We start from the raw sequence: 288,358 nt of genomic DNA, 5'->3' as shown, positions 1-288,358 counted from the left end.
AGTAAACTAAAAAGTGCAATCATTGTAGACATTCATTCAACATTATAACCAAGTTCTTTTTTTCTTGTAGTATTTTATAATGAGCATTGTCTTTATTTTGCAAACACATGTGAATCATGGTGTAGGAGTACTAGCATATATTTAGCCATGCTAGAAACTGTAAAAATCAACTCTTCTTCCTAAGAATACAATTTCTAAGTATATTTTTACATACATGGAGGTTTCTAAAGGCCTTTCAATACTTTACCCAATTTAGATCAACTGTTCAGGAAGATGCCACCATCATCCCATTTCACAGATGAGGATCTGAGTCTTGGAAGCTTTGTGTGCTCAGCTGAAGAGGGTGGGCTTTGGGCCAGAGCTGTGGGTATTCACTTCTCCAATGCTCCTGCATTAGAGGCAAGCAGAGAGAAGCAGACAGCAAACAAACTAAAGGCCACTAACTGAGCTGAGGTCCATGCCTGGTCTCTCTCTTACTCTCATGTTTCTTGTTTTTCTTGGAAGTGCCTGCTAGGATCCAAACTTGGATGTCATCTATAACATGGACCACCCCCTTATCTAACCTTAAATATAAAACTTCCAGGAGAAGTAGATCTTTCTTGGCCACCACTGTGGCCTGAAGTTAAAGTTGACTGTGGTCTGGACTCTGTCTCCTGTCCCCATCTACCCACACTATACCTTATGTAAATTTCTTTCAAGTTGTGGACAGAGGTCCCTTCACAGCAGAATCTCTTGTTAAAAATGGATTCTGGAGCCTCATTCAGATCCACTAAAACACAAATTTCTGGAGGTAAACTTAGGAATCTTCAATAAAATCAAATAGTTGGTGATTCTTACCTGTGAGCACTCAACTGTGTTCCAGCTGAACCGCCCTCTGTCACAGGGTACTACCTATGTCTCCCCCCCTTCTATGCCTTCCTCAGATGCATCCTTCAACACAGAAAACTCCCTTCATTTTCTACCTATTCAAATCATACTCACTTTTCAAGGCTCCACTGAAATGCCACCTCTGGAGTGGCACTCCCCTAGTGGCACATCCCTGACTGACCTCACCTTTCTCTGATCTCGGGAACTTCCTGTCTAGCAAAGTTATTATCATGGCTCACTTTCCTGAAATAAATAGAAGAGACTCCAGTAGGGTACAGGAAGGGGAGGGAGAAGAAGATGGACAGGGGAAGTGGAAATGGAGTAAATTATGCTATGTGCAGGTATGAATATGTCACAATGAACCTCACTATTATGTGTAATGATAGTGCAGTAATAAAAACTTAATAAAAGAAGATACTGTACTTTTCCAGTGATATTGTCATGTATCCTTTAAATACGAAACTCTGGCAACTCTTTTCATCTGGAGGAAATATGGGGAGCCACTATTTGTGTTTAAGAGCCTTAATTTGCATACATTTCGTCAATTGCTTTGGGGACATAGACATTAAAGTTATTGTCAATTCCACCAGATCCTGTGGTCATGTTTCTTCATGAAAAAAGTGATGTTTTCTGTACCCCTTCTCAAAGATATTCACATATACTTTAATAAACATCCATGGATATAAAACCCCAAAATAACCCATAAATTGTGCCTGTCTCTGTAGCCAAACCACAAGGTACTCTTTGCAGTGGTGTCACCTGGGCCGTACTTTAATTTCCAGGAGAGTTATCATGGGCAATATGGGAAGTGATTCATAAAAGGAGACTGGATGTCTGGGAGCAGGGATCACAAATTTGAATTCATAAAGAGGCTAGGCAGAGAATGAGAACAAATGGGTCAGTTTAGGAACTAAATAGTTTCACACACTGAGTCTCAGTTTCAAACTTTATTGAGGCCCAGGGGAGAGTCTGGTGGTCTAGAGAATGCATGCCTCCATCCAGAGAGTCAGATGGACTCCAGCTAATTGTCAACAAGCAGGAATGTAGGCCTGGTGTTTTAAAGCATACAACCTCTTCAAGAGAAACCATACAGATATCTTAATGAGCTATCCTCCAATTTTTAACTCGAATTTAAAACACTAGGTAGGAAGTGCAGGCCCAACATCCTTTGATGATAATTTCTTTTATGCAACACAATGCCATAAACTAGAATTCCATGGCTTTTTTTTTTTTTTTTGAATCACAAATCACTATTTGAGAGTCAGCACCCTCTAAAAAGTGAGTCTGAAGGGAAGGTAGAAATTATTTCAATGGAGTTCTCTTCCAGTCAGAAAAGAAAAAAAAAAAGGTTTTTGGAAGGCCCTAGGATTGGATATTCCCAAAATTCTGAGGTTGGTCAGACTCAAGTCATTTGTATATGAGACCTTACTTCTCGCTCAGATTCCATGGTAGTGAGAGAGGTGGTACAAAGTGGTTGTGAGGTATCTTAGTCTGTTTGTGTTGCTGTCACAAAGCACCACATACTAAGTAATTCATAAAGAAAAGAAAGGTACATTTTCCAATTCTGGAAGCTGGGAAGTTGGAAAAGGAAGAGCCATGCTTGGTGAGGGCCACTTATAAGGTCATAACATGGTAGAAGGCATCACATGGAGACAGAACAAGAGCAGGATAACTAGGCTCAACTCACTTTTAGAATAAAACCACTCAGGATAAATAACCCACTCCACGCTGTCATCAATCCATTCCTAAGGGAAAGCCCTCAGGGTCTAATGATCTCTCATCAGAACTCTCTCCCAACACTGTTGCACTGGGGACTAAATTTGCAACATGAGCAGTTTGGAGAACAAAGAATAGAGCAGGGGGTATGTGACTGTCATATCTCACCTCTCACTAGTGTAAGTAATTGAGGAGCTGCATGCTCCTGCTAATACCAGGAGTGCAGGCTCCTGGGAACCAGTTTACAGTTTCCCAGGGGTGTTCTGTGGGGGCTCTGACACCTCTGGCTTCAAGCTGAGGCTTTAGGTCCGACATTGTATTTTGCAGCATTGATGATAAAATGACAGCAAGATGTTAGAGCATCCTGAATTCTTAACAATTTGGCTGACACATGAATAAACATTGTTTATCAATATAAGTGATGTGCATTTACTAGTGTATTGGTTACAGTTGTGGAGGAAGTGCTTCTGGGCCTTGTAAACCCCAGGAATCCCATGAAACCACAGAGAAAGAGTTGGTTCAGTTTGCTTGACGTGTGTGGATTAGAGGTCGTGAGAGGAGTTCCTGTTCTCCTAAAAGCTACCAACCTCTGTTTCTGTGACCACATATGTCAATCAGACCTGGCCCCTAAGCAACAGTGACAATAAACAATATGTGCAGTGAGCACAGTTAAGTTCCTGTGTGGTGAGTCCTCAGAAGAGCCCTTCCCTCTGCCACACCTAACCTCTGTGGGACACAGTTCTCTTGTATTCATGGGTCCCTTTGATGTCATTAGGGGCTGTCCCACATCTCACCTTTCACATTAGAAGGAGCCCAAGACAGCACAGATCTGTCCTGGCAGACTGACATAGAAGATGCCCAGTAGATTCAGTACCCAATCTAAGCAAGCTTTGGCTTCCTTGTTCCATTTTTAAACTGTGCAAGCCCCACAGGACATGCTGTGGAAACATAGTGCTTAGCTAAATTAAGTGAGTAGCCAAACAAATCCCACAGGCTTTCCTATGGTGAGGAGAAAGGCACTTAATAATCCCACCTCATTAGCCTGGGAGCAGCTGCCTAGCCAAGAGGCAGGTACAGGGTAAAAGACAATTGCCTGATAGTTGCCATGACCTGACTTGCATTCTGAGCACTTGAATTATCCTGGCATCATCTGAACAATTGTTAAGTGTCTATTTTCTTCCCAGGTGCCTAGATGGTAGCAGATATTATTTTAAATGAAATAAAATAAATTAAAATGTTTCAGTAAAATAAATATTTTAGATTGTGTATCAAATACAATAAACTAATTAAAAGTCAAAATATTTTTTAATAAAATAAAATATACAAGAAATCTTACTGTTGATCAAATAAAAAAATTTTTACATCTCATTTGTGTTCTTTCTGGAGCATCAATTGAAACAACACATGGAAAGTTTCATGATGAGGCCCAGGACAAGGACCTTCTGCCTGGGTAGAGTAACCTTGCTCTGTACTTCTCACCTGCAGGAGGATGTCACAATTTTTACTTTTTCCTGTTTCCAGCCCAGGCAACAAACCAATTTAATTGCTTCCCTAGTCTTATCCATGGACCTGCCACATTTTCACAGAGAGTATAAAAACCATATTCCTCTGGACACTAAGGAGTACCAGGCTCAGAGGCCATGTGTCACTAGGTGTGAGAGGCATTGTTCAAAGCCTCTGTTCTCTGGCCTTTTCCCAGGAAAGAAAGTGAGAAACAGAAAGTGTGAAAAATTGCTCTAAGCTCAGCCGGGTGCACATCACAAATCTAACTCCCCTATCTTTGAGTGCCAAGCTTGCTGTCCTGAGATGCTGTCTAATCGTCTGCTGAAGTGAACTGTGGTTAAATAGGTTCTAGAAGTTAAGTGGAAACAAACAGCATCTAGCACTGCTGCTGCTCTGTGGCCCATTCCCACCCTGGCACATATGAGGGGTGTGAATGGACAACGTTGGAACCCCCACAGGAGGGTATTTGTCTACTTGGGATGACCACTCAGGCCATCTATGTTTTGATTTTGTCCCCCCTTTCCCTAGTATCTTTGTGAGTCAAGAGCTTCTCCTGTCCAACATTCCCTCATTCTTCCATCAAATATACTCAAGCTCCTGGGATCCCAGGAATGCTGATGTACTATTGTTTGAGTCTGGCTACTGCAATGAAGGCAAACACAACAAACAGGACAGGAAGCTGGGTTCAAGGTTCTGGATTGCCTTGGAGGACTGGGTAAGGGAGGTGCCGTTCTGAGACCATCACACTCACTATGATAAGAATGATTCCTCTTTGCTTTTTCATCTTGTTGTCATTAGTGTTGTTTTAATATGTATTAAATTGAGGTACAGGATTTTATTTGAAGAAAAAGAAATGTCTAGACAATATTTGAGTATAAAAGAAAAAATTATAACTGAACCTAGTTTACTAGCTTCCAAGCCCCAGATAGCAATTATAATTGTAATTATTTATGGTTATTTGGCATTATGGGTGATTTTTGAGGTGTAGCTTTATGCTGAAAACTGTACAGCTCTATCTTCAGAACTAACACAATTTTCCTGATAAGTTTGAGCGCCTACTATATACTAGGCACTCTGATAGATGCTGGAAGCAGAAGTAAATCACCCATTTAATACAAGAGCAGTCTACAGGAGATTTCCACCCCACTGCCTTAGTTTAGACCAAATTTAACATCTTTTTTACCTTCCTTTTTACTATCCCAACTATGCCCACCACTGAACCAGACTGGCTGATTTGTCAAGGTCTCTATTTTCACAAACACTTTTGATACTTTGTATTCTTTCCTTCCATAAGTCTCTTTTCCCAGATTAACTGTCTTGGCCCTAACCTAGTAGTTCAACAGTCCTCCATAGATTGTTCTTTGGAGAACAGAGCAGTAGAAAAGGGTAACAGCACTAAGATTGAGGGGGATGAGAGAGATGCCCCAAAAAGTGGCATCTACCAACCCGGAATCAGGAGGAGTCCAGGGTCACCTGGTGGTAGGAGAGGGTAGTCAAGATCCCTGTGTGTTAGCTAAGACCAGGCGACACTCCCACCCCCACCCCCTGCCCCCGCCAGCCCTCTGATTCCCACCACAACCAGGAGAAAGTAGATGGAAATTGATGTCAGTATTATTCTGGGAGGAAGCAACCCAGAGACAATCCAGAGAGACAACGGTTCGGTTCTGACACTTTGACCTGGATCCTCAATTGTCCCCCTCTAGTTTCACTTTTCATTGCACTCATCCTTAAAAAGCACTGCTCAAGCTGTAGTGGGAAACGAGTTAGGACAATGAGATCTGGATTATTAGTGGTGCTTCGACCCAGAGGGATAATTCCCAAAGTCTGAGCCCCAAGTGCAACAAGGCTTTTACTTTCACACATAGGCAACTTTGGGGTACATCAAGGCAAGGGAGTTGGTGCAATTCTATTGAGGAGTGCATTCTACCTACATTCCTTATATGGGTACAAGCTTGTCAGCAGCCTAGGAACTCTTAGATCATTCAGTTTAGGGACTTTTACTTCACTTAGCCTAAAGAGGGATTGTTTTGTCCCCACTACATTGTTTCCTGCTTCTTCTAATGCAGTCTGTTAGCAGCTGCAGGCTCCTATGGTTAAATATCAGTATGCAGAGCTGCTGTGTGTCAGTGTGCAAAACCACACACTGCCTGTCAGCTCTTAAACAGCTAAAGTTCCCATTCAGTTCTACCACCAAGCTGCATTTCCTCTCTGAAAATATCTCCTCTAGTATTCCCGTTTCTAACATCTTTCCTACTCCTTCTCTGTGTTTGCCAAAAACCCTCCCTATTGACATGGCTTCAGCTTTTCCTTTGCTTGACATTTTATCAGCGTTCACTGCAGACTTTTTACTAATTGCTTAACTGGCTCTTAAGAATATAAGGGAACTGTCTCTTTCCTTCTCCCCCCCCACCCCCGTGTTAGATACATAGCAGACATCCAAAAAATGTTACTACATTAATTTGCACTCAATATAATAATCTATAAGGTGTAGTATATGGAGAATCTGGCCCTTGCTACTTATTTATAAACATTTATACACATTCAAAACTACTGAAAAATTCTTTCATAAATATGGAACTAGCGAGTATCCAAAACAACCACTTAGAAATCCTTTGTGATTATGCTTCATTGATTATGGTTTTCTTAGACTTATTTACTAATCCTGTGTGTATGCACATGCACGTATGTGCGCATGTGTGTGTGCATGTGTATGTCACTGCTTCTTATATTACTTCCAAAGAGTTTCTTGAGAGAATAAGTCTCAGAATTATTTATTTTCTGTAGGGGATATCTATACATCCTTCCTTTTTCATTCACTTAAGTTTTAATCTTGTGTGCAGCAAATTGAATATGAAAACCTTGTCACTTGTGGACATAATAGAGACAGTTTTCTATGGCTTCAGCTTCCCTTCCTTCCACAGGATAGCTGGTTCATCATGACAGAGGAACACTGTCATGACCTTGAACGTTTCTCTTTAATGGGGTGGAGGGTGGGAGGAATTTCAGAGATTGATATGCCCAGTAACTCCCGCTGAGAGCTCTGAACTTCTGAATTTTGTAGTCTTTCAAGTTAGGTGACTCTATTTTGTTGACTACAAAATCATCTTATATTTATTTATTGCAAAAAGAAAGTCCTCTATAAGAAATGTGACTGGGGACTTAATCTGCAGTCTAATGCCTAGTGAAGAAAACTTTAATGAGGGTTTCGTGGTCCAATTGTCTCTTCCAGGACTTCAAAATGTCTTCAGTCACACGGGGTTAAGATAATGGCCATCAGGCTATTCCATTCTTCACATTTCTGGTCAGAGATAAATGAGAATATGCTTCCCCGCTGTGCAAACATCCTTTTTATTAATACTGGGTGAGCAAGAATGTAAGCACATTTGGCTGCAGAGAAAACTAACAGAATTGGAAATGCAGAGCAGAAAAGCTTAGAGTCTAAGATCAGGCTTTCAAAGTATAAGTAAAAAGAAAAAAAAATCACAGAAGAAGCAACACAGCTGACATGAAAATGGGACTGCATATTAAAAATGCAGACAGACACCAACAGGCCCCCAAGTGTGCCTGGTGGCCACTACTTGTTTTGCTCTTGGAGAAACAGATCTTTTCAGAAGTGTAGACTGCTCATTCACTCTGTCTCCAAGGTACACTATTGAATTTGAGTATACCCCATTCATCTGAACTTACAACATTCACTGCTTCCGCAAAAATTTGGCCATAAACCTCCAATGTCCTGTAACATGAATATTCTCACATATTGCAACTCAGCTTTTAAGTTATTATTTTATCTCTATTTATGTATGTCTTCCCGTTGCAATTCTAAGCAACTGAAGGTCAAGGACAGTGCCATACTTATTTTTACAGAACCTATCCCAATTCCTCCCACAGAGTAGGCACCAACACCACTGCACTGGAAGCTCCAATGCTGTGTTGAAGGTGCCTCTGGAGTAGTACAAAGTGGCCCTAGTAGGACACATTGAACACATGATAATTTGATGTCATCCAGGGAAGTCTAGTACAATGTAAAAAGTCTAGTGTTGCTTCAATGGTCTGGGGAGAAAGAAAAGTCCTCAAACTTAAGTCAAATGTAGTATTGCTGCCTTTCATTAAATGCTCTCTGGATTCTCAAATATTAAAGAAAAAAAAAGTCACACATATTTCTACTTCTGGATACAAAGTTGTCTCTGCATTTGTATTCACACTAACTAAATACATGAATATATAGTTGTCAACCACTAAAGCAAAGAAACAGAATTCTAAAAGGATAATTCAAAAATCTGGGAAAAAAAAGTCCTCCTAATCTAGGAAAGCATATGTTTCCAGTTTCTACATTACTTGGCTAGCTTCTCCACCCTAAAGATCCTGTTTGGGCCCAGTGTGAATTAGAAGCAATATGGATTCAGTGGAACAGACACTACATCTGGGCAGACATGGAGGCATATAGGCTTCCAACTAAGAGAATTCAGCTCATTTTTTATCCAGACGTTCTTAGGAGTTTCAGAAGTTTCATTTCATCAGGGGAAACTGAGATGAATCCCTCTATGGATGTATAGCTTCTGTTAAATAATATTAAGCATGTTCCCTTTGAAGAGACAGCTCATGTTAAAACTGCAAATGCCCACCTGTGGCCATGGATTTCAGCAATGGAAACGTTAATGGCCATTGGCTTTTTAGGAATAAAGTGGTGTGTTCAAAGCAAACCTTCTAATTAGAAGAAGGTGCTGTAATCAAGGGTCCTCATTCAGATAGCTTGAGAGATAAAAGGACCATTGGGTGGAGAATGGGTCTTGACTCTTTTGATTTGGCAAAGCGCTAATAACATTGGCTCAGCTTGACTTCTCAAGGCTGAGACATGACCAATACATTAGCAAGGCTATTGGCTTTGAGGAATGGGTATCTGAATAGAAATAAATGTATAGAAGTAAATTAAAACCTTAAGCTAAACTTGGTCTTCACAGGTCAGCTTAGCTGGGTTGGACAACATAATCTACCTGACCATTTTCTTTGTCCATTTGTCTTGTGTGCTTTATTCATTTCTCCTTCCCCGCTTCCTCTCTCATCTCTTTATTTTATCCTTCCTTTTTGTAATATGCTTCTCTTAGAATAAGATTTTCATCTTCAAATGTCACATTTTCAAGAAAATGTTGAATTTTTAAAAACTACAATAAGCTGATTTGCAATCAGTGAATGCACGCAGGCAGGCACAGGGACACACTTTGAATTGTGCTCGCCTTCCACTGATGTGAATGGCAGCATGCAGGAGCCCCCGCCTTTGTAGACTTCTGGCACTAGGAGGATAAGTAACAAAATAAAGAAAGACTCTCCATGAGTAGTGTGATCTGTGAAGGTGAGACGCAGGCCCTGGGATCTGAGTGACTGTGAAATACCCCTAATGAACTCTCTCGCTCCACTTCCTCTGAGCTCCCTTCCAGAGCAGGGAAGACTACAAAGCAAGCCATCACGCTTGGAAGTGCAGCTAGTAGGAGGAAGAAAGACAAAGTCTGAGGCTGAAGGGAGATTCTGAATTAGTGATAAGCTGCTGCATCCCACATGCGGAGGCTTCTTTCGGTTGCTGTGGAAAGCGTTTTATTAAACACACGGGTACTCCTTTGTGGTATCCTTCATTAACTTTCTTTCTTGCTAATGTGTGGTTCCTGGAAATAAGCAGAATGAGAGTTTTCTATTTATCTACATGCTATGTAAACAGCTGCTGCAGGCCAGTGAGGCAAACAGCAGGGTTATATTTGAAGAGTCTTGTTAGAGTTACAGCAAAACTAGCAAAACACTCATTGGTCACATTCAGGGGCTCACAAAAGACGCATTGGAGGGACGCTGGGGGCTGGAACACCTCCGGTGTGAATACAGATGAATCTATTTGTTTTCCCATTACTCCCCCTTGTTTTTTTTTTTTCTCTCTCTCTCCTGTGCTCCAGATTATTTTGTTTCCTCTTCAGACATCCTTCTGCAAGAATAACAATTAAGTAATTGGATCAAATCAGGATGAAAATGCTTATATCGACTCTTTAATCCCAGACCAAAAAACAAAACAAAACAAAACAAAACAAAATAAATCCAGCATGATCACCTCCAGGAAAACCAAACCAGGCATTTCACTGGGCTCTTCCTCATTGCTAGTTGTGCCCATGGGGGTCTGGGAAAGGCCTTTTCAAATGTAAATTTTCAGCAACCATAATGATTGATGTGGACCAACCTTTCTGGAGCAACATATGCAGAGAGTCAGGCTCTAGCTCACAATGAGCTCCCTCTTGCAGAAAACAGGACTGGGAACCAGGGGTGAATTACTTGCAGGAGATAATACACAATAGCTCCTGTTCCTGCCCTTAGAAATCAGGTGTCTGATGGAGGAGAACTAATGAAAATCGCAAGCACAATACACTTTTATGTTTATAGCAAACACATACAAAGAAGTGTGGACATTTAGAAAATGGATTGTTCTTGATAACTGAATATCCTACATAGCAAAAAAATTGCTGATTATCAATGAATGAAATACTACAGAGCTTCAGCATCCAATCCCACACTTCTAAAAATCACTTAATCTCTCTGATGATTTCACAATCTGTAAAAACTTTGTAGCATTTTTGGGATGTTGAACAAGTTATTAATCCCTCTAACATGTTTGCTCACCTGTAAAATGGGAATAATGATATTTACCTCAGATTGTACCCATGGGGTAGGATTATAGATTTAGCACAGTGACTGGCACAATGTAAACAGTGGATACCTACTAGCTATTGCTAGTAAGATGTTGTAAAATCTTTTATTAATAAATAACATGATTGTTAAAAGTAAAATAACACCAATGATAAGTTTCAAATTAAAAAAAATAAGTTTTGACTTTGGAATAGTTTCAAGTTTACAAAGAGTCACAAAGATAGCACAGTTTTTCTGTATATATTTGAACCATTTCCCCTGTTAACATCTTATGTAATTGTAGTACATTTGTCAAACTTAAGATACTACACACTGATTTATTGCCATTGACTAAGTTCTAGGCCTACCTTGATAGTTTAAATAATATTGGTCTTGTAAAAGATCACCTATTTTGTAGAACACTCCTGAATTTGGTTTTATCTGAAATTTTTTTCTCATGATTAGGCCAGGACCACAGGTTTGGGAAGAATACATCAAGTACACAGTGTGTACTTCATTTCAGAAGGTACATTATATCAAGGTGACTTGTTAATGGCCACTGTAGAGTTACTTTTTTTTTCTTTAAATATTGACTTTTAGGAAGCATGTTGCCACGTTTAGTTCAAACTTAAAGGATGGTGACTTAAGCTCTACATCCTGGATGATTTTTTTAAAAAAAATGTTTTTGGAATTCTTTTATAAAAAGGAATTTTGTCACTTTCTTCCCTTTTATGTTTTTTATATATTTTATCATATCAATATAGATTCATGTATATGTGCTGTGTATGTGTTGCACACAAACATGATTATATGTGTATATGTGTGTGTCTGTGTGCATATTTAGATAGTACTTTGGGTTACAATCTATCACTCCATTGTTTTGTTGCTCAGACTGCTTCAGCTTTGGCTATTAGGAAAAGAACATTAATGCACAAAATTGAAACAAACAATAAGAGTGTCTTTTGTAGCATGGCTTCAATAATTGCAGTCCTTGGAGCTGAGTGGAGAGAAATTTTGAGCAGATTTCTATAAGAGAAACTCCTAGCCATGTTGTAACAGGAAGCTACAAAATAGGGATAGATCAGAGATGGAGTGGCAGTTCACAGTGATGGTTAGATGCTCATGAAGGGAAGAAGTGTGGTATTTCAGGGGCTGGGGTACAGCTCAGTTGGTAGAGTGCTTGCTTTGTATGTACAAGGTCCTGAGTTCAATCCCCAGCACAAAAAAAAAAAAAAAAAAAAAAAAAAGAGAAAGAAACCAGAAAGAGTGGTGTTTTACTCAGTGGAGAGTTTATTTTGTACTTGATCACTTTGAAAAAAAGCTTTGTTATCAATTGTTGACAGGCTTATGTTTTAGACTATACTATTTCAAAGATGATATCTGTATAAATGAGGGAAAATGATATATTATAAAATTTTGATCTTATTATTTGTTGTTCATTGTAATATCATGAGAATCATTTTTTTTTTGTCATTAGGATAATTAAGACACTAAATTATAACTTAGAGTCCTACATGGAAACCACTAACTATAGTGAACTAATGAAGTGTGAAAAATAGGTCCTGTAAAACAATATACATGCTCTGGATTTTTTTTCACAGAGAAATAAGAAAAAATTATGGATAGTAGGGTGGATATTGGCAGAAAAATTTACACTGAACAAGTATTGCCTGAGGAAATGAAACTTAGTTACCAATATTGACCTTATTTCCATAGAAGCTATAATGTAGTATTAAGTTTCCTTGTACTGCATGTAAAAAATTTCTAGATTTAATACAGGGAAATATTCCCCTTTATTTCATATGTCCTTTGTTATTTTCAAAGGTCTTTATGCAATTATATTTTTGTGTGTGTGACAAATTTGCAGTGATCATCTGCTTCCATTGGCCATTTATGCAAATATAAGATAAAATGTTAGCAGTTGAATTGCTAAATCAAATCATTCATGTGTTCATCTGGGAAAACTTCCATATTTTTTCCAATTCGTCATGTGATAATTATATTTGTTCAGTTTTACTTCCCCATGGAAATTCTTAAAGCTTTTTTGAAAATATAGTATGCCATAACAAAAGTTAGTACTCTGGATATCATGAAATGGAGTTTGAAATGGGCCACTTGTGATTTTGACAAGTTTTCTAGGGCATGTTTTCATTTATAAAAAGAAATGTTATTGCACCATTGACATTATTTCTTCCCTCCCTTCATGGCACTTCATAATGAGTTTTTATGTTCATTACATGAATATAATAATGAATTTATTTTGAGTGATATTAATGATCCTCACATGTAGTTTCACCATTTGGTCCTCTATAAAAAAAAAAGTTTGACCTTTCAAAGACCCTTTTAAAATGTGGTACTAGAAATAAACAAAATTCATGATCCACTCTGATAAATATAATAAAGTAAGGCTCATTTGTTCTAGATATCACAGTTGGTCCAATATAGCCATTCATATGTATTTTTTCAGTAGTAGAGATTAAACCCAGGGGTGCTCTATTACCAAGTACATGCCCAGCCCTTTTTATTTTTGACTTTGAGACAGGGTTTTGCAATGGTTCCCAGGCTGGCCTTGAACTTGCAACCCTGCCTTGCTCTCCTAAATTGCTAGGATTACAGGTGTACACCATTGTAACCACTGAGTGCAATCCTATTTTGAATGCCATTATGAAGGTTCTTGAAATGTTAACACTCAAAAATGACTCAAAATAAGAGACATTACTAAATATAAGTGCACTACCCAGTGACTTGGGTGGCTACAGCAGGAAAACTGCAAGTTCTAGGTCAGCCTTAACAATTTAGCAGACCCTGTCTTAAAATAAAAAAAGAAAATGTATTAGAGATGTAATTCAGTGGAAGAGCACCCCTGGGTTCAATCTCTAGTACTAAAAGAAAAAAAAGAAAAGGAAGAAAAAAAGGGAAAATATGTGCACTATTCACTATTCTTTTAGGGCATTAAGAACTGTCTTATTTCAAATATTTTTACCCACTCTGTACTTCAACCTAGAAGGTTCCATCTCTCTCTCTCTCTCTCTCTCTCTCTCTCTCTCTCTCTCTCTCTCTATCTCTCTCTCTCTCTACACACACACACACACACACACACAAACACACACACACACACTCTGTCCTGTTTATCATTCAGAAATCAACTCAATCTTCATTTTCTCAGAAAGTGTTTCCTGGATTCACTTTTTGTAGGTCTTTTTTTCTCATAAAACACTGTTAAGAAGAAAACTTTCTCTCTACCTTCTCAAGTTTATTCCTGGGGCCTGCCAATTAAATTAACAAAAGACAGATTGATGGAAGAAAAGATGCATAAATTTTATTACTATTTACACACAGAGAGGTTTTGCAATAACACAATTTTCAACAAAGGAAAGAAGGATTAGGCTTCAAGAAAAGTAACTGTATGTGTGTAAGGGAGCTAAGCAACAGAAGGGCTAGTATCTATCGTAGGGGATGTGCAGCCAGACTCTACTGCTATCAACCGTCCTTGGTGATAAGTCACTCTTCTTTCCTTGGCACTGCAGAGGGAGGGGCACAAAGTTCACCTTTCTCCAAGGGAAATTCACATCCTGCTTTTGGGCAGATAAGTTGAAGACAGAGGACTCTTCTTGTATCAGCTAATGCTTAATTGCCTTCAACTCAAAATTGTCTCCATACCAACTGACACTTAACATATTTGGGGGCAGCAAATTTTATTCTCCTTCAACATTTTGTTTTTGACCTGGGTAGCATTTCCCACACTGTTGCAAATGGGTATAAATTCTGGACCCCTTAGATTATAACCTCTTTGATGTCAAGAACTTCTCTTATTCACCTCTATTTCCACAACACCTAACGTAGTTCTTGATCTCTTGTATTTATTTATTTATTTATTTTTTATTGTTGGTTGTTCAAAACATTACATAGTTCTTGACATACCATATTTCACATTTTGATTCAAGTGGGTTATGAACTCCCATTTTCACCCCGTATACAGATTGCAGAATCACATCAGTTACACTTCCATTGATTTACATATTGCCATACTAGTGTCTGTTGTATTCTGCTGCCTTTCCTATCCTCTACTATCCCCCCTCCCTTCCCCTCCCCTCTTCTCTCTCTACCCCCTCGACTGTAATTCATTTCTCCCCCTTGTATTATTTTTCCCTTTCCCCTCACTTCCTCTTGTATGTAATTTTGTATAACCATGAGGGTCTCCTTCCATTTCCATGCAATTTCCCTTCCCTCTCGCTTTCCCTCCCAAGTCTCATCCCTGTTTAATGTTAATCTTCTTCTCATGCTCTTCGTCCCTACTCTGTTCTTAGTTACTATCCTTATATCAAAGAAGACATTTGGCATTTGTTTTTTAGGGATTGGCTGGCTTCACTAAGCATAATCTGCTCTAATGCCATCCATTTCCCTCCAAATTCTATGATTTTGTCATTTTTTAATGCAGAGTAATACTCCATTGTGTATAGATGCCACATTTTTTTATCCATTCATCTGTTGAAGGGCATCTAGGTTGGTTCCACAGTCTTGCTATTGTGAATTGTGCTGCTATGAACATCGATGTAGCAGTGTCCCTGTAGCATGCTCTTTTTAGGTCTTTAGGGAATAGACAGAGAAGGGGAATAGCTGGGTCAAATGGTGGTTCCATTCCCAGCTTTCCAAGAAATCTCCATACTGCTTTCCAAATTGGCTGCACCAATTTGCAGTCCCACCAACAATGAGCAAGTGTACCCTTTTCCCCACATCCTCGCCAGCACTTGTTGTTGTTTGACTTCCTAATGGCTGCCAATCTTACTGGAGTGAGATGGTATCTTAGGGTGGTTTTGATTTGCATTTCTCTGACTGCTAGCGATGCTGAGCATTTTTTCATGTGCTTGTTGATTGATAGTATGTCCTTCTCTGAGAATTGTCTGTTCAGGTCCTTGGCCCATCTGTTGATTGGGTTATGTGTTATCTTATTGTCTAATTTTTTGAGTTCTGTGTATACTCTGGATATTAGGGCTCTATCTGAAGTGTGAGGAGTAAGATTTGTTCCCAGGACGTAGGCTCCCTATTTACCTCTCTTATTGTTTCTTTTGCTGAGAAAAAAACTTTTTAGTTTGAGTAAGTCCCATTTGTTGATTCTTGTTATTAACTCTTGTGTTATGGGTGTCCTATTGAGGAATTTGGGGCCTGACCCCACAGTATGTAGATCGTAGCCAACTTTTTCTTCTATCAGACGCTGTGTCTCTGATTTGATATCAAGCTCCTTGATCCATTTTGAGTTAACTTTTGTGCATGGCGAGAGAAAGGGATTCAGTTTCATTTTGATGCATATGGATTTCCAGTTTTCCCAGCACCATTTGTTGAAGATGCTCTCCTTCCTCCATTGCATGCTTTTAGCCCCTTTATCAAATATAAGATAGTTGTAGTTTTGTGGATTGGTTTCTGTGTCCTCTATTCTGTACCACTGGTCCACCCGCCTGTTTTGGTACCAGTACCATGCTGTTTTTGTTACTATTGCTCTGTAGTATAGTTTGAAGTCTGGTATTGCTATACCGCCTGATTCAGGCTTCCTGCTTAGCATTGTTTTTGCTATTCTGGGTCTTTTGTTTTTCCATATGAATTTCATAATTGCTTTATCTATTTCTACAAGAAATGCCGTTGGGATTTTGATTGGCATTGCATTAAACCTATAGAGAACTTTTGGTAATATCGCCATTTTGATGATGTTAGTTCTGCCTATCCATGAACAGGGTATATTTTTCCATCTTCTACGATCTTCTTCTACTTCTCTCTTTAGGGTTCTGTAGTTTTCATTGTATAAGTCTCTCACCTCTTTTGTTAGGTTGATTCCCAAGTATTTTTTTTTTTTTGAGGATATTGTGAATGGAGTGTTTTTCCTCATTTCCATTTCAGAGGATTTGTCGCCGATATACAGGAATGCCTTTGATTTATGCGTGTTGATTTTATATCCTGCCACTTTGCTAAATTCATTTATTAGCTGTAATAGTTTCTTTGTAGACCCTTTTGGGTCTGCTAGGTATAGAATTATGTCATCTGCAAATAGTGATAATTTAAGTTCTTCTTTTCCTATTTTTATGCCTTTAATTTCTTTCGTCTGTCTAATTGCTCTGGCCAGTGTTTCGAGAACTATATTGAACAGAAGTGGTGATAGAGGGCATCCCTGTCTTGTTCCAGATTTTAGAGGGAATGCCTTCAATTTTTCTCCATTCAGAATGATGCTAGCCTGAGGCTTAGCATAGATTGCTTTTACAATGTTGAGGTATGTTCCTGTTATCCCTAGTTTTTCTAGAGTTTTGAACATAAAGGGATGCTGTACTTTGTCGAATGCTTTTTCTGCATCTATCGAGATGATCATATGGTTCTTAATTTTAAGTCTATTGATGTGGTGAATAACATTTATTGATTTCCGTATATTGAACCAGCCTTGCATCCCAGGGATGAATCCTACTTGATCATGATGCACAATTTTTTTGATATGTTTTTGAATCCGATTCGCCAGAATTTTATTGAGGATTTTTGCATCTAGGTTCATTAGAGATATTGGTCTGTAGTTTTCTTTCTTTGAAGTGTCTTTGTCTGGTTTAGGAATCAGGGTGATGTTGGCCTCGTAGGATGAATTTGGAAGTTCTCCCTCTTTTTCTATTTCCTGAAATAGCTTGAAAAGTATTGGTATTAGTTCCTCTTTAAAGGTTTTGTAAAACTCTGCTGTATACCCATCCGGTCCTGGGCTTTTCTTCGTTGGTATTCTTTTGATGGTTTCTTCTATTTCTTCAATTGATATTGGTCTGTTTAGGTTGTCTATATCCTCCTGACTCAATCTGGGCAGATCATATGACTTATGAAATTTATCGATGCCTTCACTATCTTCTATTTTATTGGAGTATAAGGATTCAAAATAATTTCTGATTATCTTCTGTATTTCTGAAGTGTCTGTTGTGATGTTGCCTTTTTCATCCCGTATGCTAGTAATTTGAGTTCTCTTTCTTCTTCTCTTCGTTAGCATGGCTAAGGGTCTGTCGATTTTATTTATTTTTTCAAAGAACCAACTTTTAGTTTTGTCAATTTTTTCAATTGTTTCTTTTGTTTCGATTTCATTAATTTCAGCTCTGATTTTAATTATTTCTTGCCTTCTACTTCTTTTGCTGTTGTTTTGCTCTTCTTTTTCTAGGATTTTAAGATGAAGTATGAGATCATTTATTTGTTGGTTTTTTCTTTTTTTAAGGAATGAACTCCAAGCAATGAATTTTCGTCTTAGAACTGCTTTCAATGTGTCCCATAGATTCCGATATGTTGTGTCTGTGTTTTCATTTATCTCTGAGAATTTTTTAATTTCCTCCTTGATGTCTTCTATAACCCATTGTTCATTCAGTAACCTATTGTTCATTCTCCAAGTGATGCATGATTTTTCCTTCCTTCTTTTATCGTTCATTTTCAGTTTCATTCCATTATGATCAGATAAGATGCATGGTATTATCTCTACTCCTTTATATTGTCTAAGAGTTGCCCTGTGACATAATATATGATCTATTTTTGAGAAGGATCCATGTGCTGCTGAGAAAAAAGTGTAACTGCTTGATGTTGGGTGGTATATTCTATATATGTCAATTAAGTCTAGGTTATTAATTGTGTTATTGATTTCTATAGTTTCCTTATTCAACTTTTGTTTGGAAGATCTGTCCAGTGGTGAGAGTGGTGTGTTGAAGTCTCCCATGATTATTGTATGGTGGTCTATTAGACTCTTGAACTTGAGAAGAGTTTGCTTGATGAACATAGCTGCACCGTTGTTTGGGGCATATATATTTATGATTGTTATGTCTTGTTGGTGTATGGTTCCCTTGAGCAGTATGTAGTGTCCCTCTTTATTAACTTTTGATTAACTTTGGCTTGAAATCTATTTTATTTGATATGAGTATGGACACTCCTGCTTGTTTCCGAAGTCCATATGAGTGATATGATTTTTCCCAACCTTTAACCTTCAGTCTATGTATGTCTTTTCCTATCAAATGCATCTCCTGTAGGCAGCATATTGTTGGGTCTTGTTTTGTGATCCATTCTACTAGCCTGTGTCTCTTAATTGGTGAGTTTAAGCCATTAACATTTAGGGTTATTATTGAGATATGGTTTGTTCTTCCAGCCATATTTGTTTATTTATGTTAGTAAACATGGTTTGTTTTCCTCTTTGATTATTTTCCCCCCTTTACTGTCCTACCTCCCACTGTTGGTTTTCATTGTTGTTTTCCATTTCCTCTTCCTGAAATGTTTTGCCAAGGATGTTTTGAAGAGATGGTTTTCTAGCTGCAAATTCTTTTAACTTTTGTTTATCGTGGAAGGTTTTAATTTCATCTTCCATCCTGAAGCTTAATTTTGCTGGATACACGATTCTTGGTTGGAACCCATTTTCTTTCAGAGTTTGAAATATGTTATTCCAGGATCTTCTAACTTTCAGAGTCTGTGTTGAAAGATCAGCTGCTATCCTGATTGGTTTACCCCTAAATGTAATCTGCTTCCTTTCTCTTGTAACTTTTAAAATTCTCTCCTTATTCTGTATGCTGGGCATCTTCATTATAATGTGTCTAGGTGTGGATGTCTTATGATTTTGCACATTCGGCATCCTGTAGGCCTCTAGGATTTGGGATTCTGTCTCATTCTTCAAGTCTGGGAAGTTTTCTCATATTATTTCATTGAATAGATTGCTCATTCCTTTGGTTTGGACCTCTATACCTTCCTGTATCCCAATGACTCTTAAGTTTGGTCTCTTTATGTTGTCCCATATTTCTTGAATGTTCTGCTCATGGTTCCTTAACAGTCTTGCTGAGCTGTCTATATTCTTTTCATGTTGAAATACTTTGTCTTCATTGTCTGATGTTCTATCTTCTAAGTGTTCTATTCTCCTGGTAGTATTCTCAATTGAGTTTTTAAGTTGGTTTATTGCTTCCTGCATTTCTAGGATTTCTGTTTGTTTGTTTTTTATTACCTCTATCTCCCTGTATAGGTGATCTTTTGCTTCTTGGATTTGTTTATGTAATTCATTGTCAAAGTGATCTTTCATTGTCTGATTTTGCTGTCTAATGTCTTCCTTGAGACTCCAGATCATCTGAAGCGTGTATATCCTGAACTCTTTATCTGACATTCCATCTGCTGCAGCTATTACCTCTTCTAATGTTGAGTTGACCTGCATTGCTTGTGGTCCTTTCTTTCCTTGTCGTTTCATACTGCTCGCATTTCTTTCTGCTTGGTGAAACTGTTGTGTTTTTGAAATTTTCCCCCTATATATTTATATTACTCTTGTATAGTTGAAAAGTCTCCCTTGCAGGGCGGGCAGCGGCTGTGCTCCTCCTCCAGTTGGTGTGAAGTGTCTACCACGCCCGCGGACCCCTGGGGCTGTTCTGCCGGTCAGTCGCAGGTCTGCCTACCTTGCAGGCGCGGGCGGCGGCTCTGCTCTGCCCTTACACCAATTGGGGTGACGTGTCTACCACGCCGGGGGGTCGCTGGGCCTGTTCTAGGCGTGGGCGGCGGCTCTGCTCTACCCCTCCTCCAATTGGTGTGACGTAACTACCACACCGGCGGACCTCTGGGCCTGTCCTGGGCGTGGGCGGCGGCTCTCCTCTGCCCCTCCTCCATTGGTGTGACGTGTCTTCCATGTCTGCTGACCGCTGGGCCTGTTGTGCCGGTCGGTCGCAGGTCTGCCTACCTTGCGGGCGTGGGTGGCGGCTCTGCTCTGCCCCTTCTTCAATTGGGGTGACGTGACTACCACGCCTGCGGGTCATTGGGTCTGTTCTGGATGCGGGCGGCGGCTCTGCTCTGCCCCTACTCCATTTGGTGTGACGTGTCTACCACGCCGGCAGGCCGCTGGGCCTGTCCCGCTGGTCGGTCGCAGGTCTGCCTACCTTGTGGGCTCATGCGGCAGCTCTGCTCGGCCCCTACTGCAGTTGGGGTGAAGTGATACCACGCCAGCGGGTCACTAGGCCCACTCCAGGCGTGGGCGGCGGCCGTGCTCTGCCCCTACTCCCATTGGTCTGACGTGTCTACCACGTTGGCAGGCTGCTGGGCCCGTTCCGCCAATCAGCCGGTGGTCTGCCTACCTTGTGGGCTCGGGCAGCAGCTCTGCTCAGCCCCCACTGCAGTTGGGGTGAAGTGATACCACGCCAGCGGGTCGCTGGGGCTGTTCTGGACGCGGGCTGCAGCTCTGCTCTGCCCCTCTGGCCCCCACAGCACTCAGCAGGATCCGGACCAAGAAGCAGTATCCGTGGGTTCCTCAGCCCTGGGTCAGAGCAGCTCCGGGAGCCAGAACTCGGCCGCTCTGAGCTCCGTGTATGTTCTGATAGGAGCAGGCTCCAAGAAGCAGCCTCCACGGGCTCCTTAGCCCTGGGCCAGAGCAGTTCCGGGAGCCAGAATTCGGCCGCCCCAAGCTCCGTGTATGTTCTGATAGGAGCAGGCCCCAAGAAGCAGTTTCCCTGGGTTCTTCAGTCCTGGGCCAGAGCAGTTCTGGGAGCCAGAGCCCGGCCGCTCTGGGCTCCGTGCATGCTTTGGTAGGAGCAGGCTCCAAGAAGCAGCCTTCGCGGGCTCCTTAGCCCTGGGCCAGAGCAGTTCTGGGAGCCAGAATTCGGCCGCCCCGGGCTCCGTGTATGTTTTGATAGGAGCAGGCCCCAAGAAGCAGTTTCCACAGGTTCTTCAGCCCTGGGCCAGAGCAGTTCCGGGAGCTAGAACCCGGCCGCTCTGGGCTCCGTGCATGCTGATAGGAGCAGGCTCCAAGAAGCAGCCTCCGCGGGCTCCTTAGCCCTGGGCCAGAGCAGTTCCGGGAGCCAGAATTCAGGCGCCCCGGGCTCCGTGTATGTACTGATAGGAGCAGGCCCCAAGAAGCAGTTTCCGCAGGTTCTTTAGCACTGCGCCTGAGTAATTTGTCTGCGAGACGCAGGCGAATGGCAGCCTGAAATTACCTGTTCTATGGTTGAATGAGCTGCGATCAGTCGAAAACAGGGATAATGATGTCAACTCTCCAAGATGGTGGCCGCTGGCTTCCTCTGTGGTCTGACCAGTGGAGAACCGAACTGGACCCCTTCCTTCCCCCGTCTCAAACCCAGAATTCAGCACAGCTGGCAGGAGCCCACAGAATCCGCAGCGCTGTATCTTTGCGTTGCTATCTCTTGCTTCCCAGTGCGTGCCACAGATTCTAGCCACGGGGCGATTTGCTGAATAAGCGGCGTGACCCTCCATGCGGACAAATCGCTCGCGTTTGAGCCCCTATAGCTGATCCTCGTGTGATGAAAATCCTTCCACTAGGTTTTGGAGCACCCCAGTTTTGCTAGAAATTCCTAACAAGATAGTTTTTAGCTGTTCTAACTCATCATTCTTCCGAACAGTGACGCGGTACACGGGAGTGATGCACTCCCTTCGCTGCCATCTTCCCCCTCCTCTTGTATTTATTGATAAAGATAATGATGTGAGAATGAGATAACCAAGAAGGTTATTCAATGCATTAAAAAATCTTAGAGATTTTAGGACATAACTGAGATACTTTGCTTTGAGAAACACTGATAATCACATAATTGTCTATACTAATAAAGTTACTGATGGTACACCACTTTAATAAAATGTTTTATACCTTAAAAGTACTTTTCTATGTACAAGTTTAATCTGCCTAAAACTTTATCTAGAGTTCTCAAAAGTGGGAACCGAGTAAGATTTCAAGAAGTTAAGTGAATTAGTGGAACAGCATAGTACTTAGAGGACACCTGGGATGTGAGCAGTGCCTTCTTTCTAAAAAGTGAGGCAAACTCCAAGGGTCTATCGCGTCTTACCTGGGAACAGGGAAGAGGCAGCAGAAGCAGGTATGCGTAGTTTATGCTTTCTGGTCTCCATTTTTAGTTTTACCTTTAACATCATGGACACACTCCACAAATTCATGCTAATCACCACTAGAAGCAAAAATTTCCCTAGGTCAAATTTAATCATGCTTACCTTTAGGGACTGATTATTCTAGTCATGTTTACATACACAGGTTGAACAGAACTTACCTGAAGTGCTTGTGACAACAAATGTTTTGGATTTTGTATGTCACATGAGCTTTGCATTGTTGTGACCTATATACCAGACAACAACAACTTAGAGGAGGATAAGTTTATTTTGGCTCACAGTTTCAGTGGTTCAGTCCAGGGTCAGCTGACTCCATAGCTCTGAGCTTGAGATGAGGCAGAACATCATGGCAGAAGGGCATGGCATCCTGCTCCGTTCATTACAGCCAGGAAACAGCGAGCTCTGCTCCACAGGGACAAAAAGTAAACCCCAAAGGCACTCAACCTCTCTCCTCTTCCTCCAACCCCCATGATCTAATTCCTTCAGTCAGACCCTGTTTAACTACAGTTATCACTCAATTAATCCATTCCACTGGATTAATCCACTGAATAGGTTATAGTTCTTGTAATTTAATAATTTCACCTCTGAACATTGTCACATTGTCTCACACATGAGCTTTTGAAAGGATACTTCATAATCAAACCATAAGAGATGTTTTGTGTTTGGGGAATAGTTGCATATACATAATGAAATATTTCAGGAATAAGACCAAAGTCTAAATACAAAACTCAATTATGTTTCTTAAACACCTTATACACATTGCCTGAAAGTGACTTTATACAATATTTTTAATAGTTTATTACATAAAACAATGTTTCATAATATAGAATTTTCTATTCATGGCATCATATTAGTGCCCCCAGTTTCAGATTTGGGTACATTTCACATTTCAGATTTTGGAACCTTAGTGCGAGCAGCACACAATGGTTTTCCCTGGGACTCATGACCTCCCTGGGGTGCTGCTGAAGCAAGGGTGAGCTCACCGCTTCTCCTGAACTCCTCCCAATGCACACACTTACCCCAGCTGTAGAAGATTCCCTTCCTCTTTTCTCCTTGCCTCAGAGACACCCCCTCTCTCACTTCCCTCTAGGAAACTTACAGTACCCCTGCAATGAATGTAGGCATTTACGAAAGGCAAGAAGAAACAGTGACATCTGCTCCTTATGTTTCTCTCTCTGAAAATTCTCCAAAGCAATGAGGTCATAGGAATTAGTAAGCTATATGAAAGAGAGGAAAGAAAAATCATAATGGGAATAAATGTGCTATTTTTAACATAACATCCTCTTTTCCCCATGAGATAAGTAGCATCTTTTTTTTAATTTTTTTTTTGTTTTAGAGGAGAGAGAGAGAGAGAGAGAGAGAGAGAGAGAGAGAGAGAGAGAGAGAGAGAGAAAGAGAGAGACAATTTTTAATATTTATTTTTCAGTTCTCGGCAGACACAACATCTTTGTTGGTATGTGGTGCTGAGGATCGAACCCGGGCCGCCCGCATGCCAGGCGAGCGCGCTACCGCTTGAGCCACATCCCCAGCCTGATAAGTAGCATCTTGATGGTAGTAAATATGTTTTTTCAATTTTGTTATCACAGAACCTAGTATAGTCTTCAGCATAGTAGGTCTTTACCAGTTGTGGAAAGAAAGGAGAAAGAGATGGAAAGTGGAATGAAGAGAAAGAGGGTGGAAAGAAGAAAGAAAAAAGATGGGAAAGAAGAAACAAGAAATATAATTACACATTTCAATGCAACAAGCATACATTGAACACAGACTGTGTGTCAAGCATGTGACTAAATACAATTTGTAACATAAAAATACTTCAGATCTTCAGGAGCTCAAAAATTAGAAGATGCTTACATTTAAATGCATACAAATGAATCTATATAACAGCAAATGTTGAAACATAGTCTATAAGATACAAGTACTTGCTCCATGCATAGCTCCTCTTAGAGAAACCATCCTGAGGCAAATTTTGTAACGCCCAATATTCAGCCTCAGATGACCACATTAGAAGGTACACCTGATCTGGAGGTGTTTTACCTGTAAACTAAGATACAGCCTTTTGTGAAAAGATGAGCGGAGCCAATCAGAGCTTCTGTTAGAAGTGAAGTAGCTAACAGGAGGGGTTGAGGCAAATAGGTTATTACAGTCTTTATGGGTCAGGAAGAAACTAAAGTTAAGAGCAGAAATTAGAGGGAGCTGAGGCTCTGACAGAGACCCCAAAATAAGCATATGAAGAATGAGAAAGCAGTGAAATAGAGAATGGAGAAGAATAAACAGTCATGTCACTAGATGCAGGAATATTTGGGGAGAGATTTGGAGAGAGAGAGAGAGACAGAGAGAGAGAGAGAGAGAGAGAGAAAGGGAGGGGAGGGAGAGAGGGAGAGAGGGGAGAGCTCACACATACACAGTTCAGGATAAAGAATGAACTTGAACATAGCCTCTAGAAGTTTCTGGTTCTAGCAAATGCATCCTTATTATCAACTCTTTTCTTATGATGGTAACTTGTGTGGGGTCTTCCACTCATTCAGCTGAGATTCATACTACGCAAGAGCAGGGAAGAGCAAAGGGCATTGCATCCTTTTCAGAAACAATGACAGTTCCAATCCTTTGCCAGGGATCCTCAATTCTGGCAGGCACTCAGGGTTACTTTGTCATTTCAAAGCACACCGAAGACTGGAAATTCTGATAGGATTAAAATCAGCAGATGTTAGGTGGGACCCAAACCTTCACTTTTTTTTTTTTTTTTTTTTTTTTTTACAAAACCAAAGAAATTGTCAGGCTCAGTCAGAGGTTAGAAGGATGCTGCAGCAACATCTTTAACTGTGAAGCAGCCATGAACATCATTAGCCTTCACAAAAGCTCGGTTTTCGGCTCTGTTGTGTGAGTTTGGAAAATAACAGGCCCTGGCTCTTTCTTCCAAGTTAAAAATACATCATGACTTGTATTGTCTGGGTGCTAATCCTATGACTGTGTATCTATGCAGCCCAATTGACAAACTACTGCTACTTTTAATCATCTGCCTCACTCAGTGTCCCATTAGTTTTTCTTGCTTTTTAAAAAATTAATCTAGTGTCTACTATGTTTGGGGACTGAGCTTACAGCACAGCTATAGGGGACATCAAACCTATGTACAAATAATTACAGGGCAAAGTAGGAGGCTACACATCATGTAGCATGGTGTAATTTAGAGTTAATTATACAGAAGTTGCAAAGCAATGTCTGGCGAAATGGCCAAGTTCAAGATTGCTTGATTTGTTCATGTTCATGTGATTCTTGATTCTTAAATGTTTCCTTTGAACAAGCACCTCTATCCCAAACCACTGCTTGGTGATCTAAACACTGATCTAAGGAGGTATGGAGAATTTTCCCCATTTTCAAACATTTTCCCAATGATTATGTCATCAAAATATTTACCTCTCTTCACTATAATTTTCAAAACGATGGACAGTATCCTGCATTATCATCTGTATGTACCCAGTTCAAAACGGAGGCATAGGTGAAATTTTCACTTAGATGGTAGGGCATCCCTAGAAACAGGTTATATTCACATGGAGTTCCCATTCAATTTGGTAAATATTATGTGACGACCGGGAAATCATGAGACATATTGTAGCAACAGAGCAGCATGTCTCCTACAATAACCTTTTTATTTATTTAATCCAGCTCATTAATAAAGATATTCTTTTCATTCTCCTTATGTACAAATGCTCCAAAACCACAGGCTCACATTTTGACAGCTAATTTTGCAGGATATAATTTTCCCGCTTAACCCAAGAGAAAAAAGCGACGGATGATTGAGATTAATCATTTGTAAAATTATAATTCTGTCACAGATAATAATTTGCAAGATCTTTCCCTTTTCTGAAATCCCCAGAATGCACCATAAATTGTCACACTTTGTAACAGAACATGTAACACATTAGGAGACTCCTAATAAAGCAAGTCTGCTAGAAAAACAAACCAATTGCCTTATAATTGGCATGTTTCCCACGTGACTGTTCTCCTGTGAAGGAGCATTGTGCCTTGGGTGAAGAAGGGTTTAAAAATTATTATTCAAGAGGTGCTTATCACCATCTTATTACCGTTTGAGCTGTAATATACAGTATTTCTTTACTTCATGAAATCTTGTTAGAACATACAATTGTGTGCCCAGGAGGCAAATTGATCCCTTGTGGGAAGGTGAGCAAATTAAAAAAATTTTAATTAATTTTCAATTAAAAAGAGTTTCAAAGTGGACATATAAAAATTTAGTTTTTGGAAAATAGCTACATTAGTTTAAGAAATCTGGGGTTTGCTGTTTGATTAGCAGAACTTTCTGTAACTTTGCTGTATTTTTAAGTCTGTTTCCTTGGCATTAAATACTGTTTCAACAACAAAGGTAAAGAAGCATCAAGGATTTTAAGTGAGTTTGTCAGACAGTGCTCAGGTTACAAGGGACTTGTTGGAAGTGGGGGTGTGGGTCTCTGCAGTGTCTTGACCTAGACTTAGCTCAATTGATGAGGGCAGAGCGAATGAGATCAGGGTTCTGAGTTCAATGCCCATGTGGGGCAGGAATTGCTAGTTTTGTTTCATCCACAACTGCAGATCACATAGTACTCAAACCCACCATTCTCAGAAATATATGCTTCAGGGATCTAGGCAAGAGAGGGTTTAAATGGGTCCCAATGTCCCATCCCTAACTCTTATTTAAAAATACTACTATACTCCTGAATGATATGTTCTGTATTTTAAAATAACTGCATTAGTAAATTTCCAATGTCATCATAAAAAAACAACAGGAAAGAAGGTGATGAATATGTTAATTAGCTTGATTTAATCATGCCACATTGTATACATAATTAAAACATCACATTGTACCTCATAAATATATGCAATTATTATTTACCAATCAAAAATAAAATAAATATGTATTGTATATTTTAGAAAGCTAGAAAACAGGATTTTGAATGTTTTCACCACAAAGAAATGATAAATGTTGGATAAAACAGAGGGACAGCTTGATTTACACATTATACCATGCATGCGCTCATCAAAATATCACATGGTACCCCAACACATGTACTATTTTTAATGTGTTTGTGTATCAGTTAAAAATAAATGTAATTTAAATTAAAATAATTAAAATCAGTAAATAAACATTACTGAAAGGCTTACTTTCCCAAGGGCTGACATTCTTACCAGACCCATAGCCATTATTTTGAGCCACCACTGCCTTTTCCCAAGATTATTGCAATAGCTTTGAACACTTCTCCTTGCTCCACCCCTTATCTTCTTCAGATTATTCTTAAGCAACAGAGCAATTCTTTTGAAATGAAGGTCAGAACATATCATTCTTCTACTCAAAATCCCTGATAGTTTCCTGTCCAATTCAAAGTAAGGGTCAAAGTCTTTGTGATGGGCAATGAGACTCTATGTCATCTGCATACTCTCCCTCTAGCCCATTCAGTCCTGCCTCCACTCCATGGGAACCCTCTCCTCCCACTTGCTTGGACACATACAGTATAAGGTTGCTCCATAGCAACCTTAGAATTTCACACCATCCTGGATAAAAGTTATTTGCCAGCAGATTTTGCTTTATGAGACAGCATATAAGAAAGGAGACTGGGTGGCAAAAGGCCTGGTTTTCTTCTTGAAATCAGGAGCACAAAAATTAAGATAAAACCACAAACAGATCCTATTGTTTTGTTTTTCAACAGAAATACAAGCAAAATCAAAACAATACATCAATATCTCGTAAATACAATTATTCTAATACACATAAAAAGCAGTCTCCTGATTGCCTAAAAGAAAGAAAGCATGTTCCTAAAACTTCTGTAAGTACACAGCCCCAGGGAGTACAGCATGATGCACTTTAAAGCAGGAGGTAATTTAAGGAGGTTTGCTTTGAGCCCTAGTATTCAGCATTAGCCCAGTGAGGACAAGAATACACGAGATCTGAATTAGAATGCCTAGAATTTTTGCAAGATAATCGCACAAAAATTTCCTTGAGTATGTATTTATCAAACTTAATGAAGGAAGTCACAAAACAGAATTTATTTTAGGCAGTTCGCTCTCTAGATAAAAATAATGATTTACATTTATAAGCCATAAAATCTCATTTGAGTACATTGGATTCATAAGGCATTCATGCATTTGTGCACTATTTCTTGAGTACCTGGTACAAGATAAGTTTGACTCCGGGTGCTGTTTGGTAAATTACTTACCAAAATACGGAAGAGCCCTGACTTTATAGGGCTTATATTCTACAGGAAGAAGACTGTTAAAGAAATGGTAAGTAAGTGCATTGTGCACGCTGTTAGAGGTTGTCAGATAATATGGATTAAAGGGAAAGTGAACTTCATCAGAGAGAATCAAGAGTACAGGAGTTGGGGTAGCATGAGAAGCAAATGGCTGCATGTCACACACATTACAGAATAGCAAGGAGGACGTCATAATCTCCATTCCATACATCTTGGGTGACTTTCCCAAGAATACTTGACTATTACCCTGCAGAAATGTGCCTGAAGCCCAGCATTAAAAAAAAAAAAATCTGTTACTATTCTTTTTTTTTTTTTTTAATTTCTTATTACTCCTTAGGTAATGAAATAGGATGACTTTGACACCTAGACCCTTCAGTCAGGCTGAATGTCTTGCTATATAAGCATTATTCCACCCCAAGCTCTTAAGAACCAGGTCTAAACTCATACACCAGATTTTTTATTTTGTGTAGGCATCTAAGATAAGATTATTTAGGGGCAGTAACTGGCACACGGCAGTTTTTATGACTTGGGCTAATATATCAGCAGAATTTGATTTTTAGTTTAAGTAAAAAGAAATTTAAAAAAAGACTGGTATAGGACTTAGAATCTTGATCTTCTATGATATACAAAAGGGGCTTAAGTTTACCCTTTAGATAGCAACTTCTGTGTAGCCATTTTTTATTATCACTTTGTTGTGTCTCCTTTTTTACAGGGATATGAAATATCCCTGAATCTGTCCAGTCAGTGATCTTCCTTAACATCTGGATTTCTTGGACATCTTCCTGAGATCAGTCACCACTCACAAGAAGCACAAGGCTGCTACCTACTACAGACAGCATCTAGATTTGCTTAGAGTTAACTGATACACCAAGTTATCCCATTCACCCTGTATTCAAATAATTAGATGGTTTGATCTCATGGAAAAATTAGTTACCTCTTCTATTACTATCTGCAATTCCTTTGTTTTGAATTTATGGAAATTTGTGCTCTTGATTTAGCAAATGAGGCTAACTAAGTCTGCACAATCAAAACAACCAGCTGAAAACTGGAAGAGTCAATCAGCCAGGTGTTTTACCTACATGATCTCTTAAGGCTAGTTTGACTAATTGTTTTCACTATGTTGATTCTTTTCATTTTCAATAATTGTTGTTTTCCTGTAGCATAAGATAATGTGTATTTATTATGGGAAACATACACAATTCAGGAAAGCCATAAAATTGATTTTTTAAAAATCCAGAATTTCTATAATATTAACACATTTTTATATTTATTATAAGCCTTTTTTTAAAAAAAGGCTTATTTTTGGTGTGTGTGTGTGTGTGACCTGTATTTTCCCCTTATCTACAAATAAGTTTTGACCACTTGCCTACATTATTAAGTGTAATTTTACAGCAGGTATTTAATTGTTGAATAGCAATATAATATTCTTTAGTCACCTGTGTTCAGACAATGACAGTACTTCTAATTTTCAAAGTCAGAAATGCACAGAATACTGGTAAATAATCTTATACATAAACTGGAGGATATGTCAGATTATTAGTTTGGATTATATTCTGAAGGAATTTTTGCTGGAACTATACTGATCAAATGGACTAGTAATTGTGCATTGAATAAAAGAGCCTAAGTAAGTTTCAAAATAACTACTTGTAGTGATTTATTTCAGTGGGACAAGATCCAACAGAATACTATCTTAAAATTCTACACCAATGCATTCAGTAAAGGGCTTTTAAATACATAAAATCATTTTGACAGTGTCACTTACGTCATTTCTTTGTGCTTGCTGGGAGAAAAGGAAGAGAACAGGCACATCCTGGGCTGTGCTAGTCTTTGTATATATTTTCATTATGGTGGAATTTAAACAGGTGGCTGAGACTTGATTAAGATAGTGTTATGACTCAGAAAATGCAAAGTGATCAGAGGCAATTCAGAGACAGGAATATTTGAAGCTGTCTTTCAATGAATGAAAGTCTGGAAAGAGGTACATCATTAATTCAGGGAATCTCCCTGAGGAGAAGCATAGACATTAGTTGGGAAGAACTTTTACCAGATGACTATAGAGCCTTCACTTTTTATGGGACCTAATCAACAAAACAAATAATCTTTAGGATCTATACCTGCCAGTGAGGATGCCTTACATCCTCTCATCACATCAGCTGAATCAAGAAGTATTCTCCAGGTCTGTGCTCTCAACCACATATGGTCGCATGGAGCTTCTGGAAGGTCTGTGGGGTCCAACTGAGTTGCCTTTCTAGAACATCCACAGATTTATGCATAGTTACTACATGCCTCTTGGGTCCCTCATTGGGACACCTGGTTCCACGGCCTCAGTCAATCTTTCTCTCCCTAATTTAGTTCTCATGATCCCATTATTTCTGACAGAGGCTATTATTTCTCAAGGGTGAAGTAAGAACATAATTTCACCAGAATCATCCTGGCTTTCTGCTCTGTTTAAAATTTAAGGCTTTTATCTTTGAGAGGAAGCAAGTCAACCTTTATCACATTTTACCCTCTTTTGCAGAAGTCTGGAGGAAACTAAATCTGTACTGGCAGTTCTTTGTGGAAGAGGTGGCACCTGGAGAGCAGCCAGGGACTTCCAATGGATGTTCTGGTAAAACGAATGATGTGCTTGAACATTATTTGTTAACAGAGACTAGGTCATGTTCAACACAGTCCATTATGGGAGAGAATAACTATTTCATTAACAACAGAAAGTAATCAGTGAATTGTAACAAATGCTAATTATAATTTTTCTAAGTTTTTCCTAAACCAAAACTGGATAGTGTGAAAACAGAGTAAAAGAGTATGTTCAGAAACTCCTGATTTTACCTAAACTATTTCAACTAATATAACAAAAAAATCAGTAATGTCCAATGGTATTTTGTGTGGAAAGTTTTCCAAAAATTCTTCTTTTTTACTTACATTTGGACCATTGCATTAAAAGTTTCAATACTTTGAGCCATTTGGGGGCCAAGAAATGTGAAGCATGCAAAGTAAAAAGACAGCTCAAGTTTCTGCATAAATTTAAGTGACTCTTAAGTAATTAAAGCATATCCTACTTACTCTGAGGCCATCAAACTAGAATAAATGCTGGCAGCCTTGCTCACTTCCTGTGGGAAAGGATCAGCTCCACCCTAGTGTGGGGGAATCAAGAAAACCCCCAAGGAGGCCTTTGGCCTAATATCACTTACTTTGACATCCATTGGTGTAGGCAGCTGGACAGTCCAGTAAGTCATGTTTCTCAAAGAAGTGAAGACTGTGAAATGGTTGCAGATAAACATAACCACAGTGATGATGAATTGTACAAGTGAATAAAAAGGGGAAACTTGCTTCAATTTGAGTCTTGGATTTCAATTTTCAAGTTCATACAGGAGGAATTGGCAATCGCTAGAGAACAAATATGAAAGACTAAAAAATGTGCCTTCAGGTTCTTGTGATAATTTTGTATACAGTGTTCTAGCTTTACCAATGGATAAGTTTGGCTGGAAAAGTCACAATGTCCAGTTGCTACCTTTGGAAGTATCTGTTCACTTACTCTCTTTTTCCAAGATTACCATGTCTGTTCTCCCTAACTTGTGAGCACACCTTGTGTGTACATACAAATTAAATGTATGCCATTTTAATTAAACCAACTACAGTTTCTTCTACTGGACCAATCTAATAGTTATAGAATTTTACTGCACTTTTTTTTTTTTGGTACTGGGGATTGAACCCAGGGGTGGGTGCTTAACCATTGAGCCACATACCCAGTCCTTTTTATATTTTATTTAGAGACAGGGTCTTGCAGGGATACCTGGGGCCTCACTGAGTTGCTGAGACTGGCTTTGAACTTCTGATCCTCCTGCCTGAGCCTCCCAAGCTGCTAGGATTATAGGCATGTGCCACCATACCCAGCCTGCACTTGTTTTTAATAGTGACACAAAACCCAAAACTAAGGCAAGTAAACAAAAACACTGGTATTGTTTTAATAGACACTGGCTATCATAGCAGGCTACTGCTTTGAATATAATAAAAGATTGTATAATTCTAGCATGGGGTTTAGCAATTAAATATATGCCATTTTAATTAAACCAACTAAATCTTTTAGTGCCCATCAGAGACTATAAAAATAGGAAGTGCTAAATTTATTGTGCACGTCTAGGAAGGAAGATAGCATGCCTCAGAAGTAACACATTGCAATTTAGTTTGATGATTATGATCAACTGAAGTGTCGCCTTTGATTTTGAAAAGCTGAGGTGAATGGTACAAACTTCAGATTGTGAGAAGTGTTAATTTAGAACAAATAGAATAAAACAATCTTATCTGACACTGCCTGAGAAGCTAATAAAAGCAGGAGAGATAATAGATTTGGAAATTAAAAAAACAACTAGGCAAATGTCTATTAGTAATTTCAATCAAACAGTGGTCTCTACATAGATAACTTAAATAAACTAATGCCTAGAAAGTTAAAACTCTGTTATAATGTAGCTGAGCCAAACACTCCAAAATAAAAATGTTAGAATTTTAAGGACACTATATCCATCTATTCTCAATTCATAGAAATGTTTTACACATATTACACGAAGTATTAAATACCAAAATATCTATATCTTGCTCTGTCTAGATAAATTTGAATGCTCTAAATAAGTTAATACCTTGCTCTGTCTAGATAAATTTATTTTGTTATACTTCTGTTAGAAAAGAGAAGTCCTAACTTCAAGGCCTCTTGGAAGAAATGAGAGATGGTATTGACAACACCTGTGTCATTCACTCTAGTGCAACGAGGGAGGTGCGTCATTCACTTGTTGGGGAAAAGAATTCAGAGGGGCTTGTGTCACATTTGACCCTTCATTGCTTTAATCATTTTTAGAAAATGAAAAGAAGAATGCTCTCAACATAAAGATGGCTGAGAATTAATAATACTTAATACCATCTAGATCAGAAACTAAAAGACCTTGTAGAAAATTCTTTTGGCTCATTTTGGAGTTCTGAAAATTTCCATCCATGCTTATAAAATGAGCAAATTAATCAATGTAAAGAGAAAGAAACCTCTGATCTGAAGCCAAGAATGCTTCTTAAACACTTCCCAACAACCTGGCAAGATAGGCAGTATATCATCAACATCTCACCAACAGGGAAGTGGAGACCTGGAAAGATCAGACAACTTTTCAACATTCCTCTGTAGGGAGGTGGTCAAATGGGTGGCCTCATCTGCTGGCCCAACATTTTTTCAAACAGAAGAGTGAAAATGCCTATAGAGGTGTGAAAATGTGAGAGTAATGAACATGTATTTGGTTGATTAAACAAGACAGATAATTTGAAAACTGGAGGCAAAGAGACTGAAGTGTCCTTGCTACAAATCACAGCTTTATTCTAGGTAGGGAGGAGACAGGTCTCTTTTGAAGAAAGATGAGACCTTTTATAGACTAGAGATGAAGCTTGTGAAGATTATTTTTCTACCCTAGAGTAAATTAAGGTGGTGATAATTCCCCAAAATAAGCTTATCCAATGGCAAATTCCTGTTGGAATTGCTGTAATAAATATAAAGTTGCATAGTTTCCTGGATTTGGACTTGTGTTCCAAGACTCACATTTTTTTCCTGACTGTACAAACCTGTCAGGCTTTGGTGAGCTGCAAACCTTTAGTCACTGATGCTAACAAAGATCTACATATTTTTGGAACCTTTCTTTAGAATTAGCCTCAGGAATATTTTTGGAGCCGGACAACATAATTACTCTTGTTATTTTGGCGAACCATAGCTGACTATTGAACAAAAAAATAAAACTGTCATTAGTCACATTGCAAACCCTTTACCTCCCAGAGCAGTGGTAAATTGTTTATATCTAGTGACATCTTAGGATACTTTCAAAGAACAAATAGCTAACCTCGCATGCATCTTCACAATAATATCCTGTAATCTAGAAAGATAGTAAATTCCAAAAAGTAAAGAGCAATGTCAGTTTAATTTGAACAGTGACCTCTAAATTGACTGCTTGAAGTGATTTCACTCATTTAAATGGTTGAATCCAGAAGGGTTTATGAAATTAATGTAAGAATTCTTCTCAGTGGAACTTTGTTCAAAGAAGATAACAGTTTGTTGGGTCATTAATTTTGACAAAAATTTCATACTTTGCTTATGTATTATTAGAATTTACCACTGTGATTTTTCTTTTGAATTAAGAGATATCTTAAAGTCAGACTCAAATATGAGTAAGTCCTAAAGAATTTTAATGAGGCATGTATCTTCAGGTATCAACACCAAGATTAAGATATGTAACATTTCAAACATCTCATGTTTTCCCTATATTCCTTATCAGGCAGTATCTCTGGTCCAGGGTAACAACCCATCTGACCTATGATCAAGATAGATTAGCTTAGCCTTCTTTTGAATTTTATATAAATGAAATCATGTAGTTATGCTCTTTTGAGTCTGAGCTGTTCCACTTAACACCATGTCTATGAGATTTTTCAATATTGTTGCATGTAAAAATATTCCTTTTTTAAATTTTGAATATTTTGTTCTATGATTATACCACAATTCAATGACTCATTCTACTGTAATGGATGTTTATATTATTTATAGTTTGGAGTTTTTGTGATCCAGGGATTCTTGAACATGTTTCTTGATGGGATTAAGTACTCCTTTCTATTGGGTACATGGAGCTGTAGATTTGTTGGATCATATTTACACTTAGCTTTAGTGAGCATTGCCAAGAGTTTTTCCAAAGGGTTTTTGTATCAATTTACTCTATTGTGTTTCTTAAATGATATAAAGGTTGAAAGCCCCTTTGAGCAATTTATTTTCTCATATTTACCATTAAAGCATTTCTTCATGTTAGCATTTTTAAGGGAAGTTTTGAGATATTAAAATGAAATGTTGCTGTTTTATCAACTTCCTTGCTTTTTAGACTCCATCTCATCCATTAGACTCATAGTCTCTATCTTTTTCTTCACTGTGAAGTGAAGAACTTTGAAGTGATCCCTTCATGGCGTTTCACTGTGGATTTCTGTGTCAGAGGAGCCATTGGGTTAAATTGCTTGTGAGAGAGTGGGCTGTTGCTCTTCTCTCACCTCCTGCATGTGTAGATAAGAGTTTGACCAGTAATGGTGTGTGTGTGTGTGTGTGTGTGTGTGTGTGTGTGTGTGTGTGTTGGAGGCAGGTTTAGCCTATGTGTAAGCATATGTGAGATACAGGAGGTGAGACATAGGCAGTGTGATGTCTTCAACACCATCTCATAAACCTCAGAGAAGTACAGCCACAAATGCACTTCCAAATCCCACAATCGCCAGTACCTGAGCTGTGGCCTTGTCATCACTCTTCAGGACTTCATCGTTAACTTGCCCAGATAATTACCCTTTGGTGAGGTCAAGGTTCTGATTCTTAGTCAAGAAAACAAAATATCACTGGCGGCTCTTCCCAGCTGTAGGTTTTAGTGATTCCAGATGTACGAATCAAGGAAATGCTGGCAACAATGGGCTGTCTAAACAGAAAGGAAATGAAATGTGCAGACTGTTTTCTAAACATTACAAAGACCCTGGAGATGTAGCTCGCACCAAAATCAATATTTGTATTTTAGTCTTTGCTTAATTTGAACTATTAGAGCCCGCACCAAAGATAAAAGCCATTAGAGTTGGAATTTGTTTCTCCCCCATTATTATTTTTGTCTTTATTACTTTGGGGAAAACATTTTAGAGGAAGTAAATATTTGATTTAAAATGCTTCATTTTCAAAAGAAATATTCTTCCTTACTGTAAACATATACTGGGAATTCTATATAGGAAGTTTTGCTTATAATACATTGTCTTATTATGTTTTATTTAAAAGTTTTTAAAATTTTCGAGTTTAATGAACCAGAAAGACATTGAGTTGGTACTAATTTATACTAATTTCATATATGTTTGTTAGGTATATGCTATTGAGCAGCAAAATAAATCTTTAATGCTTACAAAATGCTACAATGAATATGTTTTTAATTTTTAACCTCATTACAAAATAATAATAATAGTTACTTTTATTATGAGATCATAACAACCGCCTGTGTTGCTTATAACTTAGGTCTCTGATCATTTCTTCTAACTGAAATATAAATAACAGTGAGACATTAAGGAGAAATAAATGGCCTTTTTGTAGGCCAAGTTGGCATATCAGAAGGCATAATATCATATGCTTCTTAAAACATTTCAGGCTTTTACACAGGGTCTATTTAATCTTAATTTATGGACAATTGTAACCAACTTGTGTGACTGGCTTTCAAACTCCGAAAAGAAAGAACATCAGAGTTTGAAATAATGTCATACAAAACATAAGAATAACAGTGAGAAATGATAGCTAATAGCAAAACATTTACAGAAAGCAGAAGAGAAATAACAATTACATTTTTATCATTACTGAAGAAAGTTAACCCACTATGGCTACTTTATTTGGGGATGCAGCACATTCACAGGAGATTCTTTTTATTTCCTACCTTTTTCACTTCAGTAGTAGGTGCAGTAACAGGCTGCATGTAGATGTCATTTAAAAGCCCCTTACCTGGATTGCATCATGTGATTCTCTCTTTCTGCCCCAAGACTTCTCTGGTATTAACAAATCAGATACCAAAAGGAGCCCACTTGGCTATTCTTGTGTCTAAGCAAACCTGGATTTAACACTCCTGGAGGCTGTCCTTGATCCACAGGCAGGAATCAGTGGGTAAAATGTTCCCTTTTCTGTTCCTGGGACAGAAGTTCAAGGAATAGACAATGTTGGCATTTATACTGAGAGGGTCTCTAGCCAAAATTAAACTTTGTACACAGTACAGTGAGAAGTTTGAGAATGATTTATGAACTCACTTTCCCTACTTACCAGTTTCATTCTTTCCAGATCCCAAACACTGCTTTTTGTAGTTGTTTTCCAAAATGAATGTCTTGCCACATCTTTTTTTCCCTGCCTTTGGTACCAGGGATTGAACCCAGAGGCATTTAACCACTGAGCCGCATCCCCATCCTTTTGTATATTTCTTATTTAGAATCAGGGACTCACTAAATTTTTTAGGACCTTGCTAAGTATCTGAGACTGGCTTTCACCTGGAATCTTCCTGCCTCAACTTCCCAATCCACTGGGATTACAGGCATGTGCCACTGAGCCCAGCTTTTGGAACATCTTCTACAAAGTGAGGGCAACCAAAGCAAGCAGAGTATTGGCTCAAAACCAGACATGTATACTAAGAGAATAGAGAGCAAAGAATCAATCCATACATCCATGGCCAATGATCTTAAAGGAACCAAAAATACACCCAGAGAAAGGACAGGGCATTCTCTTGAATAAATCATGGTGGGGAAAATGGGTTATCCACATAAAAAAAAGAATGGAATTGGATGTTTATCCTATATATAATAATCAACTCACAATGTGTTCAAGCTTAAAAGTAAGAGAAAAATAGGAGAACAACTTCTTGAAATTAATCTGAGCAAAGATTTTGGGGGGATACAACCTTAAAAGCAAATAACAAAAGCAAAGATAAATCAGACTACATCAAACTAAATAATCATGCACAGCAAAGGGAATAGTGATCAGAATGAAGAAAAAATTTATAGACTGAAAAAAGTATTGTGAACTATACATCTGTTGAGAGATTAACCCTGAAAACATAAGGAACTTCTGCGACTCAATAGGGAAAACAAATAGCTCTCAAAAATGGGCAAAGAACCTGAAAATTTGTTTTCTAAAGAAGACATACAAATGGCTCAATGTCACTTAAACTAAGGGAAATGCAAACTAAAATCAAAATGAAATGTCACCTCATACCTATTAGGATAACAATATTATCAAGATATTATCAAGAAGATAAGAGATAACAAATATAGCTTGAATGCACAGAAAACAGAACCTCTGTACACTGTTTTTGGGAATACAAACTAATCTAGCCATAATGGAAAACAGTTGGAAATTTAAAAAAAAAATTACCAATAGAACCTCCATATGATCCAGCCATTCTCTTTCTGTGCAAATTGATATTCCTTGACTTATAGGAGATTGCATCCTGATAAACACTTCATAAGTTAAAAATATCTTGAGGACAAAATGCATTTAACCTACCAACATCATAGCTTAGCCACACAGTACTACCGGTTATCACTTGTTCACACATGTGATTAAAGGGCTGACTGGGCACTGCAGATGGCTGGCATTTCCTAGCATGGAGAGAGAGTATTGTCTCACATATCTCTGGTCTGGGAAAAGATAAAATTCAAAATTTGAAGTATGTTTTCTACTGAATGCATATCATTTTTGTGCCATCTTAAAAATCTAAACATAAACTGAACCATCATAACTTATGGATTTTGCCAAAGGAAATGCAACCAATATGTTGAAGAGAGATCTGAACTCCTATGTTCATTATAGCATTATTCATAATAGCCAATATATGCGATCAACTTAAGTCCCCATCGATAAGTGAATGTATACGGACAAAGTTATACAGTAGCATACTCTTTAGTCTTAAAAAAGAAAAAAAAGTTACATCATTTGTGACAACATGAATGAACGTGGAGGACATTAGGTTAAGTAAAACAAGCCAGGCACAGAAAGAGAAATGTGGCATGATCTGAATTATATATGGAATATTAAAAAGTCAAACTCACAGAAGCAGAGAGTAAAATGGTTTTGAAGTGGTTACTAAGGCTGGAGGCAAAGGTAAGGTTGGGAGCTGGTGGTCAAAGGACATAGTTCAGTTAGACAGGAAGAATAAGTTTAAAGGATCTATTCTCCAATATGGTTACTAAAGTTGTTAACAACATATTCAATACTTAAAAATTGCTAGGACAATATTTAAAATATCCTCATGACAAAGAAAAGGTTAGTGTGTGAGGTAATGAGTATGCTAATTAGCTCAATTTAGTCATTCTACAATGTATCCAGATATCAAAACATCAAAACACATCACATTTACACCAAATACGTGTGTATTTATAAATATCTATACAATTTCTGTTTATTAATAAGAAAATAAGAACACATGTGTCTTGGACTGTTTTTCTAAAGAAACTACACTAAGACTGCTAATATTTAGAAATGGCCCCAGGAAGCAGAGTGCGAGCCTGGAGATTCAAGAATCAGGCTTCTAACTGCAACACAAATGGCCCTGTCACTCAGCTTACAAGGTTCAGCAGCTTCATTGATGTAAGAGGTATCCAAGGCCACTGGATGCCAGGCCAGTAAAAGAATGACGTCAGAAACACACAACAGTTTAGAGCAAGGTGAGGCCTTGAATAGCAGAAAACCACTCACTGTTGCCAAAGCAGCCCCCAGCTTAGCATAGACCTGACTCCTGACATGGAGCATCAAGTGAGTATATAACATGAGCCTCAAGATCCCACTCGACCTCCTAAGCCATGAGGTCTGGCAGGTGCCCCTGTATTCCATTGTTTATTGAGCTGGTACATGTGAGAGCAGTACACTAGCAACTCTGCAGGGCCTGAGCAAGTTGAGAAACTGGTGATCCTCCTCCCCTTTCAAAAGAAAGGCACTAATACAACTTCACACCTCTGACCTCACTGAGGTTCACAAGACCCAACCAAATGAGATTAAACAACAACAACAACAACAACACATGGGCCTGCAATAAAAATGGGTCAAATTTTTTTTTGCATTGGTGCTAGCTAAAAATAGATGGAAGGCACAGCCCGGTGCTACTTAAGAAAGGCCCTGAAAAGGTGGAGAAGGCAAATCCTCACCAGAAACTGTTCCTTAAAGGAGAGGATGGATTTGGATGGACAGCTAGCAGTCTTTATCAACTCCTCTCTCTTCACTTCCCTCCCCAAATCATTTGGTGTTTACTATGTGGGATACATTATTCTGAGCAAGTTTTTATGCTTATCTCTGCAAATTAGATACTATTCTGATATTGTGGATTTTTTTTTTAAAGTGACAGGTTATTTACTAAAAGTCATACAGATGCTAAATGGGTTGTATGCTACACTCTATGGGCCATATTCTTTCTACTGAATTATAATAACTATCTAGAATCACAGCATTTATATCATTTCCAAAATGATGGATTTAAGCCAAGAAGAATCAAAATCCATTCAGCATGCTATTTAAGGGCATAGCAGATATACAATGTACTTTAGAAAACTGTACCCCAAGTGGTCAAGATTAATAACTTGGTGTTTGTAAGTGTGGGTTTCTTAATATGAAGTAAACAACAACAACAGTTAAGAGATTTAGTGACTTGGGAATTCAAGAGGATTTAGATCTGGAAGAAGAGTTAAAGAAAAAAAAGGAAAATAAGACACCAGATCAAAGTTGGGTCTCACTTAAATCACTGATTTGCAAATCATGTTCCATAGATCTCTAGGATTGCATATTTGCTTTTTAGAGTATATTGTGGGAACAAAATCAATCTTAACAGATAGTAAATTGAGCTACATACCTCCTACAGAAATTCTGGTTTACTATTCTAAATGTTGATATTCTACCCTAAAATTACATTTCAAAAATGATTTACTGCTGAAATATAAAATTTGTAAACCACAATTGCAATGTTTCATGTATACCAAAATACTGAAGGAACATCGAAATACTGGGGTCCTCCATGTTTTGGTATGACTTATGAACTAGTACTTTGAAAGACCAAAGATTTCTAGTCCAACACTAAGTTTTTGGCATGTACCTGGCTACAGGATCTCTGCTGGTTTGTGTTAATAGGAGACACCTGGACACAAACTGTAGTTAGAGTTACAGGTACACATGGCTGTGTCTCATTTATAATCATCTTATGTAGTTATGAATTCAGAGCACTCTGTATCTAAGTCAAGGCGTGGGCCTGGCTGCCTGTGGTCATGAGAGTGGAAAGGTTCAGATAATAATTTAATATTGGCATTAGTGGAAAACCAACTGCCCTTATCTGCTTCAGTAAGAAGTACTTTGCAGAGCTGTTTCTGTGGCACTGACTTGTGCTAGACATCTGGGATCTGATTGGCCTGTGGGCCTAAGCAGCTTACAAAATGCTTCAGCAAGCAGGGACAGGCAGGTCTTTGATTTCGAGTATGGTTATTTGGACAGAGAAGGTGATGCACCAACATAGTTCAGTAGCAGGGGAGGCCACTTAAAAAACAGAGTTCATTTTTAAGCCACATAGTGGACTAAAAAATTGATTTGTATGCCAATTTCTTTGAATAGCCTTTGAGATGTTAGAAGATAGACTTTAAAGTCATACTGAGTTGCAACAGTCTTCATACTTGCTTGTTCTTTAGAGACCTTACAAAAGCCACAGCTTAACCACAGTATGAATAAGCAAAGTTTTCAAGTTCTATCAGTGCTGGATTTTTTTTTTTTCCAAAGTCACCTTTCTGTATATCTTTCCTGTCTTCCTACTTAGATTTCAGCTTTTTCTCTAAACCAAGTGAGCTTCTATTGGATAATCTGCCCAACCTTCAAGTTCAGCCAACACATGGGGTCCAGGCTGAAGAAGTTGTTACCTTTCATCAGAACCGAACCTCCCATGCCACTCTCGGTGCCATAGCTTCTCTAACTCTGAATCTTGTTAAAACGCAGAGCCTTATTCCAAGGATCGGGAGTGGGACCTGAGGCTCTACCTACTGTTACTGCTCTGTTGAATGTCCTTCCAGAGATGGTCACCAAGCATACAATCATCACAACTCTAGCAAGTTTTTACAAAAGGTGCAATAATATAGCATTTCCGTCAATATTCTGCTGAGAAACAGCCAATAGGATATATGTGTGAGAGGGAGGGAGAAGAAAGAGTGGAGAGAGGGCCGGTGGGAGAGACTTTAAGGAATTTCCTCATGTTATTGTAGGAGCTAGAAAGTGTAAAGTTTATAGGGCAGATTAACAGTCTGGAAATTAAGGTAAGAACTGTTGTGAGCGACAGAATTCCTTCTTTTTCAAAAACATCTGTTTTTCCTCTGAACACCTTCAACTGAGTGGATAAAGCCCTCACACATTATGAAGAGTAATGTATTTTATTAAAGTCAAGTGATTATGAATATTAATTACATCTGCAAAGTATCTTCACAGCAACATCGAGATGAGTGTTTAAAAAACTAGGTACCAAAGTCTAGCCAAGTTAACACATAATAACACATGATATAATATTAATCACTGTCAAAAATATGCTTTTCCCCTTAATATGTTTTGGAAGTCATTCTTCATTGATAAAGTTTTATTTTATGAAGGTATCATAATCATATAATTAGTCTTTAATTGTTGAATATTCAGTTACTCTTTGCTTTTAAAAATATTGCAGCAAATCTTCTTTTTTTTAAACTCACCAATCATTTTTAGTTTTGTTTTCTTTTTTTCTATTTTTTATTGGTTCCTTTCAGTTATTCATGATAGCAAAATCTATTTTGATATATTTATACAAACATGGAATATATCTTATTCAATTAGGATCCTAGTCTTGAGGATGTACACACCATTGAAATTCACTATGGTATGTTCATATATGTACATAGAAGTTCAGTGTTATAGCAAATATTCTTGAGGGAAAAGTTTGTAACTACAATGTGTGAATATATCTGCAGCATACTTAAATTTGAAAACATTGGTTAAGTAGTAGTAAAATTTCACTTGTCACAACAATGGATAAATTGCACTAAAATTCAACATCGTTGACTTATGTACCTAGTAAGAAGGGATTAGCATTCCTGTGTCTTCACATTGCCAATAACACATTATAAAATATTTTGAACTTTGTAATTCCAGGACATGAAAAACAGTATCTCCTTTGGTTTTTTTTTTTTTTTTTTTTTTTTTTTTGGTGAGGATAAGCTTTTTTTTTACATTTAGAAAAAATACTTGTATTTCCTTTTCTTCTGTGTATATTGCCCATTTTTCAGGTCTGGGGGGGGCTTAGTGAAAGAGTCTTTACCATGAGCAAGGTCCTAGGTTCAATCTCCAGTACTGAAAAAAGAGAGAGATTGCCTTTTTTTGGGGGGAGGTGGTCATTGCTATCTTTACCATTGATTAATTTAATCTCAATATTTTGGGGATATTAGCTTTATTTTTACATATACAATGCAAATATGTATTATTTTGGTATATTTTTGCCTTTAAACTCATTTATTATATTTTTAACCATGCAAAGATTTTAATTTTATGCAAAGATATTCGTTTTTATTTTTATCATATCTGGTTTTTAACACTTATGCCTTATTCTACAAGTGTTCCCTCCAAGAAGATAAAAATAATTATCATATTTTTTTCTACTACTTGTATGCTATTTCATTTTGTGTTATAATCTTTGAACCATCTTATTTATTTTTATGTAAAGATTATAATAAAAGCCCAATTCCATTTGTTTCATAATCCATTTTTTTCAATCATAAGTTCCACATGCATTGGCTGCAGTTATAAAATATCTGTTGTGGAAAATTTATTATAAAATATTTATTACTCTTTCATATGATATGTTTAATAGCTAGAGATCTAGTATCCTTCATTATTCATTTTGAAAAATTTTCTGTTCCAACTTATAAATTTAAATCAGTATTCTCCCCCCCCCAAAAAAAATTACTATTGCTGTTTTGATTGGTACTGAATTGAAGTTTTGAATGAACTATGTGGGAATATCTATTTTAAGCATTCTTAACAGGGATTGTATTACCCCTAAGAGACAATAACTGGCTTTCAGGAGCAAAATCTTATTCTATGTTCAAGGGACAGATATATACATAGTACAAAAACAATATTTAGTATATCTATGTCATTAAAATTTAATGGGAAAGAATGATTAAAAAAACAATGTCTAAAAAGTCTCCTTCAGAGGGAGAAAGTGAACAACTGAAAATAAGTGCTGTATACCAATCTACAGTTAACCTTCTGAATTTGTAATCATTACACAAGTATTGATTTTTCCTCACCTTCCAGTGTTCATATAATGTGTAAATAATGAAAATTTAGCATCATCCCTTCTGGCCTTTATACCTCTTATCCTATTTTGGCTAAGGATATTGGTAGCAGCTACAGAAAATTATAAGCAATACATGTCATGTCAGCATTGTTAGCCTGTATATGATTTTAATGGAAAAAAACTCTAGCATTTATTATTAAATACATGATAGTTCAATATGATGATTAGGAGATTAACTATTCATTTCTCTTTTAAAATAATTTTATCAAATGCCTTTTGGGCATATATGAAGATGGTGAATGCTGTTCCTGGAGCTATTAATATCTACACTATTTTAGCAGATCTCCATGTATTGAGCCATCCCTTCATTCCTGGTATGAATTTCATGTGGTTTTATTATATCATTATTATAAATGTGATTATGGGTTATATGACAAAACCTTTTGGTTTTTGCTATCACAACATAGGTGAGATTTTTATTTGATTTTATTATACCATGTTATTTGTCAGGTTTTGATAATGATGTCTTCACAAAGAAATATAAACTACTTTTTCCCTCTATCTCTGAAACAACTTCAAATAGAATCATTTTCTTATTTCATTCAGATATGATTGATTGCCCCCAAGAAAATGTCTGCATCAACTGCTTTTACTGTTGGTAATCCCTATTTTTTTTCATTTTAACTTTGTACATTTTCCTAAATTGTTTGGGTAATTTATTCTTTTTAATCCCATGTTTCAAATTTATTTTCACATAGTTGAACAAAGTAAAATGTCTTTGTGCCTAATTTCTCTCTTCTAATGTATAATTTTGTGCATTTGTCCTTTCTCTCCCTCTCCACAATACTTTCTTTTTATTAGTGACTAGTTTCTCTCTCTCTCTCTCTCTCTCTCTCTCTCCTTGATCCCATAATCTCTCTCACTTTTTTCCTACCAATTTATCAACTCTTGGGTTCAGTTCATAGTTTTATCATTTGTTTTCTGCTTTATAATTTGTTGATTTCTATTTTTGTATTTACATTTTTATTTCTTCTTCCTTTATATTTATATTGCTGTCCCTTTCCCAAATAATAGAATTTGATACTTCACTCTTTCTTCTTTTTGTTTTGGAGGGGAAATAGATTTTTTTAAATATATATATATTTTTAGTTGTCAATGGTCCTTTATTTTATTTATTTATATGTGGTGCTGAGAATCAAACTCAATGCCTCACACATGCTAGGCAAACACTCTACCACTGAACTACAATCCCAGCCCAGGAAATGGATTTTAAAAATGAAAATTAATTAGATGCCCTGCAGTGTTCTTAGAGATTTGTAATTAAGAATAAGAAATATTTGTTTTCATTTCAATGTACCACAACAGCAAAATCAGTCAGCATGGAACTACATATTTATTTCAATTTTAAGCATTATTCAAATTGCTTTAGGAAGATTACACTTTTCTCAACATTCAGTGACACACTGGGATGAAGACTTAGCTAAATGATCTCACAAGACTGCGAACCTTCTTTTCCATCAGTGAAGGTCACTTGATCTCACTTCTGCCCAAGGGACAGTTTCAGTACTTAGGGCTGCTTAAGGAGCTTTAATCCAATATTTAGGGCATGCAGTAGCAAGTTTTTCTTGTTCTTCTCTGAACTTGTGACACCATTCTAATGTCTAATACTCCTGCCAGGTGAATTCTTGTTCCTTAGATCTGCAAATAGACTATAATCTTAATTCTAGACCTTGGGTACTTGTTTCTATCATGTCTAATATTGTCCTCTACACAAGGGCAGGGGGCCTTAATCTCCATGATCCTCCCCCTCCAGCCCTGCAGAGAGATACCTCTGCTTCTACCACCACCTGAAAAGTCAGACCTTGTTATTCAATGACAGACTTTCATATAGGCTTTATGCATATTCACTCACTTGTTCATCAGGCATGTGTTAAGCACCTACTCTGAATCAAGCAGTGATCTCAAAATCAGAGATGATAAAATCCAAACAAACAAATTAATAATCAGGAGGATGTGATCCCTTCTTTCCAGAAGCACACAGTCTCATGGAAGGAGACCTATCAACACGGACTTGTAGTACTAAATCTGGATTCCAGGATGCTAACTTGTATCATAGCATCCTGAAACCTTTTGCTGGTTCTGCTGATTGCTTGCCTAAGTGGTCATATCCATGCTTTTTTGATTTTTTCTTTCCCTTTGTTTGAGTAGATCTGCTTTTATTTCACAATGACTGCCTTTGCTTTTTCAGAATTTAGCTCCACATACATTTTCTTTCTTCTGCAGTTACCCCTACAGTATCGTATTGTGCCACAAACTGCACCTAGTACTTCAGCCTATTAATTATATATTTGTTTGGCTGATAGAGAAAGACTATTTCAGAAAGACAAAGAAATTTATACTTTATTATCTGATGAATATATACTGCACATGTGTGTTTTTGCTTTATTATACTTAGAGGTTCAAACTCTGACTTCGTAGTTATTTTTACTTTTCAGGGAGAAATATCAAGACTCATAACACTGAGAAGTGCTATCCTATATCCCAACCTACTTGAAAATTTTCCAAATTTTCAAACATTGTTATTAAATCTATGTTTTCCCAAGAAGAGGAAAAGTAACAACAATTACAGAACAAAACTGTTGTTCCAAGTCAGGGAGATATAACAAACAATGTATAGCTCAACAAAAATGACAATGATTATACTCTATGGTCCCAGGCATAATTAGCAAATAGCAGAAACTCTGGTGGTTAAATCCGAGGATGCCAAAGATCTCCTATACATTAGAATCTCACGTAATGTGACTAAACAATGCTCAGGATGATTTCTAATATGGGCCAGTTGGTTTAGGTTTATGATGAAATTTACTGTTGTGAATAAGCATCTGAAAGGATTTATCTTGTTCTTCCCCTATAACGTGGTTCCCATCATGCCTCCCAAGGGTGGCATTTGAGTGAGACTCTGGAGTATTATTATAATGTGGAGAGGAAGTAATACACTAACAGGACTTTTTAAAACTTCTTAAAGTAGAGCTTTTGACACAATGCCAAACATCCAGATGAAAACTGAAGAAAAACAAAAACAACTCTCCAGATGTTTTCCCTAAGTCAATGAATAGTGATTACTGCTCTTATTCTTTTGGGGAAGTTGGGGGAGAATAACTCTGCAGCATAAGAGAACAAGGACCAGATGAAATGTCAGGGTCAAGAAAGGCCAAGTTAATCCCATGATGGAAGACAGCATGAGTGACCAGGATATCACAAGGTAGTTAGTTGCCAAAACTTACCATGGTGGGATGTAATTTTTATTCCAGATTTCTTTCCCCTCTTTCCATCCATGCTTTCAGTTATTAAACTTATATAACCTTATATTTCTCCTACTGCAAAGTATGCTTCCCTGACCCTTGATATAGAGCTCACCACATTACTTGTCTCCATCAATGGGACACTAGCAGGCAGGCACGATTCAAATAGAAGCTTCATGTGCTCGTGTAGTTGGGCTTACTCACCTGCATTTGTGCGATGGACACAAGAGAAACTACCCCAAGCAGCCCACTAGTCCAGGAAAGATGAAAGATTCCTGCAACATATCTTGTTCTAACCTGCATCTTGGAGACAAGCCCAGCCCAGATGAACCAGTTCCCATACAACACAAAGAAGTTTGAGAGAGAATAAATAATTGTGATGAAAGCCTGTAATTTTGAAGTGTTTTTTTTATTTTTACATAGAATTATTGTGGAAATAGTTGACCTATACTGTAGAACCAAAGCAGATTGGAATTGAATGGATATCTATAAGAATCAACATGAAGAAGCAAATTGCACCAAAGATGCAGATCTCATTCTACCTGTCTCCTGCTTGATTGCTTACTATGCTCCATTTTGCCTTTTTAGTCTATCTTAATATTCTCTCTCTAGGTTCTTGGAAAGGCCAAGCCCCTCTACGCCTCAAGTTCTGGCATATGCTGTTTTCTCACCCTAAATTCTCACCACCCCCACCTCCTGAATTCCTTCACATAGCCATTACCTTTTCTATGAACGGAACACCTTTGTTCTCAAGGTGTGTTTCCAGTGGGCTTAGAGGGAAAATTCAAAATATATTGACCTGCAGATCAACAACAGCTGTATTGATAGAAACATACTTTATATAATTACCATGAAGTTTGAATATGCTCTAAATGAACAAATCTATATGAGTACAGTTTCATGGTAAATACTCAGACCTTAAATGAAGCACCATTTTAATGTAACTGGGCAGGACTTTAAATTGACCAAATATCTTTTGGTTTTCTTTGATGAGAGAGATAATGGGAAAATTGCTAAAAGCTAAATTAAATTATTACAGTTTATTATACCAAAGGTCTGAAATTTTAGCTTTTGATTGAAGCCTGAATTCTTATAAACTTTCTGGTACTATGCATATGTAGAAAATAATATGACTTGCTAAAATAATCCTAAGTGTCCAAGAAAGTTATGTTTTTGTCATCTTTAACCAGAGAAATAGACTGGTATAACTTAGAAGAATTTTATACAATTAGGGCTAAAAATGAGTTCATTTGAATTTGTCCCTTAACTACAGAATTCCTGTAACATTATCAGTGGTGGTTTAATTGTATCGTGATAATATAGGCTCTCTCTATGTGTCTGTGTGTGTGTCTGTGTGTGTGTGTGTGTGTGTATGTGTGTGTGTGTGCGACAAGAATAAGGACTAATATTGCATGAATTAAAGCACAGTATTATTGAGACATTAGTCTTGTCAAGAACTTTGCTGAGCAATTTATAGACATTATCTGATTTTTTACTCTATAAGATATCTCATGCCAACTCAACAGCTGTAGTAAAAATGCTAATTTGGGTATGAACAGTTTAAAAGCAACACTTCAGGGCAGTGGATCTTAGCCTGACAGCATATTGGACTCATTTGGAATATTCTGAAAATCCCCATATCCCAGCCCTACCCCAAGACATCTGAATGGGAATGCTGCAGGCAGGATGCTTCAAGCATCAATGTCGTTTAAACTCCCCAGGTGATTTCAACAGACAGCTAAGTAAATCTGTGAATCTCTGGTTTATAATCTTAAGGATGAATTGAGAAGCTGAACACCCAGTGATACATCCATCAGTCGTAAACTTAGCTGCGCTTCTCTGCTCCAAGAGAGAAGTTAGTATCAACATGGGTAATCAGCAACCATGTGAGAGCTAGAAGAGCATCCTCTGTGCCTGCTCCAAGTAATTCAGACACAAATTCAGAGTTTCCCTCAAAAGATCACCAGGACAAAGATGTTTGAAAGCATTTCCATGATCTTCTAAAACTAGGACGAATCTGGTACCACTTTAAATAGCCTTCCCAGTTGACATATTCCCCAGCCAAGCAGGAAAAATGGTGTTCTGCATTTTATATACTCTGTGTCAAACAGGGGCATTATGTCAAGTCCAGATCACTTTTTTCAAGATGATGTGGAAATTTCAGAGTCATTTAAATACACTTAAAATGTCTGCTCACTCCCAGCAAGGTACTGTTCATCTTCTGAGTCCTCTGAAGCCACTCCTTCTTTGGTCACTTTAAATATCTGATCTTTCTGTGCTACCTCGGTGGCAAAAATGCTATTTTCTTCTACAGAACAGATTCTTGGGGACCAGCCTTTCACCAGGAGGCTGATTCCAATAGTATTTACCTTTTTTCTTGGTTCCTCCCCATCGCCTGGCATCTCCATAAGCTGATGTCACAGATTATCCTTTCAGTTACAATATACGCTGCTTTTTAAAAATTTTATCTTTTTGTTTCACTGTCTTATTGTAAACACATTAGATAAAGTGTTCTTGAGCCTCTTTTTTGGCTCTTTTGGCTTGTGGATAGCTGTCTATATTTGTTTCTTGTGGGGGGACAAAGGCTGGTATTCTCTGTCATCTTGGTCTAACTGTAGTTATTTTTTGATATATGGTTTGTATGAGTAAATAGGTGAAAAGAATTTGTACAAAAATATATGCACATTTTAAGAATTATATATCTATTAACTTTTATTCACTCTGCATTATTTTATCCATAAAATTATTTATTAATTTCTTTCACTAAAGCATTTAGAAATTCCCTCTATGTGTCAAACATAGATTAAGGTTAGGTAATAGAATAGTGAACAAGATAATATGGTCCCTAAATTCTTAAGGGATGAGAGAAAAAAAGACATGTACAATCTATCCAGTGTTAGGTAGGTCAAGGATACCTTGGTGGGGAGAGGGCATAGAAGGAGCTCATGGGAATCACTACCATAGAATTCTCTTACATATCTGATAATGGATAAGAGTTGATTCTTTAGATTTACTGTCCTCCTAAAATACAGCTCAACATTGAGACAGAATTGTTTATGTTCTCTTTGTTTTTCAAATGGTGTGTGATTCCAGACACACCCTCTGTCTGGCTTTGGACAAACACTGGTCAGTTGACAGTATTTTCCACTGTAAAGTAGAAACAATGCCAGCCAGCTACCTTGCTAAGTTGTTTCAGGGCTGTTATATATCAAAGGTAAACAACTTAGAGCTCCCTATTAATATAAACACAGATCACCATCACTGTTCAAATCTGTTAACCATATTGAAATATAAACATTTCTATCTTTTCTTGTGTTTGTATCAATTAGTATTATTGCTGTGGCTCTTATTTATATAATACAAGGAAAGGGAAATCTGGACAGTGACTTATCTCAGACTTTACAAAGGTATTTAAAAAGATTTTTCCCTTTGATGCAAAATCAGATTTGAAAGTTTAAAATTAAATACAAATGAACACTTTTTAAAAAAATCAATAGCAGGACCACACAAACAGGAAAATGCAACCCACAAACTGAGAAAGTATTCCTAAGTCATATGTCCAATAAAGGTCCAGTATCTGTAATACATATAGAGATTCTACCACTTAAAGGAAAAAGACAGCCCATTAAAAATAAGTGAAGGGGCTGAGATTGTAGCTCAGTGGTAGAGTGCTTGCCTCCCCTGTGTGAGGCACTGGGTTTGATCCTCAGCACCACATAATAAATAAATAAATATGTAAATAAATAAAGATATAAAAAAGTGAAAAATCTGAAGACTTTTTTTTTTTCAAAGAAGATACACAAATGGTCAATAAGCACATGAAAGATGCTTAATATAGTTAGAGTTCAGGGAAATGCAAATAAAGACCATGATGACATACCTCTTCACATCTCCTAGGAGGAACTTGAACATGACAAATGTTGGTAAGGACTTGGAGAAATTGGGTCCTTTGGGAATTAGTGGGGGTCAAAAGTGTACAGCTGCTGATGAAAGTTTTTAGTTGCTTTAAAGATAGACATAGTTACTGTATTATTCAAGAATTTCACTCTTAGGTATAGACCCAAGGACACAGAATATAAATTCAGAACAAAATCTTGTATATGATTGTTCACAGCAGCACTATTCATAATGACCTCAAATTAAAATAATCTAAATGTCCATTAGATGATGTTCGATAAATAAAATGTGGCATACTCATACAATGGAACATTACCCAACCATAAAAGTAATTAAGAATTGAGATATGTTACAACACAGATGAACTTCAAAAACTATTAATAGAAGCTGGGCATAATAGTTCACATATGATTCTATTTCTAGAATAGACAAATTTCTAGAATAGACAAATCAGTGAAGACTGAAAGTAAACTATTGGTCGTCAGGGACTAGGTGATTGAGAGGGACTGTTAAAGAGTACAGAGGTTTTTTAGAAGGTGATGAAAGTATTCTGGTATTAGATAGTAGCAACATTTGTGCAAACTTGTGAATATATTAAAAAATACTCAATTGAGCATTTAAGAATGGTTATGTTATGGTGTGTAAATTGCATCTCAATTCTTAAAAAATACAGAATCTCTCTAAGAAATTTTCCACCTAATGTGCTTTATAAATCTCCAAATATAGAAACAGAATTTCATGTTTTCCATCTTATTTAGCAAGGAAACTTTTTCATGGGTAGCAATATGAGAACTGCTATGGGAAATATTGCTCTGTTGTATTCATTCCAAATAAATACTCAAGCAAGAGCATCTAGTGTTTGAAGTGCTTGATGTAAATGATTCATTAATGTTGATTCTAGGTCATTGCTATTTCTTTATTTCATTTTGTCTCTGTTGACAATATTCTCCCCTATTATATGGTAAGCTTTTGCTGCCCTGACTTTAATTTTTCCTAGTATGAGAAATATACATTCAAAAACCACTTTTAAAGATAAAGCAATATCCTGAAAGATGAGCACAAAGTAACTAAGATGATTGTAATAGGATATGTGGACCTTACACTGCACATAGCATTTTTTATCCAGCTAAGGTTATAATGCACAAAGCATGACATTTTAAATCTATTATGTCATTCCAACAAGATTAGTCTTCAGGTAAGGTGTGCTACTCTGGGGAATGTCGTCACAATGTCATGGGGATATTTATGTCAATGGATCTTATGAATACACACTAGTATCTATAAGTCACTTGTCAGAACCTTAAGAAAAATCTTGTTTTAAGTTATAAAAAATCCAATATTGACCCATGCTTTCTTTTCCCTAGTTATAAAATAGGTAAACATTATTATCTATTATAACTTTGCAGAATACAAAAATAGTGTCAAATTATACAAACAAATGGGGAGATGGAAGGAAAAAGAGCAGGAGAAGGAAAAAGAGAGGAAAAGAGAGATGAGAGAAGAAAAAGTAGCACAACAACACAAACAACAAATTATTTTCAGGATCCCTGCTTCATCCTGTGACTGTCATGAGCACTGTTTTGATTACATGAACAAATAAAGTTTTTGTGAACAAATATAATTTCTAATTGTGTTGTGCATTACTGATTATTTGTTTTCTATTTGTTAGTAGCCATAACTAATTTTATTTCAGACAGCCTTAGATTCTAAAAGTATCATATATGAGAAAAATAGACTTTCTGCTGATGTGGAAAGCAAAGCCTGATGTCATGTGGACCAGATGTGCTCCTTTGGATGGAGTACAAAAAAACCATGAAGATTTGCAACAACTTTTTTTCTGGGCTCATAAACTGATGAGAATATCGGTGTAAAATGTGCTACTCCTAAATAAGAAATGCATGGATATCTTGCTGCCTATGTGTGAGTGAGTGACAAGGTAATCATGCCCTTTAGTAAAAAGCCTTACAATCCAGGGTGTACATCACATCCCAAAGCATGCCTTCCATTTTCCCCATCGTGAAAATTACTGTTGGATAGAAGTCCAGCTGCTCCAAGTGGTGCTGTTACCCTCACAGGACATTCTTCAGACAGGCCTTATGTGATGACAAAAGCCCTGCCTTTTGTGGCCCTTTGGGGAACAAAGGGGTTTCTCCCTTTCTGCTCTGCTCTCACGTCTATCATGCAAGTGCCCATTCAGAGACTACTCTGACATGGTATGTGTTTCAATGAGTTCTTTTGAATGATGTTATCCTTGTTAAGAGTGTTCAACCTCTCATATCTGTGTACCCTGCTTCCCAAACTAGACTGCAATTTCTTTGAGAACAAGACTCATATTCTGTGCATCTTGCAACATGTCTATACCATCAAAATAGAGTATAATGCAACTTTCCTTTTCATTTAGAGAGGATTTTACTCCCAGAGAATGTATAGTAAAATATTGAGGAAGTATAAAATGGCTTGATTGTTTGTTAATCAAATATCCATATAGATGTCAGTCACCAATATGTTACTATGTTTGAAAAATCAATTAAGTCTCATAATTATTGAAGCAATGGAAGTATATAAATTCTATTGCTGTCATTCCCATTTTACAGATGAAGAAACTGAGATACAGAGAAATATTATTGCCAATAGATAATAAATAGAAGATCTAGACTTCAGAACCAGACAGTCTGGCTATCAAATTTTCACTTGTTTCAACCCCCGAAATACTCCACTTCCTTAGATGGTCATGCCACACTGACTACTGTATTTTTTCTTTACTTCATGTTAGTCTTGGTTACAGTCCATTACATGTAATCTATGGTATGAAATCTGAGGTGTTTTGGACCAGTTTGTTCCTCATCCAACATGGAAAACTTTATGAAAGCATTCCAAGCGATCTTACCATCTGCCTTGTCAAATTCTTGCTAATGACTGCCATTATTGCTTTGATACTGCTCCACTCTTACAGTGTATCTCACAACAGTGGCTACTTACCCTGTTCCCTTTTAATTATTGTTTAGTTGTTGAGGATAAACATTCCTGCTCTGGTTTATTTTCTTCTGCTCAATCCTGGTTAGTGTTGATACTTTTTGGTGGAGAAGAGAATGCTAAGAACTTTTAACTTGGTATTAGTTTTAGGTCCTATAAAAACATGCCCATGTCAGGATCTCTGTGTCTCTGCATTACAGCGATGATGGGAAATCATCATCATATCCTTAGTCCACTTCCAGAAGCTACTCACAGCTCCAGCCAAGCTGACCTGAGACAGGAGTTCACCCTGAGGATCTGCATCTATTAAAAGCCGTCTTTTAAAAATCTCCTCTGTGATAATAAACAAAGATCCATTGTAAAGGCATTTGCACTGGAAGCAGAGGGACAGTGTTCTGAGTGAATGTTGCCATCTCATTCTCCTCGGCCAGCTCCCCAGCCACAGGCTGCCTTTCTCTGTCTCCAATTGCCAGGGCATCTGGGTAATGCAAGCAGATCTGATGTGAACCAGGGGAAGAAAAGGGGCCAGGGGATGGGAAAGCCATTGTAGAAGAAACCTTTTAGCATGTACCCCCTGGTGAGGGTGGAAGAGAGAAATGATCAAAGGACTCACAAGAGGCTAAGTCTCCTCTAAGAGGACATGTAAAGGACAAAGATGCTATATTGAAATATCTGAGCAACTCTCAATGCAGCATGGAGAAACTGAAGATCAGCACAATGCCTTATTTATGCAGGCCAGTCTGTTTTGTTTAACAGCATTCTATCTGCATTTAAGGTCAATCAGTTTTCCTGGCTATCAACTATAAAGGCTATGTGAAAAAGCAGAATTCATGTGAAGCTCGTGCCTAAGCAAGCCCTGCCTTTTGTGGCCCTTTAAAGGGAGTAATCTTAAATAAGGGTTGGTGTGAACACTTTTCAGAAATCTCATGTTTTCTAAAGTTGCTTATGGCAACTCATCACCTTAACTTGACATTCCTGTCAAGAACGGGCACAGAGTCTAAGGCTGAGAATGGACACAGCAACACATCATATTCACTCTACCACTATTTATTGGGCACATATAGACTTCTTTTGAGAAATTTCTGATATCATCTATTATATGGAACAAGAAGCAAGGTCAGATGATCATAATACAATGTCAAAATGCTGTGCTTCAGATAGTAATGCTGCTGGGGTTAATGGATAAAAAAAAATAACAGGTGTCCATCTCAATCAGGAGCCAGAGGAAGGTCAGGGTGGGCTTTATAGAAGACTCAAGTCTATGAATTTACCATTAGTGGATACATTCCTAACATGGATCCCAGCCTGGAGAAATTATAGTACTAAACTTTTGATGTGTTTAACATCTTGCCCTTGTTATCTTGCTTGCGGTCCTGATCCCATCGTCGGCATGTCTTTCTTTCTCTAAATCCAGTTGGGACTATTTTTATCCAACTCTCAGTTATACAAAGAGAAAAACAGGCCAACCTCATGGCACCAGCTTTCCAACTGTGAGAGCGCCATCTTGTCCCTGCACACAGTATTTTCTCTGCTTGATTTTCTTGCCTTATTTTTGTGTTTATTTCTCCTTATAACTTTTCTTCTTCCCACCTTTTTTTTACTCCAACTTTCTATCTCCTCTCTCTCTGTCTCTCCCCCCCCCCACAAACACACCCACACACCCACACACATACATATACACCATACCTGGGTGATTATAGCTACAGTGGATTCTACTCATCCCTTAAACAGTTGTTTAACATTAAAAAGTTAACTTAGAAAAGAGGGGAGAGTCAATAGGGTTACTTCAATTTCAGAAAAAAAGAGTTTTGGAAACAGAAATAATAGCTGCATTTGGATTCCAATTCCCACAAGTTTTTGGCTGTTGTGTTTATAAAAATGCTCAAGCTATGGTTTCCACTGTTGTCCCTGGTGAAATAAAGAGGCCAAATCAGAAAGGAACAAGGGAAAATAGGGTCAGTACAGGAAATAAGTAAAAAGTTTAGTTCATAATCCAAAGAGCCAATTGCCAGGTACTGTTTTAGGTCTTTTGTATACATTAAGACATGAAATTCTCAAGACTGCCTTTTTTAAAAAATATTTTTTTAGATGTTGATAGATCTTCATTTTATTCATTTATCTATATGTGGTGCTGAGAGTTGAACCCAGTGCCTCACACGTGCTAGGCAAGCGCTCTACCACTGTGCTACAAGCCCAGCCCTTGTGACTATTTTTTGAGCCATGATCATCCTCATGGTGCGGGTGATAATATGAGATAGGAAAGCTCGGGCCACTAACAGGGCTTCCCACTCCAGGGCCACTAACAGGGCTTCCCACTCCAGGGCCACTAACAGGGCTTCCCACACAGCACAATGTCAGGGACATGGAGCCTTGGACCATGAAGGGAGCCTAGATCAAAATGCCACTTTCAGAAGATTCCACCAAATGCCTTTCTCCATACCCATGGCTATTTTGTTTTTGTTTTACTTGAATTTTTTGTGCTTATGCTATTAAATAAACCTTACTATTTACCCTACAGTTGTAAGGTTACTTACTACTACATTGTAAAAAAAAAAAAAAAAAACAACCTCATGAGGAGGGAAGGCACTGTCAAGAGACACTGACGCTCCCTGGAAGAAGGGGGTTTCTAGAACTAAGGACTTAACACTAGAGACCTTTAATCACCTGCACTTTTTCTGAACATCTGGCCTGCTTTCTTAAATCAGCTTAGAGCTCAGAAAGCCCAAGGTAATTTCTGAATATCACCCAGCTGACCATTTTCACACTATTGAAAAAGATCTTTATTATTGTCTTCAAAGTTTGGCGGAGTTATTTCTCAAGTTGGTGTATTTTATTTTGGGACACCTAGAAGAGTTAGAGAGTTTATCTCTGTATTGAATAAACTCGAACACCACATATAAAATAGTAGTTATTACCTCATAAAAGCTATTCAATGTTAGCTTAATTGTCATTATTGTTATCATGCTAGTTGTGATTAGATGGCACCATATAGACACACCTTATGTTTTCAGCAAAAAAAAAAAAAATTAAGTGCATTTTTTTCATCTCTTGATTGTTGACCTACTATTATATTAGCCAGCTTTTATACCATAAGGAAATTTATCTGAACAACACACAGAAGACATTGTTTGCTGCTGGGTGACAGATGCTGCAGTCAAGTTCCTTCTAATTAACCAATATCAAAATCCACTCATTCATAAACCATCACTGTCATTATCAGGACAAATATGTTTCTCAAGCACAATGTTGACAATATGCCAATCAGTAATGCTCACATCACGTGACTTTAGCTTGACCAAACAGCCCCTCCTCCATTCAGAGCAGGTAGAACCCCAACTGTGCCCATTAGGGCCACTGGGACCCTGAACCAGGAACCAGAGCTGCACAGTGCAACACCTCTCGGATTTATTGGAAAGAAAAGGAAAGACAATTTGCAAAGGAATTTGACATCCTTCACAAAAAGAAGCTACATGGAGACAAGAAGGATTGGAAGAGGCTGAAGTACAAATGCAGTGCCCCTGTCTGATGATCCGGCAGAAATAACCCAGGAGTCTGAATTATTTATCATCAGCCCTGCTGTGCCCCGGGAAGCCGCTTTGCAATGCACTGATGCTCCTTGTGTTGGTTGCTGGAGAATCAAGCAAAGAAGCTGCTCTTCTTAATACTAGTCTGGAAAATATTAATTTCACTTTGGGAAAAGACTTTTTAAATGGCCATGAGGAATGTGTTTGAGGTGGAAGGAAAAGATGAATTGAATAGAACTCCAATTTTCACAGTTTCCTATCAGGAGAAGAAAAACAAAAGAAAACATTCTTTTCTAAAAAGCATTATTTCATTGTGATTGTAATGAGCAATTCTGGCTGTTTTGTTTTGTGGTTTTTTTTTTTCCTCCCTGCCTAGGGGCCACCTTTTGTCACAGTGTATTTTGCATATTAAGTAAGGGAAAAAAAACCTAATCTTAATAACTGCACAAAAGAATATGCTTTTGATTGGAAAGGGACATCCATGCTTAGAGTTTATCATGCATTTAAAATGGATATTTAACCTTTACATTTAGCCTTATTTCATTATGAAAAATTATCTATGCCTTATACTTTTCACTTACATTCCAAATCTAATTTCAAAGTTATGTATAACATACACACACACACACACACACACACACACACAAACACACTAGATATTCAAAGTTCAGACCCATTTCAACTAGTGGCATATTTGAAGACTTCACACCACTATTATAACGCTGAAATGTTGCTGGCAAGATTTCCTTAAGTATTGACCTTGTCTTCCAGAAATGCTTTAATTTAGTTCTCACAATTTAGGGTCTTCAATTATTTTTCTTTAAGTTTAGCATGCATTATTAATAATCATAACCATAATAATACATGCCACTTACAGGGCATTTATTGAGTCGGACACCAAACTAGACTTTTTTCATACCTGTAATGTTCATGATAGCTTGAAAGATCACCATTATTAAATTCCACTTAAGAGTCAAGGACAATGAAGTTCAGAGAAGTTAAATAACCAGCAGAAGGCCTTACAGGAAGTTAACCTTGTGGAAGGATTGCCAAGGTTACCTAGGTGTTTCCATAGCCAGTGCCTATTGAACCACATTCCACTGTCCCTTCTGTCCCCTATCACAGCTTGTCATTGCTGTGCCTGCTGTCTGTAATGAGAGAAATGTTCTCAGCTTGCACCATCAATGTTAATCATTCGACATAGGTAGCTATGGAGTGCTTGGAATGTGACTGAGGAAACTTCGGCTTAATTTTAATTAATTTCAATATAAACAGCTACGTGTGCAGAGTCATTAATGTATTCTACAGTACAACTGTAAATAAACAAGAATTTGGAAGTCAGAGAGCATCTTAGTATGCCACCTTACTCTTTTCTGATGAAGTACACTCATTGTTCTCATGAGGAGAACTTTTCAAATTTGAGGGAGTGAGCATCCAGGAATTGCCCACCACCCCCAATTGCCACCCCGAAGGCTACAAGCAGACCTGGTTCATTCTGCTGCATTCCCCATTAGCACACATGTGCACAGTCCCCACCCACCACCCATTCTTCTCTCCTGTGCACCAAAAACGTACCATATACGCTTAAAATTAAATATCCTGCTCATCCACACAATTAGTTTTTCAAATGGTAAGATACCTCAGAACTACCTGTCAAAGAATTTATCATTTCTCCTTCAAAACATTATTAAATATTATTTGCCAGCACCAGGGTAACATCAGGTTTCACACAATAGAACTTCATGATGTGCAGAACAATCATTTCTCAATGTCTACTGAGTCAAACATCCATCTCCTTTAATGAAGCCCAGTCCTGTGAGGTAATGTTAATAAACTCCCCACTTACATGTGAAGAACTTGGGTTAACCTTGAGGTCCTAAACTCTTTCCACCTCTCATTAGCTTCCATATTTGTTGCCTCCTGTCTCTGCTGCATATTCGTCTTGGTTATGGGACATATATATGTCTCACAAGGAGAAGCATGCAGACAAATGTCAATACAAGAGCAGCAACTTGTAGAACCTGCATCTCCTCTAGATCCATGTTGGCTGAACAAGGAAAATGTGTAGAAGTTAAAACCCAATTGAACTTATTTGGATTAAAAATAAAATCTGATTACTGCTAAAGATAAACTGCTGAGACCACATCTATGACAATAAAATTAGATTAGCAGAAAGATGAGATTTGATTAACTACTTAGGATCATCCATCAAGATATCATGTGTGAAATTCGATTCTATTAGGTAAGAGAAAAAAAGAAGAAGCCAGTATAAAGTCATGCTCCTAATGTGTATCCCAGTGGCACAACATTTGTTGATCACTCTAGGTTAAACCTAAAGGTCTAGAAAAATGCTTTTTCAAAAGATCTATAATAACAGGGAAGAAAGCAAAATAATATTTCATCAACCCACCACACAGTTCTCAAATTTATCTATTTGAACCTGGAAAAAGTTGCATTTGTATTTGGATTGAATTCTTCTAGGATTTCCAAGATCTTTTCAAGAGAAATATGTTATGAAGAATGTGTATCTCAGCCCTGAGTCCTCAGTGTTTTTCTTGTGAAAATGAAAAGAAAGCAATTAGTCTTTGGGTTTTAAGAGGTAGCACAACTACAGATTCTTTTCCCACTTGATGTTTTACCTACAGGATGTTATTTAATTTCAAACATGTGTGTGTGTATCTGGGTCCTTATGTATGTGTAAATATGCACTTTTTAATCCTAAGGACCAAACTCAGACCCCCTAAAAATTGACGTATTTGCAACCATAGAAACTGCATTTTAAAAATTGAGAGATAGGAGAAGATTTTCTGCCTTGATCATCCTTGTTCTATTTTCTCATAAACCTTCTTAGCATGAGTATGAAATTATATTAACTATTTTTCAATCTCATGGTTTACATTTCCAAAGTGTAAAACTTCTTCCCTTGATCCTAATTTCCTGAACAGTGATAAGAAGGCATTTTTGAGCACTACTGCCATATTTTCTCTCAGTGCCTGTGACATTGATTTCCCTACATACAAACTAATCTCATTTTTCCCAGAAGTCTGTATTCAACTACATGGCTGCAGCTAGTTATTGCTTTGCACCCTTCTTCAGATGCAAAGGCTCCTTGTCTGGGAGCATGCAGGGTCTGTCTAGGGAGCCATTGCAAATGAAGATAAATTGACATTGCGCCTAGGGAGCTCTGGTCAGAAATGCAATTTTCAAGAAGATGGTGACTAGCCTCCCAAAGTATTCACATCAATGAAACATGACAGGTGTCACCAAGAACAGAGATCCTGGGCACAGAGAAATTAGAGCCTCTCATGTCCCTACTCATCTGTGGTTTCCTAATTGCAGTTGTTGGCGTTAATTGATGCTGGTGCCATTTTTGATCAGGTGGGGCTGTCTTGAGTGCCTTGCATTTCCAAAGGGCTTGACATTCTGAGAGCCACAGCATGTTTGGATCAAATTTGCTTTCAACATGCCATGTTCAAGAATTCTCTCCCTGAAGGCCATTAGTGAAAACGGCTTGGCAAATTCATTGCCCTCTGAAATTGTGCATGGTACTGAGGCACTGTTCATGGTGTATCTTTAGTAGTGCTATTAAGAGTTGCAGAGAGGGTGATGATTTTCAGTGTAGCTGTGGAGTTGTGTAATCACACATATGTTTCTGAAAGCTATCCTCTCTCCTAAAAGATACTAGAGTGCTCTTTAGGCATGCTCTGCAGGGAAAGTGCATTTAATAAATGTTTTTTATTGGTTTGAATGAGACAAACATAATTTGGGGTTACAAATAAGATTTCTTCTTTAAGCATAGAGTAGCACAATGATTTTAGATGAAGCATGAAAGTAGTCCATCTAGCTTTCTCTATTGATCTTGAATGTGGTTAAGCAAGAAATTTTGTCCTCAGATTTGTTGGTTTTTCATGAATCACATAAATGCAGACCTGGTGAAATAGGCTGCCCTATTAGCAGTGGGTGACCTCCTGTTGGGTCTATTGAAGTTTCACAAAATTCACAGGACTCACTTCCTTTTCTGTGCTGGGAGTTTATGGATTAAAATCATTTCACTGTTGCAAGCTTCATGATGTTAATGAAAAGCAGGAGTCCTGGATTATAACAACGTTCCTGTTGACCACTGACAATCCATTTTGAATCTGTTTTGTTTGCCTTTTAATATGATAAAGAACCACAGATAGATCCATCAGTAGCAATAAAATCAATTGCCAATGTTTTTATTATTATTATTATTATTATTAACATCAAAATTGTATTATTGCCAGCATCATTATATAAAATTTTATATATCTTTTACACATTATCTTTAGTTTAATCTTACTTTGTCATCTATTCAATACAAACAGAGCACACCTTTGGTCATTTTGATTCAAACTTGTTTGAGATATTTAATTGTGTAAACAGTCATGATCAAACACCATTTTTTTTAAATATTTCTTTTTTAATTTTTTTATTGGTTGTTCACAACATTACAAAGCTCTTGACATATCATATTTCATACATTAGATTGAAGTGGGTTATGAACTCCCAATTTTACCCCAAATGCAGATTGCAGAATCACGTCGTTACACATCCACAATTTTACATAATGCCCTATTAGTAATTGTTGTATTCTGCTACCTTTCCTATCCCCTACTATCCCCCCTCCCCTCCCCTCCCATCTTCTCTCTCTACCCCATCTACTGTAATTCATTTCTCTCCTTGTTTATTTTCCCATTCCCCTCACAACCTCTTATATGTAATTTTGTATAGCAATGAGGGTCTCCCTTCATTTCCATGCAATTTCCCTTTTCTCTCCCTTTCCCTCCCATCTCATGTCTCTGTTTAATGTTAATCTTTTCTTCCTACTCTTCCTCCCTGCTCTGTTCATAGTTGCTCTCATTATATCAAAGAAGACATTTGGTATTTGTTTTTTAGGGATTGGCTAGCTTCACTAAGCATAATCTGCTCTAGAGCCATCCATTTCCCTGCAAATTCTATGATTTTGTCATTTTTTATTGCTGCATAGTACTCCATTGTGTATAGATGCCACATTTTTTTTATCCATTCATCTATTGAAGGGCATCTGGGTTGGTTCCACAGTCTAGCTATTGTGAATTGTGCTGCTATGAACATCGATGTGGTAGTATCCCTGTAGCATGCTCTTTTAAGGTTTTCAGGAAATAGTCTGAGAAGGGCAATAGCAGGGTCAAATGGTGGTTCCATTCCCAGCTTTCCCAGGAATCTCCAAACTGCTTTCCAAATTGGCCACACCAATTTGCAGTCCCACCAGCAATGTACAAGAGTACCCTTTTCTCCATATCCTCACCAGCACTTGTTGTTGTTTGACTTCATAGTGGCTGCCAATCTTACTGGAGTGAGATGGTATCTTAGGGTGGTTTTGATTTGCATTTCTCTGACTGCTAGCGATGGTGAGCATTTTTTCATGTACTTGTTGATTGATTGTATATCCTCCTCTGAGAAGTGTCTGTTCAGGTCCTTGGCCCATTTGTTGATTGGGTTATTTGTTATCTTATTGTCTACTTTTTTGAGTTCTCTGTATACTCTGGATATTAGGGCTCTATCTGAAGTGTAAGGAGTCTGATGACGTCAGTTCTCTGCCATGGTGGTATCTCTTGCAAATGGCAACAGTTCAATTCCCTTTGCCGGGTGACCAATGCAACGGGTGGGTCCTTACTGTCTTTCCCAAGCCCCGTTTCAAACCTGTGGCCACTACCTATGAAGGCTCGATTGGCATTTACCTCCGTAGGATCAGAAGGGCTGACCAGTTGTTTCAGCCGGATGGATTAGTGCTGAGTCACAACTGTTTGTCTGCGGGAAGCAGGCGAATGGGAGCTTGAATTGGGCTCAGTGTGTGTTCTGAGAGGCCCAGACTGTTCGCCCCAGATCCACATCAACTCAGCATTGCCTAGTGATCCTGAGCAAACAGATTTAGGTTGTTTATGACTCCCTATGCCTTCACAGCTGAAGAGGTCAGAGACTTAATCTCTCCGCGCCCGCCGCCATGTTGGAATCCAGCCAGTTAGGCCTGGTACCTTTGTCAGAGGGTCAACATCTGATTTGGTGATTCTTGCCTCTTGCAAGGATATGAAGCACAAGTCAATGACAAAATGCAGGCTGGGGTTGTGGCTCAGCAGTAGAGTGCTTGCCTAGCATGTTCGAGGTCCTGGGTTCCATCCGGATTAGACATGGCCCTCGGGGATTTCCTCCAGAAATAAAGATGATTCTACCTAGAGTCTAATGACTTCATGAGAGACCCCGGATCTCAAGAGTTCTGGCCTTCCTTACCCACACGAGCACCGTCCCCGAACTCTCAAACACCATTTTAAACACACTTGTTTTTGTTAGAATAACATTATGTTTTAACAAATCTCTTTTAGGACAAAGTATATACTTTGTGAATCCAAAAAGTAACAAAAAATAGCATCCAGGTAATTAAAAAGTGCACAGATATAGGATATTTATCACTTAGAAGAACAGGTAGGAACCATGGAAAGATTGTTCAGAAGGATTGGCCAATTCTCCCAAAAAACTAATCTGGCTGACATTATATCGAAGATATCTCTTACATGAACAAAGTCTACACATTTCTTTTGAATGCCCAACAGGTGACTTGAAGGATTGCTCCCATTCCTGGTCACCAGAGATGCATTTACATCTGAGGTAAGTGATTGTTTCTGTAGAATTTCAGGTTCTTGCTCTGATTTCTCTTCATCTCTAACATCCATTGCTCTCAGAGACTCCCCTGGTATGTTAGTCAGCTTTCTATTGTTGTGATGAATACCTTATATAAATCAATTTACAAGGAGGAAGGATTTACTTGGGCTTATAGTCTCAAAGATTTCAGTCCATGGTTACCTGACTCTATGCTTTTGGGCTTGTGGTGAGAGAGAATATCATGGTGGGAGCATGTGATGGGGCAAAGCTGCTTATTTCATGGAGAGGCCAAGAAGTAAAGAGAGAACTGAAAGAAGTGGTTGGCTCCCAACATCCTCTTGAAGGACACACAGCCATGACCTAACTTCCTCCCACCAGACCCCTCCTAAAAGTTCCACCACCTTCCATTATCATCACAAGCTGAGGACCAAGCCTTTAGAATATGAGCCTTTGGGAACTTGTAAGATCCAAAGCATGATACCACCTCCTTTTCTTTATCAGGGAACTGAGCTGGAACTAGTACATGCCGTCCACAGAGAGGTTTCCAAGAGCTAATGGAAGAACTACATGGCATGTGTTTAAAAAAAAAGGTAGTGACAATTTTATAAGCAATAAAAACATTAGTGACAATTTTACAGACACTTTTAATTAGAAAAATAAGGCCCCCAAATCTTAAAGTGTAGAATAGAGAGAGATGTAAGATTCAATGCCTTTTCAAATTGTATCCATGTCCCCTTTGCCCTCAGATAAGGCAAAAACACAGTGTATCAAACACTTAAGGTATATTTACTTCAAAAGTGACCAGGGAGAGAGAAATCGGTTAGGGAGTAAATGGCATCCATGAAAGAACCTCATTACTCATCTGTACAGACAAATGAGCTTTGTGATAAGGCATTGAGTACACATCTGGGTCCACCAGATGTGCATTCCAAACCCTTCTGAATATAGGGGCCCAGTATCCCTGAGTATTCTCATTTATTTATACTTATTCATAGAAGAAATATTTTCATAACATTATGTTTTAACATTTTAAAACATACACCTACAGAAATGAATTATGAAAGGATGAGATATAAATAAGTAAATAAAGGAGCTCTGATATTTTACTACTACACCTAAATATATCACTTTGTACACGCTTGGGATATTTATTTGTATCTCATACATTTTGGAACATTGATGCCTAAATATTTTTGTGCTATTCGAGTCACCTTGAACTTTCACTATTTCTCATTGTATTATTGATTTTTTAGTTAATGCTTGGTGACTAGTAACTAATATGATTTTTTTATGTCTTCCAAATGGTTTGTTAGCACAGTCACATTTTTACTCTCTTCTAATGATATTAAGACTCCATGACTTATCTTATATAAGAAATTCTGTAGTTTACCATTTTGCAAAAAATATATATATAAAGAAAGAAAGAGAAGAAAAGAAAAGGCAAGTGGAGGTTTTTGGGAGAGGGAGGGAGGGAAGGAGGGAAAGAAAAATATTAATAATCCCCAAAACTAAATGTTTCTGAGTTGAATGCAAAGATTCTGACCATTAGAGTCTGGAAGGAGCTTTAAGTGGAGTATTATAGTGACCATTATAAAGTGCTTCATTTCTTACTCCATAATGGCACAGAATCTTTTAGAAGTTTTCAAGACAGCACAACAGTAGCAGAACCCAAAGCAAGCGGGGTAATTTGTGAAGGAGTGTAGGGGAGTAATGAAGGTCTCTGTTGATTTTGCCAAGACTGAGTAATTGTGAGTATAAAAACAGAGCATGATATACACATACTTATGCTTAGCCAAGTTGTTGAATATGAAAAACTAAATTGTGTTGGTAGGAATCAAAACAGTGAGTATCTGTGGGGGTGTTGAATTGGAAGAGACACAGAGGAGTTGTCTTCGGTGCTAGAAATGTTCTCTTTCTTATTGAGTTAGTAGTTACAAGGTAGTATGAATTTTCAAAACTGTCTTGTACTCCAAAATCTGTGCATTTTATTCCATGTAAATTATGCCTCAATTAAAAGCTTAACCAAAGCAAACAAGAAAAAATGAAGAAAGAAAGAAAGAAAGAAAGAAAGAAAAGAAAAGAAAAGAAAAGAAGGAGGTTAAGATTGCAATAAATATAAACAAGATAATAAAACAAATTGGGAACAAAAGTGGATAGATAGGTCCAGGTGCCATTCTGGTGTAGGAAACTCGTCTTTTCTCTTTTGGACCTGAAGCACGCTCATCTCCTGTGGCCACTGGACATGCCTAGACTTTTATTCCTAATAGGTGAACTGAATATATACTCCTAGTCCTATGGATTTATTAGTTGTTACCAAAATTGTTAAAATTATTAAGGACAAAGAAAACTACTGAAATGTGAATACAAAATCCAGGTGGTTCTGATTCTATTAAAACCTGTATTAGTTGCTTTAAATAATTCCAATCCAGGTTGGCCACTCAGACACTATACGTAATCTATGAATCAATAAGAAAGAATGAAAAACTAACTATAAATTGATAACTCTGTCAGGCATTTAACAAAAAAAGAAAAAATTACTAACTTGAAAATTCACGCAAGCTTCTTCATTATCAGCAAAACATGAATTTGGACCACAATGCCATGCCACCGCAGGAATACCTGAATGGCTGAAATACAGATGACTGATAGGACCTAGTGCTAATAATGACGGGGGATGGACGCAGAGTAGTTAGCCCTTTACTCGCTGGGTGTACAGATTAATACAACCACTTTGGAAATAGTATGATGAAAATTGTATACCTTGTGATCTAACAATTCCATATGAAATACGTATCTAAGACAAAGGCGGTGTGTTCAACAACAGACATGGATGTGTGTAGGAAACAGCCCAAAGCCTATTGCTGATAGAATGGAACGGTGGTTTAGTTATAGAATAGAATGGTTCAGAGGAATAAAAATGAGTACCACAGGATTATACCAAAAAGCCAGTGTGAATCTCACAAATACAAGTTGGAGCCAAAGAAGCAAGACACAGAAGTGTATCTTCCACATGATTCCATTTAAAGAAAGGGCAAAAACAGAGGTGATCTCTGGAGATACAAGTTAGAATACTGCTCACTTCTTTGGAAGATGGAAGGATAACAACAGGAAGGAGGCACAGGAGAGGCTCTTGGGATGTTGGCATCATTCAATTTTGGAATCAAGGTAATAGATAAAAAAGTGTGTCTGTTAGGGAAAATGTTCTAAAATTTATATTCACACTTGTGTTTTGTATATCTTCTCCTTATAATCATTTAAAAAGCTTAAAGAGAATTACTTTCAAATAAGTTTTGAGAAAAATAAATAATAAGAATGGGCAGAAAACCTAAACATAACATAAACTGCCTGATCCAAAGTTTTGTTTTCTGCAGTTTCAGTCACCTGCAATGAACTGCACTGGCAGAATAGTAAATGGAAAGTTCTAGAAATAGTGTAAATATTCTTCAGTTTTAAACTGTGAGCTCTTCCGAGTATTATGATGAAATCTCATGCTATGTCTCTTTGCTCCACCCGCTAGAGATGTGAATCATCCCTTAGTTCAGCACATACCTGCTGCATACATTACTTACCATTAGTCACTTAGTAGCTAGCCCTCTTGGTCATCAGATCCACTGTCCCAGTATCATAGTGATTAGGTTCAAATGAGCCTTATATTACTTAATAAAGACCCTAAAGCTCAGTAGCGGTGATGCAGGCAATTTGGATGTGCCAAAGACAAAGTTGTGAAGTGATTAAGTGAAGAGTTCTCAAAAAAGGCAGAGAGAGAGAGAGAGAGAGAGAGAGAGAGAGAGAGAGAGAGAGAGAGCGCGCATATGCTGAGGTTGCTAAGATATTTGGTAAGAATGCATCTGCTTGTGAAAATGTGAAAAAGGAAAAATAAATTAATTTTAGTTTGTTGCACTTCAAGCTGCAAAATGTTACCATTACAATATGTGATAAGGTATTTATTTATGTATAGAAAAATATAGTCTATATAGGGTTGGGTACTATCCATGGTTTCAAGCATCCATGGGGATCCTGGACCCTATACCTGGAGATAAGTGGGAACCACTGGTAGATGGTTGCACCACTGTTGAGCAAGTTTTCACTTCACTTTAAAGCCAGTGGAGTTGGCAAGGCTGAAGATTTATGTGAGAGAGAGAGAGAGAGAGAGAGAGAGAGAATAGGAAAACAATCCAAAATCAGAGAAAAACCTATAGAAATACCTTGACTATTACCAAGTGCATATATAAAAAGATATTTTACATAAATAAAAAGTAGTTAAATTATTTAAAGTATATATGCTTATACCTATTTATATCTCTTGTTTTATATACATACATATGTACTGACCAACCAAATACCAGACCTAAAAAGCAGATGTAAAAGCTTTTCCTGTGTTAACAAACAGAAATCTATAACCTCTGAAGCCTCAGAAATCCTATCACTCCAGGACTTTAAACACTTTCATAAATGCAATTATTCTCTCCTAATGAAGGGGGTGTAGTTCTTTGCCTTTGACCTGAAGATTACTAGGTGCATCTCAGTTTGGCATCTTTCTTTCCTTCTACATCTATTTGACATCTGCTATCTTTCAAGTTTCTTAAAATGGTAATCTACACTTTGGAAATTAATCCAGAAAGAAATTTGTAACCATCTAAGACTTTATTAGTAAACATGAAATAAAATAAACCCCCGATAACAGATTTTGTAGTGAAAAAAAATACCAGATAACCAAGTGCAAAAGTAAAAAACAAGTTTAAATTTGTATCATGATAAATGCTCAAAATAAGTTGTTTTCCTGCAGTATATTTGTGTGAATGACTTTTTTTTAAAGTTGAAAAAAATCTATAAATAAAATTGGCTTTCTCTCTCTGCCATCCTCAACCATAGCTCCAGTCCCATGTCTCACAGAAAGCTTTCTCAGAATTTCTATGAATTTCTCAAGCTTGTGCTGCCATGGTCATATTTCTCTCCTCCCTCCCTCCCCCATTCTCTTACTCTCTCCTCTGAAGCTATTTTTCTTTTGTGGAGTACAGGCTTATGGCAGAGCCCCTTTTCTCATTTCCTCCAAAACATACTTTTAAAAGTCAGTTTATCACAATAAATATCCAGATCTTGACCTCTCAGGTAGTCCTCCCTCAGGGTATTTTTTTCACCGGGCAGACTTTTCTTCTGAAGTCTGATTCTCCCATGTTGGGGTATCCCCTCCACCTTCTGCAGTTTGCTCCCCTCTGAAGTTGCTCCAAAATGGCTCCATATGTTTTTTTTCCATAGACAAAAGTTCCACTTCCTATTTCTCTTCCTCCTTCTTTCAGCTCATCCCAGAACTGCCCAGACAGCCTTACGCCCAAGCAAATGAATTTGCCCTAAAACATGTTCTTAAACTGACAATTTATTTCCTAGAGGGAATGTCTGTTGACAGGTCTGAAAGCTACACTTTTAATCTAATGGAAAGTACAGAGGCGCCATTATTCCTGTGATTGTGTGAGGAGGCCTCCCTCTGCTGCCATTCACTCCTCCAGCTGCTGGTAAGCCCAGCACCCTGGGCTGACTTGCCTCCTCTCCCTCTCCCTCCTCCCTCTTACCTGTCCCTCTCTCCTGCTCTCCCCATCAAGGAAAGGTATGACACTTTGTTCATTAGCCTAGCTGTTCAGTCACTTGATAAAAAAAAAAAAAAATGGTCCTGGAAATAGGATTTGCATACGTCCCAGACAAAGGTTGAACATGTTCTGTGCTGTGGTGCTCCTGTCGATGTACTATGCTTCCGGTGGGTGGCAGAGAGGCAAATATACAGCTTTCCAGTTTCAAATCCTGATGGAAGGGCAAGGAGGTATCCAGTGTTTGATCCAATGGATACATCAAAATAACAAATAATCTAAGTTCTAGAAATCTAGAAATGAAGATAGACTTTGCCCAAGTAGAAAAATATATTTAATTCTGACATTCGGATTCAGATTATTCAGAAGAACATTTCAGATGATGAGCATTATCAGCCCGTCTGAAGCCAGGAATCTGGAAAAAGCAATTCATGTAATGTCTGGAGAAATCTTGAAGGGACAGCTGGTCCCTAGAGATTCTGAATACTTTCAGTTTTTCCCTCTAGGGTTAAGGTTATAGCACCAGTATGCATTCTCCTCTGAACAGTGACTCTTTGCATCACACCAATAACATGCTGTCTTTTTGTTCCTTCTTGAGGATTCAGAAACTGTCTTCCATCAGCCTTGTCCTCCATCTCAGAGTTGAGCTGTTTTTTAATTATACATTATCCCCTGTACATCATTTCTTCCCATTTCCTGAACTGACTTCCCTGTGTCATACTGAAAGCTATGTGGTTTTCTATGCCACCGAAACGCCTGCTTTATGCCCTCTCAGTTCCCTTCAAATCAGGCTGAAAGCAGGGAATGATGGCACTGCTGCTCAGAAAACCACCATCACTAATAACCAATTACAGTGTTAAAAGCCAAATCTTGTAAGCTTCCCCTTCTGCCCCACAGGGATACAGAAAAGAGCCTGGTGTGTGGAAACAAAACAATCATTTAAAATGTAACAAGACGCATTCCCAAACTAAAACCATGACTCACCCTGCACATGCAATATTGATATTTCAGATTATGTATAATTGAACTGAGGTTGCAGTTTATTTTCCAAACTCAAACATGTGTTTAATTAGAACAAAATGTGCATCTCTATAACACTGAATTTTAAGTACCAAGTTCTAAAGTTTATTGATTGATGATTATTGTGGGGAAACATGAGCTCTTATGCATAAATCTTTTGACAGGAGCTGTCTGTCAAAAATAATGATCCTTTTAAAACTCATGAATAAATAATGATGCAGGTCCACTTTACATAAAAATACATACTCATTTACACTCTGTCCACTGAAATGAAATATGGTTATTTAAAATAATGACTCTGTGATGGGTGAGTAATGAAACATTATTAATTTAATACACATGGTATTTTATTCTCACTTTCCAATTACATGCATCTATTTTCAATATTAACACATTAAGCCATTTTTAAAAAACCTTTAACAAAATGTCTGGTACAGAAAATCCTTTCATGGATGAGATGGTGAATTTTAATTCTGCCACACTGGGGTCTCATTTTGGTCACAAGCCGGAAAGTAATAAACCCGCTGTCACTGTGGTGATGTTTTATTGTCTTCGCTGACTTGGAGCATTCAGGAGGAGCCACCTCCTTTTCCTCCCATAGGAAAAAGCATGAATAGTAGACAGGGAGAGCCAGAATGCCATTTGCCTTCTTCATTCTGTCCCATCTGGAATTCAATTCTGTTAATGTCTTTTCTCTGTTCTTTCCTTCCTTTATCCCACCCCCAATTTTCCATATGCATGTTGAGTAAAAGTGAGGAGATGAACATCGTACTTGGCAATTCTCTGGGTGCTTTCACCAGTAATTCAGAAGCAGAGGGATAAGAAACTAGGAAAATTACATTCCAATTCCATTTTTTTCCTTTTAGAAGATTGAGGTTCACTCTCCCCCTCCAGGACTTTGCAGTTTTTGTTTTTCCTGCTCCTTTCTCTTCTCGCCAGTCATGATCCAACATCAGAAGTAATAGTGAAGTAGATCGGAGCCAACTTTTTCTTCTATCAGACGCAGAGTCTCTGATTTGATATCAAGCTCCTTGATCCATTTTGAGTTAACTTTTGTGCATGGCGAGAGAAAGGGATTCAGTTTCATTTTGAGCCCTAATATCCAGAGTATACAAAGAACTCAAAAAATTAGACAATAAGATAACAAATAACCCAATCAACAAATGGGCCAAGGACCTGAACAGACACCTCTCAGAGGAGGATATACAATCAATCAACAAGTACATGAAAAAATGCTCACCATCTCTAGCAGTCAGAGAAATGCAAATCAAAACCACCCTAAGATACCATCTCACTCCAGTAAGATTGGCAGCCACTATGAAGTCAAACAACAACAAGTGCTGGCGAGGATGTGGAGAAAAGGGTACACTTGTACATTGCTGGTGGGACTGCAAATTGGTGCGGCCAATTTGGAAAGCAGTTTGGAGATTCCTGGGAAAGCTGGGAATGGAACCACCATTTGACCCTGCTATTGCCCTTCTCGGACTATTCCCTGAAGACCTTAAAAGAGCATGCTACAGGGATACTGCCACATCGATGTTCATAGCAGCACAATTCACAATAGCTAGACTGTGGAACCAACCCAGATGCCCTTCAATAGATGAATGGATAAAAAAAATGTGGCATCTATACACAATGGAGTACTATGCAGCAATAAAAAATGACAAAATCATAGAATTTGCAGGGAAATGGATGGCACTAGAGCAGATTATGCTTAGTGAAGCTAGCCAATCCCTAAAAAATAAATACCTACCAAATGTCTTCTTTGATATAATGAGAGCAACTATGAACAGAGCAGGGAGGAAGAGTAGGAAGAAAAGATTAACATTAAACAGAGACATGAGATGGGAGGGAAAGGGAGAGAAAAGGGAAATTGCATGGAAATGAAGGGAGACCCTCATTGCTATACAAAATTACATATAAGAGGTTGTGAGGGGAATGGGAAAATAAACAAGGAGAGAAATGAATTACAGTAGATGGGGTAGAGAGAGAAGATGGGAGGGGAGGGGAGGGGGATAGTAGGGGATAGGAAAGGTAGCAGAATACAACAATTACTAATAGGGCATTATGTAAAATTGTGGATGTGTAACCGACGTGATTCTGCAATCTGCATTTGGGGTAAAATTGGAGGTTCATAACCCACTTCAATCTAATGTATAAAATATGATATGTCAAGAGCTTTGTAATGTTGTGAACAACCAATAAAAAAAATGTAAAAAAAAAGTAATAGTGAAAAGGGACCTGGTTAAGAAAAAGGAAGTTGACCATTTTCCTCTTCCCATCTTTTCAAATTCAATCAACTTGTTTAAGTAACTCAACCAGCGTCATTCATCTTCTAAAAAGTTTCCTCGTTTGGAAGAGAAAGTATTAACATTTATCCAGATTGAAATCAATCTGGATTTAAGGAGTTTATGAAACCTTTGTGATAATTTAGATCCCCTGTATGTTGCAGTAGAAAGTTTCTTTTCTCTGTATTTTTAAGATGGGCCATTGGAATCCACAGCTGGTTTCCAAAGCCTATGTTTTAAAAAATGAGGAAGGCTGATGCGGTTTCTATCACCATTGTGTAGATGGGGGAAAGTGAGTTCTAATGAAGTGATGTGTGGTGTCCACATGTGCACAGAGGCATTCCAACACTCAGATAAACCTTCTGGAAAGATGCACAGAACGTTAAATGGCATCCTTTCCAAGACTGATGATGAAGACCTTCTAAGCATTGTTCCTTGGTGCCACTCTTCCTACTGTGTCAAGACAGGGATCTGTTGGCTCAGTCACATGCCATTTTCCAAAGTGAGAAATGTCCATGGGTTAAAAAAGGACCTTGGTTAACACCTTCTCATTCTATTTCTCTCTTTTTTTTCTTGATATCAGGGATTGAACCCAGGGGCTCCTTGCTACTGAGCTTCATCCCTCTATCCCTTTTCATTTTGAGGCATTCTTGCTAAATTGTTGAGACTGATCTCAAACTTTTGATCCTCCTGTCTCAGCCTCCCAAGTTGCTGGGATTACAAACTCCTGGCTTGCTTTATGCTTTCAATCAACTTGTTTAAGTAACTCAGCAAGTGTTGTTCAACTTCTTAAAAGTTTCCTCATTTAGAAGATAAAGTATTGACATTTATCCAAATTGAAATCAATCTGGATTTAAGGAACTTGTGAAACCTCTGTGATAATTTAGATACCCTGTATGTTGCAGTAGAAAGTTTGGGAATCCCGAGGTTACCACGGAGATTCTAAAGACAAATAATGAATGAAATCAATTTTAAATCCTTGGCTAAAGTCAGACATTTCTTAAAATAGACCTGAAAAATCTTACCTTAAATGTCTTTCAAATGACTGTTTCATGCAGAGAGTGATTCATAAAAAATATACATCTGCCAATTTTATGTTTAGATATGCCTCTCACACTTTTAAGTGTGAATTTAAACATGACACAGACATGGTGTCAGGGTTGGGTGAACTTCAACTAGCAAATAATTTTCCTTTTAATCATTTCCACACAAGAACTCTGAGCTGAGAATGAAAACTAAATTGTTTCTATGTGTGTCCTGTTTTACATGCTTATTTATATGACTAGAGTGGCTGTTTTTCTGCTATTATTTAATTATCTGCCAAAGTTACCCTTTTCTACACTTTATACATGTATAAGGTTTTATTGCATCTTGGGCTCTAACTTTTTGGGGGGAAAATTATATATTTTTATAGATGTAACCAAAGTTATTATTCTAATGTGTAATCAGGTTTAAGACATGATTTTAATTAGGCATTTTATTGGGCAATATAATGCCTCTGAAATTAATTTAAGTCAACAATTAACAGAATTTGGAATTTGTGCCAAGTGCACCATTGAATAAAAAGATAAAAAGAAAGATACATTATAAAGATCAATCACAAACCTGAAAAAAGAACATTGCAGGACTCTGCATTCACCAATATTCCCCAAAGAGGAGTAAGCAGCACCAGGAAATTGAAATATTATCAATTTGAACATTTCTTTTTAAGAACTTTAGGAATCCCTAAAAGTGTATGTTATGTGGGAATATTTTTCTGTTTGTAAATGAATATGCTTTAATTTATACCTTAGAAAGATAACTTCTGTTACTAAGTTTTGTTTGTCTCCAAAAATATACATATTATTAATATTTGAATATTGAAGGAATGATGGTACAAAAGTAAATCTAAACAACTTCCAGGCTAAGACCATGAAAAGCTGCTTGACTGGCGAGTGACAGCCAGGATGTGGCTGACATGGCCTTCACTTTTAGGGCCTTAACACTCTGGAGTCAATTTGCTAATTTTTTTGTTTATTTTCTCAGCTCTTTTTACTGCCACATTGATCATCACACCAGTCTGTGCAAAAGTGAGAATTTATTAGAGTCAAACCTTTAGAGAGTTAACTTAACCTTCCATATCTTGATTGAATAGAAAAAATCAAAATAGTTTAAAGTGATTATTTCTCAAAACAATAATTTATTTCCATCTGGAGTGCATGTGAAAGTAAACGGACAAAATTTGACATTCAAGCTTCTTACTTCACATACAGCAATGAATTATTAACTTAGATGTTTAATTTTACTGTTTTTATATCTTCACTTCTTTGTTTATTCATACAATTGAAACAAATATTTTGAGATGAAAACATGTTTTAAAGACTTTCTTATGGAGGGAAAAGTTTCTAAAACTCAATGAGGGTCAAGAGCTAGGGTTTCTTTTTCCCTGCTTAGCCATCATTTGTGTGACAAGTTACTGTCACAATCTGGGAGTCATTACTGGAAAATCTTAAAGTTGAACAAAAGAACTGAAGCACAAAATAGTAAAAGAGTAAATACTGCATGAGTCTAGTTATGTGAAGGACAAAGTCCACACTATTCGAAGTAGGACAGCAGCTACCTTAGTAAGAACTGGGAGTGATGTATTTGGAGAGAGTGGGAGGGGACTTTGCTTTCTGGGAATAATTTTTTTTAAGAGAGAGAGAAAGAGAGAGAGAGAGAGAGAAATTTTTAATATTTATCTTTCAGTTTTCGGTGGACACAACATCTTTATTTTTATGTGGTGCTGAGGATCGAACCCAGCGCCCCGCCCATGCCACGCAAGCACATAACTGCTTGAGCCACATCCCCAGCCCCTGGGAATAATTTTTTAATGCATTTAATCTGGATGCTGGTTATTCAGTGTGTTTATCTTTTAATGTAATGAACTTGGCTATGATAGTTTTCTGTATGGTTATTATATTTCATTTAAAATAGTAAAAGAAAAAAGAAAAAAGAAAGGAAGTGTAAATTAATTTTTCAGTGACTTTTTTCCCCAAAATTCTATCATATGAAAATTGCCTTATTAAAAATATGATTCCCACCAGAAGTCAATCACTTTTAGATGACTCAGCAACATTATTTTCAACATTTATGAGTGTCCTGTGCAGGAACAGATTTCTATTTGCATTTTGTATTTTTCTCTTTTTTATTCTTTATACCCTCTCTTGGGACTGTCATTATGTGTGCTTTCCAATAACCTTCCCAACCTCACTCTTCATTTTCTCCTAATCTGCTGCAGGCTAGAGAAGAAACAGATAATCAAGTTTATCACATTCTTGATAAGCTTGATTATCCATTACTGTCAAATTTTGCAGTAAAACCCAGTGAAGATCTATATAACTGCATTTTGCAAGCTTAAAATTGCCAGGAATCTGACCTTTGGATAAATGAGAAGGTTCTGTCCCCAGCTTCAATAACCAGTAACTTCAGAGAGGAGCTCAGATTTCTATAGTGACCTTCCACATGTACAGGAATTGTTTTGACAAGATCCATAGAAGATTTTGTTGTTATTTTAGTCTCTTTTTGAATACTTCCAAAGGTTTTCTAAAACAACTGTTGCTAATCAAATATTCTATTCCCAAATATTTTTTGTTAACAAGACTATTTATGTTTTCTTTTTTAAAAGCTTATATCTACCTCACTATCATTTCTACCAAATAGTCCTAAGACTTTCACTTAGGAAAAAAAAAATAGGTCTCCACTGGTGATTCTCAACTTTAGCTTTGCATCAGGGTCATCTGAGAGCTTTATGCCAGCACAGAGGTACAGGTCCCACCCTGAGAAGCTCTGATTTGGTATGTCTGGAGTGGTCTCAATATTTTTGTACAGCTCTAACAGGTGATATATATCCATAGCCGGCAATGAGATTATGTCTACACTGTCTTCTATATGACAACCCTTTTCTTCTTATATTGGTACGTGCCCATCTTGTTTTCTTTCCTTCCCAAGCCATGTAGCTCTCATTTCTTCAGCTGTCGAAGGACTTGGTTTCTACATCTCTTCTCCCTCTGGCCACCACTGCTGAACTTGAATTTCTTAATATGTTTTGTAAAACTAGCTTCCACGTGAACTCAAAGCTGCAGATGTGGTTTGACTTGAGGTAGATTGAACTTTTTCCCTTCCATGGTCTAGACTCTAAGCTTCTGTTGCTGTAACCTAATGATACATTTGCTTTTAAAAAAGTTATATGGACTGCTATCTTATACTGCAGGTGTGGCCAATACAGGACGTTTTACCTGTTTGGTCATTCCTACCTATCTCCTAACATCTCTTCACTCCTTCAATCAGTAATTACTGAGTATTGCTTGAATTTGGCTCTGGAAATTCAATAGGAAAAAAAGGAAAGATGCAGTCCTTGCTTTGCCAGAATTGAGATTCAGATAAACAAATTATATCCTTATAAGATATTTCTTACCTGTGCTGCACTGTTATAACTGATTCATGAATGATCCTAGCTTAGCCAGAAAGGATTTTACTGTGGACAGAATTCTTGAAGGTGTGCCGCTTAACTGATCTTGTTCATATGCAGTGCCAGAATCTTGGCTTTCTTAGTTGGGTATCTTCTGTATTTCACCTGGGTATCAACAGTTAACAAGGCCTTTACATGACAAGAGGATTTAGTAAGAATGATCGGACTTCAATTATGTAGAGAGATCTGTAAACATTTAGTTATATGGTCTTATTTTCTCCAATCATGATTACCAGAGTGGCAAAGTAACCATCTCTTGTTCCCTGTAATGAAGTTCCTGGGCTGTGATTCCATATGTATCACTGCTTTCAATGAGTGGCTATTAAAGGAATTATTTGAAGAATCATTTTGTAGCATTAGACTTTGCTTTTCTCCCAAACCCTGAATGCCTGTTAGCCAGGTAGGAGAAAAAACTGCAGGCTATAACCACCACTTGAAAACTGTTTTGCATCTATCTGCCCATCACTGATCCTTTCTGAGGTTTGATTTATACAAATCAAATATATTCCTATACTTAGGTGGGTGTCTTTAATTCTCATTGAATGCAAGGTCCACATATTCAATGGTGTCCCAAAGCCAGGCCAACACATGGAGCTCTGACATTTCCACAGGAAACAGATGAAACACTTTTTGTCAGCAGAAGCCTGAGGTCTCCCTGCCTAATCCCCTGACAGCCAATGTTTTGTATGTCATGGATACATTATTTCCTCTTTTTGGTTTGGAGCTAGAATTACAAATCTGTCAAGACCATTTTGGATCTTGAGTCTGTCATCTATCTGAGTTTTAAACTGAAAATTTCATAGTCATGGCTTCTTCAGTGTCAGAAATCCTGAATCAATGCACCAAACATTTCAGATTAAAAACAGAGAAGTGAGAACACACCAGACACCCCAAGGTGGATGGGTGTCAATGCACTAGTTAGTTCTCTTTGGTTGTCTCTAATCAGCCTGCCCATATGCTTTTTTTTTCCCTTTAACACTTTATATTGTGAAGTATCTAACACATGCTGAAAAGTACACCAAGCAAAAGCATTCAGCTTAATAAATTATCACAAAATAAACTGCATAAATCCTACCCACATCAGGAAACAGGAACCCTTCTCCCAACATTACTCAGTTGTTACCCTCTTCTGTCTCTTACCTCATAAAGTCACTCCTTTACTTTATAATTTTGACCCCTCAGTATGACAGTTAATTCTATGCATTTTTTAAAGTTCATATACATGAAATAATACAGCAATTTTTTTTATTGGTACTTGAGATTGAACTCAGGGGCATTCAATCACTGAGCCACATCCCAAGCCCTTTTTTTTTGTATTTTACTTAGAGACAGAGTCTCCCTGAGTTGCTTAGAGCCTCACCATTGCTGAAGCTGACTTTGAACTTGCCATCCTCCTGCCTCAGCCTCCCAAGCTTCTGGGATTACAGGTGTGCACCACCATGCCCAGCCAGCAGTGACTTCTTTTGTGTCTAGTTTGCCTTTTTGGTACACCATGTGGTATTTTTTGATGAACAGAATTTTTTTATTTCAATATAATCTAATTTATCAATTTTTCTCTCATGGTAACACTCTTTCTTTATCCAGATCATTAAGATGACCTCTTATTTGACATTTTAGAAACTTTACCTTCTTTTACTTTTTCATGTAGGGGGCTAAAGTACTTAGAATTAATTTTTTTTTTTCAGGATGAGAGGCTGAGAGGCAAGGGATCAAGGTGCATTGTATTACTGAACACCCCACATCTCTGGGATTGCTTCTTAGGAGTCAGGCTTTCTCACTGCTCTATTGTTGCTACAAACAAAAGCATCCAAGTATGCGTGTGTGTTTGCTGGGTGTGTGTGTTTGGGGGCTGTATGCCCTTCTGATTTCTTATCTGTCTACTTACCTACTTTTCTTTGTACAAAAATATGTGTCTTTTTTATAATTAGTTGTTCAAAACATTACAAAGCTCTTGACATATTTCATACATTTGATTCAAGTGGGTTATGAACTCCCATTTTCCCCCCTGAATACAGTTTGCAGAATCACATCGGTTACACATCCACGTAAAAATACGAGTCTTATTTACTGAACTTTACCATAAGACTTGATATTTGAGAAGACAATGCATCACATCTTTCTTTTCTTCAAGTGTGACTTGTATAATCTTGATCATTTGCATCACTACATAAATTTTAGAATCAATTTTTCAAAACAACAGTGTTTCTAAAACAACACAAACAAATGAAGAAATCACCTTGGAATTTTATTTAACATTGTATTTAATCAACATGAGGAACATTGATTAGGTAAGTTTTCCCCTATCTCCACTTTGCAAAACATTTACTTTTTAAATCACAAATGCATGTTATAAACGTATTAAGTATTCCCTCTGTATCTCTTAAAAAAGAAAAAAAGAAAAATTTTTATTAAATTTTATATTTAACAAATTTACATTTATCTATTTTTATATTTAACAAATTTACATTTATCTATTGAACAGATATTTTTCTTTCTTATTCTATACACTGATTGATGTCTTATTGTAAAATCAACCTTGAATTCCTAGACTAAACCTAAGTCCTAGTTTATTATCCTTTGTATACATTACCAGATTCAATTAGTTGACATTTTGTTTAGGATTTTTGCAACTATGTTCATGAATGAGTATATCTCGTAAGTTTCTTTGTATCATATTCTTTGGATTTAGAATTAAGTTTATATTGACTTGATAAAATGAGTGATAATCTCTCTCCAAGATTAATTTTATTATATTCTTTAAATATTTGATACAAGTCATTAGAGAAGGAATTTAAGAAATTTTCTTTGTGGAAGTACATTTAATTAGAAAAATCAACCTATCAAATAATTGTAGAACAATTTATTTTCTATATTCTCTATTTTGATTTAAATATTCAAAGCTAATTAGCATATGGTTTATAATATTCTCTTATTTTCCTTTTACTGTCAGTAGTGACACATCTGGTTTTCAATCTGCATCACCATTCAAATTTTTAAAACATTTTCTAATTCATCTTTTAATTTTCATGTATTTTTAAAATTAAATGTTTGAAAATATTTTCAATATTTTTAAAATAATACTTTTTACATTGGAAACGTAAAATTATATTTTATTAGAAAATAATATTTTCTAATACTAAGAAATATTGATTTATTTGATTCATTGATTAGGTAGCTTTCTAGATTTCCAAAAAAAAAAAGAAAAATTTTTGTTAAATTTTACATTGATTTCTAGATGAATTTTATCATGATCAATATCATATGAATCCTTAGAAATTTGTTGACCACACATTTAACCAATAGATATAGATTGACAAAACAGATTAATAAATAGACACAAAACAACTAAACATTAGAAACTTGTAGGAGCTTGTTTTATTGATATTTGTTTTCTAGACCAACATATTTTCCCCCTAAATTTCAAGTGTTACTTAGAGGACTTTTTGTATAGTATTATGTTCACTTGTATATGAATGTCTATTAGTGAAATTGGTTGTCAAATAATGTCAAATCTTTATCCTTACTGTTTCATTTACTTGATTGATCAGTCTAGAAATAAGTGTTTACACTGGTATAGAATAGAGGACACAGAGACTAATCCACAAAGTTACAACTATCTTATATTTGATAAAGGGGCTAAAAGCATGCAATGGAGGAAGGATAGCATCTTCAACAAATGGTGCTGGGAAAACTGGAAATCCATATGCAACAAAATGAAACTGAATCCCTTTCTCTCGCCATGCACAAAAGTTAACTCAAAATGGATCAAGGAGCTTGATATCAAATCAGAGTCTCTGCGTCTGATAGAAGAAAAAGTTGGCTCCGATCTACATATTGTGGGGTCGGGCTCCAAATTCCTTAATAGGACACCCATAGCACAAGAGTTAATAACAAGAATCAACAAATGGGACTTACTCAAACTAAAAAGTTTTTTCTCAGCAAGAGAAACAATAAGAGAGGTAAATAGGGAGCCTACATCCTGGGAACAAATTTTTACTCCTCACACTTCAGATAGAGCCCTAATATCCAGAGTATACAGAGAACTCAAAAAATTAGACAATAAGATAACAAATAACCCAATCAACAAATGGGCCAAGGACCTGAACAGACACTTCTCAGAGGAGGATATACAATCAATCAACAAGTACATGAAAAAATGCTCACCATCTCTAGCAGTCAGAGAAATGCAAATCAAAACCACCCTAAGATACCATCTCACTCCAGTAAGATTGGCAGCCACTATGAAGTCAAACAACAACAAGTGCTGGCGAGGATGTGGAGAAAAGGGTACTCTTGTACATTGCTGGTGGGACTGCAAATTGGTGCGGCCAATTTGGAAAGCAGTTTGGAGATTCCTGGGAAAGCTGGGAATGGAACCACCATTTGACCCAGCTATTGCCCTTCTCGGACTATTCCCTGAAGACCTTAAAAGAGCATGCTACAGGGATACTGCCACATCGATGTTCATAGCAGCACAATTCACAATAGCTAGACTGTGGAACCAACCCAGATGCCCTTCAATAGATGAATGGATAAAAAAAATGTGGCATCTATACACAATGGAGTACTATGCAGCAATAAAAAAATGACAAAATCATAGAATTTGCAGGGAAATGGATGGCACTAGAGCAGATTATGCTTAGTGAAGCTAGCCAATCCCTAAAAAACAAATACCAAATGTCTTCTTTGATATAATGAGAGCAACTATGAACAGAGCAGGGAGGAAGAGCAGGAAGAAAAGATTAACATTAAACAGAGACATGAGATGGGAGGGAAAGGGAGAGAAAAGGGAAATTGCATGGAAATGAAGGGAGACCCTCATTGCTATACAAAATTACATATAAGAGGTTGTGAGGGGAATGGGAAAATAAACAAGGAGAGAAATGAATTACAGTAGATGGGGTAGAGAGAGAAGATGGGAGGGGAGGGGAGGGGGATAGTAGGGGATAGGAAAGGTAGCAGAATACAACAATTACTAATAGGGCATTATGTAAAATTGTGGATGTGTAACCGACGTGATTCTGCAATCTGCATTTGGGGTAAAATTGGGGGTTCAAAACCCACTTCAATCTAATGTATGAAATATGATATGTCAAGAGCTTTGTAATGTTGTGAACAACCAATAAAAAATTAAAAAAAAATAAAAAATAAAAAAAAGAAATAAGTGTTTAAAGTCTCCCATTACGATTACAGACCTGTTTATTTCTCTTCATGCTTTGATCAATTTTGACTTTTTGTATGATGTTATTACATGCAAATAAATAAGAATTTATTTTCCAAGTGAAATCAAAACTTTGTCATTATGGAATGATTTTTACCTCTAATAATACTTTTTTTCTTGAAGTTTACTTGCCAGATAGTAATATAGTGACACAAGTCGTTTTCCTTGTTTTAATTAGTATTTACATGTATTTCTTATTTTATCCTTCAACTTTCAACTTTCTATGTGTTAGTTATAAATATGACTTTTACTTTTCAGTTTGACAACCTTCATTCTTTATAGAACTTAGTTTGTTTATATGTAATGATTGCGATTCTATGTTTCTTTCTCTTCATTTATTAGCTTCTTTTTTATTAATATCTTATTTTTGTATTCCTTCCATGATTACATAGAGATTACAGCATGCAGTTTTCACTCATCAAAGTCTAAATTAATTGGTACACTAAAGACCTTCAGAAGGAATGAAAATAACTGAGGATTTCTTTTTCATTTTCTTCTGTTCCAACTTATTGTCATGTGTTTAAATTCTACATACATATTAACCCTGAAAGCACTTATTGTTCCAGAATGCTGATATTTACTTTGATATATCTATATTTTTATCCTTTGCATTATTTTCATCTCAGTTTTTGCATCAATTTCCTTCTATCAAAAGGAAATCCACAGGGTTTATTTTTATATTAACCTATAGGTGACTATTTAAATAAATGCTGTTTCTCTGAAAAATATCGTTATTTTACTTTGTCTTTGCAGTACTGGGGTATTGATCTCAGGGTCGTGCACACACTAGGCAAGAACTCTGCCACGGAGCTACATACCGAGCCCCTTACTTTAATTCTTGAAGGATAAACAACTATAGAAGTTTATACATAGGCAATTCATGGGTTTCTGTTGGTTCATTTGTTTCAGACTTTTAAGATATTATTCCATGTTTTTCAAGTTCATAGTATTTCTTTTGAGCACTGAATTGCTAGCTGAATTTTAAATTATTAAATGTATTCTTGTTTTTGCTACTTTTAAGGTTTCATCATTGACTTTTTTTCCTGTTCTTCGGAGGTTGTTTTTTGTTTGTTTGTTTTGCTTTGCTTTGCTTTTGTTTTTAGAAGCTTTACTTTAATCAGTCTAGCTGAGGACTGCTTTTTGTTTTGAAATTTTGCAGGTTTCCTAGTATCTTCCATTGCATTTGGAGAATCCACAGCATTATTTCCTCAATGTTGCTTCCACTCAGTACCGTCCTGTGAGACTCTAATACACATAGATTTAACCTTCTCTTTACATTTCTGTGTCTCTTCCTCATTCTGATTTCCATCCCTTTGCCTCTCCTTGTTTCATTCTGGATTTATTTATTTATTTTTCTCTTATATCTAGCTCATTAATTCTCCATCTGGGTGTAATCTAATATTAACCCATTTCTTTAGTTCTTATTTTTAGTTATTATGTGTTTCAATATTACAACTATAATGAGATTTGCTTTTATAGTTTAGTTTACCTGATCTCTGTTGGAATTGTTAAGTCAATCTTTGTATCTCTAAACATCATATTAATTGTTTTAAAGTCTTTTTTCTATTGGCTACAATATTTGGAGGTTCATTATTTCTAGGGTTCCAATATTCTTTCATGATTCAGATATTTGCAAGTAAAATTCATTCAGGCTGCCCAATGTAACCTTGAAATCAAATCCGTATCTCACAAGATTAGAGAGACATTCAAAAACATCATTTTTTTTCTTAGACTTCTTGTTATTACCTATGAAATCAAAACTTACCAAGGGGATGAACAACTCTAAAATACTGGCTTTCTCTCCAAGAGCATGGTTTTCTATCAGATCTTAATTGTAGTAATTCTTTACTATTTTGTTATCTTCTAAATGCCATGAAATCAATTTTAAATATATTTTGTCCAGCATTGCTGGTAGTCCTAAGCAGGAGTCTTGGTTGGATTATCTATCCACTCTCCTATTACCAAACAGGAATCTCTAAATTCACATATTTTCCCTTTGTCTACAGGTACAGCTACAATTATTTTCAACTACTTTCTGGTATCAAGAGACTTGTTGATAATTTTCTCTAAAATAAGTTAATAGTTAATTTTAACAAAAAGAGAATTTACTGGTCTTTATAAAAAGTACTTTTATTCAAGTTCTACTCATGATTCCATGTGTCCTGTGTATTGTGTGCGCATATATTGTGTGTTTTGGGTGAATGCATACTCATTCAAGATTTTCAAGACTTTATTCATTGAATCATTCAACTTTTTTGTTTGAAGCTCATTTTCCTTTCAAGTTGTGGTTTTACTAACAGAAATATACTACTCACACTACAACTATTAACTAGATTTCTGCATGATTCATTAGATTCATTTTTTCTGCTACATTTATAAACATTGGTGGTCAAATAGAAGTACTATGAACTTCTGTGAAATTAAACTACAGGGATATTTAGTAAAGGTATATCTTGAGAAAGCATTACTGAGGAGAAAGAATGTAGAAATGTGTTTCCCACAAGTTCAGTTACTCACTGTCATGACAAAAGAAACCCATACTTGGTAGTTTAAACTATATGAATTATTTAAGCTATATATAAATATATATTGAGATGGACTCCGATAAGGAAGTTCAAGTGTCAATCATGATGCATGGGATATGGCAGCGGAGAATTCCTGGGCTGGGAAAATGGGGTTTATCAAGTTTTTCAGGGAACATTATTTTTAAACTGACGTTATATAGAACTGCTGTAGTATTCAAATAATAAAAGGAGGTATGACTTGGAGTATGATTTCTTATTATAATCTTAAGCTTTCCCCTGATAATACATTATCTTAATGCTCTCCTTGGGATAAAGCACACCTGATCACTAGAGGATAAACTAAAGAAATCTGAAGACCATCATTGCTATTCTATGGTATGATTTTAGTATTTAAATAATAGAATGTATTACAGCACAATTAATCAATATGAACGTATTTCAAGCTTTAAGTGAATAAGTATCCTGATCTAATTAACATAACCAGGACAAATTAGTTAAGTCAAAAGAAATGAGTCTTTTCAGAATAACATCCCAATGGTACATGCAAAGAGATCTTTATTAAGATTGAGATGACCTTTTAGATCTTTGATATTTGAGCCTCAGTTTCTTCATCTAAAAATAACAACATTTATGGCTTTTTGACTACTTCACAAGCTAGTTATAAGAATAAAAGATATAAAGGAAATGAAAACTCTCTGAATATTGAAAATCTGTGAACACCATAAGCCTATATTTTATAATAATAGTGAACAAAGGCATAGTAGGATTCTTTTAACATGACATTTCATTCATATTAAATTGTTACCAAAAGCTTATATGGAATAGTTTAATTTCATATAATTTTCTTCATATCATCTGTTTCCTAAAGCTACCTCATTCTTATTCTTAAAAAAATTATACAAGCATCTATATTCATCCCTCTAGAAAATAATCAGTTATACCTATCATCTATTTATTATCCTGGTATATGCTAAATGAACAAAATAATATACAAATGACTCTCTCAGTTCCCCCACCATTTCTAGTTTTTCTAATAGACCTTGAATGATCTAGACTCAATGATTGTTGTGCCTCCAAAAACTAGACCTATTTCTTTGACATGCTCATGTAACTGAATTTTAAATTTTTGTCATCTATTATTTAATATTAAAATTTATACCTAGGAAACTTTCATTTGTTCTATTGTATTTACAAGTTTTATTTGCATGTTTACTACATAATATTTTATTGTCCATTGTTTTTGATGAGAAAAATAAGATATAATAGAAAGATTTGATAATAAAATAGATTTACTCAGTTTAAATTACAAATCAAAGAAAAAATGGAGAAAAGGCAAATAAAACACAACAAAGATTTTTAAAGCTTTATCAGTTTTTAAATTTTGTAGCAGGTATGAATTCTCCAATAAAATTGTGGAATTGTTGGCTTTAATAATACATATCATTTATAGAATGAATAAATGTTATATAGGAAATTTCCTGTCAGTTATTTAAAGGAGTATACAGAGATCATTTTCTTTTTTTAAATCAAGTTTATAGAACAAGATCTTCAGAGTAGTAGCAGGTTATCATTTTCTTACAACTAAAGGTATGTGTGTTTATGTGAGTATGTGTGTTTCTCTTAAATCTACTTATTGCTGTAGCCAAGACTGCTATTTAGATTCTGGGTTGGTTTTTTTTTTTTTTTAACCATTTTTCTACCAGTTTTCCACCTGATCACATACACTTACCCCTTTTAAAAAACACACACACACAAAACAACACATGGATTTTGAGAAATCAAATTTCCTGCTTAATGCCTCAAGGGGTTTCTTATTATGGGACTGAACTATTTCAATATCTTGAGTGTTTGCCAATTTTTGTCCAATGCTTTTAGAAAAATTTGTCCAGTACTTGTGATAGAACTCTTGTAGATCTCTATTTAAGTTCTTGGCTAAACTTATACTTCAAATAGAAGTGTGAACATGTTTTAGTTTAGTAAGAAAATAAACAGGTTGAAATTAAAGATCACTTTTGTGAAATTAAGAAATCATTCTTGTTAAAGATCCATGCAGAGGTCCTTATCATGACAGGTGCTATAGCATTCAGCATTTTGTGTAAACTTTCAATAGCCACTAATATTTATTAATATACAGGAGACAAAATATATCTCATAATTTAAAACTTAACCCTTCAGTTGAGAAAGGAACTCCATCTACATTAAGAGGCACATATTTAATGGGGAAAGATGGAATATACAGCCAAATCATTGAGATCAGTGGTGTGATCCCATCTTATTACTTACATGTTCTGTTTTGAACATACAATAACTTTCTAAGCATCTATTTCCTCATCTGTAAACAAGATTATTAAATCAGTTAGACTTTAAGGTCACAGTTTGTTTTCAGGCAAAAAGGAAAGATATTAGGGAAAGTAAAAGGCATAGCTAAACCGTTCCTCTAATTAAGTTTGAGCAGTTAGACTATTCCCTCTTTGCTGGCTGTATAAACCAGAGATCTCCAAAGAGTTTTGATGACAAAAATGGCTGAAAGCCACCTGGTTGTGGAGCCAAATATGCCTTTTGGAGAGAGAAGTTTGACTTTTTTTATTGGTTAGTGGAAATTGAGTAAATTGAAGAGGAATCTGCCAAATTAAGAATTTTGAATATTAAGCATTGGCACAAATTCAAAATATTCAAGAACTGCAGAGGAAGGCATTTCCTTTGAAATGTTCTCTAGAATCATTTGTATTTTAACTCTAATATTGTACCATATTAAATAATATTTAAATGATACTATAAGGGTTTTTATTTTTGTAAAAGGAACTTGTTTTACTTCTCTTTTCCATTCCTTGATCAAACTTCTTCCAAGTGTGGCCTTTACTCTTCATCAGCATCCCCTCCTCCCGTACTTCAACCCACTGCCCTGCAGGGTTTGCTAACACCAATTCACTGAGGCTGTTGTTACCAAATTCACCAGTGACCTATTTGTTGCCAAATGAGATAAACATCTCATTTGCAGATGGCTTGGACTTCTCTGCAACACTAATAACGCCTCCTTGAAGTTCTCCCATCTTGGTTCTCCAGGTACCACTCTCTTTACATTTTCAGATTGTTCTGCTACTTTTCCGACCTGCCCTTTTAAGCCGCTTTTGTGGGCTTCTTTTCTTTTTTTCTATCACTTAAAAGTCATTCAGAATTGTCTCTTTATCACATGCTTTGTCTGGAAAACCCCATTTACTTCCAAGGCTATAATATGGACTGTTCCCTCTTCTACTTTTCACAGATTTGCCTCTGAACTCGAGATCTTTACATCCAACAGTTTGCTAGATATTGCCACTTGTATTTGCTACCAATGCAAGTGCAGCATTGCCACATAGAACTCATAAACTTTTCACCCAATCTGGGCCATCTTCCCATGAGCCAACCAGGAGCCTGGGTGTCCTGCCCAGCAGAGCTGAATATTTACCAAGGAAATGATAACTGAATATTTGTTAGGTATATCTTAAAAAGCATTTACTCCTTTGGTCACCTTTGCCATCACTGCCTCCATTGTCTCTCACTGAGGTTGTTATTTTTTAATTTTAATAATTGTTTTGTTTTTATCTAATTTAATTTGTTTCATTTTTGTTTTATTTTAAATAAACCAGATTTTTAAAAATATAATACAGCAGAAGCTTGTGTTCATCACAAGTTATTGTTTTTAACTTTGTGGATCAGTTTATTGGAATGATGAAAACAATCTTTTGAATGCTGGGAACACAACTGGTTGGCCAACATAACTGGTTGGCCTGCCTGCTATTGTACTGTTCTCTCTATTCCAGTGTGGAGAGTGATGATTTGAATCATGGTCCCTCTGACTGCCTCATGGCTGCATTGTACTTGGGAACTTTCTGTGCAAAGGTGCAGGTCAAGATGGCCCAGTTGCTATGGTGACACCTGGCCAGAGAAGGCTCTATGGGAAGTGCAAAGATGTATCATTCGGGACTTGGAGCTCAGGCACCAAATCCTGTGGATAGAGAATTCTAAGCATAACAAGATAACCCTAATGTCTTGCCAGTCCTGCGCCCTTTAAATTGCCTGCTTGGCTAAAACTTTCCCACAAATATCTTTTGATGAAACCTATATAACAAAGGTGCTGTACTAGCTCTGGGTCATTATCTTCCATCAGAGGGTAATGTCCTCCCTGGCCTGAGATCTTTCTCTCTATATGTGTCTGTTTGTCCTTTCTCAATCCCCCATCAGCCCTTGCCACTCTTTTCCTAATTAATGGCCAAGACTGAGACATGGGTTCACAGCATTCCAGTCATTGCAATTTCTAGAATACATACATAATTCCCTTCCCATTATTCCTAAAATAATGTCCAAATTCATTAACAACTTGAATAAGTCCTTGCCTGGACCCCGCCTTGTTTTTGAGCCTCATTTACCACTCACTTTTCTGCTCATCATACCGACTACCTCTCACTTTTTCCCTCTCCTGCATCTTTTGGCCCGCATCCTTAAACAGAATAATTTCTCTTCCAGAGCTTCCATTTCATTTCCTACCCTGTCAAGTCTGGCAACTCACACAGAGGCTTCATGACTCAAGTCAGCAGCTCTTCTTGATACAGCCCTCCTGGCCCCAATGGCCAAGCCTGAGGAAGGTATCTCTATGAGGGTAGGGACAGTGCATATTTTGCTTACCTGTTATCCCTCACCCAGCAGGATGCCTGGCCGTAGTAAGTGCCCAATAGCTATGCTTTTGTTTTGTGTTGTTTTTATCTAATTTAATTTCTTTCATTGTTTTATTATAAATAAACCGGATTTTTAAAAATATAATACAGCAGAAGCTTGTGTTCATCAGGAGTTATTGTTTTTTAACTTTTTGGATCAGTTTATTGGAATGATGAAAACAACCTTTTGATTGCTGGGAACATACAGATATAGACCTAACTGTTGTCTGATAATAGGGACCATTCAGAGCAGGCAAGGCAAAAATGCTGATCATATGTAATATGAACAAACTGTGATTTTATGTATTGATATTGATGATGATGCTAATGACAATGATGGTCATAGTAAAATAAATGTCCTCAGAGTGCTAAAGCCCTAACACAGGTTACTAATTTAAACCTGGCAATCAGCAACACTCATATAATTTCCAGAATATAGCAAACATAACACAAGACTCATTATCCTAATCAAATCATTAAAATTCAGAGGCATTTTAAAATCTATTTTGTGGCTTCCTTAAGCACATTCAACTCCTGGTTTCTCTCTCTGCTGCTTCTTTAAGTGGCTGTGAGCTAAAAAGAATATGAGAAATGAAAGGAAATGAAATTTATACCTCATAATTTTTCTTAGGGTGAATCTAGTTTTTAAAAGATCAAGGTAGGGTGGGAAGGGATAAGATATTCAATAAATGAGTTTGGGAGACTCTTTGTGGAATTCATTATGTTCTTTCTATCCTTTATCAGAATAGCCAACCATAGTTAAGGTATAAGCTAACTATTTATACTAGCACCTCCAAATGTGTCTACATCATTTGAGGGTTTTTTGTATGAAATTCAATGTCCTCTCTGAAAAACAAAAGGTAAATTATTGCTCTTCACTTCTTTTATATGATGGAAATTTGTAAATATGACATGTACTGCCTAAGAATTGTTTCTTTATGAACACTGAATATGAAAGAAATACATAGTGAAAACCAAGCAACTCTGATATCAGCTTCCCATACTGGGATAATACCCCAGATAAACAGCAATAAGGAGAACAGAGTTGCTGGCTCAAACTTGTAGAGGTTTCAGTCCATGATTGGTTGGCCCTATGACCCTTAGGCTCCATGGTGAGGTAGCACACCATGGCAGGTGTGCACAGTGGAGCAAGAGGCTTACCTCATGGTGCCTGGGAACCAAAGAATGGAGAAGAGAGCAGGGTCCTACAACTGCTTTCAAAGGCACACCTCCAATGACTTAAAATACCCCACTAGGTCCCACATTATAGAAATTCCAACACCTTCCAATATCACCAAGCTGGGAACTAAGCCTGTAACACATCTTTGGGAGTGTTTTAGATCCAAATTACAGCAAAGACTATCCCAGAACTGAATATAATTAAATTTCTTAAGGATGCCTGCAATGGAAATAGTCAAAATATATAATAGTAACAGATTTTCTCATTAAAAACAAAACTCATTTAACTTCATGTGTGTGGGTAGTACTTTTGATGAGGTTCACCTGAGACCCATCAACTTGAAATTGGAACCAAGTCTTGCCTTCTGTTACCTAATGATAACGCATGAATGCTTCAACAAAACTCATGCTCTATGCAAACCATTGCAGTATTAGCTAAAAAATGCTTGCAGGTATATTTTTACCCTTGGAAATTAGTGTTAAAATATTCACAATGACCTCTTAGAGAAGCCATTTGCTGTTTATGCTCCCTGCACCAGAGAACATCCTTAACTCTATAAGAATATGAGTCAAAAATTAAAAACAAGCAAGTTCTAAAAATGCTTAGAACTTGTCTCTAAATTTTTCATTTTTAATAATGTAGATGTAGATGAAGATTTGCATCCTGAATCTCCAGAGATTACTTCCAAAATAATTACTTCCTTTTTATTTTAAAGCACCAATGGAATGTATATATAAGGGTATAACATATTCAAAAAGACTTTTAATCTTGATTCTCACTTGGAACACATCTAAGGTTCTTCCCAATTGTTCTCATATGCTGATTTATGTAAGCTGCAGTTAATGCAGTGATTGTGGGCTCTTGTCTGTGTGACTGTTTTTAAGTGCAATAAATGACCTTCTAGTTAATCACACACCTCTGAATGTTATGACTTGGGAAGGGGAGTGCCCATATATAGGTGTTATCATTGCTTTTCTTTTTGGAATAACTTGTTAACTTGTTCCTTTTTATCCTAAACATCTCATATATCATTCTGAGGGTCTCCATGATCTTTGAAAAGACATTTATAATTGAATGAAGATACAAAACCAAAACTTGATATTTTAGAGGTAGCATTAAATAATAGTTTGTGTTATCCTATAGAACTATTATCATATAATTTCAATTTATAATGACAATTAAAAATACATCTCTATACATGTTCCAAGTAGAAAAGTCATAGTCCAAGTGCTCAATTGTGCCTTTGTTTTTTACATTAAAATCCTTATATTTTTCCACCATCCACGCTATTCCCCTTCTCCCTCCCTTTCACCTTCATCATTATACAAAATACATGTATGAAGATGTGAATTTGGTGTCAACATACCTTATATGCAATCAGAAATATGATAAATTGTGGTATAAAGGTGTATTAAGAATTTTAATGCAATAAATAAATAAATAATAATAAGAGGAAAAAAATAAAATCCTTATATTTTTAAGTGACATTGAGCTAATAAGATGCTGTTAGGATTCCAAAAAATCTGATATTCTGAAGCAATATTCAGTTCAAATGGAGCTTCAAATATTCATCTTGGTTATTCATAGATATCCTTCTTATTGATTAAATCACTACGTATTTTTAAAAGGTTTCTCCTAACAGGATGTAGTGCAACCTCTCTATTTCAGGCAGGTTGAATTGAGATTCAGGCAGCCTGAAGAAGATTCACAGAACCATAGGGAGTTCTGACATGTCTTTATTCAATGGGTGGATAATCTGTACAACAGAAAGTCCTATTCCGTTTATATACAGAATTACAACAAAGCCAGGAGTATGCCAAACATGACATCATGTGGTTATATACGAATGCACATGTGTTGTTGTTCCTGACTGACCTAAGACATCTCAATCATCTTAATCATCTTAATCATCCAGGTGAGGGAAACTCATGGACTCCATTTTTCTTACATTTCCACCCTTCTGGGTTCCTTACCATACAATCTATGTGACAGGCATCATCTGTGAAGGTTCCTTGGTGAGGAGGGCAGAGCCCTGTATCTACAATTCATGACAGCAATATAAGGCACAACAGCAAGTTACTAATACACAAACTGTCCTCCACCAACAGAACAAGATCTATCTCCATGGGGCAGCCAGGGTGTCCAAACCATTCTTGTAGGGACAATGTTCAATTTGCTGAGTTTCAAGGGCTAGGGTTTGCAGCATATGGCTTACATTATGATGTTCACCTAATATATACAACAGTGAGTGCCTATGAGGACACAGAGTGCATCACAGGAGGTAGGCAGTATGTCAAGGGTCATCTGAATTTGCAACACTACATTCCATTTGGTGCCGTTCTTCATTTAAGAGGGCAAGGACATGAAGGGTTCTGGACAGTGCCAGTAGTAATCTCCATCTTATTATCAATGGTAGATCCATGTGGCAAGAACAATGCTAATGAGTAATGCTACCACAAAGTACATTACATGTGATACTGTTACTTGAAAGCATCCCAATTGGATGGCTGCTCAGTTAAGGTTTTTTGAAACTTTGCTGAGGCTGTAAGGCCTTCCCTAAATGCATCAGTCTATTTGGTAGGTAAATATGACCATTCATTTTGTCCATATATACATAAAAACCCTAAGGGGATGGATAAAAATGACTACCATTTTGTGACTTCCAGGTGTTAGAACTATTAACTATTATAGTTCATAAAACTTACAAGGTCCACTCCATAGATATTCACACACCTTATTTTCTACACACTAGGGTACATTTTGGTCATGCTCAACAGCTTCAGCAGGGAGCCATCCTCATCCATCCTATATTGAATAACCAATAATGGATTGTCAGAGATCCACTGGCTATTGTACATCTTTAAACATATGACTCTTCTATAATTTCATTGAGAATCAGTCATGTACCACATTCACAAAGTTCAGTTAAAGGTTGTTGGTGGATTATTTCATCATGGCAGGTCATTTGCAATGCTAGGCAGCATTTCTATGCATATCCAACATGCAGACTGATTGGCAACAGTAGCATATGTGTTGCCCAGTTAACCAGCATATTGGCCCATACATGCCTATGGGCAAAAAAGGACAAGGCAGTTGTAGGTACTAACAAAGGCAAATCCCACCCTCTGGTAAAATACAGAATTTGCAATTGGATGGGTACAACAGTTTGATGCAGCAAGGCTTCTGTTGGGGCAAGGTCACTTCTTTAACTTTGTTCATTCAAAATGCAAAGTCTTTTGGTCCAACCAATTAGTGTGGGAGTCTCAGCGGCACAACACAGTCCCTGTCTTAAAAGGCCATCCCACTGTTCTACAGGTTATATGGCACATGGAATGACTAGGTGATGCCTAGATGCTTGGCCTATTCTTGTGTGTATACACCAGTGAAATGAGTCCCTTGGTTACTCTCTATCACCAAGAGCCAGTCATATGCTGCACATAAGCATTCCAGAGCCTATGTCATTGTTCTTTGGTTAGGATGTCATGCTGGGAAAAGTGGCCAAGAGCCCAGTTGCAGTATCTATCTACACAAGTAATTGCATACTTATACCATTCAAAACTAGGCATGGGTCCTATAATGTTCTTTTGCCACCAGGTGAGAGGCATTGACCCATATGTCACCTGGCCCATGTTAGCTCCCAGCTGTTGGGGATGTTCCTTGGAGTAAGCTATATGATATATATATATATATATATATATATATATATATATATACACACACACACACACACACACACACAAATACATCTTGTATGTCAGTCACTGTTACTGGTACACCTCAGGTCTTCATTGTGGCTTACATAATTTTTTTTGACTGATGTGCAGAAACCATATATGCAACCTTCAGAGGACTTCATGTTCAGTGTACAAAGTATCAGGGCTGTTTCTAGCTAGCTGACTTTTGCCAGTGTCATGCAACTTCATCATTGCGGGGGAGGCCACTGGTGCATGTCTTGTAACATGACACCTGTTTCTGGTGGTCTAGCTCCTGGAGCTCCTGCCACAGCATTGGCATGGATGATGCATGACTTGCTAGTTATTTAACTGCCTTGTGGAAATCCCCAGTGCAAGTCCCTGATACACTGCCCAGCTATCAGTACATATCATTATAGGGGATACCTCATGAAACCACTATCCAGACAGCGTATAGCTCAGCCCATTGGTTATTCTGTCCTGTACTAGTATCAAATCAGATGGTGCCCGTCCACACTGGCAGTTGTCCATAACTGAGCTGTCAGTGTACCAAGCATTGAATGGTATAGGTAGCTGATCTTCTAGGTATGGGCTTGCTTCTGGTTCTGCTTCCTGTGTTTTAGGTAATGAGCCCAAGCACCTCCTAAAGTTCAGCCTGCAGATGGCTGGTTGACAGTGTGCTTTGTTATTGTAGGCAGGGTCCCCATTTTGTAGGATTGATGTCTATAGTCCTACTCCAGGACCATGTAGCCCAATCATACACTCAACACATAATGGGATATGGAGTAGTCATGATAATAGGGAAGGTCGTGGTAATAGCCTCAGTGGTTAGTACGGCAGCACATACAGCCACTAACTGATTCTCCATTAGAGAGAATGCTTCTATCCTTCTACCCCTTTCTACAGTTGGGACCAAAATCTAGTAGTTTGCTTTAGCTTTTCAGATTTTTGGCATATTCCCCACCCAAATCCTTCTTGGGTGATATATATCTAATTTTCAAGGTCATCCAGGATCAATGACATGTAGCACACAGGTGCTCTGCGCAATGAGTTGGCCCCCAGGTGCTTGATCCATTTTTGTAGTCCAGTCCCATTTTGCCATTTCTTCACTAGACCAAAAAGGAGTCTCATCATTTGGGCCAGATGGTGTATAAACATTTTCCAATGCCTGACAATCACAGAAAGGTTCATAATTGCTTTATGGTCATGGGAATGGAGTAGACCTGGATCTTATTAATAGTTGCATCTGGGGTAACCTTTGTCTTAGCCAACCAAACAACTCCCAAGACCTTGACAGCAATCCATATCCTTGCACAATTTTCTAAATAGGCTAGCTGAGGTCCTCTTCTAGTGATCATGCCCTAGCTTCCAGGGCCTTTTCTTTATCCTCTTACATCTTGCCAGCCTCCCACAGAGGTGCACGGGGTTCCACTCCTGGAGCTGTAAGAAACACACATCCAAAGGCCATGTGTGCACTGTGCTTTTCCAGGCTCTCTCTTACTTGGTTTAACACCTTTTCCAACCCCATAGGAATATCATCAACAACTGCCATTCCTGGGGTGGGGACCAGGTATCCAGGAGGCTTGATTCTGGATAGCACAGGCTTGTGGCTGTCCACCCTCCAATACCCACTCTGTAGGTGCAGAGGGTACCACACAGGTCTGCTGTGAATCATGCCAACTTTACCAACTATAATGCAACCGCTGTATCTCAGGCAGGTTGACTTGAGACTTGGACAGACTGAAGAAGATATACAGAGCTATAGGGAGATATAACATGCCTTTATTCAATGGGTAGACAATCAGCTCAGCAGAAAGTCCTGCTCAGCTTATATACAGAATTACCACAAAGCTGGTAGTGTGCCAATATGAAATCATATGGTTATATAAGAAAGCACATGTATTGTTCCTGAGTTACATAGTGCATCTTAGTCATTGCTTCCTGGACATCCGGGTGAGGGAGCCTGATGGACTCCATTTTCCTTACAAGGGAATTTTGTGTGCTTTCCAAGATGGGCTAAGTAGCTGGGAGACAAAGTTAGGAAGAAGAGTTCCTATAGAAATTTTGTACTTCTGATATTTGAACCATGTGGGTATTACATACTTAAAAGAGATATGAAATTTAGTGGAAAAAAATCAGCTGCCTCATTTTATTTTTTTTTTCAACTTAAAAACATTTTTATTAGAGTTATGAAGTTGTTTTATAAATGCACATTTTTTTTCTTGATAAAAAAGACCCACATGTTCTAATGCTTAAAATCACTTTCTGAAGGGAGGAAACCATTGCCAGTGGAAAACCGTTGAGAATTTAGATCCATTTTCCTTCTCTTCAAACCCTAGAAATAAAGACTATAGAAATTGTTTCTGTAACATTAAAAGTAAAGTTGTTTGCCTCTGATTGAGATGTGCAGTTTGATTGGGAGATGAAAACGACTCCCTGACCTGAGCTCAGAATCTCAGGAAGTTGTTGGGATTATTGTACATTATCCATGAGAGAGGGATAAAAGGATAGGGGCTCCCAGGACAAGTTCCGGAGAATCTCCAGTGTGCTTCTCCTGTGGCTGGCCTCTGGCTTGCTGGTCTCCCACATGTGGTCTGCATTATCACTCCAGGGCCTGGAAGCCATAAAGAATAGTAATGCATACAGGAAGTGCTTTCAAAAAGATAAGCAAAGTGGCTCAACAAAAGAAAATCAAATGCCCCTGTTTATTATTATCATTTGGGAAGGAAACAAGGACTAGACAAATGGAAACTGGTTTCTATCCACAGTAGGTTTTCCATAAGCAGACTGCAAATTAATTTGCATGATTTAGTGGTCATGACAAGATGTTTGTGAACACTGACCTATATTAGATACATATCATATGCAAATTTGTATGGGGAACATATGAGCCCTTTCTATCTCGATTATAGGCTTTGGAGAGGAGGTAAGATGACTTTGGGGAGTCAAAAGTATACACTTAGGATCAAATCCTGGCTCCACTAGTTAGCAGGTAGAAAAGCTCTTGGGCCATTAGTTTCCTCTTCTGCAAAAATGGGATAATAATAGTACGTCCCCCCACCCCAGTAGTTTTGAAGTTTAAATGAATTAATATTTGTAAAGCACTAAAAACTGGCTGGCACATAGAAGGGTTAAATCTGTGTTTGTTAAAGAAAAGCACATATAGGTAATACAGCAGAAGTTTGCTTAAGTAAACTGCATTCAATTCTCATAGACTCAATATGCTATTGCCTTTGAAAACCATCTTCTGAGGTCTTAGGACTTGAAATGTTCATGGTTGTGAGGTCACTGCTAGTTCACTCTTGCTCCTACCAGGAGAATGGTCTGCTTATCAAGCAAGACTTGGTATGTTTCTTCCCTGTGTATTTTTGACAGTTACTTTTGTTTAGTTTTTGTATATATAAGTCATTTTACTAAGTCTATTAAATATGCATTCAAAAGAGTATTGTATGAGAACTAGGTCAAAGGTTTTGGAGAAACTTGATAAAGAGAAGTCTTGGATTAGTGTTTATGAAGCAAGTGAACAGACTGAGGAAAAATCATAGATATCTGGAAAGATTTTATGCTGAAAATTTCTTTTCATATATCGTAAGTTCTGGCTTCACTTAATACACACTGATCCTGGAAATTGTAGAAAATGCATTGTGCATTGTGGGTGTGATTCGTGTAAAAATTATTTGACACAGCATTCCAAGGGAATGACCCATATGGAATAGCAAGGCGTAGCTCTACAGCAACATTTGAGCAAGTTCATATGAAATTAATATTTCAGCTAAAAGAAAATAATTTAATTATTAAGGAGCATTATAAATGGCTATTTGCATTAATAAAATTTTCCATAAGTGACAGTGAAGGGAGGCTTCTGAAATTTGGAATACCTGTCTTAGATTTAAACCCAAGTTCTGTCTCTTACTAGCTATAAAATCTTGAAAAATGATTTATTTAACTTCTCCAGGAGTTGAATTCCTTATTTCCAAAAATAGGGTCTTGATGGTGCCTATGAGGTTATTGGGAGGATTCGGTACAGTATTGCATTGAAAGAAAGTACTCAGCGCAACGCCCAACACATGGTAGACATTGGTCACTATTTCGATTATGATTTCCTGAATTCCATTCATCACCTAATTTAGCATCATATGATAGTTGTTATTGAATATATGTTCATTATTTTTAGGTAATGATAATGGTTACATCATTCAGGCAGTAAATGCTAAGCATACCATTTGTCAAACACTAAGAAATTCTGAAAACATTCAAGAATTCAGATGTAATTCTGACCCTTTCAGAAACTTATGGATGAGCTACATGTTAGATTAGAAGTTGGGATGAACCTAGCCATTTTTAATCTTGTCTTTTAATCAAACATTTAATAGAAAAAAAAATCTGATATTGATGACTATGCCTAAGGACCTAGCTGTGAGAGTTACAGGTTTTAGCAAATACTCATTCATCCTTTTGCTCAATAAACATGTATTTATCAGGATATATTCTACAGGAAAATAGAGTGAAGGTGGACAATGGAATAACTATACATAATGAATATATTATAGAGGAACTCAGAAAAGGTGAGAAATGACAGTAAATGATAAAAAGGTGCATCATATTTCTAAATATTTCTACTATACTTTATCCATATATAAATCTATAAATCTAAATAGACTGGCCATAAAACCACACTTGATGTCAAATAGGATAAGGTCTTCGATGTTGATGAAAGTGTGTGTTGTGGGTATGAGTGTAGAACGAAGATTGGAATGAAGATTGGAGTGAAGACGAAGATTGGAATTCTGACTCTGCCACTTACTAGATGTTGGACATGGGGAAATTTACTAAATTTATTGAAATTTCCAGCTACCTGGATCAGCATTTGACAGGGAAACTCTGCCATCCTTATAACTGCTGTTGTCACAATAGGTAGAATTAATGCTATGCACAGGTTGCATGGCAATTGCCAAAATATATTTGGCAAATCACAGGCTGCACAGGCTCTTCCCACAGACTTCCATGGAATTTGTGGCTCGGCCTTGTGTTGTGCTACTACTAAGTCAATTTCCAGTAGGACACTAGTTTGTTGTTTTTGTTGCTTTTTGGAGGGGGCGGGGGATACCAGGGATTAAAACCAGAGATGCTTACCACTGAGCCACATCCTCAGACCTCTTTAAAATTTTTAATTTTGAGACAGAGTCTGGCTAAGTTGCTTAGGGCCTTGCTAAATTGCTGAGGCTGGCTTTGAACTTGTGATCCTCCTCTTCAGCTGCCTGAGTCACTGGGATTAGAGGCATGTGCCTCTGTCTAGGCACAGAAAGCTGCTTTTTTGTTTTCATCTCTTCTAATATTTAGTAAAAGTATATCTTCAAATTGTATGCCTCAAGAAATTAAACTTACTCAATGAATCGTCTCTGTACTTCTAAATAAACTCTTCTGATGTTTTTGTTTATTTCTTTGCTCTGTTTGGTTCTGTTTGGGGATGTGAGGGGACTCCTGATACTGTATTGCAGGTTTCTATAGACCTTTTGTCTGTCGCTCCACAAGTTATACAAAAACAATTTAACACAGACTTTTTCACAGGATAGTCACCTCTTTTGAATACCTCCTCAATAATTAGCTAGAATATTTGATGATTATTGAAAACGTTTAAGCTAAAATTCTTTCTCTGTGGATTAAATACTCCAGCACCAATTCCAGATGCCTTGATCAATGAATATTCGTTAATTGGTTTATTTTGCTGAGTGATTGAACTCCCAGGCCTCATACAGTGTCCTTATGTACAGCTGTGTAAACTCTATTAAATAAATCTGAAGCCTGACACATTCCAGAGGCAATAAGGAACAAGAAGCCAAGAACCTCATCTCCAGCATGACATCTTCCAAACAGCCGTAGCATCTTGCTGACATAAAAGCAGCTTCAGGAGATTATGGACAGTATGACAAAATAAATAAATAAATAAATAAATAAATTAATTAATTAAATAAAAAAAATTAAAAAACCCAAATCACATACTTATAGGATTAAAAGAAACAAATAGTAAAAGTTCCCAAATATCATTATGTAATAATAAAAAGAGGAGAGGGAGAGAGAGAGAGAGAGAAATCATTTTCAAATAGCAAGCAAGAATTAAATGCAATTTCATCAAATCCCCACCAGTTCCAGCTTCACCAGTACAAAATTCCAAATCAACATCTTAGGAGATGGATGTGCTTAAATCTGAACCCTGGGTATGCCTCTGAGTGTAATAAGTGACCTTATTCCTTCAGACAGACACACAGGGAGGATGAAGAATTGCCCTGCAATAGCCAGTGTGTGACAACTTTAACTACCTTTGCTCTGATTCATATAACACAATCATAATTGGAGGAAAACTGGAAATTGCATCTCATCACATTAATCTCTTATCATACTTGCTCCACAAAATGATTTTGGAAAAATTAGCTTGCATGTTAGGTTCTCGGAAACTCAGCTCTTTTTTCACTTCTAACTTGGAGATGATTAGCTAGCTTTGAAGATAAATTGATTGATTCTCTACACCTCTACATCCTAAGCACTTTTCAATTTATATCTAAACTCATTGCTTTCACTTATCTGTGACAGAAGGAAGCAGAAATGGCATTATATATGCTCTGTTTTATCTAAGACCAAAAAAAGCCAGATGAGGTGAAAGAAAAAAGAATACACCGAAAAGTGCTATTTCCTGCAGGGTTTTTGTTTGTTTGTTTTTGGTGTGTGTGTGTGTGTGTGTGTGTGTGTGTGTGTGTGTGTGTATTGTGTTTTGTTTAGGGCTCCCCAAAGACTCTTTCCTTCTCCGATTTTCTAGCTTTTTGGCTATTTCTTCAATTAGGGTCCAACCAAACCCCTCAAACTTCTCTGTCTTACTTAAAGGGAGAAATTCACTTGGAAAGAAAGGGAAAGACATAGGAAAAGAGAAAGACATAGGAAAGCTGTTCCAATGCCACATTATCACAGAAGCTGTCCAGAGCTAGAGAGTAGATTCTGCCAACATCAATAAAAATAGACATTCATTCCTTGTATTGTCAAGGGGCCTTGCCCTTGTTTTATGGAAATCACACACTGGATGGCTTTGGGAGGCTGGGAATGAAGCATTGAGGAGGAATACACCTTTGAATTTGCAAAGTACTCCTCCTACCCTCTCGAATTCAATTCAGCACAAAGGAAAAAGCTGACATTCTGTGTTTCAATTCACAGTCTTTCCCTCACCTAACAAGCACTTAATTCACAGCAAATGTAACTCATGTCCTTCAGGGATGCACAAATGGTGTTTTGTTTTTGTTTTTGTTTTCCAGCTCATCCATGACTATCTCCCTGTCCCACCCTCCATAAGGAAGAAGATCTGAGAACCAGGCATTTTCCTTGGGTGATTCAAAAACTTAAATGGAAAAATATTTTGGCTCTAAGACTAAGTTTTAAAGGTTGCACTTTCCTGTAGATGATGCCACATCTGCTTATGTGTGCACGCTTGCACAGGCGTGCACAATCACACAGAATGAGGGCTGTCCCATTTCCCCTATGCCCTCTCTGTTTCTGACTTTCTTACACACCCTCCTTCCTGTCTCTGCATTACTTTCACCGACTCTTATCCGAAGGCACTTGATGAACTAAGCTTGCTGGCACTATCTGGCTGACAGCTCCACGTGCTGTAGCTAAAAAAGACGATTATCCTGAGAATAAAGTAGAAATACACTAAGATGTCATTGTGTTGTGAATGGAAATTCCCATGTGTGCTTCAATATGCTGACAATAATTAATTCATTACAATGGGATGATTTAAGCAATAGAGAAATTAAAGTTTCTAATATGCAATACATTATTTTAAAACATTGAGAATGATGACTCTGTCAAAATAAGGTGTCTGGAACATATTGTGTGTTTCTGTCCCTTCCAAGGAGGAGTTTGTGGAGAGGGAATTAGAAAGAGAAACAGAAAATACTCCTTTAGTGATCGATATGATTCGTCAATTCATTCACCATATAGTTGTTCATTTAGCTACTATTTTAATATGTATTGCAGGTCTGACACCATGCCAGTCAGCACTAGGTCTAGGGGCAACTATATCAGGCATTCAGCATACTGCAAAATTTAAGAAGATACCAACAAACACAACACAAAACCCAGTCATCAAGATAATTAATATCACAATGCAACATTTTAAAAAAATTAATGTAAAAACTCAATGATGAACAAAATATCAAATTTTAAAAACAGGATATGATAAGGGCAGAATTAAGGTGTACAGACAATTTGTGCAAGTTCAGATCAGATCTTGTCTTCATTGTCTTTATTTTGTTCAACATGGATTTTTTTGGCATTAATTTTTATTTAAAAAAGTATTGAATCAAAATGTTGTTTATGTTGATTGCTGAGATTTGCTGCCCCCTTCAATGCTGCTATCACGGTAATTATCTCACTATTTCATGTTAATGTGGAGTTCATTCCAACTCCCAGGATCAATGGTATCCAGAGTTTCTCCTGTGTAAAGCATTGCTGGTTGCTGGGAATGTACCCTCTGATTTCCATTCTTTCCAGCCTTTTCTGAATTCCTCACACCATATTTAATGCTAAGAAAATATTGTTTCTATAGTTAAGCAATTTCTCTGTCCATGATTGTAGAGAAAATTTCTCATTTCAGATATAATTTCTTATCACAGCCTTCAATATACTCACGGGTTTCACAAAATGTGCACTGAGTTTGGATTAAGGCAACGCTTGCCATCTTCTGAGCTTCTATTCTGCATGGCACATTAAGATATACCATTTACAAATTCAAATCGTCACACATGTACTTTCAAAACCTGAAGTGGTCAGAAGCAGAAAGGTGCTGATAGATGTTCAGTATCCTCTGCCTCTGACATTCATTCTGCTGGAGATAGCTTGCCTCTCCTTCTGAAGTTGCAGAGACTTCCTCCAGCCAAGTCAGGAACCTTGTAAAAGCAACACTGAATAATGTACTAATTTCAAAATATGGCTTTAAGATGCAGATCCGCTACTGCAAGTTGCGGTGATGTTGAATTGCTAAGTAATCCCAATTGACCTCAGTTATGACACATGTAAATGAAGCTATTGTCATAAGCATATGCTCAGGAAATGTCCAAAGCTACCATTCTGCTGGGATCTCCCATGTGTTTCAGTTACTTATGATTGTTCCCACTACCTTCTTGCAAGAATTTTATATTTTTAAGGAGCAAATTTTATGGTTAAGCTTTGACTAAGCATAGCAGAGGAAGAGTCCTTTAAAATATGGGCTGCTAAGTATACTATAGTTAAATTAGATCTTTGCCCCACTAGTGAAGACATCAATTTTAAACACTAGTACACTGATGTCAGAGACAATTCAATAAGGACTGGATAAGCGTTTTGATCCAGATGCTTATTAAACTTGAGTTTCCCTGCTCCAATTTAAGGATAGAGAAACACTGAACCATTACTAAATACAGCTTTTGCATTTCCTCCTTTCTAAAAAGTTGTGTTTGTTAATACTACTAAAGTAATAAAACTTACTTTTAGAATTCCTCCTATTTCTAGAACTTTCTATGGTTTTGCAAAGGGTAATTGAAACTTCAAAATTAAAGTTTCTTAATTTTATACTATTTAATTTGAGACTTAATCTCTTGGTAAATTATTTTGTCAAAATTAAAACCATCAGGGGGTATACTAGGATGCATTAGTACCTGTGACTATTTAAATGTAGGCTTTTGTAAATGGGGAACAGCTTTTCTCCAGTGGTGAGTTGTTATTGCTGCATATGCATAATGTGAACACATCGTCAGGGCTTTATTATGTGTCTCAGAAGAAAGCATTTTCCTTTTTCTTCTAAGTAAAGACATATGGTGTCATATTAAACAAATAGAATGGTAGCCAGTGGAGTATGATCCCTAGAAATACCCATTTGGAGGTAGAAGATCCAGATACTTGAGTCAGCTCCAAAGAAGTGATTCTAGGAAGTTCCTGTTCTCAGAGTACAGTAATCCCTGTTTAGGCATGCAGGATTAGTCCTAAGACCCCACTGGACACCCGGAACAACAGATAGTACTTAACCCTCTATATGCTATATTTTTTCTTATATTCCCTTTGCCACATAGTAGCAAAGTTAATGTGTTCTTTTTCCCTAGTGTCTTTCTTGCATAACCACCCTTGCACTTTGGGGTCATTATTAAGTAAAATAAAGGTTACTTGAACACATGCACTGATATATTGTGACAACTGATCTGATAACCCAGATAGCTTCTGGGTAATTAATGAGAGGGTAGCATGTACATAGTGGATACACTAATATAGGGATAATTCACATAGAGTGGGATGGCATGAGATTTAATCATGCTACTCAAAACAGATGCACAATTTGAAATTTATGAATTATTTATTTCTGGCATTTTCCATTTAATGGTTTTAGACTATTCAGTTGACCTCAGGCAACTAAATCCATGGATAAGGTAGGACTATGTCACAGCAATATATGTTCATTATACATTTTTAATTACTTACCTTGGAATCTCCCAGTTCTATTAGGAGAAGATTGTCAAAGAGCAAAAAAAAAAAAAAAAAAAAAAAAAAAAAAATAGCATTCAGGCATATGTAAGAAAATCACATCTCTGAGCACAGCTTGATTTTTCTCACACCTGGGTGATGAGGCTGTGTGCAGAGGAAAACAAACACATGGTCAGGTATGCAAATGTCTAAAATTTGTTATTTTTATATTTGTAAGGGACCTATTTATTAAAAAATAAGTTTATTTCTAACTTTTTAAAACATAAAAATAGTACATATTGATGGGGTAACATGTTATGTTTCAATACATGTATAGAGTGTACAATGTTCAAATTAGGATAAACATATTTATCACCTCAAACATTTATCATTTCTTTATGTTGAAACCATATACCACCTTTCTTCCAGCTTTATTAAATGTACAGCAGCTATTGTCTCTTCTTACCCTACTGTGCAGTATAGGACACCAGAATTTCTTAGTCCCATCTGAGTATAACTTGGTATCCATTAGGCATCCTTCCCTCATCCCTCCCCTCCACTCACTCTCCCCAGCCTCTGGTAACTACCACATATGAGTGAGATCATGTGGTACTTGTCTTTCTGGTCCTGCCTTATTTCTGGTAATATAATGATCTCTAATTCAATCCATGCTGTTGCAAATGACAGGATTTCAATCTTTTTATGACTGAATAGTATTCATCTGTGTCATGTATCACATTTTCTGTATTCATTCATCAGTTAATGGACACTTAAATTGTTTCCATTTCTTAGCTATTATAAATAGTGCTACAATAAACATGGGAGTGTAGATGTCTCTTCAACATACTGATTTCATTTCCTTTTAATATATACCAAACAGTGCTATTACTGGATCAGATGGTGGCTGTATTTTAAAATTCTTGGGCTAATGTTCATACCATAAGATCTCTTTACTTTGAAACAATTTTACTGGTCCATCACAGCCCAAAGGTAAGATGACAGTCTGTAAAGTCTGTCACATTAAAAGTTGGAAACTAGAAGATATGCTTAGTGATTTCTTGGAATTTAATTTTCAAAAAGCCTCCACAAAGAATAACCTTCTCTAAGCCGATTTCTTTTCTCTGTTGTTGGTGAGAGGATATTCAGTCAGGAAACATCATTCTAACTTTGCTTGAACAAGCACTCTGTCTTGTCTTTATTGCCTGAACCCTAAGACCAGATAAAAATTTGTTTGCTAATTTCAGTTGCACATGGTGGTATTACTGGGTGATGAGGTACACAAGGTTCCTCCATCCTCTTCCCATCCTTCTGTTAATGCTTGAATGGAAAATCTTGTAAAAATTTTTATTCTTTCCACTTAGTATCCTAACCACAAAAATAGAAACAATGCTATTAAAATATAATAATAGTTTGAAAGTATTATAACAACTAGTAGCATACCTGCCACTCAAATTGTCTGTCTCAGAGAGGTCTGCTGAAGCTCTTTTTCTGGGCTATTTTAATTCAAGACCAATAATCTTTCTAAAGTCTAAGAATAAAAATTGATTAGACAGCTTTTCGTTGGACAGAGAAAATTTCAGAATGAAAGAGATTTCCAGCTATTCATAAACCACCACTTCTTAGGATTTATATCAAATATTGGTATGATTTACTCAAATGAGAAGAGTAAAATTTGATTTGGAAGTCAATTTATACTGTGAGATTTGGATCAAATAAATACATCTAATCCTAGATTATCATTCATAAAATGAATATGATAATGTTTACTTCAGGGTTATTATGACTAGAAAACAGCAAGCATTAAATATAAGTTAACAACTCAATTACCTTTATCTTTTCCTTTAAGCTGACATTGTACTTTAAAGATTTATCACATAATTAAAAAAATAGCAAGGAATATGATGTTAATGAACATATTAGTCGTGGTCCAGGTAAGGAAGCAGAAATCCTCTGAATATTTCAAATAATGGCAAATTTAATATAAGAAATTTTGGTTGAGTAGAAGAATAAAGAGCACTATTCAAAGTGGAGAAAAATGCATTTGCTATTAAAGTTTCCATCAATGTCACTGGAACCCATGCTCAGCTGTCCCTCCCCACACTTGATTCCTGCAATTCTCAGATCTACAGACACTGATGAGGTCATAGTCACTCCTGTGTCCTAAGATGTTGGCCACTTCCCCTGAAGAATCCAGAAGCAGAAAGATACTTCCCTCTATGTCCATTCAATCCCACTGACTTCCTATTGGCAGAACTTAATAGTAAATTGTTACCAGGAGTGTTTGAAGAATGTGGTTTCCTGGATTCTAGCTTCCTCAAGGCAGAGGAGGGTACAAAAGGAGAGAAGGGAATGGATTGATCACCAGCAAACATTACCCAGAAAAATAAATGATCATGTTTATTAACACTTCAGCAATAGAAAACAGGCAATAATTCTGTTTCAAAAGGATGGAGTCTGTTTTTTCTCTCCTTTCCAAAACCTCACATTTTATTGTCCCAAAATACATAATGAATATGCAAATGAGAAAGGTATCTATGATGGTTAATTTTATGTGTCAACTTGACTGAGTCACAAAGTGCCCAGATATTTGCTTACACATTATTCTGGGTGTATCTATAAGGATGATTTGGGATAACATGAACATTTGAATCAGTAAGACTAAGTGAGCAGATTGTTTTTCCTTATGTGAATGGCCCTCCCCCGATTTGTTGAAGATCTAAACAGATCAAGGGAGAATTTGTTCTCTCTGCCTCACCATCGTTGAGCTGAGACATAGGTCTTTTCCGGCTTTAGGACTTCAGACTTGGACCATCTGCTTATACCATCTGCTTTTCTAGGTATCCAAGTTGCTGAATGCAGATCATATATGTATCCTGTTGGTTCTATTTCTCTGGAGAAACCAGAGTAAACAAGATCCATCAGCAAATTAGAAATTTTTGTTAGTTCCTAAGACAAAGAATGTAGATAGGATAATACTGATGAATATAGAATGTAGGAGAGAAGAATGTACCCTGAAGAGGCCCTAAAGTCATATTGGAGGGGAAGATGTCTTTTCTTAGAGGTACCCAGCAGGTTCAATTGATGCCAGAGCCAGAAAAAATGAGCGATAATCAGAACAATTACTAAAGCTAAGTCTTTGGAATAGCTTGGGTCAATTGTTCTTCCCCATCTTCTGTATTAAAGAAGACAAAACATTGTTCAAGAAAGATATGGCCCACCTATGAAACTTGGCATGACTTTATTTCAGTATGGAGTATACAACAAGAAACTCTCCCTTTGACTTTGAAACAAAACATTGTTATTTAGCTGAAGAGCTTAATAACACAGGATCCCATATCTTTTTTCTATAAAAATAATCAGAGTTCTTGGAAATGTAACTATGTTGTAAATAGTACTGACTTTTAATAAATTTAAAATGAAGAGTTTCATTGCATTTACAGAGCAGAATACATGAAACCAATTTTGGCAATTGAAAAGCAAAAGTATAACTGACTGAAGTTGGGAAGGAGAGAAGTAAGAAAAGATGCTTGTGCTTTTATTTCCTCATCCAAGATAGTGTGAAGTCAGTGAACGCTGTCTGAAGTTGATGGGTCAAGAAACAGATATTTATGTGTGTCATATAAAGCTTTAAACTTAACCTTGATAAGAACTTAAACTAATAATACCAGGAGGAGAATGAAAGAAGTGATTGAAGTAAGGCAAGATACATCATCTTTCACATTGAAAGTAAATAAGTCTAAAATTGATAAATGAATAAATTGAGTTACAAATATGTAATTTAGTGCTGTAACTATAAACTATTTATAGAAAATAAAATGAAAAAAATAGTTAGAAATTCTTACCTGTTATGAGTAAGAACTGAGTTTGGCAAAAGGAGATTGCTTTTACCCTTTTATATTAATTCTCTTTTGCCATTTGATTTTCTTATCCTGTGTACCTACTATAATTTTGGAATAAAAATAGGGAATAAATAGCATTCCTTCTGGGGTGGGGGAGAGATTCTCATAGGCTCTACACCCTTTTGCCCAGCTCAATGTTCAGTTATAGTGATTTTAGGAATGTAGAGCAGTTAGAAATATAAATTGAATATACAGATCAAAGGTACTATCTGGTGAAACAGGCCCATCAGCATAGATGTTGCCAAATGCTGTGTAGCTACCCAATCATTTGAGAGTAAAACCCCTCCCAGGGAGTTAGCTGTCAAAGTCACAAAGAGTTCTCAGGCTGGTTTAATCCTTTCCTCTTCTCTTCTCAATATTGAAGTCAGATTTGAAGTCAGAAAGAAATATTGAAAAAATAAACATGAAAATTTATTAGTGCAAAGTACTCCTCAGTTCCTTGTAGAAAAAAAAGTCATTAAGTAAATATATAAGTAATTATATTCTGCCTGACAAAATTATATGGTCAAGAAGTCACTCCAACTTCAAGGGACAGATTGTGTTGGAAGCACTTTTGTCACTTACAGTTAAGTATGCATAGTTTGAATGGAAATTTTTCTAGTATTTTCTACAAGTCTTCACTAAAAATAAGGTAATAATTATTATTTGAAATGAAATTCCATCTTCTCCTGGACTATAAGAACCATGCTTCTGTGCACACTGAAGTTTTTGGTATTTAGACCATGCCTCTCGCTTCCTAGGACCTTGCAGTTGCTGACATTCCTAAGGCATTCATTTATTAGCTAATGTGTGAGAAACCTGTGCACAATCTCACTCAGTCCAGAATTGCCATGAGGCCAAACTCTCATAGTCAAAATGCTAGGGTTCAAATGGAAATTTCATCTCTTTTTCTTGATCATCTTCCTATCCCTGTTGCGTTTGCTTCCTTTAGCTAAGCCTTAATTCAGAATCTGCATTTGCAAAAACATCTTCAGTTCCTCCTTTAAGATAAAAGCCCAATACCACAAAACAGTCTCATGTTACTTTTCACCAGATATGTAATGACCTTAGGATTAGTTTTCCAACTAAGATCAGAGTCCAGAGCTTCCATTTTGAGTGGGTTTAATTATCTGAAGTTTTCACAGGGGTTTCCAACCACATCAAGAAAACTTGCACAGTCAGAGAACATTTGGAAATTCATGTACACTTTTAAAAAGCAAAGTCTTTCTGTTTAAAAATGAAACAGACCAAAATACAGCCTATGCTAACCCATAAGCAAAATAATCTAAGTGCCTATGTATGGAGACTTTCCAACTTCTGAGATACTGGGTTTTCCCACATGGTTGAGATTAGTGTCTTCTGCTCCTTCTGACTGGCTCCTTTTATCCCCTTCTACAAGTAGAAGTAGAACTTGGAAATAAGTCAGATGAAGATATTTCCCTGTGGATCATGGTTACCAAGCCAGCTGTGTGCAAAGTCACTTTTACCCTGACACAGTTGAAATATTGCTGGTTTCCAACAGGCCTAACTATTGTACCTAACTTGTGAGCTCTGGGATTTAGGTCAGACTATGGGAACTTCGGGAAGTTTGCTGGCCAGTGAATAAGAATGCTTCTGTGTACCCTAAGGAACTTTCAGCTTCAAGACCCAAAAGTTTCATCTCCTTGTCAACACAGACACAAACCTTTGAACTCCGCCATTTATCAGAACACACACAGCAATAGCAACTAACCACAATACTTAGAGAATTAGGAGTATAGGTTTCCATTTAATTTAATTTTCTGGTTGACTAAAGATTAAGCAAACAAAAATAAAACAAACACTTTGTTTATTCAAACCTTTGGAAAGGGTCAGAAACTAACATTTATTGACTATTGTGGTAAATGCACTATATTTTTAAAAAGTATTATTTATTTTTAAATAAACAACCCAACGGGGTTTGCATTTTTTTTCACAATTTTATAGAGGAGAAACAGACTCAGAGGGTAAAGGAGGTTAATCAAAACCACAAAGTTAGAGTGAGGAAAAAGTAAAATTGAAATTCAAGTCAGTCAGTTTCTAAAAGATCATGTCTGCCTAATACTTTTACAACATAAAATTGTATTTCCTTCTATGTAGAGCTTTAAAATGACTAATTTAGTTGCATTTTTATTACTCAACATTTTGGAGCATTTATTAAATGTTCATTTCTGGGTTCACTATAAAAGGTGGGAATTCTACATAATAATGCCTTCAAGAAACTTTCAACAGAATAGCTACTGCTTAGTGATAAACATTTAGAATGCAGAGTGTTTATTTCTATGGAATAGTCGTTTTCATGATACCATGGGGACTAGAGAGCAGGAGCCACTACTTATAGCCAGGAGTGGAAGGATGCCATCAAAGCAAGCTTAGACAAGAACACAATTTAAGTAGAGCTTGTCAGTGGAAAGTCAGGTGGGACCAGCACCTGCATTGGGAAAGAGATGTGGAAGCCTGTAGTATAGCTGAGACTCTGCAAGTGGTTCAGCACCCTTAGAACAAAGGGGCCTATGGGACATTGATGGCATGTGAGCAGTTAGAAATATAAATTGAATATACAGATCAATAGTACTATCTGGTGAAACGGACCCATCAGCATAGATGTTGTTAGGGATGGCACAAATGCAATACTAGGTTCTAACTTGTACCATGGGGGTGATTAACACTGACAAAAATGGAAAGGTGCCAGGCATGGTGATGCACACATGTAATCAGGAGGCTGAGGCAGGAAGATTTCAAGTTCAAAGCCAGCCTCAGCAACAGCAAGGTGCTAAGCAACTCAGTGAGACCCTGTCTCTAAATAAAATACAAAATAGGGCTGGGGATGTGGCTCAGTGGTCTAGTACCCCTGAGTTCAATCCCTGGTATCCCCACCAAAAGAGAGAGAGAGAGAGAGAGAGAGAGAGAGAGAGAGAGAGAGAGAGAGAGAGAGAGATCAGATATGTATTTTAAAATAATATTTTCAAAACAGAGGGGAATAATTTAAAGTTATGTAGAAAAGAAACTGCCCCCAGTTGCAAGGCTTCCAAGTCTGAGAGAGGGAGTTTACTGGTTTAGATGAGGATTTCACACATCTTCAGTTAGCTGTGAGAGTGTCCATGGTTATTGGAAAAATGCCACTGGTGCCCAAGACAGATGATACTGCATTGAACTTCATTGTCTCCAAACATACACTAAAAGTTAAAATTTTTATAAAATATATTATTGATTAGGAAGCTAATATTTGCTGTTTCAACAAATGAGGAATGCAAAAAAAACTCATCTGAGCATTTGCATTCATAAAGGTTTTACTGAACACTTAAAAAGAATCAATTCCTATTATTGCTTCTGATCCTGTTGGCCAAATCCCCTGTGAAAGTGGATCTTGCTATTTATCTACTAAGTGTCCCTAATAGAAAGAGGGTGGATAGTCACAAAATTTCTGGCAACAAGTCCAAAAAATCTTGTCACCACTTGTTATTTCTTTGGAGATAATTTTACTTATGTCATGTGAATCTTATATTCTGTTCCATAATGTGTCCATTATATGTTCTACATTTTTCTCTAAACCTCTTAAAACATTTAAGATGCCAGATAAACACCAATGCTTATTGGGTGGATTCTTGTTCTTTCTCTGGCATAATTCCAAGAGTAAGCATTCTTTGTGTGGAAACTAACTATTCTGTTAGACAAAAGGAGAACCCTGTATCATGGAAACTAAATGAATATGGTGCAAGTCCTCTTTCTCAAACTTCAAAATTCACAAGTGTGGGCTTTTCTTTAAAAATTCAGCTCCCCAGGATTCATCAATGAAGATTATTTAATTTAATATGTTCATGTAATTGACATTTTTTTAAAAAAGGAACATAAGTTATTTGTCTATACACTAAGATACTCAGTACCAGTGGAACCCTAGACTGTGGACAATACCACATGATTCAGGATCACTATTACCTTCCATACACTGTCTAACACACTAACCCTGAAGCTATATAGAACCTCTGTCCCTGCAACATTTAATAAAAAACAAGTGGACCTCCCAAGTAAAGCAGCCAGAATGTTCATACCCTCTGGATCATGAGTATGAATGCACTCAGTTGAGAGCCACAGGCATTGGTAGTATACTATGAAAGCAAATTATACTGACTAAACAAATATTTTAAAGGCATATAAAAGTCTATTATAAAATAATGCAAAATGAAAAAAGTCAAGGCAAGAAAAAGAGCAAAGCAATTTAAAAAATAAATTGTTATGGGGCATCTCCAAAAATCTGTTAAGCTGAGCCTTCCAGGATCATTTTCAATCAGTTAAGGAGTGTGAGGGGAACTGGTAGTTATTAAACTTGCCCACTGTCTATCAGAGAGAACCAGTAATGAGGCATGAATGTTTTCCTATTTTTTTTCCAAAGAGAAGACAAAGGCTTATTGAGGTAAGTTTATAGAGTTGGATGAAACAGTGTTGAAACTCTTCCAAACTTATTATTAAGCTTTCTCCATGAGCACTAAGATGAGTTTGTAATGCTGAACTTGGCAACATTTGCTTCCTTTGGGGATGTCTATTCACATCTCTCAGCCACAGCTTGGAGCTCCAGAACTCCAAGTCACTTCACCCTCAGAGGTCAAAGGTGAGTGATGGCAGATAACCCCAAGACAGTCATTCATCACTGGGTATGTCAGTGAAGTCTTAGAGATAGGGGCATCATGCCAGTCTCTCAGCCCAGACCCCATGCCTGCACCATCCTTACCTCCCTGTGCCATCTCACCCCGAGGTCCAATGTGATTACTCTACTTCAAGAGCCAAAGGTGCAAACACATCAGTCACTCCAGCCCAAGTGTGACAGGGAAATGTCACAGGATCTAGGAAGAGTTCACTCACCAGTTAGAATCCCAGTCAGCTTTCAAAATGTAGTCACAGCATGAAGTAAGTATGCATTTTCATGCCCAATTCTCCTTCCTGTTTCAGTTATAGAATGGGCTAAAATGGAAGTGGAAAGGAAGACCTAAATGCTGGCTCTCCATCAGGAAAGAGACTTGGATGTAGGACTCTCCCAGAGGACATTAAACCAGGAGATTCCTTGGTTTTCTAAGCATTGTGCTCAGTCTTAAGAAAAGCCCCAAGGTCTAGCAAGCAGAGTCTGCACCCTCTTTCAAACTTGCAATATCAGTGTTTTTCTTCTGGACAACCTTCTCTGCCCCACAGGTATTGGCTCAAATTCACTCAAGTGGCAGGTTGGGAAATGCCAAAGTCATGCCTGATTGGTTAAACCTAAAATACTGTTCCTTCCTTCCTGTAAGTAAAATCTTGTTATTACATGACTAAGTAGCCTTACAGTTCAAGGTAGCATGGATTTCAAGTCATGCAAGCTATGCACCCTTTTAATAAAATTGACAAGCTGGGCTGCACTGCTCAATAAGTTTCTTTCTTAGCCCTCTTGCTTCTGGCAGGGAAATCTCTGATGTCAAAGTCACATCTGTTTCTCTTATCCCAGAGAAGAGATGTGGTAGCTATTCTTTGAATAGTTGTTCTCAGTTCCCTCATTTTATAGTACCAAGTGTCTGTCACTTGGGCATGATAAGGCTTCAGGGAAACGGGGTGCTGTTGTTCTCACACTAGCATTTTACGCTGCTTCAGAATCAATTACAGTTTGAACCCAACAGTACAGTTTCTGAGTTTCTGATATGCTCTGTTGGGTTTTGCTGAGCTAAGTAGAAACATTTCAGTCCTGAATGTCAAAGGAATGAAGAAAAATGAAACCTACCAGTTGCTCACTCCAGCATAAGAAGCAACTTTCAGCAAATACATGAGAATTTCATGCAACTCTAATGCACACACCCCTAAATGTGGTCAGAAACCGAGTTTTAGTTTGCCACATACAGACGACATGAGACTCAGGTTCTAGATCTAGCAGTGTGATCATGGGCAAGCCAGTATCCACCCTTATTAAATAAAAAAATAGAGAAATCATTTCAAGCATATTTTTTTCTGGTAAAATTTTTAGGATTCTAATGAAGACTTGTGTATTGGAAAGAAAACAGAATTAAGAATAAGAAACAAATGGTAATAATTCCTTACAAGCAAACATGCTGCCTCATTGAATCCTTTCCATAGTTCTACAAGGCAGGTTCCAATGTTCCCATTTTCACATGAAGAAACAGACTTGGAGATGTTGAAGAGGCAGCCCAAGGTCACATTTAGTAAGTAGCACAGCAGAGATTCAAACTGACGTCTACCTCAAGCTAACATTCACTGCACTCATGGCCTCCTGCCTGGCTCTAAAAAGTTGTGACTCTGTACAAAAATTACTTTCCTTCCCTGAACATTAATACTCCTTTACACTTTACCCTGAAAGAACAAGGATTTACCTCAAGCATTTCAAGTGTGGAGAGAGTATGGGAGGAAAGAAAAGAGAAGTCCTCATTTCTCCTTGCCTCCCTCTTCTTCTCCAGAATAATTCAAGTCTTAGACATTTCACATCAATCTTCTTAATAATTTTTGGGGGAAATATATTGGCAGTGTTTTGAAAAGGGAAGATAAAAGGAAGGGAAGGAAGAATAAAGAAGGTGAAAGGAATAGAAGAAATTTAAAACCACTGTGTGACTTTATTACTTCATCTCTTAAGATTTGGAAAGCTTTAACCCTCTCTAAAGGGGCAAATCAAGAAGAAGTTGTACTTTATGAACTGCTTTATAAAAATGCTTCATTAGCTAGTTGGCATCACCCATCGACTTTTAGACTGGGATTTCTAGACCACAGCAACTTGCAGTGACTAATATCTATTTCTCATTCACATTAATCGTCCTACACAGACTTTGGTCTCATGCTGTCTTTATTTCGGGACCCACATTGATGAGGGAGCTCCTATCCAGGACGTACAGTATTATGCCAGAAAAAAAAAAATCCACCCTACATCAATTCAATGCTCATTGCATTGTCTAAGATAAGTCGCAAGGTCGAGTCCAATAGTCAAATGTGGGGAGAAATTATCTTCCTACATGCTGTGACAGCAAATGTTTGTGATAATCATCACGACACTAATGTTCCTTATAAGTCTTATCATTCTCACTTTTTTAAATTCTTTAAATAAAATATACACTCTCCCTCTTCCAGGAGGAGATTCCAAAATTCAATCCAATCCAATTATATCATGTGGCTCAATATTTTATGTTATTTATATCAGGATCAGGTGGAGGTCTATTGATCTAGAGCCCCATAAGTTTTAAACAAAAGTTGCCTGTGTCCCTCATCACACAGATGTAGTAGTTTAATAAGGGACAAGATAACCATGGTAGTGGCCCCATTAAGAAAGGAAGAGGCACACAGAAATCACTGGTCGATAGCAATTCTGAAAATTTTCAGTAACTTTGATCAAACTTTTCAAGATCCTCCATACTGGGTATGAGGAAAGTTCCTTGACTAAGCCCTGGTTTTGCTCCCTGGGTGTCACTCATTGGGCATGTACCTAATGGGCCCTTGACTCCATGTTCTGAGAGGACTTTTCTTTCCCATGATCATCTCCATGTCCAATATGAAGTCAGCATTGGAAAGTTGCCTTTGGAGGGCAATGCAGCTCCCTGAGACTGTTTCCTATTATTAAAGGTTGGGAGAACAAAGTTGTTTTAAACCTCAAATAGTCACAATGATAATCCAAGTTGGTGGTTCTTTTGATAGTTCAATTTTCTCGAAAACATAGTTGGCTATTCATCTACTTGAATCTGGAAAGTACCAGGTGTACAAATAGCCTTCCTTATAATTCTTTTTGAAAACTCTCCCAGAAGACTTTAATATAACAAATAACTGTGGATGATTGTGCAACATACCATGCCAGAAACATCCCATAAGTTATATGGATGATTCAAGTACTACAGTCTCTTTACAGGTAGGAATGAAGTATAGAATAATTCAAAAAGCCTTTTTATATATGTGGTCAATTAGAATCCTCAGCGCTGGCATGGTTCTTCTTGGGGTGTGTGCCTGCCTGCATCCCTTTCTCTAATAAGCAATATTTATCCACTGTCCTATATCTGCTACCTTCTCAGAGAATTTTCTTCAAATGCTTGTAATAACAGAACAGCTGCCTAAATGAGACAATCACCTTATTCAGAATTTACTGGACTAGAGATTAGATGAATTCTATATAGGGAAAAGGTGTGGGAGGAAAAGGGAGGGGGCAGGAGATTAGCAAGGATGGTGGAATGTGATGGACATCATTATTCAAAGTACACGTATGAAGGCTCAAATTGGGTGTCAACATACTTTATATATAAACAGAGATTTGAAAAATTGTGGTGTATATGTGTAATAAGAATTTTAGTGCAAAAAAGTACATGTATAAAGGCATGAATTGATGTGAACATACGCTATATACAGAGATGAAAAATTGTACTCTATATGTGTAATAAGAATTGTAATGCGTTCCACTGCCATATATTTAAAAAATAAAATCAATAAAACTAAAAAAAAAATATTATCCAGAGTACAGGTATGAAGACACGAATTGGTATGAATATTTTACATATATAACCAGAGATATGAAAAATTGTGCTGTATATATGTAATAAGAATTGTAATGAATTCTGCTGTCATATATAAATAAAAAATTTTAAAAATTAAAAAAAAAGAGAGACACCTGATCTGTGGAGTAAATCCCAATTTCTTTCTGAGAATTTGGTTTGGGATTCTGAGACTATATTTAGTCTCTGCTGGAGGTTTGAACAAGGAGAACATCACTCAGGTTATGTTATGGTGGGCACAGAGAAGCCAACAGTCTGGAAAGAAAAAAAGAATAATAAAACATACACACTGTTGGAAGCAGGGAAATCTGTCTGCCTTGAAGCTTTATGACATATTTCTATTCAGAAAGTTCTTTGCCTGAGCTATTTGATGTGGGTTTCTGTAACTTACAATCAAATGATCACTCAGAACACCTTTGAAACTTTTCAGTTTCTTTTAACAAATTCTTCATGAATTTCAGCGTGCATGATACTAAGAAAGAATTTCCAAAGAATAAAAAGATGCGTAAGACACTTCTAAAAGGACTCAGTGTTTTAGAAAGCTTATCAGAGAGTGCTACTATTTGGATCTGGACTGTCCTCTAAAGGATCATGTACTGAAGGCCTCAGTACTATAGTGTTTAGAGGTGGGAATCTTGAGAAGTGATTGGGTCATAAGGATTCTAACCTCATCAATGGATTAATCCATTGATGGATTAATAATTTGATGACATTATTAGGAGGTAGTGGAAACTATAGGAAGTTGGAGGAAGCAGGTCACTGTGGGCATGTCTTGGAATGGTGCAACTAGTCTGTGGCCCCTTTCTCTCCCCCTTCCCTGCTTCTGCTTCCTGGCTACCATGAGGTGAGCAGCTTTGATCTGCCATACCCTTGTGCCATGATTTTCTGCCTTACCCCAGGCCCTATGGAGCCAATCAACTATGGACTGAAACTTCCAAAACTCTGAGCCAAAATAAAACCTTCCTCCTATAAGTAGTTTACATCAGATATTTTGGATACAGTGATGAAAAGCTGACTTGCACAGAGAAGTAAGTACACAAATCTCCACAAGAAAATAATGCTAGAAGTACATAACTGTAGGAATTCAAAGGATGGTGTGATCAAATCTTGTTGAAGGACCGAGAAACTTTGATGAAAAGTTGTCATGGTGATTGAGATAAAGTTCCAAGATGAATGAAATTTGAGAGGAAGACATGACAGAAAGTTTTAATTGAAGTAAGTGACTGGATGAAAGAAATTGGAAGTGTAATTTGGAATGGCATGGAGTATTATTTGACTGGAGCATAGAAAACACATTGAAAAGAGGAGTTGATTAACTGGGAAGGTGGTTTGGGATATTGTTACAAAGGATAATGGATATAAATATGAAAAATTCAATTAGAATGATAATAAAAAACATTGACAGAAATTATGTAATCATTCAAAGCAATGTATATCTGGTAGGTTTGTAAACTATAGACAGTCAAACTAATAGACCACTGAAGGAAGCCATGATGTCCTAACCACTCCCAGGGTTAACACAAGTGTACAGCTGAAAAGACTGTGAAGTCAGAAGCAAAGGCAAACCATGCAACGGATTGGATTTAAACACAGGAGCAAGGGGATTTAAAGAGGAAAAAACTTATAGTTCCATGGAAGGAAATTGGACAAGGATGAGGTACTAAAGGGAAAAGGAATTTAGTTTCAAATTTGTTAAATTCAGTACATCTGTGGGACATCCAGATGGAGATAGATATTAGGCCATAATATATTACTGGACACTAGAACTTCAATCTAGAGAAATGCTTAGAAATCATTCTTTGTGACGGCTTCATTTTCAAAGACAAGAGAACTAAGGTCTAAGTGTTTTGTCCAAAATGACAGTTTGTAAAGCTATTTCAGGAAGTCTGTTGATACATATTTAAGCAGCGATAATTCAGGGTTCAGTGGGACCCACAGATATCCCAACTGAGCAAGAAGCACAGACAGGCTATGGATGACGACTCTCCATTTTGTCAGTCTGTGCGGGAAGTATGTAAATGCTGGTCACTGGCAACAGGCGTGCCTGCTGTGCACTAAGTACCACGCTAAACACTGTGCCATGCTTCAGGAGACATGAACAATGCCGGCTCCATGGGCCTGGGGACGCGCAGTGCTCTAATTGGGAGGGCAGTCCAAGGCCATGTGAGCAGACCTTGCTGGAGCTTTCCAACCCAGGATGCCACAGAGACCTGGAGCCCTCAGCAGGGGTCACAGAAGAATCATTCTCAGTGTTCCCAATCCAAAATCAGACCAAAGGAGAAGTTTTTATAGGTCTTAATATCAAAGCCAAGATTTTTAATTTTCTAAATGAATTTTATCAAGGATCTTATTGTCACAAGTTGGCAGTGACTGCTTTTTTCATTCAGAGTATTTAATGTGCTGGAAATACAAATTTTCAAGTTAATGAATTCAAATTAATGCAATAAATATCCTGTATTATCTGTACACTTTATGTTTTAGAGATATGCTATGGTGTTTCTCAATAAGAAACTGGTATTTTTAAGACAAAAGTAGAGAAGAGAATATTTAGTTAAAATTTGTAAGTATCTAGGCATGTTGTTTTAAAATAACAAAACTTGGGTATATTTCTTTAGGAGATCTGACTATGGTATATTCATATGATTGGCTTAAATATATATTACTAAAAAGCCTTACACGATAAGTGAAAAAAGTGTTGAATCATGTAGTAGTAGAAGCATTCATGAAAGATACAGGTCAATTTCTAGAATAACATTCAGCTTTTCCATTTCGTCTCTTCTGACAGTCATCACATCTGAATGGAATAAAAAAAGATAAGAAAGATAAAACTGAAAAAAATTCTCAGTGATCATATGGGCACTCCTCCTGCCTCTCAGTGTTTACTTTGACCTATTTACATGCAAACGGAGAAGGGCCTGTCCACTTTAATTTGGAACTTTTGCTTTGACAGCTGGGATTTGCATTCATTATCAGGCAGCATGTTATTATTCCCAGAGCTTCTGCAACTAGACGTCTAAGGCCTCCTCCACAGGTCAGCCTCTCAAAGGGCCATGCCAAAGGGCAAGAGGAAACACACCTCAGACAATATCACCACAGAGAGAAGCCAGTGGGAAGCCAAGTTTTCTCTTAGGGGACAAAGCTTTTCAGGGCGCCCACATTTCAAGAGACACACAGATGTTGCCACTCAGACCTGAATAGAGCATTCTTCACAGTCCCACAATGCACTGCTTTCAGAAGCAGCATTTACAATTCTGCAGGTTATCGGAATGTCAAAAAAATGTTTGGGCCGGAAACACCTACTCAAGCTCTCACATGGAAGGAAGAACACACACAGCCTACTTCCTTGATCAAACATATTCTAAATCTTTTCTTTTTCTTTTACCGATACTAATGACTCATTTTCTTCATTAGAAAAAGAATCCTGCCTCACAAAGGTCAGTGTCAAAATATTGAGGTAGGTCTGCCAAGTAGAAAACCTCCTCCAGGAAACATCTTTATCTTCTTTCAGAATTTGCAGCTACAGAATAGCTCCAAGGTCACCTGGAGGGAATGCCAAGCAAATGAATTATTATGATTATTATTTTAACCAGTGTCAAGAAATCACAATGGCATATGTCCAAAGAGCAGTTTACCGAAAGATGTCAAAGAATGTGGGAGTTGAATTTAGCTGTAGAGCATTGATATGATCTTCCACTCAGTATATTTGTTATTTAATAATGGATGAGTGGCCTATAGACTTTATTATTTTATTAGTAAAATAAAAAGAACATTTAAGAATGACTTCATAATATAAAATAAAGGAATACTTTTAAAGTCTGTGAATTATAATTAAAAATTGTGGCTGAGACATGCTCCTGATGTGAAATGCTGGCTGATTTATATCTATGAATATCCGATTCTTATTGAAATTTTAGTATCAACTGGACCTATCACACAAATGACATTACCAAATTCAGCAACTTAAGCCAAAATTGATTTGCTGAAATAAGGGAGCTTTAGAATCAACTAAGAATCCAGAGACTCATGTTTGGAAACAAAAAGAGAGCAAGAAAGATTGAGATATGAGAACCCAGGAAGCTGCTGGATTGCCACTGTCCCTGCACATTGGATACTAAGTGTTGCCACCACAGTGACCACCCTCCCCACAACACAATGCCCCATCCTTGCTTCTCTGGGAGTACTTAGTATTAAAATCAGATTCCTTGAAGAATCATCTGATTGGTCACAAATGGACCATTTGCTTCAAGCCACCTTCCAGAGTTCTGGGAGAAGGACTCTCAGTCTTCACAGCTACCTCAGAGGGAGGTTCAGCCCAGCCTTCCAATAGGGGTCACTTGGGACAGATTTGTGAAAGGGAAATTCAGGTGCCAGAAATCCCCACCCCATAAACCACTACCTCTTTTTCATAAGATTGTTTTAGGAATAAAATTATGAAGGGAAGAAGTGAGTGTTAGCTTTGTTGCAAAGAACAATTATACTTAGGAGACCAGATTAAGAAAAAAATATATATTTATATTTTATGATACATATAAATTTATATAACTTTATAATATATAAGTCCAAAGTAGTTGTTATACTGTTGGTAGGATGGTATTAATAGTGCTTTATCTTTTCTACTTTACTGGCAAAAAATAATAGTTTGGTCCAATCTGTCATGGATCTAGGTTAGGGACTCCTAATATATAGTAGGAAAGCAGAAGTTACAAGGAGTGCTAGGTGTGGAACAAAAGTGGAGGTGAAGTTGCAGGCACTGTGACAAAAAAAGAAGTGAGGCAGCTCCACACGAGGTTTGGCTCCTACAACTGATTCCTTGGGAGACATGAATGTCCAAAACTGAAGGAGGCTGGCAGGGACAAGAGGATGACAGCAGGCCTGGCCCTAGGACCTCCTCAGCTGTGGATAAGAGGGGATATCTGGAGCTGGGAGAAACAGGGCAAAGGGCACCTAAGTTTAATTCAAGAGGGAGAAAAGTAGGTAAAGAACAAGGACTGCATCATTGAATTTGGGGGAAACGTCTTGTAATGAGATTCAGGACAATGGAAAGCCATCGGAAAGCAGCCACTTTGGGAACTTCCTGCGGGTGTTCGTCAGCAGAAGGGACATAGCCATGTGGTGTTCTGATGCCAGGTGTTTTAGCCAGCTTTCTTGCTGCTGTGACTAAAAAAGCCAACCAGAACATTTTTAGAGGAGGAAAAGTTTATTTAGAGGCTCAGAGTTTCAGAGGTCTCAGTCCATAGACAACCAGACAGCGAGCTCTGTTCCTTGGGACTCAAGGTAAGGCAGGACACTATGGCGGAAGAATGTGGCAGAGGGAAGTAGCTCCCATGATGATCAGCCAGCAGAGAGAGAGATTCTACTTCCCAGATTTATACTATACCCTAAGGCCACACCCCCAGGAACCCACCTCCTCCAGCCACACTCTACTTGCCTTCAGTTAACATCCTGTTAATCCCCATCAAGGGATTAATTCACCAATTAGATTAAGGTTTTAATAATCCAATCATCTGTCATCTAAACTTTCTTGCACTGTTTCATACATGAGTTTTGAGGGACATCTCAAATCCAAACCATAACACCAGGAACATGAATTTTGGGGAATCAAATAATTTCTAGTATAATGGAAAAAATATTGATTTTTCTTTAATTTATACCTAAATCAGTGGGACACTAATTTTAATTTAGTATTTTAAAATAACACCAGTCTTAAACAGTGTTGACAGAGTAGTACAAAGAACTCTGGGATACCTTCACCAGAAGTGTTATAGTTTTACCACAATCTTACTATCTCAACTGTGCGTATCTATGTATCCAACCAACCTTCTCCTGGTACATTCAGTGTAAGTTGCATGTATCAAGAAGACTTGCTAAGAGTATTTCAACAAATATTTCCTAAGACAAGTACACACTCTAACATAATCACAATGCAGTTACTAAATACAGGAAATCTGACATCTATAGAGCACCATTATTTAATATACTATTCACATTCAGATTTTACCAATTATCTCAATAGTGCCCTTTATAGATCTTGTTCGTATTCCATATTCAGGATCCTATTAAGGATAGCACATCATACTCAATTGTTTGGTCTCTTTCGTCTTTTTGTCCCTGGAAAAGTTCCTCAATATTAATTTCTCTTTTATGATATTGACTTTTTGAGAACAGCTTCTCTCAATTTGGATTTATCTAATAGTTTTCATGATTAGTCTCAACTTGTTCATTTTTAGTAAGAATGTGATATATGCAGCATTTTGTCCTTAGCACACAGATTGATTTTGTCCTGTGATTGTGGAGGGATCACCAGTTTACTTAGTTGGTGAAAATGGTGTCAACCAGTGCCGCAGTCTTGGCTGGGCACAAAATCACGAGCCACTCACAGCTTTGTAGATTCAAACAGCAATTCTTTATTCCCGAACTCACACCAGCCTCTACACACGTTCTGGGGAAATCCAAGTTCTGCCACACAATTCACGTCCCAAATACTTTCTCAATTCCACGAGAACTCAACGGGAACTCAGGCAGCAGGATACGCCCTATTCCCAGCAGCAATAACCTTAAACCTGGAACTGCCTTAAACCCAGATTGTCTTAAACCAGGAAAGCCCTAAACCCAAATTGTCTTAAACCAGGATACTTCCTAAAACCTGCAGGATACACCCTAAACCTGGATCCACCCTCATCCTTGAGCAGGGTCACCTTTCTCAAACACGCATGCAATGTCACAGCAAATTTCCAAGGCAAGTCCATTTAACATGGGGTACGCTGGCAAGGAAATTTCGATGCGTCATTCCTATTTGACAATGGCCCTCAGCAAACCAGTTTTGCTACAACAAAGTTACTTTTTTCTCTTATAAAGAGATATACTGTAAAGATATACTCTAAAACTAAGCAAGTACTCTGTTCCCTATCAGACTTTCACCCACTGGTTTTAGCACCATTAATAAGTCTAGGATGTACCAGTTATTACTATAATGTGTATAAAACACAAACATTTCAGTCTTTATTAATTGGTGTTCTACTGTAGCAAAGAAATTTCTCTTCTCCTTCATTTATGCCCTCTGTGTACATCAGGTCCATATATTTTTATTTTAGTGAGTAGGTCATAATCCCTTAATGTCATTATGGGGAGATAATTTTACATGTATATTATGTAGAAATATCATGTTTTTAAATATGAAAGAGCAAAATAAATTGTGGAGACATTGCCATGTGTTAAATAAACTGAGTAAAACCAGACAGATCCGGACTGTGATCAGAAGACAACAATGCTGGACAAGACTGAGCAGAGGACTAGAAGTGACCATCTGTCTGGAATCCTTTCCTGTGGGAAAGAGGCACTGCACATTGGGCCACCTTATGCCAACCATGAAGACGACTCTAAGCAGTATTTCAGTGTGAGTCACATCACACCTAATAGCCCCAAGTGTGGTAAAGAGAAACACAGAAATGCAGAAATATCACTTTGTGTTCCCTGATAGATGAGGAAGTGACATCCTCCTAAACCCAAGAATCTCCAGCTGCTGGGTGGACCACACCCTGTACCTCAAGGTGCCACTCACGAGGTGGGTCCCCAGAACATTCTCATTTACCACAGAAACCCGAATGGAAAAGTGACGATCTAAAAAAAAAAAAATGAAATAAACTCACAAGTGAAGCAAAAGATAAGAGGCATCTCACAAGAGTCAAGAATAAGAAAGAAAGGGACGCCACTGGAAAAGAGATCACACTTTTAAAAGATTAGAAAATGGAGAAAAACCTAAAGAAATGTAAACTATCCTGGAGCTGATGGTAATAGAAGACAAGGAAAGGCTTCATAACAAGGATCTGGGGAAATCAGAGCAAGAAGTTGGCCATTTCCCGGAGGAGTCCTAAGGAAAGGAAATGGGAACTGGGCAAAGATGACTCAACTGGAGAGGGAGAGCTGGCTACCCAGGGGTGCTAAGGACCCTCAAGGGCTTCCAAAGCCAAGAGCAGCCAGGACAGGTCTGAGGACTGAAAACAAGACGATCTTCAGATTTAATATATAAAATAGAAAAGTATGCAGTGAGTTTCCATGACTGAATACCTTTGAGAAAACAGCAACCAAACTGAGAAACAGAATGTCACCAGCACCGGGTACCTTCTTTTTTCCTCCTTCAATCACTGCCCGGTTCTCCTCACGGCATGGGGGAGAGTGACCTTTATTTCTATTTAATGTAAATGGAAGCACATCCTCTTTTGTATCTGCCTCTTTTTGTTCCACACTATATTTGTGAGATTCATGCATGCTGTTTGTGGAAGTGTTGTTTCTGTATTTTTAGTGCTGTTTAGATTTCTGGTGTGGGAACATGCCACAATTCATTTATTACTAATACTGATGATAAGCATTTGGGTAATTTCCAAATGAAAGTATTACAAATAAATTGGCTGTCTTGTATATTTCTTTTGCTCCAGTATATCTCTTTTGGTGAATATATGTTTGCATTTCTGCTTATTAGATACCTAAAAATGGAATTGTTAGGCAATAGGTATATTAGTAGATACTGACAAATATTTTCATGGAGTAATTGTACAAATTCATAGTCCCTCCAGTCCCATTTTCTCTTTCTTCTTTTTTTATTGGTGCTGTTATTGAACCCAGGGTATCATGTAAGCTAAGCAGACACTCTACCACTGACTACACCTTCAGCCTTTCGTGCATTTTTGAAACACAAAGGTTAATGATAATAGTTATCACTGAATTAAATTTCTTTCCTGGAAGTAAAGAAACAATAGCATTAGCGATAGCATTAATATGCATGGATTATAATGAAAACACTGACAAGCATATATAAGATTCTATAAGACAGCAAATCTGAAAAATAAATTCTTATCTCACAAGAGGAATTTCCTTGAATTGTCCAATTTTGTAATTTCTCATTTTATATCTTCATAAAGCCTGGCATTAAAAAGTGGATTGAAGAGAGGTTTGCCATTTATAAGATGCTATTTTTAAAATCCTATAATTTATATTGCATCATTTAAATTTCTTAATGAACACAAAGAAAGAAAAGAGAGCGTAAAACACTGTGGTTCAAAAAAGTTAAGCAATTTGTCTGATTAAAAGACATAAAAACTGAAAAACCAAGTCTATAGGACCCACAGTTCATACTCTGCATGGCAGCAATAATATACTTGGCACGTTACTGGAGAAATTAATTACTAGGTTAGACATTGTTCCATTTTTATCACATGATATTGAAGCAGCAGTTAATTCTGAGAAATGAAAAACTTTCACAGAAGGAGCATTTGGAACTGTTTTCTTCTAACCCAGTGGTGTGAAATCCAGAGGCCGCCATTCACATTATGTTCAGTCACTGCAACTTTGGTGCTAATTTCATACTGAGTACTCTGATCTGTAAAATGAGATTTTAAGGTACTTTCCAAACACTGAAGAGCTACATAAAAACCAAATTTTTTTTTAAAAGAAATCAAGCAAAATGAGAACTTAGAGAACTGCACACTGAGGGTCCCCAAAAGGTGGTGAGATACCTATGTGTGGTGTTTTCAGGAAAGGACTCACAAAGAAAGCAGAGTTGATATTGGGGCTTGGCTGGGGGGAGGTGGGCAATGGAATGTGAGTATGTAGCAGTTTGGGAGAGCCATTTCAGTTCAAGTGACAATGTGACCAAAAGTGGAGATGGAGGTAATAAAGCATGTGGCTGCTCAAAGGACAATGAGCAGCACTCCCACGCTGAAGCAGATGGGCTGAGACCAGACTTAGGCAGCAATTGCACAATCCAAAGCCCGGGAACAGGACAGGCCTTGGAATCTGTGGCATTTGCATTACTGTTAGTGGTTCTGGCTCAGGCAAGCCCAGATTTCTGTAAGCAAGAGAAACTTGCTAGCACACCCAGGCTGCCACCTTTAAAAGTTTATCTTAAAATGTGGAAGTTACTTCTAGCTGCTGCAAAGGGGGATGTCAAGGCAAAATTGCTCAGATTTGTTACATGACAGAACACAGTCAACCACCTCTAGATGTCACGAAGCTCTGGAAGCTTGAGGTAATGTTGAGGGTCAGATGTGCACTGCACTGAGATTGAGCTATAGATGTAAATATGGAAAGAGATATGTTTCTGAGAAGGTTCTCCATTCAGAAAAGATGGCCATGAATACTCATAACTTTTAAGGGCCTCAAGATGGGGTCATGACAATTTCCAAGAAGAGCCATTTCAAGAAGATGGGAAACTGAGCAGAGAAAAACAATAGATCATGCCAAGAGTCTGCTGGGGTTAGAAATCCACCATCTGGGAAAAGCACGATTATTCACTTTGAAAAGAATTTTTCTTGAACATTTAACACATGATCCATTTTAAAGTTTAACCTTACAACAAAGACTTTACCATTTTCAATTAAAAGGAATGTGCAAAATATCATTAATTTGCATAAAACTACCTGTATGGAATGTGGGTTCTCAGTTGCTGGAGTTGGGAAATTTAATGGTTTTTGCAATGATTGGGCAAAACAGTGTTTCTCTGCATTTTAATTAATTTCATATACTTTAAATCCCATGTACAGACTGTTGCTTTTCATACGTAGTTTTGTGCATAGGTGAGGATATTTTGAAATGTAATCTTAGAAAAACAACAATGAAAGAGTTATTGAAATTTAGTGGGTTTTTGACAGGGTGAGTATTAGTGGTTGCTTAACAATAATATGTGAATAACAACCTTCAGAAAATTAAAGTTCTTATTTTATTTGGAAAGTGTTTAATATTCCTTTGGGACATTTACATCTTAACATTGCTAACTATGACCAAAACTTTCCCAGACGTCAGTAGCCTATGGCTGAAAGTGAGAATCTATTGATAATGATGTCCCCATGTTGTTGGCTCTGAGAATACAGCTGTATGCTGGTCTGAGAGTCCTCCCCTTCCCTGGTCCCCTGGTGCTCTGTTCTCAAGGCATTTCTTACAAGGTCACGGGAACAAATCCACAGTGTAGATGCTTGCTGCCTGATGGAGTTTAGAATACATTTTTTCCAAAATATGGCATGTAGGTCCTTGAATAAACAAGAGAAGCAGGGAGATGACTCTCACTTTCCTTTCCCCCTTCTCCTTTGAAGTAGGCTATAAAACTGAGGAAGGTGGTAAGTTTGACAGTTGTGACTAAACTTTCTTTCCCAGTTTCGATTTAGCAAAAAGCCCCTGCTACTTGAGCATGCATACATCCTGCAACATAAGGCTTAATGACTTTCAAAGTGTACAAATAATTTACAACAGAGAAGAAACAAATGGAGTTGCAGTCAGTGTATGATATTTTCCACCTTGGAATGTGTGCATGTCATTCACACTGAGAAGCCCAGGCAGGAACATGATAACAAACTTCACAAGGTCTACAATGTCCACTCTCAGACTCTGTCCTCTCAACAGTTGTCAACATGACTCAGGAAACCTAGCTCTTGGGGCTGGAAACTGATCATTTGGTATCTTGGACAAGATGGCTACTTGATCTTCTTAATGTAGTTAGGTTAGGTATTTTTAGATTTCTTCTGGGACAAAATTCTATCATTCCATTTATCTAAAGAATTTTTTTGAAGCTTTTTTATCCTTTAAGAATTTTCTCTTTTGATATCACAAGAGAATGAAAATGCTTGGGAATAATAATAATAAAAAAAAAAACCAGACAAAGATAAAGCATTAATAAACAAAACTCATGCCAGCATAAAGCTAGTGACATAACCTTGGTATCTAAGGAACTATCGCTTCTTTAAACATGAGCAACCAGGGCTTGCCAGAAATTCAGTGTCCACATTTTTGTGGTCTCCTTTCTCATAGATTATTATCTTTGGATGTTTCTTTGGTGGGTGGTCCCCTGTGCATAATGGAGACAGTCGAATCTGCACAAGGGCTGCTAAAGCAACCCCAGGTTTGGTATTTTCTAGTACTTATTGTGGATCTCTTTATAAGCACCTCCCTATTTTATTTAGCCTATAAAAGTTTGGAGTCCTGCTGGTAAAGTATTCTCCCTTTTACTTGGGAATTTTTAGTTGTCCATTTGAAGAGACTTAAGGAAAATATGGGGCACTTACCTTATACGTTATTCTCTTAGTTATAGAGGGAAGCTATGTTCTGGGCCCTCTTTGAGGACACTGATTCATCCTGGTTATGATTACCATGACATGGATTTTAGGTAATGACCTCAGTGAACTAAGCTCCTCTCTCCTGTAAGTTAAAGAAGGCCAGGCTTGGCTACAGAAATAATCACAATGGCCTTTTTTTTTTTTAACCTTATGTTACTTTCAAAGTATTAGGGAACTAAATTGTGAGTGAGAAGGGGTTGCCCCCACTCTATTACAGGGTTTGGCAAACAATAGCCCATGGCCCAAATTGAGTCTATAACCTGCTTTTGTAAATAAAATTTTATTGAGACATAGCTACCTACAGGTTTACATATTGCTTATAATATGTAATTTCACACGATAGTGACAGAGTTGAGTAGTTTCAACACAAATTATACAAAGTCTAAAATGTTTATTTTATGTTCCTTTACAGAAAAAGTTTGGAGTTTTGTTGCTCTAAAACAATTCCACTCTGGACTACCAAATAAACTAGAGGCTGCAGATTGTTTGTTAAGCTCTGAACAATACTTAGTTGTGTTTATTATAAACAGTGTTGTCCAAATTAAGTGCTTTAGAGTACTTTCTAGTTCTATAGAATATTACTAGCTGTAAGAAAAAAAATTGTGGTCAAATAATTTTGATATTTTCTGAAATAAGCTAAATGAAACAGATCTATTTTTTGGTAGCCCTTTTCAAGTTATTTAATGTGCTAATGTATATGACATCTCTACAAAATACATATTCTACAGAAATTGCTGAAGTCATTAGCCTTAGAAAACTTTTATTTTCCTGGGGAGTCTCATGGAGTTCATGTTCAAGGAACATACTGTGGGGAAAAATGGCTTATTTAGAGTTGACAGATCTGATAATACTATATCAGATCAAGAATTTGTGTGCTTTCAAAAATGCTTAACTTTCAGGATAGCTGGATAGCAGGAAAAATTGCCACATGTTACATAATGAATCTAGGTTTACATAGAGTTGGACCCTTTCAGTAACAGTTAGCTCTTCATGCAGAATGTATTAAGGCCAATGCTCTATTGCCACTGTTATGACAGCAGAGTAGGAAAAACTCCATGCACAAGACTTTCATTCAATGCAGAGAAATTCTTTAGTTCCTTTCTTCACTTCCAAAATTTTAGAAAAACAGAGAGTGTGAAATAAATGTTCAAATCACAGCCCCCAGTGACTGCTGCTCACCTCTGACCTGTTGGCACCTACTATGTGAAAATTATGTGGGCGTCAAGAGGTCTAGGAAAGCCTGATGTGTCCTTTGGGGAAAGTTGTAAAGAACAATGGAAAAGTTCCTGAATATCGGGAAATGTTTTCTCAAGATCGAGAGATTTATTGGCATGTGGGAGAGATTCCAAAGCAGTTGCCCAACATATTTCAAATTAATCTTCTAGAGGCCAGAATCAATTTTGTGGAAGAGAAATTTTAGTACAGTGGCACACAGGACCCAAACTACCTAAGTAATTTAGAACCCATTAAATCCTGTTCATGTTTCTAAAAGCAGAGTTTTTACAACCACACATAGTTTTTAAATTCCTGCTGATATTGTCACCTCAACAGGTGAATGTTATTGACAATATGCCAGGTATTTGTTTGTAGTAGCCAAGTGGGACTTGGGAACCCAAACAATTGCTTCCTAGTTCAAAAATTGTTTGGCAGCTCCAGCGAATGACTTCCACCTCAGAGAGTTCTAGGAACCTGCCGGCTTGTTACAGGAAGCCAACTCTTTCACTTGGCTGATCATTTTGAAGCCATCCAACTCTGAGAAGGAAATTAACCCTTGCTCAGCTTGGAGTAAGGATCTGAAAGGAATCAGAATATACCATTCCACCTGGGGAGAATGGAGGAACTTTGGATTGGGCAAAGGAGAGGAAGGGGAGAGGAGTGGGCATGGGGGTAGGAAAGATGGTGTAATGAGAAGGACATCATTACCCTAGGTACACGTATGATTGCACAAATGGTGCGACTCTACATGGTGTACAACCAGAGAAATGAAAAGTTGTGCTCCATTTGTGTGCACTGAAACAAAATGCATTCTGTTGTCATGTATAACCAATTAGAACAAGTTTTTTTAAAAAAGAATATACCACCCCAAAATATGCCACATTGACATAATCATTACTTTGAGCTGAAGGCAAGTAAGAAATAGGAAGCCCAGGAAGGTTTTTCTGTTTGTCCTTTCTGCAGGGAATAAATGTCCTTTCTGCAGGGAATAAAGTTCCCTTTATAAAGGTAGCATACATGTACCTTGGTGCAAGCATCCCTTCTCCCTTCTTCCATACCAGGAGGGTAGAACCACCCTTATCACAGGAGGCACAACACATGAGATAAGTCTGTATAAACAAACCCCAAACAACTTGTATCTACGCATTTCCTACTCACCTTCTTTTTTTTTTGATTTTTTTTTATTGATTATTTAAAGCATTACATAGCTCATGATATATCATCTTTCATACATTTGACTCAAATTGTGTTTTGAACTCCCATTTTCACCCCAAATACAGATTGCAGAATCACATCTGTTACATATTCACATTTTTACATAATGCCATATTAGTGACACCTTCTTAAAACTGAGAGGACTGTGGAATCCAGATCTTTTGTTTCTCTGTCACTTCTCCACAATTTACCATCCTGTGTCAAGATGGCATATAAGGCATGTGTTCTAAAAACTCCTTGAGTTACTTATCACTGAGTTCTGTGTGTATGTGCATTGAACAGGTAAACAAACTTTGTTTTTGTTACTGTTGTTATTAATCTCATGTGAGCTTAATTCACAGAGCAGAACCCTAAATCTAAGAGAATAGAGAAAAAGACGCTTTCTCTCCTCTGCAAAACAGAATAGGAGAATGGCATGACAGAACATACTTGATGAAATTTAAACCTTGCCAATATTGCACTTTGCAAACATTTGAAAACACTTACAAGGGGTAGTTTCTGCTCAGGAATTCTTTGTCTAAAGTCCTTACCAGGTGCATATTATATCATAGTCCTTGACTGGAATATAGGGGCCTTTCGGATCGTGGCCCAATTCAGCCTTTCAAAAATAAATAAACTCCATGAAACCAGACCAAAGATAAAATAATAGATGGGATTGTTTAAGAATAATCAAAATAATGACATGAATTATTGTCATTTAGATCTAGATCTATTATTGCATTAATAAATGATCTCCAATGTTTGCATTCCGAGGAGAACACTATCAACAGTGTATTTGTTATCTCAGTCTTAACAATAACCTAAGAGGTAATAATGACTAAATCAATTTTTCAGAAGAAACCAAAGCTTGGAGATTGACTGTTTTGCCTTACATTAAGTGCGATTTAAACATAAGTCTGCTGCTCCAAGATGTAACATCTGCTACCTGTGTTTTGTAGTAATCTTCTTGAGACCCCAGTACCTTCACAGGAAGAACCTCCATCTGAATAGAAGTTCACAATGAAATAACAGATACTCATTGATTAATACATTCATTTAGAAAATGTTTACCAAGAGCCTTACATATATCAGACAATGTGTATAGTGTTAGGCAAACAGCATTGAACACAACAGACAAAACCCTTGTCTTTAAAGAGCCTTCAGTCATGTTGGGAGGGATAGGTGTTTTATTATATTATATTATATTATATTATATTATATTATATTATATTATATTATATCATATCATATTATATTAGCTATCTTGTATTTGCTATATTATATTATACTATATTAAACCATAGATGAGGAACAGCAAATGACAGAGGAATACAATGTAGAATAAGATCCTTAGAGAAGCAAAGACTCTTTGGGGAAGCATTTGAGGAAAGATCTGCGGGAGGAAATAAAAGGAGCACAAGAATAGAAGGGAAGAGGGATCCAGGCAGGGGGAACAGGAACGGCAAAGTCCCAGAGGTAGGAGCAAGGTTAACATAGTTGATCCGGAAGAAGGAGGCCAGACTGACTGGAGTTGAACAGATAGAAGAGTTGAGGCAAAGAGATAAAGTTTCCTTTTCCACTGCTGCCCTGTGCCCTCAAGGCTCCGTTCTCTTTGGCCCTGTCTCTTTTCAGTAACTCTAAGCAAACTTAACACTTCTAAGCTATCTTCCCTATCTGGTGTCAATAGAGTTAATATTTCACCTTTTCATCTGTTATGGTTTGGATGTGAGGTGTCTGTCCCCCAGAAGCTCGCTGGTGAGATAATGCAAGAAGGTGCAGGGGAGAAATGACTGGGTTGTGAGAGTCTTAATCCATCATTGAATTAATCCCTTAATAGGGATTAACTGAGTGGTAATTAAAGTAGTAGGGTGTGACTGGAGGAGGTGGAATTGGGGGTGTGGCTTTGGGGTATATATTTGTATCTGGCCATATATTTGTATCTCTCTGCCATACTCTTCTTCCATGATGTTCTGCCATGTTGCCCCAAGGAACGGAGCTGACCTTCTATGGACTGAGACCTCTGAAACTGTGAGGCCCTAAATAAACTTGTCCTCCTTAAAATTGTTCTAGTTAGATGGTTTAGTCACAGCAGTGAAAAAGCGGAATAAAACATCTGTATGTGTTTTTCTTTCTCTAACCATGATTGCTGCTCAGCCAGTGGACAGCTTGACCACTGTTTCTGGCCTTACGATAGTCCACATTCAGAAAACTCCAAACAATAATGCATCATTGCCTTGCATTTGCAAAGGTATTGAGTATTTAAAGTCTGGAAGTAGACTAGGGCTTCATGAAGAAGAGATTAGTTCTCCAGGGTTCTTGCTAGTTGAGTTCCTCTTCCTTCAGGGCTTCTCTCACTCTACTCCAGTGATACAGTGGGAGAGGGGTCTACAAATCAGAGACCATGAAAATGTAGTCTTCTTAATAAAACATGGCTTCCTTCAAAATTTAAATACCACAATACCTCCACCTACTTTCCTCACCTCAAAAATTTTTTTTTTCTTTTTCAGTCATTCTTTAAAACGTTAGCTGATGATTATTTTCATTGTTATGATCTAGTAGTTAAATGTGGGTCTCTGAATTAGCACATGAAAATTTTTATCCTTTGGTAGCTGAGGCTGTCCTTGCCTTTCCCACACCTTTTAGAATTTCCAGTTAATTTTTAGTTGCCAATATCTACACCTCCATAACTTAGGTCATCCTTATCTGAGAAAGACAGAAGGCACTCTGTCCACATGCAGTTAGTTACCAGGGAATTAACTCCCCAGTGAATAGCCCATGACCCATGACTCTCAGGAGCTGGTATATAATAAATACTCCAGCTCCATTACCCCTCCATAGAGATAAATTGAAGGCATGAGTTTTACAACATTTCCCTGTAGTTGTAAGCACAGGCTTTTCATGGCAATAGTTCACTTTTTATTGGTTCTTTCTCCTTCAGTTACCATTTCCTCACTCCAGATTAATTATGTGCAATTGAACCCCCATTTTAGTTTTTGCTCTAGAGTAGTCTAAGTCATTTTCACACTAATCTATGGATTATAAGAAGGTATATATGACTTGCACAAAGACTTTTCGTTGATTGGGGGAGATAACTACTAGTTTTGTTTTTTATTTTTATTTTTTATTATTGGTCCCCCAAATAAGTAACTAGAATCTAACCATAAAAATAAAAAAGAAGCAAGTTAGAGTACAGCAATAATGCTTAAATCAGATTGGCTATGTCTGTTCAGAAAATATTGGTGAGAATATATGTGAATTAGAATGTATGCTCTTAAATATATTGGGAAGTAGAATTTTTTTTAATCATACGAGGGCTTTAGAAAGACAGTTATAAATAGCAAAGTACTGAAGAGAGAACACTTTGGAGCATAGAGACCTGGGGGCTGTCTCTGGATCCATAACTCTCTACATGGGTCTTTCTTGTCAAATTATCCAATTTTCTGAGCTCATTTCCTCAGTCAATGATGAAATCAGACAATGTACATAAAATGCTTATCACAGGCTTGGCATGTAGTAAGTACTAAATAAATTTCAATTTCCTGATTGAATCAGGCAGGTATTACTTAGTGGAGCTAGGATACCTGGGTTCTGGACCAACTCCACAGCCACAACTTTCCTGATGCCACACAAATCACTGGTGATGCTACTGGTTCTAATCTGTGATAGCTCTACAGTGGACATGTGTCAATGGACAGATAACTTCATCACCCCTGACAACTCTCATCACTTCTGTGCTCCTGACAGCACAGAAGGGCCTCAGCAGGTAAAACAGCACATTACCTCAAAAATAATTTCCAGCCATGCTTCTAATTTCATCATTTCTTTCCTACTCTGAACTCAAGCAAGATCTTTGAAACTAGTTGCCATTTGTCAGCATTTATGCTGTAGCTGGAGGGCATGGACCTCCTCGAACATGAACTTAGAGTAAACTGGACAAGAAGTCTTCAATGCAGACTTTCTTCAGAAGTTCATTGAACCCTGCTCTGTAGTCCTGCTTCATGGTTAACCCACATGGGTCTTCTACTTTAGCCTTTCTACCCACAGCTTCCTTCCTAAGTAATTTTACAGATCATTAAGTTTGTAGTATTGTGCGGGAAAAGCTATTCAGAAGGGATTGATATAGTGTTTAAAATCTGCCAGGATTATGTGATGATCGAGGTCATTTAATACAATGAAAATTTTGATCTAGTTTCAGCTTTGAACTTGAGAATATCAGATACCAAAACTATAAGCTGCTTAGGTACAAGCCAGATGAGAAAACATGCTACTCATTTGTCCATGTTTTCTGTGAATATTAAACCTCAGACCTTGAAATTATGTGCTATATATTGGAAATTATAACTGGAGTGTTTCATGATAAGGTGACTTTGTGGACTGAGTTATACATGTGTCCTGTGGAATTTACAACCACTGGCTTCAACATTCTCTGCAGGTGGTCAGGCTTAGCTTTCTCTCAGCATGGCTGCTGTAGGTGCCAGGGTACAGGCCTTTGGAATAAGGTCTGCAAACTCATAGTGAGTTGCTTCCCCCAACCCTCAAGTATCAGTATAAGTAAGGCTGTTTTGTTTTGTTTTGTTTTGTTTTTTCCTCCTCTGTGCTGCATTAAAATCCCTTGTCTCCCACACACTTTATTCTTAGGTATTTAGAAGGAAGTTCATCCCACCTTCACCTAGAGTTCTTCCTAAGCAGCCTCGGAGCTCTGTGACTTTACTAGTTAGCTCAGACTACCACAACAAAATACCACAGCCTGTCTGATCTAACCAAGAGATTTTTTTTTTTCACAGTTCTAGCGACTGGAAATCTAAGACCAAGACCCACAGGACTGGATTCAGTCCTGATTCACAGGTGGCCATCTTTTCTGTATCTTTTTGGTGTGTATGTGCCTATGCCTCTGATATCCTTTTCTTTGTCCCTCCTAATCTCCTTTACTTGGAAGGACACAGTCAGGTTTCATTAGAGCCCAATCTAACAGCCTCTTTTTAACTTAATTACTTCTTTCCAGGCCCTGTTTCTAAATATAGGCACATTCTAAGAGACTTCAACTTAGGAATTTTGAAAGGATATAATGCAGCCCACACAGCAATGTTTTCATATAATCAGCTTTATGACTGCATTCTGGAAAAGGTGCACTTCTGTGAAAATCAATGGCAAGAAAAGATAAAAAGAAAGAAAAATGAATCGCTGCTGTATACTTATACATTTATTTATTTGTTATTTTAAAAATTTGGCACTGCTTTTACCGACAGAGCCCTACTTCTTGTGAGTACGGCAGCGTGTGGAGTGCTGTTTGAAAGCAGTGTACAGCTCCCACCTGAAGTCATTTCCACTGCCCTGCCTGTCCACTGGGTTCAGAACTCAGTAAGCACTGCTGGTTGTAGCTGGCAAGGATTTGAGATGTTTGCTGTGCTTTAATGTTTACTATTCACCAAAATGAATTTTGTTTGCTTGTTTTTAAGAAGCTCATTAAGCACTCATTTTTGACTGGTCTCTCTTATAATTGGGCAGAATGGAGGCTTCAGCACAGAAGACCAAGAATCCACAGTGCTCATCTGAAAAATAGAATCAGTGAATCCTTCATTAAAGGGCCATCAACAATATATGAACAAACAGGACACAGTGTTACATGCCTAAAATCCCAGGAGCTCCGGAGGCTGAGGCAGGAGGATCGAGAGTTCAAAGCCAGCCTCAGCAATGGCCAGGTACCCTGTCTTTAAATAAAAGACAAGATAGGGTTGGAGATGTGGCTCAGTGGTAGAGTGCCTCTGAGTTCAATCTCCAGTACCATACCCCACCCCCCAAAAAAATACATGAACAAACAAGTTTGCCAAAGAGATAACTGATGGCTAAAGTTTAAACTTTGCGTAATTGATTATATTTTTTTTTCATTTTTCTACAATGAGATTCTCCAAATATATTTTCCTGTGCAGTATTTCATACTGAATTCTTTTGCACAACTCTTGGGTCAGCTTATCTAAGCTTATCTGCACATTAAGCCATTCATCTTCAAGTATTTTCTGAACTTTAAAAATGATGGATTCAATTTGGGCCATTGCTATAGATATTGAAAGGAGCTTCTGAACAAAGTGGGGAGAGACTCAGATGCAATATATATATATATATATTTACAGATTTTTAAGTCCTTATTTCATTGTAACATTCTTATCTTTAACATGAGCTATAATCAAAATTTGAATTTTGAGCACAATTACACTTAATTTTTTAGTATTTGAAATACTCTCAGTCCTTATCTTTTAGTTTATAGGAAGATGTTTCATTTTTCAAAGCCAATGTGTAACATTTATTTTTAAAAGAAAATATACTATTTTTTGTTAAATTAAAGCTACATAGTAATGTGGTTTTTTTTTTCCTTGCATCGCTTCTCACCACTACTCCCGCATAATCCTCTCAACTTCTTGCTGCAGAGGCAATCACTGGCAATCGTTTCTTACAAGCCCCTACAAATATATCCTACACATATACACACATATCTTCCTTATGGAAATGGAACCCAGCCCTGCATATAATGCTATGATTTTTTTCATCACATCATATATTTTAGGTATCTTTCTGTGTTAATATTTGCAGATAAAGCATTTTAAGGGCTATACAGCATTTTATTAAATACATATATTACCATTTATTTAATTAGCTTCCTGCTGATGGATTTTTTTCAGTTACAAACAATGCTGTTGTTATCATTCTCCTTTCCCCTCTCTCTCTCTCCCTCTCTGTGTCTGCAAAATTATTTACTAGATAAATCCCTAGATATGTAATTGCTTGTCAAATAATAATCATAATTTGAATTTGGGGAATCAATACAAAATTATCCTCTACATGTCTCTATACCTGTTAGAATGACTAAAATCCCCAAAACCTGGCAATGGCAATTGCTGGTGAGGATGCCAAGTAACAGCAACTCCTTGCTTGTGGGAATGCAAAATGGTTACAGCCACATTGAATGACAATTTGGCAGTTTCTTTCAAAGCTAAATATAATCTTACCATGTGCTCCTAGGCATTTATCCAACTAATTTGAAGACTTATGAATTTATGTCTACACAAAAACCTGCATTTGAATGTTTATAGCATGTTCATTTATAATTGACACAAACTGGAAGCAGGAAGATGTCTTTTAATAGGTGAATGGATAAATAAAATGTGTTATAAAAGATAAAAAGAAATGAGCTATCAAACCATGAAAAGACCTGGATGAACCTTAAATGCCTATTGCTGAATGGAAGAAGTCAATCTGAAAAGGCTGTATACTGCACAATTCCAACTACATGACATTCAGGGAAAGGTAAAACTTCAAAAGAAAAGAAAACAAAAAATTCAAAGAATGCAAGATACTTACAAATAATTTATGTAAATGCCTATAAAAGAAGTGAAGCTTGGGCTGGGGTTGTAGCTCAGTGGTAGAGTGCTTGCCTAGCACAAGTGAGGCATTGCATTTGCTCCTCAGCACCACATAAAAATACATAAATAAAATAAAGTACACACACACACACACACACACACATACACTAAGCTTTTCAACTCCTTATGTGTGAACTACAAAAAGTGAATTTTCTTTTTCCCCAATAAGAACACAAGAAGGAAGAGAGAAGGAGAGATTTTATAACTGAGAAACCAGCTGGGTCACCATCAACGGTGCCAAGTTTTGTGGATAGTAGGTACCCTTGATATGATATTTTAGAAATGGTACTTTGTCTCTGTGGTCATTCTCCTAATGCAGGTCTAATCCCAAGGGATTATCAGAAAAATTCCATTTGAGATTCACTCTAAATATACCTCACCAGTACTCTTTAGAACATTCAAAGCCATCTAAAATAAGAGTCTCAGACTGTCACATACAAGAGAAACCAATGGACATTTAGTAAATAAATGCAATGCAGTATCCTGGATGGGGTCCTGGAGAATAAAAAGATAAGAAAACCAAGACAATGTGCCTACAGTATGGGAATTCAACTTACTATTATTAATGTATAGATTGTAATCAAAGCACCATACTGAGGTTAATTTTCTAATAACAGGAAAAACTAGGTGCAGATCCATGGGAACTGTTCACTATCTTCAAAATTTTTTTTCATATATCTAAAACTTTTCTAAAATTTAAAGACTTATTTAAAAATGTACATAAATTTATATACCTGTCAATATTTAAGCAAATTTCTATTTCCCAAGATCTTCTATAACATTGACCACCATTTTTTGCCTGATAGTTTTAAAAATATTATTTCATTGTTCTTATATTTTAAGCCATTAAATAATAAAATTGGGCATCTTATCTTTTTTGGGAAGCACTTTTAGTTGTTTACTTTAGAAAGTTTTGGATAAACTGCTTATTTCATTTTCTCTTCCCTTTTCTCTATCTGATTGAAATTTTCTTCCTTATTATTGACTTGAGAAGACCCTTCATATGTAACAGAAATTAATTCTGTGTGTTTTATTTATGATGCAACTGTCTCCTCTAATGTGATACCTGGTTTTTGACATACTATTATGAAAAAGGACTTGACTTAATTTTCCCTAAGTTTCTAATTGTCTTGATTTTCAATTTCTATTTTCCCTTTTTTTGTGTGCATTTTCTATCTTGTATAATTTGAAAGAAATATATCTTGAGATTCATCCAAATTTCTGGAAGGAAGGATTCAAACAGTTAGTATAATCATTTTCTCCCTTTGCAATGTGATGTGCCTGGTCTAAAGGAATAGAAAAAAAAAAAAAAGTCAGAGACCTGGCCAGAGGCTTTGTCAGTTAAATCTCTATATAAACAGATTAGTGAAAAGGAAAAGCCCATATCTACAGAATGCCATTTTCAAGATATCTCTAGTCAAAGGATTATGTGCAAGAAATAAGCTCAAGATCTACAGGTTTTGAAGTATGGCTCTGTAGAGAATAACATATCAACAAATCACTTCTCTGGGGCATAGAATGGAGATGTTTCATAACTGAAACATTCTCTGGTATGTAAATAACTCCACAAACCTCAGAGACTTCCTCTTATTCTGTGTCAGTTATGTGCAACCAACTCAGAAGAAAGAGCTCAGGAAACATGTAGGAGGTTACATTCCTCTCCCTCCTTCATTCAGAGTTTGCATGATTGCCTGCATCCTTGAAATTATTAGGAAAGCTTGATAGTAGTTAAAATCTCTGATCTGCATGAGTCTGATCTGATAATCCAATCCTGTGTGCTAGTTCCATATTCATCAATTAAATCTTCCCAAGTTCTATGTGTATAACTCCCTCTTCCACACACAGATTTCCTTTGCGTTCTCCCTGTCCTCTTGCTATAAGACATAATGAAATCTCTCCAGGTATGCCATAAATGAAGGTTAACTCATAAAAAAATTAATCTCCAAAGTGTTCACTTAGTACACAACATATTTGCCAAATTTGCAAAATTTATAATTCATATAATTCAAAGACATTTAAAAATATTTTTATTAACTATATTAAACAAATATGACATTAACCTCTTAATTATTTAAGAATAATGTAAATATTTTTAAAATATTTATTATGATAAAGAATAAGTTTTAGAAAACATAGATATGTTTATCCAGATTTGAATACTACATGATGTATAGATATATCCAAACATCACATTCTAGTTGTCAATTAAAAAATACACAAATAAGAATGTGCCAGAATTCAAAAGTGCGTTAAAGCACTTGATGCTAGGTAATTTTTAATATCTTGAACAATTCTTATAATTATGCTATAATACTAATATATTTAATCATCTTAAGAAAAGGCTAATATTTACCAGAACAAATTGTTAAAGGCACTGGAATATCTGTACAATTCAATGGATTGGCTAGTTTGAAAATAGTAAAATAGTTTAAAAATAGTAGTTTCCAAGAAACTGACTTTCAGCAAAACAGCCATTGCATATACTGATCAGCTATAAATATGGACCATTTGCTTTATGCTGAGTGCTAAGTATGATAATTGATATTATAAAAGTGCTATGGTAAAAAGTCACTTCTTACTAACCAACAGTCAGAAATACATAATAATATATTATCAAATATTATAGAATATGACTACACAATCTAAATTCTGTACATTAATATTTCCATATTTGTAAGGAGAAATGGTAAAAAGTTTATCAAAAGATACTAAATAAATGGTAATATTTGAGGCTATAGATATATTTAACCTGGTTTAAACATTACACAATAAATGCATGAATCAAAACATTACATGATATATATATATATATATATATATATATATATATATATATATATGTTTTGTATTTGAATAAAGAAAATATTTATAACTATAAATTAGAAATACACATTAGTCTATTACATTTCAGAGCTCATTTGAATTTGGCACCAAATCTATCATACAGCAAGAGCTGTGAATTATTCTTAAATTAAAAGTGAGAAAACTGATTTTAGTGAGTTATCTGATTTGCCTTAAGTTGTTACACTCAGGAGCAGCAGCAAAATTTCAACCTGGGTCCCAGGTTTAGCTCTCTAGAGAATCTCTTACAATTCATATGTCAATATATTATTTGTTGTTTTAACTAATACTACATTAAAATAATTTTTGTATTTACAATCAAGAATTTAAAAGTTTCACTTACTATAAAAGTATTACTCATAAAGAATTTCTCTAAAACTTATATGGAATAAATACAAATAAGATGTATCTATGTTCCCATATCAAAACTTTTGTTTTAAAAGATCAGCTACTCTTTAAGAACTTCTTGTGTAATCTTCTTTTATTGCATTTCCTTAATTTCTTCTAACCAATAACTTGACTTTGTATATTTCTTCTTTTTATTTATATTTTTACACTTATTGACTGTTCTATTTTCTAAATCTATATGAATAGATTCATAATCTGTGTATTCTCCTATGAGTTGCTTTTCCAATGAGACATAAACTTTGAGAATTACCATGTTGTAGTTCATTATTTTTTATAGCTGTGTAGTTTTCTTTGAAATTACTATAACATAATTTATGTTCACCCATTTCATTGTAAACTTAGACTGCAATAGTTTCCAATTGGGGATTTTGAAAATCATATTCTTTATTTGCTTGTTTCATCATGAACTGTGAAGATTCTTGTATATCTCACAGGGTGTACATGTAGAAGAGTTTCAACAGGATTTCCAGATGACATTTGAAGACTATGCCCAGAATTCTCACCAGTGACTATAGAAGATAATTATAGTACCTATCCATGTGACTGAGCAGTTCCTTCTGAGTATTAGAACAGGTCTTGGACGATAGAATTGGAACAATCCTGAAACAGAAGATGTTCCACTGTTCAGTAAGCCCCTTTCTTGATTTTTCTGCAGTCATAATGATACTTGATATACAACTAAGAATGAATTTGATTTTGCTCGATAGTGCTTATGTATTAATGAATGCGTACATGTCTTTCCTACTAGTGTTTAATTTCTCCTCTCTTAGAGAAGAGCCTACTATAATTTATTGTAGTATAATTTTAAGTCTCCTAAAACATTTGGAATGAAACCTACATTCTAAATATTACTTCCAAACACAAGAATGTGAGCAAAAATCTTTTCCACCAGCAAAAATATATTTTTGACAAATTTTTAAAATGGAACTATGGGGTACAATTCTACCAAGGCCATTAAACAGTGAAGTTTGTGGCTATTTCTGTCATGGAAGAGTAATAACCACTATAAACTCATCCCACATGAGAAATGAGTAATGTTTTATTACTTTATATTTCCCAAAGAATCTCTGATCCACCAGAAATGACTTACACATTTTGGGGTTTGTATAATTTCCACAATTAAAACAAAAGATTCAAGTATATGGATTATTTTTGTCATGATAAATTTTGGTATTATAATATTTTAGCACCAAAAGTACTTTTCAACAGGCTACTCTTTGAAATAAATCATGTATACATGTAAAATGACCCCCAAACAAAAAAGTGGCACAAACCCATGACAGCTGGCTCTTTGAGTATTACCAAAATACCGGACTTGGTCAGAAGATTTACAAGAAGAATATAAATCTCATTTGATTAAAAAAATGATGAATTACTACAAACACATTATCTATAATACTTCTTTATAAAAAGATATTTTAACATTTATGCATCCTGACAATTTTTTAAAGAATACAAAGTTGAAGAGAACAATTGCCTTTGAAACCTATAGAGTGAAGAACCCAGTGCAACATGTTATTTTGCCTACCTAACCAGAGAAAGATAATTTATAACACGCAAATAATGCATGCCACTCTATGGGCATTTTCTAGTGATTCTTATATTTGAGGAGCTGTATATGAGGACTGATTCTTGATTCTTTATTTCAAGGACCTTACAACAGGATGGGAAAATGAGTCATGTGCACAAAACACACATGTTTAAACATAACAAGGAGACTAACAAATGAATTTCTTTGATTTCACAAAAAAAAAACTTAAAAAATGAATTCATACATTAGTTGAAATACTCAGAATTCTCATTTTTATAGATATCCCATCCATTTTATAGATATAAATATTCCTATTTTGAAACATAAGTGTATCAGGTGGAAAAACAAGATAATTTATCCAAGAAAACTCATAATTCCCTCTCTAGGGAGCTCTTCAACAAGTGTGCAAGTCACTTGTTGCCAAAGATAATTCCTCTTTCCCTCCATCAGAGTTACTCTTGAACACGTGAGAGGACTTGAAGGACTTAAAGAAGGGTCTCTTCAGGGAGGTAGAAAATGAGGCCTTCACACAGAGCAGCAGAAGACATCAGAATCCATCAGAAGAAAATATTTGTCAATAAGTAGACTATGCTACTGAATTTTTCAACAATGAGTGTCCTCCTTTCTGAACATATCTCATCTAAGGAATCAGGGTAGTTGGGAAGAATAAGAACCAGATTAAAAATCCAAAGGTGGAATTTTTAGTCCTTGAATTTTACTCACTGCTTGCTCTCTTGGTTGCCTTGTCAATTAAATAGGAATTAAAGTATCTATTCATGGTGGAGATTGTGAATATTAAGAAAATATTTATGAATTTAAATACCTCATATAATGCCTGAAAAAAAAATGTACTCAAATGCCACGTTTTTTTTATCCATTCATTTATTGACGGGCATCTAGGTTGGTTCCAAATTCTAGCTATTGTGAATTGTGCTGCTATGAACATTGATGTAGCAGTATACCTATAGTATGCTCTTTTTAGGTCTTTGGGGGAATAGTACAAGAAGGGGAATAGCTGGGTCAAATGGTGGTTCCATTCCCAGCTTTCTAAGGAATCTCCATACTGCTTTCCAAATTGGCCGCACCAATTCGAAGTCCCACCAGCAATGTACAAGTGTACCCTTTTCCCCACATTCTTGCCAGCACTTGTTGTTGTTTGACTTCATAATGGCTGCAATTCTTACTGGAGTGAGATGGTATCTTAGAGTGGTTTTAATTTGCATTTCTCTGATTGCTGGAAATGGTGAGCATTTTTTCGTGTATTTGTTGATTGATTGTATATCCTTCTCTGAGAAGTGTCTGTTCAGATCCTTGGCCCATTTGTTAGATGCCAATCAATAGATGAATGGATAAAAAATGTGGCATTTGTACACAATGGAATATTACTCAGCACTAAAAAATAACAAAATCATGACATTTGCAGGGAAATGGATGGCATTAGAGCAGATTATGCTAAGTGAAGTTAGCAGATCCTTAAAAAACAAATGCCAAATGTCTTCTTTGATATAAGGAGGGCAACTCAAAACACAGCAGGGAGGAAGAGCATGAGAAGAAGATTACCATTAATCAGGGACGAGAGGTGGGAGGGAATGGGAGAGAGAAAGGGAATTGCATGGAAGATGGAAGGAAACCCTCATTGTTATACAAAATTACATATAAGAGGATGTGAGGGGAAAGGGGAAAAAAGAGAGAGAGAAATGAGTTACAGTAGATGGGGTAGAGAGAGATGATGGGAGGGGAGGGGAGGGGAGGGGAGGGGGGATAGGAAGGGGATAGGAAAGGCAGCAGAATACAACAGACACTAGTATGGCAGTATGTAAAATCATGGATGTATAACCAATGTGGTCCTGCAATCTGTACATGGATTCATAAAATAAGAATTCATACCCCACTTGAACCAAATGTATTAAATATGATATGTCAAGATCAATGTAATGTTTTGAGCAACCAATAAAAATGTACTCAATAATTATTTAATAATAGATTCTGATCATGTACCAAGAATCTTTAATAAACATTTTACTCTCTTTGATGCAAAAAAGTATCCTTCTGGAAATATTATGTAAGATTAAATTTATAAAAGTAGAAAAAACTTTATTTACAAAGATGATTAAAACTTAATTTATATTAACAATAACTTTTAAATAATCACAAAGCTCCCCAGAAGAAAAATTATTTTATAAACTCTAGTGGTTTTAGTTAATGGATGCTTTTAAAAATATAAACACACACAATGAACATGAAAAGACAAGGGAAGAAAGTGCCCCAAACAAATCAAGATACCACATTAGAATCCATGGCCAACACAGCAGAAGGAATGTCAGAGAAGGAGTTCAGGATATACATAATTAAAATGTTCTGTGAATTCAAGGATGATGTAAGAGAGCAAATATAGGCAGCAAAAGATCATTTTAATAAAGAGCTACATAAAGAAATACAGGAATCAAAAGATTACTTCAATAGGAAAACAGAAGTTCTTAAAAAAAAACCATAAATCCTTGAAATGAAAGTATCAATAAACCAAATTAAATGTTCAATAGAAAGCATCACCAACAGATTAGACCACTTGGAAGGAAGGATCTCAGACAATGAAGACAAAATATATAATTTTGAAAAGAATGTAGACCACACAGCGAAAATGGTAAGAAACCATGAGTAGAACATTCAAGAAATATGGGATAGCATTAAAAAGAAACAAATTCAAGGGCTATTGGGTTAGAGGAAGGCATAGAGTTCCAAACCAAAGAAGTGAATAAGCAATTATAAGAAATAATATCAGAAAATTTCCCAAACATGAAGAATGGATTTGGAAAACTAAATACAAGAGGCTTACAGGACACCAAATGTACAAAATCACAACAGATCCACACCAAGGCACATTATAATGAAAATGCCTAACATACAGAATAAGGCGAGAATTTTAAAGGACAGGAGAGAAAGGAATAAGATTACATATAGGGGGAACCAGTTAGGTTATGGGCATATTTTTCAACTCAGACCATGAACTATCCTGGAACAACATATACCAATCTTTGAAAGAAAATTGTTGCCAACCAAGAATCTTATATCCAGCAAAATTAATCTTTAGATTTGATGATAAAATAAAAACCTTACATGATAAGCAAAAATTAAAAGAATTTACAACTAGAAAACTGCACTACAGAACATCCTTGGCAAAATATTCCTTGAAAGAAAGTTCATTGTATAGAGTTCATTCCTTACAAGAAGAAAAAGTCAACAAATAAATGACCTAACATTACATCTAAAAGCCCTAGAAAAAGAAGAACAAATCAACACCAAAAGCAGGAAAAGACAGGAAATAATTAAAATTAGAGCTGAGATTAATGAAATTGAAACAAAAGAAACAATTTAAAAAATTGACAAAACAAAAAGTTGATTCTTTAAAAAATAAATAAAATTGACAAACACTTAGCTATGCTAATAAAGAGAAGGAGAGAAAGCTCAAATTACGAACATACATGGTGAAAAAGGAAATATCATAATAGACACTATAGAAATACAGAAGAAAATTAAAAATTATTTTGAAAACTTGTACTCCAATAAAATAGAAAATATTAAAGGCATTGACAAATTTCTAGAGTCATATGAATTGCCCAAATTGAATCAGGATGATATACAAAATTTAAACAGATCAAATTCAAGCAATGAAATAGAAGAAATCATCAGAAGCCTATCAATCAAGAAAAGCTCAGGACTGGATGGATACACAGCTGAGTTCTACAAGACCATTAAAGAAGAACTAATACCAATACTCTTCAATTTATTTCATGAAATAGAAAAAGAGGGAGCATTTCCAAACTCATTCTGTGAGGCTAATATCACCCTGATTCCAACACCAGGCAAAGACACATCAAAGAAAGAAAACATCAGACCAAAATCTCTAATGAACATAGATACAAAAATTCTCAATAAAATTCTGCCAAATTGAATACAAAAACATGTCAAAAAGATTGTTCACCATGATCAAGTGGGATTCATCCCAGGGATGCAAAGTTGGTTCAACATACTGAAATCAATAAATGTAATTCATCACAGCAATAGACTTAAAGATAAGAATTATTTGATCATCTCAATAGACGCAGAGATAGCATAATGACAAAATGCACCATTTCATGTTCAAAACACTAGAAAAACTGGGGATAACAGAAACATATCTCAACATTGAAAAACTATCTATGCTAAGCCCCAGGACAACATCATTCTAAATGAAGAAAAATTGACAGCATTTCCTTTAAAAACTGGAATTTGAAATACTGGCCAGAGCAATTAGGCAAACGAAAGAACTAAAAGGAATACAGATAGGAAAAGAAGAACTCAAATTAGCTATATTTGCTGATTATATGATTCTCTACCTAGAAGACCCAAAAAATTCCACCAAAAATTTCTAGAACTAGTAGATGAATTCAGCAAAGTAACAGGATATATAATCAACACTCATAAATCAAAGAAATTTCTGTAAATCAGTGACAAATACTCTGAAAGGGAAAAAAGGAAAACTACTCCATTTTCAATAGCCTCAAAAAAATACTTGGGTATCAACTTAATGAAAGAGATGAAAGACCTCTACAATGAAAACTATAGAATGGTAAAGAAAGAAATTAAAGAAGACCTTAGAAGACGGAAATATCTCCCTTGTTCTTGGATAGGCAGAATTGATATTATCAAAATGACCATCCTAGCAAAAGCACTATACAGATTTAATGCAATTCCAATCAAAATCCCAATGACATTCCTCATAGAAATAGAAAAAACAGTCATGAAATTCATCTGGAAAAATAAGAGACCCATAATAGCTAAAGCAATCCTTAACAAGAAGAATGAAGCAGGTAGCATCACTATACCAGACCTTAAACTATACTACAGAGCAATAGTAACAAAAACAGCATGGTTTTGGCACTAAAATTGACTGGGTAGCCAATGGTACAGAATAGAGGACACAGAGACTAAACCATTTAATTACAATTATCTTTGCCAAGAACACATATTGGAGAAAAGATAGCCTCTTCAACCAATGGTGCTAGGAAAATTGGAAATCCATATGCAACAAAATGAATTAAACTCCTATCTCTCATTATGCACAAAACTCAACTCAAAGTGGATCAAGGACCTAGGAATTAAACCACAGACACTGCTCTATTAGGAAAAAAAAATAGGACCAAATTTCCATCATGTGGGATTAGGGCCAACTTCCTTATTAAGATTCCTATAGTACAAGAATTAAAATCAAGAATTAATAAATAGGGTGGATTTAAACTAAAAAGCTTCTTTTCAGCAAAAGAAACAATCAGTAAGGTGAGTAGAGAGCCTACATTTGGGGAGCAAATTTTTACCACATGCACATCAGATAGGGAACTAATCTCTAAGATATATAAATAACTCAAAAATCTAAACACCAAAAAAAAAAAAAAAAAAAAAACAACCCAATCAATAAATAGGCCAAGTAACTAACTGAACAGACAGTTCTCGGAAGATGATATACAATTAATCAACAAATATATGAAAAATATTCAACATCTCTAGAAATTAGAGAAATGCAAATCAAAACTACTTTAAGATTTCATCTCACTCAAGTCAGAATGGCAGCTATTAAGAATACAAACAACAGTAAGTGTTGGCAAGGATGTGGGGGGAAAGGTACACTCATACACTGCTGGTGGGACTCAAATAGTATGGAGATTCCTTGGAAAACTGGGAATAAAACCACCATTTGACCCAGTTATCCCACTTCTTGGTCTACACCCAAAGAACTTAAAAATGGCATACTACAGCGACACAGCCACATCACATAAACATAGCAGCACAATTCACAATATCTAAACTGTGGAACCACCTAGATGTCTTTAGTAGATGAATGGATAAGAAACTGTGGTGTATATACACAATGGAATATTACTGAGCATTAAAAGAGAATAAAATCATGGCATATGCAGGTAAATGGATGGAGTTGAAGAATATAATGCGAAGTGAAGTTAGCCAATCCCCCAAAAAACAAATGTTGAATGTTTTCTCTGATATAAGGAGGCTGATTTATAATGGAGTTGAAGGCGGGGGAGCACGAGAGGATTAGATAAACTCTAGATAGGGCAGAGTCACAGGAGGGGAACGGCAGGGGCATGTGAGTAGAAAAAATGGTGGAATGAGATGGACATCATTACCTGAAGTACATGTATAAAGACATAAATGGTGGGACTCTACTTTGTGTACAACCAGAGATATGAAAAATTGTGCTCCATATGTGTAATATGAATTGTAGAGCATTCTGCTGTCATATATAACAAATTAAAACTTAAAAAATCATGTGTGGAGACATGACACATCCTGTGGAAATAAATAGCACCGTAGGTCTGAGTTTGAGTCTTGATAGAGGGACTCCTTTTTTTCCCACCTGAATTCTGAAGTTTTAGGAATAAAACAAAAGATTTTGTTGAAAAAAAAACTTAGTGTTTTTAGTTAATGGACTCTTTTTAAAATGTAAAAAAAATTTATGGTTCTTTAAAATGATGTTTACAAAGGACTCATAATAACATGGCTATCTGCATATGCTGCCATAAAAACAGCAGTATTGAAATCTGATACACACAAGAAATAGATCATAAATACCTGAACCAAATGAAGAACATGTATTGAAGAACATGAAATGAAGAACATGTGATATAATAAAACACACACACTAGAGATTAATATCCCAGAATGGTTTTTGTGGAATGAGGCCATGATGATTTTTTTTCTATCTAGCTTTCTTTATTTTTGAAATGCTTTATTTTAATTGTTACAATTATAATAGGAGGAAAAATGTTGAAAATTTTATAATGGGAGAAGAATTGTTATTTTACTTATGCATTCTATTTCCTAACAAAACTTAAGTATCTTGAAGGGAAGAATAGCATAATTTACTCCTTTGAATCATAGCATATTATTGTGCCTACATTTAGTGTCCAATAAAAAATTTCCAAGGAACAAATGATTGATGGCTTTTCTCTCTCAATTCAAGTACTTTCTAGGACATCATGAATAGAAAAAACATGACTCAATGTGTTTTATTTCTTGGTCACATCCAAAAGTCTCCATTTATGACCAAATTATGAGGCTAAAAACTAGGTTGTTGTAAACTGTTTTGAAAGAGGAATTTTGTTTTTTTTTTAAATGAAGAGTCAGTTTGCTAAAGCTGTAGGAATAATGTGGCATGTGCAAGATTTGGTGCCTCCTCAAACTCAGAAAGCACCAGATACCCAAGACCAAAACTTTGCCTTTTCCTCAATAAAAGGAAGAAATATCTTTTACTGAGGAACTGAGAGATGAGGTGGAAATAATGAATCAGTTGGTTGAGTATTTCTAGCGAAAACCCTGTCAAGGACCAGGGTTGATAGAAGTACATGGTCTCTGAGCCTCCCACACTTGGTTCCATCTGTTTAAATGGCACCATGCCTAACTGCCAGATGGTGCACTGGCTTCACAGGGACAGAGGCGCCAAAAGATGGCTTTAGAAGACATTGTTAATACCACCCCTTGGGCCTCCCTCCTTGGTAACAACTCACCCTTGTTGGCGACCCTGTCATATCTCACACAGCTTTTATAATTTCTAGAAATGAGCTGTTCCACAAGCTTATTGAGTCACTTACTTGAGCTGCCTACTGGTTTCTGATCTTTCAAATGTTGAAAAACAATACCAAAGTGGGGTGGAGAAAGACTGAGAAGGTCCAAACTATGGAAGTTTCCAACACCCGTAGCTTGTGCCCAAGGCCATGAAGATAATGTGATGTGTCAAACACTATTATATGAGGATGGAATGTGGACACACTGGTTATGAAACTAAATCCCTCTCCATGTGAAAAGTGCAGGTCTGTGAATGTGTAAAACCAGTTTATAGGGCTGGGGTAGAAAGCTCTCTAATAGAGTATTTGCTTAGCATGCAAGAGGCCCTGAGTTTGATTCTCAACAGTTTGCAAGGTCCACTCATCCTAAAGAAAAAAAGTAGCTCTAGATATTTAGGAAAAAAAAAATTCTCATGGAGTCAATGAAATAATAATAATAAAATTTCAAAATACATATATTACTGACTTGTATACTTCGAAAACTGGGTAGATAAACAGGAAATGAGTGTAGTAGCCTCTGTCAAAATATATTTTTTAAAAATTAAAGACAAATATAAATATAGAATATAGAAATATCACTGATTTGTCACTCATTAATTCTATGACCACTATAATAACCAAGTTGATCCAAAGGACAATTGAGGAACCAGTTACATGATATTTTAAAACATGGACATTAGTTGTCTATTAAGATACAAAGCTTGGGCTAGGGTTGTGGCTCAGAGGTAGAGCACTTGTCTAGTGTGCTCTCCTAGCAGGCATGAGGCACTGGGTTTGATCCTCAGCACCACATTAAAATAAAATAAAGATACTGTATCCACCTATATCTAAAAAAATAAATATTAAAAAAAAGATACAAAGCTTGTTCAGGTTTAACAGGACAATAACTTGGTTCACCAGGTTCAACAACTTTTGGGGTAATATTTTAAATGGAAAGATAATCAGCAAATATCATACACCTTCAGAGTTTCTGGGTTCCAATCAAGTAGTAAATAATACAGTCCAATACAAATCCATTCTTCAAGGGAATGAAGTAATCCCAGGATTGGACTGTTAACAAATTAGCCCACTGTGTCATTGAAGGAATATGCTGTACTCTTGTCTTATCTCCAAATTTTGCATTAGGTCCTGTTTCTACATTTGAATAGAATCTCTTTATTTTGGAGGAGGGGGAAGGCATCCAATCTGACAAATCATAGGAATTTCATTCAGTTACAATAGAGGCGAGACAAGTTGAGACAAGTTCTCACTTTGCTGGGTTACTATCATTTTAATTTCTAGCCAGTAATTTTTTTTATGGTGCCCTATTCCCATGATCTCCTTGATCACCAAGAAGGTCAGTTTTATTTCATGCTGAGTGTCTTCACCTTTAATTTTTTAGTGAATTATCTCAAATGTTTAGCTGTCCTTACCATACACATATATACTTTTGTAATCCGTGATTAAATGAAAAAAACAAAAAATAAATTTGATGTTTATAGATTGCATCCTGAGCACACATTCCTCTTTTTCTGCAAGTTACTCTACTCTAAGATCAAGTGGTGTTTAAAAGAGGTCTTAAACCCTGTGGCTGCTACATGAACCCTGAGTCTAAATAAATCTGTCCCCCACATTCTTGAACTTGTATTTTTGTGTGAATACACATACATATGCATATATAACTACACATATACACACATACAGATTCATTTAAATATATGTTCAGGCAGGTAGTTATTTAGAGAACAGTTCTAAGGTTTTTGTTTGTTATATTTACATCAATTCAATTCGTGTCAATTCAATCATTCATTCCATTGGGCAGTATTTTCTCAACCAAGTATATTGTTTCTATGTTAGACTACATTGGACACTTTCCATGTTAGATACTAGGCTAGGTTCTGGAGATAAAATTTTGAAAATAGAAATAGACACAAAGTCTTCTCATGGAGCTTAAAGGGAAAGACATGAAAAATACATTTATCTATTTGTCATCTATCTAGAAGCCATTCAACTGCCTGTCTATGAGTAGGAATGCAAGGTGCTGTGAGAATGCAAATCAAGGAAAAATTTCTCAGAATCACAAAGGCTTTCCTGAGGCCGTGACAAGAATGCTAATAAATGAATAAATAAGAGTTATTCAGTATTACCTGGGCCACGATTGCAACAGCACTGGAAATAATTAGATAAGGTTATTATATCAAAAAGCAAAGAGCCCTGTCTTCCATCGTGTCCAGATGTCGGTGACCCGTGAGGATCTTTTCTTTCTCTTCTGAGTGGTGTAAACCCAACTCAAACTTCTCTAAGGAAGGGAATTTATTGCCTCATGTAAGACACATGGTTTCACAGATAGTTTATTGTAGGGTTCAAATAATTTCTTTCTTTACTTTTTCATTTTCAGGCATGCCTTTTTGGTGTTGGATCCATTATCCAGCCCAAGTGATTGTGAGGACAGTAGCTTATACTCCTTAGCGCAATATTCTTCCACATTTAAACCAGCAAAAATATCCTGTCTCCTTGGTAAGCATTGAGATTCGGCCTAGACCAACATAAGTAATTTGCCACTCCCTGAGAAAGTATCTCAACTACTAGAAAATAAAAAAAATTAAAAGAAAAGAAAAACATAAAATACAGGCTCAATTGTCCCTCTTTGATACTATTAACACATTTTTGGCTGCATGATGGCTTGTTTTCTTTATTATAATTATTGGTAGATTAGAAATATACCTTTTGATCATATAATTAATTAGTAATATTATGTTATTTTTTCAGATTTCCATATAGGTGAAAACTGATCAAATATTTTTATGATTAAGTTAGATTTGGATAGGTTTTTGTATATATCTCTTACTGGGTTGATATCTTACAAACATATTTCTCTTAGCACCACAAGACATTTTCACACCTACTGCTTTGTGTCATGACTCCAATGATTTCAGTGAATGACAAGAGTGTTCTTGGAAGCCCTTTTAACACCATAATGAGTAGCAATCACTTAACTATTCATGGCCAGAACAGTGAATCATATAAGTGCATTCCACTGAAAGCAAAGTAAATTATCTCAACTACTTGGAGCATCTATCAAAAGCAGAATTTTGGAAGACAACGGTCCTTTCACGAGCAAATGATTCAGGTGAAGCTTTTGCAGTATATTTGAAAACCTGAAGAATTTTCCCCCTTAAGCTTAGAGGATACAGGGATTTCTGAGGTTTCAAGGATCCCCAGCCTGTCCACCTAAATGTTTCCATCTCAGGACCAAGGATCTTGCTCTTTTCTTTTCAGAAGTACCCGTGACTTTTACAAAGTTGACCTTTGAGATGATGCACTCATTCTTCTTGGCAACTCTTCCACATTTATAAGTAAATCACATAAATGCTATTGTTCATGGTGTGCACCACAGTCATGGGAGAAAATGCTTTCTTTCCCTTGCCATAGGAGACTCTGGTTTTAAGGTATACATGGAGTTGAACTTGACTAATCCACTTTTGTTATTTTAATTTTTCAAAGCTTCCAAACTAGATAACAAAATAATCAACAGTTTAATTGTTAATTACTATCAGCTCCATTCTATTCAAGTGCCATATCTGTGATGGAACCCCATGTTTCGCCTTCCTCCAGGATGTGTGCGCTGTCTAGCTGAGGTGAAAGTCCTGGCCATTGTGATGATACTGCAGAGCTGAAGTTGTGTCCACCTCAGTTCTTGGCAATAGTTGGTTCTTACTGTCAGTTCTAAAAATCCCATCTGAAAGCTTTCAAGGGCTGCCTCTGTTTTAATCTGGGTTTCCATAAATACAGATCCCAATACAAAAACTTGTTTGCAGATAATTTTGGTTAGAAAAATTAATCTGGAGAACAAAAGTGAGAGAAAGGGAGAATGAAAAAGGAATGAACAATGAATCATTTGTATCGGACACCACTGCAAGTAACTAGTGTTAGTGCAAATTAGACTTTTGGGGGAGCATTAGTAAATGAGTCACTGAAGTTGTCTCTTGAGGGAATCAAATGCAATGCCTTTCCCCTTTAGATTCGGTTTTTCATTGGTCAAGGATGACACAGAGAAGTTCACATTTTATTGCATGAGTGCCAGGTGAATCCCCACAGATATCCACAGATATTCTCCACATTGCTGGAGAAGCCTTGAGGCAGGAAGTGAAGAGTAAGAAAACTGTGTAGACCAAGAGAAATTGCATCAGGTCACATCTGTGCTAGGTTGGTCAAAGTAGGTACAGAGCCTGTTGGGGCAACAATGGCTGGAGAAAAGTTAGGATTTCAAGGAGTTGAAGAATACATACACTATAAGGGGAAAATACTTTGACTAAAGTCAATAGAATTGCCAATTTTTTAATATAAAAGGCAGCTAATATTCAGATATATTTTTATTTAAATATGTCATATTCAAAGAATAGGCTTTATACATGAAATGTTATATTATGGAAGTAAAATATTCCTTCCCATTTCTCTTTGATATAGTTTTGGTTTATTGTTGCTATTCACAAGTAAGGGAAGTAATACCTTCATTGAGTGGAGTGGGTCTAGCTGACTCCACAAAATATTATCTAAAATAAATAAGTAATAAGCACATAAAACCTTTCAAGGAAAAAAATTTCTGAATAGACTCTAGTTGTTTTTTTTTTTTTTTCATGTATATATTTCCACATGTCTTCTTATAGTGGTATTGTATTGCAGATTCTAGCTCTCTAAAGCAAGCTAGATTGAAATATTCATACAATAACTCTAAATATTTTTTTTGTGTGTCTCTTCTAAATCCTCTATATTTAAAATAAAAGAAAATATAATCATCCCTACTGAGTTAGATTTTTCTTACACCTAAGTGGACAATAAATTCTTGGTTGGAAAAGGTGATTTCCTGCCCTGGACCTGTTTCTCAACCATTACAGTCATTTGTGAAAAAGATTAAAAAACACCTTTGACATTCTCCTGTGGCTTTGTGATTGCTATGTAGCTATTCATATTCGTGAAGAAATTGAATGAATGAGTTACTAGCATTTGACAAAAAAGAAATCCCCATGTGAGATTTAAAAAAAAAAAAAGAAAGAAAAGCTAGGAAATAATTGGAAAAAAACACTAGACTGTAATCTATTTAGTAAATAATTGTACAAACTATAGTACAATGTAAATAAAAAGGAGAACAAATATATTTGCATGATGAGATATCATAAAACTTTGCCACTGAACAGCTGAGAAATTTTGTTTTCCTATTCACATCAGCTAAAGCATTTCTTGTTTAAAAAAAAAAAAACAGTTTTAAAAATGGGAACTTTCTGTAGAGTTCTAATGGGTTTCTTTATTATGCTATTTTTGCTTCCCTCTCTGTGAAAGCATTCTTTTAGAGTCCAAGGAACCAGGTAAATTCCCTAATTTACTCTAGAAGTTTTTATGTGCTAAAACAGGAGAAAACTGGGAACATCTTTAAAAACATAGATATGTATCTCAACCTATCCAGGAATACAAACAAGTTGGTAAATGTGTCCTTTTAAAATTATTTTAATTAGATAAAAATTCATGTTAATTTGAAAAATTAGAAAATACAGATAAAAAATAATTGTTTGCCTATAATCTTAACACCTAGAAAGAATAACTCAATATTTTGATAGTTTTATAATTTTAATGCCTAAGTATGCCAATAAAACACACAAACACATACACATGAAACTTCAAAACAGATGGTGTTGTTCCTACTGTTTTATAGTTTGCTCGTTTATCCCCAAAATCCATTTGTATTAGTAAATGGCTTATATATTTGGATACACACACACACACACACACATAAATACTTTTCTCATATATATAAAATATATATTAGTATATAATATATATAAAATACATTTCTCATATGTTCATATATGGTGTATACTCTGTCTAAAGTAAGTAAAAAATCAGAAATCCACGTTAATATATCTAAAAAGATATTTGATTTTGAAGTAAAAATGATTCCTTCTCCTAAAGAATTTATTCCAAGTAAAATTAAAATGGACTAAGAAGAACATTTTTTTAAATTCATGGCTACAATATAACCAATTTTTGCTTATTGATGGTGTCTATGGCATTTTAAATCATGTTTATTTTATTTTTGTTAAATGTGACTTTTATATCTGTATCATTGTTATATTTTTTATTTTGTATGCTTTGAATATATTGTTCAATTTCTAAGTTCTACCAGTTCCTTTCATATTTTTCTGGAATTATATAATTTATTCTCAGAAACTTTTTACCTGTTCTCTCATCTCTTCTTTAAAAAATAATCAGTACACACCTATAATCCCACCAGTTTGAAGGATGACAAGTTCAAAGTCAGCCTCAGCAATTTATTGAGGCCCTAAGCAACCTAGCAAGACTCTGTTTAAAAATAAAAAATAAAAAGGGTGGGAGTTTGGCAAAGTGCTTCAGCATCCCTGGGTTTAATCCTTGATACAAAAAAAAAAAAAAAAAAGAAAGAAAGAAAAAAAGAAAGAAAAAAAAATCATTAGACCATTATTTGTTTGAGAAATGTTTCTTTGAGTTGTTCCTTTTCTTTGAAAAATTCCTATATTGTTCTTGTAATATATATCTGCCTTACCTCTTATTTCATCTTTTCCATTCCTTTTTGTAAAACTTTAATATTTGCATAATTTCCTACAATTCACTTAAACTAAGAAGGTACAGTTCAGGGGTAAGAGTGCTTTGTCAATAAGGGTTCTGCAGCTGTCTCCCCCTGATGTCATGCTGAATGATCTCGGTTTCTACTGAAACATGTTCTGGTTCTTTAGTGGCTCATTCTTAGTCCAAAATTCTTTCATTGAAGTTACTTTAGTGACTTCTTTTTCAAAATTGTGTTGACCCCGAATGAGATATATCAGTTCTTGCACTCTTACTAATTTTGGTTTCTGTATGTCACTAACTAGAAAAATGTGGTATAAAATGTATGTTTGTGGTTCGACCATGTCTTTGTTTCATTGAAGATCATATTCTTCTTTGTTCCTAGCTATTCTTAGGTGAAGGGGAAAGACAATGGAAGGCATTGCTAGCCATTTACCACTACCTTTCTTCTTCCTGTTGGCATTTCCCATATTCACTTGCCTTTAGGAGTGGTCATATAATCAATTTGTTTTAGTTGGTTCAGGTGGCTATACAAAAAAATATTTAAATTGAGTGGCTTATAAAAATTTATTTCTCACAGTTCTGCAGTTAGTTACTATGAAAGTGAATTGATATAAAAAGAGAAAACAGTGCTTGAATCTTTCTGGTTTTCTTTCTTGCTATGTGCTTTATTCTATATGTGTTCTGCTAGTGTGATGCATCCACCAGGAAACCCTCACCAGAAACTGAACAAATAGGGCTACCCAATCTCTATAGCCTTCAAAGCTATGAGATAAATAAACCTCTTTTCTGCATAAAGTTTCCAGTTTCAAGTATGTTGTTGTAGCAAGAAGAAACAGATTAATCTATCACTGTAACAAAAAAATCTAAGCACTGAATCACAAATAGTTCTAAATTTTTTCTCTATTGTATTCTATACTATATGCTTTGTATTCAAAGAAAACTAAAGGCCAGAATTAGAGAAAAAAAAAACTGATATGAAGAATAGAGATAAAAGGTGGCTGATTTGTTCCTGAGTCTTGGTTATGATTTCTGATTTTGAAATAATAATAACAACAAAAGATAACTGTAAAGAAATTGTAATCAAAGACAAAATTAAATATCCAATCACATAGGTGTCAACAGTAGGTTGTAAAAAATCTCAAAATCTCCATCTTCCTCTTCTCTATGCCCTTTGCAATGTGACTTCAGAGCTCTTCTTATCATTTGCTGAATTTAACTCCTCCAATCCTGGATCTGAGATATTCTTGCATCTTGCTTTGACCACTAGAATTTAGTATAAGTAACATTGTAACAGACCTCAAGAGGCTTCTGCTTCTGTCCTCTCTTCTGAAACCTCCTCACCACTATGTAAAGAAGTTTTGGGTAGCCCACTGAAGGATGCATATCAGAGAAAATCATCTTACCTAAGGCCAAACTTAGTGAACTTCATCACAATGATTTCCAGCACCTGAGCAATTCTAGAGAAGAGAAGCCACACCTTGTCCAGATCAGCAGAACTACTCAACTGGCCTGAAGTTACTTAAGTGATAATTAAATGCTTATTAAATCTCTAAGTTTGGGGGTAGTATACTAACACATCCATAGCCACTGATACAATAATTACTAGAGTGGTTCAACCTTATCCCTGCCACAAAGAATAGAAATATATTTACACTTAGATAGAAGCATAGACTAGGTAGAATAAAATCTAGAATAACTAGATGGAGGAGAAGAAAGGAGAAAGCACACTAAAATGGTTACAAATCTAGGTGATCTCGTATCTCTTCTCTAAAACTTCAAGTGCAAAGACAAATTCAAGATAAAAGTGTGGTTGTGAGGGGAATGGGAAAATAAACAAGGAGAGAAATGAATTACAGTAGATAGGGTAGAGAGAGAAGATGGGAGGGGAGGGGAGGGGGGATAGGAAAGGTAGCAGAATACAACAGTCACTAATATGGCAGTATGTAAAATTGTGGATGTGTAACCGACGTGATTCTGCAATCTGCATTTGGGGTAAAATTGGGGGTTCATAACCCACTTCAGTCTAATGTATGAAATATGATATGTCAAGAGCTTTGTAATGTTGTGAACAACCAATAAAAAAATTTAAAAAAAAAGATAAAAGTGTGAAAAGTTTAACACACACACACAGAGAAAGAGATAAATCTATTACACTTAACCACATTTGTTCATTTAGATGGCAGAAAAATATTTTATAAATTCAAGTATATAGGAATTATATTCTACATTTTTCTTGGAAAATACATAACTGAGTATATATCTTTTGATGTTATGAATTATAAATAATACCACAGTAGTCTTTAAATGGAAACTATTTTGCCAACTTAAAATGCTCTCTCATGCCCTTCAGAATAATATGAAAGTAAATAAAACAGTTATTAAATGACTACTCTGTGCCAAGAACTGCTTGTATCTCATATAAAGAATATCCAAATTCTGTTTTGAAAACATGAAAATTAATGTTACTATCTCAATTTGATAAGAACAACAAGGATGGAAAAGTCATGACATAAACCAATTGGAAATCAGCATTGACACCAGATAAAAACTGATATGATCAAATAATTGTTGTAATTTCAGATCTAAATATGATACCAAAGCTAAAAATTGTTGCTCAAGGAGATGTGGAAGGTAGCAAATAATAATGGTCAAATTCAAAAGCTGACATTATGTTAAAAATCCTGGGAAGTTGAGCTGGAAGAAAAATAATGATATGCTAAGTTCCTAGTCATTTTTTCTTTCATTTCATAGCAAAAAAATAATCTCAAAAAATCACAATTAATTAAAAGCATAATGTGTACTTTTAAAAATTGCTGAATCACTAACAGATCAAAGGGGAGATTATTTAATTTATTTTAAAGTGTTTCAACATTGAGATATATCTTAAAAGTAAAATAGAAATATCACCTAAAGCTAAAATGGGAAACAATTTACTACATGTATATTATAATAAGTAGTAAAAATATTGCATTCCAGTGATTACTTCCACCAATATTAAAAAATGTCCCATAAAGTCAGAAACATTTATGCAAAGTAAGTCAGAGCTTCTGATTATATGTGGAAAAACTCTTTAAGAGGGCTGGGAATATGGCTCAGGCAGTAGCGCGTCTGGCATGCGTGCGGCCCGGGTTCGATCCTCAGCACCACATACCAACAAAGATGTTGTGTCCGCCGAGAACTAAAAAATAAATATTAAAAATTCTCTCTCTCTCTCTCTCTCTCTCTCTCTCTCTCTCTCTCTCTCCTCATTCTCTCTTAAAAAAAAACTCTTTAAGAAAAATTGATAGCATTGTTATATTCTAAGAAATTTAATGCTTTTTGTGCCTTGGGAAATGATCACAGGGTTTGTATTTTTCTAAAAGTAAAGCAATCTGAGAGAAAGTATTTGGAAATAATCCAGAGAAAGAATGGGAGTTTATAAGGGTTAAAAATCTACTATTCAAGAAGTTTGTTGTCAAATTCCTCTTTGTGCATATATTGATAAAGGCCTTGATAGCATTAGAAATTACAAGGGATGGGTTAATAAAGAAGACTAAAACTTGCTATAATGGCTGTGAGCTCAACTCACATAACCATGGAGATGCTAGAGCAGAAAGAAGGAGGCTGATGGATCTCAAAATCCCACTCAGTATATAACCATGCAATCAAGAGGAAACCTTAAGAAGACTGACAGAATATGTTCCTAGTGGGGTCACAGCAATCAGGGTTGGTGAGGAAGTGTGGCTGGGATCTCCCAGGAGATGAGCAAGAAGAGATGAGGATGGGAAAAGGAAAGACCAGAATTAATTAGACGTGACTTTCCTATGTTCATATATGAATACATGACCAGTGAAACGCCACATCATGTACAACCACAAGATTGGGATCCTTATTAGAAGTAGTTATACTCCATGTATGTATAGTATGTTGAAATACACTCTACTGTCATGTATATCTAAAAGAACAACTAAAGAAAAAGAGCATTCTAGTTGCAACCATTTTTTACCCAGGTTAGGCCCGTATAATTGTTTCAAAATCCAAAGTCCTAAATGACTCCCCATTTATTTTGTGCTGTACAGAAAAGTGACAGCAATAGTGAAGAGTGTAGGTGGCATCAGGACAGCTCAAAACTGAGCCTAAGTTGGAAGCCCTCCCCAAGAAGTCCTGGTTGTCTAACCCGACTCCAAGTAGACCTGTTCCTGGATATTACAAGTAGCTCTCCGGGCAAGGGCAGGATTGAAGTGCTGGGAAGTATTCCAGTGACCAGACTGACTAACAGAGGGAACTAGTGAGTGAGGCGATGAGGAACTAGGAAATGATCACCCAGATTGCAGTACTTTAAGTCTTGAGGTGCATTTCCAGAATGTTTTTAGGAATATGAATCAAGACATAGACTTTTGCTGTTTTTTTCTATCCTTTCTCAAAAGTAATATTACCACCCAATACTCATGTAAAGTCAGGGTACCCATGAGGTTAAAAAGAAAAAGCTGCCTTACAAATGAACACCTTGTACTCAGAAACCAGCCAGTGGAAGGCCCAAAATAGATGTTCAAAATAGCACACTACTCACAGAGAGATAGGAGGAGATGCAGGTAACATGGTACAATTACAATGCAGTTTTGGAGGGGGTTTTGTTGGTATGAAACATATCATTATTGAAACGGAGAACTGAATGTATTGAATAGAAGAATATAAAACACGAAAAAGTGAGTTAGTAAGCTAGATAGTTAAATTGAAGAACTCCCACAAGGCATCATATGGGATAACACATACACATGCACATACTCAGGCATACATACTAATGTATATTTACATATACATACATATAAAACATCATACATATCATGTGTATATGCAAGTATACATATACAAAGAGAGAGAGAGGGATAAAGAGAGGATAGAAGTAGTAACATTACATGATTTCATAAGAGTCTTAGAAGAAGGAAAACTGTACAGAAGGAGGAACGTGTTGAAAAATAATGAACTGGAATTTTCTAGAATTAAAGAGACATAGCAGATCACCAGCTGCACAAATGCTTAGAGTGCCAAACAGGATAAGTGAGGAAATTTTATGAACTCTAAAAATTTAAAACCTCAGCTAAGCACATTATAGTGTGATTTGGAAATAGGAATATAAGAGAATATTCTAAAAATTTCTGCAGAGAAAAAAGAATGAAAATGAAAATGAAGCTAGACTTTTCAAACCATAACACTGGATATATAAAAACAAGAAAGTAATATCATCTGGACAGACTCATTAGAAATTTCCTAAATTATTTGTTAATTTAATTTTGCTTCCTCAGCACCTAGCAATGTCAGTATTTCTCCACTCAGAGTTTAATGCAATACCCTTCAGATTCTCTGTGCATTCGTTGTGTTATGACCATGGACATGGTCCCCAGATAGTGGTGAAAGTATTATTCCAAATATCAAAAGCTGAGCTTATTGCCAACTAAAACTCATCACTTTTAGGAAAATGACTAGCATCCTAACATGGTTTAAGATGCTGCTGGTCCAGCATCATTAAACACTGGCTGGACTTGGGAACCGTTGGTGTGATAGTTATCCTGGTTGTCAACTTAACAGGATTGAGAGACACCTAGAAAATTGGTAAAGCATGCTTCTGGGAATGACTGTGAGGATATTTCCAAAAACTAATTGGCACATGGGTCAGCAAACTGAGTGGAGAGACCTGTCCTGAATATGGGCAGCACCATTTAATAGGTTAAGGATCCTTCCTTTACAAAAATTAGAAGGGGGAAGCTAGCCCTCATGTGCAAATTTGATTCTTCTTGAGCAGGTGCATTTTCTGCTGTTGCCATCACCTGTAGACATGAGACTCTAGATTCTTCAGACTTTGAACATGGACTTGGACCAGTGACTCTCCAGGGAGCTTCCAGGCCTTCAGCCTTAGCCTGGGGCTGCATCTTTGATCTTTCTTGTTCTGGACTCCAGTTTCTTGAACTAAGCAATTACTGGTTTCCCCAGTTCTCCAGCCTCCAGATGGCTAATGTGGACATACCTAGTTTCTGATCATGTAAACCAATCTAATAAACCCTTATATATACATTTTATTGGTTTTGTTCCTTTAGAAAACTGACTAACATACCTGGAGAGCTTTGTGTTGCTGCTAGGATTCTTTGTGGGAGCTTCTCTTTGAATAGGTCTGGGGTGGCTCCCAGTTCCCCAGGTGACTCCCAAGATAGCCCTGTCCCAGAAGTCCCTGTGGTCTTTCTGGTCCCACCACACCCTTGTTTGTTTCCCATCAGGTAGAGCTCCTGCTGCTTGGATCTTCTGTGCCTTAATCATGGGGTGCTCCTTCCCGCTCCAAGGCTTTGAATAGGTTTTCCCACTTTGCACAGAGTTCCCCACACCCTTTCACCAGGGTCACTCCTGCTCTTCAGTTTCTGAAGGAACCTCTGTCCCTCCTCAAATCGCTTCCACAAGCCATAGAGACTCAGAGCAATTCATGTGTCTTCTAATAGCACTTATGATATTTGTTAAAGTTTAACTATTGGATTCTTCCTGGAAACTCTTTGTCCTCTATGTTGTGAATCTGTATCTATAGGATTAGTTGCTTTTTCTTATTCAGTATTGTATAGTTTTCAACTAATGCAGTCCTGCCTAACATTTGTTGAATAAATGAATGCATGACACCTACACACCGAAAACCAGCAAACACCTTAAGTTCACACATGCCTTGCTTGCAGTTCATATATACATTTATATTATTTCACACGTATAAGATTACAAAGATACATGAAGCTAGTGAGTAGATGAATTAACAAATGACATGATGCTGTATTTTGAGCAGCACACATATTGTTTCAAAGCTATTAAAAGATCATAATTATTTTCCATGGTTGCTAAAAAAAAATAACATATAAACTTTCCTTTTCCCATAGAAGTCATGATTGCCAACTTAGTGATCTGTGAACTCAAAAGCCAGAAACATAACTATTGAAAAAATATTTTATTTTACTGAGAATGATTTTTAGCTTTTTCTTCTACAGTAATTTTTCTAGTGTTGCTTTGATACAAAATGTCATTTCAAGATCATCTATAAAAGAGAATTAAAAATGCTAATTCTTTTGTAAAACAAGAATTAAATGAATAACCGACTCATGAAGTGCTTTCAGGGGTGAAAAATCAGAAATAGCAATGAATCAAAGTGAATCATTAACTTTTCCAAAGCCAGAGAAATTTAAAGAAAAATCTTCAATTCAATTACCATCACACTTTTAAAAATAAAGGTAACTGCAGCCTATTGGAATGGCATCTGTCCTAGATTGCACATGTCCTTAGTGACAGGGAAATGACAGTGAAAACATAAGGGTAACAAGCTAGAGGACCAACCTGAGCAAGCACAGGATAATGGTATTCAATGGAGGCTATCTTACCAAGGAAAATTGAGCAAGGCAGAGCCACAGTGTTGTGTGATGCCTAAACCTGAAATGTCACTGAATCCTCCAAGGAAGGAGCAAGTTATTCTCAGAAAGTCATCACACACAAAACTATAGATCTGCTTGCCAAAGCAGAACACCTGTGCTGGAAAGACTTCAAAACCATGGAGCCGAACTGCTCATCATAAACATTATATTCATCTAGTCATATATGTAAAATGGTGGTGTGATTTTTTTTATTTATTTTTATTTAAAGTATATTGTATATATTCATTACTACATGACTTATTTTTCACTTGAAAATTATTCTTTCTAATCATTAGCTTATGCTCACATAACTTAACACAAATGGACAGCATAAAAATATTTATATAAAGTCTTATTTTTTGCCTGTATAACTTTCCTTCTCCTCTTCCTCCTCCTCTCTATCCAGGACTTCCATACATGGTTCTGTGTATCTCTAACTGCAAACATCAGATCAAAGTGAGATCATTGAGTTATCTAGAGGTGCATACAACATTGCCACAGACATGGCAGCTAAACAGTACAAATTATTTATCTGACAATACCTGTGGGTCAGGAGTCTCTGCTCAGTGTCTGCAATCAAGTGTCATCCACAGCTGTGTCATCTAGAGCTTGACCAAGGAAGTAGCCACTTCCCTCCTTGTGTGGTTGCTGGCAACACATGATTCGTCATGGTTGTAAGACTGCGAGTCCTCATTTTGTGTGGAGCTAGAGGCCATAGTTGAGTCCCTAGAAGTCACTAGAAGTTCCTTGTCATGTGGATTTTCCCAATATGCCTACTTGTTTCCTAATAGCCAGCAAGGAGAAGAGAGATCAAAGATGGGTGCCATGGTCATAGATAATATAATCACACGTAGTGCATCACCTTTGCTGAATCCTAATGTTTGAAAACAAGCTACAGTCTCCACATACATATAAGTGGAGGGTTAAAAAAACATGCAAGAAAACAGAGGCAGAGACCATCAAGGCCACCTGAATGTGGCGTGTCCAGCACAGGTGATATGAATAATACCTCTGGAATCATTCAGTGCATGCATGTCCTCTTATCAGTGTCAGCATCCCCTCATTGCCACCAAGTGATTCATGGAAAGGAACTGGTGTGCCTCTTTCTCCACTTTTACCTTGTTCATATAATTGTATACACCTACATTTTTCTTATTGCTTGTTTTACAAAATAAATATTGAACTACTCAAACTTTTCACTATCTTGCTTTTCTCACCTAGCAATATTTCATGGAAATATTTACAAGTCAACTATTATAGCATTATAATATTTTTTTGAAAACTGTACAATATTCTAAAGTGTGATTATATAATAATGTATTTACTTCTTCTACTGCTGAAAATATTTATTTTGTTTTAATTTCCCTCCTAAGGTGCGTGTATATATGTGTGTGTGTGTGTGTGTATACACATATGTATATTCATATGTATATATGCCTATATATTCACATGTTTACATATTTATCTATAAAGAATGTATGGATGGATCACTGAACATGGAAGGTGGAGTTTCAGGTGCTGTATTGCTGGATTAAGCATATTCATAATATTTATTAAGATAGAGTCAGATTCTTTCCAAACTGGCTTGAACAAACTACATTTCCACAAACAATATATGGGCACCACCTGGTCTCAATCGCCTCTCTAATAATAGATGTTTGGATTTTCAAAAATCAGTACCAGAATAGTGACTGTAAAGCTGTATCTCTTTTTTATTTTAATTTGCATTGGTCAGGATACTCTGAATTAGAGAATTTTGTATATGTTCTTTCATTTGGTTAAGAATCTGCACTGAGTGCCTATTGTTTTCCCATGACTCTCTGAACAAGGAACACAGTAGTGAACAACTCAGGCCGAAATCCACCCCTGCTCTTGTAGAGTGTGCCTTCTATTGCTTACATTCTAGCTGTCCCAACAGAATACATATATATTTATTGACGTTTGCACTTACATGAATTGCCCATTTATATTATCTGCCCACATTTTGTAAATGTACACATCTTTTTCCAATTAACTATTAAAAGTTCTCAATATAGTATTTATTTACATAAATCCTACTCTGCCATCTACATGAAAATTTTTTGCTCCATTTACCATTTGTCTGTTGTCCTCACTTATGACAATATACAGTACTCCTCACAAAAGTTTTAGATTTCAGTGTAGTTAAAAACCCACAGTTATTGTTATAACTTCTGAATTACCTAAGCCTGTTTCCTTTAAATTCTCATCTGTCATACAGTCTTCTAGATTCTCTTGGAAGTTTTTAATAATTTATTTTTGGAGACCTTTCAAAATAAAAACCATCATTCATTTAAAAATAAAGATGCACAGTTTTACTTATGCAATTGTATGTTACTTCTCATAGATACTGAGATTTATATTTGGATTCTCTGTTGGATTTCTCAAAAATATCTGTGTAGCATACACCGATTTCATAGTTGGTTACAATAATTTTATATTTTGATACTTTTAATAGCAAATGCACCTATTGTACTCCAACTTTTCACAGTTTCTTAGCTATGTCAATTTTCTTTCCATGTGAATTTTAAGAAGTTTCTATCCACTTAAAAACACGAATGAAATGCTAATTAGAATTACATTAAATTTATATATTTATCTTTTGTTTCCATCATTGTAAAATTTGGCCTCTTTTTCATAAATAAGATATACATTCACATTTTTTTCTGATCTTGTTTTACATTCTAGTAAGATTTAACAGCTTATTATACAAAGGTCTTAGGCTCTTCTTGCTCATTTTTCTTAAGTATTTAAGGGGTGTTGCTTATTACTATTTCATTTTCCAACTGCCATTTTAGAGACTTCTTATTGCTCTGTGTAGCCTAGCATCTGAAATTTTTCAATTTGCTGACCAGTTCTTTGTTACAGTTTTCCTTTATTATCTGCTTAATTATTGTCGCCACCACTACCAGTTCTTTTCTTCTCCTGGAAGTCTTTTGTTTTAGTATTCCTGGGGTTACTGAGGCTGTTTGTCAAATTCCCCTTGATTGGTCATCTCTTTATTTCTTTGTTCTGTGCTTTAAAATATTTTTTTCTACTTGATATAATGTGAATAATTCAGGTCATGACATTGATCATCCTCTTGATTATTTTTTGTAGCTGGATATTTTTTTATGGTTAGAACCAGAAGGTGGTTACTTTATTGTACTGAACTGAACTTCATTAAATTCTCTTATTACTTTTTAATGCAAGTGTGTGCTGCCTCCAGAAGCCCAGTCTCATCAGATCTTGTTCTGAGAGCTTTTATGTTTGCTGCTCTTACTGTTGTCTGCTTGGCACTGGGGCCTCCTTGGGTGAGTTACTCTTCCTTTGATCACTGGGACTGGGGTTGGGCTCTGGGTTGCCTTCTGTAGAAGTACAGTGATCTTTGCTTATAATCACTGGCAAGTAACATCAGCTAGTCTAAAAATGCCTAATTTAGACAGCAGGAGGCAACTTTTGCATCCCTGTCTTTTCTTGCAGGCTTAAGTACTGAGAGGACTTGGGCCCTTGCTCAGTGTTCCTCAGTTCCTACAGGTTCCAGTCACATGGGTTGACTGATGATCATCTCCAAGGAGCCACTGGGAACCAACATGTTTTGCTCCTCAGCACAGACTTTCTGACAATGGATGTCAGATCTCCATCCTATCCAGAGATGACACAGTTCTTCATGAGCTTTCTTTAAGGAGATGCTGCAAAAAAGCCCAGGTCTTGGCTCTCAGACTTCACTCTCCCTTAGCTTGTTGGCCCCAACAACTGTTTGGCTCAGAAGAGTAAATTATTTGCTGTTGGGAAAAGGTAGGTTTCAGCTTCTCCCTTTGCAGAACAAGTTGTACCCAATTTTCAGCCCTTGCCTCCTATCTTTCCTTCATTAGCTCTAGCATTGCTATGACCTGCCCCACTGCCTAACCACCCTGGTTTTCTATGTTATGGGGGGAAATGAGATGACTGAAAGTCATCCAAATTTGCTCTGCACTTCTCACCACTATCCCCATATCTGTGCCTCTATCACCTCTCCCAATTTCACATGACCAGTTGCATCTCACCCCATCTCTTGTCCCTCTGCTCAGCCTTGAGTCTTTGACGTCCTGTGTCCTGTTTGCAACATCAAACAGACGCTTTAAAATATTTGTTAAATATCTTCTTTAGCATAAAGGCAAAAAAAGAGAAGGAAAACCACAAGTGAGAACTACTGTTATCCTTGCAATTTATGTGTCTCTAAATTCACCTATCTTGGTTTCCAAAAACCAGAGAAGAACCTTTTAAGAGTATTTATTATTATTTGGGATGCTCACAGGAGTTTTTCTTCCTTTACATAAAATCTCCAAGTGACACTAAATACAGAAGTCTTTCTATGGTTGAATTACATTTCCAGAAATCTCCCTCATGTACAAGTGAGACCTCTGCCTAGCTTATTTTTTATTAATTTATTCATGATCACCATCACTAATAGTACTTGTCAGTACATTGGTACTGGCCTTCACTTGCTCTGTGGTGGGTGAGGAGATGGACCTTGTGTGAGAACATCCATGATCCATGTTATCTACTTCCTTTGTTGCATATTCTCTTCCCTGAGTCCCTTTTCATTTTGTGATGGGCTGTTGCTTTCACATTTGAGGTCCCTGGTGATAATATTTATATAACCCTTAATCTTTGCATCTGCAAATACTCAAAACTCATTGTAAGTGCTCACTTCTTGAAGGCTTTATTTTTTTTCTGTCATGCTTATTTTATACATAGGGATTTCCCGATTTTCTTTTTGTTCTTTGGGAAAAAATTTGGTCACCTTATTTGACCCAGCAAATATTTTGTTTCCTAAATTCTTCTCCCTCCAGCTTCAATGTCTTTGTCCTCTCTGCAGATGATGCAAGGGGAATTTTGAATTCCTTTCTTTCCCTTCTTGATGTCAAGCCGAGAAAGACTTCTCACATTGTTCTGAGACACACTATTTCTTATGTATCATTAATAAGTTCTTCCAGCTAATTGTCAGCAAAATGATAGTCCTATGTAATTATAACCAATATTATTTTCAATACACATAACCAGGTACTTCTGAGAGACTTTTCTCAGCAAACTTTCTGTGAACATATTAACAAAAAGCTTCAGATGAAAGGAATGTCAGGACTTTTTATCTTATTTTGATTCTAAAATGGCAATAGACACTCCTGAAACTAAGAAATAAATAATGGATTTTGGAATTTATACCAGGTTTTCTTTGCTCTGTTCTTTGTCCTTGGTAATTTTTCTTAGCTATTAGGTAGCTCACTACCTATTCTGTATGCAAAGCATTTAAAAGAAACTGACTGATTCCCTAAGAATTCAAAGCATAATTCTGAGTTTGCGGTCTTTGCAAACCATCCCTTCCAGAGTTATGGGCAGTTTGGATTCTACCAAACTTTAGTTCTCACTGTCAGTAGGGAGTTCTGAAAGTTGGCATATTCCAAATGAAAACTGGAAAGGGAGTTTCAGTAGACTCATTCCTAAGTCTTCTCTTCCTTCTGCCGAAGAGCTCAGAAAAGCAATAAGTCACCTGAACTAACGTGTCTGCAGACTCTAGTGTCACTAGGCAGGGTATGAGAAAGAAAAAATGGAATGAGAAAGAAAATAAAAGAATAAAACAAAAGGACTAATTTTTACTGAGTTCTCTGTGTTAAATGCAAATGAAGCCTTTAATAATTATGGTAAGCTCCTCCTCAATTATTTCCATTTTCATTAAGAGGAAATAGTATAAATTGAATGGATTCAATGTATTTTTTCTCCAGTTTTTTTTTGAGGGAAATTGACAAATAAAAATTCTATATATTTAAGGTATACAACTGTTTTAGTCAGCTTTTGCATCACTGTGACCTTAGAGAAGGAAATTTTTATTGAGGCTCATGGTTTCAGAGGTCTCAGTCCATATACGGCTGACTGCATTACTCTGGGCCAAAGATGAAACAGCACATCATGGCAGACTCAGTCATGGTGGGGTTAGGAAGCATGGGGCAGATGGGAACCACAGGGAAGATGCATCCTTCCAGGGCATGCCCTCAGTGACCATGCCCTGCCTACATCCACTCTAGTTAAAATAGGATGAAGTGATTTGGTAACAGCTCTCATAATCCAGTCACTTTAGCTCTAAACATTTCTTCATTAATGCAGGAGCTTTTATGGAACATCTCATATCCAAACTTTACCAGCATTTTGTTTTTATATACACATACACTGTGAAATGACTGCCATACCCAACATATTACCTCACATAGTTACTGTGTGCATATATACAAACACACACATTTGTGTGTGGTGAGATCTACCCTTTTAGCAAATTTCAATTATATTATTGTTAGTTAGCTTCATCACTGTGACTAAAATACCCATCAAGAACAAATTAGCCGGGTGCGGTGCTATACACCTATAATCCCAGCAGCTTGGGAGGCTGAGGCAAGAGGATCACGAGTTCAAAGCCAGCCTCAGGAAAAGCAAGGCACTGAGCAACTCAGTGAGACCCTGTCCCTAAATAAAATACAAAATAGGGCTGGGGATGTGGCTCAGTGGTCAAGTGCCCCTGAGTTCAATCCCCAGTACACCCCCACAAAGAAAAAGAGCAAATTATAGGAGAAAAAGTATATTTTGGCTCACAGTTCCACAGATTAATATATGGTTGACTGAGTCCATTGCTTTGGACCCAAGACAAGGCAAAACATCATGGTGGAAGGGTGTACTGCATGAGTCTTGCTGCATTCATGGCTGCCAGCAAACAACAAGAAAGTGGAGAAGGGACCTCAAGGAAAGTGAACTTTTCTACAGCACGCCCCCAATGACCTACCTTCTCCAGTCATGCTCCACCTGCCTGTAGTTACCACACAATGGGTCCATTCAAACTAGGATGGGCTGTTTCGGTTATAGGCTTCAATCTAATAATTTCTCCTCAAACATTACTGCATTTACACAGGGGACACCTCATTGCCAACCCATAACAACTACACATTATTAACTATAGTCACCATTCTGTACATTAGATCTTCAGAACATATTCATTTTATGACTGAAAGTCTGGAGTCTTTGACAAACATTTCCCCATCTCCCCTACCTCATAGTCTCTGGGCAATTACCAAATGCCCTCTGTTTCTCTAAGTTCAACTATATCATGTTCCACATAAAATAAAATCATGTGGTATTTGCCTTTTTAGTGACTGGCTTACTTAGCATAATATCTCTCCAGAATTTTTCATATTCTCACAAATGGAATAATTCCCTTCCTTTTTATTATGGATTAGATATAAGATGTGCCCCCAAAAAGCTCATGAGGCAATACAGGGAGGTTCAGATGTGAAATGATAGATTATGAGAACTGTAACCTCATTAGATTAATCCATTTAATAGATGAATAATTTAAATGGGTTACTCGGTGGTAACTACAGGCAGATGGAGCATGGCTTGAGAAAAAGGGTCCCTGGGAGTATACCATGGCAGATTAGACTTTGTCCTCAGATCCTTACTTGCCCTCTCTGCTTTCTGGCTGCTCTGAGCTGAGCAGCTTTCCTCCACTGTGCCTGCTACCACGAACTCTGAATTACCTCAGGCCCAGGGAAATGGAGCTGAGCATCCGTGGACTGACCCTCTGGAATCATAAGACCAAGATAAACCTTTTCTCTTCCAAGTTGTTCTCAGTGGGTAACTTGGTTGCAGCAAAGAAAAGCTGACTAACAAATGTTTTTGGGCCATCTTCTTAAATTAAGACTTCTCTTGTCTAACATATAATATATCCTGGATCACATGCCATATATTCTTGAGAAGAATGTACATTCTGTTGCTTTTGGATAGAATGTTCTGAATATGTCAGTTTTGTATATTTAGTTAGAAGTGTAGTTGTAGTCTAATGTTCTCTTATTGATTTTGTTTCCATTCTGATGATATATCCCTTATTGGAAGGGAAGTTTTGAAGTTTCCTAGTATTATTTTATTGCTGTCTATTTCTCCCTTTATGTCTATTAATATTTGACTTATATATTTAGGTGCACCAATGTGGGGTGCATATGATTTATGATTGTTAAATCCTCTTGATGAAATAGCATTTTTATCATCATATAGTGACCTTTTTGTCAGAAAAAGTCTCACAGTTTTTGAAGTAAGTCTCTGTTGTCTGATATAAGTGTGGCTATTCCTTCTTTTTTTAGGTCATCATTTGCACAGAGTATTTCTTTTTGTCCTTTAACTTTCAATCTATGTGTATCCTTAAGGTTGAAATGAGTCTCTCATAGGAAGCATATGGTTGGGGAGTATTTTTTTTTCCTTTACAGACATTCTAAGTTTTTTGATTAGAGAAGTCCACCAACTTATCTATTTTTTTTTTTTGGCTTTTCTCTTTCTTTTTTTTTTAATTTTATTGTTGGTTGTTCAAAACATTACATAGTTCTTAATATACCATATTTCACAGATTGATTCAAGTGGGTTATGAACTCCCATTTTTACCCCGTATACAGATTGTTGTGTCACATCAGTTACATTTCCATTGATTTACAAATTGCCTTTCTAGTGACTGATGTATTCTGCTGTCTATCCCATTCTCCACTATCCCCCCTCCCCTCCCCTCCCCTCCCCTCCCCTTCTCTCTCTCCACCCACTCTACTATAAATCGTTTCTTCCACTTATATAATTTTTCTCTTACCCCTCCTTTCCTCTTATATGTAATTGTGTATAACCCTGAGGCTCACCTTCCAATTCCATGCAATTTCCCTTCTCTCTCCCTTTCCCTCCCGCCTATCATCCCTGTTTAATGTTAATCTTCTTCTCAGGCTCTACCCTGTCCTTGGTTACTCCACTTATATCAAAGAAGACATTTGGCATTTGTTTTTTAAGGCTTGGCTAGCTTCGCTTAGCATAATCTGCTCTAATGCCATCCATTTCCCTCCAAATTCTATGATTTTGTCATTTCTTATTGCAGAGTAATACTCCATTGTGTATAAATGCCACATTTTTTTAATCCATTCATCTATTGAAGGGCTTCTAGGTTGGTTCCACAATCTTGCTTTCGTGAATTGTGCTGCTATGAACATCAATGTAGCAGTGTCCCTGTAGCATGCTCTTGTTAGGTCTTTAGGGAATAGACCGAGAAGGGGAATAGCTGGGTCAAATGGTGGTTCCATTCCCAGCTTTCCAAGAAATCTCCATACTGCTTTCCAAATTGGCTGCATCATTTTGCAGTCCCACCAACAATGAACAAGTGTACCCATTTCCCCGCATCCTCGCCAGCACTTGTTGTTGTTGGACTTCTTAATGGCTGCCAATCTTACTGGAGTGAGATGGTATCTTAGGGTGGTTTTGATTTGCATTTCTCTGACTGCTAGCGATGTTGAGCATTTTTTCATGTACTTGTTAATTGATTGTATGTCCTCCTCTGAGAAGTGTCTGTTCAGGTCCTTGGCCCATTTGTTGATTGGGTTATTTGTTATCTTATTATCTAATTTTTTGAGTTCTTTGTATACTCTGGATATTAGGGCTCTATCTGAAGTGTGTGGAGTAAAGATTTGTTCCCAGGATGTAGGCTCCCTGTTTATCTCTCTTATTGTTTCTTTTGTTGAGAGAAAACTTTTTAGTTTGAGTAAGTCCCATTTGTTGATTCTAGTTGTTAACTCTTGCGCTATGGGTGTCCTATTGAGGAATTTGGAGCCCGACCCCACAGTATGTAGATCATAGCCGACTTTTTCTTCTATCAGACGCCGTGTCTCTGATTTAATATCTAGCTCCTTGATCCATTTTGAGTTAACTTTTGTGCATGGTGAGAGAAAGGGATTCAGTTTCATTTTGATGCAAATGGATTTCCAGTTTTCCCAGCACCATTTGTTGAAGATGCTATCCTTCCTCCATTGCATGCTTTTAGCCCCTTTATCAAATATAAGATAGTTGTAGTTTTGTGGATTGGTTACTGTGTCTTCTATTCTGTACCATTGGTCCACTCGCCTGTTTTGGTACCAGTACCATGCTGTTTTTGTTACTATTGCTCTGTAATATAGTTTGAAGTCTGGTATCGCTATACCGCCTGATTCACACTTCCTGCTTAGTATTGTTTTTGCTATTCTGGTCTTTTATTATTCCATATGAATTTCCTGATTGTTTTATCTATTTCTACAAGAAATGCTGCCACCAACTTATCTTTAAAGTAATTATTTAAAGGCAGGTTGTACCATTGCCATTTTTAAGTGATTTTAGAATGGAATATAAATCCTCTGTTCTTTTCTTCCTCTCTTGCTATTTTTCTTTCTGATTTGATGATTTCTAAAGTGGTGTGCTTTGATTCCTTTCTGTGTATCTTTTGTATACCTACTACACATTTTTGCTTTATGGTTAGAGACTTACATGAATTGTATTATAACAGTCTCCTTTAAGCTAATAGCAACTTCTATTGCATCCCAAACTCTACACTTTCACTTCACCCATATTTGATGTATTTAATGTTATAATTTATATATTTTATATTACATATCCCAAAATATCACATATTTATTATTTTTAATAATTTTTAACCTTTTTATTAGACTTATAAGTGATTTACACACCATTACATTATTAGAACATTCTAAATGTAATAATATACTTATCACTTCCAATGAGTTTTATACTTTCCTATGTTTTCTATGTTACTAATTAATATCCATTCCTGTCAGCTTGAAGAATTTTATCATTTCTTGTAAGGCAGGTCTAATGGCAATGAATCTCCTCAGCTTTTGTTGGTTTAAGGAAGCCTTTAGTTCTTTTTTATTTTCTTCATTTATAGTTTTTCCAAGTTAAATATTCTTGCCTGGGTTTTTTTCTTTCAATACTTTGAACATGTTTCTCCAGGACTTTGCAATTTCTGCTAAAAAAACAAAAAACAAACAAACAAAAAACCCTGATGCTAGCCTTATAATAGTTCCTTTGTATAAGCCTTTTTTGCTTAAAGCTTTCAAAATTCCCTTTGTCTTTGATTTTTGAAAGTTTGATTATAATGTTTTCTTGATGACATCTCCTTTGAATTGAACCTGTTTGGAAACCTTTAAATTTTATATATTTAAAAAATGTCCATATTTCTCCCCAGATTTGGAAAAATTCAGTCCTTATTACTTAAAATAGGGTTTCTGCCCTTTTTCTCTCACTTATCCCTCTGGGATCTTCGTTTTTCATTTTACTCTCTGTATTAGTCAGGTACAGAATTTCTGTTTACTTTTTGTGATTTCTATTTATTCACTTATCATTTCCTTCATGTATTGTTTTTCTGATTTGGCTGAGTTGTGTGCTATATTCTTTGGTAGGTTGTTGTGCATCTTTGAAACAATTATGTTGAATTCTTTGTGAGACAATTGACTGACATACATTTGTTTGTTGTGGATTACATGAATATTATTTCATTCCTTTGGTGGTGTCAAGTTTTATTGATTATTCAGATTCCTTAAAATCTTGCACTGCTATCTACACATTTGAAGAAATAAACACTTCATCCAGTTTTACTTACTGTATTGAGGGGAAAAATCTTCACTAACAAGCCCCATTAGATTCTGAGGCTCTGTAAGACGTTTTCTATGAATGTGCCCATTCTACTCCTCTTGTTCCCTCTTGGGGATGAGTTCTTTAGATTGTATGTTTTCTTTCAGGCATGCAAAGCCAGGCTAGGTATTGGGAGTCTTCTGTTTATTTCCCTTAGATGGTGTCCCATAATTATCTTTATGTGTTTTTTTTTTTTTAAATCCCACAAAGTTAAGCTGGCCATCTATGTGAGAACTCAGTATTCCCCGTGCTTGGGAACCTACGGGGAATCTATCCTGGAAGGTGGGTAAGGAAGGTGAATTATTTAGAGTGTCCATGAGCTGGTAGGAGAGATTCATAGGCAAGATGCCTCAAGTGTCCTGTGAGCTGGTTTCCTGATATGTTCCATGGAATAGTTTTCAGCATTATTTCCTCTTGTCTCTGTCCCTAGCCTCTCCAAACCACTCAACCATTCTGTTTACCTCATATTTGGGGTTTGATGGGGGGAGCAATTAGAGCGTCATTTTGTTTGTTGTTTTATTTGCTTAACATCTGGGGGACCTGGGCACTCATTCAATATTATCTCACTTTCTTCTGTGGAAAAAATTGTGGGAAAGTTGTGCCACTTTGGAATGGTGGGGGTTAACAGAATAAAATGAAACTGCTCTTTTTAACCTCTTTAATTTGTTTAATCCTTCAATTTTTTTCTCCATATGCCAGAACTCTTCCATTTGACTCCCCCAAAAGTACTTTCCTTTGTGAGTAGTTGTCAAAATCAATGCTTCTACAGAAAGATATGGGAGAATACTCTTCTTCTACCATCTTGCTAATGTCACTTCCCAGTTATCTCTCCCTGTTGAAAATGTGCTCTTTATAAACGATTCAATGTACTTTTAACCACTGCATAAACTTTCCCCCCAAATACTATTATCCTAAACTTTGTGGATAACAATGGGGTTGCTGCACCAAATGAATAGTTTTCTATATAATTTATGTGCTAATTTCAATTTCAATTTCCACTGTCAATCCCACCTGTTCTTGCTTCAATTCTAAATTAATGAGGCAAGTTAGAGCTGGAAATGTCAGATCATCCGAGGGCATCATTCTTTTCTAAGGTCATATAAAATGAAAGAGTATGTCTGTCATAATTCAACAACCTATTCAATTTTACAGAGTCATAACATGTTAGAGCTGGAAGGTTTGTAAAATAGTATCAAATCCAGATTTATAGGTAAGAAGACCTCAGTTTCCATAAGGTAAGGTAACCCACCCAGGGTTTTCTAACCCATTGTTCCTTGTCCATTTTTTCTAGCTTTAGGAGATCTAAACTAACCTTTAACTTACTTGCCTGCTATATTCTCCTACTCTTCATAGGCAAGGTTAGGGACTTTCTGCCTTTCAAATACTCCTGTTAGAGCAAAGGAGTACTAGGATTGCTTTAGAAGTTGTTGTTCTAAACACCATTCACTCCAGCTTGCTATGAGCCAATTATTGTGTTAATTGTTTTATCAGAATTATTGCATTTAATCACCACACAGATTTAAATAAAAAAACACTTAAGCTTTAATTATAAGCCCAAAGTAACACAGCCATTGAGGTAGGTGGAAAGGCACAGTTCAGAGTCTTGGGGACTGTCCTCCTAGCCACTGTGCTACATGGCCTCATTCTCTGATTTTAAACATCTCTGCTATGCTGACCTGCACCAGAAGATTCTGATCTCTGATCTCAGAATTCCATTCTCCTCTAATGGTCTTATTTTATTAGAGGTTCTTTCCAACAAGAAAAGATGATTCTGAGCCAGAATCCTCTTTAGAGGTCCAACTTGGAGGATTCATTGTCTCTTTTGATTGCCCTCTGAATTCCTGCCTAGAAATTCTGTCTCACTCCCTAGCGAAAAATTCTGACTTGGCATTTTTGCCTGTCTGCCTTCCCAGGCTCCACAGCTTGAAGGTTGGCACACCACTGCTCTAAGCAGAGCCCAGGCAGAGCTGCTGACTGGGGAATTAACTTGGTGATAATTCAGGAAGTGAAGGAAAGCACTGTAGGAAATGGGGCTCGAGATAGAGGAAAGCCAGGTCACCACCATTGCACGTGGCATGCTGAGGAGCTTGTATCCTTCCCAAGGTGATGGGGAACAACTGTTAATCTGTCATCAGGAGAACAACATGTCTGCATTTGTGGGATCATCAGAAGTAGAAAGAGGCGTGGAGAAAATTTAGTGGAAGATGAAGCAGAATGACCTCTCTCCCTCTTGCCTTGCCTCTCAGTCTTTCACATTCCTCAGAGTAGAACTCAACTTCATTTTCTGAACTAAAAACCTTCATACCATAGTGCCTACAGTGAACTCTCCCCAGAACTACTAAATACTATAGGCCCCTGAGAATGACTTGTAAATTTACAATAACTGCAATGTGACAATCCTTGCACTTTTTACAGTCTGGCTCATAGCAGTGATATTTATTTGTAATAAATATTTGTATAATATAAAACATTGTTAAAACAGATATATAATTATAAAAAATTTAATGATATACATATAATTGTGTTTCTCTCTATAGTCATATATATATATGTGTGTGTATATATGTATACGCATATATATATATACAATTTCATTCATTTATGTAACCATCACCAAACATAATAGAACATAAGTTTACCATCCCAAAGAGTTTTCTTGTGCTTCCTTGCATGCAATCTCTTCATCCCTGATGGCAGGCAACAATCTTATTTCTGACTTTTAACATTTTGTCTTTCCTATAATGTTGCATAAATAAAATTTTCTACTCTGAAGCATTTACTAGTTTTTAAGTTATTATTAGTGCATCATAGTTATACATAATAATGGAGTTCATTTTGACATAACCATACATGCATGGAGTATAATTTCCTATATTTTAGTCCCCAGTACTTCCTCTTTCTTTCCATTTCTCTTTTCCCTGATTCCCCTTTCTTTATTCTACTGGTCTTCTTTCTATGAATATATTATTTTTTAAATCAGTACTTTGTAGCTATACAACAGGGTGTAATTCACTGTGGCATATTCTTATCTGTATATATCATAATTTGGTCAGTTTCATTCCACTGTTCCTCCCTTTCTTCATCCCTCCTCCTTCCCCCTCAATCCTTTTCCTCTACTCATTGATCTCCCCCTTATTTTCATGGTGTACCTCCCCACCACACACACACTTTCTCCCCCACCTCACCTACCTACCTCACCTACCTACCTCACCTCACCTACCTACCTACCTCAATGCTGATTTCAGTTTTTTGGGATAAATACCAAGGAGTAGGATAGCTTGGTCATAAGATGGTTCCATTTCTACTCTTTTGAGGACTCTCCATCCTGCTTTTCAGAGTAATTATACTAATTTTTAGTCTCACCAATAATGTATGAGTGTACCTTTTTCCCTACATCCTCACCAGCATTTATTATTATTTGTATTCTTGATAATTGCCATTCTAACTGGAGATGGAATCTCAATGTAGTTTCAATTTGCATTTCCCTGATTGCCAAAGGTGTTAGACATTTATATATATATATATATATATATATATATATATATATATATGATATATATATTTTATTTTAAATATATTTGATATATATATATAAATGATATATATATTTTATTTTAAATATATTTGATATATTATATATATATATATCAGTCGTTTGTATTTCTTCTTTTGAGAAATGTCTGTTTAGTTTTATTGCCCATGCACTGATTGGGCTATTTGGGTTTTTTGTTTATTTGTTTAGGCATTTTTTAGTTCTTTATATAGTATAGATATTAATCCCCTGTGAGAGGAGGAGCTGGCAAAGACTTTCTCTCATTCTACAGGCCATCTCTTCACATGCTTAATTGTTTCTTTTGCTGTAACTTGCCATTTCAACTTCCCTTATAATATCTTTCAAAAGTCAGAAGTTTTCATTTTTGTAAAGTCTGATTTATTTGTTTTCTTTAGTAGTTCATGCTTTGGATACTGATAAATGTTTTTCTAACCCAAGGTCACAAAGATGTTTTCCTGTTTTATCTTCAAGAAATTTTACAGTTTTAGTCCTTATATTGAGATCTATGATACATTTTGAGTTTACTTTCACAGAAAGTGCTAGGTAAAAAGGGAGATTTACTATTTTGCATATGAATGCTCAATTAGTACAGCTCCATTTCTGGACCTTTTCTTATCTATTGAATTTCCATGAAACCTCTGTCACTTGACTACATATATATGGATCTACTTTTAGACTCATTATTCTGTTACATTTATCTACAAATCTCTTTATGACAATCTCATATATGTATCTTTTATGTAATCCCTGCTCTATTTTTTACCATGTTTGTGTACAGAAAAGAGGTAATATTGCAAACTTAGTATTGATATCCTTAGAGAAATTTTCTTGCAAGTTTAGCCCTCTGTGAGCATCTAGCAATGATTTTCAGGGATTTTCAGGAATGTTTCCACCATTCTTAGCAGATAAGAGTGGCTTACCCTGCCTAACATGTTTGTTCAAATGGTATAGTTAATGTTGAACACCTGATTCCTTTATGGCACTCTGGGATTTGAGTAGGTGCTAGGCAAAGAAAGCCTATTTGACCAGTCTCCAGTGAAATTCCAGAGTACTGAATTTCAATTACTGAACAATGAATTAATGAATTAAGAGCATCCCGAATTACTCCACAGGAGAGGACTTGTGGAAGCGTATGACTGGTTTTCTCTTAATTTTGCATCATGAACTTTTTGATTTTGCTAATTCTACTTTGTATGCTTTTAGTGTAATGAATATATAATAATTAATACAAATATAAACTGGGTCTTTTATATCCTAATAACAAGTCACAGAAACTGGGAATGGTTTGGGGAACACTGTCACAATGTTTGCCTTGCCTACCTATATAAATTATGAATTCTTTCTAGGATAGATTACATGGCTTAATCATTCTTAAAATCTGCCCATAGTGCCTTAGATATGGTAGATGTCTAGTAGATGTCTGGTTTTTTGAGACAAACGATCTAGAGAGATGCAAGCAAGGGAGATTCATCAGGTCCTTTGTTAGAAAAATTAAACTCTAGAGAAGTATATCTGTGGACCATAGATGAAAGTATTAAATAATTACTGATTTGCAATTATTCAGAAACAAAACTTTGCATTTGTTTTGTTTGCAAAGTACATTTTTCCAAACAGTTGAAGAGAAAAAGCAGCAATAAGGCAAGCTTCTGCCTCACCCCATCATGTCCTCACATAAGTAGTTACCAGTCATGGGGCACTGATCCCTAAAAATTCCTGCCCACCAATTCCCATTTGGTGGTTTGGGAATGTGCTAAGAATCCAGGTAGCTAATAAATAAATGGGCACTATTTTCTCTCTGGACTCATTCCAACTTTCTACAGCTAATTAGCACAGGGACTGATGTAGAGTAAATCTACCCTGTTATTTTTTAGATATGAGGTATTCCCCTGAAAGCTCATGTGTGAGACAATGCAAGTAAGTTTAGAGGTGGAGATGATATGAGTGTTGAGAATCATGGCTGAGTCCCATTCCCCAGACATGGAAGATTGAACACCTGAGAAATGCCCAGGCAAAAGCAAAACATTTAATTTAAAGGATAGGAGGGAGGGGGGGGAGGGAGGGAGAGAGAGAGAGAGAGAGAGAGAGAGAGAGAGAGAGAGAGCGAGCCTGAGATTTTCCCTCAGAGAGGAGGGGGTCCCTCTTGGTGCCTGAGGGGGTGGGGGTGTCTGGCCTTTTTTATAAAATTTGAATTTCCTTTGTTCTCAAGCCCCCTCCACCTCTTATCTTGCTAGACCAAAAGGTTGCTTAACCTAGGGCCGGATAGGAGCCCTTCTAGATATAGGCACAAGGCACAGCTCTTTGATGGGAGGAATAGTTCCCTGGAGGCAGGTAACCTTAGTAACCAGGGAAGAGGAGGGGGAAGTCCTGAAGGTATTAGAATTTTATTTCCTTTCCTTTTGAACAAGCCCACATCTTGCCTATCTGACTGATCATTCCTTACCTACACTGACAGTCCTTCCCACCAACCCCATCAAAATGATTTGCTTATGAGAGATTTAACCTAATCAGTGCATTAATCCTCTGATAGTTACTAACTGGTGGTAACATCAGGAAGGTAGGGTGTGGTTAGAAGAGGCAGGTGATTGGGAGTCCTGTGTTTGGGGTATTTTGTGAGCAGAGCTTAGTCTCTCTGTTTCTCTGTCTCTCTGATGTCCTGAGATGCCTTCTTCTGCCACACCCTTGCACCATGATGTTCTGCCTCACTTCAACCAAAGAGCAATGGAGTTGACCATCTAAGGACTGAGACATCTGAAACCATGAGCAACAAATAAATTCTTCCTCCTCTAAAATTATCCTTGTCAGGTCACAACAACAACAACAACAACAAATGACTAAAACATACCCTATGAGCTAGGATGGCTGTGGCTCAAAGTTGGTAAAAAGAGGAGGATAAACATAGTTTGTAAAACTATCACAACCCTGACACATGCAATATTAAAATTGTGGTATCCTGTTAAGACAAAGCCTGTTAACTGAGAGAAGACACTGCATTGTTAATCTCATCTCAAGGCTATTTTTTTTAATTCCCTGACAGTAACGCACAAATGAGGAAAAGGCAAAAGAAAAACATCCTGATTGCATAGCTAATGGGAATGTGTGCTGAGTCAAAGAATAAACAACCCACTCTATATTTGGATCATATCAGAAATTATTAATCACTTGTTAAGAATTACATGCATCAGGAAAACCCAAAATATTCTCTCCTGGCTATTCTCTCCTTTATTTTCCTCTCTTACTTTTTATAGAAAATTCAGTTTGTCTCTTCCCATTAAAAAAGCCCTGTGGCATGATCTAGAAATCTAAATGTGTTTCTCATAAATCATTATGAACTTTTGTTTTGCAAACAAAAGAAGCTATATTGGCTACAAATAAGAAAACAAACCAGAGAAGATTAGAAGTCAGTGCAGAATTCAAGAAGCTGAACAAAGTTACCTTACAATTTAAGGACAGGAGAAAAAAAAAGTCTTTCAAACATACACATTTAACAGAACTAGTAAAGTTTTAAAATTTTTGTTTTAATTTATTTGTTATTATTGTTTGTAATTATTGTTAAACTAATGAAGTAGAACAAAAAGTAAAACTTTTCATATAAGGAATTACCAAATAACTTTTTCTCTAACACTATCTCAATTCAACAAATAAGAGAAAAGCTTTTTGAAAGATTAATTTTAAGCTGAAAATAAGATATTGGCTCAAACATACATCTTAAGTTAAATACAAGTAAACTTTTTATTCCAAATCTGTTGCACCAACTGGCATAGAATTTAGTTAAAAACTAGTTTTGTGTGTGAGTGGTAGCTCCACTTTGGGTTTTCCTGGAAACATGGATTAGGATCTCCCTTTTATTCCAAAAAACTGCAGATGTTGTTATTCACATTTAAATTGGCAAATGTTTTCTATCCTGCAGGATTTCATTAAAATGCTTGGAATTGTTTGTTTTTTTTAAGAAATTTATTCATTAGAGAAACATAGCTGTGTTAAGAATAGTTGGAATTAAGTTAATTCTTATTTGCACCTAATAATAAATATAAGCTCTCACATATAGTATTGATTCTAAGCTGCAGAGCATTTTTACATAGATGTGGGCAGTTGGGCAGCATACAAAATTTATTTTTTCATGAAGCATGAGGAAATTTCTTTTAGCACATAGCTAATAATCAATATCCTAGAAACATGAATAAAATTGAAACATTTCTTAAAGTCAGGCTATTTTAAGTTTGCCCTTTATTAAATTCTTTCATAGTACAGTTAAGCATCACCTTGAAAAATTAAATCATCTATAATATTGTCTGCACTAAGTAGTTTTCCTGAAAAACCACTGAATTTATTCCCCTAGTGTCAGCTTTTCCATCTCTGCAAACTATTCAGCTGTAAATTGTATATATTGAGGACTTCTGAGTTATAAAATGCCAACAGTCTATTTTACTTTTTCAAAGAAATAAAATGATAATCACCTTGACTGCACATTTAAAAATTTTTCATTTGTGGTTTCTGAAAACATGTTTAGAAGGCACTGCTAATCCATGTATGGACTTCCTAGATTAGAAACGTGGTCTATGTAGAACTTTGCAGCATCTATGGTCCCTCAGCTCAGTACTGAGGCCAAGTTAGGTCAAACACCCTTGCATTCTATCTAGTAAGGCTGAGTACTAATGGCCCCGCTAAGAGAATTAAAATTCCAACAGGAACTTGGTTGTATTCCTTCTAGTTTTAAAGATTTTGCCCTTCTCTGTTTCATAAGAATGAGCTGAATTACACAGGAGCCCATCTTACACAATGGAATTGCTAGATTTGGGAGCATTGTTCTCGAACTTTCAAAGTGCAGAAAAAAAGAACAACAGAAGAAAGAATAATAGTGCTGGTAGTAAAGAGGCCAAGAGGGCTGGGGTTGTGGCTCAGCGGTAGAGCTGCTTGCTTAGCATGTGCGAGGCCCTGGGTTCAATCCTCAACACCACATAAAAATAAATAAATAAAATAAAGGTATTCTGTCAAACTACAACTAAAAAATAAATTAAAAAAAAAATAAAAAAATAAAGAGGCCATGAAAAGGTTTCTACAGCATAGAGTAGCAGTTTCCTTATTGAGGAGTTCAGAGCTGATCTCAAAGGAAAATTGACTGTCTTCCATCTAGATTGACATGTCCTCTCTAGTGTGTGACAAAGTCAAGGGAGAAAGTTGACTAGTGGGGATCAGTTAGGTTGCTAGCATCTTTAAGTAAGTTACTATGTGATGTTTCATTAACCAGCATGGGGTTAACTGATACTTTGTTTACCAAAATAGAGGTAATTTTACTTTCTCTGCCTATTAAAGAAATCCACGCATCCCGTAAAACGCTGTTTCTAAAAATCGAAAAAATCACCCCCAAAATAAGCATTGAAGACAAAAGCAGTATTTTTGCTCAGTTTGCTGTGTGTGAGCACACATTTTAGAAAAAAATAATAATATAATACATATAGCTTGATTAACAAATGATTTTTATTTAATATACTATGACCTTATATCTATACCTAATATGGCTTTGTGATCTAATAACAAATTTTCACTTAATATACTGTGACCTTAAATCTATATTTATCATGGTTTTTAAATTTGTATGAGCATACTATCATTTATCCAATCCTCTATCTCCACCTTTTAATTAAAAAATGTTAGAATGAGCTTCCTTGTATAATTAGCTTTACATATTGTTCCATTATTTCTCTAGAAGAAATTCCTAGAAGTAAAATTCTTGGTTCATACAATATGCAGATTTTCAAGATTGTTGATAAATGTGACAAAATTGTCTTTCAGAAAAAGTTGTAATCATTTTCATCTCCACCAGCATTTTATGAGTGCTTATATTTTGTTTTCTCTTTTTAACTGGGTATGTCATAAGTGTTCCTCATTTTTTTTGTTGTTTGTTTGGTACCAGGGATTGAACCCAGGGGCTCTTAACTAACTGAGCTATATCCTCAGCAATTTTTTTTTTTAATTCTAATTTTCTTAGATAACATCTCACTAAGTTGCTGTGGCTGGCTTCCAACTTAGCAACCTCCTCCTGCCTCAGCTTCCTGAACTGCTGGGATTATAGACAGGTGTCCCCTCACCCAGCTCATCATTTTTAATGCTAATTTAATAGAAGAAAAATATAATTTTACTTTCATTTTATTTGCTTATTATTGAGATTTGTTACTGATAATTTTTTTCTAATTAATTATTTATGTCTTTTGTCTAGTTTTCCCTTTAGTCTCCTCTCTCTCTTATAATTTGTGTTATTTATGAATGATATTTTCTTTTGTGTTTTATATATGTTGCAAGGTCTTTTTCTACTATATTCTTCATTTTTTAACTTGACTTTTTTATTTTTTAATATTTATTTTTTAGTTATAGGAGAACATAATATTTTTATTTTATCTTTTGTTGTATTGAGGATTGAACCCAGTGCCTCATGCATGCTAGGCAAGCGCTTTACCTCTGAGCCATAACCCCAGCTCCTACCTTGACTTCTTTTAAATGATATTTTGTAAGCAATTTGGAAATCATTCCTGAATGAGGTGATAAATAAGCAGATATGTACAAGGACACAGAAAGTAGAACAATAATTTAATCCAGGTAGTTTTATTGTAATTTTTGTTTTTGTGTGCTAGCATATATTTCCCATTAATATAGAGATAACGCTGAGCATGGTGGCACATACCTGTAATCCCAGCAGCTCGGGAGGCTGAGGCAGGAGGATCGCGAGTTCAACGCCAGCCTCAGCAATTGTAAGGTGCTAAGCAACTCAATGAGACCCTGTATCTAAATAAAATACAAAATGGGGCTGGGGATGTGGCTCAGTGGTTGAGGGCCCCTAAGTTCAATTTCCAGTACTCCTCAAAAAAAAAAAAATATATATATATATACTATTTGAATACGTACTCTGTCCTGTCTAAGGACAATGTTACTCTCTTCCATATTCTTGGGAGTTCTAGATCATCAGAAGTAATGTAATTTCTCTGCACACACAAGGTCAAACCTCAAAACCCAGTGGGCTGAAGTCAAGATACTTTTTTTTATCATGGAGCAGCAGTTGCTTTACCACACCAGGTTCCATCGTAATAGCTGTGGGAAGATGCAATCCCTAGCTTCAGGGATCTCTCAATCCAGTTCATGTATTTGTGAATCTGCATATATGCACACCCTGAGCTTTCATAGAAATAGAGAATAATTCTTTGAACTTAGCAGTCATTCCTCTTCTTATTTGCTTAACAAATATTTCTATACAATTCAATTTTGTGGTAATAGTTAACCCATTGTCATATGTTCTCCAATGTACATTATATTTATTATTTACCTAATCCTTAGAGCAACTCTGAATGGTAGATGCTAATATGCTTTTGTTTTATTTAAGAGGGCATTAAGGTACAGAGAGATTAAGTAACTTGCCCACGATGGCACAGTTTGTAACTTGAGCTGTCTAGTTCCGTTTGCCTGGGCTGCCTTCCAGCCAACTGCACCTTCACAACTTGATATGTTGGAATGGAATGCATAGACTTACAGGGCCTCCCTAAGCCAGCCTTCACACCAACCAAAAAACAGTCCATTCCACCTGGAGTTTGAAAGCCACACATTCAGAAAATCTCTTTTAGAGAAGAGGTATCTGAAGAAATAAATAAGGAAACATGGGTTTTAGAAGCAAAACAAACAAACAAAAAACCCTTCAATTCTAAAAATGCAATACCTGATAAATAGAATATATACCTGTGACTTGTTTTGCCAAGTTTTCCAGCCTCCTGGGGTTATGATTCAATTCCCTTTAGTGTCTCAAAGAAAAAGACTCAGCCCTTACCCCACATCCTATGGAAATCCCAGTGGCTCAACATTCTTTTATTCAGAATTTCTGAAGAACTGGCGCTTTCCTGACTGTCACTTGTTAGATTTCTTTCTGACTCAACTCCAACAGCTGCTTGTTTTGCTGTTTCCTCCAACTGCCCTCAGCCTTTCCCAAAGGAAATCTAGTAGATGTTACCATCTTATACCGAGAGATGAATATAAATGAAGGGAATGCAAGAAAGTTTCAAATTAAATTTTAGACATCATGGTGCTTATTTCCATAGACTTTACATCCTGATATTCTTTCTGGTCACTTGTCATCTTGGGTTGCATCTTTTGCCAAAATGCAGGTTCTGTAGTGTCTACAGAGCATTTTCCTATGGCTCAGCCATAAAATGTGCCCATAAACAAGCCCTTCCCTAAACCAAAACCCATTCTTAACACAGACAGCCTCAGCCAAGTGCTAAGAATAGTTATCTAAATCAGGTAATTCATAGGAAGGAACAATTGTTAATATTGTCATTTATTTACAATTATTTCCTTTTAAAAGCAATATTTTAAATATTTCCAAACCAATTTCAATGTTGTAGAATTTCAAATTGGATCAAAAATTTAAATTTCTTTTAAGTGTGTGAATGAAGATTATCTCATAAAGAGGGAGATGAAGAGCGCAGCAATAGCAAAAATGAGCAAGGTGTGAATGCCTTGGGTCCCCAGTGTGAGGTTGAACAAAGCATCCAGTTTTCTGGGGGTTTTTGTTCTGTTTTGTTTTGGTTTTATAACATTATTCTTAGAGGAGGCATCAATTCTTTGGAGAGTAGAGATTGTTGGTTTAGGATGAGTTTCGTGCTTAGATATTTTGAAGGCATGTTTATTGCTTAAACGAAAATGTACCTAACAATGACAAGAGCTAAAGTATTTTTACCTAATTATTTCCTTCCCCCTTACTTCCCTGTATTTATGGTACACAACATTCCGGAATTCAATGTAAGCATGGTGACATAAAAAGAGAAAAGAGCCCTGGAGTTCAAGCAGGAAGACTGCATTTGCTCTAGATGTAGCCTTAATTTAGAGGCTTCAAAGTAAGGGAGAGAACACTAATTGGTCTCTAAGGCTCCTCTTGGCCTCCAACATTCCTTAAGATGTCATCTGTCTATTAACAGCCCAAACAGGCCACAGTGCACTGACAGATCCCTCTTTTAAGCTAACTTACTCAGTCCCCTCCTGGGAATGGTGCCAGCTGAGCCTAGCTCTGGAATGCTCTTCAATCAAAGGAGAGTATCCCTCCTTGGAGGCAGCCTGATTCCAAAGACTGGCCAGTGCAGGAGTACAAAGTTCTGACCCCATGCCTCAATTCAGGACTACTCTAGAGCTACCCTGGCCCCAAGGTTCACTTGGGATCAGCTGAGGCCATCCTTGTAACTGTGTTTGAGTCTCATTTCTGTAAAATGCTGCTTCCTCACTTTCTTACACATACAGCTTCTCAGAGGGCTCCAGGAAACCTCACAAATAAGTCCACGTCTCCTCTCAGGGTTTATTTCCCAGGGAACCCAGTAAAAAGGTTGGTGCCAAGAGTGGTTCTAGAAACAAATCCTGACATGGAATTTTGAAGGTGTATTCAGTACTAACTGGAAAGGAGACCCTATCAGGTGATATTAAATACTGATAGTCCAAGGCTCTCTATAGCAGTACAATCATTACAAATTTCACTGGTGATAAACTGGGATAGGACACATTTGGGGGGATGTGGTACAATATCACAAATGTGAAAAGGCTCAAGGAAAATAGCAATTATAAGGAAAGTGAAATTTGAAAACTTTTGTTGCATGCCAACTATACATTAGAAAGACTTGAAGAAAGTCTGAGAGTGATTAATGACTAATTGAAGGCAAAGTATAAATATCAAAGGGCCTTTTGGCAATATATAAAGACTCTGATCTCCATAAAGGCATAAAAAGCTTTGTGTTGGGCTCAGGACTTAATGATTACGTGTAGTGGAGCATTGGGGAGGTTGGATTTGCATTACCAGTCAGTCAGCTAAGCCAAGGTATAGGAGACCAAGGGAGGAACAACGGAAGACATGGGAACCTGAGACAGCCGTTGGAATATCTGGATCCATGTACTTAGTGTACTTGAAATCCCACAATTTTCCAAACTCTTTGGGTACATAGAAATAATTGACATTTCCTGTGAAAGACTAGCACTTCTCTTTGGCTGAAGGCAATACACAGATTGCTGCCCTGAAACACATCCCTCCCCCTTCTCCTCTCCTATTAGAATCTTCTCCCCTCTTCTCTCCCTATTGCCAGACCAAGTTGGATCATGTCATAATTTAGCCAAGCTTAGGACATGCTGGTCCTAAGCAAGGGGCAAAGGGACAATAAATTGAAGAAACCATAGGATCTAGTCAACATATATTAGTAGAAGCTAGGAGAGTGTTATAGAACAAGATTCTGAAGGCATTAGGTCAGGGTGGTGTGGAGTGAGGCACCTAAAGTTGAATACAGCAGACCTCATCATTTTGGGAACACTCTCCTGCATTATTGGCTTCCATACCTTAGCAAGGGGGACCCCAGAAAATCAGGAAGACATGCTACTTGGAAAAAAGTGATGGAGCAACTAAGTAAAATATTGTAGAATGGCCATTGTACAGATGGTAGAACAAGGAATCAAATGGCTCAGAGAAATGGGCACGATGAGTGCATATTCTACATAGGGCCCCAAAACCAGTCAGTGGCTACTTTGTATCAGAGGACTTGGAGGATATCCCATTTACTAAAAGGACAAGAAGTACTGACAGAGTACTGACAGTCCATGGCACTGTACAGTGATATCATGAGAAAGATTACCAGTAGCTAGTTGTAGAGATGCTGATACCAAACTGATCAGCCATGACAGCAACATAGATTACAGCAGTTTTCAAACTTTGCCACATATGGGTTTTTTTTCAAAATTACAGGTACCTGGTTCCCACCTAATTAATTCAGATAGGTTGCAAATGGGGCATCAAAATATCAGATTTTTTTCAACACTTGGTGATTCTAATACCTAGCAGAGTTTGGGATCCACTGGATTAGAGAATATTAATTAATAGAGACCAAGTCCTAAACTTACCCATCAGACACAGTGAGTGTACTTACCATAACAATTAGTTTATAGAGATACCCAAAGGGGTGTGAGCCAGAGAGCTGTGGACATGACTAGTAAAATAAGATGTTCCTAGGGACAAGATGCACAGGCAGGCTACAAGGTACTGCTCCAACTCTCAAATGAAGTATTGATGAACTATAAGAAGAAAAAATTAAGGCAGTCATTCAAATAAAAAGCCATGATTCTCTGATAAAAATCTTCTGGATCTGAACCAGTGCCCCTGCCTGCCATTAAATTAAGGGGGAGCATCTAGGAATCAAATAAGTAGAGTCTTGCCTTAGGTTGAGCTCACAGTAGTTTGTTGGGTGTGATCACCCTCTCCACCCTCGTGGTCTTTTCCTGGGTCCTCGGGTGCATCACTGGGAACACACTTGCCTGTTTGGCAATGGTATCATCCCCACACTGTTTCTTGTGATTTCTAGGATTAAATCTGTAGTCACAAGAATGTCAAGTAGAAGCCTCCAAAATTACCTTCCCAACTCCTATCAAGTCAAAAAAAGTCACATAATAGTAGATGCTAAGTGACATTCTAAAGGACCTACTGGAGACAAAGATCCCCATCATATCCTAATTTAATTTACCAGTATGCCCCTCAAAACTGAGTGACACTGAAGACCTGGCATGAAGTCATTTAAATAACATCTTCACGACAGTATGTTGGATTTATATTAACATGATCCTCAGCACATTGGTCTGGGGAATGTGCTTTTTCCTATACCCTATCAAGAAAGAACACTAGAAACAGTTGCATTCGAAAGATTTACAATCTTGTCCCAGGACTGTATTATTTACTCACTGTCTATTGTAATGCAATCGGAAAGGACCTAGACCATCCATCTGTGCATTCCACAGAATATTCTTTTGGCCTACTAGCCAATGAGATTTTGCTAATTATATTGGGTGAGCAAGAAATGGCAAGAATACTCCAAAACTTTGATGAGATATGTGTGTTACAGAGAGTAGAAAATAAACTTACAAAGATTTAGTCTTTTTTTAAAATATTTTTTAGATGTTGTTGAACCTTTATTTTATTCATTTATTTATATGCAGGGCTGAGAATCAAACCCAGTGCCTCACATATGCTAGGCAAGCTCTCTACCACTGAATGACAATCCCAGCCCCAAGATTTACTCTTAATACATCAGTAAAGGTCGGTATCCTTGGGTCATGCCAGAATATTCACTCTAAAGTAAAAAAAAAAAGAGTAATGAATCTCATTCTTTTCACCATAAGAAGGAAGGAAGCCCAATACCTGCTAATGAATAAACCCACTTTTATTTTCGAAGGCAATTTATTCCCAATTTAACATCCTCCTTCATTTATTAAGCAGCAGAAAGATCTCAAGCTAGAAATGTAACACAGGTCAGAAAAAGGCCCTGCAGAAGGTCTCCCCCGACAATAGGTTTAAGTATTAAGGTCAAGAAAATAACGTGGAGATGTGGGCAAATGGCAAGTATGTTAGTTCCAATTGGGCATTCAGTGATTTTTCTTGGATTGGCATAGGCATGGCTAGAGGGTACAGGAAACCAGTGAGCTTTCAGAACAGCTACTCAGACTCCCATGACACCCACCTCTGGGACTTCTTCCTCCATTCACACCTGTGACTGCATGGGTGATACTTTATTACTAATCTATAGAAGTGGGACCAAAGCTGAGCTTGATTCACAAATGTGTTGGTTTATTATATGGGTACAAGATAAGAAGGTACTATTCATGGATGACTCTGAATTACAGCAGTGAGGGAAAGTGCTCCCATCAACCCTAGCTTTGATGCACCTGATCATCCACATTGTTTGGAAAGACAAGTAGTGTAGGAATGTATAGATGCTTATGGACAATGTGATGAATGGCATAGCTTACTTAGTTTTCTAGAAAACATCACAGATTGGGTGATTTTAACAACATAAATTTATTAACTCACAGTTACAGAGGCTACAAGTCAAAGATCAATATGCTATTGAGTTGGTTTTACTTGAGACTTTTGTCCTTATCTTGCAGATGACCACCCCATTGCTGCCTCTAAACATGGTTGTCCATTTGTGCATGGACACCCTTGGTGTTTCTTTTTCCTAATCTCTCCTTCTCATAAGGACACCAGTCAGATTGGAGGGCCCAATCTAACACTGACATTTTAACTTACCTCTTAAGAACCTTATATCCAAATAGAGGCATGTTCTTTGGTTTTGTAGCCTTGGAATTCACCATTAGATTCTGAGAATAGGGGAAAGCAATTAAGCCCATGCATCTTCTAGGGGCCTTAAAGGAAAGAGACTGAGAGACCAAGATGAGCAGGTCTTGGGAAAAAAGCACATGGATGGACATTTGCAAATAGGCACCAATTATAAAGATTTTTTTTTTTTAGTTTTTTGCATCCATGCACCCAAGATAAAGCATACACCATGTAAAACACTACATAGGCACCACATTTGAGCCAGCATCTTTCATTGCTACCCAGCACATGGATAAATGATAGCAGTAACCATGGTAAAGCATGCAATTACATATGGTCCAACAGCAGGAATCCTTTATTTAAAAATCTAGCCTCTCTTCTGTTACCACTGAATGTTCAACCTGCTAGCAACAAAGATCTATACTGAATCCCTGATATGGTAAAATTTCTCAAGCAAAACGAACAGCCACTTGGTAACAAATTGATTACACTGGAAACCTTTTACTCTGAAAAGAATAGCCAATAGGATGCAGGCAAAGCAAGTTATTACATGTCTCTTCATAAGATGTCAACCGTAGCCCTAACTTAGGGTCTATAAAGTGGTTAGTCCATCCACATGAGATCTTGCACTACAATATATCAGACCAAGGACACTGCTATCCAGCAAAGAGGAGGTACACGAGACCCCTGGATCCAAGGCCCTATCATGAACAGCAACACTCAGAAGCTAAAGTCCTGGTAGAACAGTAGAATAGACTTTTAAAGGCACAACTGAGATACCAGCCTGAAGAAAAAACTCTGAAAATGAGCTACCCTTCTTAGGGCCCTAAGCTAATAACCATTGTGTGGCATATCCACAATAGGCAGAACACAGGACCTGGAACAAGTGGTGAAAATGTGACCCTCCTGCCATCATCCCTGGGGAACTGCTTGTGAAACCTGAGCTCTCCTCTGCCCACAGCTCTGGACTCCCTGGTTTGGGGGTGGGAGGGAAAGCTTCTACTAGGGTACACAGACAGTGTCTAATTAAACTTCAAGCCATGGCTGGCTCGTAATCACTTAGGGATCCTAAGTGCCAAAAGATAAGCAAGCAAGAAAAGGAGTTAGTGACAGGGATAATGGACCTTTATCATCAGGAGGAGCAGGAGGTAGGGCTATTGTTCATGAAGGAGCAGACCTGAGATCTTTTACTTTTGTTATCAAAATTTCCTTTAGTAGCCTTGCTTGCTACATCGCCATCTTGATTTGTGATTAAATGAATAAGTGCAGTACTTGTGACTTGACAAGGTGATCAGGGGCTCATGTCAAGTATTTTGCTCAAATATTTTTCAGTGGAGTTACAGAGCCAAGGCAGCCACAGAGGTTCTGGAAAACATTTGAACAAAAGGCACAGCAATAAGCAAAAGTTTGTTAGAAAGGATAAGAAAAGGGTAAGTGGTGACACTCTCAAGGGAGAGAGTGGGTCCTCTCAGAGAGGAGGACAATGTGCTCCTCCTGCCCTCCAGTTTTACTAGGGGTCCCAGGGAAATTCCCAGACGATCCGGCTCAGGTCCACTGCTTGCTGACCAAAGGTAGGATGTTATCAGACTTTCAAGTTCCCACAGTGCATGGTAGAGATCTAAGGCAATTCGGAATCACTTTGACCCATGTTATTGACTTGTTCTAATTGGGATTTGTTCTTACAGATTTTACGGTTAGGGGTATTTGCTCCTAATTATCCTGTCACACCAAATTCTGACATCTGATCTGTGTCAAGGTCACAAAATTTCCCCCTTTCAGTGTTATGTGTGTTCTTCTTATTGGAAGAGAGGAGCCTTTTAGGCCTGCATTTGTCCTGTAGATAATAGGTTGTCTGCTGAGGAATGAGCATATGCTATTGACTTCAGCCTGGCAGGGCTGCAGGTAAATTGCTTTTCAAAAGAAAGTATGTGGGAGTCAGCACAGTGGAACAAGTTTACAATCTGTTACATGACCCTCATGGATGCCACTGGAATATTCTACCTGAATAGAAGAGGTAGCACCTAAGAGGCAACAAAGAAAGAAATCTAAAATGAGCAATAATGTCATTAGTTACGGTTCCAAGAGTAGCTAGTGTTAGGAGCAGTGTATATTGCCCCATAGAGTTTGGGGGCTTTTTGTTTGTTTATTAGTTCACTTTTGGTTTTTGGTACTTGGGATTTAATCCAGGGTCAATTTTTCACTGAGCTACATCCCCAGTCTTTTAATTAATGAAAAAAATTATATATATGTGTGTGTGTGTGTATGTATGTATGTATGTGTGTGTGTGTGTGTGTGTATATATATATATATATATATATATATATATATATATATATATATAATAGCCTCCCGAGTGTGCTGGGAAATATCCGTAGGAAAATTTGAGCTTAAGAAGAAAGAGAAGCAGATTCCAAACCCTGTTTCAACTGTGGATCCTATCTAAAGCAGTTTCCAAGTTATGAAGCCTCTTTCCTACCATGAGTTTTCTTTATGGCTTTTTTTCTTATTCTTTTATATATATATTATCTTGACACAGGATCTTACTAAGTTGCTTACAGCCTCACTAAGTTGTTGAGGCTCTTGAACTTGCAATCCTCCTACCTCAGCCTCCCGAGTTGCTGGGATCATAGGTGTGCGCCACCATGCCTGGCCCAACAGATTTTCCTAAATATGGAATCAGATGGAGGGAAATTATTGGTCCAAGTAAGTGGAGTCAGCAGCATAAAGATGAGCTGTATAGGACATCAAGATACATGACTTCATCAATTTTCTATTGCTAATAACACAGTTGTAAAAGAAAAGAGGTTTATTTTGGCTCGTGAGTCTGTCCAAGGTTGAGAAGCCACTTTGGACAGAGTTCTAATGTGGCACTTGACTTCACATGACATGAGACAGAACACCCTCATAGAATACCCTCATGAACCTAGTCACCTACTAAAGGTCCCAGAATGGAGATTAAATTTCAAGATGAGTTTTGAAGAAACAAAACATATACAGACTCTTATAGTGCACTATCCAGATCCCCTCTCTAAAGCCTGAAGAACCCATTTCCCTGGCTGGCTGCCAGGTGCTGCCAGTTAAGGACTCACTGCCCAGATCTGTCCTCAGGAACTTAAAGAAATTGTCCTTGCTCAGATTTGTGAATGAGGCAGCACACACCCTTCAGGACAGCTCTGAGCTCCCTGATGGCCAGCTACCATCTTCACACACACGCAGCACTTCACCTCCCTGTGCCCAGAGCTCCCCCCTGGTTTCTCACAGGTATCATTGCTAGGAGCACATGCCAGTAAGCTTTATTTATCTCATCTCCTTTGTAGAGTCTGTTTTCTGAGGAACCTAAGGAAAGCATGTGCTAACTTTAGGGGCTTAGGGTAATGGGGAGACAGGGGAAATGTCCATGGGAAAATTTGAGCTTAAGAAGAACCCTGTTTCAACTATGGAGCCTATCTAAAGCAGTTTTCAAGTTATGAAGCCTCTTTTCTACCATGAGTTTTCCATATGGCTTTTTTTTCTTATTCTTTTTTTTTTTTTTTTTTGAGGCAGGGGGGTGGTGCCTGGAGCTAGAGCAACCAGAGGAGTTAACAGACTCAAGCTTCTATAGGCTCAAGTGAGCTGATATCCTTTCTTCCTCTGAGAAACAGTTCTCTCTCTCTCTCTCTCTCTCTCTCTCTATATATATATATATATATATATATATATATACACACACACATACATATATATAATATATAGATATATAATATATAACTATGTATCCATAGATAATATATGTAAATACATACATATATAATATATATCAATATAGATATATTTATGTCTATATGTATATATATATATATATATATCTGTACATCTAGCTATAAAAATAAATGTAGATGTAAATATACATATCTATATCTACATATAATATATACATATTATAAACATGTGTGTACATATATATTTAAAAGAGAGAGAGGGAGTAAGAGGGAGAAAGAGAGAGAAACTCACACTTAGGATAATAAACCCACCTAGATGTACTTGGTAACAGATCACCAGTTTACTAGAATTTGTAGTCAACTGAATGCCGTTATACAAGGAATTGTTATATGGGAAAATTCAGAATTAAACCAGACAGGCTTCTGCGATATATCCAGGGGATTTCTGTACCAGATCCCATTAAGTCTTTCTCATTAATATCCTACAAGAGCTGTCCCCATGAAGAGTTTAAACATCTATTTGCCCAAGCATGATTCTGATAGGTTGTGTGAATAGTAAATAATCCCCTTTGAGGTAATGAGAGGCTCAATTCAAAGAGGAAGGAGTCTGAAAGGAAGATTCCTAGAGTTTGAGGATAGAAAAGTGAGTGGATAAAAGGAAAAGGACTAAAAGACTCTTTCAGTGGACATGGCTTCATGCAACCAGGAGAAAAATGAGGTTAAGTGGACTAAGGTACACTTCTCAGGCCACTTACATCCCCCCAGTGAAGCCAGGTATCTCTAATTTATAATTCTTCTTGAATTAAATTCTTTTCTGAAACCCACTGTTCAAGAAGGCATGCAAGTGAGAAAGCCTCAACAGACTGTAAGCAGACCACTCAGAACTTAAGGAACTGCTGGCTGTTTAAATACCTGTTCCTTACCTGTGGCCATCCAAGTGTCCTGGGTGCCATTGAGGCAGCCATGCTGTCTTGCCCCATGAATTAACCTTTCCACAGCCTAAAGAACAGGGTAAATAACAGTGTTAACCATCCACTCCACCTGCTTCATGTCTCTTTCTCTACTGCCCTTGTTGTAAATGCATGAGAGAAGAAGCAGCTAGATCTCGGTTCCTCTGGAGACCTCCATGCCAGCTCCTGGTGCTGAATGGGAAATGCAGCAGCTTTCATTTGGTGCTTATGTGCCATTATGCCAAACCTTAGGCAATGAAAGGCTTTATAGACAAATGTTTCCTAGATCAGGGCCCTCTTAGCACCCACAGAATCTGACTGATAGACACAAGATCTCTACAAGATTCCTATTATCCATCGCTCGCCAAACACAAGTTGCTTCTGTGACTGAGTTGGGTAATAGATACATAAAGAAAAAGGAAATACAGTACCTTCAAGGGGTTCATTCTGGTAGAGGCAGAAAAGTGCTAGGAAAAGAACAGGAGGGACAGCAGTGCATATCTGGGGACTGAGGCTCTATGTGATGCACACCTGAGATCAAATTCCTGCTCACTGTGTGTTTACTGTAGAACCATTTTCCAAGCTCCCTAGCCACTTGAGTCTTTTGATTTTCTAATCTGTAAAATGGGAATGATGCTCCCAGAGATGTTTTGAAATTAAATAGGGCAAAATAGAAACTTAGCATTGTGCTCGGTGTGTCAAAAATATCCAATGAATATCAACTACTTTCATAATAATTATTGAGAATGGGAACAGACAAGTCTCAACTGAGACAGTGTCAAAAGACATTTAGTCAAATGTGCTAAAATGTGCAACAGACAAGTCATCTGGTGAAGGCCATGGAATAGTCGTGACTCAGACTCATGCTCCACACACTAAGGTTTCATGTGCATAGGTTATCACCTTTGTCACTTCTCAAGATTCCTCCAACATATGAAGAAACAGAGAATAAGCATAGACCTGATAGTAGAACAACCAGGAGAAGACGCAGCACCTGGGCGGCAACAGGGTCCTCATCCTGAGCTGGCTACAATATTATTCTAATCTGTAAATAGGATTAATAATATAAGGAAAGCAGATACCATGTTATCCCCAAGAGATGAAGTGTTTTCATTTTAACAGTGACCTTCTCAAAGCCCCCAATACTTTCAAATTATCACATATAAAGAAATTTATGAACATCAATGTTTTGAAAAGTTTAGAGACTGCCAGAGATAAAGAAATATTATAGGAAATACAGTTCTGATATGTCAGCAATCAGTGTTTTGCTAAGTTTCTCACAGGATATACAATGATTATGTTAGATATGATAATTTGACTGAACTATATGGTAGTAGAAGAAAACTTACTTCAACCTAGATAGCATATTTCACCAGGAATCCAATGTTATAAAGGATAATTTGATGTTGGAAGAATTCAGATGCATTAAAGTTTTTTTTTTTAATTTGGCTTCAGCATTATAATTAAAATGATAACTGTCATAACAATAACAGGTATTTCTTTAAGGCTTCAGAGCATTTGCTGGAAAATGATTATATGACTTACTAATTGCTTTAGAAAGTCCACCAAAATGTATACTTTGAAAAAGAGCCCATGTCCAGATCATAACCTTTAAAAGATGAGAGGAATAATCAGAATCTGTAACAGCACTGACCGCTGTGCTCCAAAGTATAAATATTCCTGTCTTTGACTGGCATTTAGCATTATAAAAGAAGAATGATGTCCTCTATTGCAGCAAGAAAGGAATCATCAATTCCGTTTACATGAAGATTTTCTAGGTCCTTATGTCAATCATCTCATAAAGTTATTGATTAAAAGAAATAGAAGAGGAATGAAATGGCATAAATAATAGAAAAAATTGAAAACCTGCACACACTCAGTATTTTGAGCTTATGATGCATATCTCAATTTAAGTTTAACCTTCAAACACAAATGTCATGAGATGCACCATCATTTACTGAGCATCCAAGGATCAATCAATTACTTCCATCTACTTAGTACACAATTAGACACCCATTACACAAAAAGTGAAAACCTGCGATTCACCTACTGATTTTTCTCTTCATCTGAGTATTAAAAGAGGACACTTTATATACATGTACCCTGAAGAATTTTCACAAAATGAACATCAGATAGAACGTTATTAGTCTCCAGACATATTCTGTATATTCCCTGTGAATAAGTAGTTCCTTCTCTCTCCTCAGAAGTAATGGTATCTTGTTTCTAACACCCACAGGTGAACTTTGTCTCTCTGTGAACTTTGAACAAATCAAATCAAGTACACATTGTGTGCCCAGCTTCTCTATTCAACAGTAGAGCTTACACCAATAAGGAATTATCCAAACTACAAATCAAAAAAGCAATCTCATTTATAATAATCACTGAAAATAAATTATATATTTAGGAATTAATTTAATTAAATAAGTGAATATCTATCATAAAAACCTATAAAACAATGATGAAAGAAATAATGATGGTACACACCCAAAGTGGAAAGATGTCTCATGTTCATGGATTAGAAAAATAAATAGTTAAAATGCCCATACTACCCAAAGCAATGTACAAATACAAAGCAATTCCTGTCAAAATACAAATGACATTCTTTATAGAACAAGGAAAAATAATTCTTAAATTTGTTTGTAACAACCAAAAAACCCTAAAAAGCCAAAATCACTTTAAGGGGGCAATTGTGGGGATAGGGGAGCAAGTCAGGAAGCATTTCATCATCTGACTTCAAACTATGTTACAAACCTGTTGTAATCAAAACAGCATGGTGTTGGCATAAAAACAGACTTATATCCCAATGAAACAGTGTATTAAATCTAGATGTACACACACATATCTATAGACAACTGATTTTTTACAAAGGTGCTAAGAATATGCATCAGAGAAAAATTTTTTTAATAAAAGGCTCTGGGAAAATTGTATATCAATATGTGGAAGAATAAATTTGACTCCTATTTCTCACCAGTTCCCAAAATCAGCTCAAATGATTAAAGACTTAAATGTGAGGTCTGAAACAATATTTTTAGAAGAAAACACAGAGTAAAAACTCTCTGCTGGGAACTCAGTAATTCTAAATAGCTTTCCAGAGAGGATTTCTCTGCCCTATTTAATGTATAAATAGTCTAGCATAATGAGCACTTCCTCTCCTCCTTTCCTTGTTTAATATTCTCTTAGTATTTATCATTCACTAACCTACATATGGTATTTATTTTATTAGCAGTTTCTCTCCACTAGAATGAACTCTCTCTGTTGAAAGTGATTTTTGTCTCTTTTATTTTTTTCTATTATGTCCTCAGTATCTAGTGCAGTACTGGGAATATGTCTGGAACTTTGTAAGTATTTACTTAATTACCTAATAAGGCATATCTTTTAAAAAATGATACAGTAATTCAAATATTAGGACCAACTGGATTTATCAAGGAAGGCTTCTAAGAGTAGGTAAACTTTTAGAAAACTCGGTAAACTAATTGGAATTATATTTTTTAGGCATCAAATGTAAACCAAAAAACTACAAAAGTCAATGTCAACAGTTGAGGGTGGGAGGTTCAAAGGCTACAAGTGCCATACTTGCCCTTCCTCTCCAACATATGTATGCATTTACCTACTAACTTTCTCCCTTTACTCTAAGTAGATTTAGAAGAACAATTTTGAAAAGTTATGTAGCTTTCTGTGTGTATCATTGGAAGTTTCATGACATAAGCATTGGGCTCCTTTCATGTTTTTCCTACATCTTTCTTTAATCTTCAAATTGCACATATACTTTTTTAAAAGTTTACTATCAGCTTTTAAAAGTTCTAGATATTATGTACTATGTCCAGTGCAAACAGGAAAATTATGAAACAGCAGCGAACAACAGATCTCAATGGATTTGTTTGGGACTGGTCTTCTTAGTAGAGGAAACAAAGGTAAATAGTTCTACCTTACATTTACTATGCTGTACACAACCTCATTCCTGAGGAAAAAATGTTAGATATTATAGGAACATATTTTTTTGTTCATTTCTCCTTTTTTTTTCAATTTCAATAGTAAATATTCACATAATGATAGAATTTATGATTCAAACTCATATTGATGTTTAAGTGGTTGACCAGACAGGGTGGATATTATGGGTGACCAGTTTTGAGATCCAACCCATAATGTTGAAAGTGAGTTTAAGACTTAAAATCAGCATACTACAGTGACAGAGCCATATCAATGTTTACAGCAGCTCAATTCACAATAGCTAAACTATTGAACCAATCTACGTAACTTTAGCAGATGAATAGATGAAGAAAATGTCATGTACATACACAATGGGATATTTCTTAGTCATAAGAAAGAATGAAATTATGGCATTTGCTAGTAAATGGGTGGAACTGGAGACTACCATGTTGAATGAAATAAGGCAATCCCCCCAAACAAAATGCCAAGCGTTCTCTTTGATATGCCAATGCTAACACACAGTAAGGTTGGGGGAGAATAGAAGTTCTTTGAATTAGAGGGGAATGAAGGGGAGGAAGTGGGGATGGGCAAAGGAAAGACAGTAGAATGAAACAGACATAACTTTCTTATGTTCATATATAAATACACAACCAGTGAAACTCCACATCGTGTACAACCACACAATGAGACCCTAATTAGAATAAGTTATAGTCCATGTATGTAAAACATGTCAAAATATACTCTATTGTCATATATATCTAAAAAGAACAAATTTAAAAAGAAAGTGAGTTTAAGATGCTGACAATGCTGGAATTTCTACCTCATTATCAATTAACCATCCTCCTTAGAACAGTATTTTTATTTTTTTCAACCCTGATAAGAATGGTAAAAATGGGCTAATATTTCTTCTTCCTTTGAAGTGGCATTTGGTGAATTTGTTGTACTGTATAATTTGCAAAGAACCATTTCATGAATTAGCTCCCTTAATTCACAAATCAACTCTCAGCTTGATGAAATTGCCTGCATTGTACAGAAGGGGGAAAATGAGCCCTGTAGGAGCTCATTGAGTTTTTGGAGAATAGCAAGAAATCTAAAAGCCATGAGTTGAAACTAGACCTGTTAATAATAAGACCACAGATCTTCTCATTCTGCAAGATGTAACAGTCAAAATTTAGGAAAGTTGCAAGTTAAATAGTATAAGGTAAGGAATGTTTTTCAAGTTTTTCAGACTAAAGTTTCTTCATTGTTAGTAGTGACATTTTGATGCTTAAATAAACAAAATAAATGAATTAATAAGTAAAGCATCATGATTCTCCATCATATACCTGGGTATCTCCCTTTTCCCCTTGTAATCATGTTAACTTTGGGAATTGATATAATCATATTTTTTAAAAAGTAATGTCAGTTTTTGAATTTTACAAATCCATTATTACCATTATACATTTTGGGGTTGTGAAACCTAATAAAGAAGCCCTAACAAATTATGATATTTTATTTATTTTTGTCTTGTATTTCTAATTGAATAAATTGCTAATTACCAGGACAATGAATGAAGAAGGCTGACACACAAAGACTGCCTCCTTAGGAGAATTAACCATTTACTCTCCGCATAAGCAGTGGAAGGCTGACTTTATCCCTCATGGCTGCCCTCAGGAACCTCACAGCACCCATTTGTAGAGAAAAAAAGGATAATATCATTAGTACAAAATCATGTTAGAGGTAACTGTGACTCTTCTTGCTATAAGAAGGAAGCCAAGGAAATTATGCTGACTGAAATCACTGTGCTTTCATAAAAGCCTCCAGAGAACTTTAGGCATTGCTAAAAGGCAACTTGAACCTCACATTGAAGAATTTTTCACTTCTTGAATAAGGGATTTAAGCAAATCAAAACCAAAGTAAAGTTACTTCAACTCAATATATATATATTACATAAAAAAGATTTTTTTTCATTCCAACTTATCAGGGACATTTCAAAATTTGCCAAGTTTGGAAAACTGTTGCAACTGGCAACATTATTGTTTTAGGCTCTCTTACTGGTACTCTGTAAGACTAGATATATGTATCTTGATCATTAAAGTCATCAAATTTCTTCTTTACATTTCTAGAGTACTGCCAAAATCAACAGTGACTAAATTTAATAAGCAACATACCAGACCTGCAGTAATTGTTAGAACAAGTTGAGATCCTAGGAAATATTATCGGTCATAGAAGAGATTATGGTATATTGTACTACTCCTATCAATTTAAGAAATCAAAACTATCAGCAGAAGATCAACACCATTTTAAGATTATATGTCTCTTAAATATTTCCTTTTCCTATATTTATGTAATGAGAATTACTTATTCTGGGTCTGTATTCCACAGAAACCATACTCAATTAAACTAATCATGAAAAATATCTCAGCGTTGTTAATGGGCTTTAAGAGTCACTGATCTCACTCATCAGTCTCATAATAGATGCATCTCTCCCACAACCTTTCCAAACAGCTTAATCAATGTTTGAATACCTCTACTGATGGAGAAGCCCTCTGTAGAGGCACCTGGTGTAACGGGCCCTGTGAGGATGGGTGGGAAGAGAGTTCTAGCATGAATAGTAAGTATGTGTTATACAGTAAAGTCCCCCGGGTTGGAGGCTGCATGGAGAGTAGTAATTCGATGGATTAAATAATGCCAAGTGCAACTGGGATACTTAGTATGGAGCAACATAGGCTCGGATGAGTTTGCAAAGATGAGCAGGAGCCTGAGCATGCAGAGTCTTGAGAGAAAGTTATAGCAATGATTTTGACCTTCTCCTACAAGCAATATGAAGCCAGAAAAGAAATTTTGGTCATCCATGGAATAATCAGTATTGCATTTTCAAAAGGTCACTCTGGCTTTAGTGTAGAGAACAGATTAGAATGAGGTGAGAGGACTCACAGGAATGGATTGGGAAAGTCGCAAGGAAGAGACGGATATGACTTGAACTATGGAACTGATGGGAGATAGAAAGAAGATGAGAGGCTCATGAAAAATAAAAGCAAGCATTGCCCTCCTCTCAGACCACATCCCGGGCACTAGCATGATGGTCATTTTGAGTATTGCCACTAGCTAAGGTGTGATACTCTTATAAGCTCAGAATCACTCTTCATGGTTATTGTCTATAAGTAGAATTTGCTAGTTCAGGTCACGCACGGTGATCTACACTGCACTCAACTGATTTCATAATAGGCAGGACAAGACCAGCTAGGACTGTGTCACCATGTGTGCACTTTGCCTCCTGGAGCTGGCACATGGCAGGCTGTGGGAGGAATGTCGATGTCAGGAGAGCACAGGTATAAGGAGAAGGTCTCATTCACTCCCCATGAGCCCTGAGTTTAAATATTTCAAACATCTGCCAAATCTGCTGCCCTAACTAGCCTAGTGTGACCCAGCAGACATTTCTCCCACCTGCTGGAGGGACTATTACAATCAATAAGTAAACAGACTCAATCAAACCATTCCTATAAACAGTACCATGAAATGCATCGTGTCCTTAGAAAGAATGCATTAACCTTTTTAAATGCAGTATCAATAGCTGGACAAAAAGCTCACTATAATTATCCTCTGAATAAATGATAAGTATGGGGATGGTAAAGAAGTTTTTATATTACAGAACTATCAGAGTCTTGAAGTAAGAGGAGAGGAGTATAATGACAAATGTTGTTTTGCATGTTTAATATTTGATGTGCTTTAGCGGACTAAAGTGGGCTGGCAAACTGCAACTTGTGAGCTGTATGCAGTCTCTCAATTGTGTTTGTAAGTAAAGTTTGATGAGCACATAGCCACACCCACTTGTCTAGATATAGCTTATGGATACTGTCATGCTACAACAGAAGAGTTAAGTAGATGCAACAGAGACTGACCCACAAAGCCTAAAATATTTACTATATGGCCCTTTAAAGAAAGGTGCACCACCCCTGTTCCATCTTAAATAGAACTTTGTTTAAAAGAATAGTAGATTTATTTCAGCAACTTTTACACCAATTTCTTGATGTCCGTTAATATAGATACTACTCACTGAGAAATCATAGACTCTCCCTGTAATCCCAGCAGCTCAGGAGGCTAAGGCAGGAGGATTGCAAGTTCAACATCAGCCTCAGCAACTTAGCGAGGCCCAAAGCAACTCAGTTAGACCCTGTATCTAAATACAATATAAAAAAGGGATGAAATGTGGCCCAGTGGTTAAGTACCCCTGGGTTCATTCCTGATAACAACAAACAAACAAACATTCAATCCAAGATCCAGTTTTATTTCATCTGATGGAATAATTTAATTATTTAAGAGATGGAAATTTAAATTGTTGATTTTTTAAAATGGATATATACCCAAAGTAAATGAAATCAGCATGCCAAAGGGATACCTACACACCCATACTTATTGTGGCACTATTTACAATAGCTAAGATATGGAATCAACACAGGGCCCAGGAGTTAAGGGAGTAGAAGAAGTGCGGATGGATATGATTGATGTGTGCTGTATGTAAGTATGGAAATATCACAATGAACCCCATTAACATGTACAATTAATATGTTAATTTAAATTTTTTAAATTAGGCCAAATGTTTCTGTTAGAAGAGCTATTTGGAGGTGTTTGACTAGCATAGACTTTCATTTTTAAAAGTGCTATTAAATTAAACCCTCTTTGAAATAATAATGACATAAAGAGAAAACCGCTTATGAAAAACTCTAAAAAGACTTCTTAAAGCTAAGCTCTCAAATTTTCAAGCTCCATCCAATTGCCCTTAGTTCCCCCAAATTCACAGCCCTCAAATAAAAATATGTTAAGTAATAAGAAACCCATATGAAATGCAGTATTTCAAGTGACCTTATAAGATCTATTTACTTTAACATGAAAAACTCAGCTTCAATCAGCCTACTACCTTAGGCAAACTGTAATTACATTCCTACTTAACTATTATTGTGCAAAACCAGCCATAGTCATCCAGTTTTTTTGCTTAGAAACTGACACCCCCAGCTGTCTGACAGACTGGCTCTTTGACCCAGTGAACATCTTGAACCATGTTAAATTAAATGTTTTCAGTATTGGAGCACAGGAAGCTGGTATGAATTTTGATTTGTTTTCTAACATCTTCTGAATAGTCTGAGAAAAGATAAGACAATTTAGGGCCAGTAGAACCCTTATGGTTTAGTGATTTAACAATGGAGACACAAGTAGTATTTAGCAGAGCTAATGAGAGACAAAGAATCCTAACATTGATAGACATTAAAAGTTCTGAAAAGGTCAATGTGGAGCACAACAGGGCACAACTCTTACTCGCTGTTGGTGGAAATTCAAAACCTGGTACATCACTTTGAATACCACCTTGGCATTATGGTATAAGTTGAGTATGTGCATATCTGGGTCCCAGCAAGTTTTCATCTGGGGATATACTCAAAAAAACTCTTACCCATGAAATTTAGGAGCCATCATCTAAAATGTTCACATCAATATTACAACAGCAAAAAAGAAAAAGAAACATGTCAAATATTGTTCTATAGGAACAAAGGGATAAATAAATTATAATCTGTTTACATGATGGAAGTCTACTTAGTGGAGAACTAGAAATATAGTTTGGAAGAAACTCCTTCCTCCAAAATAAATTGAGTAAAAGAAAACAAATCCCACAGGAATGCACATAGTCTGATGGTCAATCATATGTGTCAGTGTTGGATAAGCTATGGGAGACAGTTTGGTCAAACATCAGTCTTGATACTGCTGTGAAGGTAATAATATAATTAATATTTAAGTCAGTAGACTCTAAGTACAGCCTGATACCTTCATAACATAGGCAAGTCTCATTCCTTTAATTGACAACCTTAAAACAGAAGATGCATAAGGTAACACATAAAAGAAGTTCTGCCTCCAGACGGCCTCTACAGGGGACTTGCAACAGAACTCATCTGCTGTGGCCTGCTCTGCAGTTTCAGACATTCCAGTTCCATAACTGTGTGCCAGTTTCTTCAAAAAAAAAAAAAAAAAAAACACCAAATATCTATCTTCCTACTTACTTACCTACATAGACAGTTTTATCAGATGCAATAACAATCACAATTCCATTTGCTAGCCACCCCCCCATTTGCAATTTGGGGGGTGGCAAGCATGATTTTTGAACTAATATGAAGTAGAATTAAGTCTTCAACCTAGCAATTTGTTGTATGATTTTTTAAGTCAATAAGTTTGTAAATCTATTTCTCCTCAACAAAATGAACATCACAATTCGGTTGTTTGAGAACTAGATCATATAATGTACAAATATGACCAATGTGCTTAAAAACACATTTACTTTTTCTGTAATATGATCTGAGATCTTATTTAGCAGGTAAAATTACTATACAAAATATGTGTGTAAAGAAATATAAGCCTGGGCTGGGGATGTGGCTCAAGCGGTAGCGCGCTCGCCTGGCATGCGTGCGGCCCGGGTTCGATCCTCAGCACCACATACCAACAAAGATGTTGTGTCCGCCGAGAACTAAAAAATAAATATTAAAAATTCTCTCTCTCTCTCTCTCTCTCTCTCTCTCTCTCTCTCTCTCCTCTCTCACTCTCTCAAAAAAAAAAAAAAAGAAAGAAATATAAGCCTAACAGACCCAAAGACCACTCTAATTTAAAACCAGTATTCCCAGGAAACAAACGTCTCACTATAGCCTTCAAAAACTAGGTATTATTTTTTATTTATAAAATTAACAAAATTAGAAGAAACTGGACACATTCAATGCAGACAATGATAAGAGGAAGAGCATACTCACACCCTTAGTTGTGAAAGCAGGGATTGGTACAAACTTCTTGGGAAATAAGAAAACTATATTCACATCCAAAATTAAAACCAACAATGTGTCAGGTATATGTGAAAAGATAGATATTGCAATAATTTTTGTAGTAATAAAAAACTGAAAATATATTGACTGTTAGTAGTAGAAAATAGTAGCAGATGAGGGTACATATACATACTATATAATTTTCTACAGGGATTAATGAGTATGATTATACTGTATCTACTTACCTCAATAGAGGTTTATTTATAAACACATTCATGTACAAAAAATATGTTTGCATATGATTGAATAAACACAGAAATGTGAAAATAAAGACAGAGCATAGTGTTATAACAAGAAGAGTTGAGAATATTAATGTCTCACTTATATATATTTTTATTGTTTAATTTTGAAAAATAATCATCTGAGAAAGTGAAACAAATCCAATTAATAAAATGAATTGAAAGATCCTGCTGGGTACCTAAGTCCTCTCACTGCTGTGTGTATGGACTTTGATTATAATCTTTCTTCTTGATTATTGGCCTTTAATCTTTAATTGGTATCAAGACCATTTCAAGTGGGCCTACCAATCTTTCCTGCTCACTGGAGATTGAAGGTAAAGCTTTTGTTTAAAATTTCCCCCAAACTGCTTTTCCTCCTCATCTCTACCATCCAGAGAAAGGAAAATGTGTTTATATTTTTTGCTAACATGCCTCTAACAACCTATTTTTATCTTCACTTCTCTTGATGTTCACTAAGAAAATAAACATCTGCCTTTTTTTTAAAGAAAACAATATATGGAAATAATAACTCATTTTAAATCCCTAGGTATTATTTTAAAATTTTGTTTATTCCTACTCATTGTTAAGGAAGCATAATAAACTATACTTCTCTCATTTATGCCCAATATCTTAAGCTAGGAGTCGCTTAATTTTAGCAAAGTGACTGTAATTACCCTTAAAGAAGTGTGCATACTCATATACACAAGATTAGTTGAAATTCTATTTTAAAACTATTAAATAGTTACATACAAATATGGCTAAGCCATCTGATCTGTAATGACTGTTTTGAGTTACTTTTAGAAAGCATAACTGAATTCATGTTGATTCATCACATTTTCTCGCTAGTTTTCATCTTAGAAAATGAGATCCATATCTAAACATTCATGACACTCACATACTCATAAAACCCTTTGTTTTTGAAATCTGTCTTAGACAAATAATTCAGATATGAGGATGTGTTTTTCTAACTTTATCCAGGGTTGTACCTGGAGAAGAATACCCTATTGTCAAGATTTCTGTGATTATTGGCAAGTGCTCCTCTTTTTAGTCTACTTGCTCATACCAGGTGCAGATCTTGTTTGTGATTCCACCTCTATGACCTACTCCTAGAACCAGTTGTGGTTACTTAACTTAAAGCTACAGTAATTTCATGTATAATCTATGTCCTCCTTGAGATGTGGAATTTAGCCACTGTGAGCTTGTCAAAGATTCCAAACGACAAACTGATGTGATCTGAGCTCAGAATAGAGGTTCTTCCCATTGAAGAATTATCAAGCTCTCTGGGCCCACAATAGAGACAAATAATCATCTAGAAATTCCAGGCCAATCTGACCTTCTACTCTAAAATCAACATCTCAAGATTCTCTACATTTCTCAAATTATGAATCTGTTCACCTACCTACCTACTTACCTACTTATTTCCATTCTTCCTTCCAAGAAAAAAATAGAAACTGTCTATATTAGTTTTCCAGAGTTTTCATAATGAAGGTTCATAGACTGAATGGTTTAGACAACGGGAAGTTATTTTCTCACATTTCTGGAGGCTAGAAGTCTTGAGATCAAGGTGTTAACAGGGTTACTTTCTTCTGAGGTCTTACCCCTTGGCTCTTAGAAGGTTGCCTTCTTTCTGAATCTTCTTATGATCTCCAAACCACGAGAAGACCACCTTCTTAAATATGATCTTCCAACATCCATGAAACATTTTCTGAGTATTTGTTTCCTAAGCTCCTCTTCTTAAAAGGACATCAGCCATAGTGGATTAGAGACCACCCATATGACCTCATTTTCCCTGAATTACTTCTTTAAAGATCCTAGCTTCAAATTCAGTTACATTCCATGGTACTAGGATTTAGGACATCAACATATGAATTTGAAAGAGTCATAATTCATCCTATAATACCATCATGCAGTAACTCCCTGAACTTCCCAACTACAGACCTACATGTGTATCACATTCTTTTCTTCTCCTTTCAATTAGTTTAAGATCAATTCTTCTAGCAGGATTCTTAATCTTCCCTCATCAGAAATTCTACACTAGTAACTATTGCTTCAACCCATATTTTTTTCCATTTTTTTCTCTATGAACTGGTCCTATTAAAAAGTACTATTTCTCAAGCAACTTCCATTTCAAAATAAAGAGCTAAAACTGCAAAACACTTCAAAAAATTCGAGTAAATCTTTGGGACATCGGTTTAAGCAAATCTCTATTATTTTTGTTATTCCACCAAAAGCACTAATAGCAATGAATAATAGATAAACTTGGTTTCTTCAAAGTAAAACACTTCAGTTTCTTAAAGGAAACTGTCAAGAAAAACTATAATAACAATCACAAAATGGTAGAAAATATTTACAAATAATATGTTTACTAAAGGACTAGTATTAAACATATAAAAATTCCTATAATTAATAATAAAAATATAAATGATCCAATTTTAAAAATGAGTCAAAGATCTAAATTTTAAAAACTCTCTAAAAATGTGCAATCGAAAATGAATGATTACATGAAAGGATGCTCAAATCATTAACCATTAGGAAAATGCAAATTGAAACTATAAGTGAAATACCACATTATACCTACTAAGATAGCTACAATTACAAGCAGAAAATAATTGTTAAAAATATAAAGAAAAATGGAATCCTCATATATAGTCAGTGGAGATATAAAGTAGTAGTTACTTTGGGAAACAGTGTATCATTTCTTCAAAAGACTGGGAAAAAATTGCCAAATGATTCAACAAAAAGCTATGTTCATACAAAAACCTGTATATGAATGTTGTTAACATCATTATTCATAAAAGTCAAAAAGTGGAAACAACTCAAATATCTATTAATTTATGAAATAACAAATAAAATGCAGTATATCTATGCAATGATATATTTTTCAAAAATAAAAAGGAAGGACTAATACATGCCACCACATACATAAACCTTGGAAACATTATGCTAAATAAACGAATCAATACTGAGCTTCATGGATATTTCACTTACATCATGGGGAGATGAAGTTCTCCCTCAGGCTCTGCACTTGAAGGACTCTTTTGATCTTCTTACATGATTAATCCTCTTGATAGCTTTCCTAGGTGTTTCAATCTCTCAACCACTCCCCTCAACCCCAGGATCAGTAGCTGTGCCTGTGATGCTTGCCTCTTTTCCAAACTGGTGTCCTCTTACTTTATCACAACTTTATAATAGTTCCAAAGACTTTAATCTAATTTTTTCCCTATGTTTATGCAGCTTTTCTGAATGGTGGGAGGATTTGCCTAAATTGTCCTGACAACTATAATTGAAAACCTCTTCTGGTACAGTCTTCTCTCTCTCTCTCTCTCTCTCTCTCTCTCTCTCTCTCTCTCTCACACACACACACACACACACACACACACACAAATGAAAAATTAGGTCATTTTTATCATGTCATCCCCGTTTTAGTGACTTTTCATTGTCCTTAGGATTACTCTAAGAACCTTCCAATTGTTTTGTCCTCTAGTGTCAACCAAAGGCCTCACAGATGTTCTTCCTCACATGCTACCATATATGGTCATGGCTTTTTTCCAGGTTCTCCAATATGACACATCTTTCACCTGAGTACTTTCACCTAGAACATCTCCTTAATTTTATTTCCAACCTTTTTTAACGTGAAAATTGTGCAGGTGGTAGCCAGGGTTTCTTATTAACGTGTGCATAAGTTGAGATTAATGATAAACCAGCAACTGATTTTTCTGAATTTATAAAGTTTGGGCTAGTTTCAGGAGATATCTGATGTTTTATGACCCTGTGATCTAGAATACCTGTTCACCATTTCCCAGGACAGAAATCCTTTCTGCACAGGGCTTTCCAGAATCTGGGTGTTAGGTGGGTAAAAAACCACTGGTGGTATCCATTCAGAGTATCAAACAGATGCAATGAACATTTGTTGTTTTGGGATTATAGAATATCCATTCCCTTTCTGTGTGGTGCCAGAGCGCCAACATACTTTGGAGGAATGAACTCTCTCCATCAGAATACATTATTATTGAACGGTTGCTCAAGTGCCCCACCATCACTATTCAAGGAAAGGAAACATGCTCTAAGCCACTTAGACTTCCAACTCTGAATCTTTGAATCACCATCTGAGAGATGCAAATTGTCTGTGGAGAGTAGAGCTGATTCATCCAAGTAATGATCTTTGCAAAGGACTTTATGATGATCAGTTCATGTTGCCTACTTTATGTCCTCTTAACACCAGTTTTTCTTGCCTGCAACCAAATACATCAAACAACAATAATAGGATTCATTCACAAAATTAGTAATCAATTTACAATTATCTCTTAAACTATCAGACTACATCAAAGAGGATCAATTTTACGATAACATGACTTTAAAAATTCCTTCTACACATTTTAATCTCCCTTTCTAAAAAGGATAAAATAATAAGGCTTCAATCTTAGAACTCTGAACAAATAAAATTGTATCCTGCTCAAACTTAATTATATTGATTGGATTATAACTCCTTTTATACTTATGGTAACGAGTATTATTGTATCTCAATTTATAGTATGTCACAAAATTGTTTTAGAAGAAATATAATTTAAATAAAAATATAAATTTTAAAAAATAAAAAGCTTTGGTTGTTATGGGAAAAAAAACAAACAAAAGTAAATGAATCTGGGGAGGCACAATTCAAACAAAGGAAATCTGGACAGTAGCCAGTTCAGTGGTTAGTCTAACCCACGCTTTCCACAGTCTCACAGCCAAATTTTCCTTCTTTCCAATTTCTCTCCCACCACCAATTTCAACTTTTTAAAATAAAAGTAATTCCCTGCTTTCTTAAATTTCTTTCTTGATCATCTTTTTTGAATTTCTCATATTGACTAAGTACATAGAATGCAAATTTTATATAATGGAACAGTTTCTGGTATGGCATTGCTAAAGCAGCAAGCCTTCTAAAAGACATCAAGAAGCAAAACCTTGGGCAGTTTATTATTAAAATTTTTATTTTTATTTTATCTTATTTTATTTTTATTTATTTATTTATTTGCAGTGCTTGGAACTGGGTTCATCCAGGGCCTCACACATGCAAGGCAAACACTCTACTACTGACCTGTATCCCCAGCCCACCAGGGTAATTTATTTTTAATGTATAAAGTAGTCACAGGAAAAATGATTTTAAAAATGTTTTTGTGTCCACAAGACCAAGCTGCCATACTAGATGAATCCCATCATCCAGAAATAGCTCAGGTACATCCTTGTCATTGTGAAACCCTCAAGTTCACTTCAAGACAGGTCCTGGGCTTGGAATCCAAAGCAGCTTTTGAAATGCAGGTGGCTAAAGGCTCGCTCTTTCCTACTTATGGAAAGCTCTTCTCACAGTGCCTGCTTTTTATACCCTTTGTATAAAATTTCTCTACATTCCTTCTACTCTTTCCACACTTTCTGCTGTGTTTTTATTGGCTCTTGTTCTTCTACAGTCCTTCTGGTTCTCATTTGTGGTGATGAAATCAATAATTAGACTATGATGTGAATCCAACTACAGTTGCCTTTTTTTTTTTGATTAAGAGAATAAAACCAACACTTTGTTTTCATTTATATTCCTCAACAGTCTTTAGTTTCTCTTCATCAGTGAAATTTTATAATATCCTATACTGATAACACTGCCAATCTTATTTTCAAACTTGGGGCTTTTTCATGTGGGCTGTGCTTGGCACTGTACTTATCGTGATTTGTATTTCATTTAATCACTTTGTCTTCAAATGACATTAGGGGGCAAAGAAATCCAACAGTCTGTGATAAATTTGCCATGGGACCACATGGCAGAGCAGAAACAACCATATAAATTTGCTGATGAAAGACAAATTCACCAGTAGGCAGATTGCAATGACCTGCCCCAAACAACAACTAATCTCCAGAGAAAAGCAAGGCTGAGACGTAAGCATGGAATAAAGACGGTGCCTAAGAGAAAGGTCTGTGCACTTTTCCTGAGATACCCTTTCAATAGATCAGGATGCAGTGCACTGCCATGAATAAAGGAAGGAAGACAGTATGACTAGGTAGAAGTAGCACTGGGTTAAAAGTTATAAAAACTGAGTTTGAGAAAAAGTTCTGCTGCAATTGGATAGTCATGTTTTTCCAAGCATGCCATGCAACACCTGAACCTCAGTTTCCTTTTCTGTGACTGGGAAAAATAATTATTGGCATGAAAAACTCAGAAAAATTGTGAGGGTCAAAAATAAAATTTTTTTATCAGAATTACTTCACAAAATGTAAAACTTTGTATGAATAAAAAATGATCTGATGGTCATATGTTAAAATTATTTTTAAAAATAAACACCTTGCCCCTGAGTTAGGCAGCTATTAGTGGTCAAACAATGTTAAGTATGAAGGAAAATTTCACTGGCGTCTAAATCTCAGAGGAACTTCTTGTGCTTCCATTTTCAAATAAGGTTTCTTCATTGCAAATCATTATTGAAGAGTTTCTCAAGGGGAAAAAATAGCTAATATGGGAGAGATTGAAATAGAATAAGCTGATCTTAACATGCAAAAGAGTTCTCTCTATGGTTATAAAGATACCCTCTAGTTCTTCTCTAGCTGCCCACTAGATATTATTCTTCCCAGAGAGATGCATTTACTTTTTGCATTTTAATTATACTTCCAGCTTTCTGAACAGTTTTATGATACCAGGAGAGTGGGATATGAAATCAATAGAAATATTTATGAAATCTAGACTTGCTACTAATAAAATGTGAGAGTAAATAGGCACACTCAGAACGGGTATATACTAATCTTAAAAGGTCTTTTCACATTGAAAGAGGAGAGAACAACAGAATCAGGCATTAAAAGAGAAGAAAGCAAAACATAACTATGCATGTAGAATAATTTGGCTGGAGTGACTGAAATAGTCATGAGATAAAGCACAAAAATGTACTATCAATTTTACTTAAAAAATAACGATGTTAAAGTCAGTTATTACAATATTCTTTGTGTGTGTGTGTATTAAGAAATGGTTTTATTCCAACATTAATGAGATATAATTTCTTATTTTGTTTTGCTTTATAAGTCCAGTTGTAGTAGTATTCTGCAACAGTGGATTCTTCAAAACTAAATCAATATTCAAAGAACAGACCTTGAAAACCATTTGATTGCTCATGAGCAGGTTTTGCTTCAGACTGCTTTGTTTGGTATTAATATCAATAGAGCATCTTTCTTTGGTTAATGATTCCTTCCTTTTTTAATTCAAACTTTCTATGTTCTAATCTGTTTTCTATCTTTCTAATTTTGTTAGCTTGAGAATGTTACATAAATGGAATCATACAGTATGCAACCTTCTGAGATTGTTGTTTTAATCAGCATTTTGATTATTTCTAAGTTTTGGCTATTTACAAACAAAACTACTATGAACAACCATGTGTAGATTGTCGTGTGGACAAACATTATCATTTCCAGAATAAATGTCTAGCAGCTCAACTGCTGGGTAAAATGTATGCTTAATTGTTTTTTTAAATGACTGAACTATTTTCCAGAGTGACTATGCCATATTACATTCTCATGTGTGAGAAATTCCATTTCTTTACATTCTTGCCAGCATTTTATGTTGCAGCTATTTTCGAATTTTTTAAATTTTATCATGATAAAAACATTTAGCATGAGCTCTACCCACTTAACAAAATTTTCAAGTGTACAAGATATTATAGTTTTCTATGGGTTCAATGTATTCACATTGCATAATTGAAATTTTATACCCACTGACTAGAAACTCTTCATTTTTCCTTCTTCCTAAGCCTTGGCAATTACTATCCAACTCTAGGATTCCATGAGTCTGGCTAGATCAATTACTTCATTTAATCAGGATCATGTAATATGAATATTCCTGTGACTAGTTTATTATGCTTATCATAACATCTTCAAGGTCTATTCATGTTTTCATGCTGCAGGATTTTCTTGTATTTTAAGACAGAATACTATTCTGTTGTATATAGATACTGCATTAGTCTTTACCCATTCATCCATCCAGGGATATGTAGATTGCTTTCAATTTTGGTTATTGTGAATAGTGCTACAATAAACATCCTAATATCTCTTTATGATCTTGATTTCAGTTCTTTTGGATAAATACCCAGAAGTAGGCTTGCTGGATCACATAGCAGTGCTATTTTTAGTTTTGGGGGGGGGGGGTGCATCTCTTTTCTACAGCAGCTGCACTATCTCATATTCCTATCAACAGTGTACAAATGTTCCCATTTCTCAATATTCCCTCCACTGCATTTTCTTTTGTTTACTTGATAATAGCCATCCTAACAGGTATGAAGTGATACCTCATGCTTATTTTGGTTTGTATTTCCCTGACGGTTAATGATATGGAACACTTTTTCATATACACGACAGTCATTTTTATGTTTTTTTCTTCTCTCGCTCTCTCTGAAATTTGTCTATTTTAAAAATTGATCTATTAGGGTTTGGGAAACTATTTTTTAATCTTATCAGTGCTAATAGGTATATAGTGGTATACCATCTTGTTTTTAGTTTTCACTTATTTTCCCTAACAGCTAGTCAGGTTGAATATCTATATATGTGCTTATTTTTCATTCATATATATCCTGTTTCATGAAACGTCTCTTCATATTTTTTTCCATTCTCTTTATTCACACAATTTTTATTGATGTATTATAGTTGTACATACTGATGGGATTTGTTGTTAAATATTCATACATACATACAATACCCATATATTGACATAATTTAGCCAATATTATTCCCTAGCATTTCTCCTCTCCTTCCTCACCTCCCACACCTTGGTTCCTTCTCTCTATTGTTCTCCCTTTGATTTCCTGAGATCCACCCCTACCTTTCTTTTATTTTTTTTTCTATTTAACTTCTACATATAAAACATACAACCCTTACCTGAGTTTGACTTATTTTGCTTAAAAGAATGAACTCTGGTTCCATCCTTTTCCCTGCAAATGCCATAATTTCATTTTTTTAATGGCTGAACAAAACTCCATTGTGTATACATACCTCATTTTCTTCATCTATTCATCCACTTATGGATACCTAGGCTGATTTCATAATTTGGTATTGTGAATTGTGCTGCAGTAAACATGAGTCTTTTTTTCCATTTTTTAATTGGATTGTTTCTGGGTTACTGTTAAGTTTTAACAATTCTTTTACATTCTAGATAGAAATTATTTGTAAGATATGTGAATTTCATATATTTTCTTGCAGTTTGTTTTTTAATCCTCTTTAGTGGTCTTTTATATAGCAGAAGTATCTTTTTTGTTTATGATGTTTATTGGTAAATTTTTTTATTTTCTGGTTCTTACATTTGTTTTCATGTCTGAGAACTATTTACCAAGCCCTATGTCCTGAAGATTTTGTCTTGTTATCTTCATTAAGATTCATAACTTTACATTTTATTCTATGATCCATGGCCCATTTTCAGTTTATTTTGCATGAGATTTAGGTTTTTTAAAAAAATTATTTTGTTTACTTTTTGCCATGATAGGGAAGGACCACTATGGATTTCCAATGGGTTCAGCACCATTTGTTGACAATGTTTTTCTTAATCCATTGTATTTCCTTTGAATCTTTATTGCAAATCTGTTGGATGTGCTTGTATGGTGGTACATCCGGGTTCTCTGATCTGTTCTATTAATTGAAGTGTCTCTTTGCAAATACCACAATAGTCTTACTATCTGTGTCTTAAAACTCTGGAAATCAGGTAGAGTTGTTCCTCTCAGTTCTGTCTTTTTAGTATTGGTTTAGCTGCAGATTTATCTTTCTACATAAAGTTTAAACATTAAACACATAGCGTACTTTTTCTTACTAGTTGTCCCACATGCTCTATTTTTGGTTTGATTTGCTTTTCAGGACTCCTCCTCCCCCTTTCCCCCACCCCTCCCCCTCCCCCTCCTCCTCTCTCTCTGTTTTCTTACTTTGCTGCCTGCTCACATTAGCTTGAAAGTTATATGCTACTTAACTCTTTTTTTAGTACTTATCCTGGAGCTTATAAAAGACTAACTTCATTGGGACCCTTTTTATAAATAATGTACAAATCTTAAAAGACTTTATTTAATTCTCCTGACTTACATGTTATAGACTTCATTTTTGCTTTACAAAGACTATGTTAATTTATTGAATATTATAATTATCAATTTTATTCCTCATAGAATTACATCTGAGCTTCCAGTTGGTATGATTTTTCTTCATTTTAAAGAAGTACCCATAATATTCCTTCCACTGTGATACTGTTAGTAAAAACAAAATTTAATTGGGGGTTGTTTCTGTGACTCTTTATAAACTGTTTTTATGATCTTGTCTTTTTTTAAAAGCATTTTCCTCACCAACTATTGCTTTATGGATAGCAGCTAGTTTCTTTCAACATTTTAAGGGCAGCCTTCATCCTGACTGACATGGTTTCTGTTAAGTTCAGTTGTTAACCCTTAGTGTGGCTCCTTTACATTTACTTTATCTTTTTATCACCAAAACAAGCCTTACCATATTTTTTATTTGCCTCTCTTATTCAGTAATTTTGCAACTATGTATTGACATATGCTTCTTTTTTTTTTTTTTAACTTATGCTACATAATGTTTTCAGGGCTAATTGATGCATTTTGATTTCTTCCATTAGATTTTGAAAGTTCTTAGCCATTCTCTTTTCAAATACTTTTGTTTTTTTCTTTATATTTATTTTTATTGGTTATTTTTAGTTATATTTGACAATAGAATATACTATGACATAATTATAAAAGCATAGAATATAATTTATTCTAATTCAGTCCCCAGTATTTCCCCCTTCCTTTCCCTTACTCCCACCCACTGATCCCTTCCCTCTACTCTATTGGTTTTTCTTATACTTGCTTATAGTCTTGTTTTAAATTAGTGTATTGTAGATGTACATGATGGTGAGCTTCACTATGGTATATTCATATATGTACATTGAAAATTCAGGTCAGATTCATTCTACTGACTCCTTATCCCATCCCTCCTTCCACATTTTCATTCCCCTTTGTTTACTTTCTGATCATACTTCTAATCCTTTTTTTTTATCCCACCTCTTCTTATTTCACATATCAGAGAAAACATTTGACCTTTGATTTTTGGGACTAGCTTGTTTTATTTAGCATGATAGTCCCCAGTTCTATCCATTTACCAGCAAATGCCATAAAGTCATTCTTCTTTATGGCTGAGTAATATTTCATTGTGTATATATACCACATTTTCTTTATCCATTCATCTGTTGAAGGCTACCTATGTTGGTTCCATAGCTTAGCTATGGTGAATTGCATTGTTTTCAACATCAGTGTGACTGCCTCACTATCATATGCTGATTTTAATTTCTTTGGATTTATACTGAAGAGTGCAATAGCTGGGTCATATGGTGGTTCCATTTTTATTTTTTTAGAGAAATCTCCATACTGCTTTCAAGAGTGGTTGCACCAATCTGCAGTTTCACCAACAATGTACCCTTTTCTAAACATTCTCACCAACATTTATTTTGTTATATGTATTCTTGATAATTGCCATTCTGACTGTAGTGAGGTGAAATCTCAATGTAGTTTTAATTTGCATTTTTCTAATTGCTAGAAGTGTTAAACATTTTTTCACGTATCTGTTGACCATTTATATTTCTTCATTTGAGAAATGTCTGTTTAGTTCTTGCTGAGAGCCATAGCCAAGTAGGAATGACACATGGCATTTTGGGTTGAAAGGTGACGCCAGCAAGCCATTGAGATGATAATGATTATGTTAAGATGCGCATTCAATTGGAGATTAGACATCTGATGTCCCCTTGACCTGCTATTTTGGACTCCTGGAGAGTTCCTATTGGTTGGGGAAGTGCGGTAGGAGGGATTTCCGGAGGAGGGATTGCCTGTTGGAGTAGTGTGTCCTGGGAGAAGGCCGCGTGTGTGGCATTTGCAGGAGTTTTGGAAATAAAGTTTATTTCTGCTTGAGTGGCTCGTGATTTTTGTGCCCAGCCAGACTGCGGCAAGTTCCTTTGCCCATTTATTGCCTGGGTTATTTGCTTTTAGGCATTAAGTTTTTTGAGCTCTTTGTATATCCTGGATATTAATGTCCTAAGGTGCAGGTAGCAAAGATTTTTTTCCCATTTTCTAGGTTCTCTCTTCATGTTCTTGATTATTTCCTTTGCTGTAGGGAAGTGTTTTAATTTGATGTCATCTCATTGATTGATTTTTAATTTTACTTCCTGTACTTCAGGAGTCTTATTAAGAATGTCAGTTCCTGCGTTGGCATGTTGGAGTGTTGGGCCTACATTTTGTTCTAGCAGGTACAAGAGTTTTGTTCTGATTCCTCTATCATTGATCTACTTCTTTTCCTATTGGTATCCCTTTAATTTCCTTTACTTTTGTGCAGAGTGAGAGATAGGGGTTAAATTTTATTCTGCTATATACATATTTTCAGTCTTCCCAGCATCATTTGTTGAAAAGGCTATCTTTTCTTCAAAAATATGTTTTGGCACCTTTCTCTAGTATGAGGTAACTATTTTGGGGGGTTTATTTCTGTGTCTTCTATTGTGTTCCATTGATCTTCATGCCTATTTTGGTGCCAGTATCATGCTGTTTTTGTTACTATACTTCTGCTGTGTAATTGAACATCTGGTATTGTGATGCCTCCTGCTTCACTTTTCTTTTTAAGGATTGCTTTGGCTATTCTGGGTCTCTTATTTTTTCAAATAAATTTCATGACGGCATTTTTCTATTTCTGTGAAGAATGTCATTTTAATTTTTTCTCTTTTTTTGTGGGAATTGCATTGAATCTTTATAGCACTTTTGGCAGTATGGTCATTTTTACAATATTAATTCTGCCTATCTAAGAACATGGGAGTTTTTTTCCATTTTCTAAGTCCTTCTTCAATTTCTTCCCTTAATATTTTATAGATTTCACTATAGAGGTCCTTTGCTTTTTGTTAGATTTATTTCCATTTTTTTTTTCAGGCTGTTGTGAATGGGTTGGTTTCCCTAATTTCATTTTCAGAAGATTCATCATTGGAATATAGGAATGCAATTGATTTATGGGTGTTGATTTTGTATCTTATTATTTTTTAATTTCATTTATGAGTGCTAGTAGAAATTTTTTGGATGTTCTAAGTATAGGATCAAACAGATAATATGAAGTCTTCTTTTCCTATTTGTATATCTTTAATTTCCTTTTCATGCCTTATTGCTCTGGCTAGAGTTTCAAGGACTATGTTAAATAGTAGTAGTGAGAGTAGTCATCCTTTTCTTTTTCCTGTTTTTAGAGGAAATGATTTCAGTTTTTCCCCATTCAAAATAATGTTGGCATTGAGTTTGTTACATATAAATTAATATTAGCATTGGGTTTGACATATAAGAATAATATTGGCATTGGGTTTGTCATATATAGCCTTTAAAAGGCTGAGATAAATTCCTTATATTCCTAGTTTTCTAGTGTGCAATAGTGTTGTTAGCTGCTTTTTCTGTATCTATTGAGATAATCATTTGATTCTTGTCTTTATTTATGTGGTGGACTACATTTATTGATTTCTGTATATTGAGCCAACCATTCCTGGGATGAATCCCACTTGATCATAGTGCATTATCTTTTTGATATGTTTTTGTATGTGATTTGCCAATATTTTATTAAGAATTTTTGCATCTGTGTTCATCAAGGATATTGGTGTGTTTTTTTTTTCTTTCTTTCTTCACACGTTTTTGTCTGGTTTTGGTTTGGTCAGGTTTCATAGACTGAGTTTGGCAGAGTTCGCTTCCTTTCTATTTCATGGAATAATTTAAAGAGGATTGATGTTAATTCTTCTTTAAAGGTCTCATAGAACTTGGATGAGAATCCATTAGAGCCCTACTTTTCTTTGTTGGTAGGCTTTTGATGTCTGCTTTAATTTCATTACTAGAAATTGATATGTTTAACTTCTCCATCCTCCTGGTTCAGTTGTATAAGTCATATGTCTCTAGAAGCTATGCCCATGTCTTCAAGTTTTTCTAACTTATTGCAGTATAAATTTTCAAACTAGTTTCCGATGACATTTTGGATTTCTGTAGTGTCCGTGGTGATATTTCCTTTACATTTTGGATTTTGATAATTTAAATTTTTCTGTTCCTTTTAGTTAGTTTAGCTAAGGGTTTATAAATTTTGTTTATTCTTTCAAAATACCAACTCTTTGTTTTATTAATTTTTTGAATTTTTTAATCTCAATTGCATTGATTTTGGTTCTGATTCTAATTATTTCCTGTCTTCTACTAATTTTAGTGTTGGTTTGTTCTTCTTTGTCTAGGGCCTTTAGTTGTAATGTTAGGTTATTGATTTGGTATCTTTCTGTTCTTTTAATGTATGGACTCAATGCTATGAACTTTCCTCTTAGAATCATCTTTGTAATGTCCCAGAGATTTTGATATGTATCACTTTTCTCATTTAAATTTAAGTACTTTTTAAATTTCTCCCTTTATTTATTCTACTATCCATTCTTCATTCAAGACTGCATTATTCTATCTCCAAATGCTAGAGTGGTTTTTATTTTATCTTATTATTGATTTGTAATTTCATGAAGGCAAAGTACTATCTCGATTTTTTTATATTTGCTAAGATTTGCTTTGTGCCATAAAATATGGTGTATTTTAGAAAATGTTCCATGTGCTCCTGAGAAGTGAATTTAGTCATTGATGGATGAAATACTAAAGATATCTGTTAGGTCTAAAGTACTGACTATATTTTTTTAGTTGTATAGAATCTTTACTTAATTTTTGTTTGGGTGATCCATCCATTGATAAGAGAGGCATATTAAAGTCACCCAGTATTGTTGTATTGTGGTCTATTTGATTCTTAACATTGAAAAGGGTTTGTTTGATGTACATAGATGCTCCATTTCAGGGTGCATAAATATTTACAATTGCTACATCTTGCTGATGTATGATTCCCTTAAGCAGTATGAAATGTCCTTCTTTATCTCTGAAGTCCACTTTATCTGATATAGAATGGTAAACCCTGCTTATTTATGAGCTCCACTTTAAGAGATACCACTGAGCACTATTTACTGGAATCACTTCTGACCCAAGCCTCACACGATTCAACTGTATAAGAACAAAATCTTGTTGCAGTTGCTCTCTACAGCTCTTCAAATTCAATAAACCTATAACAAAATTCTGGAACAGGTAAAAAAATTTAGTAAACTTACTGTAACCTTAAGTGAGTGCTAAAAGGAGAAAGGAAGAAAGTTTATGGGATTGGGGGAGGGGGGAATGAAGGACAGAAGAAAGAGAAAGGGAAAACTGTGAGAGAGGAGAGAGAAGCAATAAGATGGTAACTTACTCCAGTGTAAAAAGAATGAATAGATGAGTTGGTGTTATTTGATGTAATAGTGGATAGTGCAAGAGGATGAGTAGTATGTAAGAGAAGCAGGGACAAACTAGTGCTAGGAAAACAAAGATAGGAAGATAGGTTCCAATTAATGATTTAAACCATTAGATGAAATACATTCAAATGTATTGGAGGTACAGTGTTGGCTATTGGGTTATCAATTATCATCCAACCTAAGGAGCTATTTATATTATTAAAGTTGACATTAAGGTTGTTTATATCTCAGAGGGTATATATAGTGTGGTGGGTTGGCTGATTCTAATGTTGCACAAGTTCAGGATGCAGGCTCTGATGTTGTCCCTGTGTTTGCTGTGGGTCTCTGGTATACCTGTTCCCCTCTGCTGAATTCTTTCTGTGGTAGTGAAGATCCTGGAAGCTGTCTGTGTGAGCTGGAACACTGGTTGTGGGTTTTCCCCAGGTGTTCTGTGGTGCAGTAGTATTCCCCCTGCTTCCTCCACTCTGAGGTGCTATAGTCTCTAATGATTCACCTGGACTCTAGTTTCCATTGCCTCAGGTTATGAATAGTGGGTGTTGATTTCCTCTGCTTAATAACTCTGGTGCAAGGTCCTGCAAGTATCCAAACAATACCCTGTTGCTTGCCAATTGCAATCATGGTTCAGGCTGTGATTCAGGCTGGTATCCAAGCCTTTCTGCTGCCCAGCCTCTGGCAACCTCCCACTGGGTCTGTATGTCCCTGGAGTTCCAGGCAGCTTCCCTCTGGTATGGTGCTATGATCCTGAGGACTGACTCTAAGCTTCCCATAGTCTCTCTCCAGGGCCAGTGTTTGAGACCTGGTGAATCAGCTTTCCTTTGTTCAAGTCCAAAACTGCTTTCTTGTGGCCTGAGTCAAGCAAGTCTGCCCAGAGGTTTGCATCCTTGCCTGGGTTGCAGAGTCTGCTCAGAGCTAGACCTGCACTTCCTTTGACCCAGGTCCCCTCCAGCCTGAAGGAAGGAAGAGTTTCTGAGATTTGGGGTAGTTGTGGTCCTTCTAGAAGTTCTTTTTGTTGGCATTCTTAAGAAGACCCACTGCAGGGGGTTTCCCTCTGGCTTAATTTGCAGCTGTCTGAGTGTGGGAAAATGCCATGCTAATTTAAGTGAGTGACTGGATGTCTGTGGGCTCCACAAGATGGCTGTGGGAGCCTCACTTAGCTTTCTTTTTATGATTTGTTTTTTAAGTGGTTTGAGCTGTTTTAAGGAGACTCCTGTGTTTTAAATTTTGTCTTTTCAACAGTTTTCCAACAGTTTCTAAGTGGGTATGCTTAAGAAAATATCTGCTCCCCTCTTTTCCTTCTCTCTCTAATGCCCCCCATCCACAGGTTTGGGTGAGGGTACTGAGTTTTTTTTCCTACTCTAACCTGTCTTTCAGTCTTTCCAGGTCTCAGATTATGTAGTATCAAGTCACAGAGCATTTACTTTGTCACTTACCTCTCAATTCTGCTGTCATCTGCTGCTTCCTTCCTGTGGTGTGAGAAGATTGGGGACTCGTTGCCTGGTTCCCTCCTGCCATTTCCCTTTCTGTCTCAAATACTTCTTTTCCCTGTTTTCTCTTTTTCTTCTAGGATTTCAACTACATATATTTTACTTTCTCATTATGCCCGCTCTGATTTATTTTCTCTAAATTCCCTTCCTTTAATCTCACTATTCTTCAATTTGAATATTTTCTCCTAACCTCTATTGCATTTTTTCACGTCTTCCTTTAGTTGCATCTAATCTGCTACTAAACCTATCCATTGTGGATTACTGGCTTTTTTATAACCTAGAAGTTGGACAGTGTTGCTTTATGACTTTTTTACTTTCACTTCCAGAATTCTCCATACTGTCTCTTTTCTGTCTCCTTGGACAAATAAGGTGTAATTATTCTCAAGAGCTGTGTCTGATACCACCAATATTTGGAATCTAGAAAATCCTATTTCTACTGTCTGGTGTTTCCATTTATTCTCATTCATATTATCTTATTTCTTTGTGTGCATGGATTTTTTTTCATTATGGGCCAGGCATTTTTTGTAACACTGCTTACAGGAATAAATTGAGGACTAAGATGGTGTTATATCGCCCATTATAAAGTATGTGTGTTCATTTCTGGTAGGTCCCTATAAGCACCTGCAATCTGGGATCTCCTCAGTTCAATTCTGGAGACTAAGAGGCTCCTAAAATGAGCTTCAGTTTCTTTGAGAATTTGTTTACTTTTAGCTCACCCTTTGTCCTATAGCCCTTTAAGAGTTTCAAACACTAAAAAAATTAAGTCCACCACTATTTGCCCCTTCATAGCATTCAGACTCTAATATTTGAATTTTTAACCCTTTAAATCTGTGAATTGGACTCTTAAGCCTCTCACCTGACCATCTGAACTAGCAAAATTGGCTCTAAAGATTGTCCTTTTGCTGTCTCCTCTCGTTTTTCTCTGTGTCTAATCCCCTTAGCTGGTAGGCTCATTGTCTACTTCACTCACAGAACTTTCTCTCTTCCCATCAACTACAATTCGCACTCTCCATTTTGCTTCTCAGCTCATCTCTTTCCCATTTTTATGGTTTGAATGTGAGGTGTCCCCCAAAAGCCAATGTGTGAGATAATGCAAGAAGGTTTAGAGGAGAAATGACTCAGTTATGAGAGTCTTAACCCAATCTGTGAATTAATCCCCTGGTGGGGATTAACTGAGTGGTAACTGTGGACAGGTAGGGGGTGGCTGGAGGAGGTGGGTCATTGGGGGCATGCCAACTTACCAGATATAATTTGTATCTGGTGAGTAGAGTCTCTCTGCTTCTTTATTATCATATGAGTTGCTTCTCTCTATGATGTTCTGTTTTACCTCAGACCTGAGGAATGGAGTTGGCTGTCTATAGACTGAGAACTCTGAAACCATGAGCCCTAAATAAAATTTTCCTCCCTAAAATTGTTCTTGTCAGGTCTTTTAGTCACAGCAGTGGAAAAGCTGACTAAAACACCCATACTTCTTCATGTAAGGAGGTGTTGATGTGATGTGAGTTTCAGGGAAGGTACTTGTGGATTGTGATTCCTTGCAGAGTTGGCTGCTGTGCAGGGGAGCACTGTGTTCTGCTGTCCCAATCCTGCAAGAAGAGTGCCTATGGTTTTGTTTTGGTTCAGTTTTGCAGTACTAGGGATGGAATCCAGGGAAGCTTTCCCATTGAGTTACATTCCCAGTCCATCTTAACTCACTAGGTTGCCAAGACTAGCCTTGAACTTGCAATTCTCCTGCCTCAGCGTCCTCAGTAGCTGGGATTATAGGCATTTGCTACTGTACCTAGCATGCCTACAATTTTGAATGCTAGATTGAATTCATTATGGAGGGTAGAAAAAGTATTGTAAATCCACTTGGTAATATGTTAAATTATATACTCTAATGCAACTTTTTATCAAAAGTGGCAGTATTATTTTGGTCTCTCTTTGTTTGACTTCTGTCTTGTTTTTCAATGTGTTCCCAACTCAGGAGTGGGGGGTGGGAGAGAGAGAGAGAGAGAGAGAGAGAGAGAGAGAGAGAGAGAGAGAGAGAGAGAAATATCGATTCCTTAAAAGCCCCCAAGTGACAATTGGCCAAAAATTTTCTCACCATAATTCATTTGGTGGAGGGCTCTTTATTCTTAACTTCATGAGTGTCATCCCCACTGAGTCCTACCTGCAGCATGAATCAGGAATAGAGACATATCCACCCATGTGGTTTCTCTTCCCCACTGTCATGTTGTATTCACAGCCGGATATTAATGACTTGTTAAGATTCATAGTAAACTGAAAACAAAATATATGAAGCAATTTTCTCAAGGACACAGGGACAATAGCATCATGGAATAAAGCAAAAGCAACCGAACAGTCTGGAATTCTGCCCCAAGCCATGATATCAAAGTTTACTTTCTCCAGACAAAATAACCAAATTATTAACTGTAGGTTACATATTTTATTGTTTATGTATTTTTAAAATAAAATTCTACAGAGGATAAGGATGACCCTCAATGGTAGATTGTTTGCCTAGACCCTGGGTTCAATTCCCAGTACTAAAAAAATATAAATAAAATAAAATATTACAGAGCCACCAACTGGGATTTGATGTCATCTCAGCCAAGAGAAAAAAATTCATTAACCCAACTTTAACAAAGGTGCCTAAACACTGTGAAAAATAGTGTGGACTTGGTCCCCGAACTCACAAATTGTGTCTATGTAGATATATTCATTGAAAAAGCTCCTTTTATCTCAAAATATTTCCAGAAGCTTTCATTTTCCTTTCTTCTTTCTTTCTTTCTTTCTTTCTTTCTTTCTTTCTTTCTTTCTTTCTTTCTTTTTTTAATTTACAACTATTTCTGGGCACAACAGCACTTCAACAGACGGTTTTAGCAACGGTCCCCATTGTGGTCAGCAACTCTCTGCAGCTGGGGTCTCTTAAAAGAAGTGAGTAGCATTTGCCTCACAGTGTTCCAGAGATGAAACAAGCAAAACTTCCATGGGAATCTAAAAGTCACAGAGCTTCCCCTTTCTCCCCTCCCACTCCTCCCAGTGACCAAGGAGGTCAGAAGCACTGGTGCACATTTCAGCAAGCAGGTGCCTCACAGGGACACATGCACAGACATCAGTGACCACGAGGCCCAGCAAAAGATCCTGGGTAGCTTCACCAACTAAAGCAATTGTAGGACAAATAACCTAGATTTCCCCAGGGTGCAGGACTTGACACAGGTCAAGACTGTACCCTGAAACAACGGCTAGCCTCCAGATGGGTATGTCCTATGTGTGGTGGTGTGTGTAGTGAGAACCGGGTCAAATAAGAACTTGCCCACAGGCAACAAGGTCATGAATGGAATGAATATAAACATAATCATCTAGTGTGGCCTGAACTAAGCAAACCAAACAGAAGAGCATCACACACACACACACACACACACACACACACACTCACACCCAAACACACAACTTTTAATGGGCCAGAACACAGAGGTAAAGTAAAAACCTCCAAAGTAAAAATCACAACCAGCCTCTTAAAATATGCAAGACTTGTCTTGCTAATCCACCTTGAAGAAAAATCACTACAAAAAGTCAACTTATATATGTGAAAAGTGCTTTTATACTTGTAAAAATGAGATTATGAAAATATACCACTATCTAAAATTCAACCTAATACCTCCCAATGATGCCATATGCTAATAATGTTCAAGGAAAATAAACAAAGAAATTTTATTGAGTCGCCATAATGTTAAATAAATATATTAGACTCATAGGGATGGAAACACCTGTGAGAAATAGCCTTTGAAAAATAGGCTGTGGGCTTTTTATTGCCTAAACATAACAATCTTTTATTAATAATATGTTCATATGATCCTAAAAAATCTTTCTTAGTGTTGACTCCATACTGCAAACATCTGCCTTCGCTCTGAGGACCTGGTAACGTTCCCATGAGCAGTGTAGGTCAAGGAGCAGCACACACTTCCACTTTCGATGAACAACAGTTTTTGAAAACCACATTAGGCAAAAGGGCATTTCTCATAAGAAAAACAGGCTGTTTGCTTTGACAAAGGGCTATTTGTGAGATTGCCTTCTTTGTGAATCACCCCAGAGCAAGACAGATGCTGGAGAAAAGGAAGTTCGAGAATTATCCTAAACCAGATGCATTTTTGGTTACTTCCTCTGCTTGCTCCCAACACAGCTGCAGAAAATAAGACAAAAAGAGGAAATGGGGACACCCAGACTCGATACTACGACTGCCTTCTGCAAAAGCCTTTGGAAACCCTCTCGGAAACCTGTGATAAAGCGGAGATGTGTCATCTTCCTTAGAGAACTTTGCTCCAAAAGCAAGATTTATACAGTTTTGTAATGCAGGCAGCTGATGCTGAAATACAGCTGAGGTGCAAGACGACAGTTTAGGCAAAAAAACAACACCCAGAATAAGTTCTTACAGGAACTAAAATTCAGTGATTTACTCAACCAACTCTCTTGAACCAAATAAACAGCAAGACGTAGTAAGCTTTGGCTCAGAGAAAGAGACTCAAAATTTCAACTGAGTCTTTGGAAGACTTTGTATTTGAATTAGAAGCTTTGTATTTCAATTCTAGCTCTCTGAGGCTTTGAAAGAGCTTTGTCAATTCACTTTATTCCTCTGAATCTTTGTATCCTCATATATTGAAAGGTCATTGGACTTGATATTTACAAAGTTTTGGGACGTCTGTGTCTAATGAACACATGAAATTATTACATTCAGCTTTAACTCATTATCTTTACCCATGCTCAACTAATACTCCTCTTTCTCCAAATTCTTACTTTCCATTGAAGTCTAATTCCTCTGTTTTCATAGCTCATATCTGTTAACCTTCCTCTCTCCTATTTTGTGTAATAGTCTTCCTTCTTTAAGTGTTTCAATATTTCACTAGCATTTTATCTTGCAAAAATCTAGTCCTATCAGTTTAGTACTGAATCTATTGATGAAGTCAGACCTGTAGCTCATATCTGTGCTCTATTATCTAAGCTTTTTGCAAGCACCTCCTAGCTGCTCTTCTGCATTAGGTTGCACTTCAGTGTCTTCTTCAAAGGTGCCCATCCTGCATTCTTCTCCTAGTAAAAATGCTTCCATTATTCCCCACTGAATGCAGAATAAAGTCTAGCTCCTTAGTATAATTGTACAGGATCCTTCAGTAGTACCATTCCACACAAATACTTAACCCATTCTTCAAAAATGTCCAATTTTCAATATTTACCTAGATAATTTGAACCTGGCAGTGAGCCATTTTAAAGACCTTGTTGTTAAATCTTTGAGAAGTAGAAAAAGAAACTACCTAGAAAGAGTGGTGAGGTGACAACCACAATTTCTTTACTGGGGCTTGTTCAAAGACTTCTCAGTAGGTATATATCAAGAAAGAAATATTACAACTTCATTGTTAAATATCATCTAAATATGATAGCACTCAAAAATAATTCTTGAGGTCTAGGAAATTAGTGTAATTTAGAATTTATGGATGCTAGGGAAATAAAATTAGACTCATTAAACTGTGTTCCTGGGAGTGCTCCTGCTGTTGTAATTAGCCTCTGGGAAGCCACAGGGAACATTCCTAAAGATTCAAGAACTAGGGAAAGGGTAATTCCAAGAGATGAGGGAAGTAGAGTGTGTAGGTTAGTTTTCTTGTGCCTCAACATTCTGATTTGAAAATGTAGGGACACAATCAGATGATGAGAGATGGGTGGGGCAGACAATGATTCTACTACATTGTGCCAGTTCCAAGGTAACCTTTCTCCATACCTGGAAAAAGACTTGCAGAAGTGTTTCCTTAACTATAGAATGAAGGTGTAAGTAGGGTGCCATATCTCCAGTTGTCTTAATATGCTGGGGATCAGCCTAGTTATGTCTGTTTTCTAAAACAATATTTTTAAAAATGCCCCCTTAAACTTTTAAAAAATGTTCCAGCTCAGATAATAAGTTATATGATATAGCATGAATTAATTTCCCCTGAAAATCATTAGAAATCATGTATTTTTCTGGGTTTTGTACATTCATAGGTTATGGGAGGTGCAGGAATTTAGAATTGCACTAGACAACTGTTCTTCCCCTTTAAAACCTATTTCTTCTTTATGAGTCTCAGTCTTTTAACACAACTCAAAGATTCATAGAGCCCTTTTAAAATACTTTTCAGGTGTTATTTACTTTGCATTAAGTTTACAGATTCCAGTGAGATTTTTATCTTTCCTCAAAGAATATTATTCTTATTGAACAACCCAAATGAAAGATTCTTTTCTTAGGGAATTCAACAAAATATATACATCGTTTTACCATCTGCAGGGGTGGTAGCATTTAATTAGAAAAGTCAGGAGCACTGGAGGACGTTTTCAAAGCAGCACCTCAGGTAAGAGACCCCCTCCCCACCTCTGCTGCTGCTAATGGCTCTGTGACTCATTTCATGCTCATTGCCTCCCAGAATTTCCCCTAGAGAACACAGAATTCAAATCGGATGAACAGATGCTCACAAATTAAAGTACTGTATCTATGCACCTGCAGCTCTCATGACGGGTAGGTAGAGAGGAGACAGGAGCAAGGAAGAAACAATGACTTTTGAAATCAGTAATTTCTGGGCTTTTCTCTCATCAATTCCTATCTCCATGGATTCCCACCCCTCCCCTCTTCCCTCGGTGCTTCCCATCATTACATTATTTCTCCTACACCCTCTTCATTTCCAAAAGCAGAGAGTTCCTCTCTCAACACAGGCACAATTGAGTTAATGAAAGACATGTGTTTTCAGATGCCAAAAGTCAATCTCTTTCTCCTCCTTCACAATCATAAAACTTAGTCCCAGGAGTTTGACTGGGAAACAGAACTTATAAGTAATGGAACTTTGCTCTTTTAGTTTATGAGTGAACAATCCAAGAAATTGGCATCATCCTAAACTGATGTGTTTGTGAAACAGTGCTGTTCTCCCCTTCCTTCTGCCCTGGCTGTTTTTCTCTTTCTAGACCACAGGCTTGGATTCAGCCTCCTTATTTGAAGATCAGGAAAACTCACCTTCACCAGACCCCAGACTCCAACCTCTGTTTCCCAGCTGACTCCAACAAAATGTAACCCCTCTACTTTGGAAATATCCCACCAGGAATCAAATTTTCACCCAGGAATAGTTTAAACTTTCTGAGCTAATGTGCCTGATACTATTGCACATTTACATCTCATTATTTTATACTAAAAACAACCGACTTCCCTTCATAGAAATTAATCCTTCTTCAGTAATATTGCAAAGATCTCAGGGAGTGCTGCCTCTAAGGATTTTATCAGTCTGTATGGCAGAGTAGCTGTCACTGGCTTATAAAACACAATCACAATTTGCCAATAAACTCATTAAGGAATACATATTTTGCCACAGTTTTCTTCTCCCAGCTTCTTTCCCAGTTGAATTTTTAGAAATAAATCTGATTTTTATTAAACAACCTAATGATGTGTAATCTTTTTTAATAGAGAAATTAGAAGCACCCAAGTGCTTGTCTGTCCTCATCATTCTGCACGTCACATTATGTCACTCGTTCCATGATGCTTTAAGTGCCCCACATTTATTTTTCCTACTCAAGTTACAGCGATCAGCATTTGTCTGGAGAGAGCCATTCGTCATCTGCCTTATCTGCTTTTGAGATCCTCAATGGTGCACTTGGCTGTGTGACCACAGGAGGTAAGGTCACTCCGGCTCATCTTGTCAGACTTGTCATGGCCCTGTGATTCCACATCACAGAATTTCCCCTCATGCATTCTTAGCAATGCCACACAACAGGAGGATTTTAGAATTCAATATGTGATATATTCTCTAACCTTTAACAAAATGTCCAGCATGTAATATTGTAGAACATAAAAAAAAACAGAAAAATAAAATACTGACCTACTTCACCTATTCTATCTCAATGTGGAAAATTCAATTTATAGCCAAGTGAAAAACAAAATCTTTTCTCACTATGGTAGGGGTTGCGAGCAAAGGGAGGATGTAAGCACAAAAACCACATTTGCTCTGGCCATCCTGAAAACATCTTTGTTTACCATTGTCATGTTGCCATGGCAACACCAGCTACTTATGACATCACATTGAGATGCTATGGCTGGCACGATAGCACTGTTGTTTAAATGTTATTCTGCTTCTCCTCCTTTCTCTGTCTTCTCAATTCCCCAAGGGAAAGGCAAAAATATCCCTGGTAGCTAACAGTATAATAAAAGAGGGAAATCAGATGATATATTTAGCTACCTTTGGATCATTCCTACTTTATTTGTGCAGAAATAGTGGCAAATTAATTGTAGTTTGGGGTTAACCGATTCAGTATTCACACATTTATGCCTTAAACTCATCATCACCTGTCTACTCTTTCCCAAAAATCTCAAAAAGAAATATTGGATTTTGTTTTCAATGGAACTAAAAAAAAAAAAAAAAGGAAACATTTCAAACCTTTTCCTGGATCTCTTCAGGTGTTAAGGGGACCCCCTATATACAACTCTGTTATCATGGCCTTCTTTATGGGTTTGTCTGGCCTTGGCTCCCTGTGATCACAAAAACCAACAATAATGGAATGTGTCCCTCCCTATACAATTGGCCCTCCATGTTCATACCTACCTCAGCTTCCTGCTCCCTAGATTGATCAGCTGAAGATTAAAATATTTTTTTAATATTTATTTTTTAGTTTTAGGTGGACACAATATATTTTACATTTATGTGGTGCTGAGGATCAAACCCAGTGCCTCATGCATGGTAGGCAAGCACTGTACCACTGAGTCACAATCCCAGCTCTTCAAGATCAAAATATTAAACAGAGTCGTGTCTCTACTGAATACGTACCAACTTTTAATTTTCATTATTCCCAAAATAATACAGCATAGTAATTATTTGCATGTAATTTATGTTGTTAGGTATTATAAGTTACCTAGAGACGATTTAAAGTACACAGCAGGATGTGCACAAGACATGTGCAGAACTATGCCATTTTATATACAGGACTTGAGCATCTGTGGATCTTGGTCTCTGCTGTAGGGGGACCTTGGACCAACACCTCATGGATACTGAATGATGATTTTTACATGTACAGTCATCTACACATCTACACATTCCCTGTAAAATTCCTTACAATATTCCTGAGAAAAACTTTCTCTCCATCCCCTCATCGCCCCACCCCCACCCGCTGCTGAAAACGTAGAAAAGACTTCAGTGTGCTGCCAGGGAGAAGTGTGAGATGTGATAATGTCCACAGCATGTGCAAGGGGCTGAGGGCCAAGGGGAGTAGCTACAAGGAAGTGCCGGTGAGCTGAGGCATAAGGTTCTGTGAAGACTCCGGATCCACTGTTTGTTGCACCCAGACTTTAACAGTTTCAGATTGGTTGGAAGTTTCTGGCACTTTTTCAAGAAAGAAATTGCTTATATCACTATTTGGCTCTCTGAGGAAAAGCCAGTTTATGTAGGAGAGGGACTTTCCCTTATTTAGTTGGCACATTGAATGATTTCAGTCTATTCTAAGGCCACAGAAAGGTCTATGCACATATAATTGTCCTCACAGTCTGTCATGGTGGCTGGAGGATCTCTCAGGGTACTCGGTTTCATAGAGTCTCAGTACAAGATCCAGAGGAGAGGACTGTACAAAAAGAGAAGGAGAATTGTTTACAAAGCATCAAATGCAGAGGAGGAACAGATTTTGAGAATTTTTGCATACCTAAATGACTATAGTCAATACTAATATATATTTCAGAACAATTATGAATAAGTTCCAGTGTCTCACCATAAAAAAAGATAGAAAGTCAAGATGATGGATATGTTAGCTAGATTTAATCATGCCACCTACATATCAAAACATCACATTGCCCCTGATAAATGTATACATTTATGATTTAGCAATAAAAAATGTCATTAATAGAAAAGATCAGATAGTCCCAATGATCTGAAAATTGTTTTTGGTTATTGAAAACCAAGGAAAACTGTTTCAGTTTATTTGATAAGGCATATACAGCTTTGCTATCTGTACCTAATATAAAGACAGTATGAAAAACAAAAGTGATAGAAAGCTTTAGGTAAGAAAGTTGGCCTGCCAGGCATTTGAAAGATGAAATTTACTTCAGAGGGGTACATGATGTTTTAGTAAATAATCATGAAAAGTGGGAACATACACACAGTGATGAGATGCCAACGGACGGTCAGTGGTGGAGTCTCACTGTGTTATTTCTTAAAGTACCAATACAGCTGGATGTGGTGCTTCTCTCCACCCTGCAAACCCTTCACTAGGGCAGACCCTGCTCAAGATGTGCAGCCACCACTCTATCTTCACTGAGTTCCCCCTTGCCAGACTGGATATTGCTGGCACACTTATGGACCTCCTTTTGTCCATGCTCACCTCCCTACAGAGGTTTTCTCTCTTTCTATGTCATGTGAAGAAGAAGTCATGTCAGCACACAGCAAGATGGCAGGTGTCCCCAACCCAAGAGAAGAACCTTCTTCAGAAATCAATTATTCTGGCTCTCTGATCTCAGGTTTTCAGCCTCCAGCACTATAAGAAAATAACTATATTCTGTTTAAGCCACACAGTCTATGACAGTAATCCACAGTCCATTCATATTCAAATTTTTCCAATTGTTCCAATAATATTCTATTTTCTTTTCCTTGGCTCAGGATCCAACCCAGGAACATATATTTTATTTACTTCTCATGTCTATTAATTTCATTCAACCTGGTACCTTTCCTTTGTTTTATCCTTTATGACCATGACAGTTTTGAAGAATGCACATCAATTATTTCATAGAAGATCTCTTGATTTGGGTATGTCTGATATTTTCTCATGATTTAATTCAGGTGGCTTTGGCAAAGTTAATGATGAAGTACTAACTCATCCTTCTCTTCATTATGTCTGGTGGTATTGCTATTAGTTGTCTCAATATTGATGTTTACTTGAATATCTGCCACTATGTCCACTATTTGTGTCTTTATAATTAATAAATATTTGGGGGATTTTAAGTCTATGCAGAAATCCTGGCCCCCTTCAAAATGTTATCCACCACTTTTAGCACCCATTGAGGATTTTCTCACTCCATCATTCCTTCTACATATATTTGACTGGCATTTTACTTCCAAGAAAAGCATTTTCCATTCTCTTTTCTTCTGTTTTGAAAATTAACATAGAAATGGATTCGGGAATTCTTATTTTCATTTAATGAATTGTGATCGTTACTATTATTGTTGTTATTATATTTCAATGCTCAAATGATTCCCAAATCTATCCAGTGGAATATCCTTCAATCTGCTTCTATTTCCTTTTTGGCATGTCTCTGTCACTCTTTGGACACTGTGTTAGTCAGCTTGTTGTCACAATAACAAAATATATGAGATAATTAACTTACAAAGAAAAAAGGTTTATTTGAGTTCACAGTCCTAGAGTTTCCTTTCCATGACTGAGTAGTTCTATGACTTTGGTCTACTTGTGAAGGCAGCATAGTATGATGGAAAAATGTGGCAGAGCACACCACGAATCTCATGAACCAAGAGGCAAAAGGGGAACAGAAAGGGATGAGGGCCCCACAATTACCTTTGAAGGTATATCCCCAATGACCTAAGGACGTAGGTCACTTCTTATAAAGTTTTCACCACTTCCCGATAGTACCACCCTGGATTCCAAGCCTTTAATTAATGCATCTTTGGGGGACACTCATCCAAACCATAGCAAAGACTTTCTTACTATCTGCTACAACAAAAAGTCTTCTGTAGAATTAACTTGTAGAATCAGCCATCACTCCAAGAAGCCCTGGCCCTAATTCACTTCAAAAGGGTACTATGATTAGAAATTAAGATCATTTGGGTAAGCCTTGCTTTTTGCTATGGGTGCAGTTTTGCTTCATGGAATCTCAACAAAGATAAGCCACACACAACACACACACACACACACACACACACACACACACACCACCACCACACCTTTTCTATATCATTCAAAGATTGAGAGTTAATTCATTTCCTTTCTCCTCTCCCTTTTTCCCTTTCTCCTTCTGGCTATCATTATTTATATTTTCCATTCATCTGTTTTCCCCATGTCTATTCATAGTCTCTTTACTTATAGTCAAGAGAAAAGAGCCTCTGAAATTTCTGAAATAGAAATCAAGTAGTGCTCTCCCACACTGAAGGGAAAAGAGGATAAATAAAAGATGTGCCAAGAAGTAGAAGTGTCCCAAGGAAAGATATCAACCCACCAGCCTTTAGCAGCATTCTGTGACCCACCAAGTCCCTTTTCTTGGGGAATGTTGTTCCTTTCCACCATTCTCTGTAGCATCTCTCAATCTGGTGATAGTCACCATGGAAAACTAAGAGGAACCAGGGCTCAGTGTTAAAGAACATCATGGGCCCAAGCCTCCTGAAAATCACCGATAACCCTAACAATAAGCAAATAAATATATTTTACAGTTTGAAGTAATTATACCAGCCACTTTAACTTGTTTTATAATACTTAAGTAAAAAATTTATAGACTAGAGCTGTGCTGAAAGGAAACGAAATATTATTTAGAGATTCATAATTTGACACAAAATAGTTTTCTACCTTCACTTCCTAAAGAGCTAATTAAGAAGCATGTTTATTCTTTTCTTTTCCATAAAATAATGTGTTCTAACTAACTGTGTGAATATAAAACATGCACATCTGGTACAACTCCAGGACTCACAAATCAACCTTTCTGGTACAAATGCAGGGCTCATAAAACTAAATCCCCAATCTGGTACACTTCTCAAGAATATTCCAGTAAAGTGTTCATCTAGGTTGATTTGTCTGCTTTAATCTTGGCCTTATGGCTTTTAAAAAGTGATGGACTCATAGAATTTTATAGTCTGGAGGATCCTTCAAAATCATGCAGCTCTATCATCCCCTTCTACACCTACTTCTAAAGGAATTATTTATTATGGCAATTTTAAAAGGCAGAGACTATTTAGAATTTTATATCACTTTGAATGAAATTCTCTCAGTGCCTATCATAAGGTTATAAGTCAAGTAGTCTCCAAACATTTCAAACATTCCTTTAGTGGATTTATTGAAAACTTGCCATGTGCCAGGAAATGTGCATATGCTATGGATATAGCTGGCCGGTGTTTGGAGAATAGATGGGAAGAGGCCGTGAATGCAGAAAGGAGACTGCATTAGTATTCTAAGTAAAAGATACATAAGATATCAACTATGATAGGTGAGGGGGTGGACTTAGTCTCTATAACTGTTAGAATTACACTGATGGAAAGGATGCACAATGTGGATGAGAAAGCAAGAGACTGATGATGACGTCAGGATTGAATTTGGTTTTTTAAACTGAAAAACTTAGAGAATGAAATTTCTTTTAATATTAGAATGAGAAAGACTAAAGGAAAGAAGTTTGGGGTGGAACAAAATTAGTCTGCTTTGTGGGCAAGGTAACTTTGTATATTCAGTCTCAAGTGTAAGTATTCCAAGTGGATTGCTTACATAGAGTTCTACGGAAATATCGAGACTAGAGAAGTCATCACCTTATAAATAGGATTTTACAGCATCAGACTGGCACTCAAAGGTATATTTTTACCTAACACTATTGAAGGCTTACTGTTTCCAGAAACTATTCTGAGCACTTACCTGCATAGACTCATTTAACTCCCACAGAAATTCAGTCCAGTCAAGTGTATTCTTTCATTATTATTATTTGCAGATGTATAAACTGAGAGCAAAGAGATACTATGAAATATGCCCCCAAGTTGCATTATGAGTAAATATCAAAGCAAAGGAAAATTTTTTTCAGTTCTGGGAGCATTGTGTTGAGAGGCAAAATCCATGGCTTTTTTCCTAGTTAACTCTCTGAGGATCCCATCCAGAAATGGCATTGAGAACCCTTGACCTCACTGAGATGTTGGTATCAAATAAGGTGTACATTAACATGCTCTGAAACTCCATAAAACACTTTATTTAAAAGAGAAGGAAGAGAAAGAGAAAGAAGACAAGCAACTTGCTTAGATCAAGTACTTCTTGGATACCTGGCAGGGTTGTTGATGGATATTTTTTCACTATCTAAAGTTGCCTTCTTGACCTACATTCATCTCATTAGCCAAAACTAGTGGTAACAAAAGTTACCCCAAAGTGAAATTTGAACTCAGCAGACTGACTCCACTGTTCTTATCCATTATGCTGCTCCTATTTATGTAATGTGATCCTGTCCAAAAGAAAGTTATGATTTAATTGAACAAATAAAAATAACACTTGGGAAAAACTAAAGATGAGTTAAGTAGTAAACTGTCATGACATTGACTGTGAGGCTATGAACTTCCAAAATAATAGGACATAGCAATAATTAGCTTCTTCCTTGTGATTAAATTGCACACTGGAGATTTGAAAGAATTTCCTAGTCTACATAGATATCCAATTTATAGGCATAGATCAGCTTAGTCATGGGTATTATCAAGCTCATAATGGCTCATCATTTAGATTGTGCACACCTTGCCCTACTGCCTAGCACTATCATAAAACCCCACTGTCATTTAAGTCTTTCTTAGTCAACCTTCTTCAAGTGGCAGTAAAGAGAGCCAGTATAAAGTTCATTTCATTAACACCTTTCTTCTAAATAGATGACTATAGCCCATGTTCAGTTGATTCTACAAACTAAGCAAGAACTTAAGAACTTTGTGGGAATCCCACTGAGTTCAACAGACATTTATTGAGTACCAAATTGAGAGTGGTAATATACTTAGCCCTGGAGAATGTTAAAGTTTTTGCCCCGTGTTTTTCAAGCTTTTGCCAAATTGCTAATTGATTTTCCTCCTTTGAAAACGTGCTCTCTACCTTCCTAATGAAAAGGTCCTCTTATTTTTCCTATTCTATAATAACCACCTAACTTCTAGAACCCTAATATAAAAGGTTGTCTTTGCTGACATCAGTACTGAAAATTTATATGGTGAGAAAAAAAAAACTCCTTGAAAATACTTTTTCAGCTTAATGAATCATCTAGAGCAGCAAGATGAATGTCTGTCGTCCTGTGCTCTAGGTCACCGTGGAACATGGCCATGGCTTAATCTATCCTGCCATTTGTTCTTGTATGATCATAAGCTGAAAATGGTTTTTCCTTTCTCAAATAGTTGGAAAAAATATTTTAAAGAATAGTATTTCATAACATATGAAAATTATATGGAATTGGCAGTTCACTGTCCATAAAGAAAGTTTTATTGGAACATACTATTCACTCACATATTGTCTATGGCTATTTTTACACTATCTAAAATGGTAGAGTTGAGTATTTGTGACAGAGGCCATATGTTCTCCAAATCCTGGTCCTTTAAAGAAAGATTTCTCTAACCCACACTTTACACTTTGAAAAAAAAAGCTTTTAGTTATAACATATTTTGGAATAGGGAATAGATGTTTATTTTTGTACTTCTGTCTTGAAAATCATATCCCTATCCATATGACAGAGCTTATTCAAACACAAGACCATCTTTATCTATGAGAGAGAAAGTAGAACAGCATTTATGCAAATCAATAAATCATTTTTAAAAATTAAATTTGATAACAGTGCCTAGAGAGAACAAAACCAGAGTTACTATTTTGCTACCTTTTTAATGACTGTTCCCTTTTCCTTTAAGAGATAAAATTTCAAATATTTTACATGAAGAATTCAGGGCTCTGTTCACATGTATCATTATTGAACGCTGTCTGTTGAAGAAGGTAGGAAGGTAGGCTTTTTTGTCTAAGAACAGAGTCTTTGGACTTAACAAAAGCAAGACACTTATTTTACAACTGCATAAACATAGTATTTAAAACTTTTGTCATCCCTATAGCAACCTTGTTGAATGGAAAGGTGGGTATATGTATCCCCTGTTTTAAATGAGGAAACTGAGACCTAGAGCATTGCTGTTAAATGAAAAAAAAAAAAAAAGCATTGTGCTGAGAGGCAAAATCCATGGCTTTCTTCCTAGCTAACTCTCTGAGGATCCAATCTAGAAATGGCACTGAAAACCCTTGACCTCACTGAGATGTTGGTATCAAATGAGATGTACATGAACATGCTCTGAAACTCCATAAAACACTTTATTTAAAAGAGAAGGAAGAGAAAGATAAAGAAGACAAGCAACTTGCTTAGATCAGGTACCTCTTAGATAGCTGGCAGGGTTGTTGATGGATATTTTTTCACTATCTAAAGTTGCCTTCTTGGGCTGGGGATGTGGCTCAAGCAATAGTGCACTCGCCTGGCATGCATGCCGCCCAGGTTCAATCCTCAGCACCACATACAAAAAAAGATATTGTGTCCGCTGAAAACTATAAAATAAATATTAAAAAACACTCAACACTCTCTCTCTCTCTCTCTCTCTCTCTCTCTCTCTCTCTCTAAAATAAATAAATAAATAAAGTTGCCTTCTTTACCTATGTTCATATCATTAGTCAAAACTAGTGGAGGTGAAAATGGAAAGAGTTTGCTATGGAAGCTTCTTCCTCTCGCTATCAAATGTTTTAAGCTTAGTTAGTATGAATTTCACACTGAAGGGACCTGTAATACACAATTGCATTGCTATTGTACATTCCTCTAGCAAGTAGAAAGACAAAAGCTGTATACTTACTGTAACAAAATGCCACCAATTGAAGATTTTGTTTTAGAGGGCAGCTGCTGATATCATGAGTGTCAATACACCAGTGTTTCAGATGTCACTCAATCTATGTAGTTTTTAATAAATTGCAAATTTACTCTACTGAATAATATAATTGATAAAATCACCATATCTGTGGACTTCAGTGAATTGTTTGTGTGAGCATGTTGTTCTTCATTACATGCCTGGATGCACTGATTAAGCTCGGAGAGAACAATAAGCTTAAAAAAGCACAAAGATGGTGCAACTGCACCAGCAGGAAGCAGAGATTTCAACCACCCCGGGATCTGGCAGGTCTATTGCCTGAGAAGGAGAACGTTCCAAGCACTACATCTACATTTCATATGCAAGAGGTGATTGAGCTTTTTGCTCTTTAGTGAGGAAAGAGAATTACATATCCTTGATAACAAACATAAATCTGAGATAGCAAGATTGTTAAACTGAGAATTTTTCTGTTTCTCAAATTATCGACACCATTTGCCTGCATTGTTTAAAAACCTAAGCTCATTTTTAAACTCATTTTCCTTCAGGCTGTGTATACCCTTGTCTTAAAATAGCACCACACTCTTGGGGAACTTCTGAGGCTATTTCATTCTCTCCTTTCTGTCTGATGGCAAAGAATGCACTCAGCCAGTTTGACAAAGTCTCTGTACAAGGTCGATGCAGCTTGGTCTCTGCTGCAGAAACAGTTTCTGAGACGAGTTTGGCTGACATAAAGGGTTCAAACAGGAGCTCATTTTTCATAGTTCCCATGGTTTAAACAAATAAACATTTGCTAATCCATTAACCAAATATGTACTAAGCCCTGGAATAAACTGTGTTCTTGGAATGAAAAGTGGACAGAAGAGATAAAGTCTCTTTGATGGTACTCCCACTAAGGTGGGAAGGAAGGGACAGACAACAAACACAGCATCCAACATGACAGATTTCTATATAATATACTATTGTGTAGTACGGTATTACGAAATCCTGGGGAGAAGATATAATTCAATAGATAGATAGAGTAATAGATAGAGTTGGAAAAACTGTCTCATAATACTGTGCTCTGGGCTCCATCAATAATAATCTCCAATAATGATTCTGGCTTTCCTATTCTTCAAAAACACAGAAGCCTACCTTTCTATGCAAGTTTCTTTGACCAATGGGTGTAAATGATATGTCACCACAAAGCTAAAGCATTTAAGACCCAAAGTACAATTCTCTAAGGTCTTCCCCCTGTAGAACGAACTTTAAGTCTCATGATGCTACCACTTCTGGCTTCTGGTCCTGCAGGAGAGGATCTTGGAAATTACTGCTATCCATAAAACAACAATTAAAAAAAGGTGATCAAATGAGAAAGTGGAAGCTGTACATAGATCCTCTGAGACCTAAGGTCACAGGGTAAACCACTGCCCCCAAAATTGTAGAGATACAGACAGGTGGATACAATATATTACACCTTATTGAAGCAGAATCCTTCAAGTAAAACACTGCCACAAGAAGAGTACTGGGGTTGGAAAACCTAAATAGTAATTAATGGAATCACTAGAGGCTCTATGTGGACAAATGGAGACTTAAAAACTCCAAAGGAGCTCAGGGTTTGGGGACCCCACACTTTAGTGAGTTTTACTTTCAAAATCCCTGCTAGCTTTGTATATTTAAAGTTTAAATTAAAAAGTTCCTGATGCCTCTGACTATAGAAGAGGAAAATTTGGCACTTAAAATAATCTCAGAGCATTCTGTTCTTATTAAAAAGAACTGCCCACAAGAGAAACTATTTTAACTGAACCTAATGGACTGGGATTTTGCCAGAAACTAAGTAACTTAGAGAAAAGGGAATATCCAACTATAGCCTCCTCTAATCTTCTTGTCTCAATAGAAGGGAAAGACACTGAGAAGTACTTATGAAGGTCACAGTCCAAGGGCACAGGCATAGGCTCACTAAAACTCAAGACCAAAACATAGAGCTATAGAATGCTTTCCTTCCTCACATGCCTTACCACATCAATAGGTCTCCTGTATAATAGAGGAAAATGCAATAGAAATAACTGCATGCTGTGGACTGCATTTAAGAAGAATTTTCTATGGTGGTGCATGCCTATAATCCTGGTGGCTGGGGAGGCTGAGACGGGAGGATCATGAGTTCAAAGCCAGCCTCAGCAAAAGTGAAACACTAAGCTGAGACCCCATCTCTAAATAAAATGCAAAGTAGGGGTGGGAGTGTAGCTCATTGGTGGAGTGCCCCTGAGTTGAGTTCAATCCCCAGTAGCCACCCCACAAAAAAAGACTTTTCTAGGCAAACCCCATGACAACAAGAGAGATAAAAACAAGAAGATCAGAAGAGATTTTAGCCTCTGCTACCTGCCAACATTGCAAAGAGTAAACACAGCCCAACCCTAGCCAAATAAACATAAATCTGACACTAAAGTTCTGCTAACTTCAGTGCCTTTTACCCAGTATGTCATGTCTGGTTTATAACAAAAAGTTACAAAGCATACTAAAAGATGTAAAATAAAACAGAAAGCATACACAGATTTAAAGACATAGAAATCATCAAAACACAAAGACACAGACATGTTGAAGCATCAAATTGGGAATTTAAGACAATGATAAAACTATAACTGAGGGCTTTCAAGTAAAAAGTATATAACATGCAACAGCATAATAAAAGCAAAGACATGGAAATGCTAAGAAAAAAAGCAAAACACAAATATAGAAATAAAAAACATACTAGAAATTAAAATGCTTTTTATGGACTCTTCAATGGATTGGATATGGCCAAGGAAAGACAGTAAACATGAAGAAATATCAATAAAATCTTCCAAAATGAAGTTAGAAGAGACAAAAAGAACAGAATTTCTAAGACTTATGGAAAAACATAAAATGTGTAAGTATTTATGATGAGAATGTTAGAAGGAGGAGAAAATGACAAAAGAAATACTTCAATCACTAATGACTGAGAATTTTCCCAAACTAAGAATCCAAACCAAATATTTAGAGAGCTCCAAAAACACTAAGCACACCCTTCCACACACACACGCCTACCCAACGAGGTTTATCATATTCAGACAACAGAAAATCAAAGAGAAAATCTTAAAAGAAGTCAGAGGAGAAAACCCTTTGCCTGTAGAACAACAAGGATATGAATTATTCAGAAATTATACAAGCAAGAAGACAGTAGACTAAAATATTTTAATTGTTAAAAAACAAGACAAATTTAAAAAAAAAGAAAGAAAATAAAGAAAAACCCACCAACCTAGGATTCTGTTTAGTAAAGCCAACATTCAAAAATGAAGGAGACATATAGACTTTCTCTGGCAAACCAAAATTGAGGAAGTTTGACCTGCCTTGTAAGAAATACAAAATAAAAATTCTTCAGAAAGAAGGAAAATTATATGTCAAAAATAGGTCTACCTACATAATAAACAAAAGATGAAAAACGGAGAAGGAATAAATGAAAATAAAATAAAATCTTTCATTTTTCTTATTTTTAGTTGACATAATAAATAACAGGTTGCTCAAGATAATAATATCAACAATATATTTGGTAATTATAGTTTACATACATATAAGTAAAATAAGGTAATATTATAAATATTATATAAAGAGTAAAATTGAGAATACTTTGTTATGTGCTTCTGAAATTAAGCTGCTTGCCTGATGTTTCCTTGAGGCTGAATGTTATTCCATTGTGTGTATATATGCCACAATTTCTTTATCTGTTCAAAACCTTGATGGACTTGTTCCTTATCTTGGCTATTGTGAATAATGCTCCAATGAAAACAAGAGTACAGACACCCACCCCTTCAGCATACAAGGCTGCTTTCTTCCAAGATAGCAGGAGAATCTGGCAGAGAGCAAGTCTCTGACTTCTGGGAAGGCCTAGGTCTCTGTGAAGAGCTCAGCTGATTAGCCAGGCCTACTCACAGTAATTTCCCTTTTGATTAGCTCAAGTCAAGGCTTGATCTGGGTCCTTAATTACATCTACAGAATTTATTTCACCATAAAATGGTAATAATCCTGAAAGTCAACTCCAACATATTTAGAAGTCCTGTTCACATTCAAGGATTATCCTTTCACATAATCACATGCGCACAGGTGAGAGGCTGAGAATCTTGGGGACATCTTAGAATTCTTCTTACCACAGAAAGCCATTTGATGATGTGGGGCATGGGTGGAACAAATCAGACCTATGCTTTGAATGAATCACTCTGGCTGCTGGGTAAACAAGTCTATCATGGGACACGTGCAGAAGCATGGAAACCAGTAGGACGCAATTACAAATATTCAAGAAAGAGATATTGGTTTAGCCTAAGCCCTATGAGATAAGCCAAATATTTAAATATACTATAATTTTTAGTATATACCCATCAAATAATGAACACTTCAACAATATGTGTTCTAATTTTAAAAACAATTTCAAATAAGCAGCTGTATTTTGTATATAATTCTACAGAAAATGTTGAAAGTTACTAAACAGTTCTTAGTACACTGGACTATGACTCTCTCTACCCTCAAGGTATAAAAAAGATAAAGGCTGAAGGAACAAAACAGAAACTCTACTTTCCACATGTCCTGGTCTTTTGGCAAATAATTGAGCTCTTACATATGCTGGGAGCTATGTGAAACCAGGACTCCTTTCTACTTTACAGTGGATAACATGGAGATGTTTCCAATTTTTTTAATATGGGATATAAAGGACAGATATAGCCACATATTTGTTTCAATTAAAAAGAAAAAGAAAAAAGTTATTATGTTTCCAGTTACTCAAATAGCAAAACTCCCTGCCCAGGCTTCTTCTTCCTATAAGAATACCATGGAGGCAGGAAGACCCAAGAGTATGATGCCAAGGAAACTATGGATATCTGAAAGTGGTCTGGTAAATTCCAAAGGAATAAAGTCTGTTCATTTAGCCCAAAATTGCTCAAGTGATCACTGAATTTTCTTATTTTACATCTATTAAAATTCCACATACTATGGGAAAGTCTTCCAATTTTTTGGTTCCTTTATACACTTGTTGGACATTTTTACTGCATGTTCCCCTTCTTTTTTTTTTTTTTTTTTTTTTTTTTTTTGAGAGAGAGAGAGAGAGAGAACGAATTTTTTTAATATTTTTTTTTTTTAGTTTTTGGCGGACACAACATCTTTGTATGTGGTGCTGAGGATCGAACCCGGGCCACACGCATGCCAGGAGAGCGGGATATCACTTGAGCCACATCCCCAGCCCCATGTTCCACTTCTTAAAAACTTATTTACATAGCAAAGACAGCTTGGCCAGAGTTAAAACAAAACAAAACAAAACAAACAGCTAGGAAAGTTTCTGGAGTTAAGTCCTTGAATTCAGAACAGTACCAAAGAACTTAGATCCCTACGAACCAGAAAATCAAGTCCCATTAAGGTAGAAATGGGCACAAATATGTCTATCCAGAATAAAAGGGGCATTTCCATTGAGCAAATGCTCTCATGACTGAAAACAAGCCTTTGTTTTTTGACAGCTAACTATTGTATCTTAAAGCTTTCTCTGTTGGTTGGCTACTGCCTCCTTCAGATGAGGAAATGGCTCATGGAGAGAGAGAAAAATGAAGATAAGAAAGCAGAATAGTCCATCTAATTAAAACTGGTGATCTGATTTAATACAGCAGCGTGGGAGGGTCTCAAGCCAGTTACCTGACAGGGAAATTGTGTTCCAAATCATGATCCTTATAATCAAATGTTCTCAGTAGCACTGACAATTCTATATTCATTCACAATTTTTCTTCTTGTGAAAATAAGGACCTAGATTTTTCTATATGCAAATTAAGCAGAACGTTTTTCTTCATGTATAGGTTGGCTTCTTAGAAAAATGCTATTCTGTTTTCTTGTTGAATATACTGGAAATTTTTATCACACATAAGCAACAAATGATAAATCTAAGCATTCGTTATCTATTTTTCCAAACTTTCTCCTTTTTGTCACTGCTGGAATGACTTTGTCTTCCTTTTCTCCATCCTAAGACAATCTCATGAGCTTGAATTTTTTAATTTTTAAATTCTGAAAATTACTATGCTTCATTTTAGCCTGTCCTATCACGGAAGTCAAATGAAGTTCAAAATATGTGTACTTATGAGTGCTTTGACATCGAGATATCATTTGAAACATATTATTAAACATCATATTAAACATTTATAGGACTCGGCTATTCACAAGGCACTAAGATTCAGACTCTGTTGAAAACAAACATTTGAGATAATTCATTTTCTGCTACAGACTTTATTCCCATTACAGTCTTTACTTCCTCAAGGTGAATGCAGCGTGTTCCCAAGTCAGGGACAGCTGTTGCTCCTTCCTCCCCCTTTAGAACAATTCTGTTAACATCTCTTAATTATGTGGCATCCCAGGTGTAGTTTAGCTAGCCCACGTGCTCTCTTCATCTTCTTTGCTACAAGTGGCACTAGCTGCATAGTTCCACCCAAGAATTCTTAAGGGAATCAAATTCCTAAACTATCATTTCTTCCTTCAGACTAAAGTAAACTACAATGTTAGTTCCACAGAATTCTCCATTTGAGGATGAAAAATTGGGCCTTTAACCTCTAGCTGCTGAGGACCTAGTTTTTTCAGAGCCTGCTCCTGGTGGTTCCATGTTGCCTAGAGACAAAGTGGGCATACACACATGCACTTGTACAAGGGGCGGGGATGCTTAATGCTGTGAGGGCTATCATTTCTTAATTGCTAGAACAATGGAACTGTTCTCTGGCTCCATTGTAATTGCACATTCAAAATTGTGAAATGTTTCCACCTCTCAGAGAAAAGACCTTATCATACCCCTCTGAGATTTTCTCTTCTCTTAGCAATTAAAAAGTATCAGAAAAATACTTTTCAGTTATGTCAAAGCCTCAACTTAACCTTATTTATTTCTTTAGCTGTGATTGAAAAATTTTGCCACTAATGCAAGGTGCCATCCAACTAAACTCTCCTAGGCACATTGTATAATTCCACCTTTGTCTGCATCTCCAGACTGCCTTTTATTTTCTTTATCCCACATGTTAAAGTTCCTCCTTTTAGGTAGAGAAACCAAGAAAAACCAGCACAATAGTTAATCTACCCATACAGGGTGATTCTACACAAGTAACATGAACAAAAGTGAAGTTAGCCCTCCATATTTGTGAGTTCAACTCGTGGATTCAATCAAACGTGGATTGAAAAACTTCAGAAAATGAATTGTGTCTGGGCTAAACATATATGGACATTTTTCATCTCACTATTCCTTAAACAATAGGGTATAGCAAGTATTTACATAGAATTTGCATTTTATTAGGTATTATAGAGATGATTTGAAAGTATACAATAGGATGTGTGTAGGTTATATGCAACCATCACACCACTTTATATAAGGGACTTGAGCATTACATTTTGGTATTTAGTCCCCTTCAGATAAGAAGGAATGTCTGTACATCTAATAGACCCAGAGTTCATTTCAGTTGCTTTGTTATTTGGCTACATTCCCAAAGACCCTTGCTATTTATTTATCCAAATCACCTTCTTTTATAAATAAGAATTTTGAGTTGTTGAGTAATTTTCCCCAAACCCCACAGCATAATAAGGATGAAGCAGGACTCTAAAACAATTTGCCTTGCACAGTTTATATATTACTCATGTATTTGATCAGCCTCTCGCACCAAGAACCAATTAAGTACCTACATCCAGAGCAAGTAAAAAAAAAAAAAATCAAATCTGGAAAAGGACCACATTCATTTAGGAAAAAGTCCTGGTAACATATCTATCCTTATGATGATCAACAAATACATATTTATAGTTGGTTACTCCATGTGATATTATAATTATCGGACTCTTTAGGAAATAGATCCTTTAAACAAGGGCTTGCTGGAAGCTGCAGAACTTAAAACCAACTTTTTCAGCCCCAAGATGCCTCTAGCATTACCATGTTGGACTTCCATGACAGATGGCACTGGTTGCTTTGTAACAGTTCGCTAAGCAATATCACAGGTAATAGAGATGGAACCAATGGTCAAATCGCAAGTGACAACAATAAGCTATAGCATTTCAAAGCAAATTTGTGGTATTTTTAACATTTTTGCAGTCACAGTTCTTGGTTTAATTTCCCGGATTCAAACACATCATGTTGACAATTCCTCCAACCTTGTTCAAGTAGCAGATAATCTTATTGAACAGCAAATATTTTGTTTTCTGCATTTGATGTTCTAGTTTAATGAAGTGTGCCATATTATCTGGATGACATGAAGTCTGTGAAATATAAGGTGATAGTTTCCTATTTAACAGCAAATGAAATGGGATTCATGTGCTTATTTGCCCCCCCCCCCATTTTTTTTTCTCTGAATAAGATTCCTTGTTTGCTTACTCAAAGGTGGTAAATTTGTTTTAAACAGATCTTAGTCCAGATTATATGCTATAAGAATTGACCTTCAGTCTAAGGCATCATAATGGTGGCTCTGCAGAGAAGAGATATTAACCGGAGCACCACTGTAATAGTTTGGGGTAATGACACCAATTCTCCCCCATATTCATGTACTTACAGCATTTGCCATATAATGTATAATACCCTCCCTTCATGAGTGGGCTTTTTACCACATTCCTTGCTTTGGTTGATTCAATGCAAGTACAGTCTTGAAGTGAACTTGCACATCTGGGCTGTCCTCTTAGCCTCTGTTATCACCATGAGAAAATTGCATTTTGTAGCCTGCTGGCCTCAAGAGGAGGATCAAAGTCATTTGAAAGTCAAGATCAAAGTCAGTCTAAGCTCACAGATGCCTGAGTGAGCTGCTGAATGGCAGACACTTATGTGGGTCCAGTCAGCAGCCAGCCCACCCCTCAAACATGTGAAGAAGGCCTGCTGAGATTCACAGAGATATCCATCCTATCCTGCTGACTCAAGAAACATAAATATAAGTACCTACTTGTGACACAGTGTTATTGTGGCAACAGTTGAATGATTACCCCGTGAGCCTTTTTGTCTCTGCATAATCTCTTGGCAATGCATATCTCAGGACCCACTCTCAGAGATCTTGCAAATAAGAAAGAAAAGTGTTGTTCAGTACTGGCCATATTTCCAGCACTGTTGAAAGATATCCAAGAAAAGCAAAGCATGATCAATATGCTCAGGAAGTTTACAACTCTGCTAATAAAAAAATAATGTAATCAAAAGAGATCACTTTTATCAGTGTGTCTATACTAGGGCTTATATTAACTTTGTTGAAGAGCTTTACCAAAATGTGTGTGTTTGGGTACCAGCCCAACACTATAAATCTACAAATTCTGGAAATTGAGCATAGGGACTTATACTCTAGGAAAGCGCTCCAGGGAATTTTAATGTCATCCCCTGGTTGATATCCAATGGTAAAGAGTAAATACATCAAATACTACATTTGTGCATACATATAATAGATTATAAAAGAAAGATAAAGTCAGTAAAGACTGGAGTTGTCATGAAAGGATTAAGTGGAGTCTCACCAGTTCTGGAAGGATTTTAGGATCTGGATGAATAAAAAGAGAAGTGGAAATCCAGGCAGAGAGAACTTATCATAAGTGCTAGCATGCAGATTGAAATTACTAAGGCATATACAGACCAGAGATTTTTTTCATTTATGAATTTATGAATTCATCAAGTACTTCTTTAGCATTTACCTTGTATAAAACATTAGCCTGAGTTCTTTACAAACATTAAGTATTGTAATATTAACAATTTTACCTAGGGCTGGGTAAAATTGTTTGATTCTAATAAAAATCCCCCTTTCAGGACAATGTCTACATAGTTGTTCCATTTGTAAAGGCACAGGTGTAAAGTCTTTTCTCAGTAAGTGAAAAAGATGCAGGGATTTTGTTTGGACAAGAAGTATTCCTATGCCAAGTAATTTGCTAAAAAAAACAAACAAACAAAAAAAAAAAAACTGTTCAATGGGTCTCCAAGCTTCACAGTAGATTTGATGTAATCTACTGAAAGCCAATTTTAATTAATCAAATTTCATCAAACTCTGTATAAATAAATATATGTAGGACATATGTTTTCTTACTAGGGAGAAGATATTTTTCCCTATAATGAAGTTTTGAAAATCATTCCAACCTCTTACATTCCACTCTGAAAATCTCTAACCATGTTACTTTGCATAATGAAGATTGTAAATCCTGACATGCGTCATATATACTGCTCTATTTTCCAGAATACCCTCTAACTCCTTTGGGTCCAACTGATTGATTTCTATATGAATAAGTATCTAATGATTATGAAGTTATGAACTCATATTAGTGGATGTAACTTGTAAGTTTATCATGCTCGAATGACCATCTATAAAGACACATCCAATTCTAAGTAGAATTGTTAAGGCACTAACTTAACCAAATACCTAACAGTTTCAAGAAAAAGAAGATGTATAATTTCCTCCAGCAATATATTCTCTTGGTTTTATAATCATGTAACAAATGCCACACTAAAAAATAGATGAGGGGATGGGGTGTAACTCAGTGACAGAGTACTTGCCTGGTGTGTGCAAGGCCTGGGTAGTCTCCCCAACACACACATACAGAAAAAAAGAAAAGAAAGAAAAAGTAGAGAAAATGTGCAAGTATTCTGTCATTGTATTTGAGACTGCAACACTGTTGAAAGCTAATGAAGGACTTAATCTTTCTATATAACTGTATATTGGTACCCATTAGCCAATCTCCCTCAGCACACGAGGGTGATTATAATTCACAACAATTTATTATATATTTTATAAAAAATTAGGAAGAAAAAGTTTTTGAAGATTCCTAAAATAAAGAAATGATAAATGTGTAAGAAAAGGGAAATATTTATTATACCGGTTTTATCATCATACACAGTATACATTTATTGGATTATTATAAATTCATAAATATGTACAGTGTCAATTTTTAAAAAATAAACAATGAGGGAGATTTATCAAGCTTAAAAAGAAACCTCCTGGAAAATACTACTTTTTTTTTAAAACTAGCAGTTAGTTTATTTTCTCTTGAGGATACTGTGACTATGAATAAAAGATTATTTGTATGGATTATTTGACCCATATCTCCTTTGTGCTGTGTGCTTACAAATCCATTTCTCATTCTTCCTCTGCTCTGTTCTGTGTCACAGGGAGCCTCACACTTGCATGGATATGTTCCCCAGGCCTGTATATGCTGGCTCCTGGCAGGGTTTGGTCTAAAGGAGGTTCCAACAGTAGACTTGGGGTGGAGAGCAAGGATAGTGGGGAGAAGGGGAAAATCAAGATATTTCCCTCTCTGCCTTCCCAATTAGTATTTCTGGTGGTGTGTGTTGCTGCAACTTCTACCAAGTAGGTAAACAACACAGCCTAGGCACCCAGTTTGGTAAACCCCCCTTCCTTTCATTTTAACCCTTTCAACCTAGATATGAAAGCTGCTTCCTGCTGCTACTAATCTCTGTGTTTCTTCTGTTCCCTGTTCACCTTTTAAACTCTTCCTTCACCTATATTTTGATTACCTGTAATAAATGCCCTGTATTTGAAATGTCTGTTTTCCTGACTAAACTCTGTTACAAATTTCAATAACTTGTCTCCAGAAAGAATTTGAGGTAGCTTACTAATGTGCCTTTTAAAAAAATCACAAGACCATTAAACTAAAAGAAGTTGAAATTTTTCTAAATCAAGAGTTAAATATGGTGGTCAAAGGATAGAAATAGAAGGTTTGAAATCCATGAGTTAAATTGTTTACAGTGAGAGTTTTTCATCTCAGTCACTTCTTCCTTAATCTGAATATTTCATGAGGACATTTTAAAACATCAGAAGGATATGAAATGAGACTATAATAGTGGAGACGGTGTCTGTAGGTCAATCAGAGAATCTTTTAGGACTGGTGGGTCAGTCCTAAAGACTGATCCTGGACCAAGGTCTAGCACATAGCACATGTGAGCATCATCCATCATGGACAAATGCAAATCACTTGGGCACCCCACTCCCATAGCCACGCCTAGGTTTATGAACAGTTTCATTCCTTTCATTTTCTTTCAAGAAAGTATATCATAATGCTCCAATGGATAATAATTAATGGTCTCATTATCAGGATAACCTTGAATCCCTTTTAATTTGTCTTAGAAATTAGGTCATTTGCAATCTTCGATATGTTATTTTAGTAAAATAATTAATTGCAGTTGAGTTAATAAGCAATCAAGTACTCAAAAATATGACATATAGAGAATTTCTGGCTTACAGTCATTACAGACACCATATAATTACCAGAGTTGCTATCTCACTTTAAACATATAGGCATAACTGGTATTTTTATAGACATTATCATAAAAATAAACTAGAATTATGATACATCCTATGCTGATAGTCATGGTCACATGTGCTTTCCATGATAACAATGTCTAGAAGTGAAATGAGCAATAATACTGTCATGCCTTGCAAACGATGAAAATTTTTTCTTTCTTTTGAGACTTTAACCAGATTAATTATATCAATTATTTGACTAATGCATTCCATATTTATTAATAAAAATACCCACAATAAGTAAATGCAAAATGCCTGATTGGATCTCTATAAAAGTAAATTTTAGAAGATTAGGCTGATATACTTTTAAATAATCAGGAGTTTCTAATAAATTTTCAATTCCACAGGACCAGGAAAGGAACCCAATTAGTTCTGCAACTGATTATTCTAGGTATTAGAACAAATAAAGTCAGTGCCATATGTTCAATCTTTCATAAGTTAACATCATTGCAGACCCCAACATTAGGTAAAATTTAACAACTGTCTCAAAAAGCCTTAATGTTATCACAGCAAATCTGAAAAGACAACATGCATGGTTCGACATGAGCACATCCTAAGCAATAGAAAAGTATCTTAATGGCATGAATTGCACAAAGCTATTTTCCTTTTGTAAAATAAAGTATAGCATGAAAAAATAAAAAAATCCCAGAATTCTGTATTAGTTCCTTAAAGAGAAAGTCCTATGAAAATAAAATACTCGTGTTTTGTTCACTCTACCTCATAAATGCCTTGTGTCTGACTCTTAAATGATGCTCAAAAAATATTTACTGAAAGGACAAATAAACAAATAATACTATAATTCTAATTTTAATGTGTAGGGTATTTAATGATTGTGTAACTAGCTAACTTATTAAGAATATTATTTAAATTAGAATATATGAATGAAAATCCATACAGTTTCATCAGAGACTATTAAGACTGAATCACTACTACAAGATCCCTCTCATCTAAGATGGTTTTCCCCACCACTTGGTATACCTAATGGGGACAGACCTTCTACTTGTGGAATAGAGAGTTTTCCATTTGCTGGATCTCAGAATTTATGTATTTTCAGACTCAATCTCAAAATGTTACCCCTTGTCTTCTTTGTATAAAGAGTTTCTAATATCAAAGCAAGTACGATGATTTCCGTGGGTAGACATTGCTTTTGGCAATCTACACTAGAGCCCAGGAACCCATGTGTTGTGGCTAATCAAACTTTCCTGGAAATGGTCATCAGACATAATAGAAAACTGACCTCATTTCTACCATTTTCATTCCTTTCTAGGAAAAAACTCAAAACTAGCCCTTATGCAAAAGTTCCCCTGCAGCATTGCCTTACAATTAATCTAATTCTCTCCCCATAAGGAAAGTGAAGAAACATCAACCCCATAACCTTGAAGACACTAACCATATTGCAGAATCATTGAAATTTAATAGTTCTTGAAACCAGGCCCAATTTTAAATTTTATACCTTTCACCACCTCTACTTTAAGGAACCCCTGACTCCTATTCAAATATTTGGTAGAAAACTATAACCAAAAAAATCATGTTGTGTTTTCATACTAATTATTCTAATTAAGCACCAGGGTAATCATAGCAAAATATATGGACAAACAATACTTATATAACAGAGACTAACGGACAGAATTTAAAGTATTAGAATGTGTTCAATCCAAGCATTTGCATGCTATCCATCTTTCATCTGCTGCAAAAATGCAGACTCCAGTGGCAAGTGACTATAGCAGAACAAATATCATTTGAGGCTCTGCCAGTATTACTATCACCAATTCCATATTGTGCTCTTCTTCCTCCTTTCTCTCCTTCCATGAAAGAGACAAAGGGAACAAGCAGGATACAGCCTGCTGGGCTCCCTGTGAGGAGACCTCTCTTTCTATAATCAAACTCAACAGAAACAGGCTCTTGTTTCTGGAACATCAAACACGAAGAGGCTGTTACTCTGCAGAAAATAAATAAGAAGATATCAAAGATTTATAGAAATTTTGATTAGGGAATATTCTCAGGCTTTCCACACAGCAGACACTGCTCTGTTGACACGTACTGTAGCTAACAATGAACATGGGGATTGTGATTTTGGCCTTTGGATCCTGTTATTAACTTGGACCCTGAGAGAATGGATTAATAAAACAATGATGATTTTTGGATATCAGATTCAACTCCCAAGACTCTACACAAAACTAGTCTTTGCATCAGAATCCTCATTCATGTAAGACTATTAAAATATTTTTGTCATTCACTACTTCATTCAACAACAAGATTTAAATTCCCTAAAAAAAAATTTGAGAAATAAGTAATTCCTATTCAAAAACTATTTTGTTCTTGTGAAATATCAAGACAATGTGTTCCTTGCTCTAGTTTATTTATAGCACATATTGCCACAATGCAAAGAATGCCCAGGAAAAGAAGACTAAAAGAACAAAACCAATTTTGCCTTATTATTTCAACTATTCATTTAAGTTTAATGAATGAGTAGCCAATCCTCAAAGCTATGCATAAGAATGTGAATGCTCAAGAATATTAGACCCCTATGGGCACAATCCCAATCAAAGAAACTTGCATAAAAATATACTTAGAAGGCAAAACTGTAGGGTAATTTCATAGAAAAGTAAAACCTATTTAAAAATGAAGAACTTAGTAATTTATGTATTTTGATTCAATTTATTAATTGCTCTCATTTCCATTGTGCTTTGAGGCCTGGCTGGGCCTGCCAAATTTCCTTCTCCTTCTCCTTTGGATGTCATATTCACTCCCAAGACTCTATGCCCCTTGAAAAATTTGGCCTGGATTACCTAAATGTTCCTAAAAATATTCTCATGATTTTCCTCTGGAAATTCATCCATTTTCATGTCACAAAATTAATATAAGTTCTGGGCTGTGGTTGTGGCTCAGTGGTAGAGTGCTTGCCTAGCACATGCAAGGCCCTAGATTTGATTCTCAGTGCCACATAAAAATAAATAAATAAAATAAAGGTATTGTATCAACTACAACTAAAAAAATAAAATATAAAAAATTAAAATAAAATTAATATAAACTCTTTTGATAGTAGAATTTACAGGTACTATAACTGGGTATCAAATTATCACACTAAAATTTAGAGTTAAGTATTTATAAGTGAAAGCTTTTATTTTTACTCTATAATCTTGGCTTTTATAAAAAATTTTATAAATTTTATAGAGAATTGTTTGTTGCTACACAAATACTGCCCTAGAAAAGATAGTTTCCGATTAGAACAAAGTGGTCTCTTTAGTTCATTTTAAAGAATAAAGACCAATAAGGTAAAATAGAAGTTGTGAGGAAGAAAACTTTTTTTTTTTTTTTAAAGAGAGAGTGAGAGAGGAGAGAGAGGGAGAGAGAGAGAGAGAGAATTTTTAATATTTATTTTTTAGTTCACGGCGGACACAACATCTTTGTTGGTATGTGGTGCTGAGGATCGAACCCGGGCCGCACGCATGCAAGGCGAGCGCACTACCGCTTGAGCCACATCCCTAGCCCCGAGGAAGAAAATTTAAAGATTCATTTATCTCTTTTAATTAGTCCATGCTACCATATTTAGTCTTTGAGCAATGTGAACATCTATAAATGCCATGAGTCATCCTGTATACCAGATCTCAAGACTGCAAAACAAAACATCTTCAAAGTTGCATTAAAAAAATGATTAAACAGTAATGAATTCATCAAAAAACTTATTATAGAAAATATACAATTCTAGATGTGACCCATATATAAACCATTCAAATTATTCCCACTTTTATTCATTTGTCTTATATTGTAAATGTGTTTTTCAGTAAATATTAAATATTAAATATATATAGTCTAAAAATAATAGCTCATATTTCTTGAGGATTTACACAGTAAATATATTGCCTAGTAAATTCTATGAAAAAAATTCAGGCCATGACTGAATGCTCATAGCATCAGTGGATCCAACATCTGCAGATGTTAAACAAAAAGGCACCACCCAGTTGTCTTACCACAAATCACACTGTAAAAACTTCAGCCTCAATCAAGAATGTTATAGGTAACACTTTCTGATTGTATGGTCCTCAACGAGTCCAGGTCAAACACTATTGTACAACATTACATTTCTTAGCCGATTTAAACTTAAATGACTCAATGGATTCAAAAACATACCTCACAAATACAGAAATGCCCAGTTGAGCCCTTAGCAGGCATGATGAATCTCCCAAAGATCTAAAGCATGCTGACGTTTCTCAGGCACTGAATCACACGTTGTCAAATGAAGCAGCCTGGGCCAGCTGAATCTACTGTCTATGTAAAGGTCTGCTTATATCACATGTGAATGCTGATTTTCCCCTTGGAAAACTCCTTAGAAATTTCAAATGATTGAGTGGCTCAAGAGTCCTCCCTCTATCCAATGCCTGGTTTTATCTGGTCAGCCAACCTTTTATAGACACAAGACTGCTCACCAATAAATCTCAGCATGTAATTATTCACCAGCACTTCATAAGCCCTAGTTACCCCTTTCATATCCGCAGATGCTTTGAAGTGCTGTGAAGGTCCATCTTTAATTTAGATGAAAGATTTTGTTCTGCAGATTTCTGAAATATATTCAGGGGAAGGGTGGGTTCATTTACTGCTAGAGCCATTCTTCATTCACTTCTTGGTTTTACACGTGGCATTGAAACAACAGTATTTCGAGCTCTCAAATCAAGGGCATGAAAGAGATTTCACTTGCCTCTGTGGGTGTAACTCAGAATGTGACTTTTTTGGGAAGTGTACAAATATAGAGTTGTGAGTCCTGGTGTCAGTCAGATCCAACAAGGAATCCCTCAACCAAAAATAGAAGGATCATAGTATGAACCCAAAGCAAATCAAATGGGCTGTGAGCAAAGGAGAACTTCCCATGCAGCAGAAAAATCAATCCTTGGCTGATTCACATAGCTCATCAATAAATTAAGGAGGGGCTAAGGGACATCTACAAGACTGGTTAAGCGCTAAGGAAGGATTTGAATGTCAACATGTGCATTCTCCTAAACCAGTACATTTTTCTGTACCTCAACTCTGACCATAGAGTAGTTTCCTAGTGGCTAACTAGCCTTTGGATTCCAGCTTAGACATCTCACATCACAACTTTCCTCCACCCTCCAAACTAGATTGGAGCCCGTGTTGTGTGTTGCCATATTAGTTTTCAGTTCTTCCTGATGCTCATTATAATGCAATTAAAATCAATTATGCAATGAACTGCTTAATTCTTATCTACTCATTGGATATAATGCTTCAGGAGACAGCGACAGCATTTATTCTGTTCCCTGATACATAGGAAGTGACCAATATTTCTTTATTTTGAATAATCAGTATTTGGTGATTGAATCTCAAGATTGACATCTGTCAGAACATAGGCCATTAGACCTAGATCAAACATTAAATTACAATTGGCCCAGCCTCTATTCTGGTACAGAATCCCCTCCCAAGTACTTAATTGATCAACCACTTGTTCCTTGAACATTTTCAATGAAGGGTCAGTAAACGATTTATGAGACATGGTATTCTATCATTCACCGCCTGTTAGAAATTACTTCTGTCAAATGCCTCGCTACAACGTATATCCCTGTGTCAGTTCCAATATCAGGAAAAAAAAATCAAGAATGAAATCCACTCCTTCTAAATGAGAATACTTAAAATATAGCCAGGGAGCCAAATATGCTATAAGTCTTCCTTTCTCCAGGTTTAAGTCCTTGATTCTTCTAACTGCTCCTCATACAATCTGGCTTTGATTTTCTTTGCAATTATTGTTTCTTTACTCAACTTGTTTCCCAGTTTGAAATGCAGAGCTCACAACATTCCAAATGTGGTATGACCCAGGCAAAGTACAGTGATGCCATTATCTTTCTTGATCCAGACCCTGTAATTTTGTTAGAATAGTTTAACTTTGCATTTCTAGCGGTATCCTATAAACCACGTGAAGTTGAATGCTATTGGGCTTGGCACACACTTAGTGAAGCTGAGATGTCTTCTGAAATTGTACGAGTAACTTTTTTGCCATATGTGTGTAAGTAGCTATATTTAATTCTCATTGCCTTGACATATGTATGTGACATCGTATATATGGAAATGTCTTAAAGAGGACTTATCCCATAATTGGCATAAGAAAAGATATAAGGGTTGTTGATTTTTTTCTTCTTTTTCTTCTTCTTCTCTTCTTCCTTTCCTTCTGATTATTTTCATTTGCCTCAGATCTCAACCAAATAAATCCAGGTCTTTTTGTGACACATGGTGATCACTCCAAATGGTTGAATCCTAAACAACTGCCTTGGTGCAAAGAGTAACAATGTGGTTCTAATGGCAGTGGTGCCATATTCTCCAGGCTGTTAAAAATCATGTTCAGAAAGGATGCAGTACATGAAGCCTCTGAGTGGATAGTGTCTATGGCTCCTACTACCCCAACAACCTTGTGGTGTCAATGCCCTTCCACTCCCAGTCGGGATCCATCATACTAGCCTCATCCTGCTCCCCATTAAGTCTATGAGCACAAAGAAACCTGCCACGTTCATGGATATCTTCCTGTTATAGGCTTGCAAGCAACACGATGTATATTGCTCCAGAAAAATGTATCATCCTTAATCTATAAAATGTCCATGTTTCTACACTTGTAGTTATTCTTGATGCTTTCTTCTTTTTTTTTTTTTAATCTTTTCTTTTTGATATTACTGGGGATTGATCCCAGGGATGCTTTACCACTGAGCTACAACCCCAGGCATTTTTAAAACAAAGTCTCACTAAATTTCAGAGGCTGGCCTCACACTTGAGATCTTCCTGCCTTAACCTATGAAGTCCCTGGGATCACAGGCATGCTTCATGATGCTGACTTTTACCAGGTTCATATGGCTCAAATTATTTTTCATTTTTTTTCCCTTTTGGTAAGGAAATGAACCCTTAACACTTTTGCCGAATTTGTTCTTATACCAAAATGTTGCTGAATTTGCAAGTTCTTTTCCTATTTAGTGACATCTGCAGGTTACCAAGTAGTCTTAAGACAAAAGGAAAATTTTTATTCAATAGTCAGAGAGGTTGTGCTCTAAAGGCTTCTTCTCCCCAAGCAAGTCTGGGGTCTGGGATTTCTTTAGTACTGAGCTATGGGAGGGGTCGGTAGGCTGCTGTCTTAGGGGTTTGGAGTTAGCAGTTGACTCCAGGTGTTGTGGGTATCCAGTCTTGTTTTCCATGAGCTAGCAGCACTCAGAATCAAGCAGAACCAAGATAACAAGTTACCAGTTGGTTCTGGGAGGGACTTGTGGTGACAAAGGTAATGCAGACACATAATTTTAAAAGTCAAATACCTTTGTAAGAAACAAAGTTATCTTCTCCATTCCTCTATATTCCCAAGCCCTAACCAGCACAAGTAATCTTTTCTATCTTTACTTATTTTTTCTGATATCCACCTCTTCATTATTAACAAAATATTATATTCCGTGTCCTGATTCCTCGTTTTTTATATTATCTGATGCCTTCCAATAATGCCAGAAGAGGCTTGAATTCTGTTACACACTATTCTCTCTTAATTCTTCTTCTTCCTCTGTTTCAGTCTCGGCCTTTACTCTTCTCCCTCTCTCTCAGAAATTTAAGGGCTTATTTCTTTATTTCTAATGCTCTGAAATTTCATGATCTGTTTTACCAGCATTGGGGTTTTCTCACTGACTTTTATTTCTTGATTTCTGGCGAACGCCTGCAATCTGAAACCTTACATTCATCAGTTTTAGGAATGATGTTATGTTTCTGAAAACTTTTAATACTTTATTCTATCCTCTTTTTTGCAACTCATAATATTCAGTTATATCTTTGGAAAACATTATATTCCTTATTTTTTCCGCCAGTTATTCAACTTTTGTCTTTTTTTGGTGTTACTTCTGGGAATATTGTCTCACATTTATTTTGCAAACATCAAATCGATGTTAATGTTTCTGTTATCCTGTTTATAGCTTGCAAATGTTCTTTCTTGTTGTTCTCTTGTTAAGTGACCTTGTTCTTGTTTCAAATGCAGTATCATATCTTACTAAGAAGTTTAATTACAATTTATTACTCTCTCTTCTTTATCAACTTAGTTTCCTCGAGTTCTTCTTTTCTACTTTTTCCTTTTGGTCTTCCTTCTTTTACATTCGAAATTTCAAGTATTTGAATTTTCCTGGCCAAGAATTTATGTTTAAGGGAAGGGTCCTAAAAAATAATTGAAGGTTCTTTGTGTTAACAAAGGCTTTGGACTAACAGCCTTGGCCACAGTGATACAGATAGGGACCATGTTATTTCACTTGAGGCTTCCTCATGACAGTTTTTGTAAGACTTTTGTTTTGAGACAGTCTTTTGACTCAAGCATGGAATCATCTAGACTCCTGCAAAATTAGGCTGCCATCAGCATTCTGAGAGCCAAAAAAAGGGGAAGAGGGCCAACCAGGGCACTCCCTGCATGGAATATAGACTTTTATTCAATCTTCTTTTCAATGCAAGGTCACACCCTGCCTTTAGTTCTCCTGCTGAGCCTCCCTGTATCAATTTTGCAGGAACAATATGGAAACTTCTCTTCTTGGATGAGACACAGCATTCTGAGTGGGTGTGCAGACTTGGGGAAATGATCTGGGTATCTAACTGCTCCTTAAATAGAACTTTCCAACCATCTTCCTGACTTCAGCTTCACCTCCTAAATCTGGCCTAGAAGTACCTAGTACCCTAAATTTCTAGCATGCTGAGAATTTTGCAGGATGAATTAATTGATTGGCTTGTTTTTGGTGTCATCTCAATAAATTCTTCTTACTCTCATGTAGTTAATCAAATATCATTTATGTTTTGTATTTCATAAATGAAAGACATCTAGGACATACTTGCACTTAGAAACCAGTTATTATTTATCCAAAGTTCAGATTTCACTGAGAGTCCTATTGTTTCTCCTGCAACCAAAATATGGAGGAAAACAGCATAAGAAAATGTTGGGAATGCTCATCCTGTCACTCTACAATGTGAGGACCAGGGGAGTGTGTGTGGATTCCACAGAACAAGAAATTAATACTTCAAAAGTACTACTTATCTTTTCAAGGATAAATGATGAAGTTTTTACTCAAAACACTTTTAGGAGTGGGAACAGGATGCAGGAAGTGGTGTGACTAATATCTTCCACTGTAGTAGCAGAAAAATCACCAACTTCCCACTAACATCTCCAGTCCAGAAAAGCTATTCAACATGAAGGTGACCACCAGAAAACAGAAGGAGAAACAATGGAACAATGATTGTCTCTGGATACATGGAGGGCATTCTGAATTTCCACTGTAAGCCTATTGCAACTTTTGCTTTTTAAAATGTCATTAATTTAAGTTAAAAACCTTAGATGGGCTTTTTAAAAGTACTTTAGTTAAGTAATCTCACTTTTAGTGCAGTGTTTATTCTCATGCAAAAGCATCATGCCCCGAGTGTCTACATCTTAAATCTGGAAATGTCAGATTCAGAAGAGCTTAAGTTTCAAGGAAAGAAGCCTACTGGAGAAAACTGGATTTTCCTTTTCCTAGTAAGCAGAGACCTTTTACCCAAGAAAATGTTGAATATGAAAGCAAAACTCCCAGCAGGTGATAATAATCTTGCTTTCATGAAAGAGCAGTCAAGAAAAACACATTCATTTGTCTACTTCCAAAGGCTGCTGCAGTCACTGTCAGATATCTGAGCAATGTTCCCATTTTCAGTAATGATTATATAAGTAATTGTTTCATTAGTCTTAATCTGGGGGTTTACTATAATCTAGGTTTCATGAATAAGCATACTATTTGTCTGATTAATTTCCTTCCAGCAGTAATTTCAGTTAATAAGAGTGATAAAGGCAATATACAGAAAATGTAACATTGCTGCAATTACTAACTAAAGATATGAATGCAAAAATATGCAATTTCCAAAATGAAGAAGAATGAAAAAGAATAGAGTAGCCTCAATTTAATAAATTTGCATAATAATATTAAACAAACTTGATACATAATGTATGGTCAATGAATCTACTTCAAGTAAAACTAGTTGACCTCACACACACACAAAAAAATGCTGTTGTAGCCTTCATGTTCAATATTGTAAGGTCTCTGACTGCATTTCTTTGGTATTAAAAAAGTAAATTACTTCATATCCACTACACACCATGAACTTATAAATAATTGGTACTTCCTAGGAGCAAAAACGTATTCATTTGTGGACATCCAAATCTATGGTGAAAAGAATATCTATAAAATATTGAAACCAATTTCTACAAAGCACACATAAAATCAAATGTCGATACTTTCAAGTCACACATTGAATACTTCTCAGCTATATTTACAAAAGTACACTTCCATGAAATGAAGAAAATGATAAAATGCTGTCACTCCAACAAAAGTCAAGATTTGCATGAATTATTTATGCTCAAAGGTTTATCCTATTTAGGATTCATAATATACCTTATTTTACAACAGAAAGAGAAATTATGGCTCAATTTACTCAAATAATTATAATCATAATCACATCTGCTCTTGAAGACTGTCAAACATCTCCAGAGTGTACTGCATACACTTCCTTTACTAGATTCCTTGCTTTATGAGTTAATTAAACAATTTCACAGCATTATTTGTACAACTATTCTGCATGGCATATTGTTTGTGCAGAATACTCCCTTTAATAGCTCTATTCAAACAGATGTTCATTTAAATTTTTTCACAGATTTTATTTGAAGAACAATTGATGCCTTGATCCTACTACATTATCGCCTTCCTTTGGATTTGAAGCAGCTTCTCACTACCTTATGGAAAGTCTAATATGGCTTTTCAACTTTGGAAGGGTGAAAAATAAACAAATAAGCACTTTAGCAAATGTCGCAGGTCAGTGCACAAGTCTATCCAGCAAATTACCCCCAGACAGCGGCTACTCAAAGTTACCCTCATCTCAGAGTACAAAGTCAATAAAAACTTTTTTTCAAACACATGGGAAAATAAAAATGATGATGGCACATTTCTTCATTCTATTCTTTGTTTTTATTGAAATGTTTTCTAGCAATTCAGACAGGTCGGATTCACTACAAAACTGGAATAACATGATAGATTAAAAAGAATGAAATGGATGCAAAACCCCATTTAAGTTTATTTATCAGACAATTGAATTATTCCTTCCTTAAGATACATTATCCTGGGAAAGTGATGCTAAACAGTTATGAGTTTGCTTATCTTGCCAAACAATTTTAAAGGAAGGGCATGTTATCCACCAGACACACTGGGGAGGGAGTTTCCCTCCAAGCTTGACTCAATTCAAATTTTATAGGGTTTGAGTCCCTGACCGGGTTTGCTTCGGCAGCTCACTCAGTGGCTTTATCTCCTCTTTATTCCCTCTGTCCTAGAAAACTTCCAGAGAAAGCTTTATTCATCAATGTAGGTGTTGCATCTCACATGAAGAAAGATCTTCATTTCTGTGAATAATCTCGCTGCAATAAAGTCAGAATTATACTCCTTAGCTCTTGTTTACATTTATGGTGACACAGGAATACATATTGCCCTTGCTTTTGAACTATAAAGTAATGAATTATGAACACCTATCTACCACTTTGAAAATCTAATCTGCATTCACTTAGATGGAAATGTAGTGTTGAGACAAATGAGGAATCCATATGTATCCAGAGCTATTCTTCTAGTTCATTTTCCCTCTTTCTTTCTGTTCTTTTTAATTCAAACCAGAATTTGGTTGTACGAGAAAACCTGAAAAATTGGAACATGATTAGGAATTTAAATTATGCTTGTGAAATTAAAGCCTGAGAGTATTTAGGTTAAAATTGTCCAAAAGATTATTTTAAAAATTTTAAGCAATTGTATCAGTGTTCCAGCCTCCTCAACTAGCACAGGAAAGATTAAGTAATGAATCTTTTAAATTATTTCTTTACATAGACCTTCTAAAATCTCCAAACAGGAATGGTCTCCAGCCACATTATTTCAGAATAAGTTTATAAAATGCCATTTGGGCAAAGAGTTCTCAGATGATTGAGATCCTTGGGTGCATTGGGAGGGCACTTCTCACTGTCATCTGAATAGTGTGTGACTGGCAGTGAGTGATGGTGGAATGGGTCATGTATGACAGATTGCCAGAGGTGGAACACCACAGGATTTTTAAAGGGAGTCCATGCAGCTACTATTTAGAATGGCAGCAATTTGAAACTGATCTAAAATGTTTAGGTGAAGGTAGTTTTAAAAATGGGTTATAATATATCAACATAATAAAATGCTTTGACTATTAAAAATGATACATGTTTTCATTTATTAGTACTAAATACTGATTATAAGGTATTAATCTGGCTCAATTTCCTTGAAACACATATGGATATTTAGACTGTGTCACCTTTGGTAAGTGTTGTATTTCATGAACTTTTTCCACTTCTTGGGATGATTAACATTTTCTCAATTGATACAGTCTAAATCTGGAATGTCCCCCAAAGGCTTATGTGTTGAAGACTTGGTCCCCAGTGAAGCAAGGTTCAGAGATGAGGCTTTTGGGAAGTGATGGGATCATGAGGCCTCTGAGCTCACCAATGGGTTAATCCATTGATTGATAAGTTCATTGTTGAGCAGACTATTGGGAGGTGGTAGAAATTATAGGAGGTCCAGCCTAGCTGGAGAAGTAGGTCACTGGGGGGTTATCTTTTCCCTAGTTCCTCCCTTTCTCTGTCTCTCTTTCTTTGCTTCTTGGATGCCATAAGGTGAGCAGCTTGGATGCCATAAGTTGAGCAGCTTCTGCCATACACTTTAGCCACCGCAATATTCTTCTGTCTCATCAAAGGCCAGAATCAGTGGAGCCAGCTGACCACGGATGGAAACCATGAGCCAAATTAAATTTTTCCTCCTTGAAGTTGATTTTCTCAGGTATCATCTCATAGTGATAATATTAATATTAACTTTTTGTGTGTGGTGCTGGGGATCGAACCCAGGGCCTTGTACATGCAAGGCAAGCACTCTGGCAACTGAGCATATTATATCCCCAGTCCTTAATATTAACTTTCTTTTTTAAATTTTTAATTTTAATATTAACTTTTAAATTTTGTTAGTATCCTTATTAACAATGCTTAAAAGTTGCTGGCATTAGCAGTGTTTTATTTTCTCTTTGTTCTTTGGGTCAGTTATACTAAGAATTTTAAATTTGGTCTATTGGTTTTCTCTATTTCAGATTTGTTTTCTATTGCATTGGTTGTATTTTTAATTTAACTTTATTATTACAAGAACCTGATTTTATTGATTTCTTATAGATAGAATTTAATCTTTCTACTTTTTCCTGGCTTTGATTTGCTCATCTTTCCCCACATTGTTAACATGGAAGTTTAATTCATTTCAGCCTCTTCAATAACTTTCTACAAGAGGATAATGATTCTACTTTTACATAATTTGCTGGAAATTTTTTAGATATAAAAAATTGGGGGGGGGGGTTAACCAAGAATTGAATTCAGGGCACTCGACCACTAAGCCACATCCCCAGCCCTATTTTGTATTTTATTTAGACAGGGTCTCCCTGAGTTACTTTGTGCCTCACTTTTGCTGAGGCTGCTTTGAATTCATGATTCTCCTTCCTCAGCCTCCCAAGCTGCTGGGATTACAGGCATGTGATTACAGGCATGTGCCACTGTGTCGAACTAGCTATAAAATTTTAACCACAGAAAGAGCAATAATATTAATATTAGATGCTCTAACAACTGACCCTTATGCAACAAATGTCTCTCGAGTTTTTACTACAAAGAGCTGAAGACATAATGGTGAATGGGACACATGCTTCATGCTCATGGAGCTTATATTAATGGGACTCTACAGATAATAATCACTTAAAACCTGAGGTGATGCATTTATTAAGAACCTACAATTTTCACGAGGTGATGCATTTATTAAGCACCTACATTTAACCAGTGTTAAATGGTTGCGATTTTTGTTTAAAAATTTAAAAGGGCCAAGGATGAACATCAGAATGCAAAAAATATATATATTAAACAATTACATAATTATGCTAGAAAATTGGCACTGTTAATCTTCATCTTATGATGGAGACAACCAAGACTCACAAAATCAAGGAAACAGGTTTATAAACAAGGGACAAATGGAATCTTCAAACATCATGCTCATCTCCTTCATTAAGGCTTCTTTCAGAGAGCCATGTATTCTGTTAGGGCTTCCTTCCCTCTATCCTATTCCATTGTACAATTCAAAGATTGAAAACAGCAAACAGCAGCAGATATTTCCAGTGAACAATTCAATTGGCCTTTTGGTAGTGAAAGTAACATTTGAGATTTGATTTGCAGAATCAAAATGGAAGAATATAATTACTGGAGGATGCTCAGAAATGATTTTTAGTTACTTCTGTTGTTAACCAACTGGTCATAAGCAGAATGGGAGGCAAATGTGTGAATGATTAGTGTAAAACTACAAGAAATAAAAATAGAGAACAAAGTGTTCACCTTTGAGAGCAACCATATCTTCACAGAAAGCTCACATTATATAAATGAGCATTTCCCGCAGTCACAAAATTTAAAATGTTGTCATACATCCCTTTCCTCCTTTCCTAAATGGCTCCTTGTTTCAAGCTCCTTTTTATGCATACTCCAGCCTTTCCCCATGAAAATTTCCACTCGTAAACAAAGACACTGTATGGGTTCCATCCACAAACAAGCTCCTTGCAGAAATTTCCAGGCTCTGCTGTTTGTTTCCCTCTGCTTCACAGCTCCAGGCACACACAGACAGTCGGCCCAGCTTTTCTGCCTTCAGCAGAAGAGAGTGAACAAAGGAATCCCAGGGCCCAAACCCTTCAAAAGATCTTCTGCAAATACTGCAGGGCCAGTGAATTTTCAAAACCGGTGACTTTCGCATGAAAATTAAAGAGGGCCACAGTCGGGATGCTGGAGGGTAGGGAGAGAATGACAGTGACTGAAGAGGCACACATATTTCTGCAGCCTCTTGAGAGGTTCTGAAATGGGCAGGAGGGGCCCTCAACTTTGAGCAACATTGTGAAAGGCAAAGAACCGTTGGCCCATCTTGGCATACACACACTCGTGCCTTTCAGATTCTGTTCCAGAGGTGACCAACCTCCCTTGACAAATCATGCAAATGACTAACACCCAGCATTCTCTCGGACCCATGTGTCTATATGGTAAGTTCTGTTTAGAAACCATCCATGTGAGAGAAGAACAGAGCCCAATTAACACTTTCCTAATACCTCAGCAAATAAAAATCCTGCTGGGGGAGGGAAAGAGATGCATTCACACTTCCTTATCAAATTAGGGCCCCCCAAATGCTCCTAATTAGGTAAAATCAATTAACGTTACAGCAAAATGAGTGGATTTATACTGTCAGCTAAAGGTACAGTCCAGACAAGTATGTCATATATAAAAAAGCTGCTGAAGTAGCTTAAAGGAGTCAGCGAGGTGTTGGTGCCTAGAGGATTCTATCAATGATACCAGAATCTGAAGGACATTTACTTCAGAAGGAGCATCTATCCTGCACCAGCAGATACCTGAGATCATGATGGAACTGGGGAACTAACTGATTACTCATTAAATCTTGGAAGAAAAATCAACCATGGTCACACAGATCTTGGCACTTACATATATGATCATACATAAAAATACATGCATGCTTAACAAAATAGGTGCTTTCATTGCTTATTAGAAGGCTCTTTATGAATTAGTTTCGCTATATATTTTGTAAAGCTTACATGGTTAGTACCTATTTAGCAACCCTTCCTCTAGCACTGTGCTCAGTTTAAAACTTCCTATGCCAAAAGGACAGAAAAGTTGTCCTTGCCAAATAGCTTCGGTTGGAGGTCTATGAATTACCTTGTTTCCATTCTTCTTCAACTGTGGTGTTTTGATTATAAGAATGCTGGGAAAATTAAATGGCTTGAGAGAAATGGCTCACTAACAACATAATAAATCAACAGTGAAATGCCTACCTTGTGATAATTAAATGTGATCCAGAATAACAATAATCACACTTATCATGACCTCCTTTCATTCTAGACCAAGTATTTTATTTTTTATGGGCATTCAGGCACATCACACCACAAAGTTTTCCATTTTCTCTAATTACAACTCATTCTCACAGAAATCATCAAAGATTGCACTGATTCCTCCCCATGTCGCTGGCTCTCCCCTGCCTATGGACAGTGTTAGGATCCTGGGGTGTTTGTTTACTTAATGAATGTCTGGAGGCCTCTACTGGTGTTTAGGAAAATATCAACTGAGAACAATAATCTTAAAAGGAATTAAAGCAGGCAAATCTCCTTTCCATGTGAACTTCATACAGAATCTCGATTCTACATTTTTTATCATTCTGTCATTCCTGTAAATACTGGCAAGCTGATTATCATCATTTCCCAATGTCACCTTTCGCAAGTGCACTGCCACCACAGGTTACCCTGTGTTCTCTGCAAATGCCATCCAGCCCAGTGCATCATAGCTGCACTCACTTATCAGCCTGAAGATTATTTTTTTTTCACCCTCTGTCAGCTTACATCACATCTGAACTCACTGTTCTCCAGGGATTAGGGAAGCTTTTCCATCAAACCAACTGTTTGCTCCCCCCTCCCCGCAGCAATGGCAAAACAGCTTTGTTATAAATTAACAGTGTCCACATCAGATGGGGTAAAATCAGCTTCTGTTTTGTGTCTGCTGTATTTCAGTCTGGCTACAACTGACAAAACATAAAACACAGTGAGATGCTGCCAGCAGGAGAGATAGGTAGGAGACAATAAAATCTGGAGCAGGCAGACATAAAAGTGATTATAAAATCCTTTTCAAAACATACGAAAAGAAAGAAGGTGATCACCACTCATTGTGGCCTTGCTATGTATCAGACTTCTGGTAATCACCTCAAAAATACCAATGATATGAAACATTTCTTTCCACACTCACAGCTTGTGGAAATTCATTGCAATGTAACGTTCATAATATATAACCCTAGTCTCCCTCTACCCTTTCCCTCCCTCTAGAAAAGAAAAACATAATCATAAAATTTAATGGAGATATAGATATTTATGTATCTCAAAACTGAACCCAGGCCCACTCTGTAAACACAGGCATGGGAGATCATTTCTGTTGGTTAAATTGCAATGGGTCTTAGGTCCAGTTGCCTAACAGTAAAACTGGAGACTACAATTCTTCTGCAAGTTATTTTTTGAGGGACTGCTCCCAGAAGAGACCAGTGAGAATGAAGGAAGCAAGATATGAAAGCAGAGAAGCTAAGCAAGGAATTCATTTTGGATGTACCTACCCTGGACCTGGTCCTATGAGATTGCTTCTGACTGCTATATCCTTCCTGAAAGCAAGGCAAGGGTTATTTGGTCCCCTAATAGTCAGGAGAGGACTCTTCATTATCCCCAGACCCTTTTGATGCTGTAGCTCCAGTTGCCCAAAGGATTTCAGGTGTGAGTCATTCATTTTCAGCAGCCACACCTTCAGTCTAAGAAAGGAGCTGAGGTTCTGAGAGACATACCAGAACACCATGCTAAACTGTGTGATACTTTTATGGCATTTACCTAGAACCAGTGTTCAACTGTATATGAAACAAATTTTGGAGACAGTCTGGTAAACTTAAAGGCTAATGAGATCCTTTAGGCTATTAAGACCTGTGGAGTTAAAAGACTGAGATTTTGTTGACTATCCCACCAATGCTACCTATAAGCCTATTTTTCTACAAGATGTATATAACAATGATTAAGAAATGACAGTTTCTTTTAGCAATGAAATTAAAATATAGCTTTAAGTATAAGAAATATAAGACTATCATGAATATTAGCCATGTGGCTATGCTTTTGGCAAAAAAAGGTAGTTGTAAATGACATTTGGGAATAGCTTTTCCTATTTCCCAAGGTTTCAAAATACTCAAATTCCATTCTGTTTTTGCTAACTTTCATGTAAAAAATTAGAATATTGGTAATTTATGGAATTTTAAGGTTATAGAATTTGAATTGGGTGGAAGAGAAAAGCTGAGATTTCATTTATATCTCTTTTGAGTTTTGATAAGGAGATCTGCTAACTCATGGAAACAAGAAAATGACACTCATTTTAAAGTCAAGTATGCATCTGCCATAGTTGAACATGTATCATTTTAGGCAATGTCACAAAGGATTTCTGAATAAGTCCTCACAGTGTCTTACATGTCATATCATATGAACAACTGTTCAGGGCATGGTACCACCTCTCTAAACATCCTTCTAAATGGGCACTAGCCACCCTCACTTAATGCAATACAAGATCATGGTTATGGATTTAAAAATGCTTGGATTTAGTACATGCTCTGATATTTACTACCTTTGTGATCTTGTCTCAAAGATATGCCTTGTAATGTCTCCAAGTTTGAGCTTCATCCTCTGTGATGTGCTTGCTATAATCCCAGCTACTCAGAAGGCTGAGGCAGGAGGCTTCCAAGTTTTAGGCTAGCTCCAGAAACTTAGCAAGACCTTGTTACAAAAATAAAATGAAGAATGGGTTGAGACTATAGCTCAGTGTTAAGAGTACCCTGGGTTCAATCCCCAGCACTGGGGGAAAAAAGCATGGATGACATTATCTAACATCCTGAGTTATTGTAAAGATTAAATACTATAAATATATGATGAAGATAAGCACATAGAACAACTCTTCTTTTCAAGTGCCAGAAAGGACAGCACATATATTTTCTAAAAATCCAAAAATAATTAAAAACAAAGAGTTTAATTGTTAAATCTCAAATTTTTAGTTACTCTTAGAAAACGGAAAGCTTTCCTGGCTTAATTATCTTGAAATTCCCTCTGAGGGAATACCATGAGTCCCTTCACTCAGTGACAGAGGACAGAAGGAATAGGAATGACTGAGAAAAAGTTCCTCAGCCCTGGATTTCCATTAAAACATTTGAGCAGGTTCATGTAAACACAAGAGCTCAACAGCAAACTGTTCTATGACATTGCTCTCATTCAAGTTGTATTACCTTGCATAAGAGCAATTTGGATTTCAGTGAGTAGGCAACACATTTCAATCCATAAAGTGGAGATGAAAAACACAATTACCGAGAGATGGAAGCACTTCAAACAAGATGCTTCTAGACAGTGTAACCCTGCAATCATTATTGTCATTAAAACAACGTGGAGTTTTAAAAAATAGCTTAAATCTCTTTCTGAACAAAGAAAAACAATTTAAAAATTTAAAGTCTATGGAAGATTCCTACTGCACATATCAGGTGTTTTCATAACCAGTTTTTATTTATTAATAAAATTTGAATTTTATTATTTATTCAATTAATAAAAATTGAATTTCTAATGATCACCTGATTTAAATATCAAATCAAAGCTACCATTGTATTTAAGGATACAGGGGATTGCAACATTTGGAACTAGTCCCAGGAGAGGAGATACCAGAATTTCCTTACTGCAATAAAGAAATTAGCATTGAAATTTTTGTTTGTTTGTTCTGCACACACTATATTTATTCTATTAGTAAGAAATTATTTATTCTTGTTTTATCCTCCATAGAGATACTAAAGATTTAATAACCATATTTTGAAAAAAAAATTCACTTGACTAAACATGCAAATCAACACAGTTTTTTGCATCATTGACTCACAATAGTTTAGCAAAGTTAAACCAGTAGAAAAATATAGGAACAATTTAAATGTTCCTTGTTTACTTTCTTCAAGGCCACAAAAGTGTTTCAGTAAAGAAAACCAAATAATAATAATGATGATGATGATGATAATAATAATAATAATAACAACAACAACAACAATTTTTAAATTGTGGAAATGGTAGTAAGAATGCTCACAAACACTTTATTTTTTATTTCAATTTTTTTTAATTTAAATGGACTACTTAAATATCCATCTTTAAAGATTTGATGACAATTTAAGACTATAACATTCAATTACCTTCACTTTAGAGCTGCTGTAAATCAAAAGATTATAATTCAAATGTATACTAATTTATTCTTGACCTTGGAGTTAATTACTAACCATCAGCTGCCTTAATTATTATTGGCAAGGTGGGAATATATCAAAATAAGACCTGCTGAAACAAGAAATAGAGATGAGGTTTATGGGCACTAAGAAGTTTTAGAAAAGTTAGTAAAACGAAAGTAATACATTCAAGGGCACCCTGATATCAAAACCTGATATGGAAATTACAAGGAAATATGAATGATAAATCACTGTCCCTAATGAAAGGCAGCAAAAATGCTAAGCACAATTTTAATAAGATGAATCTAATAATATGAAAGTATAACACACAATGACTTGGTGAGATTTAATGCCAGAAATGCAAGGTTAGTTTAACATCCAAAAATTCATCAAAGTACTTCAGCTGATTACAAAACTAAGAAAAACCATAATCATCTCAACAGATATTGAACAGTCATTTGAAGAAATTCAACAAAATACAAGGCTGATATTTAAAAATTCTCAATAAACTAGGAATAGAAGGAAATGTTCCCAACCTGATAAAAGATGTTAATGAAGAATCAGTAGCTAATATCTTATTTGATGGTGAGATCATAACCCAAGAAAGGAAATTAATAAAAACTTGGGTCTCACCAACTTTAAAAACTTTGGCTCTCCAATAGATGTCGTTGGTGACATCCAGTTGTGGCCAAGATGAATGAGCCCCACACTTCCCAGCTCCTCCCTCTTGCCTCCGACAACAATCATAGAAAAACTCTGAGAGGTGGAAAGAAGGACTCTCTAGAGACCCTGGAGCTTAAGGAGCAACAGGGAGGTGAGTTCCTGGTTTCCATGCTGACCCCTCACCCTGTGTCCCAGACTGGGCACTACAGAAGTCTGCACTCCAGAACTTCCAGTAGGTACAGGTCTGAGTAAAAACTCCAAGATAAGCCTATTCTTCTAGTCAAAATATCAGGGAAAGGATGGCTAACAGAACAGTACATTACACTTCTTTGGCAATGCTTACCCTACTCAAACAAAGTACCAATGGACAATCCTATCACCCACACACTCCCACACTAGCTGATCTGCCCTCCACTTTCCACTCACTCACTCCTCTCACCTCCCTACACAGTAAAATCAGACACTGGTGCCCCAGTCTCCCCACCCTGTGGTTAGGACCACACAGACAGCTATTCTAACTGCTAATTGACCAAATCAGGCAGAGCTCTGAATCCCATGCCAGGTGAGTGGAAGCAAAGCACAGCAGGGAGCTGAACTTCAATCCCTGACCAGCAAAAACAGGAGGTGCTGTAATTGCCCTGCCCAGGTGGTGTCAGAGGGCTCCAGAAGTGAGCTAGCCTCCACTGCCACCTGCCAGCAAAGAGACTTAATGAAACAATGAGAGGTCAAGTCCATCACAACTGTTTTGCACCCACACCCAAGTATCACTGGGGCCTGAAAAAAGTGATGGGAACTGGCACTAGTCTGTACTACACTGCCCCTGTCCCCTCCATTGGTGCCAGGGAGGCTGATCTCACTGTCTGTCTCAGTGGCCAAAGCGTGGTCTAAGGCAAGGTTCCACTTAGCGCAGGGTTGGGGCGGGTGGGCAGGCAAAAGCCGAATTACTCTAGCCATCTGCCACAAAGCAGCTTGGATTAGTGTCCCTCATTCACACAGTGGGAAGCTGAGCATCCAAGCCCACCCAGCTTTCATAATATAGCTCAACAGTGGTGCATGTTTGAAAAGATTAAACAGAACACAGAGTTTCATAATAAAACATCCAAAATGTCCAGGATACTCAAATGCTACTCATCATACCAAAAAACAAGGGAATCATGATTTCAATGAGAAAAGACTGAAATGAATCTGAGTTTGGAATTATCTGTAAAGAATTTTAAAGGCACCATCATAAAAATACCTCAAAGAGCACTTAGAAGTTCCTTCTTTAAAAAGTAAAATAAAGAAATTGCCAATAAAAAATAAAAGTTATAAAAAAAGAGCCAAATGAAAATGATAGACCTATAAAATATAAAAAGTAAAAAAATAAAATAAAAAAAAATCCCAGGAGTCAATAGTAGAGTAAAGAGTAAAGAGGATAGAATCAGTGAACTTGTGGATAGATCAATAGAATTTATCCAATCTGAACAACAGAGAGAAAATAGACTGAAAAAAGTTAATAGTCTCAGGGGTCTTGGGGATTAAAAAAAAAAAAACTAAAATTCATATCATCAGAGCTTCAAAAGGAGAGAGGAGAATGAACAAAACTGAAAAAGAAAATGTACTTAAAGACAATAATGGCTGAACCTCCAATTTAGGAAAGACATAAGATTACAGATTCCAGAGGCTGAGAAAACCTCAAATAGGCTAAAGTCAAAGAAAGACATCATAATTAAGCTACTGAAAATCAGAGATGAAGACATGTTATTTTTTCCTTGAGTGACAAGTTACTTATAGACGGCCACCAATTTGAAGGACAGGAATTTCTCCTCTAAAACCCTAAGGTCAGAAAAAAAGTGGCACCACATTTTTCAAGAACTGAAAGAGAAAATTGTCAATCATGAATTTTATATCTGACCAAAATTATTCTTCAGAAATAGAAAGGAAATAAAAATTTTCTTAGGCAAAGGAAAATTAAAATAAAATAATTTGTGGTTAGGAAATTTACTCTTAAAGAATAATAAATGGAGCTGGTCAATGCAGTACACACCTGTAATCCCAGCAACCTGGGAGAATAAGACAGGAGCATCACAAGTTCAAGATCAGCAATTTAGCAAGACCCTGTCTCAAAACACAAAATTGAAAAGTCTGGTAGTACACTTATTGGTAAAATATCTATGACATTGATCCACAGTTAATCCACGGGAATAACTAATGAAAGTTTTCAAAAACAGAAACAAAATAATAAAAGAAGACTAAAGCAAAAAATTATAAAACTATTTATGGGTGTTCAATGTATGTAGAGAAAATTCTCCAAATAGCTTTTATTTTAAAAGTGGAAGATAGAGTGGATTAAATAGAAGTTAGCAGTTCTACACTTCACCTAAAATAGTAAAACACTGGAGTCAGTTAACTGTAATAATCATCTATCTTGTAATACCTGGAGCAATCACTAAGAAAACGATATGAAATACTACACTTAAAAATCACTATAAATGATGACAGACTCTAAAACACTTCATATAACTCCAAAGAAAGAAATAGAAAAGAAACCAAGCAACAAGAAACAGAAGAAACAAAACAGTGAAATGTCAAACTTAAGCCCTAACTTAACAATAATTACATACATATCAAAATAACTCAATTTCACTTTATGTAACCTCTTAAAAATTTAATTTAAAAACAAATAGATAGGCCACAGTCTTAGAAAAAATATTTAATATTTATATGTATATGTGTGTGTGTATACACACATACATATATAAACTGATTTGTGTTTCTGTCTGTATTTGACATTGACATTCATTATTAATAATGAAAAGTAATCTTACAAGTTGATTTTAAAAACTAAAAAAGACAAACACTTCATAACTTAAAGAACACATAAAATGTTATTCAGCCTCATTTACTCATTGGAGAATATTAAGATCCCAATAAAATAACACTAATTGCCCAGAAGGCAGTTAAAAAGACTGAGAATACTCCCATGGCAATGAATACACCTAGTACTCTTATCTTGGTTTCTAATTCCATACTTTTTTTTTTTTTGTACCTGGGATTTAACCCAGGAGTGCTTTACTGCTGAGTCATGTCCCCAGCTCTTTTTATTTTTTGAGTCATGGTCTCACTAAATTGCATAGGACCTTGCTCAATTGCTGAGGCTGGCTTTGAACTTGCGATTCCCCTGCCTCAGTCCCCCAAGTTGCTGGGATTACAGGCATGCACCACCATGCCTGGCTCTAATACTATCCCCCATTGAAACGCAACAAGGACTTCTTAGAGAAATAGTTTATATACTTCTTATCCAATCTTATATTCAACTAAGTATGGAGTATCTAATAGCTCCATAAAGCAAGGAACTCCTTAATCATAATTTATTTTAGTAAATAATTGATTTTTTTAAAGGACCATAATTATAGAGTCATGTTAAAGGCACACAGGTGCCAATCTGAATGAGTAGCCAACAACTAGAGCCAAAACCATTTGGGAAAAAATTGTAATGTTGAAATGAATAACTCAAAGTATAAAGTGAGTATCTTTGAGTCTGTAGTGTTATAAATAAATAAGTAGGGGAGAAGAAACAGCCTCCTGTGCAAAAAGTATATATAATTCATGTGAGTATTCCACTCTTAAGGAGGTGAACTCTAAATCTTCTCTCCTGAGCATGGGCTGTGCTTAATGGCTTCCTTCCAAGGAGTGCAATATGGAAAGTGGGTGAGTGGTAGATAAAAGAAACACTTTACAGTGGAAAAAATCCAACACATTCTCCTTCAGCCAAGGGATCAAGATTGACATCAACAGTTACAAATCATGTCCATAATACATATCCCTGATACACTGTGAAGGAAAGGGCATTTCACCTCTGTGGATTTCCTCCCCAAGACCTGTAACCTCAGTTAATCATGAGCAGAAAAGCAGACAAATGGTTCCAATAGCAGGACATTTAACAAAATATATAGGAGAAGGTCTTTTCCTTAAAATGAACAGGTTCATTAAAAACAAGTGAGACTAAAAAAATTGTTGTAGCTAAGAAGAGACAAAGGAGACATGACAAAATATACTGTAATATCCTGGATAGAACCTTGGAATATGGTAAAAATAAAGGAATCTGAATGAAAAAAAATGGACTTCAGTTAATAATAAGGAATCAATCCTGGTTCATTAATTATAACAATTATTCCACAATAATTTAACATATTAATTTCAGGAGTACTGGATATGGGGTTTATAAACAACCGCTCTCTATACAATCTTTGTGATTTTTTTTCTGCAAATCTAAAACTATTCTAAAAATACTTTTTCATTTTAAAAAAATGGACTGACAGCAAGATGTGAAGCAACTTGAACTTTAAAACATTTCTGGTTGGAGTGTAAATTGGTTCAGTCAATTTGGAAAACCATTTGTCAATATCTTCTAAAGCTAAATATAAGTCTATACTATGACCCAGAAATGTCACTCCTAGGTACATTCCCAGAAGAAATGACTGTATATATTCACCAAAAACTTTTACCAAAATGTCAATAGCAGATTTATCCTTAAAAACAAAAAAATGGGAAGCTACTAAAATTTCCATCAAAAGAAGAACTGACATACTGTGACTTATTCATACACTGGAGTATCACACAGCCATTAAAATAACAAAATACTGATACACACAAATATGAATGAATCTTTAAGACATGTGGAGAGACAAGGGAAACATGAAAGCATGCATGTTCTAAAGTGGCAAGGAGTCCATTGGAGATGATAAAGGGTACAGGGGAGGGGAAATGGAGGTTATCATGGGAATGGAATTGAACAAAGTATCTTATATGCTTATACAAATGTGCCCCAATAAAACCTATTATGTAAAAGTTATACGGAATAATAAAATTAAAAAAGGAAAGAGGAAATGCAATAACGAGGATGACAGTTATATCGAATTCAACAATGGAGATACTATGGAAGCTTATATCTTCATCAACTTAGTATCTTGGGTTTGACTCTGAATTACCTAGAAGCATGTCCACTTATTACAAATATAACTGGAAAGTCCATTGGACATAAGCCAAAAAAATATAGTATATTTTCAGGAGACTTTGCTCTGCACAATAACTTAATCATATAGGAAAAATCTGGTTGAATTCAGAAAAATAATGTTGCACTTTCTAAAATTCAAAACCCAAGCACAGCACTGTACATCTCTGTGTGTTATTTAATAAGGTAGGAATTCTGTTACAAAGATACCTATAACAACAATAACAAAGCATGGATGTTCTGTTTTTCTCAAGGGGAAAAAATCTAGGTAGATGACAGAATTCAGAATATTAATTACCTTTGTGGGGAGCACAATGTAAGGACTATTAAGAGTTAACAGGAATCCTTCCAGGGTAAAGAGAATGCTCAGTATATTGATCTGGATACAGGTCACGTGTATGAGCGCACTTACGTGTATACATTTATTGAATTCTCTACTTAAGATTTGTGTACTTCACATAAGGTTTACAAGAAAACAAGAAAAATTAAAATACTTAACTAAATTTAAAATAAAATGAAAACTTTCATATTCAATCAAGAGTTAGAAACCACATAATGATTTAATCTGGGAAGCTTGTGTTTTTTATTTTTATTTTTTATTTTGTTTTGCAGCCCTGGGAATTGAACCCAGAGGCACCCTATCACTGAGTTACATCCTCAGTCCTTTTTATTTTATTTTGAGACAGGGTCTTGCTAAGTTGCTGTCCTCAAACTTGAGATCCTACGGCCTCACCCTCCCCAGTCACTGGGATTGACAGGCATGTGCCACTGTGCCCAACTTGTACCCAGAAAAGTTTATATATGAATAATTACTGCACTATGATAAGCAAGTTGCTACAAGATATAAGGAAATTTCATATGCTATGCTATGGTGATGGACATCACACAAGGAAGAACAGTTGGCAGGGGACCAACTGTGGTTTGCCAAACCACAGCTGGTCTGCAGCCACAGGCAAGCAGAAAGCTCCTCTCTGGTGCCACATATTGAAAGCTTTGCACCACAGAGGGAATCCACAGGAGAGCCCTTCTTCTTGCGGTATTCCCTTTGTGCTCTCTACTAAGTAAACCTAACCTCATCCTCACTCTAAACCATTTAGAGGAGCTCCATACATGATCACAAAATAGGTCTTGAAGAATGATTTGGAGTTGAGAAGTGATAAGTTGGTGACTGGCACAACACTTATCATAAAACTAACAAAAATGAATGAATGAAATATAGAATAAAAAAGCATATCAGGACTGCCAGGCACAGTGGTGCACACCTGTAACCCCAGCAGCTCAGGAAGCTGAACAGAAGGATTGCGAATTCAAAGCCAGCCTCAGCAAAAGCAAGGCACTAAGCAACTCAGTGACACCCTGTCTCTAAATAAAGTACAAAAAGCCTGGGGATGTGGCTCAGTGGTACTGAAAAGAAAAGAAAAGAAATATAGCAGGACTGAGGCTCTGGAATAGAGTGCTAGCCCAGCATGCATGAAACCCTGCTTTAGATCCTCAGGAGTGAAATAAAAAGTAAACGAGATAATGAACATAAAGCACTTGGCACGAGGCCAGACATATTGTAAATACTGCATAAATCATCATTATTAATGCTCTTTGATGTTTGTCATTATGACAATTTGATTTTAAATATATGTCCCTTTGGGAAAATAAGATAAAAGTAGTAGGACAATGACAAGAAAAATGTTTTTCTTTTATCCTTTTTATTGTATTACATCAATTATAAATATTCATAGTAAAAATTGGAAATGAGATAGGATAGTATAGAGTAAAACACACAAAATTTTCTCCATGCTACCACCAATCTAGTCCTCAGCCTGAGGTCAGCCACAGTTAGCAGGCCTTACCCCATGTATTTTAATTTACTAATTAATAATAATATTTAACGCTTTATAATACTAATATGTATCAGGCAATTCTGGATGTTCTCTGCAGATATGATTTTATTTAATCCTCATAACAATCCTATGTTCCTGGTAGTATTATTATCCTCAATGCATAGATAAAACAATTGAGTCATTGACATTTAAGCAAAGACTTGAGAAACAAAGAGGCTGGAGAGGTCTCTGAAAGAAGCGTCTTAACCTTTCAAACTATTGGAAGAGCATGTACAAAGGCCTATGATAAGGTGAAAAAGACTTGAAGAGGTGCTAGATTTATCCGCCTGGCTAATTAGAGAAAAGAGCTCCTGGCAGAGGGAACAGTCAGAGCAATTCTGTGACAAATACCCCTGTGATGTGAGTTTGGAGAAGAGCAGAGAAGACAGAGAAGAGGGGAGAGTCCTTGGGTAGACCCAAATCCATACAAGTGTATGAAAATCTTAGTCCTTGAGCTATAGACACTGCTATACTGATTACACAACTCAAATTCATGAAATATGCATACAACATTTTCCTTTAACTTTTTTTCCCCCAGCAAACATCAACCCCCAAAATAATAGATATAAAAGGCAATTTGAACTTGAGAAGGTTAAAATAGCCCCAGGATTTCTTCATGCAGTAAAAATAGCAATGTACCCATAAGGAAGCTGAAAGCATTCATGAGCAGCCATGGGATCATTCCACACAGTATTTTTACTTCAGTCAAGTTACTATTTTAATGTAATAAAGCTTATGTTACATCACCACGTGTTTTCTTCAGATATCCTGATATTGCAAGTTTACAAATATTACTTCTCTCTCTCCATATCTACCTCCAAGGATTATGTCTCGCAGTTTGTTCCTTGGATTCAGAAAGGTCTTTCTTTTGCTCAGATCAAAGCACTACAAACTAAGTAGTTTGATCTCTGTGTGTATCTGATTGCAAACAGTGTGTATAATCCTGCACTTTATAAATATAATGATCTTATAATAGACCTGCTGAGCATAAGTGGGCAGCTTAATATACACAGCCTGTGAATCTTCATATTAATTACTTTGGCTCCCAAACTGTGTAGTGGGAAGAACTGGATGGAGGTTAGAATCTTGGCTCTGCAACTTTAACAGTCACTTAACCTCTGAGAGTGTCAGTTTTCTTATCTATAAAGTGAGGATTAAAATATTTACTTCACAAAGTTGCCTTTGTGGCTTAGTGAGATATAAAGAATTTGTGAAACTACTTACTCAATACTAAGCACATAATAAGCCCACAATAAGTGCTAATTAATTTTAAACTTGATCCAGAAAGGAAATGCATGTGAGATATCAGATAACTTTGAAGACTACAAATAGGCTAAAACCAACCTTCCATGTAGAAGAAATAGGGATGGCAGGTGCTTTGGCAAAGTAGGATATGAGAAAGGTTTTATTCTGCCTCTTGGCCTCTTTAATTTGATTCAGTCATGGTCCCTTGGTAAAGGTAACTGATTACCTAGATAACATATAAACAGGGATTTGGTCTTTTTCCATTTGAATCCCTCCCCACCAGCTAGAATCTAGCTGAATTAAAAATTGTGGCAAATGAGTATCATGAGAAAGAACTGGACATTGGAGGAGAGGGTAGAAAGCATGCTGAAGCCAGGAGAAAGAGAAACAAAGAAGAAAATACCTCACTTACCAGACAGACCACCCATGCCTATGTTAAAACAACTGCAAGTATACATGTAGGGGATTCCACAAGCCAGGAAGCTGGTTTCTGGAGTCTCAGTGTCTGAACTTGGCAACATGTGAGACCAGGCAAAGACTCAGGCAGGTACACTGTGTTTATAGCTGTCCTAGAAATTGGACCAGGTTTGCTGAAACTTCATCAGATCTGCTTGATCGTACATAACTGTGATTTAAAAGAATGATTAATGGGCCTTGTCTGTAGTAGAAAGGAAAAAATGTAAAGAGAAATGACAAAATCATAGAATTTGTAGGGAAATGGATGGCACTAGAGCAGATTATGCTTAGTGAAGCTAGCCAATCCCTAAAAAACAAATACCAAATGTCTTCTTTGATATAATGAGAGCAACTATGAACAGAGCAGGGAGGAAGAGCAGGAAGAAAAGATTAACATTAAACAGAGACATGAGATGGGAGGGAAAGGGAGAGAAAAGGGAAATTGCATGGAAATGAAGTGAGACCCTCATTGCTATACAAAATTACATATAAGAGGTTGTGAGGGGAATGGGAAAATAAACAAGGAGAGAAATGAATTACAGTAGATGGGGTAGAGAGAGAAGATGGGAGGGGAGGGGAGGGGGGATAGTAAGGGATAGGAAAGGTAGCAGAATACAACAATTACTAATAGGGCATTATGTAAAATTGTGGATGTGTAACCGACGTGATTCTGCAATCTGCATTTGGGGTAAAATTGGGGGTTTATAACCCACTTCAATCTAATGTATGAAATATGATATGTCAAGAGCTTTGTAATGTTGTGAACAACTAATAAAAAAAATAAAAATAAACCCCCCCCCAAAAAAAAGAGAGAATAAACTTTCTTAGAAGAAGAATTAACTGTTTCCTGGAGCTAGTTTCATGCCAAGAGAGCAGCAGGGAACACTGTAAATAGATTCAGATAGTTGTAGCATGAGTGCACTTTGAATTTTGTACCTTGTGATTTGTCACTTGAGATTCTCCTTGAGATAATTTTCATATCATCATGCAAAGATGAAGGCATAACTTTGTTTATTTAGCATTAACTAGATACCAAGAATCAAAGTAATGATTGCCAGTTTCAAAGTATTTTACAATCTATTTGGGATTTGACATAAATATCAGTGAAAATAACATAGGGATAATGCTGCCCATCTGTGTTAGACAGCTTTTTCACTAACAAGACCTAACAAGAACAATTTTAGTGGACGAAAAGTTTATCTGGGGGCTCACCATTTCAGAGGTCTCAGTCCATAGACAGTTGGGTCCATTCCTGGGGTTCAAGGTGAGGCTGAATGTCAGGGTAGAAGAGTGTGATAGAGAGAAGAGTCTCAGGACATGACAATCAGGAAGCAGAAAGAGAGAGAGACTCCACTCACCAGATAAGACAATATATACCCCAAGACATGTCCCTAATGACCACCTCTTCCGTCTGCAACCTACCCACCTTCAGTTACCCCATCAGGAGAGTAGTTCACTGATTGGGTTAAGGCTCTCATAACCCAATCATTTCATCTCTGAATGTTCTTGCATTGTCTCATGCATGAGCTTTTGGGGGACACCTAATACCTAAACCATAACACTATCTAATGGGGCTGTCATGATATATCAACAGATAATATATGTGAGAGCTGCTGGTGCCATCCCTAACAGACATTAGGTGTTGAAAAAATATTTATTTGCCTTCTCTGTAAACATTTTGTAAGGTTTTCTTGTTTATGGCTAGAATTTTGATTTTTTGCAATAGTTTAAATAAACCATCTGGTTAATTAAGATTCAAATGAAGCTCAAGTTTCATGTATTTGCCCAAGAGTAACAGGTAAAAATATTTTGGAGGAGCTGAGGAAGAGAAAAGAATGGGAATACCTGCTCTTACTATAGAAAATGTATGTTATACATCAATTGCATGAAGACTTTGTCCTTACCTGCTCAGTACTATCTGACTTCACTTAGAGTACTTGCTATGAGTTAGTAAACGAATAGATGATTCCAAGTTACTGCTACACAGAAACATATGTTAGATATATTTTACTTGTAGAAAACAGAAAAAGGTGCAATAAAAATTAAAAACATTTGATGTCTGCTTCCAGGCAAAATGGAATAATAGGGACCAGATTTATGAGCTAGCCCAAAAGTAAACCGAAAAAGAAACAATAAAATAGACGAAACAATCATTTTCAAACATTGGAACTTAGCATGAAATAATCATTTATAAGAGAGGGAAAATAAGAGAGTCCTGTGAATACCTCAACTTACTACTGTGTGGAAGGGTTTTCAGACTTCAATAAAGGGATGGGGGATTCAAATAGTCTCCTTGAGCTGTGATGACAGAGTTGGAAGGTGCAGAGAGACCAGGGCACTATAATTTATAGGGCAGGATCTTGAGAAGAAAAACCCAGGCAGAGATATCACTCCACGTATCTGAAGAGGGTTCCCCGTGGGTCTTGAACTAAGCATTGATTAGTGCATCCCTGTAAGGAAAATATCTACAGCCAGGGAAATAATTATCCCAAAGGATAAGAAGAAAAAAAACCTTGAAATTCACAAAGGAACAGAAATTGTTTACATACCAGTTTGTATTCCCACAAGTTAGAGTAGAAAAAAAAAAAACTCTCATAATCCATGGAACATTAGATAGTACTCAGAAGGATTTTGCATAAGTAGTCAGGCAAAATTTGTCAAACTAACATGCCTAATAAAGCTTAAAGGCAAGCTTCAAAAGCATAAAATGCTTCCAAGTAACTTATTGGTGTCTGAGAAAAAAGTCTAAAAACATTTATAGGAATGAAGGAATACCTAGTTTCCAGAAATGAAAAATGATAATGTCTGACACACCAGGCATGCAAAGAAGCAGGAAGATACTACCCAGAATGAGAAGAAAAACAAATCCATTGAAACTTAAGGACATAGATGAAAGAATTAGTAAGGGACATTAAAGCTTTTATTATAGCTATATTCTAACAAACAAACACATAGAAAAACTTGGTTTCCTAGACACCAAATGATTGAAAGAGTTGTTT

General features: G+C 36.5%; 1 long non-coding RNA gene across 1 annotated transcript; it reads right to left on the bottom strand.

Annotated features, from left to right (window-relative positions):
• Positions 1–97,467: 97,467 nt before the first annotated feature.
• On the bottom strand, positions 97,468–285,396 carry LOC308631004. Its single transcript, XR_014018085.1, has 3 exons — positions 285,316–285,396; positions 199,640–199,715; positions 97,468–98,305 (listed from the first exon to the last, which is right to left on the bottom strand). It is a non-coding gene; the product is annotated as an uncharacterized lncRNA (long non-coding RNA).
• Between the last annotated feature and the right edge of the window lie 2,962 nt (positions 285,397–288,358).

This window comes from Spermophilus citellus (assembly GCF_964194105.1).
Source record: "Spermophilus citellus genome assembly, chromosome: 11".
In the NCBI taxonomy this organism is placed as follows: Eukaryota; Metazoa; Chordata; class Mammalia; order Rodentia; family Sciuridae; genus Spermophilus; species Spermophilus citellus.
This window is presented reverse-complemented; position numbering and strand designations above follow the sequence as displayed.